We start from the raw sequence: 261,425 nt of genomic DNA on the forward strand, positions 1-261,425 counted from the left end.
GTTAAAATTAAGCCATTTCTGGGGCGCCTGGGTGGTTCAGTCAGCTAAGCGTCCGGCTTCGGCTCAGGTCATGATCTCACGGTTCACGAGTTCGAGCCCCGTGTCGGGCTCTGTGCTGACAGCTCGGAACCTGAAGCCTGCTTCCCTCTCTCTCTGCCCTTCGCCTGCTCACACCGTCTCTCTCGCTGTCTCAAAAATAAATAAACACTAAAAAAAAAAATCAATTTAAAGAAATAAAAAAATTAAATTAAATTAAACCGTTCCTGTTCCTTCTAGGGTGTCTGGCAAGATCAGCAAGGAGATCAGCAATGCTGAGCAGAGGGACAATTCTGGAGTTTAGAGTACACCAAGCATTGTGTAAAGAGGTTCTTCGCTTCTAATTAAATAAAATTACATGTATGCATTTTCTCACTTAATACTGGCTAGTTTTGGCATTCTCAGTTATTATCTTTCTAACTGTTTAATAAGCGAGGAGCCCACATCACAACAGAGACGGTGAGGCTCACAGGGGTCAGGGTTCCTCGAGGTCATCTGATCCAGGCTCTGCACTCTGACAGATGATCTCATCTGTGACCCTTGCCGAGGGATTTGCTTGACCATGAGGCTCTAGATACACTTGGTTTCTATGCACAGAAGCCCAGTTCCGAAGTCCTGCAATTAGATAAGATTGTCGGAATCTTCTCTTCCCAGGATCTATGTTCCTCATCTTCCAGTTACGTGAATTTTTCTGGCTGTCCTGTGACGGCTGAACCGGGAGGGTAACCTCGGGGTGACGGTGACTGCCAGTCTGGAGATTGGTCTTACGCCACCAGAAGGGTGGGCAGACTTCTCCGGCAAGATGGGCTGAATGTAAACAAAGTTGAGTGTTAGATCATTTTGGAGCCTTTCCCCGGAACAGCTGACGACAGGCATTGCCTGTTTCTGCCTTTGGCTTAAGCTGCCAGGCCATGTGGTGGGGGAGAGTGCGCCATATTGGGGGATTTCATTCTCCCTGTTTAACGGTTCTTTTAATTTTTTTTTTTTTTTCAACGTTTATTTATTTTTGGGACAGAGAGAGACAGAGCATGAACGGGGGAGGGGCAGAGAGAGAGGGAGACACAGAATCGGAAACAGGCTCCAGGCTCCGAGCCGTCAGCCCAGAGCCCGACGCGGGGCTCGAACTCACGGACCGCGAGATCGTGACCTGGCTGAAGTCGGACGCTTAACCGACTGCGCCACCCAGGCGCCCCTGTTTAACGGTTCTTAATGCTGTTGGCTCTCGGGGAAATTCAGGACAAGTTCCCTTCTGTGGCTTCAGGGTTAGCCTGATTGGCAAGGGAGTCTGTCTGGCTGAGCACAAACTGAAGCCATTTGTTCGTTTGTGTGCTAGTAACCTCGTATTCAGGCACAGTTGTTCTAAGGATGGCAAAATGGAGGACTTCAGAATTTCTCATAATGTTGAACGGCTCTCCTCTTGGGACTCCTTGGGGTCTTAGCAGAGTCCCGTGTGCCACACTTACCCCCAGTTTTAGGCTTCTTTGTTTTTACCAGTGAGGATATTATGCAGGTTTTCTTAAAATTCACAATCAGCTTCTAGATCCAAACTTACAATTTTTGATGGCCTTCCAGAATTTGTGAATGAATAGAACAGCAGTTAACAATGTCACTCACATTAACCCATTTACATCTACTGGAATCTGCCAACGTTCTCTTATGCTCCTGTCCAACGGAGGCCTGGCATGTGAGCATATGATGAGGAAACATTTAGTACAGCAGAGCAAAGCCAGTACTGAACCAAGATTCCAGGAATGTGATAAAACCTGGCTATTGGGGACTGCGGGTCTTCCAGTGGGGACATGCCCCTTCTTGTATGGCCCAGGCCCGGCCAGATCCTTTCGTTGGGTTTCCTTCAGCATGGCTGAGAAAGGCAGTACTTTCCAAAAAAGAAGTTACTGAATACTGGGGGGAGGGGAGGAGCGGGGAAGGTGAATTACACACAGAGAATATCGTAATATCATTTATCCAATGATTCATTCAAAAAATATTCAGGGGCACCTGGGTGGCTCAGTCGGTTAAGCATCCAACTTTTGATTTCGGCTCAGGTCATGATCTCACCATTCATGGGTTCAAGCCCCACGTCGAGCTCTGTGCTGACAGCTCAGAGCCTGCTTGGGATTCTCTCTCTCCTTCTCTCGCTGCCCCTCCCCTGCCCTCTCTCTCTCTCTCAAAATAAATAAACTTAAAAAAATATTCATCAAGAATCTAGTATACACTGAAGACACAAATGGTGAATGCCACTTTAAAGAGAGCTTGAGTCCCCACCACCAGCCCCTTAAGCTTATAGTTTTTAATACCCTTTGCTGATTTAAAAGACAAAAACTGGGGCACCTGGTGGCTCAGTCGGTTGAGCGTCCAGCTTCAGCTTGGGTCATGATCTCAGGGTCCGTGAGTTCAAGTTCCACGTCGGGCTCTGTGCTGACAGCTCAGAGCCTGGAGCCTGATTCAGATTCTGTGTCTCCCTCTCTCTCTGCCCCTCCCCTGCTCTGTCTCTGTCTCTGTCTCTGTCCCTCTCTCTCAAAAATAAACATTAAAAATTTTTTAAAAAATATAAAAACTATGTGCAAAATACAGGGAGATACAAAAAAACAATTTTTTTTACAATCACCCGTGTACAATTACAGAGGGGCACAAAAGAACCCTTGAAAAATATTCCTTGTGGTCCCTGTTCTCGTGGAGTTTCTGTTCTAGTTGTAGAAGCTGTTCTTGGGAAGTTAGACAGGAAACAAATAAAGGTAACGTGTGTCAGCTGGTGCCATGAAGACAGGGCAGGTAAGAGGACGGAGGGAGGGAGGGTGAACTCTAGGCGGGGGGGTGGGGGTGGGTCAGGGAACACCTCCCTAAGAAGGCCCGCCAACTTCATTCTATCTCTTTCTAGTCCCAAAGGGCTGGCTCAACTTTGCAACACCTCGCTTCCCAGGCTCAAGCATCCCCAAGCGATGGACCCGCTTCATGGAGGCTGGTTTTGCAGACAACTTGGATTCCTACAGCGAAGGGCTGGCTCTTCTCTTCGATTGACCGGAGACTTGCTTGTTGGTTCTACTTTCCGGTCTAGGAGCCTGTATTATGCCCACAAACTGAAACTTACTCTCTCCCCATCATGGAGGCTAGACGTCCAAAATCACCGTGTCACAAACAGCATCATGCCTGTTCTGAAGCCTTCCGTAGAAGATCCTCCCCTGTCTCTTCCAGCTTCTCGTGGCCCCAGAAGTCATTCCAGTCTCTGCCTCTGTCTTCACATGGACATCTTCCCTCCATGTCTACGTCTCTTCTCTTCCTAAAGGACACCAGTCATGTTGATTAAGGGTCCATCCTACTACAGTATGACAAGGAATTATATCTTCAATGACCCTTTTTCCAAATAGGGTCACACTCTCAAGTACTGGGGTTAGGACTTCACCACAGCTTAAAAAAATTCTTGTTTATAATTTAAGTACAGTTGACATACAACGTTACATTGGTTTTTGCACAACATGGTGGCTCAAGAATTCTTTTGTTTTTTTCTTATGAAGGCTCCATGCCCAATGTGAGACTAGAACTCCCAACCCTGAGATCAAGAGTTGGACACTCAACCAACTGAGCCACCCTGGTGCCACTGTGACTCAGCACTCTATACATCACTCAGTGCTCACACAAGAAGTATAGTCACCATCTGTCACCATCCAACATGAGTGCAAGGCTTTGACTATATCCCCTATGCTGTGCTTTTCATCTCCATGACTTACTGATTTTATAGCTGGAAGTTTATACCTCTTAATCCCCTTCACCCATTTTGCCCTTCCAACCCCTCCCCTGGGGCAACCACCAGAGTCTGTTTATGAGTCTTTTTCTCTTTTTGCTTGTTTGTTTTGTTTTTTAGAGTCCACATATAAGCGAAATCATATGCTATTTGTCTTTCTCTGACTGACTTATTTCACTTAGCATCATACCTTCTAGGTCCATCCATGTTGTTGCAAATGGCAAGATTTCATTCCTTTTTATGGCTGAGTAATATTCCACCGGGTGTGTGTATATACAGCACATTTTTATCCATTCATTTACTGATGGCCACTTGAGTTGCTTCCCAATCTTGGCCATTGTAAATAATGCTGCAATGAACATGGGGGTGTGAGTTGTAGAAGTTCTTTATATATTTTGAATATTAACCCATTATCAGATAAATCATTTGCAAATGTCTCCTCTCTCACGTTCAGTAGGTTGCCTTTTCATTTTGTTAGTGGCTTCCTTTGTTTTGCAAAAACTTTTTACTTTGGTGCAGCCCTTACAGTTTATTTTTGCTTTTGTTTCCCTTGCCTGAGGACATATATCTCAAGTATGTTGCTAAGGCTGATGTCCAAGAGATAATGCCTGTTTTCTTCTAGGAGTCTCGTGGTTTCACGTCTCACATTCACATCTTCAATCGATTTTGAATTCACTTTTGTAAATGGTGTAGGAAAGCAGTCTAGTGCCATTCTTTGGCATGTGGCTGTCCAGGTTTCTGCACACCGTTTGTTGAAGAGACCACCTTTTCCCCTTTGTATACTCCTGCCTCATTTGTCATAGATGAGTTAACCATATATGCATGTGTTTATGTCTGGGCTCTCTGTCCTGTTCCATTGATCTGTATCAACGTATCTTTTAGGGAGGACACAATTCAACCAAAAACAGAGACCAAGGATGCAGCCCTTGTTTTCTTCCCCAAACAAGTGACTGGGTCAGGAGTGACTGACATCGTGATAAATGAGCACACACACTGAGAATTTCTTTGTGCCTCCATAGGAGGCTGGTTGTACGGCAAGCCTTTGTGTGGGAAGCACGATAGTCCTATAATCTGAGTAACACCATTCGGTCATGGGAGAACGATGAAGGTCAAACTCTTGGTTTATTACTAACTACGTGTTGATTGGTGGTATACAAGGGAATGCCGATCTGAAGAAACTAGAGACTTCTTGTTTCATTTTCTTAAATTTATAGTGATCGTAAGAATAACTAAACACTTCCTGAGCACGTTAGGGGCCAAGTACAGCTGACCCTGGAGCAACGTGTGGGTTAGGAGACGAACCTTCTACAATAGTCAAAAATCCACGTGTAACTTTCGACTCCCCCCAGACTCAACTACAAATAGACTACTCATGACCAGAAGCCTTACTGATGACGTATATAGCCGATTGACACATATGTTGTATGTTATACGTATTTTTTCCCATATTCTTACAATAATACTAGAGAAAAGCAAATGTTTTTAAGAAAATAGTAAGAGAAAATACATGTACTGTACTGTGGTACATTTATTTTTAAAAATCTGCATATAGGGGCGCCTGGGTGGCGCAGTCGGTTGAGCGTCCGACTTCGGCCAGGTCACGATCTCGCGGTCCGTGGGTTCGAGCCCCGCGTCGGGCTCTGGGCTGATGGCTCAGAGCCTGGAGCCTGTTTCCGATTCTGTGTCTCCCTCTCTCTCTGCCCCTCCCCCGTTCATGCTCTGTCTCTCTCTGTCCCAAAAATAAATAAACGTTGAAAAAAAAAATTTAAAAAAAATAAAAAAAAAATCTGCATATAAGTGGACACGTGCAGTTCACACCCAAGTTCAAGGGACGACTGTACTATTCCAAAGTGTTCTATACAGGTTAAGCATTTCATTTCCCAGAGAGCACTACGGCATAAAGCTACCGTCTTTTTGTATATTGCAAACGAGGAAACAGAGGCAAGGAGTGGTTACATAACTTGCTCCAAGCCGTGTGGGGCAATAAAACGTAGACAACTTTGCAAATCCCTATAACTTTTTCCTGCTTCTGTACCAGAAGCATTATTTTGATTTTTTTAAATTTTATTTATTTTTGAGAGAGAGAGAGAGAGAGAGACAGAGACAGAGACAGAGACAGAGCATGAGCAGGGGAGGGGCAGAGAGAGAGGGAGACACAGAATCGGAAGCAGGCTCCAGCTCTGAGGTGTCAGCACAGAGCCGGACACGGGGCTCGAACTCACGAACCTCAAGATCATGAGCCGAAGTCGGACACTTAGCCGACTGAGCCACCCAGGTGCCCCGTATAGGGTTGTGTATAATCACAAAGGGTAACAAATCTGAACTTCTTCGGTAATTATTTTTAAACCACTCAGGACAGGGGTCCATCTTAGGTATACATTCATTCTCCTGATTGTAAGCAAACACCAGTTAATAAAATTAAGCAAAAGCAGGAGGTGACTAGATAAAGGTGGTGAGCGCAGAGCCTTTCACGTTGCATCATGTGAACATCTCATTCGTTCACCTGGATTCCAGTAACTGAAACCTGGTCTATGACTTTAGCACAATAACTTAAATTTTTTTTTTTTGTAAATGGAGAACACAGCCACTTAACAATAAAACACAAATGCCCTCCCTTCTTGTGGCATGAGATAAAGAAACATGACTTACATGATAAATTTTAAAGCCGAATTGCTTCGACTCATACGTTTATCTGTCATAAAATGTACTGTCTCTATATTTATGTTAAGAGACACGTACACGGTGGTTACTGCTTACTGATGGTTGCGGTATATAATAGAGCAGTAATCGGTCTTTTCCATGACTTTGCAATTTGGAAAAGGTATCAGCAGTCACACTGACCACATACTCAATGTCAAGAAGGCAGGCAGAGGTGAAGGACCTTTGAGGAGGGAGGGATCAGTCACTCTGGGGACATGTAAGAATAAGAACATTCAGGGGGCACCTGTGTGGCTCAGTTGGTTAAGTGTCCCACTCTTGGTCAGGTCATGACTCACGGCTCGTGAGATCGAGCCCTGTGCCGGGCCCTGCGCTAATAGCCTAGAACCTGCTTGGGATTCTCTCTCTCCTTCTCTCTCCACCCCTCCCCGAGCTCATGCTCACTCTTTTCTCTAACTAACTAACTAACTAACTAACTAAATAAATAAAAGAAGGAGAACATTCAGCTCAGTCAGAAAGGAAATCCCACAGTTCAAGGGAGAGAGCTTCACCGAAGACAGTCATCTCACGCTTCCAGCACGGCCATATTGAGCCAGCCAAAGTTCAAGTTCACCTGCTTCTCGCAGCATTAAGTTAGAGAAAAACACCACAATAGTGGTATGCCGATTTTCATTCTTACGAGCAGTGTCCTTCCACTTTGTTCCTATCTTGGACTGTTTTTTTCTTTCTTGAGTTCCGGAGTTACTGTCACCTTTGGAAAACTTCTGCGTGTGGTTGTTCCTCTGAATATTGCGCTACTATTCATGAAAGTATCTACAAAGCCAGTCAAAACGAAGGAGGAAAACTAGCATTTATTAGACCCCTCTGACGTGTTTGGCACTATTCTGAGTGTGTTACTCGGGCTGTGAATTTTAGGCCCCAATAACAACTCGGTGTGTGTGGGGGGGGCCCTATTATCATCCCAGTGTCCAGATGAAGGAGTAGATGATGAGAAAGAGACGCTCTGGGGTCTGCAGAGTCGTGAGGTGAATGGCAGTTTGTAAACCCTCGGCCTCTCCGTTCTCTTCCCCTCTGTGAGCCTGTTGCTGCATTACCCTTGCTAGAAAATTCTGCTGTCGGTGCTAAGCTACAATAATAACAGAATAAAATAACACAACAGACAACTATGCATTGTACTCCTGGCATGGATCATCATTTTTTTAAATCAATTCTTTGAATTTTATTTAATTAATGAATTTATGTTTTTATTATTATTTTTAAGTTTTTATTTTGATAGAGACAGAGCATGAGCGGGGGAGGGGCAGAGAGAGAGGGAGACAGAGGATCCCAAGTGGGCTCCGTACTGTCAGCACAGAGCCTGACGCAGGGCTGAGATCACGACCCTAGCCGAAATCAAGCCTCGGACGCATAACTGAGCCGTCCAGGCACCCCTAATCATGGATCATCATTAAGTGTACCCCTAGAATAGCAGCTCTAACAGCCTCCGCGGTGTGTTCTCTGTCCTGTTCCTTGCCACAGTTTGACAGTAAATATGTTACACTAGAACAGGTGCTTTTGTGAAGGAGCTGTTCGAATTTTAGAAGAGTGTGATATCGGTACATAGTAATTCGTGGAAGAGAGAGCAAGATATCCCCCAAGAAGATAAAGGAAATCAAATTGCCTCCGTTGAGGCTCAGTCTGTTAAGTGTCTGACTTCGGCTCAGGTCGTGATCTCATGGTTCGTGAGTTCGAGCCCCGCGTCAGGCTCCATGCTGACAGCATGGAGCCTGCTTGGGATTCTTTCTCTCACCCTCTCTCTCTGTCCCTCCCCCACTCATGCTCGCACTGTCTCTCTCAAAAATAAGTTAATTAACTATTAAAAATATTTTTAAAAAATAAAAAAATTGTTCTTTCAGGGCACCTGGGTGGCTCCATCGGTTAAGGTCTTCCTTATCCGGCTTCAGCTCAGCTCATGATCTCATGGTCTGTGAGTTCAAGCCCCACGTCGGGCTCTGTGCTGACAGCTCAGGGTCCAAAGCCTGCGTCCGATTCTGTGTCTCCCTCTCTCTCTGCCCCCTCCCTCACTTGCACTTCTGTCTCTCTCTCTCTCTCTCTCTCAAAAATAAACATTAAACACATTTTTTAAAATTATCCTTTGAATGACAAAGGAATGAAATTCACCCATGTCATGGGTAGACTTGACCATCGGTGCGAGTGAACTGAGAGACCGTGCATCGAGAAGTTGGAAACGCCCATGTATCGCTCGCAGTGACCCGGAAGCAATCTCAAGAGAGCCAGCCTGGTTGTAGTTTCACCAACAAAAACCCAGTCTGCTGTGCTGGGCCCTGCCTGGACTGACCTTGCGCTCCAATTGGCAGCCGTGAACCTTTTCTCCCTGGGAAAGGAATTCAGGGACCGGGAGTCGGCAGTGTTTGTCTCGCCCAGACTGTCCTGTTGTGAGGCAACTGTGAGCCATCAGGCGTCTCAGGCTTGGATGAAATCTCTCTCCAAACAATTCCCGCCCTTCAAACTTCGACTTAGTGTTCATCAAGCAGTCTTTTGGTCATTCCATTTCCCAGATACCTCAGCCTCGGAAAAGGGGGTGCTCTGGATAGGAGTCACGGGGATCCTAGCAAAAGCAAGGAAACGTCCAGGACTGTAAGTCAATACATTAGAATTGGGGTTTGTGTCTATAAACTTTTTACAAATGTGCTTCCTACAAGTCAGTCTCCTGGAGACGGATGAGCGCTGGGGTCCTGGCACGGCTCAGTTTCTGGACTGACTAGAGCCAGGTTCGCGGTGCTGTCACCCTGAGCGTGTCTGGGGGGCTGCCGGCCAGATGCCTTTGCTCTCAACGCTCTTCTTTCTAACCTTCGAAAACAAGCGCAATGGTTGGCCACGTGAATGTCAGGAAACAAGCAAAAAGTCCGAGAAGGTAAGCAAACTTCTCAGAAGGCTAAAAGTGAATCTGATGGCACACGACTTGAGAGAATAATAGGAACCACATAATTCAGAGAAGTGACAAAGAGGGGGGCGCCTGGGTGGCTCAGTCGGTGGAGCGTCCGACTTCGGCTCAGGTCATGATCTCACGGTTCATGAGTTTGAGCCCCGCGTCGGGCTCCGTGCGGACAGCTCCGAGCCTGGAGCCTGCTTCGGATTCTGTGTCTCCCTCTCTCTCTGCCCATCCCCCGTTTGTGCTCTGTCTCTCTCTCCAAAATAAATAAACATTAAAAAAAAAGTATTCAGAAGACAGCGTCAGAGAGATGTTGTAACACACAGCCTGAACACCTTTGGGTTTCAAGGCGGCCGGCTTCTCGACCAGTGCGAATAGCACCATTGCTCATTCGCGCCCCTTATCTGGAGAGTCCCTTCCATTAACTTGCTGCAAACACATGAGATAATGGCAGCAATTATGGGGGAAGGTATTTTTTATTCAGGTTCATGAAGCTGGAAACGCTTTGTTTCTCTTTCATATCGCAACTGTGTTTTGTTTCCCGTCTAATCACCCATGTTGATGTTTTAAAGTGGCCAGGAGAATAGGTTTTCTTTATTCTGCTCGCAGTTGTGTCATAAAGGGTAATTAATTCCCTTCGGGTTGAAGTGGATGGGACACAGGAACTCAGGAACCCCGCGGGCTGTTTAGGTTTGCCAACGTGAGATGTCACTTTGAGCAAATATCCCATCGAAACACGCTGGAGTAGGTCATTTCGAAGGGTCCCCTGACTCTGGTAATCTATGATTTATATATGAAATTATATAGTAGATGGGTTAACATTAAGAAATCAATGACTAGCTGGGGCACCTGGGTGGCTCAGTCGGGTAAGCGTCCGAAGCTCAGTTTCGGCTCGGGTTGTGATCTCATGGTTTTGTGAGTTCGAGCCCAGCATCGGTCTCTGCGCTGACCGTGCAGAGCCTGCTTGGGGTTCTCTCTCCCTCTCTCTCTACCCCTTCCCTACTCACACTGTCTCTGTCTCTCTCAAAATAAATAAGCTTAAAAAAAAAACAACGACTAGCAACTTAAAAGAGAAATCTTACTGCAATGACGGACTGTAGCCCGATATTCACATAGAACAATGCATCCAAAACGATAGAGAAACATGTTCCGTGCTATCACTCATTGTTCTTATCTACCCAGCTTAAATAAGTCATCTGATGTCCAACAAAACATAGGCAATAGCAAACACTTGGTAGAAGTTTGAAGTTTACTACATATTTTTACACATAGTCCTCACAACAGATGGAGAAACTGAGGCTTGGACAGTCTGAGGTCTTTTTGCACAGATGCACTGATACCAAAGGTAGCCCACTCATCAGGATTCACATGTACATCTGCTTCCTGTGAATTCAGTGCTTTTGTGTTTCATCACGTTGCTTCCCAAAGTGTTTCACACATTTGAGGAAAGTCTCAGAATACCGCCTTCAACCACATGCTGTAGATACCTGCCCTCCCATGTGTGTGCGTTGAGGCTGGTCTAGAGTAGGATATGACTTGGGCTGACCTGGCCTGTGGGCCTGATGGTCTGGGGGGACTTGAAGGATGACCTAAAGTTGGGAGTTCCAGATCTCCTCTTCTCCAGGAGGCTGACAACATGCAGGTTTGAAGTCTGCCAGCAAAAATAGCAAAGGAAAGAAAGGATTCTAATTAAATACCGTTAACAAAGCCAGTGGGTTCTTAAGGACCCTGCCTGCAACTGTCATTGAATGGCTTATGGAGATTTATTCTACGTAACAGATGGTTTCCAGTTCAGCTGGACTCACACCCAAGTCGGCCAAGGTTGGTTTCCGTGCATCTCTTTGTCCTTCGTGGTTCTGCCTCATGACTCCACCCAAGTCTTATGGTGTCAGTGGGACTATAATTACTTCTTTGAAACCTTCATGGTCTATATTTATTATTTTGGGGTGGGGAGGGGGAGAAATCTGCATGATGTTTAAACTGAGAGATTCTTGATTTTCCAATCTTTGGGTTTTTTAATTTATTATTTTTAATTTTTTATGTTTATTTATTTTTCAGAGAGACAGAGAGACAGAGAGAGACAGAGTGTGAGCAGGGGAGGGGCAGAGAGAGAGGAAGACACAGAATCTGAAGCAGGCTCCGGGCTCTGAGCTGTCAGCACAGAGCCCAACTCGGGACTCGAACTCACAAACCGTGAGATCATGCCCTGAGCTGAAGTCGGATGCTTAACTGACTGAGCCACCCAGGCACCCTTCCAATCTTTGAACACTAACTCAAAAAGACAGAACCTTGGGGTGCCTGGGTGGCTCAGTCGGTTAAGCAACCAACTCTTGATTTCTGCTAGGGTCATGATCTCACAGTTTGTGAGTTCGAGCCCTGCGTCAGGCTCTGTGCTGACAGCGTGGAGCCTGCTTGGGATTCTATCTCCCTTTCCCTCTGCCCCTCCACCCCCTCAAAAATAAATAAATAAACATTAAAAAATATTTTTTAAAAATTAAAAAGACAGGGATTCTTACACCATGGCTCTGCTGGGTCTCTCCTCGCCCTCTTCTTTTTAGATTTAAGGTTTCCACTGTCTACCCTGCCGAGGAGACAGCTACCAGCTTTATTTACTAAAGATTTTTCAAGTGTCTGTTTCCCGAAAGTTGCCCCATTGAAGAGGCAACACATGCTTGTCTTAGATGGGATTGAAAGAGCCAACGAGTGTTGTGCACGTCCCCCAGAAAACGTAAAAACCTCCCAACCATACAAAAATATAAGTGCTGTGGGAACGGTGTAGGGTAAGGGGGTGTTTTCTATTTGTACTTTAACCAAAGTCGTCGACTATATTTAACACCTGAAATTCGCCAAGTGTATTAAACCCTCATGTCCACCATCTGTGGCAAAGGTAAGGAAGGGTAGTCATCTAACTTTAAAATTACACCCTTTAAAATAAGAGAATGTAGAATCGTACAAACAAATCTGAGAGATTTCTATTATTCAAAAACAGCCAAACATAAAAGTGGCAGGCCTTCCTTAAAAGTGCCTTCTGCCTACCTGGTGGGAAATGAGTCTGTGATCCAACCCATTCTTTTGAATACATGGCTTGACCAAAACCAGAATGGGAAGCTAGAATATTCCCATGACTGGCTAGGGCACTGAGTGTTCATTATAATTATCAGTAAGATATTTGAGAAAGAGTTGTAGCTCTCTTTGATTTGAAAGGAGGTTTTATAAAAAAAAAAAATATTTCAAACTTTGTATCCCCAGTGCCTTGAGTAACAACCAGCCTATTGAAAATGCTCAAATAATATTTGCTGGAATGAACAAATGAATGAACGAATGACAGAGAACAGGAACAAAACTATACTGAAAAATTCGATTTGACAATTATGATTTAGAATCTTAAGGATGTGGGGCGCCTGGGTGGTTCAGTCAGTTAAGCCTCTGACTCGGTTTTGGCTCCAGTCATGATCTCACAGTTTGTGAGTTTAAGCCCCACATCAGACTGTGAGCTACCGGCCCAGAGCCTGCTTGGGATTCTCTCTACCCGCCCCCCCCAACTTCCCCCCCCCCCGTCTCTGCCCCTCCCCCACTCACACTCTCTGTCTCTCTCAAAATAAATAAATAAACATAAAAAAAAATTTCTGTGTTGTTTTCTTCACTAAGCAGGAATTATGTGGTCTACTAATAAATAATTCACTTCTGAACCATAAAGGTCTTCTACATTGAAACTTATCTTCAGGAGGAGACTGCCTTAGGCTATGCTGAACTTTATTCTGGACATTCCATTGCGGCTCTATACATAGGGCATCCTCGTGAATATCTTGCTTTGATTTTCCCAGACACTTCATGGTGAAAAACTGATACCATGTCACCTACACCTTTCTCCAATCAAATCCAACAAGTCTACCTGAAGTTTATTAAAAAACCAGACAGAGGACCCCAGGAGGAGTAGAAGCAAAAGGGAAAACAAATCCACAGTTTTTCATCCAAACCATGCAGAGATATTGTTTTGACTAACGATTTAAAACACTTCAAAAACTGAAAGTACCATGCAAATGCCAAGGTTGATAAAGGACACGTGCGCCCAATGGGATTAAAATACGTTTATGAGAAAGAGAGGCTGAGGATCTAATGAACCAGGCACGAAGCAATTGCTAAAACGGGTGACCTATTCCCTCAATGGAATATCAGATTTGGCCGTGCTCATTTCCATGACTTCTCAGCTCTGCAGAGCCGACTTCTCTGAGCTGGGTTTCCTTAGAGGCCGGGAGCTTCAGACAAGTGAGGGATCTGTGACTTCAGAGCAGTATTTGCAACACCACTGACTAAAAGCATCTTGTTAACTATTACGTGCCCTCTGGAATCTGGTATAACAGCGCTCTAAGGCAATCGCGAGTCTTGAAAAGGCAAAGGTTGAAAACAAAAATGCAGTGATATGTGTGTGGCAGAATTTCAAGATCTGTCATTAATGGTGTTTGGTCGGGGGTGTGGGGGGGATTAAGGAACAGAGAAATCAGAACCTTGACAGTTTTAGTTAAAATGTATAGATTTGGGGGCACCTGGGGGGGCTCAGTCGTTGAGCGGCCGACTTCAGCTCAGGTCATGATCTCGCGGTTTGTGGGTTCAAGCCCTGCATTGGGCTCTGTGCTGACAGCTCGGAGCCTGGAGCCTGCTTCCGATTCTGTGGCTCCCTCTCTCTCTGCCCCTCTCCCACTCATGCTCTGTTTCTCTTGCTCTCAAAAATAAATAAACATAAAAAAATTCTTCTTAAATGCATAGATTTTAAGAAGTAATATTGGGAGAGGAGAATGTGAAAGAAAGGGAGAGGCAGAAAGCGAAATAATTTTTAAGAAGAGATTAATTATGGTACCATGTTTATGACAAATACTATCATTGTTTAAAGAAAGAAAGAAAATATGTGGCTTTTTTGGGTATCACTCGTTTAAAACATTTTTCAGGTGCATAAACACTATTTTAATGACAGAAATATATTACTTTTCTTCTTTAAAAACTGTAGATTTGATTGAATGTCTTTTTTATTTTTTTTAATGTTTATTTTTGAGAAAGAGAGCGCGTGAGCAGGGGAAGAGCAGAGAGAGAGGGAAACAGAATCCGAAGCAGGTTCCAGACTCCGAGGTGTCAGCACAGAGCCCGACGTGGGGCTGGAACTCACCAACCGTGAGATCAGGACCTGGGCCCAATTTGGAGGCTTAATCGAATGAGCCACACAGGCGCCCCTGATGGGGAGTGGGAGGGTGGGTGATGGGTATTGAGGAGGGCACCTGTTGGGATGAGTACTGGGTGTTGTACGGAAACCAATTTGACAATAAATTTCATATTAAAAAAATAATAATAATATCTTTTTTTGTAAGGAAAACAAATAAAATCCATCCCAAAGTATTTGTGGAAAATCATTTGACCATCCGTTTCCCCATCTATAAAATGAGTTGTTTGGCCTATCTATCTCTAGGGTCCTTTTTAATCTAATATTGCATATTTTGCTTCGAATGGTGGAATTGATAAAGACATACTAATTCACTAAACAATTATCTTATTTACATGTTGGCATTATACCATCTCTGGAGATGTCATGGGGAACAAGAAAAATAAGATTCTTCACTCACCAAGCTGATTGTCAATTGGAGAAATCCAGGCTGGGCACTGCTGGTTATAACCCATAATCTCTACAAAAATGATGAAAATGTAACTGCTCAGGGCAAATGATCGCCTCTCTTTGAGCCTGGCAAGCTCCACTCGTTGTTGTTAAAGTAGCAAAGCTCCCTGCCCCCACCCATTTCTTTGTAAGACAAACCAAAATCTAAATCACAATACTTCAACGAGATTCCAAAAGTCCCTGCAATCAGATGGTCGTTGGTGGCTCCCAGGATGCTGGGCTGGTATTGAAATATTGCCTTTTAAATAAAACATTCCAAGTGGAAGCGGGAGGGGCCATGCCATTATCATTTTCTAGGCTTTCTACCGAAAGAAACCCCCTGAAAAAAACAAAAAACCAACCTGTTGACCATTACAGGTAAAGAGGGAATGAAGTTCTGAGCCGGGCACCTACTTCTCCTTAATCTCTGCAACAGCCCCGCAAAGGAAGTGAGCAACATCATCCTTTCTCCCCAGATGAGAAAACAGGCTCAGAGAGCGAAGAAATTCAGTTAAAGTCATGTTGCCAGAAAGTAGCGAAAAGGATTAAAAACCCAAGTTTTCCCGGCTCCAAACGACCATAGTCTTTTCACTACACAATGCTTCCTCCAATAAGGGAAAGCTTTGAAGCTGCCTTTACTAAGGTCCATTCTGGGGAACACTAATGAGGCAAGATGATCCAGGAGGGAGCCTAGATGGAATCCACGGTCACGTAACTCCGGGCAATGCCAAGCACATTAAAGGCGGTAAAATATTACATGAAGGAAATGTGTGATTTTGTTTAATCAGCTTTTCCCCAAACTCATTTGACTACCAAGCCCAGATTGTTTTTTCCATTTAATACACCTTGTTTGAGGAAAGCATCCTCGAGACTTTTGGCTGGAAAGCTGGGGCTTTTGGTGAATGTGCCAAGCTCTGCCTCTAGACTTCTTCCCAGCCTGCTCTTAACCTGCAGGTTAACCTCCAGCCCAGCCATCCCTGCTGCAGACTGGCATCCCCCATGGCCACATCCTTCTATCCTGGCCGTTTCTCCCATCTAATGGCGTTTTGTGAAAATACGAGTTTTTCATAAACATTCATTTCTATAGACTTTAGTCAACCGGGAGATTGTTGTAGGAGGAAACCAAGGACCTCCCTTCAGTCAACAGGTTTTCACTCTGATTCCAACCCAAAGTTTCACGCATCTTCCTAGTTTACTACTCACTAAATGTGTGAGTGCCTTCACCCCCTTCATTATTCTACATTCTTAAAGTCCTAATTTAGCTTTACACCTCCGACAAGGTGAAACGACCAGTCAATAAAATAAGAAATAACCAAGAAAAAAAAATACACATTAATAGTTCTTGAAGCTAATAAATAATTTGGCATATGCTTAGTTCAATGAAAAGAGGGAAAAGGGTTGAATGAGAGCTTTAAAGTGAAAATTCTGTTTTCAAATGAAATTAAAATAAACAACTAGCAGTTATAAGGGAAGCACTTAAAAAAATGTATAAGATTGGGGCACCCGGATGCCTCAATCGGTTGAGCAATCGACTCTTGATTTAGGCTCAGATCATGATCTCACTGTTCATGGGTTCGAGCCCCGCATAGGGCTCCTCACTGTCAGCTCAGAGCCTGCTTGGGACTCTCTCCCTCTCTCTCTGCCCCCCCCCCCTCAATAAACTTAAAAAAAGTAAGCCATCTCTCAAAAATAAATAAACATTAAAAAAATGTAAGGTACATTCTGCTTTCATGGTAGCTGGGTGACAGGGGTGGTGGACGGATGGACAGAGTTGGAGGCAGATAGGGAAACAGACATAAAATAATACAATTAGCATATTTTCAGTGCCAGTTCTTAATAATTCATGTGGGCTGACCCTGAAGGGAGACTCAGCCTAGGGAGAGAGAAAAAGGGACGAGGGAGAGAGAAAAAAGGCTCGAGCTGGGCCCTGAAGGATATTGAGGTTTAGACAGGCGGAGAGGCTGGGGGACAGTGAAAGGCAAAGATACGTTTGGAGGAGAGTCGATATGGGATTTGTCAAGCCCACTGGCCAAGAAAGAATTCTTGAGACACTTCACAGCGAGGAAAGATGTTTTTATTACGGCACGGGGAGAAGATCCGTGGGCAGAGTCGAGTTGTGACTGTCAGGAGTGACGGATCATACAGGGTTTTCTACCCTATGGAGGTGGAGGTGACTAGGGCTCCAGGAGATTGAGTCCAAGGTTCCTGGAGGTCTGTTATTAAGATTGTGTTTTCCTTGTAAATCATTAAGACAGTTACAAACTGTAGCAGAGTTTCAAGACCTACATGACTGTGATCTTTATCGGTTGACCATTCGTTCTTCCTTTGCTTCGTTCTTAGCGGTTACTGGTACCTGAGGAATCCCCTCTCAAGGGGGGTGGGTTGTGCAGTGTCAGGGCCCGCTTTGCCCTCAGTTTGCCTTTTGCTCCCATCAGAGTGAAGAAAGGATCCTCACAGCTAAGAGGGAAATCAGGCAGGACAGGTAAGGTTGGTTCAGATTTTAGATAGCCATACAGAAACCATCCTGCTGGTAAGGACGGAAGGAAAGGTTAAAATCTGACTTAGGAAGTCCATTAAACTGCATAGTAAGTACGAGGAGGTAGATTTTTGAACTTTACAACTGGCAGGGCCCTTAGAGAAAAGCTAACAGATGTCTGTGTAACCCATCAGTCAATCCTCTAATCCAGTCCCCCTTACTCTACACATCTGATAACTGAAGCCCAGAGAGGTCACTCGATTTTCCTAACGTCACAAAGCTTCGGGAGCAGGAAACCATTGTTTAGAACTCCTGTCTTGCGACTACCAAGACGTTTAGTAGTCATGAATGTAGGTGCCAAAGAAAGGAAGTGTAGGACAGGGGCAAGGCCCTGACACAGGCACATTTGCCAAAGGGGTGGTTTCTGTTTGAAAAAGTCTGTTTAAAATATTTAAGACAAACAACCAAAGACCCCTTTTAACTGCTCCGCCACAACTTAGCCCAGCACCTTTGCAAACAAATAAGTGATGTTCAGAGGCTGCTGTCAGTAAAGACACCAAAATTACAGAAAAAAGGAAATTATATTTCTACAAGGCAGCATATCTCAAAAGACATACGGGAAAGAGTAACAGAAAAGGATAAACTTTCCTGATTAAAAAAAGCGGCCTGCTAGGATCTTCCCTTTACCCCACGTTATAATCCTTTTATTGTTTACGATTAGGGACATACTAGGCATCTAATCGCTTGAAACGTGTTTGGGCACGAAAACCACCACAAGCTGAGGCGCCTCCCATGGGGCAAAGACGGTCACGCGGCCGCTAGCAAGCGGGGCCACCTGCTAACGTGGCGACGACTCTCCCGCCACAGCGGCGCTCCCTCCCCCTGCCCGCGGGGCGGCGAGGAGGGCGGGTCCGGGCCGGCGCCGCGGACCGCGGGCAAAAAGACTACCACTCCCGACTCCGCGCGGGCCCGCGCGCCCGGCCGCCGCAGGCGTGTGGCGCGCAAGGCATGGCGGGACTCGTAGTTTCCACACACCCCCCCCCCCCCCCCCCCCCGCCCCCGCCTCGACCCCCGACCCCGTCAGCGCTTTGGAGGCGGGGAGATCCTGTTTTATGTAAATGACCGGCCCTTCCCCAGCCGGCTTCCCTTTCCTCCCTTACCCTCCCCCCACCTCCTCCTCCGAGAGTTTGAAAATTCCCGCGGAGCAGGCGCCGAGGCCTCTACACTCGCGAGAACTCAGGCCTCCGCGCCGCCATCTCCTTCCCCCGCCGCCCTCCCTCCGCGCCCCGCGCCCCGGCACCCCGCCCCTGCCCCCTGCCCCCCCCAACCCGGGTCCCGCCCCGCCCCTCCCCTCCCCTCCCGGGTATATAGGACTCGGTCGGTCGGCCCAGGGTAATGCTCAGAACAGGGCTGGCGGCGTCAGCGTCGGGGACGCCGAGTCGCGGGGAGGAGGACCCGGAACCGCCGCGGCGTTTGAGTCGCTGAACGGCGCGCCGGCCTGCAGCCGGCTGAGGCGCCCGCAGGGCGGTGGGGCTGCCGCGGCCGGCGAGGTCGCGGGCGGAGGCTGGAGGTTCGGTGCGGCGGCGGCGGCGAGCGCGCCCTGCCCGTGGCGGCGGCCGTGTCTCCCGGGAGATGCTGTGACGGCCCCGCGCGAGAGGAGCTCGCGCCCGGCCTCACGCCCCCTGCACTCGGCCGTCCGCCCTGCGCAGGTAGGGGAAGGGCGGGAGGGGCCGGGCCGGCGCGCGAGGGCGGGTCCGCGCGGCCTGGGCCGCAGGGCCGCGGGCCTCCCCGCGCGCTGCCGGGGCGGCGGCCGGCGGGCGGACGCGGTTGGCGGCGGGGGGCGGTGCGTTCCGGGTCGGGGGGGGGGGCCTCCGGCAGCGGGTTACATAACCACCTCCCGGCAGAGCGGCAGCACATGGCGGCGGAGAGGCGTTGCGGGGTCCACCCCCCACGACTTCCCCGCCGGCGTCCCGCCCGCGCCGTTCTCCGGGGCGGTGGAGACCTTGGCCGGCCTGTCCCCGGCCGGGCCTGCGGGGCCGTGGGGCCGCTCCTGCGCCGGCGTGCGCTCCACATGCTCCTGGGCCTGGCTCGGGTGAGTGGGGGCGCGGGGAGTGGAAAAGTGCGGCGTGGAACCGCAGGACGTCTTGGAGCGGCTGTTAACCTGCCTTCTGTGTCCCCCCTGCCAACCTGAGGACCGTCACTTTGTTACTAGTTGACTTCTGCGGGGCGGTGGGGGCGGCGGTGTGTGTGCTCAGCGCCAACGGGGTCCATGCTCGCTGTTACCTTTTTTCAAATTGGCAGTTTGAGAAGTGTTTGGAGGAACCCGGGTCCTTTAGGATAAAACCCAGGTCTCTCGGAAACTCTGAACTTCAGTTGATTCTCAAAATATCCTAAAGAACCAGCAGATTTTAAGAAGCTCTCGTGAGCTTTGACTGTCTGGGTCAGTGACCGGGGGATGTCAAGCCCAGCTCAAGTTAATGCCCGCGGGATGCTCTAAGTGCGTTAAACGCCACCGGAGAAGTCTGCGTTCTCTCCATCCTGCAATTTTTGACCCCTTTTTTTCCCCCACAACCTACTACCGAAGTGTTCCCAGGTCGCAAGACAGCAATAATTAAAATACACTTAAAAAATATTGTTCTTGGGGGATAGACTCCTCTTGATTAAAGAGGAAATAAACATTGTCTTCTGACCATGAAGATGTTCAGGGACTCCTCATTTTTCTTGAGAAGGAAGACTGACTTCCCCAGGTTAGGTCAGCGGTCTCTAGAGTCTACGTCTGTTCTGTCCAGACTCAACTGTGCTTCAGCTCTTCCAGAAAGCTCCCCCACTGCTGGGCCCATTTTCTTGGAAATGTACTTCTTACTCTTTTGCTTGGAGCCTTGGGCGCGGTACCTGCTTGCTTTCTTTCAAGTTCTCAAATTTCACACCTTCCTCAGCTTAAATGCCATCTTTTCTAGTGACTTTTTCATTTCCCCTTCTCCCACATCATTTATCTTCTCTTGTAGCATTTATTTGTGTCTAATATTCTGTCCTTGATTATGTATCTCCTAGAACGCAACTCTTTGAGGTCAGGAAGCGGGTCATCTCTCTGCCCTTGCATTCCCTTCCCAGCACAACTTTTTAAACGTGCTTGGAGCTTCAAAAATGTTTGAGTTAACTTTGAAAGAGCAGCCACTACAAGGCTGGGGATTCCAGAGTCCACTGGCAGCTTCTATGTGCATCATAATTCTTAGTCTTTACTGAAAAGAGCCAAAAAAAGTAAAAATGCATACAAAATGTTCTGTAGATGTTTGTTCAGTATATGTTACACTAGAATTACTGAATTATTTGGTGGAATTCAGCTGCTTTCGAGCATATGTATGTTTTCTACAGAACTGATTTGTGGTATTCTGTTGCTAATAAAATCTTTCCTAGTAATTTTGTGAATTTTGTTTTGCTTCTTAATGTGGAGACAACATGTGTTTAAAAATACTTAAAAATAAGTTGGATCCAGTACTGGAACCCAATATTGAGCCTTTTCTTTTTAAAGTCGTTTTTTTTTTTTTTTTTTTTTAAGTTTATTTTTATTTTGAGAGAGACAGAGACAGCGCAGGTGGGGGAGGGGCAGGGAGGGAGGCAGAGAATCCCAAGCGGGCTCAGTGCTGAGAGTGCAGGGCTCAAACGCACAAAACCATGAGATCATGACCTGAGCCGAAACCAAGAGCTGGACGCTTAACCGACTGACCCACCCAGGTGCCCTGTGAGCTTTTTCTTTTTAGTAGACTTTATTTTTTAGAGCCGTTTTTAGAGCCGTTCTGCTCACAGCAGAATTGAGTGGTAGGTACAGGGAGTTCCGGTACACTTTCCCCCATTAGCAACATCCCCCGCTAGCATAGAACACTTGTTACCGTTGATGAACCCACATAGACACGTCATTGTCACCCATGTCCATAGTTTGTATTAGGGTTCACTCTTGGTGGTGTGTGTTCTGTGGGTTTGGGACAGATGTATAATGACATAGATCCACCATGCTAGGATCATTCAGAGTAGTTTTTACTGTTCTAGAAATTCTGTGTGCTCTGCCTCGTCCTCCTTTGCTCACTGCTAACCCCTGGCGACCACTGCTTTTTTTTTTTTTTTTTTTTTTTTTACCGTCTCCATAGTTTTGCTTTTTCCAGAATTGTCATGTAGTTGGAATCATGCAGTGCAGTATGAGCCCTTTCAAGTTGCCTTTTTTCACTTAGTAAGAATTCATTTGAGTTTCCTCCATGTCCTTTCATGGCTTGATAGCTCATTTCTTTTTCCAAGTTTTATTTGTTTGGTTTTTAAGTAATCTCTGTGCCCAGTGCGGGGCTCCCAACTCAGGACCCTGAGATCAAGAGTTGCATGCTCTACTAACCGAGCCAGCAAGGCACCGCGCTCATTTCTTTTTAGCACTGAACAAATCCATTGTCTAGGTGTTCCACCATTTAGTCAACCCTTCCTTCATTCTGAAGGACACTCAAAAGGACACCTTAGTCCTTAGTCCTCATACCTGTGAGGAAAGCTGTTTTAACACCTTTGTGTCGTCTCTTGTGTGGACATAAGTTTTCACCTCCTTTGAGTGAATACCAAGAAGTATGATGGCTGGATCGTATGGTAAGAATATGTTTAGTTCTGAAAGAAACTGCCAAATTATCTTCCAGAGTGGCCGTTTCCACCAGCGGTGAAGGAGAGTTCCCGTTGCTCCACACCCTCACCAGCATTTGGTGGTGTCAGTGTTCCGGATTTGGGCCGTTCTAAAAGGTGTGCGGTGGTATCTCATTGTTTCAATACGCATTTCTCTGATGACATATGCTGTGGAGCTTCTTTTCATGTATTTGCTATCCGCGTATCTTCATTAGTGAAGTGTCTGGTAAGGCCTTTGGCCTTTTTAAAAAAATTTTTTCTTCTTGTAAGGTTTGTTTATTTTTGAGAGAGAGCAAGTGAGCACGCACAGGCGAGCAGGGGAGGGGCAGAGAGAGGGAGACACAGAATCTGAACAGGCTCCAGGCTCTGAGCTGGCAGCACAGAGCTCTGCGGGGCTCGAACTCACAAACTGAGATCAGGACCTGAGCTGAAGTCAGACGCTTAACTGAGCCACAGGCGCCTCTGGCCATTTTTTTAATTGGGTTGTTTTCCTGTTGGTTTTTCAGAATATTGAGTTTTTAAAAATTGATTTTATTGTTCAACATGTCTATTTCTGTTCCCTGCTAGTATCTGGCTGTCCTAACTCACCGTGTTTTAGATCTGTTAGTTGCAAGGCATTGTGACTGTCTGGAATTCACAGGAACAAGATATGCTTTTTGACTTGTAGGAATTCATATGATGATGGGGAAGACCGGCAAACATAAGTAATGAATTTCAAAAATAATATTTATGATTGCTTACCTGAAGGTGGAAAGGAGCGAGCTCAGAGATCCGATTAAGTGGGAAAGGATGGGTCTATCCAGACCACGCTGGGAATTTAGCGTTTGAGTGGTGGACAGGGTCTTGGCAGATGGAGATGGAAAGGGTACAGCATAAAAGAGGGAAAGTACAAGGCTGTAGCAAACTGATGATGGTTTGGGGAGGCAACACTGAAGATAGTCTGGGGCTGCCAGGTTGTAGAGGACTTTCATTGCCTGAGGCTGTCGGTTTTTATTTTTTTTTAATTAAAAAAAATTTTTTTTAATCTTTATTTATTTTTGAGAGACAGAGTGTGAGTAGGGGAGAAGCAGAGAGAGAAGGAGACACAGAATGCGAAGCAGGCTCCAGGCTCCAAGCTGTCAGCACAGAGCTGGACGCAGGGCTCGAACTCACGAACTGTGAGGTCATGACCTGAGCCGAAGTCTGATGCTCAGCCGCCTGAGCCACCCAGGAGCCCCGAGGCTGTTGGTTTTTGTATACGTAGTAGGGAATCATTGGAGGGTTTGGAGAAGGGAGTGACATAACCCATCTGTGCTTTATCAAGAAGATGAACAATATCTTTAGTTCATTGGCAGCCAGCACCACGTCATGCTCTGCCTACCTGGCCCTTGAGAAGGTGTTTAAACTTTCTAAATTCCCTTTCAGAGGCTGCCAGTGCTGGCATGTCACGAAGGCCAGGATTCTACTTAATCTTGTACGATACTGAGCTTGGCGGCTGAATGTGTGTTTGTGAACATGCATGTCTATATGGGATGTTGTTTCTAATCGTATAATTTTTAGAAGTTCTCTTCACTGTGCTTAAAATGTTAAAGTTCACACTGTAAATTTGGGATTCGAAAGGGCTTGCTTGAAACCAGTTTTTCCCCTGTAGATTCAAAGGCTAACTTGTAAATTTGAACAACTTTCTCTTTCATTCACTGAACACCTTTTCGAACTCCTTCACGTCGGGCACTGTGATAAGCTAAGAGTTGGAGAGAGAAGTATTCACCTTTTCTAGAAGCTTGGGTGTGACATGAAGACCGTATAGAAGTGCAGCATTGCATGCACCAGTGAGTGGTAGAACTTGGACTTAAAGCCATTCATGCACCAGTGAGTGGTAGAACTTGGACTTAAAGCCATTCTAATTCAAAGTTCCTGCCTTTTCTAGTACTCTGCATGGAACCTGTGATTATCGTTCACCTTGCTACTTCTCCTTGAGAAGCACCTTGAGAGCTTTGAGAAATTCTTTTTACTCTTGACACAGGCATCAGTGTAGGGTGGAAGTTTGAGAACCCTGCTCTAATTCTGGACTAAAGGCTTAAATTCCTGTAGGTAGGTAGAAGCTAAGTGTAATTAACTTGCAGGACCAAGAAGTGGATTTTAATTGTTACCTTAATCCCGAGAAACAATTGAATAAAGAGGGGACATGGTGAGATGAAGATAGAAAAAGACTTAGGAGGAAGCTAGGATTTCAGCATTTCATTTTTGTGCATTTTAGCATATGGTAAGCATTTAGTCTTGGTTGAATGAATTAAGGAATAGATTCAGAATCGATAAACTGATTATCCCTTGAGTGTGGGGGGTTAAATAGGATCACTAAAGAAGTTAGCACCTTCAAGAATTCAAAGTTCTAGAGTCTTCACATTTAATTTCAAGTTTCTAAGGATAGCACTAACCTAACATTGTTATACTGTTAACCTTTTGTGGAAATTTCTGGGCCGTAGGACAGATCTACAGTGTATTTGGGATTTCTGTAAAGGAGCACCTGTTGGGTGTGCTTGGATGTATGGTGTTGAAGTGGCTGTAGGCTGTCTTGTTACCAGCCTGAGTTGAAAGGCGTTTGGTTAGAGCAAAAGTGGCAGAGCTTTGGAGAAGTATGGCTGCACCCTGGATGTACCTTTACAGAAATCTGTCCACATTATGCACTTGTGACTGGGCCCAGCAGAGAGAACATCACAGATCAATTTGAGAGAAGTACTTTTACAGAAAAGCTGGACCGCGAGTGTGCCTGAGAACCGGCATGGCAGGCCTCTCCCCATGAAGACCAGCACAACCTCACCACCCCCACCCCCTCACCCCCTCACGCTCCACCCCCATGTGCCACGTCTACTGACAAGAGTGTTGCAAAGCTTCAGCTCTAGTGGAAACAGCATCAGGTCTCTTTTCGCAGGCAGACCACAGTGGACCCTAGTTGAAACTCGCCACGCTGTGGCCAAGGTCCAAACACTCCCCACTCAGGCGAGGAGAAATTCTGCAGAGGACTGATTTGAGAGAAAGAGCAGCCAAAACACAGCAGCCAAGTGCACACAGCATACACCAGAGACGCTTCCTGAAGCACCAGGCCTTGGATAGTATATGACCTCTTCTTAGGATAGGTATTACTCTAAGGAGCGGTGTGTTAGGCTTTCCTAACACAGAGAAGAAGACAGAGCCCTAAGACAAAATGTCAAGATGGAGGAATTTATCTCAAAAGAAAGCAAGAAAAGGTCATGGCCAGGGATCTGATCGAAACAGATACAAGTAATATGCCTGATCCAGAATTTAAAACAATCTCAAGGATACTAGCTGGGCTTGAGAAAAGCATAGGAGACACCAGGGAGTCCCTTACCCCAGAGATAAAACGTGTAAAAACTAGTCAGGCTGAAATAAAAAATATTGTAACAAAGATGTGAAACCAATTGGATGTGACGGAAGAAGATGAAGAATGAATTGGTGATACAGAAGATACAATTATGGAAAGTAAGCTGAAAAGAAGAGGGAAAGAAAAAATATTGGATCATGAATGTAGACTTAGGGAACTCAGTGACTCCATAAAGCATAATAACATTCGTATCATAGAAGTCTCAGAAGAATACAGGGAAAAGGGGACAAAGGTTTATTTGAAGAAATCATTGCTGAAAACTTAAGTAATCTGGAGAAGGAAATATATCCAAATCCAGGAGGCACAGAGAACTCCCAATAAGATCAACAAAAGCAGGTCAACAACAAGACATATCACAGTTAAATTTGCACAATGAGATAAAGAAAAAAATTTATTTTTGTCATAAGTGAAATAGTTCGTCTCTGGTCTCTCACTTTTGTTAATCTATTTCTTTATGTTGGTAGTTTTTTTGTTTTTGTTTTAATTCTTAGCAACCAGCTTTTGATTTCACTTCTTTTTATTATTATGATTTTTCTGTTTCATTAAATTCAACTCTTTTATTCCTTCTGCTGATGCTGGGTTTAATTTGTTCCTATTTGTCTAGTTTCTAAAGGTGGAAGCTTAGGTTACTGATCTGAGATCTTACAGAGGTTTGGTGCTATCACTTTCCCTCTAAGTACTGCTTTATACTGCATCACACAAATTTTGATACGTCATGTTTTCATTTTCATTCAGTTCAAAGTACTTCCATTTCCCTTTTGATCTCTTTGGTCCATGGCTCATTTAGAAGTGTGTTATTTAGTATCCAGATATTTGTAAATTTTCCAGATGTTTTACTGCTTTTTAGTTTCCTTGTGAGCAGAGGAAAGGCTTTGTATGATTTGAATCCTTTTAAATTTGAGATTTTATGGCTCAGGATATAGTCTATCTTGGTAAGTCATTTGTGTGCGTTTGAAAAGAGTGTGTAGTCTTTTGTTCTTGGGTAGAATCATCTATAAAAATCAATCAGGTTGGCCAGATGTGTTTAGGTCTTTTGTGTTCTTACTGCTCTTCTGTTTAGTTGTTCTATCACTTGTGGAGAGAGACGTGATGAAATCTCCAATTACAGCTGTGGGTTTTTATGTTTCTCCTTTCAGCTTCTAGTTTTTGCCTTATTTATTTTGAAGCTCTATTATTCAATATAAATGTTCAGGATTGTTAATGTTCACTTGGTGAGTTAAGCACTTTATCATGATGAAATGAACCTTTTTATTCCTGGTAATATTCTTTGAATTCTACTTTGATATTCATATGGCTGTTCTACCCTTTTTTTTTTTTTTTAATCAGTGTTAGCGTGATCTAGCTTCCATTTTTACTTTCAACCTAGCTAGCCTTTTTACTTAAACTCTTGCTTTTAAAAAAAAAATCCAATCTGACAGTCTGCTTTTTAATTGGAACGTTAAAGTCATTTCATTAATGTGGATGTAACATGGTTAGGTTTAAATCTACCATCTTCCAATTTTTTTTTTGTCCCATCTGTTCTTTCATTTTCCCTCTTTTTGTGCCATCTGTTGGATTAAGTTTTTATGGTGATATTTTATCTCTTTCATTGGTAAATTAGCGATATAGTTCAGTGCATGTGTATGTTCAGTGGTTGTTCAAAGGTTTACTGTGTACATCTTTATTGCCGTCTACCTTCAAACGGCATTAGAGCGTTTAACATACAGTATAAGAACTTTGTAACTGTGCTTCCATTTCTCCTCTCAAAGCCTTGTGTTATTGTCATTTGTTTAACTTGTAAATATGTTATAAATTACATATATTACTGTCATTTTTGCTTCAAATAGATAATTGTCTTCTAAGGAGATAATTGCCAGTTTTTGGTGGTCTGTATTCTTTTGTGTAGATCTAGATTTCCATTTGGTATCATTTTCTTTCATCCTGAAGGAATTTCTTTAACATTCCTTGTAGTGCAGATCTACTTTATTTTACCTTTTTTTAAAAAATGTATTTTCAAGTTAGCTAACATACAGTGTAGTCTTGGCTTCAGGAATAGATGCCAGTGATTCATCACTTGCATGTAACACCCAGTGCTCATCTCAACAAGTGCCTTCCTTAATGCCCATCACCCTTCCCCTCCCACCCCCATCAACCCTCATTTTGTTTTCTGTATTTAAGTGATGTTTTCACTGGATGTAGAATTCTAGCCTGACAGCTTTTTTTTTCAGTTCCATTGTTTTCTTTCAGTTACTGTTCCATTGTCTTCTGGGTTGCATCATTTTCCACAAGAAGTCTCCTGTCATTATTACCTTTTTCCTCTTTGCAGTGTGACACTTTTAAGATTTTGTCCCTTGATGAGGATGTATGGGGGGGGGGAGTTTCTTCGTGTTTCTGGTGCTTGAGGTTTAGCAACCTTTTTGATAATGGGTTTATAGTTTTCATCAAATTTGGAAAATGTTGGCCAATAGTTTTGAAATATGCCTATTCTCTCTTTTTTGGAGATTGCTTTTGCATATATTAGGGTACTTAATGTTGTCCCACAGCCCACTGATGCTCTGTTCTTGCCCTTTCTGCCCCAGCCTTTTTTCTCTTGGTGCTTCATTTTAGATCATTTCTATTGTGGATGTTTACATTCAGTAATACTTTCTGTGTCTGTCTATGAATCTCTTTCAGCATATTTCTCATCTCTAGAAGTTTGACTTAGTCTTTTTAAATATCTTCTGAGTCTGAGTCTTTCCTTGATGTGCTTATGCTTTCCTCTGTCTTCTTGGACATGGGGATTATAGCTAGAATAACTGATTTCGAGTCCTCATCTGGTAATTCCAACTTCTGTGTCATTTCCTGGTCTGTTTCTATTGGTTAAGGTCCTCCCCCCCCGCCTTATTATAGGTCATATTTTCCCACTTCTTTTGCATGCCTGACAATTTTTGACTGGATGCCAGATACTGTGAATTTCACTTTCTTGAGTACTAAATATTTTTTTGCATTCCTTTATATATTCTTGAGGCTTCCTTGTTCTAGGGTGCAGCTTAGTTATTTGGAAACAGTTTGATTCTTTTGAGGCTTGCTTTGGTTTATACAGGACCAGAATGAGTATTAGACAAGGGCTAATTTTACCCCCCCCCCCCCAATCCCGCCCCCACTGAAGCAATCAACACCATTCCAAGTACTCTACTCAGTCCTCATATATTATAAGGCTTTTCCATTCTGGAGCTATTCCTGGCCTTCTGTAAGCTTTAGGGACTGTTTCCCTTTTGTTTTTCCAGTGATCCATTCCTTGGCCTCTGGTGGTTTCCTTACATGCTTACGCTGATCATATAAAGATTCAGGGAACCCACTGCAGATATCTGCATCTCTTTGCATCTCAGAGCTTTTATCGGATCACCATTCAACCTGAAGCCTTCTATAGAAAATCTTTTCAAACTCGTTAAGGGAGAGTTTATTTGTGGTGAACTCTGTTTTTCTAAAAACGTGTTTCATATCTAATGATAACTTCAGTGATCTATAATTATATGTTGACAGCTATTTTTGCTTAGAATTTTGAAGATATTCCAGACTTCTGGCTTTCACTGTTGTTGAAAAGTCATTTCTTTTTATTTATTCTATATAGGATTCACTGGTCCTCCTGATTCCAAAGAATTGGTGTGTCCAAGTCTGGGAAGTATCTTTCAGAATATTGCTTCTACCTTATCATTTAATGTTATATTCTGAGGGATTTGGAATAAACATATGTTGGCCCTTCTCCCTCTCTCGTCTCTAACTTTTTTAAGACTTTATTTTTAAGTAATCTCTATACCCAGTTGGGGGCTCAAACTCCCAGTCCCAAGATCAGGAGTTGGATGCTTCACCGACTGAGCCAGCCAGGCGCCCGTCTTGGCTATAACTTCCAACTGCTCATTTCTTTTTCTCTGTCTTAGGTTCTGCAAGAGTTTTGGGGCTCTCTTTCTCTTTCTAGTATGCCATGTTACTTCTTTTTTGATTTGGTTTTTGTTGACTTTAGGTACAAAAGGACTATTTGCTGAGTGGATATGAAAAAGAATATTTGTAAGTTACAAAGAATCTTGGTGCAGTGAATATGTGTCTGCTCACCGTGGGGTTTTAGAGAAAGAACATTACTTTGGAGTCCTTGCGTTCCCGTCCCTTTCCCTCTTAAACTACTGTTGGGTTTTTGTGTTTATGGTTTCCTTGTTTTATTCATAGTTTTGCTATACATGTTTGTATTCTTAGGTATTATTTTGCTTAGTTTCACAGCCTTTTTAACTCTATGTAAATGTAATCATTCTGCGTGTATTTTCTCCTTTTATTGTTTAGTGTCGTACTCTGGCGTTTTTCCATCTTGTTGCATATGCCGCAGTTCTTATAACTCCATTGAGGTTTTTTCTCCGTTGAGTTCTCAATTTTACTTAATTTTTTATTCCATAAGTTCTCTAATTTTTGTCAAATCTGCTTGGCCACTTTTCATTATTTTTGTGAAGTTTCTTCCTCATTAGCAAGCTAGAACTTTGATTTCTTTAAACCTATTAAACGTAATTTCTGTTCTCTGATCGTTTTCAACATCTGAAGCTGATTCTGCTGGCTGTTGATCATGGTATCCTTGTTACAGTTTGTTATTTGACTGTGAGCTCATTTTCTTGGAATTTCATCTTTGAGAACTCTTTGAGATTCTGGAGACTGTTTTTGGTGGTTTCTGTGGATTGTGTGGAGCATTACCAACCTGAGAAAAATTTATAAGAAATCCTTCCCTGGGTGTTTTCAGATAACGTAGCTTGAATTCTGGCCACCAATTTGTGTGAAGGGAAATTTTCGGAATAGAGACTCACAGTCATGGTCAAAACGGGCAGCATCATTGCTCCCGTCTTGCACACTGGGTGCTTTTCTCGCTGGCCTTGGTGCCGATGATACAGCCTATGGAGTTCAGTGGGGGGGCTCTTCTTAGCTTGCCTTGGCTCTGCCAGCCCTTGGTTTTACCTTCTGCCTCCGTGGATCTCAAGAGTCTCAGAAGAAGATCACAGTCACCGGCAGTGGATTTGGTAGCTAATTTCCAAAATTCCTGCTGTCTCTTCGTGTTTGACGTTGCCGATTTCATTCAACAAGTGGTATTTTAACCATTATTTTTGGTCGTTGACAATAGAAGGGTCATTCCAGGAATCTAATCTTCTATACGTTGGAAGTGAAAGATAATTTTCAGTTTTTTTTCTATCCAGTTAAAGATCTGTCCCAAACTCAATTCCTGAGATTATTGTGTATTTGGACTCTTTTTTTGGACTTTCTCCCCCTTTCCCGTAGCAGTAGTTTTTGTAAAATTCATCAGTTTTTCCTGTTTGTGTGTGAAGTGTCCTTTCAGAGTAAGTCAGGCAATAAGATTAATTGCACAGAACCAGGCTTCAAACAGTCTGGGGAATCATGTATATCCTTAGGCCATCTGGCTTAATAAATCTTTACTCCTAAAGCCGTTGGGAAACATTTTATTAGGAGGGAGTACCTCAGACCCAGAAGCACATAAAATGTGTTTTATGATCAGATTTTAGTTTTAGTTTATTTACTCTCGTGTGGTGGCTGTTTCTTTTTTTCTTCTGGCTTAGGCATATTGTAGTACGAATATAATGTTATCTTTTACAAATACAGTGAAAGCATGCGCGGCCTAACAGCACAGGTGACGGCTCTCCTGCGCTTGCCAGAGGTGACCGTGCAAGCCTTTGCGGAAGATGGAGTGACGTCAGAATGTGTGCTTCATGGCAAGCTCACTCCAGGTAAAATAACGTTACTGAAAATTTACTGATGTGATTGATTTGTAAGAGAATAATAAGCACGTATTGTAATTTCCTTTAACGTGGGAGAAAACCGCGACACCCAGTGGTAGTCGTCTTGCATAAACATCTAGCAGCTGCAGCTGCATGTGTAGTAACACCCGAATACTCGAGAACACATTTCCAGTGAACGAACCTTGGGTGGGTTTTTCCTTATTAAAAATGCTGTGCGTTTTTTATCTCTACGCTACGTATATACTATATCTTTTAGTATTGAGTGTTTAATATTGACTGTTCATATTTAGAAGGCAGAAATAATACACAGCTGTTATTTCTTTATAATCAGTAAGTTTTATTGGTGATGAATTTGGATTAGAATCTGAATAGTCTTATGAGTAGAAAAATCTGATTGTAGGGCCCCGAGTAATATCGAGAAAGTCTTACTTATTAATTCCGTTAACTTGAACAAGATCTTAATAGATAGTTTTGGTCATGTAATAGAGCAGAAAACCATACCAGAGTAGCCATCAAATTGTGGATTTCAGTCTAGTGAAAGATGCTGCAGGCGCCTTTTCTGAAAATGAATTTCACAGCCATCCATCCTGGTGGGTAGACAGTAAAACATATGGGTCACGTGGCTATTTACAGTGCTACCCTCTTGAATATTGACAGTAGTGACGGTACTTACTGTCGTGCCAGGCACTGTAACAACTTCAACTGAGATATTAGACTCTTCTAAGTAGACACTCTTCTGTGCAACTAAGAATCCAACAGGTTAAGTCACCTGCTCCCAGTTGTGCAGATAGCAAGTGGTGAAAATTATCTCTGAATCCATGTGTTCGGGTCCCCATTGTGCCACGCTATTTCCTTAAACCGTAGAGGCTCCCGTAGCTGTAACCTGGTTTATCCAGCTGTGTACTTGGATGCGTGGTAGACCTCACAGATTTAAAAGTTACCATTGACCCAGCTACTCAAGGGAAAATTCGAGTCTGTTCTTGATTCTTGTTTTACTTCCTCCCCATATCTTCATCAGCAAGCACAGCCTTTTAGTCCTGTCTCTAAGATGAATCTCTAGTCAGTCCATTTTTCTTCATTCACGGTCGCCGACCAGGCATATAGGGTGTCGTCTCCGCACCTGTGTCCTGTGCTCCTTCTTGTCCCTTTTCTGCTTAGCAGCGAGGGTAACATTTGAAAACAGAAATCAGATAGGTTAAAAAGCTCCGATTACTTTACATCGTGTACATGATAAGATCCAAACATGGCTGGTGAGGGGTTCAGAAGGGCTTCTGGCATTTCTTGTTGTTACACTAGTTATGTCTTCTCAGTTAGATTTTGAACTCTTCGGGGATAGACTCATGGGTTACGTTTTATGAGCCTCGGAGCGCCTCGTTTAACTCTTGAGGTATAACGTATTGAAAGTGCGAGCTGTGGAGTTAGGCTTGTGATGCACTTCTGGCCGCGGTATTTGTAGCCATCTGGCTGGGGACAGGTTAGTTAACCGTGTGAAAGTTCAGTTGCTTTTTCTCTGTATTGGGGTGTGACAAGGACTAAATGAGATGGTCTGTTTTAGCATATAGCATGGTGCCTTTACCCAAATGTTTGCTTTATTATTGAGATGATAGTTGTCTAATACATTTTACTAATCTTTGGACCACTGTGTTCTATAAATGGTTAGATTTCACTTTAGAGATAATGCGTCAAGTTACACATAATGAGCTACGTGTCATATGTGTAAAACATCTAACTTCTGTCTAGTTTTGTGGTGTACATCGAAATAAGCAGTGTTTTTGCTGTTTTCTTCTTCTTCTTCTAGGGAGAAACGCACTTGCTTGCCTGGCTTGTGGTCCACAACTTGAGGTAGTAAACTTTCTCACAGGAGCGCGGTTGTCTGCATATCGATTCAATGGAGTGAGTCAGCAGCCTCCCGTCGTCCTGGCTATGAAGGAGTTCTCCTGGCAGAAGAGAACCGGGTTGTTAATCGGACTAGAGGAAGCAGAAGGGAGTGTTCTCTGCCTTTATGACCTTGGTGTGTCCAGAGTGGTTAAAGCCGTTGTTCTTCCTGGAAGGGTAGGTACTGTTTTTTGTTTTTAATAATTTTTTTTTAACGCTAATTTATTATTGAGAGACAGAGCATGAGCATAGGAGGGGCAGAGAGAGGGGGAGACACACAGTCCAAAGCAGGCTCCAGGCTCTGAGCTGTCAGCACAGAGCCCAGTGCGGGGCTCGAGTTCACAAACCGTGAGATCATGACCTGAGCTGAAGTCAGACGCTTAACCGACTGAGCCACCCAGGCGCCCCGGGTAGGTACTGCTTAAGATTCGTGAGCATTCTGCTTTCAGAACTAAGCCCCTGCTGGTCACACAGGTGTGTTCGCTTTGTGAAAATTCATTGAGCTATACATTTTTATAATTCATTTACTTTTGTGGAATCGTCGTTTTTCATTAAAAGTTCAAAATACAGAGGTTAAAGGCAGTATGTTATCGAAAGAACATTAAGTTCTTGGGGCGCCTGGGGGGCTCAGTCGGTGGGGCGTCCGACTTCGCCTCAGGTCATGATCTCACGGTTCATGGGTTCGAGCCCTGCGTCGGGCTCTGTGCTGACAGCTCAGAGCGTGAAGCCTGCTTTGGATTCTGTCTCCCTTGCTCTGCCCTTCTCCTGCTCACGTTCTGCCTCTCTCTCAAAAATAAATAAATATTAAAAAAAAAAATTTAATAATGCTGTGGACTAGATGTCTAGATTATCATGGAGCCATTCAATAATTTATGCAATTACTTCATGCAATAATACAAAAATTTATAATAATATAAATCCCAACATTTGAGGTATTCTTTTAAATTTCCCCTGACTACTCAATATATGTCATTCATTTACTTTTTTATCTATAATAAAAATTAAATTTCTCTACAAAAAAATTTAAGAAAGAACGTTAAGTTCTTTCGATAAACAACAAATAGAACTTTTTATACTTGGTTAGAAAATTGCAAAGTGAAAATAGGGATGACCTAGTTGTTCTGATGCTCTTTTGTATGAAGAGGGTCATCTGTGTCTTGTCGTCTTCACTTGTGTTTTACGAGGACACTGGAAGTTTATATTAAAATATTCATTACTATAGTGTTTTTTCGGTTTGTTTTTTCTTTTTAATTTGAGACTGTAGCCTTGGAGCAGTAGGGGAAATATGTCTTCACTGTTGTTTAAGAGTTGAATGTTTGTTGTTGTTTTTTTAAGAGTCCAATGATATTTAAATAATGGATTCATTTAAAAACATTTTGGGGGGGCACCTGGGTGGCCCAGTTGGTTAAGCGTCCGACTTCGGCTCAGGTCATGATCTCGCGGTTCGTGAGTTCGAGCCCTGCCTCGGGCTCTGTGCTGACAGCTCGCAGCCTGGAGCCTGCTTCGGATTCTGGGTCTCCCTCTCTCTCTCTCTCTCTGCCCCTCCCTTGCTTACGCACTCTCGCACTGTCTGTCTCTCTGTCTCAAGAATAAATACTAAAAAGAAAAATAAAAATAATTTTTTTTAACATTTATTCGTTTTTGACAGAATGTGAGCAGGGGAGGGGCAGAGAGAGGGAGACGCAGACTCCAAAGCAGGCTCCAGGCTCCGAGCTGTCAACACAGTGCCCAAGGCGGGGCTCGAACTCACAGACAGGGAGATCGTGACCTGAGCCGAAGTCAGTCCCTTAACTGAATGACCCAGGCGCCCCTAGAATAGAATTTTTAAAGTTAAAAGGGAGGTAAATGTCAAAATACTATGTTTTCACAGTTTGAGGAAACTGATTCAGTGGGCAGTGTTGGGGTCTGAAGTGGTCATAGCCTGGTATCTTAAATGTACTTACTTGCCAGTGTTGATTTTAAAGTCAGAATTAATTTAGCAGTTTATTGAGTGCTTACTGTCAAGCTGTGTCCTAAATTTTGGAGATAAATAGATAAATAGAACTTGGTCTATGCTGTTGAAAAAGCTAGTCATCTAGTGGGAAAAGACAGGTAATGAGATTACAGCCTAAATCCAGTAACTATTTTGTTTGATAAACTCAAGCACACGGAACATGGAAACACCTGGATGATTTCTGTTTATAGAGGTTGGACATTTTAGGCAAAGAGACCAGCATGTAAAAAGTCCTAGTGTGTGGAACATTTAGGAACTGGACTTATTTAGAATGGCTGCGGGAGGGGACAGAGGAGGTGGGGTCTAGGAATGGTGAGGGTTGAGAGAGTGAATGGACGTGTTGCAGTTAGTGACCTCCACCTGAAGTCTTTGGTGAAGTCATTTTAAGTGCAAAGCAGAGCTCTAGTATCAAAAGCTCGTTGGGTCGGAGTAGTTCAGGTAGCTGATGATAAGGAACCGGACAGGGAAATGACCGTGGATGTGGAGAGGATGGAACAGGAGTAGAGTACACTCAGGAGGTAACACGGACCGGCCCTGCCGATCACTTGGATGAGAGCACTTGAGAAGGAACAAGCAGTGGGTAGGTTCCTGGTGGCTCCCTTGCGTGGATGCTTGGTGTCCCATAGAAGAGGGAATACAGAAGGGAAAGATTGGGAGGGGAGTGATAGATACCTTCAGAAGAATTTGGTCAACTAGTTGATTTGGGGCCAGGGCACAGTATCCCCTCTTAAATTTGTTTGCTTTTAAGTGTCTCATTTTAAAATTAATTAAGGTACCATTATCAGTTACATGGTATTTGTATGAGGAATGCAAACTGAGTTGGATTTCTTGACCATTCTGAGAGGATTGAAGAGACTGGGCTTTAGTATTTGTCGACATTATTACCAGAAGTTAGACCAGAAAGACAGTCCGTGAAATCACAGCTTTCAGAGTTAGAAACTCTGTAGAATGTTCTGTATACCAATGAGATATAGACAGCCAGGCTTTTTCTGTAATAATAAGTTACAGCCTGAAACAAACTTTTTACTCTGACATGAATGCATAACCCATTGATAGTAAATTTCCTCTTTTCTTTCTAGGACATTCATCAGCGTTACAATAGAAATCACTAAGTACTCAATTTTCATATGTCATACCCAATTTTTGTGAATTAATAGGAAACTGAAAGGAAGTGAACTAGCAAATAAAATACAGACTATTAGGTACAGACATTTAAAATTTGACCATGAGGGGCACCTGGGCGGCTCAGTTAGTCGAGCGTCTGACTTCGGCTCAGGTCATGATCTCACGGTTCGTGCATTCGAGCCCTGCTCGCTCAGTCTGGAGTCTGCTTCAGATTCTGTGTCCCTCTCTCACTCTGTCCCTACCCTGCTCACGTTCTATCTCTTCTCTCTCTCTCAAGAATAAATAAACATTAAAAAATGTTTGAAAAAATAAAGGTTAGACCTCTTCAGGCTTTAAGGCATAAACAGGACTTTTATTTTTAAAGAGTAAACCCGTAAATTTTTCTTGAATGATTTCTTTTTACTCTTCCTCAGGAGAACAGGCTATATGATGGAGTAGCTCGTTGACAGTTTTAAAGAGAAAAATCTAGGTTTGAGTTTAAATAACCCAAGTTAAACTTTCTAGGCTTCAGGGTGCTTCATCTTTAACAGGTACAATTACACATAATCCAATATCCAGGGTTACCGTGAGTGTTACGTGAACCAGTTAGTACAAGGCCTGGCGTGTAAGTTTTCATAAACATCGACTGTTATTCCAGCTGCACATTTTATATGGTGAAATGATGGTGTCATTTCTATTGTACCTGAAGTTTTCATTATGTTACTCAGATCCACAAGTCAAATACAAATTTATAATTCTCTGTTAGAAAATGTTTAAATCTATTATAGCTAGTAACCTGCTCCAACCTCCAAATTTTTCTGTTGTTTCATTGTATTTTTTCATTTTCTGCTTCCAAGGTAACTGCCATCGAGCCTGTTATTAACCACGGTGGAGCCAGCGCGAGCACTCAGCATTTGCACCCCGGCCTGCGATGGCTCTTCGGCGTGGCAGCCGTGGTGACGGACGTCGGACGGGTCCTCCTCATTGACTTGTGTTTGGATGACTCGTGCGGCCAGAATGAAGTGGATGCGTCAGGTAATTATTTGGAACCTCGGACTGAGCGCCTGCATATTCTGATGCAATGGACCGGTTTTCCTTTTTCTTTTTTGTTTTTAATGTTTATTTACTTTTGAGAGAGAGAGGGACAGAGTGCCAGCGGGGGAGGTGCAGAGAGAGAAGGAGACACAGAATACAAGGCAGGCTCCGGGCTCCGAGCTGTCAGCACAGAACCCGACGCAGGGCTCGAACCCACGAACCGCGAGATCAGGACCTGAGCCGAAGTCGGAAGCTTCTGACCCAGGCACCCCTCACGGACCGGTTTTTCTTAAACAGTGAAAAATATTTATATAGAAGCTTCTGTGTACCTTTGTTTCTTTCACGGCTTGGACCTATTGTATTAGTGTTTTGGGGCACTGTGGAGACTTTTGTGTGAGTTACTCTGTTTATTGGTGAGGTACTAAAGTAGGTCTTGAAAGAGATTGAGGTCCAGATTTGCTTTAGATACACACTTGAACAATAGGTGTTATTACGTATACGCCAGGAGGAGGGCTGAAGGTATAGAATCTTGATTGTTATCAGACAGTATAAAATTATCCAGTGTGTCAGATCTAGCACACTCTTTTTGGCACACTGATTACGTGTCTGTGGTAAGACCAAGGCAGAAATAAAGTGATATAATAGGAAATAACACGGTAATTGAAGGTTTTCTTTCACAGAATGACATCCTAAAATAGAATTAATGCTACTCAGATTTTTAAAAAGTGAGGAGAGACCATTTTTCTCCTTTAATACTAATGTTTTTATTTTATAAATCTCTTCTTTATCAAGTGCTTTCAGTTTTTTTATTTTTTTATTTTTTTAATGTTTATTTTTGAGAGAGGAAGAAAGACAAAGCATGAGTGGGGAAGGGGCAGAGAGAGAGAGAGACACAGAATCCAAAGCAGGCACCAGGCTCTGGGATGAGAGCAGAGAGCCTGATGCGGGGCTCGAACCCACAAACTGAGATCATGACCTGAGCCGAAGTTGGACGCTTGACCGACCGAGCCACCCAGGCACCCCTCTTTGTCTTTTTCTGGGGCTTTTATAAGATTGGTTTATGCAGGGAGGAGAGCTAATCTAAAAGCCTTTAAAAAATGTATGTATTATAAAGTTTCAGGAAAGGACCATTTAATCTTGAGAACATTCTTGATTTTTAAAGTAATCCTGTATTAGGGCAGATCTCTATCTATGGATCAGCTAAGAAAGATACAAACGATCATTATTTTTTTTTTTAACTTTTTTAATGTTTTATTTATTTTTCTGAGAGAGAGAGACAGAGCATGAGGCGGTGAGGGGCAGAGTGAGCGAAGGACATAGAATCCAAAGCAGGCTCCAGGCTCTGAGCTGTCAGCACAGCGCCCAATGCAAGGCTCAAACCCACAGGCCTCGAGATCATAATCTGAGCCGAAGTCAGATGCTTAACCGACTCAGCCACCCAGGCGCCCCGAGGTCTAATCTTCTTTAAAAGGACTTACTACTACAAACGATCATTGTTTTATCCCAATTTATAATGAGCATAACTAATAAAAATTGTCAGTGTGTAGTAAAACTGATTGTAACTGCAAGTAGTAAAAATATTTAACCAGAAATTTAAAAGCCAAATCAGATGTCTGAACATTTTAAATTTTACCAGTTTATGTAGTATGACTTAAAAATACTTGATTTGGCAGAAATAATGGCTACATGTACACTTAAAAAAAATAATCCTGGGAGTGCTTGGGTGGCTCGGTTGGTTAAGCGTCCAACTTCAGCTCAGGTCATGATCTCATGGTTCATGAGTTCAAGCCCCACATCGGGCTCTGTGCTGACAGCTCAGAGCTTGGAGCCTGCTTCAGATTCTCTCTCTCTCTCTCTCTCTCTCTCTCTCTCTCTCTCTGTGCCCCTACCCTGCTTGCACTCTGTCTCTCTCTCTCTCAAAAATAAATAAACATTAAAAAATTTAAAAACCTCACAATGATAAAAACTGTATCTGTAATTTTGATATGTACAAAGATCTGATAAACTCTGGGTAAAGTTAATGAAAAGAATTGACTCGCAGAAATCATAGTAACTGAAAGTGAATTTATAGAATATTAGAAATGCTTAAACTGCTCTTTACAGAAAATTGGTAGAGGAGTTAAATGGTCTTGAATGGGGTTTTGTTTCAGAGTTTTGTAGATAACATTCTTCTAGATGTGAGGCTAATCAATATGATTGTATTCATAATTAAAGCTCTCTTCAGACCAAAATAGTAAAGGTAGAACATCCTTTATTTCAGAAGTCCACAACCAGTAGTGGAATTCAGGGCAGGGATAGTTTTTATAATGGAATTCTTTGGATCGTGATCAGAGATCGGAATCATTTCTCAGTTACAAGAATTATAAAGCCATTGAATAAAAAATTGGGGTTTAATGCAAAATTGGTTTTTTTGCTTATAAAAGATAAATAGTTACGATTATAACTATTTGGACTTCATTGTATACACGTAACATAGAAAATGAAATTTCTGATGTTTATTATACTATAAATACTGTTTTATAATATTTTCAACCTTAATGGTATTGTACATCTTTCCACATCAGTAGAGTCTATCTTACTCTCTTGAGTAAGAGTAAGTTTACGTTATTCCATTGTATGAGCTATTTATTTTGGCAAAATTTAGTCACTTGCTCTTTGGAAAAATAATCTGAAGTGGAAGGGATCAGGAGGGTAATCGTTCAAGTACAATACATGATTTTTCCCCTCTTCATAACAACAGCATTGAGGGAATCTGCCCTTTCACAAGGGTTATATCACTACATGGGCCTGAGTATTTTTCCTTTTTATGAAAGATTTCAGACATCTTCTGGTAGATAGAAGAATGTAAGAATTTCCACGTCCGTCAACCTAAATTCAAGTTTGATTTCAGAACTTACCATGAGTGTCTTTTTTTCTTTTCCTTCTCCCCCACCTTTGCTTCTGAATTAATTTAAAGCAGATAATGGCTGTTTCACTATGTAGTCACAATGCCATTACCAGTCCAGACTACGTTCATAATAACTCCTTGGTGTAGTCTAGTAACTAATCCATAAGTCAGATTGCTATGATGGCCTCTAGGGCAACTTTTTGCATTTGTATTGTTTGAGTCTGGATCTAAACAAGGTCCACGCATCACATGTGAGTTACGTCTCATATCCTTGAACATAGAGTGGTCCTCCCCCTCGCCTCTCCTTTTCTATTTGTAGTACCACTGCCTTGCTGAAGAAGTTAATCTGGTAGAATGCCCCACATTTTTGAATTATCGGAGTGTTTACACGTGGTGTCATTTAGCTCTGACTAGAGATCACCCCGGTGATTCTCAACCAGGGGTGACGTTTGCCCTCTAGGGGATCTTTGATGATGTCTCAGGACATTTTTGGTTGTCGCTCCTGGAGGGAGATGGTGTTAGTGACATCTGGTAGACAGAGGCCCGGGATGCAGTTTACCATCCCACAGCGCATAGGACCGTTCCTCAGCAAAGACTGATCTGATCCCGAGCGTCAGTAGAGCCAGTGTTGAAAACCCTACTTAAATTCATTGTTTCATCCATTCATAGAGCGTGTTTTGTTTTGTTTTAATTCCTTAATGTTTATTTTTGAGAGAGAAACAGAGTGCAAGCTAGGGAGGGGCAGAGAGAGACAAGGAGACACAGAAACTGAAGCAGGCTCCAGGCTCCGAGCTGTCAGCACAGAGCCTGACGTGGGACTCGAACTCACAGACCGTGAGATCGTGACCCGAGCCGAAGTCGGACGCTCAGCCGACTGAGCCACCCAGGCAGCCTCATCCGTAGAGATTGTTACCTCAATCTCTTCATTCATTAGGGGATACAAAAATGATGATTTTGAAATTCTGTTAATCTAAGGAAGAAGTTTCTCATTAACTAGGGCTGTTTGTTTACCCTGAAATACAGTTTGTACAGAAAAGGCAGGATAAATGCTTACTATTTCTTTAAGTACTAATTTTCAGAGTAAGGAGCTGGTACCCAGGGACTTAAAATGGTTTATAGTAAGGTCTTTTGTAGGTGAGCAGGATAGGAACTCATGAAATTTTATGAGTGTGTGTTTACTTACTTGTTTCGTTCATTCGTTTTCATTGTTTTTTTGATGTTCAAAATGTTATTTTTTACTAATGAAAGCCCCTTCGTTTAGTCTGACAAATCCCCTTTGGACTATGATAGCTTCCTCTGTTTCCGGCACGAGATGAACTAGGCTCATCTTCTGTATTTCCTGCCCCAGACCTGGAACCGGCCACTGCTCCAAAGGGAATATTTAGGTTCTTAGTTCTAAATTTAAATAAAGAAACCATCAGCTTTGTTTCTGATTAGTAAGGAAATCGTTTAATACTTCAAAAAGAAGAGCATACTTTTGAGAATATTTGAAAACGTACCATGAGATTTTTTTAAAAAATTACACAACTAAATGTATTTTGAAAATCGTAGCGTTTGAACAGATACAGGTGGCCGTCGTATAGTTCAGCCTGCTTTGTCATCGTGGATCTTGTCGTAATTGACCGCAGTGGTCTTCAGCTGAAGCTTGCCCAGCAGGTGACCCGTTCGCTTTTGTGCTCTTTACGATTTGTTAATCTTCCTCCCTTTGTGTCTCCAGACCTTGAAGTCGTCACTGGCATCCCAGCTGAGGTGCCGCACATCAGAGAGACCGTGATGCGGGCAGGGCGCCATCTGGGCCTCCAGCTCGCAAGCCCGTCCGGGACGGCTGCGTCGGCGCTCTGTTACATCGGCAGGACTAACCAGCTGGCCGTGGGCTTTTCCGATGGCTATCTAGCTCTGTGGAATATGAAAAGCATGAAAAGAGAGTAAGTACAACTTTTTTCTCGTTTGTTCATTGGTAGCTGCTTTCTGAATATAGCTTGTACTCAGGTATTACTATTTTAAAATTAGCGTAAAGAGAAAAAGCAGGATAGGTGACCAGCTAAGTGTGAATAATTCCTTACTACATGAAATCACAGCTTGATATAAAGGAATGACTTAGCACGTGAATTTAGGTCGAGTCTTTTGGTGTATATTTAAAAGGCATTTCAGTTATTGTGTGCCATTTGCTAGTAAAACACCACTCTGTAAAGGTAAGCGATATATTTACAGAGTACAAATTCTGTCCAGAGTACTTTCCTTATAACCACACGTGTAAAGCTAATGGTAGAAGTTCTTGGTTGATGGAAAAACAGAGACTTTTTTAAAATCAACGTTAAAAGATACCATGTTTTGAAATTTTTATCCTGTTTAAATTTCCCTCGATTGTATCGATACTTTTTAAATTGGTATTTTTGGCGTTCAGATTGCTGAAGGCACGTGACCGGCTCAGGCAGTAGGGCGTGCGGCTCTTAATCTTGAGGTTGTGAGTTTGAGCCCCACGTTGGGTGTGGAGATTATGTTAAAAAAAAAAAAATTCATAAGAAGTCCTTAAAATGCTGTGGAATTGACCCTTTATTGAGGGAAGTAGCCCTTTACTGAGGAAGATAGCAAATAGGCATTACAGACTTCTAGTCTCTATACAGAGTTAAGCGGATGCCCATTTTTCTCCCAAGTTGTTAATTTGATATTTCTTCATTTTTTTTCAAGGCCTATTGGAATATTTTCTTGAGTAATTTATCTTGCCAAAAAGTCAACAGTAGTCACTCTTCCAAACTTCCTGTTCCGTTATTCTCGCCAAGAAATTGGTACCTACCGGGCTCATCTTGGTAATCAGTGTATGCCCTATGCCACGTTTGAAGCGGACGAGAAAAGAGAGGAGGAAACTAACGAGGTTCTCGCATCTCAAACCAGGCCCTTTGCTCACTGTTGCGTTCTTTGATAATATCAGAGAATGACAAGCCCTTGAAGTAGCTTCCGTCCTTGCACCTCCTCAGAGCCCTTTCTTTTGGTTTGGGTTTTGCAAGGTACCCGTGATGAGGTGGTGGTGCTGTCGCCCGGTGGCCCCCTCGGGAAGGCCACCTTGGCTCTCTGCGCGGAGAACCTTTTCCCAGCTCTTGTCTTTGAATTGCTCCCGAGAGTCTGGAGGACCGGCCTCTCTGGCTCTTCCCCAGCGCCGGCCTCTCGGGGCTGATTTCTAGGTGCTTTACGGGAGCCCCTCGGGCTCTCGCCGCTCCGGTGTGGCGATGGGGAAACTGGCCCGGGGCGAGCAGCCGAGGTGACGCGCTGTGTCAGGGTTTCAGCGCCCACGGCTGCCTCCCCGGGGAGCAGCACACGGTGGCACTCGCGGGGCTGGAAGGCGCCCTTGTAGTGGTTTTAGCCCTTCCAGCGCCGCGCCCACGGTCGGCCGTGACCTGGTACGCCCTGTGTATCTTTGAAGATGAGACGATTGCGTGAACGGCAGTTGCTCTAACCCGAGATTGTCCCAAGACCCCTGATTCTTTCTTCAGGAAACCACCAGTTAACAGTATGACGCAGACCACTTTTTGTGCCTGTTGTAGGTACTACACTCAGTTGGAAGGTGGACGAGTTCCCGTGTACGCGCTTACTTTTCAAGAGCCGGAGAACGACCCTCGTAATTGCTGTTACCTGTGGGCTGTTCAGTCTACACAGGACAGGTAAGCGTGAGACGTGTTTTTAAAAACATTTGCCAGCGATGCGGCAGCAGTTAATTTCTATTGGAAAGTTTCGTAGTACGTTGTCTCCGTTCGGTGCAAACGACATAGTTCAGTGGATTTGCAAGTGGTGGTTGAAATGATCTTGAAGGTGAAGGGATTGTTTCCACGTGGTTGAGTGAGTTCTGAGGTGGCGGTAAGGACACTGTGCTCGTCTGTCTGCCTGCCGTACCCGGGAGTGAGCCAGTGCGCTGAGTAGGCGACGGCCTCGCCGCCTTACACCGGGGTTTGCGGCCTCCCGTGTTCTCGCGTCCCACCATCTTTCTCTGTTGTGTGTGCCTCTCATTTTTATCGACCCCGACTCTGTTCTCTGGTCCTCCTGTTTGCCTGGCCCAGTGTACTCCTAGCATTCATTTGGTTAGTTTTCACTCTGTCACAGGGTCTAACTTTGTCCCAAGTATAGCTCGCGAGAAACCTTGCAGCTGAATTCCATCCGTTCAGCTTGCTCATTTCCAGGGTTAGAGTGGCAGAACTATTCATTTCCTCGTCTTTTTCCTTGATGTTTCATTCCTTCTTGATCGATGAAACAGTCAAGCTTGTGGGATAAAGCCCATGACGGTGGTGACCCGTTGTTCCCGGTACTTTCTCCCAAGTCCATCCCACCTTGGGCTCTAGGTACCTGAATTGGGGTCTCTTGGGGTTTTTGTATTAGACATCCCCACTTCGTGGTTTTGTCTTACCTTCTTACTCTGTGGTGAGTGATGGAAACGAAGAATTGATTTGCCACTTTTGTAATTTGTCCATCCTGAAAAAATAGTGAAATGAAAATACAGAGACCGCTATTGGGCTCTCCCTCACGGGGTCCGGTCCGTGTTTCCATCCATCTGAGTGCAGTGGGGGCGGCAGCAGTTTGATGGGTTCACAGTCTTCTGGGCTGTTCAAGCAGGGCTCTGGGGGATGGGGAATGCAAGGGGACTTTTCATCTAAACGATTGTTGTATTTATTTTTCCTCCTAGGATTGCCTCTTAGGATGAGTTTGGTTATTATTCTTTAAAAAATTTTTTAACATTCATTTTTGGGAGAGAAAGAGAGAGCATGAGTGAGTGGGGAGGGGCCAAGAGAGAGGGAGACACAGAATCCGAAGCAGGCTCCAGGCTCTGAGCTGTCAGCACAGAGCCTGACGCGGGGCTCGAATTCACAGACCAAGAGATCATGATCCAAGCTGAAGTTGGATGCTTAACCAACTGAGCCACCCAGGCACCCTGACTTATTATTCTTTATGTGGATTTTTTTATTTTGCTTTTTCTAAATTTCCCACACTAAGGTCTAGAGTGTTTTCCTCTTATTTTGGAACTTGGTGAATAAGTCTGCGTTCTTTTTTACCATACCACTCTTGATTCTTGTAGTATTATCAGTAGGTGATGCCCACTCTGTTCTTATAATCAGGAAGCTGTGTGAATATTCTCTGCTCCTGATTTTCTTGTGTAAAATCCTCATGAACTGTATGCACTTCCCTGAGTCCTGTTTTGACGTAGTTTTCAGACCTCTATAGTTGACTCTTCGACTCACCCCCACCCTGCCCCCACCGTCAAAAATCCACCTCTAACTTTTGACTCCCCCAGAACTACACTACTAATAGCTTACTGTTGACCAGAAGCCTTACTGATAATATCAACAGTCAATTAGCACATATTTTGTGTGTTATATGTGTTACATACTGTATTCTGGTACCAATGTCTAATTTTTGGCTTAATTTTTTCAGTATACCTATGCTGTGTGGTTCATCTACGTTTTTTTCAAATTGTCACAGATCTCCAAAAAATCTCCCTTTGTATTTATTGAAAACAATCTGTGTGCAGATTGAAAACAATCTGTGTGCAATCTGCACAGTTCAAACCCATGTTGTTGGAGGGTCAACTGCATTTGCACTTGAAGCATAAATGAATCACAGTTTAAAATGTGGGCAGAATATACTGTATTCTGTTTCTCTTAGAGTGATGCCCTGCATTTACTTACCTTGATTACCCACAACACACTGAGTAACACATGGGAATAACTCTCTAGTGACTTTTAAACCACTGTCTAGTAGTCTATTCCTTTAATAGGACAGGGTTAATTTATTTGGTAATTTGGATTATTTGTTCCTACATGATTTACTTTGCATTTGTCAGTATTACTGATGTGAGATATTTTTGAGAATGGTATTTTTGTGGTCTTCTGGTCTTTGACTTAATCGGTCGCGGGCCTCTTTGAGAATCTGGTGAAGGCTGTGATATATATTCATATCCTTAAAGCAGGATTCCTGACCTGAGGTCTGTGGGGAGACAAAGAGCAGTCTGTGAGCTCCCGTTGTAAACAGGATTATTTACATTTGTTTATGCGTGTATGAGTATTACATACACTCTGTGTGTAGAGGTGTTGTTTGTACGTGTGTGATTTGTGTATGTATACGTGTATCATTTATATGTGTGTACATGTGTGTCTTTTTTATGTATCGTTCACATACACATATAAACAGATCGAAATAATCTTGTTTACAACTCATGGGAGCTCACAGACTGCTCGTCGTCTCCCTGCAGACCTCAGGTCAGGAATCCTGCTTTAAGCCATTCTTAGGCTACTCTCTCACTTTACGAAGGTGTGTGATTAATTTAACAAAGGCTCTTCTTCCATCCCCTGGTCATGGACTTTACCAGCATCTTACTGGTATTATAAGTAGGTGAAAATAATCCAAATTTAGATTGAAAGTCTAAATCGGAAGGACAGATGGTATGGTCCTTCCTTTTTGCCCCCAGAGTGAGTACTTAAACAGGGTAAAAAAGGGAAGAGAAGCATCACTGTGGAGTGACTGTGCCACCATGGGATGACACGGGCGTAGGTCTTAGCTGTTGCCACAGAGCTCATCGATTATGATAAAAGCCATGTTAATTTTGTAATATGGAAAATTGAATGGAAAAACTGTCTGGTGTCCCTTTAATGGTGGTTGTATCCAGTTTATCCTGTTTAGTATTTGGTCTTTTCGAGGTTATTTGTCTTTGTTTCACGTCCGCGTGTTTATTCATTCAACATAATTATCGAGCATTTACTGTGTGCTGGTGACAGTTGGAGATATGTAGCGATGCATAACCAATAAATCTCTGTTCTTCTAGATGTTATATTTCAGTGAGTATATTTCGTAAGTATATGAGTGCGCATATTTAACATAATTTCAGGTAGTGATGTTAAATACAGAAAAATAAAGCTGGGAGAGGAGATACAGAATGTGTGTGATGTAGGGAACTGCTATTTCAGATTGTGTAGTTAGGGGGATGTGGACGAAGTGGTTGGGACAGGGAGGGAGGAGAGCCATGGGAAGATCTGGGGGAAAGATTGCAGAGGCCTTAGGAAAACGTCACAAGGAAAAGCAACAAGAGCAGGAAAGGGTAGAACGCAGAGCCGTCACGGGCGAGGTCAGAAAACTAGAACTGGTCTCCAAAGGGCCATGGAGGTCAGGATAATGTGACTATTTGAGTTTGGTCTGGCTGTACCAGACCAATGAAATCTCTTTCTGGTGGTAGGGTCTATCTAAGCATTAGTAGTTTTTCAAAACTCCTCTGGTGATTCTAATAATAAGCAACCAAGGTAGAGAACCACTAGCCCAGAGTGAGACTAGCTAGAGAAAAGAAGAAGCTGGGAAGCCTTCTGCCCTCAGAGATGATTGAAGGTTGGGAAGAAAGGGGCAGAACCTCCGGCAGAGGACTACGGGTAGTGTAGTGTGGGGACCATTAAGACAGTGTGGTATCCTTGGAAGCCAGGTAAAGTAGGCGTTCTAAGAAAGACGGGCCCGAGAGAAGAAGAATTCAAATTCAGACGGTATGAAAGTCTGTGCTCTTAACATTTACCGCATGCTGTACTTGAGCAGTGCACAGCTGGTTCGGTATCTGCTTTATGTCCCTACCGTGTAGCCCTCCTGCTGTGGTACAGGGCAACCCCGTCATTTCAGCCAGAAGCCTCCCAGGATGGAGGGAGGGACCAGGAAGGAGGAGCAGAGGACGTGCTGTCCCGTGCCGAGGGCTTTATCCCACGCGGTTGCCGTGGGATAGTTCTGTTTACATCTGTTGCCTGGAACTTGGGCCTCCTGCACCCAGCCGCAAAGGAGGCTGGGAAATGTGGCATATTTTAGGCAGCCATGTGCCTAACGAACACTTCCCTATGAAAGAAGGGCAGAGGGAATGTTGACCCAACAGCTGTAGTCTCCGCCACGTAAGGGGTCACCTAAAGTTTGCAAATCACATCAGCTTGAGCTAATTAGAATTAGTTAAAAATAAAAATCAGGGGTGCCTGGGTCGTTCAGTCAGTTAAGCGTCCCACTTAGGCTCAGGTCATGATCTCGCAGGTCATGATCTCGCAGTTCGTGAGTTCGAGCCCCACGTCGGGCTCTGTGCTGACAGCTCGGAGCCCGGAGCCTGCTTCGGATTCTGTGTCTCCCTCTCTTCTCTCTGCTCTGCTCTCCGCCACTTGCTCTATCCTCCTCCGCTCACGCTCTGTCTCAAAAGTAAATAAAAGATTTAAAAAAATTTTTTCTAATAAAAATAAAAATCAGTTATTGTTTCAGAGTACTGCATTTTGTGAAAACGACCAAGTAAAAGTAAGTTCTTCACATTGACCTTAGTTTTGTCACGTGCAGCGTTGCATACTGGACAGTAAGAGATGCTTAATGTATGAATGTGATATTTAGCGTTTCTTCTCAGTTAATCTCTGTTTCTTTCAGTGAAGGGGACGTTTTGAGTTTACACCTGCTTCAGCTGGCCTTTGGTGATAGAAAGTGTTTGGCATCGGGACAAATCTTGTATGAGGTAAATGGTACTGGGGATACGGGTTCGTTATTACCATTTTGTCACTGTTTTGCCTTTTTTAGTCTTTGTCTAAAGATATTAACATATTGAAAAGTTTTTCTTCTATTCAAGTGAATAATGTATTCATAATATAACAGAAAGAGTGTTAGAGTAGAGATCACAAGACTAGCTGTTTTACCCGGGTAGCACTCTTAACTTCCCCAGGTATCGTTGTCCTCTAAAATGAGATTAGACAAGACTCCTCTTGTGACCTAATTGGTACCAGAGAAAAACAGCTCCACCTTGTTGCACTAATACCAAAGCAGTAAGCCATGAGGTGACTTTATAAACGGTCTCACGGGGCGCCTGGGTGGCGCAGTCGGTTGGGCGTCTGACTTCAGCCAGGTCACGATCTCATGGTCCGTGGGTTCGAGCCCCGCGTCGGGCTCCGGGCTGATGGCTCGGAGCCTGGAGCCTGTTTCCGATTCTGTGTCTCCCTCTCTCTCTGCCCCTCTCCCGTTCATGCTCTGTCTCTCTCTGTCCCAAAAATAAATAAACGTTGAAAAAAAAAAATTAAAAAAAAAAATTTTAAATGTTTATTTTGGAGAGAGAGAGCAAGCGAGGAGGGGTCGGGGGTGGAGAGAGAGGGGGACAGAGGATCCAAAGTGGGCTCTGTGCTGGCAGCAGCCAGCCCGATGCAGGGCTCGAACTCACAGACCGTGAGATCGTGACCTGAAGTTGGACGCTCAACTGACTCGGCCACCCGGGCGCCCCAAAATTAAAAACAAATTTTTTTTTTTAAATGGTCTTGCCACTTAACAGTTGTAAACGCGGGTAAACGCATTGGACTTTCAGATGACTGTTTTTCCAGCTGAGTTCTAGAGGAAGAAGTGCCGTGCTGCTGACAGCAGTGTGGTCAACCCTCATGTTCCTTTCTGTGGAACAGGCTTTCTTAACCTCGTGTCTGAGGATACGTGGACGGGCTTTAAAGAATCCACGAAGTCTCTGAATTCTGTGTGACATTTTTGTCATCAGTGGATGTTTCTGGGGAGAAAGTCACATAGCTTTTGTTAGATTCTTACAGAGATTGATGGGCAAAAACAAAGTGAAGAGCTGCTGCTCTAGAGCGAGAATTGCACTGAGAACTCAGGAACAGGTTTGCCGGCCTGGAGCGTGTCTGTGTGTAATTTTGATGGTTAGTCCAGTTTACGCTGCAGCCCAAAGTACAGGGTTCCCACGTTTGATAACGGCTTTAGATTTGTTGGTGACTATTTTCGAGACACTAAATTTAGCCTCGTGTGTTGTGTGCTATGTAAAATTTCAGAGCCCCTTTCAGTGATTTGTTCTCTTTATTCTTTAACTTTTTGTGTTTCCTTCGTATTGTGTGAAAAATGTTTAAATTTGGAGAACGTTTATTTTTTATTTTTTAAAGTTTATTCTGAGAAAGAGCGGGAGGGGCAGAGAGAGAGGGAGAAAGAGAGAATCCCAAGCAGACTCCGTACTGTCAGCACAGAGCCTGATGTGGGGCTTGAACTCACAGACAGTGAGATCATGACCTGAGCCAAACCAAGAGTCGGCTGCTTAACTGACCAAACCACCCAGGCGTCCCAGATTTGGAGAATTCTTAACTTTTGAATGACTTTTTGCCTAGAATTCTATTAAGATTTGCGTACGTTTTATCTTTCAGGGGCTAGAGTACTGTGAAGAGAGATACACACTGGACCTCACGGGTGGCATGTTTCCTTTGAGGGGACAGACTAGTAATACCAAGCTGTTGGGCTGCCAGAGTATAGAGAAATTTCGATATCATGGCGACAGAGAGGAAGGTATGAGTGAAGGTCAGTTAAAAAGTGCTCTTAATATATATCATGTGCAATGCCTGATTTTAAGATTTATCTTGACGTAAGATTTATGACAGTTACTGCTTTTTAGAGTTCATACTCCTGGCAGTTAACAAATTGAGATACTAATTATGGAAATTTATTTAGGTCTGTCTGAGCTCCTAGGTATTTCTTACTCTCCACATTGCCATACGGAACTCAAGAATGGAGTAGATTCGGAGACCCTTAATGAAGGAGCCTTGTATTTTCGTCCGCCTCTCTCTAAACGGACAAAAATGGCCTCTGGTTTTGACCAGAATGGAGAGGCTGTGAATAATGCTTCCCTCTGTGTATTTTTGAGACCTGCCTTGGATGCCTTTAATTTTTCTGTTTCCTTTTGTGTCCTCCCTTCTTCCTGGTAAACAAGCCTTGCTTAGTCACGGTTGCAGAGAGTTTAGAATCCAGTGCGGATTCGGATCCCAGTGGTGTCACTTGTTGTGACCTTTGACAAATTATGTAACATTTCTGAGCCTCCCTCTCCCCATCCGTGAGTGGAATAATACAGTTGTACGTTCTGCAGCAGGCAGTCGGGAGGATTGAGTGGGACCGTGGGAGGGGTTCGTGCAGTCCCGGGAATTGCACTAGGGCCGTATTTGTGTCGGCGGTCTTACTGGGGTTCATCCTCAGGGACACTTCATCCGTCCTGAGCGTGTCTTCTGTTCTTGTCCCACGTCTGTAGGTGGTCCAGTCATCACATGGAGCTACAAATGCCCCAGGCAGAGCTCTCCACCTCTTCTCACTGCCCCCGCCCCTCTTCCGCTTTGTTTCCTGTTTGTTGGGTCTCAGACGTTTGCTTCTTTCTCTCCTGTTGTTTTCTCTCACTTTGTTTCTGACTTTCCATCCCACAGCCACCATCCAAGTCCTTGTCTTTCCTCCCTTTGCCATACGGCTGCCTCCTTCTCAGCTAGAATTCCTCTGAGGAATTAAGCCCAGCGCCTAGGCCGCCCGTCGTGGCTGTTGAGATTCTCTGGTACTAACTGTGTTCCGTTATTGGGACAATACTCATCCAAGTCATTTTCTGCTTTCTACCTACACTGCATCAAAGTTGCCAAAGTGTTAAGTGAGAATAAGCCAGGATAGAACTTTTCTGATGCGTACTTTTTAATAAGATCTTCTTGAAATAGGAAAACAGTTAAGATACAAGTGAATGTCACTCTCCTTACAGAATGAACGATAGAAGTGTGCTCTGATATATCAAATAGCAGTTGAGACTCCTTAATTTGTGAGAAAACGTTGCTGAAATTTTATTCGGGGTAATTTTACTTTGCAGTGATTTATTTCATTTTTTAAAACTACGTGCTTTTCTTTCAGCGCTGTCTCCTGACACCAGTGTTTCAGTCTTTACCTGGCAGGTGAATGTATATGGACAAGGGAAGCCTTCTGTGTACCTGGGGCTTTTTGACATAAATCGTTGGTATCATGCGCAAATGCCAGACTCGCTAAGGTATGATTTCTCTCTCTTTTTCTCCTTCTCGTATTTGTATGTGTAGCCGCTCGGTGACTTCATGATTTTGTAAAATTTTCTTGTAGATCAGGAGAGTATCTGCATAGTTGCTCCTATTTTGCATTGTGGTCACTGGATTCTGTCGTGAGTAAGGCTTCCCCACACTACATCTTGGATGTGCTGGTGCACGAGAGAAGCTTGAGTCGAGGAGTGCCTCCCTCGTTCCCACCTCCTGAGCAGTTTTTTAGCCCAAGTACTTACAATTTTGGTATGTATTTCCTTAACATGACCTTTCAAGAAAAATCACACGTGTCTGCGTGTTGGTGCAAAATACGTATATGTATAGTATGCGTGTGCATATACATACGGTACACATACAGTGTGTCGTATGCACGTGTGCGTAATTACCTGCTCATGTCTCATTACCGATGGTTAATATATGGGCAGCTGAGGAAATTCATTTGATACGTACATGAGAAATTTAATACTTAGATGTTATATAAAGAAAGTATCACTATTTTGAATTTGTTAGAAAAGATAACTGTTACTTACGGTGCAGCTTGGTATCTTGCCAGGATAAGAGAATTATTTTATTTATTTATTTTTAAAAGTTTATTTATTTTGTGAGAGTATGCATATGCAGTCAGGGGAGGGGCAGAGAGAGGGAGAGAGAGAATACCAGGCAGGCTCCGTGCTGCTAAGAGCCCAACGTGGCCCACGGACCGCGAGATCATGACCGGAGCCGAAATCAAGAGTCAGACACTTAACCGACTGAGCCACCCGGGCGCCCCGTTTTTAAATTTATTATATGCAGTGATCTTGATAACCTTGCCTACCAGCCTCTTGTTAGGATAAATTTTGTTGTATTAGTGCCATCTAAAAATCTAATATGTGAGCGGATATTTTTTCATCTTTTTCTTTTTAGATGCCACTTGTTTATTAAACTCAGGAATTGTTCGTATAACTTGTAACGGCTTTCACAAGGAGGTAGGTTGGAACTAACGCTGTGGACAGAGTGTCTTATCGGGCTAAAGTCAGGTCGTGGATGTGAGCTGCATTTAGTGTTAATGGTACAAACTTGTTTCAGCTCAAGTGGGAGGTCCCGCTAGGTTTGGGATGTTGGCCGCTAGTGCCGTTAGTTACCGACAGCCTGTCCTGGCAGTCTGCTTTTGGGCAGTCTGCAGTTGGGCTGTTTTTAGCAGCTTCGTGTGGATGTCGGCTACTTGAACCTTAAGGAGAATAGCGAAGTAGGTCAGCGCCTTAACCACATCCCTTTTTGTCCATCCTCTTAATTCTCCTCTTTCTCCTCGGGAAGCTTATGAGTAAATGAAGTAACGCAAAGAAGGTACCTAGGACAGTGCCTGGCAGAGTGGGCGATGACTGATGCTGAAAAAGACTTTTCTGGGGAGACACAAAATGGCAGATTTTTAAATGGATAATCAGCTAGATGTGCATGAATGCCGTATTTATACTTGATATTAGATCCTTTCACATCAGATCAGGAGGAACAAACTGCCGGGGGCAGTGAGGGGGCCTGGGCGGGGGGGTGTTCATTTAGATCTGTCACCAAGTCTGTCAGCTTTAGGGAAGGAGTAGGGTTATCTTTCATAAAAAGAAAAAGTGACCTACAATGCCTTCATCAGTAATACTATTTATAACTAATGAGCATTGGTTTAGCTCAAGAACCTTATAAACCCTGTTCCTTGCCAGAAGTGTAAAAATGGAGTCTTTTGCAATTTCCATTCAGCGTCTTTTAGTTTTATTCAGAATATTAAGTGTGAAGTAAGGTGACTAGCTTATTAATTATTCTTAAATTTGGTTAAATTGTGTATCGTTTGATGTTTATTAATCGATCTTTACAGACTTTGACTTTTTTAAAGAAATCAGGACCATCTCTCGGCGAATTCATACCTGATGGTTATAATCGATGTCTTATGGCTGGCCTTCTGTCACCGAGACTTGTTGACATTCAGCCTTCCAACTTAACTCAGGTGAGGCGATTGCTAACTCTTGTTTACTTTGGGTCATAGATTATTAGCTTCCATTGTAATAAAAGCCTACTAGATCATTCCTGCGAAGGTAGGTCAGGTGATGTAACGCTCACTCTGCATGATCAGTAGCTGTGGTCTTGGGTGTGGCTTACGTCACATACTCCCAGGACTCATTAGCCGTAACTCGGCCGCGGGTTCACTTAGCTGTATGGGAGGATATGGGACAGGAGGCACCCCATGGCGGCCTCAGGCTTGTCCTGAGTGGAAGCTGTTAAAACAGACTGGGGGCCATTTTCTGGCCCCTGTGAGAACAGCACTGGTGCGAGAGCGTGAGACCAGGCGAGTCAGGGATGGAAACTGCCTTTCCCTGCCAAATGCTTCAGCTTGGTGATAGCAGAGAGCTAACTGTTCGTCATCCTCAAGGACTTGGGTGCTCCAAGTGCTCCATTTAACCCTTTTACTTTAGGAAACTTCATACTGATTATTTTTTTTCTAAGTACATACTGTCAAATTAAGGCAATAATATCTTAAAATTTTGACATGAGAGGGGGTGCCTGGGGGGTTCAGTCGGTTAAGCGTCCGACATCGGCTCAGGTCATGATCCCACAGTCTGTGAGTTCGAGCCCCGTGTCATGCTCTGTGCTGACAGCTCGGAGCCTGGAGCCTGCTTCGGATTCTGTGTGTGTCTCTCTCTCTCTGCCCCTCCCCCACTTGCGCTCCTGTCTTTCTCTCAAAAGTAAACATTAAAAAAAAATTAAAAAAAAAAAAAAACTTTGACATGAGAAAAAATTACCTATAATTCAGCCATGTGGACAAAACAGCATTTAGTGTTTTCTGTGATTATTTTAAACCTGGTATTCCAACTCATTTGGGTATTTTTTCCCCAACTATATAAATAATACGTGAATAATTTGAATTTAGAAAATTGGCTAAAGTGTATAGAGGCACGTAAATATTGACATTTTGTTGACCACTCCTAGAATAGGCCAGATGACACTGTATTCTTCAGTGATGCATACGTAGAGGTAAAACAAAAAGCAAAGCAAGAAAATGATTCCTTCAGAAGGCAGGGGAGCGGTAGTGGTCGCCGTGGGAGATGGTAGGGGGAGGTGGGACTTGCTTCTGATCAGGGAGGAGGAGAGGGAGGTTTCCAGGGGGCTGGCAGTCGCCTCCGTCTAGACCCGGGTCATGGTCTGGGTCATCATCTGTTTGTTTGTGTATATGGTTATGAGGACTTTTTAACTTGTAGCCTTTTTTTCGTATACCTCTTTACATATCCTTTAGTATACATGCAGTACACGAATTGCATGATGTGTATGCAATTTCATATTATTGGCTGATCATTAGTTACATATTTATAGGTTTTACCATTTTTTACTGGGCTGTCTATAGAAGTTGTTTATGAAATACACATTTACCCTTTTTTGTCAGAAATTTTACAGGTATTTCCCCTGCTGTTTTCTTCTCGATTGTCTTACAGTGTCTTTTGCTACATACAAATTAATATTTTTGTGGTCAAATGTATTTTATAGCTCTGGCTTAAAAAAAAATCTTCCTAACACTTCAAATGTCTCTTTAACATTTAAAGCTTTAATTCATCTTTGTGTATCAAATCACAAAGATAGGATTTTTTTCTTTTTTCCCAGATGATGTTTAGTCTAGCTGTCCTATACCACTTATGAAACAGAACACAGAATGTCCTTTTCCCATGCTACTGAAATACCACATTTATTTGATTTCCTATGTCTGCATGTCCTGGGTTTTGTTTCTGGGTTTTAATTTTGTCCTATTCATTTCATTTGTTTCTATGCCATTTTAATATACTGCTTTAATATTTGCTAATGCAGCCCTTTTTTTTCTGTAATTTTTGGTCAATTTATAGGCAGTTTTTTGTATTAGTTATAAGATGATTTTATCCAGTACCTCCATTGGAATTCTTTTTGGAAATTTATTATATTCGCATACTAAATTTAGAGAGAATTGACATCTTTATCAGATCCAAGTCTAAATGGTGCATCTTCCCATTTATCCACGGTTTGTTTTACATCTATGAGCAAGAGTTTATGGTTATTTTCCTACGGACTTCTTTCTGTTTTCATCCGTAAGTGTTCTCTAGTTTTGCTCATTGTGAGTAGAACCTTTTTCCTATATTCATTTCCAAATGGTTGTTGCTAGCACATAAAAATGCAATTGACTTTTGTGTCTTCACTTAAGAACTACTTAACTGAATTAGAATCTCTTAGATTTTCAAGGTACGCAGTCGGCAGCAAATCTAGACTCCATTTCTTTTCCCACTCTTGTTTATTTTCTCATACTTGGTAGAACCTCCACAGACTGGAAAAATAATGGTACCAGCAGACATTCTTGTTTTGTCCCTGATTGTAACGTAAATGCTTTAGTGAGTCTCCTTTTAGAATTGTGCTTTTCTTCATTTGGGGGAACCTTTATCATATCGTAGCCCCCTGTATTCCTGTGTAACTCATCTGTTTATTCATGCAATTCGTTGTTAAAAGAATGGATGAATGAAATTCATCGAGTTCTTTGATATTAAACGTGACTTACGATATTTTAAGTAACACATTTATTAAGACATAACTCCTATACTTTACGTCACCTGTTTAAAGTGGCTAATTTAGTGGTTTTGAATAAATTCCTGGAATTGTGCGCCCGGCCCCACATTCGGTTTTAGAACATTTTTCTCGCCTCCACAAAAACCCCCATACTGTTTCCTTGCCCTCCGTCCCCCAGCCTTTGATAACCGTTGATCCGCTTTCTGTCTTTGCAGACTTACTTATTCTAGAAACTTCACATTTGTATGAATTTCAGGTTCACTGTGTGGTAGCAGACACCAGTACTTCGTCCTGTTTGATGTCTGTACAGGATTGTGCCACGTTTTGTCCATCCGTTCTTTAGTCGGTGGGCATTTGGCTTGTTTTCAGTGTGGGACTATGACGAGTAACGTGTCGTGTACACTTTTGGTGTGGGCGTGCGTCTTCATTTCTCTTGGGTGTGCAATTGCCGGGTCGCGAGGTGACTCCGTATTTACGACTGTTTCCCCAAGTGGCTTTTACCGTGTTACATCCCCGCCACCGGCGTGTGAGGATGGTAGTTAGTTCACGTCACCAGCTGTGTGTTCTTGTCTGGCTTTTTGTTTAGAGCCACCTAGTGAGTTAGGAGTTTTTAAGCCTTTATCCGTTTGTATTATTGAACTTGCTATCTCTGAGTCTGCGGTCAGTGGTCCTTTATCTTCATTTCTTACTTCTTTTTCTTCTTTTAACGTGTGTGGTTTAGGAAGAACAGTTAGAAGCTATACTGTCAGCAGCAATCCATACGAGTTCGCTGGGACTTTTGACTGGATGTATCAAAAAGTGGATAGCAGAAGGTAAGATTTCAGTTTTTAACAAATAGAAAATTACTTTTGTATTTTAAAATTTTTAAATTATTCAGTTTGGGGAGGGGTGAAGCTTTATTTTGAGATATTGCACATTGACATTGTAGCTTTAAGACATTATGTAGAGGTCCCGTGTACCCTTTCAGCACCACCTTGCCCCGGCAGGGTCTGGGAGACCTCTGGTACAGCACCTCAGTCAGGACCCCCACGTTGCCCTTTTCATAGCCTCGCCTGCCTCCCCCGATCCCCACCCATAACCCCTGGCAGCCACCAATCTCTTCTCTACTTCCATAATTTTGTCATTTCAAAAATGTTCATGGGGCGCCTGGGTGGCTCAGTCGGTGAATTGTCTGACTTTGGCTCAGGTTATGATCTCACGGTTTGTGAGTTCGAGCCCCGCATCGGGCTCTGTGCGGACAGCTCGGAGCCTGGAGCCTGCTTCGGATTATTTGTCTCCTTCTTCTGTCTCCCCACTCGCGTACTCTCTCTCTCAAAAATAAACATTTTAAAAAAAGTTCATAAATGTAATTATATAGTACATAATCTTTGGGATTGACTCTTTCACTCAGCAAAATTCTCTGGAAATTTCTTCCCAGTTGCGTGTATCCCCCTTTTTACAAGCATATACTCCACATATACATTATTTTTGTTCTGAATCATTTGAGACTAAGTTGAGGACATCATGTTTCTTTACTTGTGAGTAACATTTCAGTATTATTTCCAGAAACAAGAACTTTGATTACCAAACCACTTTGTACTTCTAAAAATCAGGAACACCTTGATACGTGCGATTATCTGATCTCCAGACCTTACTGGGATCTTGTCAGTCATGTCAGTCACGTCCTTTGTAGCATTTTTAGGGGTAGGGAATCCAGAATATACTCTGTGTTTAGGTTTTGTGTCTTTTTGATTTCTCTTTATCTTGTATAATTAATTCCTAGGCCTTTATCTTTGAAGAAAAGACTTTGACTTCTTTAAAAAATATAAGCCTGTTATTTCGTAGACAGCCTCCCAATGTATATTTGTTCATCTTTCCCCAGGATTAGATTCAGGCTCACATGTTTCGCAGCAGCACTCCGTAAATTGACCCGCTCTTTGCCGTTTCATGAGGGTGTGGCGCCACTTTGTCTCTGTTACTGTTGAACTTAACCTTGCTCGCTTGGTCAGGGTGGCTGCTGTCTTTTCCCGCTGAAGTTACTAATTCTTTGTTTGTAATTAATAATTCTTTATTTTTTCCGTTGATATTTGCAAATAAGAACAACCAAATTCTGCTGCTAATCTGCGCTTTGTGCTCGAATGGACATGGAATAAAGTGATTTTCACAAAAGAGGAGTTTGACAGACTATGTAAGTATTACATTAAAAAATTAACCTTGGTTTGTGTGTTAAGTACCTGACAACTTTTCATCAGTTTGAAGTTGTGAACTTTTTAAAGAACTGTCTGAAGAAAAGTATTTCTTTTTAAATTGGGGTGACAATTACTGTTTTTGTTTGATTTTTAAAGATTTTTTTGTGGGGGGGGTGCCTGGGTGGCTCAGTCAGTTGAGCTTCCAACTCTTGATTTCGGCTCAGGTCACGATCCCAGGGTTGTGGGTTCGAGCCCCGTGGCAGGCTCCACACTGACCATGGAGCCTGCTTAGGATTCTCTGTCTCCTCTGCCCCCTCCCCCACTTGCGCTCTCTCTCCCTAAAACAAAACTGTTTTGAAAATTTAAAAAGCTCTTATTTTTAATTTCCACACCCAACGTGGGGCTCAATCTCACAACCTCCAGATCAAGAGTCACACGCTTGCCCCAACCATGTCAGGCTCTGTGCCGTCAGCTCGGAGCCTGGAGTCTGCTTGGGATTCTGTGTCTCCCTCTCTCTCTCTCTCTCTCTCTCTCTCTCTCTCTCTCTCTCTCTCTCTGCCCCTCCCCCACTCATGCTCTGTCTCTGTCAAAAAATGGATAAACGTTAAAAAAGAAAAAGAGAGAGGGTCACACGCCTCACCACCACTGCACCAGCCAGGTACCCTGACAAAATTCTTTTTTGAGCAAGATTTTGCAACAGATTGTCAAACTGGCAGCATGTTAGTATGTGTACAGTACCAAGTTTCAGGATTATATCTTATTTTTGATCTTAAGAGATTAATTTATAAAACATGCTGATGATGGAGTTAGAATATGCCGGGTAACTTCAGGAGCTCCTCTGTTTTTTCATTTTCCATGTAAATATATTTATGACTATAAAAAGGCTGAATAGGAGGGCAAAGAACTCTGTCTTCTACGAGCAGATGTTTTTATCAGTCATTCAAAGTCCTTTTTCTTAACAGTTTTGCGTATTCACTGTACATTGAGTTGTGAGGTGTCCTGTGAATATCAAACGCTATACCTAATTAGTGCAAAAATAATGGAATAATGTGATTGCCCTGTATATGAAAGTAAAATTTAAGTTTTAGATGTATATGTCTTTGTTATTTGTATCATCGTGTTAGTGATGAATGAACAAATGGACTTCTTAAGTAAATTACTCTTCGTAGAAGATTTTTAAGTTTTTTAGGAAGACGTGAGGTTCTATAGTATTTTTAGGGCATACTTAATGAAATAACAAACATGAAATAATTTTAAATATTTTGGCAATCACTTAGTATAGTTGAAGTGAGGGACAAACACTGGATAATTCAGAGTCAGGGTAAAAATGTACTTTTTTGAAAGGAAAATATTTTTAGAACTCATTATGGTTATGTAATTCATGTAAAAAAATTTCAAATCAGTTCACAAATTGTATGCCTTCATTATACTTAGAGTATAATGTGGTGCTTCAGGCTTGAACTTGGTAACTCAGCCATTATTGCTGCCTTCAACTTCCGTTATTGGTTTAATGGGTTGTTGTTGTTTTTTAAACCTAATGTAATTAAAATACAAAGCATAATATTTTAAACATCGGAAGTAGAGCGTATCATTTGAGGAAGGGTTTCTGCTTAAGATACTTGTTGCGTGGTTAGTCACCCATGAAATATTAACGAGATTAAATTTTATCTAAAAGATGTGACCAGTCGCAACTAAAATACCCATTTTTTCCCCAAAAAATGAATTTATAAACTCCATCTTGAGTTTGAAATGAAAAGACAGCCAAATCTACAACGAATTGTAACAAGCGTGCAATTTGTCGTCGTAAGTCTTCATCTGAGGCTCCATTTCGCTGTCTCGCTTCTGAAGAGTGGAGGTGGAAGGAGTGCTCTTACAAAATACTAGTCACAAAACAACGCTGTACGTAAAAGATCTGCTGTAAAGGACTTACTTGAAGGAGAAGTGTTTAATGAACTAATTTCCAGTGAATCTGAAGTTGACTCTAGATCACCTTCCCCTCTTCACATATTGCTTATTACCCCGTCCTGCCTCTTCAAAAAATAGTAATTTGGATTTGTCTCTTCTGGGGTTCTTGAGGTCGTGTGCCGTTTCAACCTTGTGTTTGGCGAATCTCACAATGTATAGACTAAGTCTGTGGCCGATACGAGTTTGAGAAACCTTGCATTTGCGATTTTAATTCATACTTATTGTGTCAAAACGCATCTTGTATTTTATCCTTGGAAGGTACACCATTATTTGATGGCTCGTGTCGCTTCATCGATTCGCAAACCATACAGTCCCTCCAGCAGTGCCGTTTGCTTCTTAGCAACCTTAATTCGGTCTTAAACTGTTTCACGAGAGAGGCCCAAGACATCACCGAGAGAGGTGTGCGCTTTATCTTTTGTAAATGAATTTTTATTTCAATTTTACTTCTTGGCTTCGAGAAAGAATAAACCTCCGTGCCTTAGATACATCATTGTGCAGAGGCTCTTGTTTTGTAACGAAAACTACAGAATGTTATTCGATGTGCCGTGAGCTCCTGCTTAAATAAGCTTGGGAAATTTGGGTTAAACTTTCTGATTGTTGAGGCAGAGTACATACTGACGGTAGAGTTTCGAATTCTTATTCGTTTTTATTCACAGAGGTCATTGTAAATTTTTTGTCTCTGTTTGCCATTTAAACAAAACACGGAGTTTCATTTAAAGGCCTGGTTTGAGCAGCCTATGTTAATATTACTGTACTAGTTTGTATTAATGTCTAAATTTGGCTTCTGAAACTAGGTACATGGAAGCATAGCTAAGGTGGAGGCATTTCCCTAAAATGTCTGCTTAGTAAGTTACTTATTTTAGCATTTTGGAGATTACTTGTTCAAGCGAAGTGTGTTCAGAAATACACATATACTGTTAAAAGTCTCCGAATCATTAGTTTTTGAGAACCGTCGAGTGTCTTGATTTTTCGTTTGTGATTGACAAATTGCAAGTTGCACATCTGGTGTTCGACCTCCCCGCAGGCCTTCTGGACCTCCACAGGAAGTGCCTGGTCACCCGGCTCATCTGCCGGTACACACAAGTGGTGCTTTGGTTCTGCCGCTCCGGGCTGCTACCAGAGGGCTTAGGTAAAAGATTTACGTAACCTGTGGATGGGCGTGGACGCTGTCTTAAATCCTTATAACTTGCTTGTTCTGGGGTTTCAGATTTCCTTTCTCCCACCACCTCACTTACGTTTTCTCCTGTTCTCACCTCCGAACATTCTTCCTCACTTTGTGTCTGGAGAGCCTCGCCCCGTGCCGTTCCCACGCGTCCACACACTATTTATTGGGCTGAATGACACGAAACTTGGCTTCCGAAAAAGGGTCCAGCGATATCACCAGCTCTGTTTAGATCCATTCACCCGTGGGTTTTCTATTCTAATTTGCTGATCTTTTTCTCCTTAAGAGTTCTTTTAATATAGTTATTAGCCAGTATTATTTGCCATCTGTTCAATGTCTCCTTTTAGCTAATAATTTATGCCAGTACCAAGAATTTGAGGATTTGACTTTTGCCATGTTTGTCTAGAGCACTTCCAAAGCCTCTAACTTCTTGCACGTCCGGGGCACACGTTAGATTCTGTTTAGAAGTGCTTCTGTCCTGTGCGTAATTGCTTTGATCTTACTCTTTCTTTATGCTCTTTGATTTTTACTTAAATAGTCACCGTTGCTGGCTTTCAGATGATCATTTGTGATTAAGGGAGTAGAATCATTTTCTGGAATGGCTTTTCCAGAGTTTTAAGCCAGCACCCTTGTTTTTACAGACTGTCACGAGAGACTCTGTTTTCTCATTTGTGTATCTGCTAATTTATTTACTTCATTTAAGTGAATTTATTACTTAAATTGAGGAAACCTGCAGATTAAACAGCATCATATGATTTTAGTAAAATGTTAATGTGTGTAACCTTAAGTATTGTTGGGAAGTTTTGGAAGTCTTACCGGCCTTCCCCCCCCCCCCCCCACCAATATTTAGATGATGCCGTGCACCTGCCCCGCTTATGCTACAACTACCCTGTCATCCAGAACTACTACACCAGCCGTCGACAGAAGTGTGAGCGTCTGTCCAGGTACAGTATATCCGGAACCTTCCAGAACATTTTAAGAATCACTTTCGTAAGAAGTCTCCCTACCTCAGAACAGAATTCGTCGCGCTACAAGAGCTGAAATCGTGGAATTCTTAAGTATGGTGACAGGATTTGTTGCCAGCCTTATTATTTTAGTTGTAACGTTTGCTTGTCTGCCTTGACCTAAGGGTTACCACCTTTACTCTATAACTCAGTATTTCCTAATCTAAAGTAGTTCCCACAATTGGTTTATCAGAGGAGATTCTGTAGTGTAAGCGTATATTTTTCCTGAGAATTCGTATTCAGGAAAAGACTAGAAGCTCCGAGTCCTCAAAACATAAAACATACCACCAGTTAGGCATGTTACGTTATTTCCACTAACAGCTGTGGTTCGACACTTCACCCACTTTTTTCTGTTTTTCTTATTTCCTTTATTTCTTTTGAAAACACGTGACTGTTTGCCTCATTGGTTCCTTTGAAATAAAGAAGTAGAAGTACTAGAAGCAAGAGCAGTGAGTGAGCCTCGGTTCTGCCTCTGGACTTAGAGCGCCTTCTCCCTTGGGCCAGAGCGGCTCCGTGGTAGCACAGCCCGCAGCACTGACCACGCTGGCTCACGCAGGCACAGGCGCAAGGTCACGGTCGCCCAGAGATCAGTGCCTTTGGTGCGTGGCAAGTGTGGAGTCCGGTGCTTAAGAACTAATCTTGGAGACGAGCGTGGACTTGGGAGACTTACTAGGCATATCTGAAAATTCTGGATCTGTTATTGCTAAGAGTGTGTGTGTCCCTGAGCGGGTTTGCTAAGCTTTCTGGTCCTGTTTGTCACAAAGTTACGCAGTCAGTATGGCTGCAGACTGAGCAGCTGCCCGCCCCCAGGAGCAGTGTTCTTCGAGGAGGAGGCAGGCACTGTGTCTGCCTCTCGCCTCGTAGGCGCACAGAGAGGCAGTGGTGAAGAGATCGCTGGGGCCAGAACCCCCTGGGTGATGAAACTGAGGGCCTGGCTCTTGGACCCTGAACTGCAGCACGTTTTCACCAATGGGCTGCCGTGCTCTCTCGGGCTGTAAAACCCAGAATCGCTTCAGGCACCTGGCGGGCGGGACCCGGTTCTCCTCGGGACCTGACCTTCACACACTGGCTTGCTGGTGCCCCAGCCAGAGGCGTCTTCGGGGTCTAGCTGGTTCTTGATGACTAGAGCTCACCTGGCGCTAAACGGGGCCCTGTTGTCGACTCTCTGGATTGTTGGGATCGTGATGCTTATTGTTCTGATAATACTAAGTAATTATTTAGATAAAACTAAATTATTTAGATAATACTAAATAAGTTAATACTAAATAATCGTGAATGTTGCCCTTCTTGCAGAGGGAAGTGGAATCCTGATTACTTGATGATTGACGGAATGGTTTCTCAGTTAGGAGATGGCGTGGAGAAGCTGTGGAAACGGGATGAAGGAGGCACAGGAAAATACCCCCCCACCAGTCTACACGTAAGTGCCCGACAACAGAGTTGTGGGGGGGAGGGTGGTCGTACTTAGCCCTATATTTCACACCTGGCACAGGCTCGGGAAACCAAGGAGCCTGAGTGAACGAATACATAAAGCACACCGGATGTTTTATCCTTTTGTAGGCACTGCTGGACATATACCTCCTAGACGACGTTACCGAAGCGAGCAAACACGCTGTCGTATCCTTTAAGCGCTGTCAAGTAATTCATGCGTTACCCGAATCCTCAGATTTGAGAATGGTGGGAACCTCGCACATCTAAAACCAGTCTCCAGTTCACATCTGAAACTTCTCTAAAGGAAGGTTTCCTAACCCGGGGTCTGTTGGTTGGGTTCAGAGGGTCCGTCGCGGACCTGAAACCATGCAGAACTGTGTTTGGTGTTCAATTTTCTAGGGATAGCGTCCACAGCTCTCCTCGACTGGACCATGTGTCCCAGACGTTCCCAGAGTTAGAACAACGGCTCCAAAATATGGCCGGCCAGATGCTCTTTCTTAGTGAGGTCAACTTCTGTGTTCAGCACGAATACATGAGAAGTTAGCTTAATATTACCTTAGGTATTGGCTGGCTTGGAGCCCGGTGGTCTTTGCAGTAATATTTTTGTGCTAACGTCAGTTTCTTTATCTAAAAACGTGTAGTTCCACTCGTGACTTATAACAGAGATGATGCGCTTGCTTAAGCTGCTGGGTTTTGCTGCCTAACTGGAATTTTGTCGCCTAACTGGAATTTTGTCTGTGGCTCTGCTTCTTCAGTTTGCCCGTAAGCCACTGGCTTCCTTAAGCAAGTGTGCTTAGTTCATCTCCTTCGTTGGTGGTACTTGCTGTTGAGAACGAGTGAGGTCGGTTGTAGGACTGGCTAGGCCCACGTTTCATAAAACTACCACGGTTGGTTATCCGTCCGGGCTTTCCGAATGCCAGACGCAGCCCCTTCGAGCCTCTTTGCTGTTGCTGCCTAACACAATTAGACGTGTGGGAGTTTTCTTCTTGTTTATTGCCCTTAATCCTCTTTTTTAAAGACCATTTATTTGTTACTCGATATCATGTATTCCTTCCCCAACAAAACAGATGCTTGCATCGAATCATTTCCGACCGCCTTTGCCATTTCTTGGGGCCAGGTCAAACTTATCCAAGGGTTTTGGCTGATAGATCATAATGACTATGGGGTAAGTCTGTTCACTTAGAATGTCAACGTTCGTAAACTATTAGGATTTTAGAAAGAAATACATAGCTGGATTAAATGTGATGTTACAGATACGATACAGTCTGCTTTTAGAGGTAATTTAAGGACTCCGTTCAATCAGTGCCTTTACCAAGCACTATTTATCCAGTGAGGATACAAAGATAAAACAGTTTTGAACCCCAGGTTCCGTACTATCCAAAGAAAGAAAAATAATAAGCGATTGCTAGTAGCGCAAATACGGCGCTTGTTCCGTCGGAGATACATTAGGTGTGTTGCTGTAGGAGGCAGACTTCGGCATTGATGTGTGACGGTGGTGGTGAAAGTTTTTTATAATAGCTTAAAATTTTTTTTTTTTTTCCAACGTTTATTTATTTTTGGGACAGAGAGAGACAGAGCATGAACGGGGGAGGGGCAGAGAGAGAGGGAGACACAGAATCGGAAACAGGCTCCAGGCTCTGAGCCATCAGCCCAGAGCCCGACGCGGGGCTCAAACTCACGGACCGCGAGATCGTGACCTGGCTGAAGTCGGACACTTAACCGACTGCGCCACCCAGGCGCCGCTATAATAGCTTAAATGAGGCCTCAAAAGAATGAAGCTTTTACTTAAAACACACCACGTGTTCAAGTAGACCTTTACAGGTTGCATTTAAACTGCTTTTTGTGGCTGTAGCGTTGCCTGTCTTTGTAAAGGTCGGCTACCTTGTGTAAATGCAGCGCGTCACGTTTGTATTTACCGACTCTCATGTCCTCTTTGCAGAGCGGCTTGGATCTCCTGTTTCACCCAAGTACTGCAAAACCTGTGTCGTGGCAGCATTCAAAGATTATTCAAGCCTTCATGAGCCAGGGTGAGCACAGACAAGCCCTCAGGTACATTCAGACCATGAAGCCGACGGTGTCCAGTGGCGATGACGTCATCCTTCACCTCACTGTTCTGCTTTCTAACAGGTGAGTCCACATTTTGAAACTGCGGTCAGACTCTGGATTATCCGTCAGTAAATCAGCGGTATATAATCTCGCTTTGGTAGCATCACATCATACTCATTCTTAGGGTTCTTCATCTCTTGGGGTTAGGAAGAAATGTGCAAAAACCTTTTGTCATAGGAAAGGATGAATAAGGAGTAACGGGAAACGAAGCTGAGGTTTAAAGTTGCATCTGTTGCCGGGGCGCCTGGGTGGCTCACTCAGGTCGTGATCTCACGGTGCTCCGTGTCGAGCTCGCCACTGTCAGTGCGGAGCCTGCTGGGGATTTTCTCTCTCTCCCTCGCTCTCTGCCCCTCCCCCACTCACATGCATGTGCTCTCTCACACTTGAAAAAATACTTGATTAAAAAAATTATATCTGTTGCTAATTGGCTGTATTGGCAGTCGGCCCCATGGACGGTTGGGGTTTGAGTAGCTGCAGAGGGGCCAAAAATAGAGAGGAAGGATGAAGTCATCCTGAGTTGTAAAATCAGGTTGGGTAATCTTACATACTTGAACCAGATTTGAGCACGTGATATCTTTGCATTGCCTCTTCCCTTTGCCTTATTTTAACGTTCTCTAATCAGTGTGGTATTTGCCGTTTATATTACAGCAATATATGTATATATTGCTGTAGTTATTTGATCTGTCACATTTGTAACAAGTTAAATGGCACGATTGGAAATACAACGATCTCATTATTGGGTTTCCTTGTTAACCAAATTAGTTGGGGAAGTTGCTGGGAGCTAATGTTTCTTACTTGGTTGTAACTGTTTTACACAACTCTTTTTTTTTATTTTCCAGTTCTATCGATTGGCCGCTTTTATATTTTTAGAAAATGGTCACTGTACTCACCACAAATTGTCCGTAATGAACCAAACACTACTTCAGTGCCAGCACTCTGGAAGTTAATGTTTTCTTTGCTCTCTTGGGTTAAACAATGCATCTCTGAGAGGAGAGGGTTGAATCTCTGCATCTCAGATAGACGACAAGTTCTGTAGCGTAATCGTGGGTTGGTTAGACAGGTAGAAACTGCCAGTGTCCTCAAAAGTAATGAATTAGGAAGTACTTGTTGAAATGAAATAACTTGGGTTAGCCAGAAGCATTTGGCTGGCTAAATAAATGTGGAGTGAACATTAGAACAAAAAGAAAGGGTTGCCTGGGGGCTCAGTCGGTTAAGCGTCAGGCTTTGGCTCAGGTCGTGATCCCACGATTTTGTGGGTTCGAACCCCACAATGGGCTCCGTGCTGACAGCTCAGAGCCTGGAGCCTGCTTCGGAATCTGTGTCTCACTCTCTCTCTCTGCCCCTTCCCTGCTTGTGCTCTCTCTCTCAAAAGTAAACTTTAAAAAAATTTTTTTAAAAAAGAAAAAAATTTTAAAAAGCTAACGGTGATAAATGTTTATTTAATAAATGGGTTCATTATATGCTGACAAGTGCTTTTCAAAAGGTGGGGGGAGGGCTTAAGTAGAGGTGGGAAGAAACAGATACGTGTTTGCTTGTGTGTGTCCAGAACTTCTTAGGAAGGATACAGGAGAAATTGTTAGTGATGATTGGGCACCAAGAAGCAGCTTAGGAGGCTGGGAGTCCACTGTGTATCCTTTTGAACCTTGTCAAAGCATGTAAGTATCTTACTGTTGAAAAACAAAAAGCCCCATATTCTCATGACCCTCCCTCCACATGGCTTCGAGCTGCAGGGATACAGGCTCCCCACGTGCCCTCACTCTCCTCTGCAATTTTACTGAAGAGTTTGGCCTTCACTGTGACAGGCTGTTTCAGGAGCTTTCCCTTCCCCCGGAACCTTGTAGCAGTCCTGTCACTGTAGCAGTGAAGGGGGCCGCTCCAGGCTTCTGTTGGGCAGCATGGACCCATTGAACACCCCCCACCCCCTTTAAAAATACAAGTGGCCTACTATACGTCTTTCTGCAACATACTTTTTTTTTTTTTTTTAATTTTTTTTTCAACGTTTATTTATTTTTGGGACAGAGAGAGACAGAGCATGAACGGGGGAGGGGCAGAGAGAGAGGGAGACACAGAATCGGAAGCAGGCTCCAGGCTCTGAGCCATCAGCCCAGAGCCCGACGCGGGGCTCGAACTCACGGACCGCGAGATCGTGACCTGGCTGAAGTCGGACGCTTAACCGACTGCGCCACCCAGGCGCCCCTCTGCAACATACTTTTATCACCTAGGTCATTTGGAACTTATTTCAGAATAGTACAAAAAGAGCTTCCTTATTTTTGTTGCATAGTAATTCGGTGTGATGGACCAGTATCTATTTAATTTCCTCCCCTTAGTGAACATTTACGTGTTTTGCCATTTTAAACATTGCTACGAGTAACTGCACGTTTTGCACAAGCACAGATGCAGCTTGTAAGGTGTAAAATCCTGCAAGTGGGATTGCTTGGTGAAAGGACATTTGCAGTTACAATTTTGGGAGATGTGGCACATTGCCCTCCGTGAGGGTTAGGCCGCTTTACCCCGCGTCACCTTACCCTGTGTCCTTTAGTTGGATGAAGTTTTAAGAAAATTATTTGCTTGATAGTCATATTCCTGTGTCCTTGCCATGTTTTTATTCTGCCCACCTCCCCCCACGCCAGTCCTGAAAGCCGCCAGCCCCTCCAAAAATTCCAAGTGCTAGATTAATTATTGTCAGATTTAGTGTGGATCTTTCAAGACGTTTTGTTATCTTAGGAAGTACGAAATAAGTCTGTAAATGTTTATAGGCTTTGTTCATTGGTTAGTTTTTTTTAAATAATTAATGTTCATACTGTTGTAAGCTTGCTTTTTTTTTTTTTTTTTAACTTAACAGTATATCATGGGAAACACTGCTTATCCAATGGTCTTACTGCCCGTGGAAGGACAGCCTCATGGCCCCCACATGATGTCCAAAACTGCCTAGTTGAACCCGTGTTCTCTAATCAGATCTTGCTTTATCGATCAGTCACAATATTTTTTTACTGAGTGAAGCAAGCCCATCACCGGCCCATAAACACTGTTCCATGGTCCCACTGCTCTCATGCTGGGTGTCTGTTCCACGGGAGCCGGCTTTTTTCTGCCACACCACACTACTCTTCTTCTGTCCAGACCATATTAGCTTATGTCTTCTGACTCCTGTGTACTTACTTAGCTTTTCTATTTTACACGTAAGTAATGGTCCAGAACAGCATCACGTGAAGCTTTCTCGTTGATATTAGCAAACTTCATTATGTAATGATAAGTTTTTTTTTTTATTAACTTGTTTTATTTTTTATTTTTTTAAATTTACATCCAAATTAGTTAGCATATTGTGCAGCAGTGATTTCAGGAGTAGATTCCTTAGTGCCCCTTACCCATTTAGCCCATCCCCCCTCCCACTACCCCTCCCGTAACCCAGTTTGTTCTCCATATTTATGAGTCTCTTCTGTTTTGTCCCCCTTCCTGTTTTTATTTTTTTTGTTTCCCTTCCCTTCCCTTCATCTGTTTCGTCTCTTAAAGTCCTCATATGAGTGAAGTCTTACGATTTTTGTTTTTCTCTGACTGCTTTCACTTAGCATAATACCCTCCAGTTCCATCCACGTAGTTGCAAATGGCAAGATTTCACTCATTTTGATTGCCGAGTAAAACTCCATTGTATATATATCCCACCTCTTCTTTATCCTCATCCATCGATGGACATTTGGGCTCTTTCCATCCTTTGGCTATTGTCGATAGTGCTGCTATATAAACATAGGGGTGCACGTGTCCCTTCGAAACATCACACCTGTATCCCGTGGAGAAATGCCTAGTAGTGCAATTGCTGGGTCGCAGGGTAGTTCTATTTTTAGTTTTTTGAGGAACCTCCATACTGTTTTCCAGAGTGGCTGCACCAGCTTGCATTCCCTTCTTTTTTTTTTTTATGAGAGACCAGGAGAGTGAGCAGGGGAGAGGCAGAGAGGGGGGAGAGAATCCCAAGCAGGCTCTCTGCTGTCAGTGCAGTGCCCATTGCAGGGCTCAAGCTCACGAACAGGGAGATCATGACCGGAGCCGAAACCAAGAATCTGACTCTTTACCGACTCGGCCACCCAGGTCCCACGATGATGAGTATTTCATAAAAGCTTAAAGTACTTGTAAATTATATACACAGAGCGTGATGAGGTTCTGTGGGTGGAGCGCTTATTTTGAATACCTCAAACAGCTTTTCTAACACGGAATCGTGCTGAACGCCGGTTTCAGGTACGTGGTGGAGGCCTGGACTTTCCTGCGGCAGCACTCCGCCGGCCTCAACGTGGAGGAGCTCCTCAGGCACGCGTACGAGGTCTGCCAGGACGCGGGCCTGATGGAGGATTTGCTGCAGCTGCCTTTCACCGACACAGAGCAGGTGATGACCCCCAGCAGCAGCTCGGCAGAAGTTCCGGATATGCTGGCGGCTCACGACTGTGTTTGGTTCTTCCTAGGAGTGCTTGGTGAGATTTTTGCAGTCCAGCACCAGTGTTCGAAATCAGGAGTTCCTTCTAGTTCACTACCTGCAGCGTGCCAATTACGCCTCTGCCCTGAGGCTGAACCAAACTCTGAAGGCCAATCTCACGGTATGGTTCAACTTGTTTCATTATGGGGGACAAGAGAAGAAGGAAAACTGGTGACTTTGTTGTATAAGAGTTTGTACTTTGGGGGCGCCTGCGTGGTTCAGTCAGTGAAGCGTCCGACTTGGGCTCAGGTCACGGTCTCACGGTTCGTGAGTTCGAGCCCCGCGTGGGACTCTGTGCTGACAGCCTGGAGCCTGCTTCGGATTCTGTGTCTCCCACTCTGTCTGCTCCTCCCCCGCTCACACTCTGTCCCTCTCTGTCTCTCAAAAATGAAGAAATGTTAAAAAAAACAACAGAGTTTATACTTTGGTAACCACTGGGGTTTTTATATAACCTTGAGCTTGGAGAATTCCTCTTGTTACTTCTGTAGCAGATTGGGAGCAGGGAATTAGTACTTACCTGATTCTCTCATAAGTACGTCATTTCTCTTTGGCTAACTACCCACACTTCTTGCGAGACTAACCACCCCACTCGGAGAATAGGAGGCAGGGGTGGAGGGGCAGTAGGAGTTAACACCGTGCAAAGAGCATGGGCCTTAGGGGTCCGATTGAGTCTTCTTTGTGCTCTGTGCTTGAAACACATTCTCTGAGCCTTGGTTCCTTACCTGTAAAATGTCAAGGTCTCTTCGTGGGGATGCGCAGAGGTGTGTCTGAAGGGACATGGTGCCTGACCCACGTAGACCCTTGGTGAATGATAACCATTGTTTTAGTAGTTGTGAAGGATCGAGGCCAGTGGACAGGGACTGCTAATGCAGTTAGGTGTATGTCAGAGGTCCTGGGTTGGGAAGAATGGATATGAAGGAGGAGGAAGATACTCTTAGGTATGCAGAGTTTATTTTAAATGCTAAATACGTAAACGTAACACTTAATGTTTTTGAATGTTAAATTTTTACCAATTACGGCATATTCAATAGAATGATCGGGATCCTATTTTGCGGGAGAGATCAGAGGTTCGGAATGCTATAATAGACCAATATGGGAAAGTCCTTCCTAAAATCCAGCGAAAATTAGCCTTTGAGCAAGCCAAGCCTTACCATCTGTCCACATCACCAGTTCTTCAAGAAGGTAAGATTTCACTGAAAACTATCAGAAAGTATCGGGTGAGAAAGGATATCAAATGATTACCTTCTGAACCATTGTTAGCTTCTGTTTAGCTCACTTTTGCTTTGATTCGTTACAGTAGTTTTGTTTTTGTTTTGTTTTGTTTTTTACTGGCCACTCGAGCTGCCCCCCCTGCTCCCCGTCCCCCAACATAAAAGTTTTCTTGGAAGTTTGTATAGTTTATTTAGCAGTGTAGTACAGAGTAAAAGAACTCGTTTTATTTCATTTGGGCACTCCTGTCCAACTTTTAGAGAACATGTCGGATAATATTTTTACTGCCTCCTAAAAGCCCAAGTTGTTGAATCTCGCTGCATAGATGTTGTTAAACTAAGTATAACCCTGAACTACTCTTTCTCTCATGACCCCTGTTTTCCAGTCACTCTTTCATTATTAGTCTAGTAAAATCCTGGCATCAGAGATGAAATTGATCTTGCGTTCTTTGTTTCACAGTTTCTAGACCCAAACCATTATCGACTGTCACAAGGCAGACCGGAACAGGGACTGTGTTAACAAGATCTACTTTCATCAGTAGCGTGTTGTCTAAAATTGGAGAGGTTTGGGCAAACAGCGACCCTAAAGACGGCACATCAGCCTGCAGCAGGTACTCTCTCCTCATACCCCGTGACAGCCTGGCTTCTTGTTAATCCTCCCTGGATGTCAGAAGCTGTCATCAGCAGTCCAGCCTTAGCGTTTATTAGTGTGTTTAAAAAGGAGAAACTTGTATGTTGACTATTTTTATTGTAAGAAGAATTTTTTTTGTCTTTAAATTTAAATGCATTTATATTTATTATTATTTGTAACTGAACGGAAACGTACAGAGTAAAAAGCGAAAGCCCTCCTTTCCTATCTAATCCCTTCTTGGTTTTTTTTTTAGTTTATTTATTTTGAGAGAGAGAGAATGCGTGCAAGCATGGGAAGAGAGAGAATGTGTGCAGCGTGGGAGGGGCAGAGAGAGAGGGAGAGAGAGAATCCCAGGCAGGCTCCGCGCTGTCAGCACAGAGCCCGACGCGGAGCTCTGTCCCATGAACCGTGAGGTCATGACCTGAGCCAAAATCAAGAGTCGAATGCTCAACCGACTGAGCCACCCAGGAGCCCCTAATCCTACCTTCTTAAAGCATATTTTAATGTAATACTCTTCGTAATACATAATCCAAAGTTAAATTTTTATTTTCTTTGTAGTCCTAAAACAGAAGGACCATCTCCTTCTCTCCCACATGCAAAAATGCCTGAGGCATTTGTTGGAACACCAATTTTAAAAGCGTCACAAAAAGTTTCTAGGTAAGACTTAACTGAATCATTTTTAAGTCACAATGTTAGACAATAATTGCACTGTAATTTTTAATTAACTTTAAAACTTTACATGATTTTAAATTCTTGAATGAGTTTTCGTGCATGCTTCTAATTTTTTTCTAACTTGGTAAGTTGTGTAGTAATTTTAGCAAACTTTACACCAGCTGCTAGCCTACTTAGAAATTTTGCTGAATGACATCAGACTGCTTAAAGAAGCAAACTTTGTTTTATTACAATCATGAGCTAAGTAAACTGTTAACTTGCTTTCTTTAATATAAGTTCCTGGTTGACTGATCTGTGACTCAAAGTCGTTTTTATAATTTGTGACTAATTCGGTTGGGTCATCGAAACTTTCTCCTGTATAGCAGAGCCCACTAAAATGCCTTACGTGGCTTCAGATGCAATAATATTTGTACATCTTCACCTGTGGTATTAGGAAAGTAAATAGTTAAGTTGAAGTTTTGCATCCAAGATGAAATTGCGATTGTATTTCATTGAAAATGTTGGATTGTTGGAAAAAGTATTCATATCCTCAAGAGTGGAGAACAAACAGGTGTCTCTTAATGTTTGGTTCTTTGTCTTTAATACACCATGCTCATGATTGTTGTAAATTTCTGATCGTTTACATTTTATCAAGAACAGAATTACATTATTTTAGGAGAATAAAATGATCTGAATTTAAGGTACTCAGAAGAAGTTAGTAATTTACAAACGGGGCCTAAGCTATTTATAATAAAGTGGGCATATTTTCAAAGCTTGACCAGGGTTTTCTGTTTTGGGGGGTTAGATTTAATTAGGTGGAGGTGGTGTTCTTTTAATTACCGGGAAGGTTATCTCAAATAAAAGTCATTATTATTGTCATTCTGTTTTCCTATCAGTAGTTCCACTTTTTCCCCCACAAGTCAACTTTTTCTCAGCCCCTTTGCACTTTAATAGATCTGGGGTTCAAGAAGGGAGCAGTAATAAAGGTTTTCAGACTCATGACTAATGGCCTAACGACCTAAAGAAAAAGAAGTATTGAGACTCCTTCAAAGCTATGATTAACTCAGAAGGAAGAAAGTCAATTGAGGTGTGAATACTTATTTTTATAGAAACCATTCCATTCCCTAATTCTGTGTTTCAAACTGGTTTGCATTAGTGGGTAGTGAGTAAATTTAACGGATTGTGACTAGCATTTCTTTCAACGAAACAGAAGAGGTCATATCAGTGGGCACTGCATATAGCGAGGCTAAGTGTTAGTCTGTGTAATTTATGTTTTGTGTGTGTGTGACCTGAAATGCATTACTTATTTGTATCATGGTAAAAAATTGTGGAAATCCTAAGAACTACATTTTTAAAGAAAATATCATAATCAAAAAATGCTTTTTCTTGATAACTGTTTTAGTAGAATTTCAATATATTTGGTCTTACACTTATTAGTATAAGAATTTTGTGTTTACTCAGTAGGGAACTTTGTTGCACAGGCTGTGTTTTTGAGAATCATTCATAAACAGGCACCTCGAACATAAATATTGACACAGTGCAAAGGCACGTAGCAAAAGATCTATGGGGGATAGTTCAGCATAAAAGTGAGCAAACAGTTTACAAATAAAGATTTTGAATACAAATGAGGCAGAGAAGGAAAAGAAGAATTAGGAGAGGCAAGAAAATGTCTAGTGGCCTGACTGGGTATTTTTGATTTGGTGGAAATCTCAAGGCTGTGCTTATTAGTAAGCATTATTTATTAAGCTAATACTTCCGAATCCAACGAATGTTTCCCACTGGGTAACAGGTTGGGTCTTAAAGCCCCATCTGTGAACTATGTTCATCTACCATCACAGTCATGAAAGTCTCACTTGAATGTAGAGGACAGAAAGGCAAGGACGGGGGTGGGTAATTCCTGGGCGCCAGACAGGCACTACCTTTCCAGTTCTTCTCAGCTGAACCACAGAGTCATTTGGGGGAATTAAAAATGTTTTCTTTTTATTGCTACAAAATATAACCATCAAATAGACTGTTGACGAGGAAATTGGGGAAGGAGTGGCTTAGGCAAATAAATGGTCTATCAGAATTTGTAACCTGAATTTTCACTTTTGAATTTAAAGTCTTTATCTGTAAATTAAGTTTTTAAGCTGTTGGGACTATGCGTGCTTAATACAAGTTCTTGGTGAGATTAGCTTTATCATTTGTATAAACTATGTCCAGGACATCACAGAAAATGATTCAGCAGAATCTTGAGATTCCATTTTGTCACTGCCCTCATTAATTTGAAAAAATAAGGTTTTTGTGTGTGTTGGTGATCATTCTTACGTTGCAATAAAAACCAAAAAGGTCAAGCAAACCAGTGTTCATTATGTAGGTCATATGTAGAGAAAAGGAATTTTTACGTGTTCATAAAAATGAATTCTAGCAAATGGATCTGTCTACAAGTTAGTTATCCGGATCTTTCTGTGTACTGTGTGTGTGCTGTGATTACAGACCACCGGATTCGGTCGTTCATCCCGTGCCCCAGCCGTCTCAGCATTTGGGATTTATTCAGCAAACCCCCCCAAGGTCTCCTTTATACCGAGCGTCCAGTTCATTGCCAGTAAGGTCACAACAGAAAGGATCGAGTCAGAGCTCTCCCAGGGCTTCGGAATTCCGCGTACTTGAAACTCCCTTTGTAGTGAAGGTGAGTGTTAGGTACCTCGCATTTGCGGGGAAGCTGGGAAGCTTTCACCTTCCAAGTAGAAGGGAGAAGGAAGCTGTTTATAACTGCTATCTCTGGGTAATTGACAGCTTTAAATCTTTTGGGGGCAGTTACCTTTCCAAACTGTTTATTATATTTTTACATCTTAAACAGACTTTTACTAAATTTACCTTGTGCGCTTAATTGAGGTTAACAATTACATTGTTGTTCTGAGAGTAACGCAAGTCTCTGTGGTTATTAAAAGTTGAAACCTGTAAGTTAAAACCTCTGGAAAAAGGTTTCACGTTGTTGGGTTTGCTCCCCCCACCCCCGCCCCCTCCACTCCTTCTCTGCTACCGTTTGCTCTTTTTCCTTATATCAGATGCTTTTAGTTCTTAGGTTTGTTTTTATTTATTTACATTCTCTCCTTTGGTGAAACTGTAAATTGTTACTCCTTGCTAGCAGCATATCTGCCTTGAATTCCTTTTCCCCCACATCTCTGTTAAGTCATGAGTTGGGAAACCACAACAGTAGACCTGCGGTGGCAGGGAACGGGCACCTGCTTCCGTCCCGCTGTCACAGTGGTCAGCTGTGTGCTGGCACCTAGCCCATCATCCTGCCGAGTCCACAGGCTCCCTGCCGTTGTTTTTGTCAGTTGTTTCTGGATATTCCACATTGAGAGTAAAGCCAGGGGATTCTTAAGTTTCAAAGTGAATAAAATAGTTCAATAAATGCCAGTCCAAAAATAGTTATTAAAAGCACTTGAAAAGAAGGTGGATAAGCTAATTAAGTTCCTGACATTTAATCTGTAGGATACTGTGATTCTTGTTTCCTTCCTTCCTTCCTTCCTTCCTTCCTTCCTTCCTTCCTTCCTTCCTTCCTTTCTCTCTTTTCCTTTTCTTTTTTCTTTTCTTTCAATGTTTATTCTGGGAGAGAGAGAGCGTGCACACACGAAGTGGGTGAGTGGGGTGGGTGGGGGTGGCAGAAGGAGGGAAGAGAGAGAATCTTAAGCAGGCTCCACGTGGAGCCCCCCTCGGGACAAACCTGAGATCATGATCTGAGCCAAAATCAAGATTCCAACGCTCAACTGAGCCACTCAGGTGGCGCCCCCCCCCCCCTTTTTTCCCTTAAAGTTGTTTTTGTTACTTTGTTTTTATCCATAAAAAAAATCACATTTTGGGGCACCCGGGTGGCTCAGTTGGTTAAGTGTCTGACTTCGGCTCAGGTCACGATCTCATGGCTCATTAGCTCAAGCCCTGCGTTGGGCTCTGTGCTGACAGCTCAGAGCCTGGAGCCTGCTTCAGATTCTGTCTCTTTCTCTCTGTCCCTCCTCCACTCATGCTCTCTCTCTCGCTCTCTCAAATATAAACATTAAAAAAATTTTTGTTAAAAATCACATTCCATATTCTATCATGTAGTTATTTTGTGCCTGCTACCAAAAATAATCTAGGAAAAAAAATCTATGTAATAATTGAAATCTGATGGAATTTAGTAATCTAATGGGATACAACAGTTTGCTAGTCCTTTAGAGGAGAAGTTAAGTGGAGGAATTATTTCTGCTAAACAGTTTCTGTGCTAATTATTTTTATTGAGTATAGTAAATCCTCAGAGGATTCTCAGAAGTAATCAGTTACTGTTGGATTCATGTGATGAAATTATATTTTTCGTGAAACAGTCTTAAAGTCAGGCTCATCTGTATTAACTTGCTGTAATTAAACCTAGTTCTTTTCACTGCATGCTATCATTTCTCTTCGCCTAGCTAATGTTTTGTAAGCAACCATTAAATAATTTATCTCTACACTGTATTTTTGTTTTTAAGTTTATTTATTTTGAGAGAGAGAGAGAGCACGTGCATGCGGGGGAGGGGCAGAGAAGGAAGGAGAGAGAGAGAAAGGGAGCGGGAGTAGAGAGAGAATCCCAAGCAGGCTCCACTTCGTCAGCGTAGAGCCTGATATGGGGCTTGAACTTACAGACCGTGAGATTGTGACCTGAGCCGGAATCAAGAGTTGGATACCTAATCGACTGAACCAGCCAGGCACCCCTACACTGTATTTTTTAAGTGGAACTTCAACTGGGAATAACCAAGGCCTTTAGAATGATTGTGGATGCAGTTTTATATCTTGTAGCCTTATGTATAGAAACCTCTGAGTAGAATTTTGTATTTTCTTCCCAGTAATCCATAATAAAAGTTTTTATTGATGTGTTTATTGGAGATGAGCATATATAGCCACTGCTGTGACTTGGTTGACCCTGTCTGTCCTTCTGTAAGTGTCTTTTACAAACACTAACGGTGCAATCCCATTTGTTCCTTGTCACAGAAAGCTAAAACTCTGGCCATGTCAGTCGCTTCCTCTGGATTTGCCGAGTTCACTCCTCAGTCCATCCTAAGGTCTGGTCTTCGAACATCACCTTTACCGTCTCCGTCTCTGTCGCCTGGAAGGTCCCTTTCCCCTCCTCTGCGACTTAAAGAAACTAGAATTTCATTCATGGAAGAAGGCGTGGCCACAAAACGGACTGCTGAAGTAAGCCTGTTAATAGTTGGAACAAAAAAGACTTAATAAGAATATATTAGCTTTTACAAGTAAAATGATAAATCCATTTAAATAATGCCACTCCAGAGTTTTGTATGCACTCTCACAGAGTGTCATGAAATCAGAAAACATTAGTTCAGAAAGAAACTCATGGTATTGGCCGAGCCAAACCCATCGTTTACAAGTGAAGAAAATACAGCCCAGAAGCACCAAGTAAATTGCCTAGAATCAAATAGCTATTTGGTGGCAGAAACCTCCTAATTCTTAGTCCATGTTTTGTTTCTTACCTTATTCATCCTCTCTCTTACTGAGACCTTAATTTAATTGGTTGTTTAGGCGGGTATGTTGTCAGACTTCCACTGTGGTTGATAGGACACCATTTGGTAGCAGTGGGCCATCTTGCCTCCTGTGTTTACTAGTCTTTTGGAAAAACTGCCTTGTTACCAGTTAGGGAAACATTCACAGCCACGTATCTGTATCTGGAAAGATGGATTTAGAGCGAGTGTTGACTGAGGAGAGAATCTAGACAAATACCAAAATTGGAGAGCGTGGAGAGCTGAGACTCGACTGCGACTTCTTTTTACTAGTCAATATTTTCTTTTTTCCAAAACCTCTTACTTGACAGGGGGCAGACGAGAGCAGAATAAGACTATCTTTTACGTCACCTTTCCATAAATGTGGAGTTCCGGCAGAAAACAGACGGCTGAAGAGCGAAGACAGGACAGCAGCCTTTTCCCTGAATAGTCCCGAAAAGGACCATCGAGAAATGGACGTGAGATCGGAGGACACGGCCTCACAGAGTTTGGAGAAACTGGACACGAGCAAAGAAAGTAGCGGTACCTCAACCAGGTCGGACCAGACCACCTTGGAGTACCAGGACGCGCCATCCCCAGGAGACTTGGAAGATCTTTTTGTGGCCTCAAAGCCAGTGAGCCCTCCCACAGAATTAATTGCTAATTTGACTGAACAGACAGAGAAGGACAGTGATCCAGACGTTCTTGAATCAGAAATAACTCCTCCAGACCTGGAGAAACAAACGGGTAAGAACTCATTTCCCGATATTCACAAGATTTGCGATAGAATTCTTCCATTGTAAGAAAAGCATCGGGATTGAACAGTCATATGATCACAGCGGACTAGCTTGTAGGCACGATGTGCGCAGGTGACGTCAGGCCCTCTTACGGCTCTGAGAAGTAACAATACGAACTCTGCAGACTAGATTGGTACGGTTTTTAACTTGTCCAGCACCCTCAACTTTCTAGAAAGCTGCTCAGAAACCAGGTCGTTCGTTCGTGCTCTTCACTGTCCCCACTGCCAAAATAATCTCTGGGCGATCAAAACAAATCTCCAAGGGCCCATGAATTTATAGCTTTATGTTTCTCCATCGGAAAGATTTTGAGCCCCTAACGCATGTGCAGCAGGTGGGCTCTTTCTGTGTGGGCTCATTGCTGAGAGTCAGATAGTGAGTGAGACAGACATGGCCTTGCCCGTCGGTAACTTAGAGCCTAGTGGACTATAGATAAACGAACAAACACTTAGACTGTTGTTTGATACATGCTATCGTAGGCGGCATGGAAGGGGCTGGGGGAGAGAGGAGAGAGACTTGGCTTAAGATTGCATCATAAATTTAGCCCATTTTTGTATGTTTCGACCCCCTGCGCATTTAAAGGTAACTCCTGACTTTAAAACTGTTAATCTAAATACTTCTATAGAAATCTGTGTCCTAGTGGTTTCTTTGGGGCTCTGATGTCTGTTTCACAAACACAGGCAGTTGCTCTAAGGGCCTAGGGCTGTCCCCGTGAATAGCATCTGTCACTTTGGATGTGCTCGGTTCCACTAAAATATCTGAATGATAAAACATAAAGATGTTCATGGCAGTATCTTCATCGATGATTCCCGAAAAGATCAGGCAGTCTCAAATAGAAACTTCTGTTCTCATGGGGGATCATGAGGCACAAACTGTAGAGTAAAACTGACTACATTTGAATCTCGGCTCCTTACTAGGCCTGGGATAAGATGTGACTGCATGCCTTTGTTTCTTTGTCTGTGAAATGGGGGGACAGTTCGACCACTTTGACTGTTGAGGACTAAGTGCGTCGATCTGTGTACAACACTTGCACGTTAAGCCAGAAGTGAGAGGTGTGGATTAAGGGGGCTCTTGGACTGGGCTCAGAGAACTCGAAGGATCTGTGGCATTCTGATGCCGGGGAGTAAACCTAACGGTATAAAAAAGCGGAGCCACCAAACGTGTTCGAAAGTAATCGTCCAGGAAGGACTGTGAGGAATCGCTAAACATTTGGCATAAATCATTGTAAGTGTTCTCCACCGTGTGATTTCCAGGCCCTTTGGAAGAGGCGGAGGCACAGGACCTCTTAGTCGCAGAGGCGGAACTTTCCGAGTTCAGTCACTTGAGCCCCGTTCAAGGAGTCGAAGCTTCCCTCAGTGTACCAGCGGCCCACGAAGGGTAAGTTAGTGGAGAGAAGTTCCCATGTTAAGAAAGTGTAATAAAACGGTGAACCGGTTGTTTAATATTCGTGCGTAGATGAGCTTTTATTTTAGATCTTGGACATTCCCATTTCAGTAACGGTTTCTGTTAGGAAGGACATTCTTTGGGTCCAGTGTGTGCTACTTGGTAGTTACCGTGAATCCTAGAATGAGACTCCACATTTCCTGAATTTATGAAGTCATGAGGAATTGAGGCAGATCTCCTCTTACGTGCTTTGGTGATCCCATTTTTGTTGAGGACCAGAGTTGGATTTCCAGCCGTGCGTTCCTCCACACCCTCCCATTTCTGGTGGCTTCAGGCCGATGAGGTGCGTCTGCTGTAGCACAGGATGGAGTGTAGGAGAGGCAGTGCTGTTTTTGCCATCCTGTGAATCCGAGACTCCGCCGGCCGAGTTTCTGGTTTTGAATGACTGCCTGAACCACCGTGCTCCCCCCACCAGTTTTATTCGGCGTTTGCACATTTGGGCGGCGTTCCTAGGTGGTGTCGGGGAGGGTGGGGCGGTGTCCTAGATGGTGTTGGGCAGTGGTGCTCAGTGTGCTCCAACAGACTGACGCCGGTTCCCGGTCGGTTCACGGTCTGCGACAAGACAGACAGGCAGCTTGTATGAGAATATCGGTCAGTGCACCACGTCCCTTCTTGGACGTCACCGAACTGACCAGTGAAGTGATTGACCTGGCAGAAGCTCTTCATCGGGTCGCAAGGCGGACACCTCGCACATCAGGACCCTGAGCAACACTGTTACAGAGGAGACAGAAAAGTGGCAGCTTTGATCTCGAAGTCGTAAGGGTGAATTAGCGTGCACACAGTGTGATCATGTCATGCTGTCCATGGTTCATCGCCGTCGGGCCTGCTGGAGTTCACAGAGCACCCACGAAAACCAGTATCATGAAGGTCGCGTCTCCTACGTGACCTCAGTCTCGTGCTGCCCTTCCGAGAAGAGAGATCCTGATTAGCTGGAATCTTTGCCAGGCTTTCATAGAAAAATGGGAGGACATAAGATGAAAGGATTGTCTAGATTGTCTTATTATCTCATTCTCATGTTTCTTGAGTTTTAATGAAAATATTTATTGCAGTGGGTTAGATGGTTAATTACAACAGTTACAAAGCAAAGCGCAGTCACGTGACAAGAAACTTTGTGGTCACCGTGGGTAATAATCTGGGCGGATAGTCCCCATCATGACAAGCTGTGTCCTTTTTAAATATAAATTTATCAGCCGTTGGTTCTTGGTTAGCTTAACGTTGTGAGATGAGTCTTAAAAATACACCTATGAAATAAATATATATAATATTCCAAATGCATGCTTTTTCTTGCATTTATTTTTTAATTTTATTTGTCCCCTCTTACAAAGGCAGCATGCTTTAGTTGGGTTTGGGGGAAAGGCCAGCTCAGCATAGGAAGGGATCACCGTCCCCATATTTGCAGAACTTAACTTTCATCAAGTGATACAGGTCCCATCGGTCTCCCACTGTTTTATCATCCTCTTTTTAGATGACACTAAAACACCGAAACTGACTTTACTGAGTATATAGGAGATACTCCATAATACCTGGTAGACTTATTTAAGGATGTGCCCACAGTAACTTAAAAACTGGCATTAAGTGTAAGTTTATATTGATCGGCATGCCACTGTTGCCAACAGAGTAAAATATTAGAAAACAGGAATACCGCATCCAGCACTGCTTGTTTCTGAATTCACCTACAAATTTTAGTGTTCTTCAAAATGAACTTGGGTGGTTCATTCATAATGAAAACCTCAGTTTTCATTACCAAAATGGCATGTGGCAGAGGGAGCAGGATTATTAACACAGGTAAGAGCAGGTGGGGGCCTTCGTACACGCTCACGGACGTACTTCTGTTTCTAAAGGAAAATCGTCGCCCTGAAATCCCGGGTACCAGTTCTAGACGAAGGGGTAGTGTCTGTCGCGGCCTGTTCCTCTTCACTCAGAGCAGGTAACAGTACACGTGTATATTTTCTTGCCTTCAGAATTCTTTTGTTTTAGTGTTTTAGGAGTGTTCTGTTCCTAGAACAAAGGAATCTGTTATCTAGATTTTCTTATCACAGTTCTTCCTTTTTGGTCAGATTCCGTAGCTAAGGGAAGTGAGTCTCTCTGAAGGCATTCTGTGGTCTGACAGTAGAAGTCTTAGAATGGTTTTTGTGGACATATTTTCCTTCAGAACATCAAAGAGAGGAAAATAAGTTCTCAATCCCCAGCCAGACTGCATATCTGCTTTTTGATCTCCTGGGACTGAGGTGTCTACACAGGGCAACTTCTGGTTTTGTGCTTGTAATAACTTAAGGCCAAAATTGGCTTTTTACTATTAGAAAATAATCACAAACGACTGCATTTACTCTAGGGAAGTTAACGAATATATAGACTTCATTTGATTTTGTTTTTTAATCCAATGACTTTTTTTTTTTTTTAAGTGCCTCCTCTTAGACCCTGGTTGTATAGAGATGAGAGAGGAACATTTTCCTCAGCTTCCAGCTGGGTTTGGGGAAAGCAGGCATCTTGAACTTAGCATTTTGCGTGATCACCTAACAGTACTATGTTATGATGTTGCTGCTGACTCTGGAGCCCATGCTGTTAACTATAATACCGCCTGCCCGTCTCATTATGAATAGGGATTAGGACAGACTTGAATAAACTTGTTTTTTTCCCCTCATTAAGAATGTAATATGTCTTCTTTTAAGTTTATTTTTGAGAGAGAGTGGGGGAGGGGCAGAGAGAGAGGGAATCCCAAGCAGGCTCCACACTGTCAGTGCAGAACCTGATATGGGACTCGATCCCACCATCCACGAGATCATGACCTGAGCTGAAACCAAGAGTCTGTCCCTTAACCAACCGAGCCCCCCCAGGTGCCCCTAGGATGTAATAGACTTTTATTGTAAAATAATGAGGAGAGCACAGCCAAGTAAAGTAGAAATCCCCATAACCTGGTTATCTACTTTAAGGACCCATTATTGGCAATTTAAAGTATCTTTCCTGGATTTGTGTGTGTGTGCATATTTTCCTGCGTATGTGGGAAGAGAAGGTAAATGTGGAGGCTTTGCTTGGACTCATAACCTAGTTCCGCACTTAATATGTAAAGGCTGTGGGCTGTACCTCCCATTGCTTTGTCTATAAAATATTTATACCTTTAAGTGTTAATGAAAGCTCAATTAAAAAATGAAGGCTCAATAAATGTTGTCTATAATTATAAAACATCACCAGTTTATTACCAAAACAACTTTTTCAGTTAGCACTAAACTTCTGACTTTTTCCTATGTCATTAATATAGATTAACCCTGTCCTTTTTAACAGTCGTGGTCGTGCTCCCTCGTATGGATGTTCTGTGGTGGGCTTAACTCGTGCTTATTGATGAACATTCAGGCTGATCGCCATTTCTGTTTTGCCATTTCATTTCTGCCTTGAATTTTTTTGTGTGTCCATATCTTGGCACATTTTGTGTCAGTATTTCTCTTCAGTAGTTCCAAACCATGAGCTTCCCAGGCAGGTCAAAGATTATGCACAGATTTCTAGGATTTTCTCCAGGGAAGGTTATTCGCGCTTTCACACACCTACCGTTGGAAGGTAAAGTGCATGCTTCCCCCATTCCTCTGCCGGATGGACAGGTGACAGCTGCCTTCATTTTGTTTTATAAGCTGTCTTTGCGTCTTTGGGGTACTGCTGGCCCCATTATCTATTAAAAGTGTGAAAATAGGGGCGCCTGGGTGGCGCAGTCGGTTAAGCGTCCGACTTCAGCCAGGTCACGATCTCGCGTTCCGTGAGTTCGAGCCCCGCGTCGGGCTCTGGGCTGATGGCTCGGAGCCTGGAGCCTGTTTCCGATTCTGTGTCTCCCTCTCTCTCTGCCCCTCCCCCGTTCATGCTCTGTCTCTCTCTGTCCCAAAAATAAATAAACGTTGAAAAAAAAAAAAAAGTGTGAAAATAGTTTTTGGTTTTTTTCTTTAAACCCTTTTATTGATTTTTGTTAAATTCTAAAGGCTTTTAAGTTAGACACCCCCCCACCCCGCCCACCTGCCGCAAAGTGTTTGGGATTTTGTGTCATTCACAAACCCAAGAGGCATATAAATAAATAACTATGAGTGCTAGTGAGTCTTTGGCAAAGATAAAGAGGATTTTTGTTTTGTTTTGTTTAGATGAGCTGTCGCCCTCCCTCAACTCCCCTCTAGCTTTTCTAAGTGGTAGAGTGTATTTGTGGTCATTTGGATGCTTTCTGCCAAAAGAGATCTAGTCTTTTTCCAGCGAGATAAAGCCCTGATTGCATGTCCCTCGCGTCATTCTGTAACCGCTCGGCGGGGATAGCTGGTTGCCACTAGTCACCTGATGAAGTTTCCAGGCTAATTGAATGGAGAACAAACATCTGAGCCCCTCAGAGCAGTCATGTTCATACTGAAGTTTCAGAGTAAGAGCAAGAATTCTATCCAAGTTGAAAAGAACCCGGGCAGGGGCACCTGGGTGGTTCACTCGGTTGAGCGTCCGACTTCAGCTCAGGTCGTGATCTCACAGTTCCTGGGTTCCAGCCCCACGTCAGGCTGTGTGCTGACAGCTCGGAGCCTGGAACCTGCTTCGGATTCTGTGTCTCCCTCTCTCTCTGCCCCTCCCCACTGCCGCTGTCAAAGCAAGTATGTGTTGTTTAAACCGAATGGATACCGAAGAGATGGGATTCACATGTAAACCCTCACTGGCTTTTCCCGTCAGATGTCAGAAGCCGTGTGGCAATATGTCTGGTTTTCAAGGAAACAGTCTCCAGTGCAACACGGCCCTAACCTTTCTGTGGCTTCTCACATAGTGTGGTGTGTATCTTTCTGGCTTTCTTTCCGTCTAAAACCTGGAGGATTAACTCTTATTTGTCTTTCAGCTGCGTCTGACGTCCATGGTGACACTGGGGACCTGGGGCTTGTTGCCTCCGAAAGTCCCGTTACCTCTGGTCATAAGTCTGACCAAGAAATAGCATTGACCTTAAAAGAAGATCATGAAGTAGCAGCCGATGTGCTGAAAGCAAGTGTTGACTTTCCAGAAGAAAAGCCTCCTGTCTCTGACGGTCCTCCGGATACTCAAGAAATTCATGTAAAAACATTAATTTTTTACTTGTTAGTTGTGGTTTAGTTAGGTTTCAAACCGTAGTTTAAACCTAATGTATACGTTTACCTGACTGCTATCTAAAAGCCTCTTTATGATAACGTGCGTGAAAAAAAAAAAAGTGTGACTGTTTTGTGGAATATAAAAGAATAAATCCTTTAAGTGAGAAATTGTTTTTCATGAAAACCAAAAGGCTGTGTGAAGTCACAATTTTAACAATTTAAATTAAAAAAAAGATTTTTTTTAATGTTTATTTTTGAGAGAGAGAGTACGAGCATGGGAGGGGCACAGAGAGGGAGACACAGACTCCGAAGCAGGCTCCAGGCTGCGAGCTGTCAGCACAGAGCCTGACGTGGGGCTCGAACTCATGAGCCGTTGGCATCATGTCCTGAGCCAAAGTCGGACGCTCAACCGACTGAGCCACCCAGGCACCCCTAACAGTTTAATTTTTGCTTAGTATCTGGTTCAAATGAAAGGTCTTTTAGCCATGAGAAAACAGACCCTGGTTGCTCCAGAGACAAGTATGGCATCAAAACTGCTCAGAGCCTATATTTGAAAATAATTGAATACAGTTAAATAGAACTTTTTCCCCCATGCATACTTGTAGGAGAATGATAACCAATTGGCTGGGGTTTAACCTCTATACCCTTGAGAAAGGATTTCTTTCTTTTTTTTTTTTTTTTTTGGTATTTAATACGACTTGCTTTCTAAAAATTCCGTCACGTTTCTTTTACAATCAATGGGCAACCTTTGTACGATAAATGAATTTAAGATAAAGCAAAAACACCTCTAATTTATAGAAATGTGACTGGGTCGTATTTGGGAAGTTTCTTAACTCACAATAGTGTGGTGCTTATCCGTATTCGTATTCGTGAGTATTCTCACTGTAACATAGGTGGCCATAGTGCCCATTCTTTCAGCTGGGAAGCTAATAAAACTGTGGGTGTGGTGTGAGTGGGAGCCCTCGTCTCTGGGTACTTGCAGTCTCTCCTCGCTGAATGTTTGGGGAGCGGGAAAATGTCATTGTCTAGGTGGGTGGGAATGTTCTACCTTCTCGGTCAGGAGATCTCTCTGTTACTTTCTACCTCCTCCTTTTTCTCCCCTTCCCTTACCAAAAGGTAAATGCAAGGACCATTCCTTCTTCCACCAAACCCTTGCAAGAGAGGTACTGAACTTGAAAGCCTTAGGAATTTCATGGTTTATGCAGCCCCAGCAAAGGCAAGAGGATTGAGTCTAGCCCAAGGGAGCTTATGTAGGTGAACTCTTCTTCAACCTTATGGGGATCGTGCTGTTTAGAAAAAGTGTGGCTAGTTAGGTAATGTGGGGATTCCCATTAAAATGCGATTTGGGGGTTGTTTCTCTCTGGTTAATTTTTTTTTCCTTGGGTGAGAACAGAATAAGTCCTTTAAATTCTTCTCACAGCTGTTGTTAGCATCGTGATAATTTTCAAGGTTTTATAAAGACTGTCTTTTTTTAGCTAGGGAAATGTGGGATTTCTGTTTTAATTCCATTCAGAATCTCAAAATCTTTTTTTTGTCTAGTTATTTAGACTGAGTAATAATGTCTGATGGCTTAAATGGACGTTTTATAAAATAAACCCATAAGCATAGGCCAGATTAAATGTAGTTTATGTTTAACAGCTCATAAACCAAGGGTGAGATGATTATTTAAAACCTTTGTGCTTTAGCTTCAAATAAATGCGTGAAAATCCTTTAACCCTTCTCTTATCTTTAATTCATTTTAGGTGATTGAACATGAAAAGCTTGGAGTTCAAGATTCGGGACACGAGGCTAACGATCTTTCATTTAATGAGTTGTATCCCTCAGGGGCCCTTAAGCTCCAGTATAACTTTGATACCATTGAGCGGCAGTTCTGTGACTTGCCTGATAATAAAGACTCCGCTGAGTGTGACGTTGCCGAAGTAGATGGGGAACTTTTTGGGGCGCAGAGCAACTTTACCTTGATACTGGAAGGTGAAGAAGGAGAGTTTGAGACAGGTGATTCTGCCGCATCTAACGTGTTAGCTACAGCGGCGAACACGGCAGCGGAGGAAAAACCCGCGTGCGGCGGGGAGAATGATGGTCGCGGACACGCCGCGGATTTCGTGTCTGTCACCGCGAGTGACCGGGAGTCCCAGAAGCTGGAGACGTTACCATATGTGCCTGAACCCATTAAAGTAGCCATTGCAGAAAATTTATTAGATGTGATTAAAGACACAAGAAGTAAAGAAATTACTTCAGATACAGTGGAACCACCGTCCATTCACGACAACTTACCTTTAATAAGCCAGAAGGTAATGTGTCCCGGCAAGGTAGTCAGATCTACGCCGAAGACTGTGCAGGAAACCAGTACACTGACCGTAAGCGTGAGCCAGACGCATGACATGATTTCCTCTAGAACGCGCACGAGAGGACAGCGCGTCCAAAACCTGAGTGTCAGACCAGCTCAGCAGGAGGAGTCCGCGGATGTCGCCACCCCTGGCACCCCGGGGCTTTCGGGCGGGAGGAGAGCGAGGAGAACGAAGGACCTCTCTGGGGCTTCCGAAAGTGCCTGTTCTGACGTCAGAGGAGCGTCTCCGAACCAGCAAGTACCCCAAAATTCTGTTACTCCTCGGAGAGGACGGAAAAGAAAAGATCACCAAGACACTTCAGAAAGTGATCATCCTATGGCACGGGAGCCACCGGCCACTCCGGGCGGCTCACTCCGGAGGTTAAAATCCTCTCCGCTGCTGGAGCCAGCAGCTGAGGAAGTTAAGCTTTCATCTGTCACCAAAAAGACCCCTAGAAGAATTAAAAAAGCGGTGGAGAATGACGACAGTGTTGAAATGGTAGATCTAGGCGTAAAAGTTAGTAAAGTAGCACGTTCTGGCGGAAGCACCAGAAAACTGAGAAGTGCTAAACTAGGGGCTTCTGAAACCACGGGATATAAGCAAGATGGAGAAAGTAAGCTTTCACCTGTTACAAAAAAGACTCCTAGAGGCATTAAAAAAGCAGTAGAAAATGCCGACAGTGTTGAAATGGCCGATAAAGATGTAAAAGTCAGTAAAGGAGCACGTTCTGGTGGAAGCACCAGAAAACTGAGAAGTGCTAACGTCGGCTCTTCCAGAAGTGTAGGATACAAACCAGATCCCATGTGCATTGAAGAGGCACCGCCTGTTCAGCACAACAGCAGGGCCAAAAAGAGAGAAGTCAGCACGCCGGATGTTCCAGAAGACTGTCAACGTGACACATCCCAGCTGGCTCTTGAAACCGAATCGGATCTGCCTAGGAAACGGGGTAGGCCGAGAAAAAAACCACCTGAAGATGTGGGATCTAAGGCCACTAAGGAAGTGAGGAGTCCCAAGAAGACGCAGACTCCCAGCCGCCAAAGGAGGTCCGCCAGGAGCACCCCAGCCAGAGGTGGCAAGGCTGACGCCGGGAAGCCAGCTTTAGAAAAGTCTGTTTCCGTGCCAGCGGAGGAACTCGCCACGGTGACCAGCGCAAAGAGGAAGCCTACAAAAAGGACCGAAAATCAAAGCCAGACACGTGCATTACGCTTAATATCGGAAAAATGCACAGGCGAAGACCCAAAGGAACCAGGTGACCCAGAAGCCAAAGTGCCCGCCGCGGTGGCCGTGACCCAGTCCGCGCGCGGCAGGAGGACTAGGGCCAGCAAGGCCGTCTCACTGCTGGACCCTTCGGAACCAGAAACGGAGTTTGTCTTTTCTCCTCCTGTGTCAAAGGCTCCAAGGAAAGAGAAAGGTACTTTTACTTGTGTTCAAAGCACAGTTTTCATCTCACACAACGTCTTCTATTTTCAGCACAGTTCAAGACTGTAATTGGTTATTTCTCCTGAAAATGATTAGTAGTTATAGAGAAGTCCTCCCTGTTCCAAAGAAGAAAACAGTCTTGATCTTTTAATAGTAAAATTTAAAGATTTTCTATTTCAAGGTTTATCTTAGATTCAAGAACTTTCTGGTCCAGTAGGACTCTTTAAATCCTATAATGCACTTGTCATGGGTTCTGTCTTTTAGAATAGTATCCTCTCGTCATTCTGCCATCAGTGACTTAAGTGCAGCCGTGTTTGGCTCGTGACCCAGCTGGTATCTGCAACCTCAGATTGTTTGGAGGGAGGGGAAGGAAGGAGTGGTAACATTTTGTCATTTAGGACGCAGATTACCTAAATGCGTGCTCCCGGTAGCCCCTCCCCTCCCAGTTGGCTCGGCTGCCTGTCCAGCCTGCCTCACTGCGCCGATGAGGCACTGTTGGGTTGGTACAGGGCACACCTTCCCAAAGAGGTGATGAGAACCTCTTACTATTTAGGTCTAAAGCATAGGTCTACATAGAATAACAAAGAGATTACGATGTCTCCGTGCTGTTAAGATTTGGAGGGGGATTTTTCAGTAAAGCGGGCAATCAAGAAAAAGGATCTAAAAGGTGCTGTGGCCCGACAGACCTGGTGCGGGAGTTCTTTGCAAATGTGATAGAAGCAGTTGTTTACCTAAGGTTTAAGATGTTAATTTCAGCAAAGCAGCTCAGGGACTTGTGAGTGAAGGAGGTGACTGTGTTGTTGTATTTATTTAAACCTTTTCATACGAACGCAGTGAGGAACGACCCATATTGTTAGACGCCTCCTGACTCGAGGAAGGCCACGGGGAGATAAGCCATTTAAAAATCTGCAAACTGAAATTTTCTATATTCAGCATTCACTGCACAAGCACTTCTTTAATTTCCATATTTATGCAGTAATCCATTATATTAACATAGCTTGAGCCCAGGAAAGGGCGCTTGTCCTCATTTTTTAAAAATAATTTGAGGGGTGCCTGGGTGGCCGTCTCTTAAGCGATCGACTCTTGACTTTGGCTCAGGTCACGATCTCATGGTTCGTGAGATCGAGCCCCGCATTTGGCTCTCTGCTGACAGCATGGAGCCTGCTTGGGATATTCTCTCTCTCTCTCTCTCTCTCTCTCTCTCTCTCTCTCTCTCTCCCCCCCCCCCCCCCTCTCTCTCAAAATAAAGAAACTTAAAAAAAAAATAAAAATAATTTGTGGTTGGGGCGCCTGGGTGGCTCATTCTGTTAAGCATCTGACTGGCTCGGGTCATGATCTCACGGTTTCTGAGTTGAAGCCTCACATTGGGCCCTCCACTGTCAGCATGGAGCCCGCTTCAGATCCTCGTCTCCCTCTCTCTGCCCCTCCTCCTCTCTCTCAAAAATAAATAGACATTAAAAAAAATAATAATTTGTGGATGTAGAAGGTCTCCTCTGCCCCCTCCCAGTGTTTTAAAGTCAGATCTTTGATTTTGCGGTCCTGTGTAATTCAGTTCTTCCTGGTGTTAGGAAAGGTGGGCCACACCCATACCCTGCCCAGAACAGAACAGAACCGAACGCTCATCGCAGCTCACGTTACTAAGCTGCTCTGTTAGAGCTCAAATTACTGAAAGGCAGCAGTGTGGGGAGCAGAAGGTCATTAACACAAGTCTTTTCTGCTTTCCTCTTGACTTAGAACAGTGCAGCCAACACCGAAGTTGTGTGTTGTTCTGGTACAGATGGCAGACATCTCAGGAATTCTGAGTTTTGTCACCTTTGCAGAGTCATCCTCCCTCCATGTGCCCATTAACTATAACTTTTTCTGTAATAAATTCATGCCTGCCATAGAAAATCAGAAAAGTCATCTAGAGGACCAATAACCAGTGTTCACAGTCTCTTCCCGTTGTAGGTATAGTTTGTTTGTTTTTAAATGCTTATTTATATTTGAGAGAGAGGGGGCAAGTGGGGGAAGGACTGACAGAATCCGAAGCAGGTTCCAGGTTCTGAGCTGTCAGCACAGAGCCCGATGCGGGGCTTGAACTCACGAACCACGAGATCATGACCTAAGCCGAAGTCGGACCCTTAACCGACGGAGTCCCCCAGGTGCCCCTGTAGTTTGTTTTTTTAAAACCCAACAGCCTGATGTGTGTACAGCTGTGTATTCTGCTTCCCCCCTCGCTCGCTGAGTATCTTCAGATGCTTGTGTGTTTTGTCACTCACACACTGAGGGCTCCTGGGTGGCGTCGCATCCCGCTGACGGGCCACAGGCTGCTCACGATTTCTCCCGGTAGGTATTTGAATGGTTTTCAGCTTTTCTAGTAGTAAAAAGAGACCCCTTCTGGTGAGAAGTGATGAGAAATGGGGGGGGGGGCTGCAAGATGTCATTTCTGCCACTTTACTAGCTGGGCGGGTGGGGGGGAGGGGGCCGCATAGCCCTCCTGAACCTGCTTTTCCTCCGTGTGCAGTGAAGATGCCAGCGCCCCGCTCTGTGGCTCCTTCACCGGGGTGGCCACCCCCCACGGAGGCTCTGTCCATCCTTCTGCCCTCTCACTGCGCCTCTGTCCCCAGTGCTGACTTAAGTCGTATTTTGAAAGCTCTTCGGGGAGGGGTTGGAAGTGCAGGGAGCAGGTGCAGGAAGTCCTCTAATCGAAACCCATCAAAGAAACCACCGCTCCGAATGTAGTCAGAAGTGTTTCGCTGGTCGGAAGAACGCGAAGCTTGGCGTTTCAGTGGACTTTGTGTAATTTCTGTTGCCAGCAACAGTTACTGAAGAAGGGCACGCCGTCTGCCTGAGGCCGGAGTGGGTGTATGTTCGCCGGCTGATCTGACTCTCCGCAGCCCGGGGAAGGGTGCTGTTGTCTGCGGTGGGAGACGGAAGTTCAGGGACACAGAGCTTCCCCCCACCCCCTACCCCCCCAGGATAAGTGTCCGTGGAGCCAACTCCTGCTGGCTGCTCAGAGTTGTTAAAGCTGCTTACCAGTACGTTCCTGGCTCTGAAGCCAGGACTTTGGAACTCCTCAAGCCTTAAGTAGCGCTGGAGAGAGATGGGTGAGGAATTCACATGCCGACAGGTAGAACAAAGTCTTGTCTGGCTGATACAAGCGCGTGGAAGGCGTGGTGGAGGCCGGATTCTTTGGCACATGGTAGTGTAGGTTTCTAGTTCCTGATCGCCCTCTGCAGTGCAGGGGGAACCGGAGGTGAAGAGCGTGAGCTGGTCTTTGAAAAGGCAGAGCCGCTGCAGAGAACCGAATGTTTTCATTTCCTAGAAAGAATATAGATACGTTTCTTTTTAACGTCAGAAGGGGAAGGTCACCACCAGCAACCCCAGCCGTTGCCATTTCTGCCCGTTATCTGCAGGCAGCAGAGAGGACTTTTGGTTCTGACCTCACCTCTGTTTTCTTTTTAAGAATCCTAGGCTTTAAAAAGCAGAATTTGACGTCTTACAGAAGTTTTGATTGTCCCGGTCGGTGAAGTAACGTTGAACCAGACTTTGAGAATCTTATTTTATGATTTGTAAATTCTGAAAGTCATGACTCCGTGACCAGTGCAGACCTCCACAAAGCACTTGTTGGGCGCCCCACACTCTTGTGACCCTGTAATCTTCACGGCGACTCCGTAGGTCCCGATACAGTGATCCCATTTTATAGACACTGAGGCAGAGAGAGTTTTATCTGATTTGCCTTTGGCCCCACAAGTAGAGGATCCAGAAGCTGGAATCTAACCTGTGGCAGACTGGTTTGGCTGCACCTGCCACGTCCATCGTGACTTTGCTAATTGCCTTTGATACGGAGACCCGATGGTGAATGTAAATCTGAGAGAACGTCTATGATGTTTTTAGTTATATGTTCTGGGCCAGTTCTTAATTAAACCATTTTTATTTATCTATGGAATATCTTCCAATCAATCAGCCTGTTTTTTCCTGTACTAGTTACCTTCACTGCTTCCATTTTCCCTTTATGATGTGAATTTTTCTGTTGTTCCTTTGGCCAGAACCACTAGTTCAGAATGATCTGGAAAGAAAAAAGTTTAGAGTCTCTTTGAAGATAAAATTACTTTTATAAATAAAAACGTCATCTTTGGAATAGTAGGGATTATGAAGCAAACTAGCTCAGGTTATATAGAAGATTGATGTTTTCCTTCCCCAGAATGTATGAGGAGCAGTGACGGTTAACACTCCTAGAAAAATAGTTCTGGGTTTGATTCCTTAATTTTTATGTCGTAGCACTATTTAGTTTGGGGCATTAAATGTTCTACACGCCGGATTTACCCAAATGGTGTTGAGATTTTCCCCTGCGTTTGTCTCTCCTCAAGTGGCCACCGTGTCCCCGTTAGTGTTTCCAGGCTTGGAAATGTTCATGTCTTTCCAGCGTGCATCCTGTTCCAAGCTTTTAGAAAAAATAGATCTGGAGGTACATATACATAGACCTGGATTACAGTGTGTGTTTGTTCTTTCCTACCTTTCTTCAGCTAAAAAAATAGAGGCTCCAGCACAATTGCAAGAACTAGTTTCAGATTTATCTTCTCAGTTTGTCTTCTCACCGCCTACTTTACGGACCAGGCAGAAAAACACATCCAATACATCCAGACTTGGAGATGAACTGGTAAGCAGTGCGTTTTATTCCTTTGTATGCTTGTTTAAACATGCTCTTGGGGTGCCTGGGGGGCTCAGTGGGTGGAGCATCCGACTCTTGATTTCGGCTCAGGGCATGGTCCCAGGGTCGTGGGATCGGGCCCTGCATCGGGCTCCGTGCTGAGCATGGAGCCTGCTTAAGATTCATTCTTTCTGTCTCTCTGTCTCTTCCTGTCTCTCCCTCTGCCCCTCTCCCCAACTCACTCTCTCTTCAAAAAAAAAAAAAAAAAAAGCGCTCTTTACTTTTTTAAGCAACGTTTCCTAAATAAACCTCTTTTAAAAGAGCAGACATTTGGGGCACCTGGGTGGCTCCATCGGTTAAGCGACTCTTGACTTTGGCTCAGGTCATGATCTCACAGTTGTGAGTTCAAACCCCGCATCCAGCTCTGTACCGACAGCACAGAGCCTACTTGGGATTCTGTCTCCCACTCTCTCTGCCCCTCCCTTGCTCTCTCTCTTAAAAAATAAATAAAAATAAACTTTAAAAATATTTACAAGAGCAGACATTTATACTGAAAGCCCTAAATTGCCTTCTCTGCACTTTGGGGCACCCTCCCTCTGACACGTCTGTGACATGTCGCTGATGGTGTATTACTGGCAGCTGAGGTTTAGATTACCTATTGGGGAAGAGGTTTTTAACTTTTAGCATCTCATCAGAATTCTCTGGATGTGTTTATCTAAAATAGAGGTCCCTGAATGAACTCCCGGGGTGTCACCCATAGACCACACTTGGAGGGACAGTGTTTCAGAGTTGTGCAATCACCTGACTGCGCATAACCCTAAAATGAAAACAGCTCATGGATTGAACTAGTTAGCAACATTAATTCAAAAGCATTTCTTGAATTACCTGCTATGACCAGTTACTATGCGAGGGCAGAGACGCCCATGGAAATCACTTGGGCAAATGCCTTGTCTTTCAGGAGCTCAGTTTAAAGAGGCTAAACCACACGTAATTATTTCACAGCCTGATAAGAATCGATTTATACCCAAGTAGCCCTCTAGATAGAAGGTGAAGGAAGCAGGCCTTCCTGGAAGGGAAGACTGTGGACTGCAGACACCCAGAATGTGGCTGTGCAGGGGGCAGGGGCTCCTTACATACTGCTGCCCAGCCACGTGCATATTGAAGGAAGGATGAAATGAATTCTGGGGAGGAAAAGTAGTCCCTGGTGGCCTGTTCCTTCATGAGGTGAGGAGAGCTTGGATTTGGACAGAGGGCAGCAGACAAGGAAACGTGTGCCTTGGAGACACATTGAACGTATGGATGGGGATGAAGAGTGCCCCTGAATGACCAGAGTTCCTACTGAAACTCTAGGGGGGGGGGGGTGCCTGGGTGTCTCACGTTGGTTAAGTGGCCAACTTCAGCCCAGGTCATGATCTCACAGTCTGTGGGTTGGAGCCCCGCATCGGGCTCTGTGCTGTCGGTGCAGTCTGGAGCCTGCTTCGGATCCTCTGTTTCCCTCTGTGCCCCTTCCTCGCTTTCTCTCAAAAATAAACACACATTAAAAAAAAAAAAGTCCATCTGGGACTTGTTGCGTCTGAATTCATTAGCACCGTTTGGCGGTATTCCTTGACTCAGGATAGAATTCAGTTTACGTTGCGGATATGTAATTACTGAAGATTTCTCTCTCCAAACTTGTAACCCATAGAAAGATAACGCTCAATCAACAGAAACTGTGAGAAAGCAAAAAGTGAAAACCACCAGGACTGCAAAGACCAGACAAGCAAGCAGGTCTGACCTTTTTTGTGCGGTAATTTTTATCCATTTTGTTTTGTGAATTAGATTTGAGAAGAGTCTTGTCTTAGAGAAACCAAGCTCTTCAGAAAAGGGTAATTCTTAGGAGAATCTGTGCGTACCGGCTCCTGGTGATCGCTGGATTTCACCGCGGGAGGACGAGGCGGGTCTCCACAGGGCGGTGAGAGCCCATTCAGCCTTCAAAGCTGGGCTGTGGGGGCGGGGCGGGGCGGGGCGGGGCCCCCTGGGTCCTTCTGTTCTGGCCGAGGGGGTGGGGGCTCGGCGGCGGGATGTGTCATCCTCTCCTTAGTAAAGGTAGGTAACAGTAAAAATAATTACAAACTTGGCAGTAAAACTTCATTCGTGGGGAAGTTCCTCCAGGTTTATTTGTGCTTAGGCATGGTTGAATTTCATAAAAGCATAAAGTAATCCATTTCATCTTACTTTAAAAACCGACTTAATGTGTCTTTCGACCGTAGGTAATAACACCATTTATACATCAGTTGGCTTTGTGACATATGTGGGGCACTTGCATATTATGGAAGTATGCACAGAATTGCGAACTGTGCGGTTTGAGGGTTGCCGTTTCTCTCCCGTTCACGGGCCTGCCGGGCTCTCAGCCCATCCAGGTCACGTGGGCCTTTATTCTGCCTCCAGTTACCTTCATGACATAAAGCTTCTTTGCTTCTCTTATAAAATCAGAGCACCAGGAAAGGGTACCCGCTCCTTGAGGCTTTTTTGCGAATACAGTGGGAAAGTGGATTCTGTTTTATATTACAGTGTGTTTATTCTTACTTGAATTGTTTTTGGTTTTCAGAAACAAAGAAGACGACCCCTGGTCCCCTCCTCCAGTGAAGATCAGGCTGATTTCTCCTTTGGGAAGCCCGGTTGACGATGTAAAGAACAAGCCTAGAAAAGCTACTACGGTACCAAGAGGTCTGGGAAGGAGCAAGAAGAAACTGTCTTCCTTTCCAAAGCAAGTTTTACGGAGAAAAATGCTGTAATTTTTTTTTCAAGTTTTTAATGTACACCAATTTGTAGAGTCATCAAAATTGTGTGGATTATTAAAAATCATCTAATTTGGAAGAAAATGATTTGTATAAATTACTGTAAATTTTTGTAGACAGAAGCTCTTCAATAAGCAAAGTAACTCCATAAGGAGTGTGATTCTTTTAGTCCAGGCAGTTTTTTCTATTTTATATTAAGACTTCATACATTTATACAGTATGTAAATATGGCTTATTATTGGAATGTTAAATAAAGTGTATACTTCACAGTAGTTTGTGTCTGTTAGATTTTTGAGAGGGGATTTCTGTTTTAATCATGACTTTCTAATGCTAGTAGGCACTGGCCCCATTTCTTTCTCTGCAGTTAATGGTGTTAGGCCAGTCTTAAAACGAGGATGACTGAATAACTGTTGATTCTTTTTCAAGGTTGCTATTTTATAATTTATGCACTTTGCTTCTATGATTGAGATTTCTAATCAAAAAATGTATTTTTTCTTTTTTTTTGGCTTGTTATTACTATGTTGAAATCAAATTATGGGCATGTAATTTTGCCGCGTTTTGTAGTCTAACACATTTTGTATATTCTACCTCAAATGAGTGATTTTCCAAGCAATGCATTGGTTAAATATAACGTTGGCATTCCTTGTTCAGCAAGCGTAAAGGCTATTTGTCCTTACGGTCTCTTCATTATTCAGAGACTAATTATCCAGGTTAGATTGACCGGTTCACTGCTCACTAGCAACTTCTTGGAAAGGTTTGAGAAGGGGGAATGGGAAACAAGTCCGTTTCGTGGCTGTTCGGCACACCTTGTATGTGTGCCTGCTGTCGATGGAATGACAAGACTGAACAAATTTTTTTATAATACTCTTGCTGTGAAGGAGCTTGCTATCAAATTACAGAAATCCCTTAACATTCAGGTTTTAAAACTGACACATTTTCATAGGACCTCAGGCACAGACTATCGAGGATGGGCCACGAGTGTGAGTAGAAGTGGGGAAGGGAAAAGCGAAAAGAACAGGACCCCGTCCTCCGCAGTATGACTGTGTGCAATGAAGCGGAGATACTTGATGTGGGCTGTAAAACTCATCAATAAGTAAGTGTTGCAAAATAATTTATAACAGGTCATTGATAGTGTGTAATGAATGGACCATGAATAATTGATTGTCTAGAAACAAACTGCTTTTGTTGGCTAAGCTTTTAATGTTTTAGTGTGAAGCGTAAGCAGCGCACTTTCTACCTTATTTTTCTACCAAATAAATAACATGAGTGACGGGAAAATGGTGAAGATGCCTATGCCACGTATGGACAGTGTGACAGTCGCGGTGCGCGTGCGGCCTTTCAGTCAGGTCAGTGATGAATGTTACATCGCCTTGTTGAAATTTTGACTATGACTCATTTTATTAACTTTTTAACGATAGTGATCAAATGTGTAAGCTGCTTGTCATTTATGGAATATTTAAATGAACCTGTTAAATGAGTAATTTAAAGATCTGAACATAATTTAGTAAACACGTAATTTCATTCCTTTGCACAAGTAGCTCAATAAAAAAATTGATGAGAGAAACGTACGTACTGTCAAGTTAATAATTTTTTAAACCAGTGCGGTTTGGTCAATGTAGACGTGTTGTTTTTAGTAAATGTACTTCTCCCCTCCTCAGTAATAGCAGATCACAAGCAAATAAGTTGCCGGTTCGGGATGAATTCTGTAGATTTTAAGTGCATTTACGCATACACATATTTATGTAACTTCCTACCGCTGGTCATTCAACTGTGTTGCTACAACACTAAGATACAGATTATACTTGTTGTGGGACCCTGCATGCTGATTATCAGTGCAGTAGTTAGGTTTTAAGAGAATTCTGAACAGTTGGCCCATTCACACTTTTGGCTGCTCTGGATCAAACACCACTAAAGCGTGCAGTCCTGTGTGAGTAAATGGTAGTAGTATGTATCGCCATGGTAAGGCAAGCAATGTGGGCCCCCAGAGACAGATTGGATCTAGTGAAAACTCCTGGAGATAGAAGCATTCAGGATGACCCAAAGAACAAGATCTGGACAAGGGTATGCTAGAGGGAGCAAACATGCAAAGGGCTTACCGGACGGTAATAACTGGTCCGCAGCGGCAGACGAACGTGACGGAGACCTTACAGGAGGTCTTGTTTTCCTGCTCGGACCTTGTACAACCCGATGCTTTTCCTCTCTTGTCCATCAGTGTTCAGTATTGTCCTGCACGTTTTCAGTTTGTGTCCATTGTTTCCCGTCTCTTAGCATTCATCTGTGTCACAGAAAATATTTTAGCAGCCAGGCAGATATGTAATTAGACGGCTTTAGGGAGAGAGACAGCAGTGACCGAGGCAGTGTGATACTGGCATGATGACAGACCTGCAGGTTAACGTGTAGAAACAAATCTTCCCAGGCCTTCGTGGCCAACTGATTTTCAACAAGGCTGCCAAGCGGTCCTGGAAAAACTTGGTAGCTACATGCAAAAAATGAACTTGGGGGTGCCTGGGTGGCTCAGTCGGTTGAGCATCCGACTTCAGCTTAGGTCATGATCTTGCGGTTTGTGAGTTCAAGCCCCGCGTCAGGCTCTGTGCTGACAGCTCCGAGCCTGGAGCCTGCTTAGGATTCTGTCTCCCTATCTCTCTGCTCCTTCCCTGTTCACGCTCTGTCTCTCTCAAAAATAAACATTTAAGAAAAAAAAAAAAAAGAACTTGGACCCTTACCTCACACCATATACGAAAATTAACACAAAATGGACCAAAGACCCAAATATAAGAGCTAGAAGTACAAAAAAACACATAGTAAATATTCGTGACTTTGGATTCTCCGATTCCTTTAAAAGGAACCGTTTCTGACAACAGTGGCATATTTTTCATGACTCCAGGTGGGTTCATCCCAGCTGTCTTACTTCCCAGCACCCCCTGCACCCCCACCACCTCTGCAAACTAGAAGGCCTATAATTTAACCATTATCAAAACAGACCTCCTCCCGATCGCCTTTCATCACACCCTCTTCTGTTCTGAGTGTGCCATTAGGGCCCACTTCTGTAAGAGGAAATCAAGCCACCTTTGAGAAGAGAGGAGTTGCTATCCCCCTAGGCAGCGTGTCTAATGCTGGGCTCTGGGTCTGGAGGTGGGAACAAGCAGCTTCCGTTTTGGAAGCCCCAGCACGTGAGGAATGTGGGACAGCAGTCTGAGATCCTCAGCTGATTCCCCCCCCCCCCCCCGGCATGGGATCACCCCCTCGGGCCGGGGCAAGGACAGCCAGCACCCTTGTATTCTCAGCATGACATAACAAAGCGGAGCCTCCCTGCATGCGTGGGCACTGGGTGCAAGAAGGCATCCCACCTCTCACCAAGACCCTCCCCGCACTTAGCCTCCGCAACAGGCAGATATGGGGGCAGGACGTGAAATGCTGATATCATGCTCCTGCTGGGAAGAAAGCCCTGCGACTGGAATCTGGGGGGAGAGGGAACCTTGTGGTCGGGGCTCCAGCAGTCTGGAGCGGAGTCTCCACCTGGCTCAGCAGGCAGGGGGAAGAAGGCATGGTCTCGCTTCACACACCAGACTCCACCTTAACAATTCTGACACAATTCCTTTGAATGGATGTTTTGTCATTGGCTGTTTGCCCTTAGGACCATTACCGGAGTCTTGAAATGGTTGTTTTTCCATTTTCATTTTTCCTTTAATGATTTTCACCAGTCTCACTGGCGCGTGAAACAGGGAAGAAGCTCTCTGTTGCTATCGTTATCGCCATTAGTATAGTTGGGTGTTAGGCTACTCTCAGAAAATTAATATGACCGGAGATAAGACTCAAAAATTCTGAGTGAAAGAGTCACTGTTTGTCATAACGGCTGCTAAGAATAACACCGAGAAGAACCCCTTTCTCAAAATTAGGATTGTGAACTGGCACTTCTTTAAATACACAAGTTCAAATGGCATTTATAACAAAACACTTCACCAATGTTAAAACACACACACGGAGAACAAAATGAATCGATGGTAAGTTCCTGCCTTAATTTTTTACAAGGTGTGTATAAAGACTTGCAAAACAGCTTGGAAGACAAAGAGATACTACAATGACTGACCGAATTTGTAATTTGACTGTAGAGAGAGAAGAATTCTGGGAGCAAATGTGTGATTTCCATGCATTCCAGAACCACCACAACCATACAAGACCCTAAGAATCCAGAACATAGGAAGACGTTTACTTTTGACCTGGCCTATTGGTCTCACGATGGATTTCAAAAGGATAAAGATGGTGTGTTTATTTCAACTGATCCTAGCAGTAAATTTGCAAGCCAGGTAAATTGCTTTAAAACACAACTTCAAAGGAAGTTTGTTTGTTTTTAAATAAAATGTTAATAGGACAGTACAATTGTGTAATACAAGCATGGTACGATATATACTTCCATTTGACAGTTGATTTTAAATTAATTCCTTTTTCATGCTAAACATGGGGTCCAAAAGTGCAGCTATTGTCTAAATAATTTTTAGGCACTCAAATCCATTGATTTCCCAACATATTGGCATATTTTGAAAAAGAAGCATCAGTTACATTTTGCCCGAGATAAAATAAGCAAAATATGTGATGCACTCAGCATTTAAGAACACTTGTTTTATCAAGTGTTTATCGTGTGCTTTGCATTATTCCATAATAAAGTTGCCCACAACTTGGTATGGGGAGACTTATGGTGCATTAAAAAATGTTACACGTTCTGTGATAGGAATATGGGTTATGATGGGGTACAATGGAGAGGTGGTCATTTCAATCTGGACAAAGCTCATTAAGTTTCTTGGATCTGGGTGTGTATAGTTTCCATCAAATTTGGAACACTTTCAACTCTCATTTTTTCAAATCTCTTTTGCCCCCCGCTGCCCACCTTTTTCCTTCTGTGATTTCGATCGCCCTTGCCCCACAGGTCACTGAGACTCTGTTTATTTCCCCCAAAACTTTTCTCTCCATTCTTGTCTGCCTAGTTGTCTTTCAAAGACAGCTGAAAGCTTGCAGATTTATCAAACCACTCCTAAAAATAGCCTCTATCAAGTAGCTCTGACTTCACAAACTCACTGAAAGGGCCTCATGGCCCCTCGAATGCACTTTGAGAACAACCATCCTAGATAAATCAGTAAAAATCAATAAAAAAATCAAACAGAATTACAACTAATCAGTCAGTTGTGGGGAAATGGGATCATGAAGCATTCAAAACAAGGCAGGAAAAGTGGGGAAAAGTTAAAAGGAGATGGGATAAGTAGAATACAAATAGCAAGATGGTAGACTTAATGCCAGCCATATTAGTTATTACACCAAATGTAAATAAACATGCCAACTAAACGTCAGATGATCAGATTTGATAGGAAAAACCAGATCCAACTACATCTGTCTGTCGAAACCCAACTTAAAAATAGATACTACCATGTAAACACTATGAAAACTACAGAGAAAACTACTATATCACATAAAGTAGACTTCGAACAAGAAACATTCTATAATGATAATTCATTAAGAAGACATTCCATTATGGGGTGCCTGGGTGGCTCAGTTGGTTAAGCGTCCCACTATTGATTTTAGGCTCAGGTCATCATCTCACAGTCCATGAATTTGAGCCCCACATCGGGTTCTGTGCTGACAGCATGGAGCCTACTTGGGATTCTCTGTCTCTCTCTCCGCCCTTCCCTGCTCACATGCTCTCCCTCAAAAACAAACATTAAAAAAAAAAAGTAAATAATTCATAGATCAAGGAATAAACCACAAATTAGTAAATACTTTGAATAAAAATTTAAGGGGTGCCTGGGTGGCTCAGTAGGTTGAGTGTCCGACTTTGGCTCAGGTCTGATCTTACCATTTGTGAGTTCAAGCCCCGCAACGGGGCTCTGTGCTGACAGCTCAGAACCTGGAGCTCACTTTGGATTCTGTGTCCCCCTCTCTCTCTGCCCCTCCCCACTCGCACTCTGTGTCTCTCTTTCTCAAAAATAAATAAACATTTTAAAAAACTGAATAAAAATTTAAAAATTTATCAAAGTTTGTGGAACACAGCTACCACAGGGCTTAGAAAAATTTTATAGCATTAAGTTATTAGAGAAGCACAATCTTGAGTCTTCCACCTAAGAATTTAGAAAAAGAAGAGCAAATTAAACACAAAGCAAGTAGAGGAAGAAATAAGGATAAAAACAGTAATTAATGCAAAACATTAAAATAATAGGAAAAGTCTATGAACTTTGTCAAAGCTAATTCTTTCAAAAGATGAATAAGGGGTGCCTGGGTGGCTCAGTCGGTTAAGCATCCGACTTCGGCTCAGGTCATGATCTCGCGGTTTGTGAGTTCAAGCCCCGCATCAGGCTCTGTGCTGATGGCTCAGAGCCTGGAGCCTGTTTCAGATTCTGTGTCTTCCTCTCTCTCTGACCCTCCCCTGTTCATGCTCTGTCTCTCTGTCTCAAAAATAAATAAATGTTGAAAAAAAAATTTTTTTAAAAGATGAATAAAATTGAACCTCTACCCCAATTGGTTAAGAAAAAAACATAACAGTACCAAGATGAGAAATGAAAGAGAGTCATCACAACAAATCTTACAGACATTTAAAAAAATGGGACTACTGTGAAAAACTTATTGCTAATACATTCAACAAGTTAGATGAAATGATACAAGCCACCAAAGGTCACACAAAAACAGATAATTCAAATAGCCCTCAAGAAATTGAATTTATGGTTAAAACCTTCTAACAAAGAAAATTCTAGGCCAAGATGCCTTTCCTGTGAATTCTACCAAAGGAAGAAATAATGAGAAATCTTTAAAAAAGATCTTAGAGCTGACAGAAGATGGAACATTCATTTTTTGAAGACAATATTACACCAAAAACAGCCAAAGATTACAAAAACACTGCAATGTCTGTCATGAAGACAGACACAAAAATTCACAAAATTTCAGTGAATAGAATCCAACAAAAGATTTAAAAAACTATATATCTATATATATCTATCTATATCTATATCTATATCTATCTATCTATCTATATGGTGCAAAAGGTACAAAGGGTGTATCTGTATATAAAATCAATCAAGTGGGACTTTTCCTGGTAATTTAAGACTGGCTAAACATTTGAATAGCAAGGTAATTCATCTTAAGAACACAATACGGGGGGGGGGGGGAATATAGGGTCAGATGCAGAAAAAGCATTTGACAAAATTCAACACCCAATCAGAATTAAAACTCTCAGTAAACTTAAAATAGGAGAGAACTTCCTGGAAATCAAACTTCCCTGAAGAGAGGGTAAAGATGGCAGAGGATTAGGGTGACCCTAAACTTGCTTCCTCCCCCGATCAGCTAGATAAATATCAAATCGTTCTAAACACCCAAGAAATCGATCAGAAGTCTTAGAGAACAAGGTTGCATATCTACAAACAGAAAAAAAGTACAAAAAAGGTGCAAACAAACAAAAAAGGTACAAACAAAAAGTACAAAAGTCTACAAACAAACAAACAAAAAAAAACCATAGGAACTGTGGAGAGTTGATTTGTGGGAGAAAAGAGCCGGTGGGTGCTGCAGGGGTAAGGATCCCTGATCACAGAGAGCTGAGCTAAGAGTGAAGAAAAAAAAAAAAAAAAGAATGAATGAAAACAGGCACAGGGAATTCCATAAGAAAACTCCCCCAAAACCATTGGTGGGGAAAAAGGAGAGAGTTTCTATACCACCAGTTTTCTATAAACAGTGGAACACAGAGTCTGAAGTTTCAGAGGTCAGTGCTTGGCAGTACTCCAGAGAGGTAGCAGGGTAGAGACAGGGGAGTGGGCAGCATCATCTGATGATCCCCTGGGTCACCCAGGGAGAAGCAGTTCCACTGCTTGGTGTGCATTTGGTAGAGGCCATAGGGCCTCTCCATAGGCAAGACCAGGTGGGCACAATCAAGCTGCCCCATTCACCAGTATACAAAGACTCCAGCTAAGGGCAGCAAACCTGGCACCTTACCATAAACTCTGAGCCACTGCCACTGTGCGGTCACGCAACTATTTCCTGGGACAAGGTGGTACGCACCACGGTATGGCAAGACCCACCCCTAGAGGATCAGCATGGGCCCAAGCAGAGGCGGCGGGGGGAGGGGGGTCTCTGAAGTGTGGGGTTTTGAAATATAGCCATGCCTGAGATAAAACTCTGGAGGGAGGCACCATCTGGTAGGTGGACAGCTAGGACACAGAGAAGGGGAAGGCGGGGAGCTGATGGAAGTGGGAGACACAGGTGGAGTGATGGATCGTGCATGTCTACAAGGGTGTGAACTTCCCAGTCTGGAGACTAGATACCAGAGTGAAGCCATTTTCACCCCTAGCTCACTCACACAGATCCACCCCAGTGAGCTAAACAGCGCCACCAAATGGAGAATGGAGCCATTTCACCTAGCCCTACCCCCCTGCGCCCTCCAAACACATCTCCACTAGGGCAAGTTGACCTGAGAATCAGAGCAGCAGCCCCCCAACCAACTGCACAGAAGACCAGCACAAACCCCTTCCACACCCTAAGTCTACTGACTGTAGACTGCTGCAAAGCTTCAACTCTAGAGGAAACAGGATCTAGCTTCCTTTGGGATTTTTTTTGTTTTTGCTTCTGGTTTTGTTTTTTCTTGGATACAGAAAGCAAATTTTTCCAAAAATTTTTTTTATCTTTGTTTTATTTTTTCTATCAAGTTTCTCTTACCATGCAGCCCAAAAATCACCTATGACCTATCTTCCTTTATTATTTAAAAAAATTTTTTAAATTTAAATTGTATTTTATTTTTTTCTTTTTCTTTTTTCCCTCCAAAATGAAAGCCAGCAATTTAATTAATACAGATATAAGTAAGATGTCTGAACTAGAATTTAGAATTATAAGGATTCTAGCTGGGCTTGAGAAAAAGCGTAGAAGACATTACAGAATCCTTTAGAGATAAAAGACCTAAAATCTTGTCAGGCTGAAATTAAAAATGCTATAACCAAGATGCAAACCCAAATGGATACCATAACAGCGAGGATGGATGAAGCAGAGGAACAAATTAGTGATACAGAAGATAAAATTATGGAAAATAATGAAGCTAAAAAGAAGCGGGAAACAAAGGTAATGGATCACAATGGGAACTCAGTGACTTTTTGAAACAGAATAACATTTGAATCATAGGAGTCCAAGAAGATGAAGAGAGAGAAAAAGGGGCAGAAGGTTTATGTGAGTAAATCATAGCTGAAAACTTCCCTAACCTGAGGAAGGACAACAACATCAAAATCCACAAAGCACAGATCACTCCCATTAAATTCAACAAAAGCCAGCCAACACCAAGGCATATCATAGTCAATTGTACAAAATACACAGACAAGGAAAGAATCCTGAAAGCATCAAGGGGGGAAAAAGTCCTTAACCTACAAAGGAAGACAGATCAGGTTCGCAGCAGATCTGTCCACAGAAACTTGGCAGGCCAGAAGGGAATGGCAGGATATATTCAATGTGCTGAAAGGGAAAAATATGCAGTCAAGAATACATTATCCAGCAAGGCTGTCATTCAGAATAAAAGGAGAGATAAACAGTCTCTCAGCCAAATAAAAACTAATGGAGTTCATAACCACTAAACCAGCCCTGCAAGAAATATTAAGGGGGACTCTCTGAGTTGGGGTGGGGGGGGGAGGTAAAGGCCAAAAACAACAAAGACTAGAAATAAATAGAGAACATCACTAGAAACACCAGCTTTATAGGTAACACAATGGCACTAAACTCATATCTTTCAATAATCACCCTGAACGTAAATGGACAAAATGCTCCAGTCAAAAGACATAGGGTGTCAAGACCCATCTATGTGCTGCCTACAAGAAACTCATTTTAGACCCAAAGACATGAGCAAACTGAAAGTGAGGGGATGGAGAACCATCTATCATGCTAATGGATGCCAAAAGAAAGCCAAACTAGATTTTTTTTAAAAAGACAGTAACAAGAAATAAAGAAAGGCCCTATCTCACAATAAAGGGGTCTATCCAATGAGAAGATCTTACAGTTGTAAATATTTACACCCTCAATGGGCATATTTGTGCCCCCAAATATATAAATCAATTACTAACAAACATAAAGAAACTCATTGATAATAATACAATAATAGTAGGGGACTTTAACATCCCACTTACAACAATGGGCAGATCTGAGCAGAAAATCAACAAGGAAACAATGGCTTTGAATGACACACTGTACAGATGGACTTAACAGATATATTCAGAACATTCCAACCTAAAGCAGCAGAATATACATTCTTTTTGAGTGTACACAGAACATTCTCCAGAACAGATCACATACTGGGTCACAAACCAACCGTCAACAAGGACAAAAAGACTGAGATCAAACCATGCATATTTTCAGACCAAAACACTATAAAACTTGAAGTCAACCACAAGAAAAAAACTTGGAAAGAACACAAATACATGGAGGTTAAAGAACATCCTACTAAATTGGGGCACCTGGGTGGCTCAGTTAATTAAGCATCTGACTCTTGATTTCGGTTCAGGTCATGATCTCACCATTCATGAGATTGAGCCCAATGTCACGCTCTGTGCTGACAGTGTGGAGCCTGCTCAGGATTTGCTCTCTTTCTTATTCTATGCCCCTCCTCCACTATCTAAAGGAATGAATGAATGAATAAATAAACAAACAAACAATAAAAAAAAGAGAACATCCTACTAAAAAATGAATGGGTTTGCCAGGAAATTAAAAGAAGAAATAAAAAAAATACATGAAAGAAAATGAAAATGAAAACATGACAGTCCATGACCTTTGGGATACAGCAAAGGCATTCCTAAGAGGGAAGTATATTGCAGTACAGGTCTACCTCAAGAAGCAAGAACGATCTCAAATACACAACCTAACCTTACACCTAAGGGAGCTAGAAAAGGAACAGAAAGGAACAGGAGAAGAAGGGAAATAATAAAGACTAGAGCAGGAGTAAATAACATAGAAACAAAAAACATCCAGTAGTAGAACAGATCTACAAAACTAAGAGCTGGTTCTTTAAAAGAATTAATAAGATTGATAAACCTCTAGTAAGACTATCAAAAAGAAAAAAGAAAGAACCCAAATAAATAAAATTACAAATGAAAGGGGAGAGATCAGAACACCTCAGAAATACAAACAATTATAAGAGAATATTATGAAAAATTATATGCCAACAAACTGGGCAATCTGGAAGAGATGGATAAATTACTAGAAACAGATAAACTACCAAACTGAAACAGGAAGAAATAGAAAATTTGAATAGACCCATAACCAGCAAAGAAATTGAAACAGTAATCAAAAATATCCCAACAGGGGCGCCTGGGTGGCGCAGTTGGTTAAGCGTCCGACTTCAGCCAGGTCATGATCTCGCGGTCCGTGAGTTTGAGCCCCGCGTCGGGCTCTGGGCTGATGGCTCAGAGCCTGGAGCCTGTTTCCGATTCTGTGTCTCCCTCTCTCTCTGCCCCTCCCCCGTTCATGCTCTGTCTCTCTCTGTCCCAAAAATAAATAAACGTTTTTAAAAAAAAAAAAAATATCCCAACAAACAAAAGTCCAGGGCCAGATGGCTTCCATTTCTACCAGACATTTAAAGGAAAGTTAATACCTATTCTTCTGAAACTGTTCCAAAAAATAGAAATGGAAGGAAAACTTCCAAACTCATTTTATGAGGCCAGCATTACCTTGATTCCAAAACCAGACAAAGACCCCACTAAAAAGGAAAATTAGAAACCAATATCCCTGATGAACATAAATGTCAAAATTCCCAACAAGATACCAGCAAATTGAATCCAACAGTACATTAAAATAATTATTCACCATAATCAAGAGGGATTTATTCCTGGGCTGCAGGTTGGCTCAATATTTGCAAATTAATCAACATGGTACACTACATTAATAAAGGAAAGGATAAGAACTATACGATCCTCTCAACAGATGCAGAGAAAGCATTTGGTAAAATACAGCATCCATTCTTAATAAAAACCCTCAAGAAATTAGGGATAGATGGAACATACTTCCACATAACAAAGATGAACCTAAGGAAGTCCACACCAAGACAATAATTAAAATGTCAAAAATTAATGATAAAGAATCTAAAGAACAGCAAGAGAAAAGCAAATGGTTATATACAAGGGAAACCCCCATAAGCCTATCAGCTGATTTTTCAGCAGAAAGTTGGCAGGACAGAAGTGAGTGGCAGAAAGGAAAGTGCAGAAAGAAAAAAAAAACCCTACAACCAAGAATACTCTACCTGGGGAGATTATCATTTAGAACTGAGGAAGAGATAGCTTTCCAGGCAAAAATTAAAAATTAAAAAAGTTCATCAGCACTTAACCAGCCTTATAAGAAATGTTAAGAAGACTTCTTTAAGTAGAAAAGAAAAGGCCATATACAGAAGTAAGAAAATTATGAAAGGAAAATTTTCACTGGTAAAAGCAAATGTATAATAAAGGTAGTAGATCAATTACTTGTAAGGCCCGTATAAAAGTTAAAAAACAAAAGTGGCTGGGGCGTCTGGGTGGCTCAGTCGGTTGAGCGACTGAGTTCGGCTCAGGTCTTGATCTCATGGTTTGTGAGTTCGGGCCCCGCCTTGGGCTCTGTGCTGACAGCTCAGAGCCTGGAGCCTACTTCTGATTCTGTGTCTCCCTCTCTCTCTGCCCCTCCCCCACCCACGCTTGATTTTTGGCTCAGGTCATGATCTCATAGTTCATGAGTTCAAGCCCTGTGTCAGGCTCCGCAGTGACTGTGGAAACTGCTTGGGATTCTGTCTCTCCCTCTCCCTCTGTTCCTCCCCCACTTGTGTACTCATTCTCTCTCTCAAAATAAATAAATAAGCATTAAAAAAAATAATTACTTTAAATGTAAATGGACTAAATGTTCCAATCAAAAGACATAGGATGACTGGGTGAAAAAACAAGACCCATGTATATATTGCCTAAAAGAGACTCCACTTTAGGCCCAAGGACACAAAGAGACTGAAAACAAAAAGATGGAAAAAATATGCCATGCAAATGGAAGTAGGAAAAAAAAGTCAAAGTAACAATATTTATATCAGACAAAATAGACTTTAAAACAAATACTCTAAGAAGAGACAAAGAAAGTCATTCTATAATGATAAAACAAACAATCCAACAAGAGGCTCTAACAGTTGTAAATCTGTCTGCACCCAACATAGGCGCACCTAAATATATAAAGACAATATTAACAGACATAAAGGAAGAAATTGACAGCAATACAATAATAGGAGGGGACTTTAACACCCCACTTATGTCAGTGGATAGGTCATCCAGACAGTAATCAACAAGGAAACAGTGGCTTTGAGTGACACATGGGATCAGATGAATCTCACAGATACATACAGAACATCCCATCCAAGAACAGCAGAATACAAATTCTTTTTGGGTGTACATGGAACCTTCCCCAGGGTAGAGTGTATGTTAGGCCACAAAACAAACATCAATAAACTTAAGGAGTTTGAAATCACATCAAGCATCTTTTCTCACCACAAGGGTATGAAACTAGAAATCAATTACAAGAATAAAACTGGAGAAAACACCAACATGTGGACACTAAACAACCAATGGGTCAAAACAAAGGACAGCAAAGAGGCAATTAAAAAATACATGGTAAGAAATCAAAATGGAAACACAATGGTTCAAAATCTTTGGGATGCAGCAAAAGCAGTTCTAAGAGGAATTTAGGGGCACCTGGGTGGCTCAGTCAGTTGAGCATCTGACTTCAGTTTAGGTCATGATCTCATGGTTTGTGGGCTTGAGTCCCACATCGGGCTCTGTGCTTACATCTAGGAGTCTGGAGCCTGTTTCAGATTCTGTGTCTCCCTCTATGCCCCTCCCCCCTGTGTGTGTGTGTGTGTGTGTGTGTGCGCGTGCGTGCGCGCGCACGCGCGTGCTCTCTCAAATAAATAAACATTAAAAAAAAAACTTAGGGGCACCTGGGTGTCTCAGTGGGTTGAGCGCCTGACTTTGGCTCAGGTCATGATCTTGTGCTCATGGGTTCAAGCCCCACATCAGGCTCTGTGCTGATAGCTGAGTGCTTGGATCCTGCTCTGGATTCTGTATCTCTTTTCTCTCTCTGCCCCTCCCCTGCTCATGTTCTGTCTCTCTCTCAAAAAATAAAACATTTAAAAATTTTTTTAAAAAAGAGGGAAGTTTATTATTGTAATAGTGATAGAGGCCTGCCTCAACAGACAAGAAAAATCTTCAACAACCTAACCTTACTCCTAAAGGAATTATAAATAGAAAAAACAAAAGCCAAATTTAGTAGAAGGGAGAAAATAATAAAGATCAGAGCCAAAATAAATGAAATAGATCCTTATAAAATAGAAAATATCTATGAAACTAAGAGCTCCTTCTTTGAAAAGATAAAAAAATTTGTAGAAAGAGAGGGAAGAGAGGGAATCCCAAGCAAGCTCTACACTATCAGCACACAACCTGATGCAGGGTTAGAACTCATGAACCATGAGATCATGATGTGAGCTGAAATCAAGAGTTGCATGCCTAACCAACTGAGCCACCCACATGCCCCTAAAATGGCATATTTTAAATGGATGAATATAATGTGTGTCAATTCTGTTTTGAGTTTTTTCCAAAAACAATAAGATACCAAGTAATACATTTAACAAAGGAGGTAAAAGACCTGTACGTAATATGTACCTGTACATAAAATGATGACACTGATGAAAGAAATTGAAGAAGACACAAATAAATGAAAAGATATTCTGTGCTCATGGCTTGAAAGAATTAATATTGTTAAATTTCCACACTATCCATAGCAATCTACAGATTCAATGCAATCCTCATCAAAATTCCAGTGGCATTTTTCACAGAAATAGAATAAACAATCCTAAAATATGTGTGAAACCACAAAATCTCCAAATAGAGCAGCCTTGAGAAAGAAGGACAAAGCAGGAGGCATTACACTCCCTGATTCAAACTATATTACAGAGCTATGGCAATCAAAACAGTATGGCACTGGCATAAAACCACACATAGAACAGTGGAATGGAACACAGAGCCCAGAAATAAACCCATGTGTATATAGTCAATTAATCTATGACAAAGGAGCCAAACATAGACGACAAGGGGAAAGGACAGTGTTTTCAATAAATGGTTTTGGGAAAACTGGACAGTCACATGCAAAAGAATGAAACTGGACCCCTGCATCACACCATTCACAAAAATTAACTTGAAATGTATTAAAAACTTGAACATAAGGGCAAAACCCACAAAATTTCTCAGAGGCAACATAGGTGGTAAGCTTCTACATATCAGTCTTGGAAAAGATGTTTTGGATTTAATAACAAAAACAAAAGTAAGTAAGTGGGACTATGTCAGACCAAAAAGGCTTCTGTACATAAGGAAATCATCAGCAAAATGAAAGGGCAACATACAAAATGGAAGAAAATATTTGCACATCATATATCTGGTTCATATCCAAAATAGATAAAGAACTTATACAAGTCAATAGCAAACAACAACAACAACAACAGGAAACAACCCAATTAAAAAATGGGCAGAGGAAATGAATAGACAGTTTCTCCAAAGAAGATATGCAAATAGCCAACAGGTACAAGAAAAGATGCTTAATGTCACTCATCATCAGGAAATGCAAATCAAAACCACGGCGAGACATCTCCTCACACAAGGTAGGATGGCTATTATCAAGAAGACTAATTCTGGTAATCAGTTCACAATATGTACAAATATCATATGTTGTTCACCTGAGCCTAATATAATGTTATATATCAATTACATCTCGATTTTTGAAAAGATAGTTTTAAAAGACTGCAGGAATTGTGCTGTAAAGAATTCACTTGGGGATGAGGAGCACCATCGAGCTTTTTTGACCACCTGTTACGAGATCACAGAATTACTGTTTCACACACCGTAGTGTAGGACAATGCTTCGTATATTTGATGATAGGATGGTGGGTAGGAAGAAATTAGAAATGTAATTCTAACTCCAAAACTAGTTACTTTACTAAGCTTAGTAGGTGCTCCTTAGGTTTAGCTAATAGCTCTTAAGGTATAGAGTAGATACCCTTTGTAAGAACACATTTCTCTGGGAAAAGTATAATTACAACGATTTCAGAAACCACTGGCCAAATTCTACATCTTAGGCCTGAAGCTCCCCTAAACGTTGTAGTGTAATAATTTGTATTCCTTTCTTATGAGAAATGAACAGTATGAGAAAATCGGTTCCTGTCTATTGTCCACATATAAATCATACTATGTTGGTATGTGCATCTTTCCCAGACGTAAAAATTATGTAAATTATACAAATGTACCTACTGCAATGGAGGGATCATGTAAAGCTTACTATCTTTTTTTGTTGTTTGAGAGAGAGAGAGTGCACATCCATGTGTGCATTAGCAGGGTAGGGGCAGAGGAAGAGAGAGAATCCCAAACAGGCCCCACACTCAGCACGGAGCCGGACACGGGGTTTGATCCCATGATTTGGGATCATAACCCCAGCTGACAACAAGAGTCGGATGCTCAACCAACTGAGCCTCCCAGGCACTCCAAGCTTACTTATTATTTTATTGATATTAGAGATCAGAGAAGAATGTACTTTTTGAAACAGCCTCAAATAAGAGAATTTTGCTGGCTGTGGTCATGGCCCAGATAACGAAGGAGCCAGACCACATCTTCTCTTTCAAGCAGTTGTGGGCACAGGCATCTGTGTCTCCCACTTAAAAAGGGAGTGTGTGCCCATGTATGTATGTGTGTTGTAGAAATGCTCCAAAACCACTAGGTCTTGTGGCCACACACACACAAAAGAGCTCAGCAGCAGAGGACTGAAATCAGTGCAGGGATTTTGTGATGTTATTGTTTGGAGTCAAGAACAAAGAGAAAGTAGGAGACACTTTGACTAGTCTCTGACACCTTGAAATTTTTGTCTGATTGCTGAATTTTAATGACCTAGCAAGGCTAGGTTTTGGCAAGGCTGTGAGAGGCACAGATTTGCGATTGATGGACACCAGCTAGTTGAAGATTCACGATCATCAGTGTTTTCCAAATGGCCAAATCTCATTTTTGGTTTCCAGCTTTATTTTATTGGTTCTAAGACAGCATCAGAATTTTATTTCAAGTAGGTCATAGGGTACTAATTAAGCAATTCATCAAAACCAGAATATTTATGTTTTGAGAGTATCGTGAAAAGCCTGAGCTGAACACTATGCCTGTGATCTTCTTTGCAGAAAGATGTTTTCCATGATCTTGGCAGGGGAATTCTGGACAGCGCTTGGCAAGGCTATAATGCCACCCTCCTAGCCTATGGCCAAACTGGCTCTGGAAAAAGCTATTCCATGGTTGGGCTTGGCGCAAACAAGGGTATCATTCCAAATGTATGTGAAGAGCTCTTTCAAGCAATTGAGGAGCGGGAGAGAAATCAGGAATACCAGGTATGTACTCTCCTAAAATCCCTTCTTGGAGGGATTTCTTCTCTCATTTTGGAAATCCCTGGCCCCGAATTATCAGCATCTCTATTGGGGGATAATGTTAATTTTCCATAGCAAAATCTTTTCAGGATCACAAAATCAAGTCGCAGATAACGAGAATGTAGAATTTTTCTAGTCCTGAGGCAAACCCAAGGAAATATTTTTTAAAGGGATTTTGAATATCCTAGCAGCAGCTGTCTTAAAAGCTAACACTCCAAGGGATCGATCATTGTTGGGGTTGCTCAACAAGACCGTCACTGACTCTCCTACAGTCACCTTTACTCCCCTCTTCTGCTAAGGCTGTGGCTGTGTCTTCATCTTCATTTATGGATTTTTATTTCTTCACAAAAATTTTTTTAATGTTTATTCATTTTTTGAGAGACAGAGAGAGATAGAGCATGAGCAGGGGAGGGGCAGAGAGAGGGGGAGACACAGAATCTGAAGCAGGCTCCAGGCTCCGAGCTGTCAGCACAGAGCCCGACGTGGGACTCAAACTCCTGAACCGTGAGATCATGACCTGAGCTGAAGTCAGACGCTCAACTGACTGAGCCACCCACGTGCCCCTATAGATTTTTATTTCTTTTTTTTTTTTTTTTTAATGTTTATTTATTTTTGGGACAGAGAGAGACAGAGCATGAACGGGGGAGGGGCAGAGAGAGAGGGAGACACAGAATCGGAAACAGGCTCCAGGCTCCGAGCCATCAGCCCAGAGCCTGACGCGGGGCTCGAACTCACAGACCGCGAGATCGTGACCTGGCTGAAGTCGGACGCTTAACCGACTGCGCCACCCAGGCGCCCCTAGATTTTTATTTCTAAATAAGGACTTTTATTTTCTTTCTCAGTTTCCCCAGCAGAGTTTCTTACTTGCCCCAACATAGAAGGCCCACACTGAATTTTACATTCACTGAAGGTGGGCGACATCACCACGATGGACAGCAACCATTAACAAATGTCTTTAAGACATGACGGTAAATTGTCTACAAATACCTGTAAGCAGAGCCTGTGTTTGTTTCCTCTAAGTGATAGGTGAAATTTATGTCATGAAAATTCAACAATGCATCATCTTTTTTTTTAATCTCAATTTTCCTCCTGATTTTAAAAGCAATGTGTTCAAGTCAGAGAACAGAAATTGCTCACAATCTCATCACTTGAATACTGTCAACGTTATACTATATTAGTAATTTTGTAATTATTTTTTTTTCAAAGTAATACAAGCATAGTTTAAAAACCCAAATTACCTAAGGGAAAGGAAGGCCTATGTCCACACAAAAAACATATACATGAATGTTGCACAGCGACGTATTTGCGAAGGTCAAAAAGTGGAAACAAGCCAAGCGGCCATCAAGTGATGAATGGATGAATGGAAGGCGGTATGGCCAGACAATGGAATATACTCAGCAGTAAGAGGAACTATAGCATCTGGCACCTGCTACAACATGGATGAAACTTGGGGCACCTGGGTGGTTCTGTTGGTTGAACGACTGACTCTTGATCAGTTCAGGTCATGATCCCAGGGTTGTGGGATTGAGCCCCTCATCAGGCTCTGCACAGGGCATGGAGCCTGCTTGGGATTCTCTCTCTCTCCCTCTCTCTGCCCCACCTCTACTCACATGTGCTCGCTCTCTAAAATAAAGTAAAACAAACAAAGCAATATTTAAAAATGGATGAACCTTGAAAACATTATGCTGAGTGGAAAAAAAGCCACACAGGAAAGATACCATACCATTTGATTCCCTTCACATAAAATGGCCAGAATAGGAAAAATCTATAGAGACAAAAAGTGGGTTCGTGATTGCCTAGGGTTGGGGCGGCGCAGAGAGGAACAGAGAAGGTCGAGTGGAGAGTGACTGTTAATGGGGTTCTTTTTGGAGGGGACACAACATTCTTAGGTTGTGGGGGTAGTTACACAGCTCTGTGAATATACTCAAGACCATTGGGTTGTACACTTTTTAATTTTTTTTTAATGTTTATTTTTGAGAGGAGAGAGGAAGAGAGAGAATCCCAAGCAGGCTCCATGCTCAGTGCAGAGCCCAATGTGGGGCTTGATCTCACGAACTGTGAGATCACGATCTCAGCCAAAACCAAGAGTTGGACGCTCAACTGACCGACTGAGCCACCCAGGTGCCCCAGATCATACATGTTAAATGGAAGGATGGTACAGAATTGCACTGACAGCCTTGTTGGAAGCCACCAGTGTCTTGCTGTCCTTCCTCCCCTCCTTGCCCATCGTGGCCCAAAGGTTACCATCTTCCATGCTTCGCCATTTGCCCTGGTATCCATCTGCATATTTTCAAACAATGCTGGTTTTTCTCCTCTTAGTAAAAATGTCTGAAATTGCTGTTGACCTTCTTGCCACAGTAAAAGAGAATTTATCCCCATCACACCCACACCATACACCACGATGCTTTCTTGGCCACATAACCGCTGCGTTATCGCAAAATTTGGTTAAATCAGTAGTGTTTAGCATTTTAGCTGTGCAACTATTAGTCACTGCTGAACCAAGGAATACATAAACGCCTTTCTACACTGTTTTTCTTCAAGTATTCTTTAATTTTTTAATTTTAAAATTTGTGGGGCTTGTTTTTCTTTGAATTTTTAATTGCCTTGTATGTGTGTATGTGTATGGTAGTCTATAAATCCCTCTGCGGGTTTTTCTCAATGCACTGTCACCTACCTATTAATCCTATTTCTAATACATTCAAGACTTATCAGCTCCATTAGTCAGGGATGGGGGTCTCCTTCAGCAAGAGTCTTCCATTTTCCTGCTGTGATTTGGAGCAGTATTTCCCCAAGGCCACTGCAAAGTGTCATTTTGGAACTCTATTGCCACATCCTTCTCTGCTGCCTCCTCGGACTACTAAATGCAACATGTTTCTGTTTCTTAGTTTACGCTCTCCTTCTGCTGCAATGTCCTCAGGATAGGTGGATCGGGTATACTTTGCATCTTTGCATCACTGAAAATACCTTTTCCTCCTCCCACATTGATTGAAGTGTATCCAGAACAGAATTCCAGATTTCTGAGAATAATTGGCAACATTATTCATTTTCTTTTGATTTCCAACTTTGCAGCTGAGAAGTCTGGTACCAGTCTGGTTTCCAATTCTTTCTATGTGAACTTTTTTTTTTTTTTTTTTTTTTTTTTTTTTTTTTTTTTACTTTCAGCTTCTCTCTCAGCTTTTAGGATCTTCTTTTCACCCCTGATGGTCTGGTGTGTCTTAGTGTAAGCATTTTTCATTCATCGTGCTGGACACTTGGGGGAACCTTTTCAATCTGGCGATCTTTGTCTTCAGTTCTGAGTAGCTTTTCTTATGTTATTTCTTTTATAATTGTTCTCCCTTCTAGAACTCCTCTTAATTGGATTTTGGACCTCTTGTGCTAATATTTTAATTATATAATGTTTTACTTCTTGCTTTCCACTTCTTGGTCTTTTTTCCCCCTTTATTCTAGAAGATTCCCTCAACTCTATCTTACAACCCTTCCACTACATTGTCACTTTGGCTATCTTTCCTCAAGTTTAATGTACAAACATTCTTACTCTCTTTTTTCCTTTTTTTCATAGATAGAATTCTTTCTCTCTCTGATGCTAGGAATTATAGGACTTTTTTAAAATATATTTTTTAATGTTCATTTATTTTTGAGAAAGAGGGAGACACAGTGTGAGCAGGGGAGGGGTAGAGAGAGAGGGAGACACAGAATCCAAAGCAGACTCCAGGTTCTGAGTTGTCAGCACAGAGGCCAACATAGGACTCAAATTCACGAACCATGAGATCATGACCTGAGTCAAAGTTGGACACTTAAACGACTGAACCACCCAGGTGTCCCTATAGGACTTTTAAAAGTGTTTTCTTCTACTCCGTGCATTGTCTGCTTTCTTGGAGTTCCTTTTTTCTACAGTTTGTTTGCTCTCTCATATTGGAGGCTTTCCTGGTCTGCTAATCCTAGGCCATTTGTTTAAAACATGTGACACTCAAGTTAGTTGGAAGCTCTGGGGACAGGAGACATGACTGGCAAGACCCACGATGGGGTAATGAAATGCACAAGCCAGCCTTCCCCTTGGTAGAGGGGTGGTGGCAAATGTCAGTATCTTGGGGCCTTTTCTTTATGCTAGAGCCATTCAGAGCCCTCCAGTCTCCTGCTTAAGGGGTGCTCGCTTGTCCAGCAATATTCCAAAAGCACAGTAGGGTAAAAACCACCCTTTTTCTGTACATATGTTCAGAGTGGGGGTGAACAATAAAGAATAACCTTTTTCTGGCACACCTGGGTGGCTCAGTCAGTTAAGCATCCGACTTTGGCTCAAGTCATGGTCTCACAGTTCGTGGGTTCAAGCCCCACATCAGGCTCTATGCTGCTTCAGATTCTGTGTCTCCCTCTCTCTCTGCCCCTCCCCTACTTGCGCTCTCTCTCACAAAAACATTAAATTTTTTTTAAAATAATCTTTTTCTGTTTCCAATTGAGATTGAAAGACACACACTCACACACACACACAGAGGTGTATATCTGTTTTTCATTTATATTAATAACTTCCTCCAGATCATTAAAATTATGCCAGAATCTCTTACGACATGTGAAATAGAGCACTGGTATATTTAATAATAGCCTTTCCCTTTGTGGGAAATTTTTGTTGTTCCTACATTACTTTTTTTTTTTTCCCCAAAGATGACTTTCCAAAGAATATTTACTTTATGTTCTTTTCTGTACAGGTTACATTCAGTATGCTGGAAATTTACAATGAGCAGGTAACGGCGATTCTATTCTCTGACACACAAATCTGGGTGACTCTGAAGCTTAATCAATATTAATACTATCAATATCAATCAATATCCCCCGCACTACAGATACAGTCAGAACTCTGTGGCCTGGCATTGGCTAGCCAGCCTTGACCCACCTCTCCGGCTCTACGTCTTGTCCCTTTATCTCCACACACCCTATGCTTCAGCCGCATAGACTTCTCCTTCCTTTCCAGAACACATCATTCCGTCCTGCATTTCCCGTTCTCTCCCTGGAACGGCCCCCTGCTTTCGCCGCCCTTGAAGAAAGCACTGCCCTTGGAGGTACAGCTCCGGGCTCAGGGCTCCCACACATCCTGCAGCAGTTGACCTCAGTCAGCATGTGGGGTAGAGGAGGTGGCGGCAAATTTATTTTCAAAGGGCCAGTCTCTGCTGCAACTACTCACTTCTGCCCTCGTAGAGCAAACGGTATATGCATGAAGAGGCACAGCTGTGTACCCATAAAATTTGATTCCTGGACACTGAAACTTAAATTTCACATAAATCTTGATGTGGGGCCATGAGCCAACAGTCAAGAAAGAATTCTTGAGATATTTTCAGAGCAAAAAGGTGCTTTTATTATAGCACGGGGACAGTACCCATGGGCAGAAGGGGCTGCATTGGGATCATGAGGAGTGACTGATGATATATTTTTTAGTTAGCGGGAGTTAGCGATAGCAGAGGTCTCCAAGGAATTTGTGCACGTTAGAAGCCCCCTGGGGGGGGCAACCTATTGTTAAGATAAGGCTGCTTTTAGTCTTTGATGAAATATCAACATTAAGGCGGCCGTGAATTCCTTGAGGAAGGTGGTGCTCTGCACATCTCAGGGATTTATCAGTGGGTTGCGGGGTGTGAGGAGACTTAATTTTAGCTACATTTCTCTTGCCTTTGTTGTTCTCATCAATTTTCACATACCGCAAAATACCTTTTGATTTTTTTTTTTTTCCAATCATTTAAAAATGTGGAAAACGGTCTTATGTCAAGGATCATACAAAAACACGTGGTAGGCTGAATTTAGCCCCCAGGCCATGGTTTGCCTGTCCCTAAAGGAAGGGCATGGTCTCAGACCCCAGCCCTCTCATGGACTAGCCATGTGACTTTGGAAAATCACTTTAACTCAGAACTCAGTCTTCTCACTTATAAAGTAGAGAATTTCTAATGAGACAGTACCCACTGAGATGTACTGTGGTCTCACTGCCCTTTCCCCATGAATTGGTCATATCATGCTGTGAACTTTAATTAAATATTTGTATCTCCCAAACAGACCATTTCTTTGTGAACACCCTTCTACAGGAAATACTGTCTCAAGAGCCAATACACTTTTAGGCTTAAAAGGGGTGCTCCTGAATATTTACAGATGGTCCCCTCTGGTAACCATCAGTTTATGCTCTGTAGTTAAGAGTCTGCTTCTTGGTTTCTCTCTCTTTTTTTTCCCCCTTGGCTCATTTGTTTTGTCTCTTAAGTTCCACATATGAGTGAAATCATAAGGTGTTTGTACTTCTCTGAATGACTTATTGCACTTAGCAGAATACACGCTAGCTCTATCCATGGTGTCACAAATGGCAAGGTTTCCATTCTTTTTTTATGGCTGAGTAATATCCCATTGTGTGCGTGTGTGTGTGTGTGTGTGTGTGTGTGTGTGTGTGTACATCTTTTTTATCTTTTTATCGGTCAATGGACACTTAGGCTGCTTCCATAATTTGGCTATTGCAGATAATGCTGCTATAAATATTGGGGTGCATGTATCCCTTTGAATTAGTATTTTTGGATTTTTTTTTTTAAGTAGGCTTCATGCTCAGCATGGAGCCCAGTGTGGGGCTCAAACTCACGACTGTGAGATCATGATCTGAGCTGAGATCAAGAGTCAGATGCTTAACCGACTGAGCCACCCAGGCAGGCCAGTATTTTTGTATTCGTTGGGTAAATACTTAGTAGTGCAATTACTGGGTCATAGGGTAGTTATGTTTTTAACTTTTTGAGGAACCTCCATACTTTTCCACAGTGGCTGCACCACTTTGCATTCCCATCAATAGTGCAAGAGGGTTTCCTTTTCTCCACATCCTTGCCAACACCTGTCGTTCCTTGTGTTGTTAATTTTAGCCATCCTGACAGGCGTGAGGTGGCATCTCATCGCGGTTTTGCTTTGCATTTCCCCGATGATGAATGATGTTGAGCATCTTTTCAAGTGCCTGTTGGCCGTCTCTACGTCTTCTTTGGAGAAATGTCTGTTCATGTCTTCAGTCCTTTTTAAAATTGGATTATTTGGTTTTTGGGTGTTGAGTTTGATAAGGTCTTTATAGATTTTGGATACTATCGTTTTGATGTGTCATTTGCAAATATTTTTTCCCATTCCATGGGTTGCTTTTTGTTTATTGTTTCCTTTGCTGTGCAGAAACCTTTTCCTTTGGTAAAGTCCCAATAATTTATTTTTGCTTTTGTTTCTCTTGCCTCAGGAGACACATTTAGAAAGAAGTTGCTAGGGCTGATGCCAAAGAGGTTATTGCCTGTGTTCTCCTGTAGGATTTTGATGGTTTCCTGTCTCGCATTTAGGTCTTTACCCATTTTGAATCTATTTCTGTGCATGGTGTAAGAAAGTGGTCCAGTGTCATTCTTTTGCATGTTGCTGTCCAGTTTTCCCAACACGATTTGTTGAAGAGACTTTTTCCCATGGGATATCTTTTCTGCTTTGCCAAAGATTGACTGACCATATAGTTGTGGATTCCAAATGGGTTCTCATGTCAAGGTCACTGGTTAAGTTTCTATTTCTTTCAAGTTGCTAAGACTTGGAAGATAGTATGGCTCCTTTACCTTACACCAATAACTTTAGGAAGACAATTTAATTTCTTTTATTACCAACTTCTGGTGGGCATCTCATTGTGGTCTCCCTACTGACATCTGTTTATGATGATACGCTGTCTAGAATTCTGTCTTCTTGTCTCTAAAATGAGAACACTGGACATCTTAGGAACATTGCCGTTTCTCATATTCCAGGAGTCTCCGGTATTTTTCCTCTAGGTACTTAAAGTGAAGCTTATTAGGTACCTGTGATGTTTCAGACATCATACCAGACTCTGAGGACGAGTGAGTCCCAGGACTTAACTCCCGCCATGGAGGAGTCTGGTGGGAGCTTAAAACACCTCTCCAGACAGTGATGCCTTACGTGTGCGGCATGAAAAGTAAAGCGCATTGGCAACATCGGTCAACGCTGGACTCAGACTGGGCCCCGAGAGATGTGTATGAGCTTGGCGAGGCTGCGGGAAGGCTCGGGGCACAGATAGGGGCACTTTGGGCCAGGATTAGTTTTCACCGGTCGAAAGATACCTGAAAGCGCATGGCACTGAAGGGAGCAGTGAGTAAGTACTCTGGGTAGCCGGAGTTGGATGCATGGCGGGGACGTCAGGAGATGAAGCCAAAGATAGGCTCTGCCTGAGAGCGAGGGGCCTTTGTCCTGCAGGCAGTGGAGAACCAGTGGAGGATCTTACAGGGAAATCAGATAATCGGACTGGGATTCTGGGAGCGTTCTCTAGCAGCAGAGGGAAGTTGTATTTGAAGGCGTGCCAAATGGAGGCAGAGTTAGGGAGTCCCGGGAAAGCCCAGGTGAGTGAAGAGGGTCTTATGAGAGTCACCCAATTCTGATCTCCAGACACTGCCTGGAGGGCGCTGGCACCAGGATCTGCCCCTGTCTCTGGCACCTTACGTCCACTGTCTTAGTTTGGCTCGCCCAAGCTTCCATCTGCGATCTTGCCTTGCTTCTAGGACGCAGAGCTGTGGAGCAACAGACCTGGGGGAGATCTCAGAGATCGTTTAATCCGTCCCCTCCTATTATGAACCCTAGGAAAATAAGCGATTTTCCAAAGCACTCCCAGGCTGGAAGCAAAACAAGGACTGAGAACCCAGGTCTTCAGGCTCCCAGCCCAGACGTCTCGGTACCATAAGACACCGAACCACCCCTCCGGGGGCCTCTGCCTCTACCAGACTCCCACAGCAGGACCTACTTGGCCTTGTCCGAAGTGGCTCTCCTTGGGTGAGAGGCAACACGGGCTTGCACCCGAGGCCGTGGTCTAGGTGTGACAGCTCACGAATCTCCGACAAGAAGATTCAAAGAATCACCCTCATTCTCTTGTTAGACTTGACTGGCGCAAATACCATCGGGATTGAATCAGTTTCCCTTGGAAGTAGGGTTCGGGTGGTGGCATTTGGGGGATGATGATCCCCCCCCCCCCAGGTGCATCAGGCCTTCTGCTGACCTTGGGTACTCAGCACGCTATTCTCTGCTATTTATTTTTATTTTTAGTTGTCACTGTTTTCAGTAAAATGTCACCACTTTGTAATAGAGACTCTGTGGTAATTCAGACCGGGACTAGGATGGTGTATTTCTATGTTATCCCCAAAGGAGTTGCTAATCAAATAAAACGGTTAACAAGGCTCCTGGGAGAACGTTCATGGCAACCCTTATTCTCTTATAAGGGTTTCAAGCAGAAATGTTTTAGAAGCACCTGTTGAAAGCCAGACGCCCGTGCACACCCACTCCAATATTTCGTCATGCTGTAGAAGTGGTTCCAGACGCTTCTAATGCACAACATACAGTGTGTTAAACATTATTCGTTAGCCTCGCTCTGATTACACCGTCCTGTGAAAAAGCATTCACGGAGTGCCTCTCCTATGTCAGGAACTATGTCAGGATCTACTGGTCCCACAGGAAGGGAGTTCACAGGCCGGATGGGCTCCCTGAGGTACTAGAAAATACTAGAACTGAGTTTCAGAAAACTAGGCTTACGTCAGCAGTTACAACAGATTTCCCTCGTGTTGGCTGTTCCCCTATTGCTTACTTACCTAAATTATGAGAGTGTCCAGTACCTCCTGAAATTTAGCATCTATTCATTCAAGAAATATTTATTTATTTTTAATGTTTATTTATTTTAGAGAGAGAGAGAGAGAGAGAGAGAGAGAGAGAGAGCGCATGTGCGTGCACGAGGAGAGGGGCAGAGAGAGAGGGAGACACAGACTCCAAAGCGGGCTCCGGGCTCCGAGCTGTCCACCCAGAGCCCCCCACACGGGGCTCGAACTCACGAACCGTGAGATCATGTCCTGAGCCGAAGTCAGACGCTTCACCAACGGAGCCACCCAGGGGCCCCAATAAGTTTTTTTTTTATTTAATATATCCTAGGCAGAGGCGTTAAGAGCGACATAAATGGAAATCCCTGGCTTCCTGAAGTTTATACTCTTTTTTTCCACAGATACGAGACCTGTTGTCTAGAACCAAGCAACCCGGAGGACTAAAAGTAAGGGAGGATCAACACCTGGGCTTTTATGTGGACGGCCTGAAGTCAGTGCCCTGTGAGAACTACGCACAGATTGAAAGGCTGATGGAGCAAGGGACAAAAATAAGGACCACGGCCTCGACCAACATGAACGCCAGCAGCAGCCGGTCTCATATGGTTATCACCATTCAGTTCAGGCAGGTGAGATGTGCGGGAAGGCAGCCGTCCCGGTTCCCCACCAGGCTTGGGGTCTGTGTGGGGGGGTATCCCGAGGGCACGAGGAGCTGGTGGGTGTTCAGGAATCCTTTCAGATTTGACCTGTGGATTATGGTGGCTGCTTCCAACCAGGGGCTCCGGGGTCAGGAACAGGAGGAAGGGAGGCACCTTGCCTCTCTCCACCCTGGCTCCCCAGTACGATGATGACCAGCTTTCAGATCCCTGAGCCTAGAGGACACCAGATACTCAACTACCTTTCCGATTCATGCAAGTTGCAAGATAAAGTCTTTGAAACTATCTCACCCATGTAACTCTCCACTAACTGGCATCTCTGATAAAACCGAGCACATTTTTCCCCTCCGCACTCCTCGGTAGATATCAGAGAGTGAACTCTAGATCGTCACTAGCCGGATTCAGAAACAGTTATTCACAAAGCCTGGGCAATCGGTGCAGGGAGCTGGGATTTCACCATCTCTGTTCCCTACGCCATAGCCCGAGTCACAGACAGAATGGGAATAAATGAAGGTTGCCCTGCTCTGATCAGGAATAGTGGGACAACACTGGACTATACCTGACCCTTTGTCTACCGGCTTTGAAACTTCGGGAAATAACTTCCTTGCCCTCAGTCTCCGTTTCCTATTCTGTAAAATGTGATTCTGCAGGAATGCTGGGAAGTTTAAATAAGAGCCTGCATTTAAAATTTTTTTTTTCAACGTTTATTTATTTTTGGGACAGAGAGAGACACAGCATGAACGGGGGAGGGGCAGAGAGAGAGGGAGACACAGAATCGGAAACAGGCTCCAGGCTCCGAGCCATCAGCCCAGAGCCCGACGCGGGGCTCGAACTCGGCTCGAACTCACGGACCGCGAGATCGTGACCTGGCTGAAGTCGGACGCCCAACCGACTGCACCACTCAGGCGCCCCGAGAGCCTGCATTTTAAAAAAGTTTGAGGGCAGACTGCGAAGATGGCGGAGAGGGACCTGAGCTCGTTTCCTCCTCCTCACACACAGAGGCAATGACTACGCATGATCCAGCTCACTCTGGAAATGACTCGAAGACTAGCAGAACAGCTCTTCCACAGCTAAAGACACGGAGAGATAACCCCCATTGAGAAGGGTAGGAGGGGCGGAGACCTGGCTGGAAAGCAAAGCCCAAGCATAATGACGCCCAAGCGAGAAGGATATCCCAGGCACCAAGATTTTCCCTCACGAGCGAGGGTATCAGACTTTACCTCGGGCACCCCCTGCCCTGGAGACCTGCATCGGAAAGACAAGCCTTGTAACACCTGGCTTTGAAAATCAGTGGACTTAACTCTGGGAGAGGCAAAGCGCCATAAGAATCCAAGAGTCTGGGCCACCTGGGTGGCACAGTCGATTAAACACCTGACTCTTGGTTTTGGCTCAGGTCAGGATCTCACCGTTCGTGGGATCGAGCCCAGCATTGGGCTCTGCGCTGACAGCTCAGAGCCTACTTGGGAGTCTCGCTCCCTCTCTCCCTCTCTCTCTCTCTCTCTGACCCCCCCCACTCACTCTCTCTCAAAATAAATAAACTTAAAAACATATCAATTAAAGAATCCAAGAGTCCACTCTTAAAGGGCCAGCACAGAAGCAGTGATTTTAAGGCATGTGTCAGAGGATCAGAGATCTGTAGGAGCTTTCTCAGGGAACGAGAGTGCTGAAGGTACTGTTTTCCTTGACGTCCTTCAGCCTAGCTGGTCAGTCCTTGTGGGAGTCAGTTCTGATGCTCTCCATCCACCACCTTAGCCCTGCCTGTCCTGACCCTGTGTTCCACCCACCCATCCATCCAAAAAGACTCCTGCCCCAGAGGAGGGGAGCCAGCCTTGACCACCGGCACACCCACAGCTGCCATGGCCAGTCACACAGGAGGGAGCACGCAGCCCGCACAACTGACCTCCCTGGAGTTCCTGGTTCTGCTGACCAGGGGGAATTGTGCTGCTGGGCCCCACGGGACACCTCTACATAAGGCCACTGCCGTCATCACCAGGAGACATAGCTGACCTAATACACAGAAACAGATGAAGGCTCAGACAAAATGAGAAGACAGAAAAATATATCCCACGCAAAAGAACAGGATGAAACCTCAGTAAAAGAACTAAGCAAAACGGAGATAAGCAATCTGCCTGATAAAGAGTTCAAAGCGATCGTCAGGTGCTACACAGACTGGAGAGAAGGGAGGATGAGCTCAGTGAGACCTTCAACCAAAGAGACAGAAATATAGTGGCTGAGTGGCTTAAGAGTCTGACTCTTGGGGCGCCTGGGTGGCGCAGTCGGTTAAGCGTCCGACTTCAGCCAGGTCACGATCTCGCGGTCCGTGAGTTCGAGCCCCGCGTCAGGCTCTGGGCTGATGGCTCGGAGCCTGGAGCCTGCTTCCGATTCTGTGTCTCCCTCTCTCTCTGCCCCTCCCCCGTTCATGCTCTGTCTCTCTCTGTCCCAAAAATAAATAAAAACGTTGAAAAAAAAAATTAAAAAAAAAAAAAAAGAGTCTGACTCTTGATTTTAGCTCAGGTTGTGGTCTCATCGCTCTTGGGTTCGAGCCCAGTGTCAGGTTCTGTACTGTCAGTGCTTGGGATTCTCTCTCTCCGCCCCTCCCTGACTCACCTTTTCTCTCTCTCCAAGATAAATAAACGAACAAAGAGGAATTTCCTACTCTGTTTAAAGAAAAAAACAAAAAGAACTAATCACAACTGAAGAATATACTAACAAATGAAAAATACACTAGAGGGAATCAACAGCAGATTGGAGGATGCAGAACAAAGGATCAGCAATCTGAAAGACAGGGTGATGGAAGGCAGCCAGCTGAACAGCAATTTAAAAAAAAAAAAGAATTTTTTAAATGAGCATAGCTTGTACTAACATTTGGATTAGAGGGGTTCCAGACAGAGGAGAGAGAGAAAGGGGCAGAAAACTTATTTGAAGAAATAACAGTTGAAAACTTCCCTAACCTTGAGAAGAAAACAGACATCCAGGTCCAGGAAAAACAGAGAACCCTAAACAAGATGAATCCAAGGAGGTCCACACTAAGACACATAAAAATTTAAGTGTCAAAAATGAATAACAAAGGGAGAGTCTAGAGAACAGCAAGAGAGAAGCAAATAATTGCATACAAGAGAAACCCCATAAGGCTATCGGCTGATTTTTCAGCAGAAACTTGGCAGGCCAGAAGGGAGTGGCACGATATAATCAAAGTACAGAAAGGAAAAGCCTACAATCAAGAATTCTCTACCCATCAAGGTTATGATCCAGAATTGAAGGAGAGATAAAGAGTTTCCAGGACAGGCGTGCCTGGGTGGCTCAGTCAGTTGAGTATCTGACTCTTGATTTCAGCTCAGATTATGATCCCAGGATTGTGGGATTGAGCCTGGCGCCTGCTTAAGATTCTCTCTCTCCCCTGCTCAAGTGCTCTCTCCCACTCTAAATGAATGAATGAATGAATGAATAGCTGGCTAGCTAGTTAGCTTCCAGGACAAACAAAAGTCAAAGGAGAACATTACCACTAAACTGGCCTTACAAAAAATGTTAAAACAACTTCTTTAAACAGAAAAGAAAAGGCTATAACTAGAATTAAGAAAATTATGTAAGGAGAGGCACCTGGGTGGCTCAGTCAGTTAAGCATCTAACTCCTGGTTTCCGCTCAGGTCATGATCTCACGGTTAGTGAGTTCGATCTCCACATTGGGCTCCACATTGACAGTGCAGAACCTGCCTGGGATTCCCTCTCACTCCTCCCTCTGCCCCTCCCTCGCGCGTGTGTGTGCACGCCCTCTCTCAAAATGAATAAACTTTTTTTTAAAGAAAATTATGAAAGGAAAAAATGTCACTGATAAAACCAGACATAAAGGTGATAAATCAATCACTACTAAAGCTAGTATGAAGGTTACAAGGCAAAGGTAGTAAAATTAATTATATATACAAAAGTCAGTTAAAGGATACATAAAATTTTTAAATGTAAAGTATGACACCATATACATAAAATGTGGAGGGGAAGGAAAAATGTAGAGCGTTTAGAATGTGTTTCAACTTAAGCAATCATCAACGTAAAATAGACTATTATTTATACTGAATTTACATGTGAACCTCATGGTGACCACAAACCCAAACCCCTAAGATACACAAAAAATAAAGAGAAAGGATTCCAAGCACAACAATAAAGAAACTTATCAAATCACAAAGGAAAAGAGCAATAAATTTTGTTTACTAACAAAATAACAAGAACTATATACTTATCAATAATTACTTTAAATGTAAATGGACTACCGGCATTTTTCACACAGCTAGAACAAACAATCCCGAAATTTCTATGCAACTGCTAAAGACCCTGAATAGCGAAAGCAATCCTGAAAAAGAAACGAAAAGCTGGAGGAATCACAATTCCAGACTTCAAGCTATATTACAAAACTGTAGTCATCAAGACAGTATGGTACTTGCACAGGAACAGACACACAGATCAATGGAACAGAATAGAAAACCCAGAAATGGACCCACAACTATATGGTCAACTAATCTTTGACAAAGTAGGAAAGAATATCCAATGGAAAAAAGATGGTCTCTTTGACAAATGGTGTTGGGAAAATTGGACACCAGCATGCAGAAGAATGAAACTGGACCACTTTCTTACACCACACACAAAAATAAATTCAAAATGGACAAAGACCTAAATGTGAGACAGGAAATCACCAAAATCCTAGAGGAGAACATTGGTAGCAACCTCTTTTTTTTTTTTTTTTTTTTTAACGTTTATTTATTTTTGGGACAGAGAGAGACAGAGCATGAACGGGGGAGGGGCAGAGAGAGAGGGAGACACAGAATCGGAAACAGGCTCCAGGCTCTGAGCCATCAGCCCAGAGCCTGACGCGGGGCTCGAACTCACGCACCGCAAGATCGTGACCTGGCTGAAGTCGGACGCTTAACCGACTGCGCCACCCAGGCGCCCCGGTAGCAACCTCTTTGACCTTGGCCGGAACAACTTCTTACTAGACACATCGCCAAAGCAAAAAGGAACTATTGGGACTTCATCAAGATAAAAAGCTTCTGCACAGCAAAGGAAACAATCAACAAAACTAAAAGGCAGCCAATGGAATGGGAGAAGATATTTGCAAATGACATATCTGATAAGGGGTTAGTATTCAAAATCTATAAAGAACTCATCAAACTCAATACCCAAAAAAACAAATAATCTGGTCAAGAAATGGGCAGAAGATATGAATAGACATTTCTCCGAAGAAGACACCAGATGGCTAACGGACACATAAGATGCTCAACATCACTCATCATCAGGGAAATACAAATCCAAACTATGATGAGATATTACCTCACACCAGTCGGAATGGCTAATATTAACAACACATGAAACAAGAGATGTTGATGAGGATGTGAGAAAGGAGAACCCTTTTGCACTGTTGGTGGTAATGAACAGGTGCAGCTGCTCTGGAAAACAGTATGGAGGTTCCCCCAAAAGTTAAAGATAGAACTACCCTATGATCCAGCAATCGCACTACTAAGTATTTACCAAAAGGATCAAAAAAATAGATTCGGAGGGGTGCATGCGCCCTGATGTCTAAAGCAGCACTATCAACAATAGCCAAAGTATGGAAAGAGCCCAAATGTCTATCAACCGATGAATGGATAAAGAAGATGTGGTATGTATGTACACACACACACACACACACACACACACACACACACAATGCAATACTACCCAGCCATCACAAAGAATAAAACCTTCCCATTTGTGACAACATGGATGGAGCTAGAGTGCATTATGTTAAACGAAATAAGTCAGAGAAAAGACAAATACCATATGATTTCACTCATGTGGAATTTAAGAAACAAAACAGATGAACATACGGTAAGGGGGGACAAAGAAAAGGAAGCAAGCCATAAGAGACCCTTAACAACAAAGAACAAACTGAGGATTGCTGAAGGGAGGTGGTGGGGGATGGGCTAGGTGGGTGATGGGTATTAATGAGGGCACTTGTTGGGATGAGCACTGGATGTTGTATGTAAGTGATGAATCACTGAGTTCTACTCCTGAAACCAATAATACCCTGTATGTTAACTGATTAGAACTTACTTACTTACTTACTTACTTACTTATTTATTTATTTATTTATTCATTCATTTATTTATTTATTTTAAGACAGAGTGAGAGTGCCTGAACAGGGGAGGGACAGAGAGAGAGGGAGAGAGAGAATCCCAAGGAGGCTTTGTGCTGTCAGCATGGAGCCCGATGTGGGGCTCAAATTCACTAACTGGGAGATCATGACCTGAGCCCAAACCAAGAGTCAGACGCTCAACTGACTGAGCCACCCAAGCGCCCCTAACTAGAATTTAAACCAAAACTTGGAAAAAATGAACGTAAATGGACTACATGTTCCAATCAAAAGAACATAAAGTGACTGAATGGAATAAACAAACAAACAAACAAGACCCAACTATATGCTCTCTCAGGGATTCACTTCAGACTTAAGGATACATACAGACTGAGAGTGAAAAGATGGCAAAAGATATTCCATGCATGTGGAAGCAAAAAACAAATGCTAGGGTAGACAAAATTGACTTTAAAACAAAGATTGTAACAAGAGACATCATTACATAATGATAAAGGGATCACTCTAACAAGAGGCTATAAAAGTTGTAAATCTGTCTGCACCCAACATAGGAGCACCTAAATATATAAAGACAATATTAACAGACATAAAGGGAGAAACTGACAGTAATACAACAATAGGAGGGGACTTCAACACCCCACTTAAGTCAGTGGACAGATTGTCCAGACAGAAAGTCAACAAGGAAACAGTGGCTTTGAGTGACACATGAGACCAGATGGATCGCACAGATACATATCCCATCCAAGAACAGCAGAATACAAATTCTTTTCAAGTGTACATGAAACATTCTCCAGGGTAGATTTCATGTTAGGCCACAAAATACACCTCAAGAAACTTAAGGAGTTTGAAATCACATCAGGCTCTGCACTGGGATTGGAGCCTGCGGGGGATTCTCTCTCTCCCTCTGGCCCTCCCCGACTTGCACACACTCTCTCACTACAAAGACTACTACAAAAGATTATACACCAACAAATTGGACAAATGGATAGAAGAAATGGATAAATTCCTAGAAATGTACAAGTCCAATTCTGAATTGGGAAGAAATAGAAAATCTGACCAGACCAATAACCAGGAAAAACACTGAATTGGCATTCAAAGAGCTCCCAGCAAACAAAATCGCAGGACCACATGGCTTCACAGATGAAGTCTACCAAACATTTAAAGAAGCGTTAATACCTATTCTTTTCAAACTACTCCAAAAAATAGGAGAGGAAAGAAACCTTCCAAATTTTTCACAGTAGGAGGCCAGCATCATCTTGATGCAAATTAAAAAATGTTAAAGATTGATATCCTTGATGAACATACATGCAAAAATCTTCTACAAACCAAATTCAACAATACATGAAAAGTATCATTCCCACAATCAAGTAGAATTTATTTCAGGGACTCAAGGGTAGCTCAAGATTTGCAAATCAATCAACGTAATGTACCACATTAACAAATGAAGGACAAAAATCATAGGATTAACAGATGCAGAAAAGAGCATTTGACAAAACTTGACATGTGTTCATCATGAAAACTCTCAGTAAGGTGGATTTAAGAGGAACATAACTCAATGTACATAATAAAGTCCACATGTGAAAAACCCACAGCGGGCATTATACTCAGTGGTAAAAAACTAAAGGCGTTTCCTCAAAGATGAGGAACAAGACAGGATGTGCTCACTTTTATTCAACATGTGGAAGTCCTAAAAAAAATAAATAAATAAAAATAAACTTAGAAAAATAAGGGCACCTGGGTGGCTCGGTCGGTTGAGCGTCCGACTTCGGCTCAGGTCATGATCTCACGGTCCGTGAGTTCGAGCCCCGCGTTGAGCTCTGTGCTAACCGCTCAGAGCCTGGAGCCCGTTTCAGATTCTGTGTCTCCCTCTCTCTCTGCCCCTCCCCCGTTCATGCTCTGTCTCTCTCTGTCTCAAAAATAAATAAACGTTAAAAAAAAAGTCTTTTAAAATAAATAAATAAATAAATAAATAAATAAATAAATATTTTTAAAAAATTAAAAAAAAAAAAACACATGTGGAAGTCCTGGCCACAGCAATTAGATGATCAGACATGAAAAAGAATATAAGGTATCCAAATAAGTAAGAAAGAAGTAAAATTTTTCACTATTTGCAGGCGACATGATACTATACATGGAATACCCTAAAGTCTACCAAAAAACGACTAGAATTAATAAATGAATTCAGTAAAGTTTCAGGATACAAAATAGATATACAGAAGTCTATAGATTCCTGTTTCTATACATTAATAACAAACTAGTGAAAAGAGAAATTAAGAAAACAATCCTATTTATAATTCTAGCAGAAAGAATAAAATACCCAGGAATGAATTTAACCAAGGAGATAAAAAGAAATGTCCTCTGAAAGCTATACGACATTGATCAAAGACATTGGAGAAGACACAAATAATTTTTTTAACGTTTATTTATTTTTGAGAGAGAGAGAGAAGGAATCAGAGTGCATGCGTGCAAGCAAGGAGGGGGGTGGGCAGAGAGCGAGGGGGACAGAGGATCCAAAGCAACTCTGTGCTGACACATGATCGCGAGATCATCACCTGAGCTGAAGTCGGACACTCAACTGACTGAGCCACCCAGGCACCCCAAAGAAGACACAAATAAATGGAAAGACATTCCATGTTCAAGGGTTGGAAGAACAAATACTGTTAAAATGTCTACACTACCCAAAGCAAGCTACAGATCCCATGCAATCCCCATCAAAATACCAGTACTGTTGCTTTTTTTTTTAATAGAACTACAACAAATAATCCTAAAATTTGTACAGAACCACAAAGGAGCCCAAATAACCAAAGCAGTCTTGAGAAAGAGGAGTGAAGCTGGAGGAATTAGAATCCCAGATTTCAAAATATACTACAAAGCTATAGCAATCAACAGTATGGTACAGCCACAGAAGCAGATACATCGATCAATGGAGCACAACAGAGAGGCCAGAGATAAACACACACTTTTATGGGCAATTAATCTACAACAGAGGAGAGAACATGCAACGGGAGAAAAGACAGTCTCTTCAATAAACCATGTTGGGAAAACTGGCGAGCTGTGTGCAAAATAATGAAACTGGACTGCTTTCTTTTTTTAAAAAAAATTGTTAATGTTTTTATTTATTTTTGAGACAGAGACAGAGCATGAGCAGGGGAGGGGCAGAGAGAGGGGGAGACACAGAATCTGAAGCAGGCTCCAGGTTCTGAGCTGTCAGCACAGAGCCCGACGTGGGGCTCGAACTCACGAGCCATGAGATCATGACCTGAGCTGATGTCGGACACTTACCTGACTGAGCCACCCAGGTGCCCCGAAACTGGACCGCTTTCTAACACCATACACAACAATAAACTCAAGATGGATTAAAGACCTAAAAGTGATAACTGAATGTAGTAAATAAAAAAAAAAAATTAAATTAAAAAAAAAGAGGAGCGCCTGGGTGCTCAGTCGGTTGAATGTCCAACTTCGGCTCAGGTCATGATCTCACGGCTCATGGGTTTGAGTCCCACGTTGGGCTCTGTGCTGACAGCTCAGAGCCTGGAGCCTGCTTCGGATTCTGTGTCTCCCTCTCTCTCTGCCCCTCCCCCACTTTACTCTCTCTTTCTCTCAAAAATAAATAAACATTTAAAAAGTGGTTTAAAAGGTCTATTTAAAGAAAGAAAACATAGGCTGTAAATGCTCAGATAACAGTCTTAATATTTTTCTGGTTCTGTCTCTTCAGACAATAGCAACAAAAGCAAAAATAAACAGTTGGGACACATCAAAATAAAAAGGTTTTGCAGAGCAAAGGAAACCATCAACAAAATGAAAAGGCAACACACTGAATGGGAGAAGATAAACGCAAATGATATATTCAATAAGGGGTTAGTGTCCAAAATACATAAAGAATTCATACAACTCAATATCAAAAAACAAAAACAACCTCAAATAATCTGATTTAAAAATTGGGCAGAGGGCCTGAGTAGACATGTTCCAAAGAAGGCATACAGACACATGAAAAGATGCTCAACATTACTCATCATCAAAACCACAATGAGATATCACCTCACACCTGTCGGAATGGCTAGAATCAAAACCACAAGAAATAACAAGTGTTGGTGAAGATGTGGAGAAAGGGGAACTCTTGGACACTGTTGGTAGGAAGGTAAGTTGGTGTGGCCACTGTGGAGAAGTGTGGAGTTTCTTCAAAAAATTAAAAATATAAGTACCATATGATCCAGCAATCCCACTACTGGGTACTCACCCAAAGAAAATGAAAACACTAGTTCAAAAGATATACATACATCTACATTTATTGCAGCATTATTTACAACAGCCAAGATATGGAAACAACCCAAGCGTCGGTCAATACCACGTGGTATATATCCTCAATAGAATATTACTCAGCTATAAAAAAGAATGAAATCTTGCCTTTCAGGACAATGTCAATGGACATAGAGGGCATTGTGCTACGTGAAATGAGTCAGAGAAAGAAAAATACCACAGGATTTCAATTATATGTGGAATCTTAAAAAACAAGACAAATGAACAAACACACAAATAGAAACGGACTTAATAAATACAGAGAGCTAGCGGTCACCAGTGGGGAGGGTTTGGAGGGATGGGTGACATAGGTGAAGGAAATTAAGAGGTACAAACTTGTAAAATGAGTGAGTCACAGGAATGAAAAGTACAGCATAGGGACTAGTCAATAATATTGTAATAACAGTGTATGGTGACAGACGGAGACTACACTCCCCGTGGGGAGCATTTTGTAACATACGTAATTGTCAAATCACCATGTTGCCCACCTGAAGCTAATATAATGTCGAGCCCCAACTGTACTTCAATTAAAAGTAAAATAAGGAACTTTGTAGGCTTTTAAGGACTATTCAGATATTTTCCAATTGTTAATAAACTTTATATAGGTTTGCGCTATTTTTGTAACTTGATGTTTTATTTTAGTTGTTTTGTGTTTTCTTCCATTGTTGTTTTTTTGTTTTGTTTTCTTGGGCAGGGTGGGGGGCGAGACAGAGGATCTGAAGTGGGCTCTGTGTGGAAAGCAGAGAGCCCGACGTGGGGCTTAAACTCACAAATCCTGAGATCTTGACCTGAGCCGAAGGCAGACCCCTAACTGACTGAGCCACCCAGGTGCCCCTTAATTTGATATTTTAGAGTCAAGCGAAGAAATCCACTGAAAAATATATGTGTAGAAACCGAGCATTACGCTCTGCTTATTGGTGTCAGTAATAATATTAACACCTGTTACTGTATGCCAGGCATTGTTAGAACCAGTATTTCTCTTATCTGTTGCCCTCCTAACACCTAATATGCTATTATCCCTGATTTCCAACTCAGACAGTTGAAATTCTGACAAGCTATTTCTCACATTCATGTAACCAGCAAGGTGACCTACCATATTCTAAAATCTATGTTCTCATCCCTTCCGTGCATGATCACACCATCCTGAACACTTACTCATTTTGTAGATTTCCCAGTATCTTCTATTTAAAATGTTTGATCCAATAATAAGAGAATATTATGAGCAATTATATGCCAACAAAATGGGCAATCTGGAAGAAATGGACAAATTCCTAGAAACATATACCCTACCAAAACTGAAACAGGAAGAAATAGAAAATTTGAACAGACCTGTAACCAGTAAGGAAGTTGAATTGGTAATCAAAAATCTGCCAAAAAATAAGAGTCCAGGGCCAGATGGCTTTCCAGGGGAATTCTACCAAACATTTAAGGAAGAGTTAACACCTATTCTCTTGAAACTGTTTCAAAAAATAGAAATGGAAGGAAAACTTCCAAACTCTTTCTGTGAAGCCAGCATTATCCTGATTCCAAAACCAGACAGAGACCCCACTAAAAAGGAGAACTATAGACCAATTTCCCTGATGAACATGGATGCAAAAATCCTCAACAAGATATTAGCCAACCGGATCCAACAATACATTAAAAAAATTATTCACCACCACCAAGTGGGATTTATGCCTGGGATGCAGGGCTGGTTCAATATCCGCAAAACAATTAACGTGATTCATCACATCAATAAAAGAAAGCACAAGAACCATATGATCCTCTCAATAGATGCAGAGAAAGCATTTGACAAAATACAGCATCCTTTCTTGATAGAAACCCTGAAGAAAGTAGGGATAGAAGGATCATACCTCGAGATTACAAAAGCCATATACGAGTGACCCAACACTAATATCAAACTGAGAGCTTTCCCCATAAGGTCAGGAACAAGACAGGGATGTCCACTCTCGCCACTGTTATTCAACATAGTATTGGAATCTTAGCCTCTGCAATCAGACAACACAAAGAAATAAAAGGCATCCAAATCAGCCAGGAGGAGGTCAAACTTTCACTCTTTTCAGATGACATGATACTCTATATGGAAAACCCAAAAGATTCCACTAAAATACTGCTAGAACTGATTCATGAAGTCAGCAAAGTTGTAGGATATAAAATCAATGCACAGAAATCAGTTGCATTTCTATACACCAACAATGAAGTGACAGAAAGAGAAATCAGGGAATCGATCCCATTTACAGTTGCACCAAAACCCATAAAATACCTAGGAATAAATCTAACCAAAGAGGTGAACAATATATACACTGAAAACTGTAGAAGACTGATGAAAGAAATTGAAGACACAAAGAAATGGAAAAAGATTCCATGCTCCTGGATAGGAAGAACAAATATTGTTAAAATGTTGATACTACCCAAAGCAATCTACATATTCAACGCGATCCCTATCAAAGTAATACGAGCATTCTTCACAGAGCTAGAACAAACAATCCTAAAATTTGTATGGAACCAGAAAAGACCCCAAATAGCCAAAGCAATCTTGAGAAAGAAAACCATAGCAGCAGGCATCACAATCCCAGACTTCAAGCTATACTACAAAGCTGTAACCATCAAGACCCTATGGTACTGGCACAAAAACAGACATTCAGATCAAGGGAACAGAATAGAGAACCCAGAAATGGACCCACAAACGTATGGGCAACTAACCTTTGACAAAGCAGGAAAGACTATCCAATGGAATAAAGACAGTCTCTTCAGCAAGTGGTGCTGGGAAAACTGGACAGAGACATGTAGAAGAATGAACCTGGACCACTTTCTTACACCATACACAAAAATAAACTCAAAGTGGATGAAAGACCTCAATGTAAGACAAGAAGCCATCAAAATCCTTGAGGAGAAAGCAGGCAAAAACTTCTTTGATCTTGCCCGCAGCAATTTCTTACTCAACACGTCTCTGGAGGCAAGGGAAACAAAAGCAAAAATGAACTACTGGGACCTCATCAAAATAAAAAGCTTCTGCACAGCGAAGGAAACAATCAGCAAAATTAAAAGGCAACCGACAGAATGGGAGAAGATATTTGCAAATGACATATCAGATAAGGGGTTAGTATCCAAAATCTACAAAGAACTTATCAAACTCAACACCCAAAAAACAAATAATCCAGTGAAGAAATGGGCAAAAGACATGAATAGATACTTCTCCAAAGAAGACATCCAGATGGCCAACCAACACATGAAAAAGTGCTCCACATCACTCATCATCAGGGAAATACAAATCAAAACGACAATGAGATACCACCTTACACCTGTCAGAATGGCTAACGTTAACAATTCAGGCAACAACAGATGTTGGCAAGGATGCGGAGAAAGAGGATCTCTTTTGCATTGTTGGTGGGAATGCAAGCTGGTGCAGCCACTCTGGAAAACAGTATGGAGCTTTCTCAAAAAAATAAAAATAGAACTACCCTACGACCCAGCAATTGCACTACTAGCCATTTGTCCAAGGGATACAGGTGTGCTGTTTCGAAGGGACACATGCACCCCCATGTTTATAGCAGCACTATCAACAAGAGCCAAAGTATGGAAATAGCCCAAATGTCCACTGATGGATGAATGGATAAAGAAGAGGTGGCATGCATATATATATATATATATATATATATATATATATATATATATGATGGAATATTACCCAGCAATCAAAAAGAATGAAATCTTGCCATTTGCAACTACATGGATAGAACTGGAGGGTATTATGCTAAGTGAAACTAGTCAGAGAAAGACAAAAATTCTATGACTTCACTCATATGAGGACTTTAAGAGACAAAACAGATGAACATAAGGGAAGGGAAACAAAAATAATATAAAAACAGAAAGGGGGACTAAAAGAGACTCATAAATATGGAGAACAAACTGAGGGTTGCTGGAGGGGTTGTGGGAGGGGGGATGGGCTAAATGGGTAAGGGGCATTAAGAAATCTACTGAAATCATTGCTTCACTATACACTAATTTGGATGTAAATTTTAAAAAATAAAAAATAAAGTTAAATAAAAAAATAAAAATAAAATAAAATAAAATAAAATAAAATAAAATAAAATAAAATAAAATAAAATAAAATAAAATAAAATAAAATGTTTGATCATCGGGGCACTCGGGTGGCTCAGTCGGTTAAGCATCTGACTTCAGCTCAGGTCATGATCTCACAGTTTGTGAGTTCGAGCCCCACGTTGGGCTCTGTGTTGACAGCTCAGAGCCTGGAGCCTCTTCAGATTCTGTGTCTCCCTCTCTCTCTACCCCTCCCCCACTCACTGTGTGTGTCTGTCTCTCCATAAAAAAACGTTAAAAAAAATTAAAATGTTTGACCATCAAAATACTTGAGAGCAGCAATTGGTATCTAATAGATCACTGGGAATAGCTCTGCAAAATTGAGAGGGAGTAACAGAGATATCTGGGCCTGGTGGTGTATTATTGTAAGATGCCATTGTAAAAAAGATGGCTTTTTCATTTTCATTATATGTTTTAAAATTTTATTATATGTTTTAAATTTATAATATTAATTTTTATTTATAATATATATTATATATTAATTTATGTTTTAAATTTTGTTTTAAATTTATATTATTTTTATTTATAATAATACATATATTATGTATTACATATTAATGTGTAATATGTTTTTTTTAATTTAATGTTTATTTACATTTGAGAGAGAGACAGAGTGTGAGCGGAAGAGGGGCAGAGAGAGAGGGAGACACAGAATCCGAAGCAGGCTCCAGGCTCTGAGCTGTCAGCACAGAGCCCGATATGGGGCTCAAACCCACGAACCGGGAGATCATGACCTGAGGCCCAGTCGGTCACCTAACAAACTGAGCCACCCAGGCGCCCCAATAATATTAAATGTTTTAAATTTTATTATATGCTTTTGAGTGTGAAGTACAAGTAGAAAAAAGTGTTTTAATGTGTAAACTGGACTGACTTCATATGTAGCCTGCTACCACTCTGATAACATGACTGTGGTGCTCTCCCACACAGGTTTTCCTGGACAGAGACCTCACCAAGCAATCCACGATTAATTTGGTGGATTTAGCAGGAAGTGAAAGGCAGAAATCTTCAGGATCTGAAGGAGACAGACTGAGGGAAGGATCACAAGTTAACTTAAGTTTAACCAATTTAGGAAATGTTATCAGGTAAATAACCTGTGCGTGGGTATTTATTTCTATCGTAAAAATGACCCCAGATATCAAAAATTAGGTTAATCATACCCTTGATTCATGACCCACTGTCATCATTGGTTCATACCTGGTCCTCCTATTTCTTTTAAATGAATTGCTTTTTAATAAAATTAAAAACACTAATAAAGCCACCACCCAACCCAAGAAATCGTTGGTATTTCTCTACTGTGCTCCCCTTGGAGGTAACCGCCATCTTGAATTTTGTTTACCCCTCTCTGTCCCTCCCTCCCTTTCTTCTTTCATCCTTTCTTGTTTTTATCACATGTGAATATTATTAGTTAGTGGCACTCATTTTTGAAATGTTTACAAAGGGTATAAAATATTACATTGTTTTCTCGATCCTGTTCTTAAGTGATTAAAGTACAAACTACAAAAAGTGCGCAATTCTTAAATGTTCAGCTCAATGAATTTTTATATGTATATATCTGTGTAATTACCACCCAGCTCAAGATATAGAACATTTCCAAAACCCAGAAACTTCCCTTGTACTTCCCTCCTAGCTTTCACTTCCACCAGAAGAAACTGACCTGTGCCACTACAAATTGACCTTTGCCTAACTGTATAGATTTTCATATAGATGTGACCATTTATAAGAGGCCATTGTTTTTTGCATTTGGCTTCATTCACTAAGGACTGTGTCTAGGAGACTAGGCCATGTTTCTCATGTAGCAATTATTAGTTCTTTTTCATTGCTATGTAGCATTCCATTGTAGGAATGTGCCACAATCATTTATCCATTCTCCTATTGATGGACATTTCATTTGCATCCAGGTTTTGAGTATTCTAAATAAGGTTGCTATGAACATTCTTGTATGTGTGCTTTGGGGAAAATAATTTCTCATTCCTCTCAAGTACACACCCAGGAGTAGAATTGTCGGGATTGGCTTTTAGATCCAACATTATTAACAGTATGTGTCCATGCTATCTGTGGCTATAGTTAATTTACCTTCTGTTCTGTCACTAAACATTGTGCCTATGAGATTCCTTTTTATAGTAGAAGTTGTTACTTCTTTTTCCTTATGATGTAGTATTCCATGGTGGGAACGTGCCACAACCTCTTCATTGGTTCTCCTGTTGATTGGCATTTTGGTTGTTCCCAGGTTTTGTTTTTTTTTTGTTATTACAAACGGCGCTATTATGAACATTCTTGTACAAATCACAGGGTATCAATATATTAAAGTTTCTTTTGAGTATAGAAAAAGGACTGAAATTGTTGGATTATATATAAGTTGTGTGCAATAATAAATTTTGAGGGTGGTGACAAGTTATTTTCCAAAATGGTGGGGCCAATTTACATTCCCAGCAGCAATGGATAAAATATCCCATTGATCCACATCTTTTCTAAGGCTTGGTATTATCACACTTCTTCATATTTACTAATTAAATGGGTATGAAGATACCTTACAGTGGTCTTGATACTCTTGGTTTTTAGCAAGTTTGAGCATCATGTGATATGTTTACCGGCAATATGTCTCCTCTCAAAACGTTCTGTTTTTCCCATTATTCTATCCAGTTACTGTCTTTTTATTGATTCATAGGCATCCTTTACATATTTTTATTACTCTTTTCTCAGGTATGTAAGCACCTTCACCCAGCACAAAGCGTGTCTTTTCAATGTAAGGTGTCTATTGATGAGTAGAAATCATGGTAGTGGTTTTTGTTTAGCATTTCCTGAGTCTCGTTTAAGAAAAGTAGCGTCTGAAAGCCATCTCCCTAAATTTCATTTAATTTCCTATCCATCTGGACTTGATTTCTGTGTGTAGTATAAGGTAGGCGTCCTTTTCATTATTTTTACCTTATAGATTACAATTTTTCCAGTTACACTGTTAAATAGTTCCTCCTCTCCTCAGGGGATCTTCTATGCTATCTCTGTCATAGATCAAAATTGAATATACGCTTAACCGTTACTTGCCTTTTTAATCTGTTTGATTGGCCAAAGTCTGAACAATAGTGAATGCTTTATCCTCTTCTTGAATACTACAAGGATCTCCATCCTCCATATGTAATTTTGATATGTATTTTAATTCTATTCTTCTTTAACCCCAAAATACATTATTATTTCTGTGACAGTGTTCGTTTTTTAAATTCTTCACTTTTCCCTCTCAAAATCCTCTTTCTTCATTAGTGCTATTGATATACTAGATTTCTTTCTGTCTCTGAATTCATTTTTTTATTAATTTTATTCATTTATTTTTAAATTTACATCCAAGTTAGTTAGCATATGCAATAATGATTTCAGAAGTAGATTCCAGTGATTCATATCCTATGTATAACACCCAGTGCTCATCCCAACAAGTGTTTTCCTTAATGACCCTTACCCATTCAGCCCATTCCCCTCCCAGGACCCTTCCAGCAACCCTCAGTTTGTTCTCTGTATTTAAGAGTCTTTTATGTTTTGTCCCCCTTCTTGTTTTTATATTATTTTCGCTTCCCTTCCCTTATGTTCATCTGTTTTGTATCTTAAATTCCATATGAGTGAAGTCATGTGATAACTGTCTTTCTCTAATTTTGCTTAGTAAGATACCCTCTAGTTCCATCCATGTAGTTGCAAATCGCAAGATTTCATTCTTTTTAAAAATTTTGTTAATGTTTTATTTTTGAGAGAGCGAGTGAGAGTGAGCGAGCACACAAGTGGGGGAGGGGCAGAGAGGGAGAGAGAGAGGGAGACACGGAATCTGAAGCAGGTTCCAGGCTCTGAGCTGTCACACAGAGCCCAACATGGGGCTCAAACTCACGAGCTGTGAGATCATGACCTGAGCTGAAGTCAGACGCTTAACCGACTGAGCCACCCAGGTGTCCCAGGTAGTATCAACGTTTTAACAATATTCATTCTTCTAATTCAGGAGCACAGAATATTTTTCCACTTTTTTGTGTCTTCAATTTCTTTCATAAGCTTTCTATGGTTTTCAGTATATAGATTTTACATCTTTGGTTAGGTTTATTCCTAGTTATTTTATGGTTTTTGGTGCAATCATAAATGAGATCGATTCCTTGATTTATCTGTTGCTTCATTATTGGTGTAAGAATTGCAACTGATTTCTGTGCATTGATTTTATCTCCTGAGACTTTGCTAAATTCATGGATCAGTTGTAGCAGTGTTTTCGTGGAATTTTTTGGGTTTTCCATATAGAGTGTCATGTCGTATGCAAAGAGTGAAAGTCTGACTTCCTCCTGGCCAATTGGGATGCTTTTCATTCCTTTGTGTTGTCTGATTGCTGAGGCTAGGACTTCCAATAGTATGTTGAATAACAGTGGTGAGAGTGGACATCCCTGTCGTGTTCCTGACCTTAGGGGGAAAGCTCCCAATTCTTCCCCGTTGAGGATCATATCAGCGGTGGGTATTCCATATACGGCTTTCATGATCTTGAGGTATGCTCCATCTATCCTACTTTATTGAGGTTTTTTGTTTTTTTTTTTTAATCAAGAAAGGATGCTGTATTTTGTCAAATGCTTTCTCTGCATCTATTGAGAGAACCATGTGGTTCTTCTCCTTTCTTTTATTGATGTGATAAATCACATTGATTGTTTTGCAGATATTGAACCAGCCCTGCATCCCAGGTATAAATCCTACTTGGTAGTGGTGAATAATTCTTTTAATGTATTGTTGGATCCGGTTGGCTAGTATCTTGTTGAGGATTTTTGAAGCGATGTTCATCAGGGAAATTGGTCTGCAGTTCTCCTTTTAGTGGGGTCATTGTCTGGTTTTGCAACCAACGTAATTCTGGCTTCACAGAATGAGTTTGGAAGTTTTACTTCCATTTCTATTTTTCTGGAACAGCTTAGAAAGAATAGGTGTTAACTCTTCTTTAAATGTTTGGTAGAATTCCCCTGGAAAGCCATCTGGCCCTGGACTCTTGTTTTTTGGCAGATTTTTGATTACTAATTCGATTTCCTTACTGGTTATGGGTCTGTTCAAATTTTCTATTTCTTCCTGTTTCAGTTTTGGTAGGGTATATGTTTCTAGGAATTTGTCCATTTCTTCCAGATTGCCCCATTTATTGGCATATAATTGCTCATAATATTCTCTTATTGTTTGTATTTCTGCAGTGTTGGTTATGATCTCTTTCATTCTTGATTTTATTTATTTGGGTCCTTTCCTTTTTCTTTTTGATCAAACTGGCTAGGGGGTTATCAATTTTATTAATTCTTTCAAAGAACCAGCTCCTGGCTTCATTGATCTGTTGTTTTTTGTTTGTTCCGATAGCATTGATTTCTGCTCTAATCTTTATTAGTTCCTTTCTTCTGCTGGTTTTGGGTTTTATTTGCTGTTCTTTTTCCAGCTCCTTAAGGTGTAAGGTGAGGCTGTGTATCTGAGAACTTTCTTCCTTCTTTAAGAAGGCCTGGATTGTTATATACTTCCCTCTTATGACCACCTTTGTTGTGTCCCAGAGGTTTTGGGCTGTCATGTCATCATTTTCATTGGCTTCCACGTACTTTTTAATTTCCTCTTTAACTTCTTGGTTAGCCCATTCATTCTTTAATAGGATGTTCTTTAGTCTCCAAGTATTTGTCTTTCCAATTTTTTTCTTGTGGTCGATTTCAAGTTTCATAGCATTGTAGTCTGAAGATATTCACGGTATGATCTTTTTTGAACTTGTTGACGGCTGATTTGTGTCCCAGTATGGGATCTATTCTGGAGGATGTCCCATGTGCACTTGAGAAGAATGTGTATTCTGCTGCTTTAGGATGAAATGTTCTGAATATATCTGTTAAGTCCATCCAGTCCACAGTGTCATTCAAAGTCATTGTTTCCTTGCTGATTTTCTGATTAGATGATCTGTCCATTGCTTTAAGTAGGGTGTTGAAGTCCCCTACTATGATGGTATTAATATCAATGCATATAGATGGATCTTGTTTTCTTATCCATTGTGTTACCCTATGTCTTTTGATTGGAACATTTAGTCCACTGACATTTAGAGTGAGTACTGAAAGATATGAATTTATTGCCATTGTGTTGCCTGTAGAGTTGGGAGTTTCTGGTGGTGTTCTCTGGTCCTTTCTAGTCTTTGTAGCTTTTGGTATTTTTTGTTTTGTTTCATCTTTTCTCCCTTCAGAGATTCCCCCTTAAAATTTCTTATAGGGGTGGTTTAGTGGTCATGAACTCCTTTAGGTTTTTTTTGTTTGGGAAACTTTATCTCTCCTTCTATTTTTCTTTCCAACTTTTTTTTTTTTTTTTTTTTTTTTTTTTTTTTTTTTTTTGGGACAGAGACAGACAGAGCATGAACGGGGGAGGGGCAGAGAGAGAGGGAGACACAGAATCAGAAACAGGCTCCAGGCTCTGAGCCATCAGCCCAGAGCCTGACGCGGGGCTCGAACTCACGGACCGCGAGATCGTGACCTGGCTGAAGTCGGACGCTTAACCGACTGCGCCACCCAGGCGCCCTCTCTCCTTCTATTTTGAATGCAGCCTTGCTGGATAATGAATTTGTGGCTGCATATTTTTCCAATTCAGCACATTGACTATATCCTGCCACTCCTCTCTTGCCTGTCAAGTTTCTGTGGATAGGTCTGCTGTGCACCTTATCTGTCTTCCCTTGTAGGTTAAGTACTTTTTTCCCCTTGCTGCTTTCATGATTCTTGTCTGTGTATTTTGTGAAATTGACTATGATACGCCTTGCTGATGGTCAGTTGTTTTTTTTTTAATCTAATGGGAGTTCTCTGTGCTTCCTGGATTTTTTTTTTTTAATTTTTTTTTCAACGTTTATTTATTTTTGGGACAGAGAGAGACAGAGCATGAACGGGAGAGGGGCAGAGAGAGAGGGAGACACAGAATCGGAAACAGGCTCCAGGCTCTGAGCCATCAGCCCAGAGCCCGACGCGGGGCTCGAACTCACGGACCGCGAGATCGTGACCTGGCTGAAGTCGGACGCTCAACCGACTGCGCCACCCAGGCGCCCCTGTGCTTCCTGGATTTTGATGTCTGTGTCTTTTCCCAGGTTAGGAAAGTTTTTTGCTATGATTTGCTCACATAAACCTTCTACCCCTTTTTCTCTCTTCATCTTCAGGGACGCTTATGATTTGGATATTATTCCTTTTTAATGAGTCACTGAGTTATCTAATTCTTATATCATGCTCTTTTGCCTTAGTTTCTTTTTTATGCTTCATTATTCTCCATAAGTTTGTCTTCCATATCCCTGATACCCTGCTCTGTTTCATCCATCCTTGCTGCCGTGGCATCCATTCAAGATTGCATCTCAGTTATAGCATTTTTAATTTTGTCCTGACTAGATTTTACTTCTTTTATCTCTGCAGAAAGGGATTTTATGCTTTTTTCAACCCCAGCTAATATTCTTCTTATTGTGATTCTAAATTCTGGTTCAGACATCTTGCTCCATTCTCCACTAGGTGGGCACTTAGTTTACTGGGGTGGATCATTGTGGTGAGTGTACACGTGTATGTGCATGTGTGGGAGAGGTGAAAATGGCATCACCCAGCTACCCAGTCTCTAGTATCAGAACTCTGTGCTCTTGCCAACTGGCAATCAATCAACCCTCCCTTGTCTCCAGCTCCAGTCCACTCCCTGCTTTTACACTTTCCATGACCAAGCCATCAGGCTGCCAGGTGGCACCTCCCTCCCAAGTTTTATCTCAGATGGGGTTGTGTTTCCAAACCCTTCACCTCTGAGGGAACTGCAGCTCTGACCCACTTAGACTGTCTGGGGGAAGGTCTTGCCAAGCAAAGGCTGGGTACCAGCCCACAGCCCGGAACATTCACATGACTGCACTGCTGCAGATGCCCAGAGACTGTGGCCAGGTGCCAGCCCACCCCAGAAAAAGTTCATTCAATCATGTAGCAGCAGTGTTTCAAGAATTATGGTAAATCACAACACACATATCGTAACAGGCTTCACCACCCCTTAACATCCTTGTTCCAACACCAGCAAATGTGGCTGTTCTCTGGGGTCCACTAAGACCTTTGCCTGTGGGAAGGCCACATAGCCTCTGCCAAATGTCCTCTCAGCAGGGGAACTGCCTCTTCCTGTGTGGCCCGAGGACCCCTCAGACCTCACTGTCTGCTCCTGGGGATTCACTCTTCCCACCAGAGCTCTGCCAGGTATAGAGCTGCGGACTTTCAGACTGTGACCCCTGTTTATAGACTCTCAATGGTATTTAAATCCTCTTTTTTCTCCTTTCTCCCCTTTTTGTTAAGTCCCTTATGGGTGTTTCCACTCTTTCTCTTTCTCTCCAGCTGCTTTCGGGGGGAGAGCTTTTCCTGTACTCTCCCCCATCTCCATCCTCTTTCCACAAGTAAAGACACCTCTCTACCCTCTGTGGCTTCTCTCTCCCCCAGTTCACCTCTCCACACTGCTTATCTGCTGAGTTCTGTGGTTCAAGTTGTGCAGACTGTTGTGTTAACCCTCAGATCAATTTTTTAGGTTGGCCAGATGGTTTGGTGTTGATCTAGCTGCATTTCAGGGATGAGAGAAGCAAAAAGTTTCCATGCTGCTCTGCCATCTTGACCCCTCCCCTTCACTTCTTTTTTTCAAACGTTTATTTTGAGAGAGGGAGGAGCAGAGATAGAGGAAAAGAGAGAGAACCCTAAGCAGGCTCCATGCCGTCACTGCAGAGCCTGAATCAGGGCTCAATCTCACCAACTGTGAGATTGTAACCTGAGCCAAAATCAAGAGTTGGAAGCTTAACCAACTGAGCCACCCAGGCGCCCCAATTATTTACTCAGAGTTGTATCTAAGATCAGTTTCCTCCTGGTGGAAGTATATTCTGTAGAATTTCCTTCAGTGATCACGTGCTGATGGCAAATTCTGTTTTTGTTTGGTTGAAATGTCTTTATTTCACCTCATCCTTGGAAGATAATTGTGCCGGGGATAGAATTCCAGAAATGTAGTATTTTCTTTCAGCTCATGAAGGATACAGTCTCCTGTTTTCTGCTGGTGGTCTAATTGCTATTTCCTTGAAGTCAATCAGTCTTTGCCCCTGGCTGGTTTTGAGCTCTTCTGTTTTGATGTTCTCCAATTCGGTTATATTACATTTGAGTGTGAATTTATTTTATTTACTCTGCTTGGAATTTCCTGGCCCCTACAGTTCGGTAGATTAGTGATTTTCACCAGTACTGGAAAATTCTCAGCCATTACTTCTCATGTACCATCTGTGCCCACTTGTTTTCTTTCTCTTCTGGAACTTCAATTTAGATTATTTAAATCTCACTCTGTCCTCCATGTCTCATAACCTTCCTGGCTTGTTTCCCATCTCCATGTCTCCAGGCTGCAATCTGGTTAATCTCTTTTGACATATCTATTTCACTAATTCCAATTATAGCAGTGTCTAGTTTGCTGTTAAACCTGTGCAGTGTGTTTTTAAAAAAAATTTTAAGTTTATTTTGAGTAGAGAGCAAGCGAGCAGGTGGGGGGCGGGGTGCAAGGGAGAAAAGGGGAGGTAGGGAGGGAGGAGGAAGAAAGAGAGAATTCCAAGCAGGTTACATGCTGTCAGCGCAGAGCCCAATGCAGAGCTCGATTCCACGAACAGCAAAATCATGACCTCAGCTGAAATCAAGAGTTGTACACTTAACCAACCGAGCCACCCAGGCGCCCCTGTCTTGTGTGTTTTTAATTTCAATTACTGTATTTCTTTCTAGAAGCTCCTTTAGTTTCTTTTCCAAATCAGCTAGAATACCTTTATAAATTCCTTTTCACTTTTTGTGATCATAATTTCTCATAGATAGGCTTGCCTCCCTCCTCCCCCGTTCTCATCAATGACAATGCTGCGATCTTTGCAGACCCTGGAGTTGGTGGGGAGGGGTGGCACATTTACTTCTCACGTACAGCTTCTGTGCTGCGTTGTTATATGGGGTCCTACCTTTATGGGTTGCTCTGAAGGAAGTACGGAAGAAAAACAAGAAGAGGAATTAACCCCCTCCCCACACTGGCCGGCACACTGCTCGTGGGGCCACCCTCTTCCTCAGGTTGAAACTCTTCCCTATACACAGGTTTACAATAGCCTGCAGGCTCTTTGGGTTTTCCTCACAGGGTTTAGTGTGTTAGAGCCTCAGATCCGGACTTCCGTCTGTCTGTCATGGTGTCTCCAGGGTTGATCTCAGAGAGGGAGCCAGTGGCTCATGTGGTTAGCTGTCTTGCTTCCGCATCTTCGTCCGGCAGATGTCTCAACTCTTGGATATCATTAGAGTCATGTCTCAGGTTTATGGGGTCAAAGAGGAGACATGAAGGGTATTTGTGACTTATCCCCCGGGAGGCAGATTTCTTCTTGGCATATATATATTTTTTTAATCTGATGTTTCTTTTTCATCCAGTGCTCTGGCTGATGCAGCCACGGGGAAGAAAGTCTTGCACATTCCCTACAGAGATTCCGTCCTGACCAAACTTCTCCAGCCAGCTCTGGGCGGGAACAGCAGAACCACTTTGGTAAAGTGACCTTCTTACAACACAGCAGACTGATTTAGCTATTGTGTTGTTGTCACTGTTATTATTAAAATCACGCTCATTGTACCATGATGCCGCATTTTGCATTCACGTCACACATTCTTACGTCAAGACTCCTGAGACTCCGCTACAGCGTTCAAATACCGCCAATTTTAATTTTTTATTCATTTCTGTAGGTTTCAGATTCTTTATAAGGAACGTACACCACTATTATTGCCAGGAAAAAATTAGTACACATTTTAAAATTTTTTTTTTTTCAACGTTTATTTATTTTTGGGACAGAGAGAGACAGAGCATGAACAGGGGAGGGGCAGAGAGAGAGGGAGACACAGAATCGGAAGCAGGCTCCAGGCTCTGAGCCATCAGCCCAGAGCCCGACGCGGGGCTCGAACTCACGGACCGCGAGATTGTGACCTGGCTGAAGTCGGACGCTTAACCGACTGCGCCACCCAGGCGCCCCAGTACACATTTTAAAATAACACTGATAACGTCGTACTATTCTAAATCGGTGGTCATTTCGTGGCAAGACCGGAAATCATTTTGACCATGTGAGACACCAGGCAGCTGTTGAACCTGGCGAGTAGCTAAATTGTGTCATCTCAGCAAAGACTCCAGACTCTTAGTATCGCATATTTGCCAAGGGGGTACAATGTGGGATGTGTTAAAATCGGGACTCTCTGCTCTTCAGCTCCAGGTGTGAAAAGGAACAGACTGGCACATTCTGCCGGCAGGTTCATACTGGCCTCCGGCCTGCTGTCCCGGTTAGGAGAAAACTGCTCACTGCTGGGCCTGTTCTGTGCACTCTTTCCCAAATTCACAACAAAACACAATCTCTACTCTTTACTATTTTATCTTGCCTGAGTATCTACAAATATTTCATTTTGAAGCTGGCCTGTTGGCCTCATGGGACCTTCCCTGCTCCCCCTGAGGACCTGGGATAAAAGAAGGCCCATAAGATGCTCTGAATGTAAGACTACAAAATCAGGTGTAACAGGTCTGAGCAGGGGTGTGCCTGTGAGAGAGGAGCCTTTCAGGCCTGCAGGCTAACGCCCCGCCTGGGGCACTAGCACGCTTTAACAGAAAAATATGTGGTGGAGAGGAGGTTAGGGGGCGGGGGGTGGGGTCACTGGTCCTCTCAGGAAGCAGAAAGAAAAGAGAATCTGCAAGGCCAACATTCCACTGTCACTTGAATCCCATCCACCCTCTGGGGACTTACTACTGAGGACAAGGGCCTGAGAGTGAGTCAGGCCCGGCTCCAGGCCCAGCTCTGCCAGCGATTAGCAGACAGATCTCGAACACATGGTTTTTCTCTGGGCCTGTGTGTGTGTGTGTGTGTGTTGTGAAATTGTGGTGTTTGTGTCCTGAATCTGCGGTGTCGGTGCGCTGCAGAGGTCACGTGTGTATGTGGCACTCGTGGGGTGAGCACGTGCTATCAATGTGTGTCTGCACCTTCTGAGTTGCAAAGTTCGAACAATACCGTAAATGACAAGAAATGCTATGAACCTTAGCGTATCCACAATGACAAATCCGTCTAAAATTACAAAATCCAGGGGCGCCTGGGTGGCGCAGTCGGTTGGGCGTCCGACTTCAGCCAGGTCACGATCTCGCGGTCCGTGAGTTCGAGCCCCGCGTCGGGCTCTGGGCTGACGGCTCAGAGCCTGGAGCCTGTTTCCGGTTCTGTGTCTCCCTCTCTCTCTGCCCCTCCCCCGTTCATGCTCTGTCTCTCTCTGTCCCAAAAAAATAAATAAACGTTGAAAAAAAAAAATTTTTAAATTACAAAATCTGAAAGGGACGTTCTTTTACAGATAGCGGCCATAAGTCCCGCTGACATCTGCTATGAGGAAACTTTATCCACGTTAAGATACGCCGAAAGGTACGTCTGTGGATACGTAGTATCCCTGGGGGTTCTAAGTCAGGTTCTTCTGGTCCCCCTCTACGCAATGGGCTGGCAGTTCGGGGGAGAGGTCAGGAGAAGGCAGGACGGAATGATTTGTGAGAGAGAGAGGTGGGAGGAAATAGACAAAAGGAGACAGAACTGGGGACTCAGGCCCTAATGTCACCCCTACTCTGCATGGGAGAGGCCCCACAGGCTCCCATCGACGGGGGAAGCCTGGGGGCTGATCCCATGCTTGGAATCCTTCTTCCTGTATTTTCCTGCCACATGGCTGCCCATTCACGTGTTTCTCCCTTGTCACATGGCACACGGGTGGCGTGCGGGGGCAGGCAGGGGACGTTTATGCCAATAGGTGAAGACAAGCACGTGAGAGGCACTAGCTCCACGCTTTTCTTGGCTTTGGTCTCCTCTGCCCAGGCCCCGTGCACACGGGTTCTACTCTTGGGGTGGCCTGACGGTCTAGGCTCCTCTTTCCGGGGGCGGGGAGGGCTCTCCCTGCCAGCTTCCTTCCGTCCAGGGGGCCAGGGAGGCGAGCCTGCATACTCAGCCCCAGCATGAGGCTGCCGCCCGGACGCGTTCCAGGCATCTGGATCCTGCTTCTCCTGACCCTTTAAAAAATTTTTTTTAACTGCTTATTTATTATTTTTGAGAAAGAGACAGAGCACGAGCGGGGGAGAGGCAGAGAGAGAGAGAGGGAGACACAGAATCCGAAGCAGGCTCCGGGCTCCGAGCTGTCAGCACAGAGCCCGACGTGGGGCTCGAACTCACGAACCGCGAGACCATGACCCGAGCCAAAGTCAGATACTTAACTGACTGAGCCACCCAGGTGCCTCTCTCCTGACCCTTTTAAAAAAGATAAGGGTGCAGGCAGAGGGGACCTCTAAGCAGGGTAAAAGCCACATGCTGCCACCACCCTTTCCCTTTCACGTGGCAGAGTCCTGAGGCCCACCCGCCGGGTTCGGACAGGAACCTGGAATCCTCGGGCCTGGTCCCAGGAAGCTGGAGCTGGCGTGTGAAATGAAACTGCCACCTACCGTGACACGTCCCTGGTCAGGTCTACGGGCTTGCGTGTGGGTCAGAATCTGGCCCCGCCAGCCGTGTGGCCTTGGGCGACACGCCGTACCTCCCTAGCCCTCAGCTCTGTCCCGTGTCGAGGGAGGTGATTTCTCATCAGAGTTGCGGGGGGGAAGAACACAACAGATCCTGCACGAGCCCGTTCCCGGCAAGGTTCTGACACGTGCTGAACGCTCAGAGACGATGGCTGTCACTGCACCACCGAGCAGTGGTCTTCCCTTTGGCCCTGTCCCTGGCAGGGAGCCCTGGCATTTTAGGGACACGTGCCAGCGGCCTCTGCAACGGTGCAGCCTCCGTATCGTTTTACACCGTTAGATGTTTCTTTCAGCGTCTGCAGCACGAGCTCGGATCTTTCCGTCAGTTCGGTCTCTCTGCTTATCAGACGCAAATCTGTCACGAGCAGATTTCCCGTTGAGAGACTACGGCTGCAGAGGAAGGAGAAAACAGTAGCCCAGAGTCCCGGGCTCTGAGCCCGGAGCTGCCACGGGCTGTGTGACCCCGGGGCGAGCCCTGAAAACCCCATTTCCTCAACGAAAGGAGTAAGGCGGCCACAGTTAGCAAATACAAAACACAGGCTCCCGGTTAAACCTGAATAGCAGGCAACGAGCAAGTAAATAATGTGTGGGCAGAAGTATTATGCCCCGTGCAGTGCCCGGGGGCATCTCGCGTTTTCTCTGGGACACTAGAAGGCAGGGAAACAGGTGACCCCTAGGTGCCCTTTCCAGCCCGGAACACCCGCTGACAGCCTCCAGGGTGGGGTTACGCCTGTCAGCAACGACGCATAGATGTTTCCGCTAGCGGAGTCGGCCGATGGGCGAGTGGGTTCAGGGCCCGGGTCGCGTCGGGGCCAGGCTGTGGGTCTGGCGGGGCTGGTCATGTTTATTTCAACCGTGGACGTCACTAAAGTCCCTTTCGGCCTTCACCGCTCACTGGCGCCCAGCCTGCTGGCATCTGGAGTCGCCTGGGCCGAAAGGTCCCACTTGGCCGGTTTCTGGCCTGTGCTCCCCAAAGGGGTCCGGGACTGAGTGCGTGTTCATCTTTGCACATGGAAGGGCTAAAAAGATCCGGAACAGAGCCGTGGTCAACACCTCGACGCTGATGAGAGAGTCAAAGGCAGAGAACGACAGAGCGCTGCTCGCACGCGGGAATTCCGGAATGGCAGGTAAACTGAGTCAGGAGCAATGCTGGTCCAGGCCAGCAGCAGGAAGGCTGGGAGTGGGATGGAGGGAGGGACCGGCTGCAGGCTCAGCCTGGGGCTCGGCGGGGAGGTGGGGAACCCCTGCTTGGACTCGCCAGAGCCCGGCACAGGCCAGGGGCACCCTCTGGGGACATTTAGGCCCCGGCCTTGGGAAAAAATACTTCATTTGGAGACAAACGCAGATTCGCTTGAGTTAAGTGGCCCTGCCCTTTTTGAATGATCATTTTAGTCTCATTTTTATTGCCATTTTTACTTTGAAGCCGTCGTTTCTGCCGAGGCCACTCCGTCCTTCCCAGGTTTGCACGGTGGCCATTTTGACGTTCGCTGGGCTGATGGCCTCACGCAGTTGCATGATGTTTGAATCTCCAGAGGCCTCAGAGGCAGCACATCACAGTCACCTGGTGAGCGTCACCAGGCCCACTGACCGTGACTTCTGGGGGCAGTGCCCCGGCTGACTCCACGGTGCCCCAAAACCACTGCTTTGAAGGAAGGCCTAGGATTTCAGTTTGGCAGCATGGAAGGAGGTGCCTACAACTTTGCGCCCGTTAATAACTTAAAACGGGATGAACAAGAAAAGGGCAAATTGTAAAACTGTTGAAATAAAATTGGAGGAAGTGGTTCAAAGTGAAAAAAACAATGCCAGGAGGTCCAAACCTCTGGCACTCAGGGCTGGTTCAGGGAGCGTGAGCTCCAGTCACCAAGCGGCCCAGCCCCCGTGCCCCCTGCCAGCTGGGCTCCCTCGTTCCAGAGGGGCTCTCGGGTACTGGCAGCACGTCCCGCCCCAAACCAGGCTGCCCGGGGGGGGGGACAGAGGCTCTGTGGGCACCCCTGCAGGCTCCCGCATCCCAACTCGCCGGGACTTCACAACAAAGCCCTTCCCATGTGAGAGGCAGCGCCTGCGGCCCGTCCAGGTATGGTGGCCTCGCTTAGCCCCAAAGTTCGTGTCGTCGCGAGCTGGACGGATGTGAGCATCGAATGCCCGCCGTGCGTAATAAGCGCAGACACAAAATATGCTCACGAGCCTGTGATGCTGTGAGTCCCCTGGCCTTGTAGGAATGCCGGTAACCGGGGTATAAAACAGAACACTCTCACGTGCCCGCACAACGAAACAAAGTACGGAGCGTCGTGCCTCCTCCCCTAAAAGGCCTTCTTGCTCTACGTTCCGATGCATTAAAACAACAGCACCCTCTGTAGAAACGACCGGGTGACTTCTTCACCCGTGAGCGCAGCTCAGTTTCCCGCTCCACTCAGCATCTCCGGCTTCGGCTGAGAACAGAGTCAACCTGACTCTTCTATCATAGTTATTCTATAGTCTTCTATAGAATTCTATCGTTATCCTATAGAAGACTATAGTTATTCGGTAGTCTTCTATCATAGTTGTTCTATAGTCTTCTATAGAATTCTATGGTTATTCTATAGAAGACTATAGGTATTCTGTAATCTTCTATTATAGTTATTCTATAGTCTTCTATAGAATTCTATAGTTATTCTATAGAAGACTATAGTTATTCTGTAGTCTTCTATCATAGTTATTCTATAGTCTTCTATAGAATTCTATAGTTATTCTATAGAAGACTATAGTTATTCTGTAGTCTTCTATCATAGTTATTCTATAGTCTTCTATAGAATTCTATAGTTATTCTATAGAAGACTATAGTTATTCGGTAGTCTTCTATCATAGTTGTTCTATAGTCTTCTATAGAATTCTATCGTTATTCTATAGAAGACTATAGTTATTCGGTAGTCTTCTATCATAGTTATTCTATAGTCTTCTATAGAATTCTATAGTTATTCTATAGAAGACTATAGTTATTCTGTAGTCTTCTATCATAGTTATTCTATAGTCTTCTATAGAATTCTATAGTTATTCTATGGAAGACTATAGTTATTCGGTAGTCTTCTATCATAGTTATTCTATAGTCTTCTATAGAATTCTATCGTTATTCTATGGAAGACTGTAGTTATTCGGTAGTCTTCTTTTTTTTAAATTTTTTTTTTCAACGTTTATTTATTTTTGGGACAGAGAGAGACAGAGCATGAACGGGGGAGGGGCAGAGAGAGAGGGAGACACAGAATGGGAAACAGGCTCCAGGCTCCGAGCCATCAGCCCAGAGCCGGACGCGGGGCTCGAACTCACGGACCGTGAGATCGTGACCTGGCTGAAGTCGGACGCTTAACCGACTGCGCCACCCAGGCGCCCCAGTAGTCTTCTATTACAGTTGTTCTATAGTCTTCTATAGAATTCTATGGTTGTTCTGTAGTCTTCTATTACAGTTATTCTGCTCCTCACCCTCGACACAGCAGACCCGCTGCTTAAGCCCCTTCCTTCCTTCCAGAGCAGCCGGCCCGCCCACTGGCAGAAGCCGGGCCCTGGGCGCGCCAGCTGGAGCAGGCTCGGGAAGAGTGGCGACAGCACCACGTGGCCGTGGCCAAGGTGAGCTTCCTTCTGTCCACCTGCCGAGGCCCACACCTGGCAGGGAGCCTCACACTCTTCCCACGTGCCCACGGCCGCCTGGGCTGCCGTCCAGTGGATCATCGGGGTGGCTCCCCCCCCCCCCCGGAGAATGTGTAACACGTGAGACGTGGCATGTGATTAAGTGACAAATGACTTCTGCCGATGCCGCTGGCGGCGCTAGGGGAGAGGAGGGCAGGGCGTGAGGGGGGAGGAAGCCGAGAGGCCTTGATGAGTCAAGGCTGCTGATCATTACAGTTTGGGGAGAATTCGAGGACTGTGCACCATCTTCCGGGGACCGCACGGCGCGACCCTGAACCGTAGCATCTGCCGGAGCATACGTGGGCTGTGATGCGAGTTTTGTACTCAGGTCGGGGAGATGCCCTCTGGGCCCCCCATCCACAGCGCCCTCCCGCCATGACCTGACTCCCCAAAGCCACAGCTCTGCACAGACCCCAAGTCGTGGGCCAGCCTTGGAGCACTTCCGGAGTGGAGGCAGAGGCCCAGACTGGCTCCCAAAGGGCTCGGGAAGCCTGAAATCGAAGTGAGCCTCAGGCGGGGGGAGCACAGTGGGGCCGGGGGCCTGTGACACCAGGAGGCCAGGACGAGTTAGGGTCCAAGGACTCTAGAAGTAAGGACAGGAGCAACGGAAAAGACTCTTATCCCCCTTACTCGTTATCAGAATTTCAAAACTGAAAAGCTTTCTTGTGCTTGAACAATTTACTCCAGTTCTGATCGGCGGTCAATCCTCTGTAAGTTCAAGACCACTAATACCGGGTTGAGGGATGAGACCCGCTCGGGTAACCCGGAGAGGGTATACGGCACGTGCCACATTTGATCACCAACATCGGGTCACCAGTGAGCTAGCCTGCAGGACCTGAGCTAGTGAGCTAGTCTGGGGGAGCCTGCGATGTAGGGTAGCGGGTTTAGTGGGAAGGGGGACCCAGGTGAGGCACCCGATGGGGCACCAGGACAGCTGGGATGCGGGGGGACCTGAAGAAAAGAGTGGGGTAGAAGTCAGGGTAGAAGGGGGGACAGAGACAGAAACTGGCCGCGCTTTGCAACAGTCCCGTCCAGATGAGCTCAGGCCCCTCGGCTGACCTGCCGCGGGTGGGGTCTCACCCGCGCTGTGAGCAGGGCCTCCCGTCCCAGTCCCACTGGGCTTTCCTGAACGATCTGACAGGACGCACAGACAAGTGGCTTTGGTAGGACGTGGATAGGAAAGGAATGCTACTGCCTTGAACGTGCTGGCCCTGTGTGGTGACAGGACTCCCGTCTCTCCCCCAGGAGCAGTGGATAATGAAGACCCTCCCTCACCTTCTCAACGTCAACGAGGACCCGCAGCTCACGGGGGTCCTCAAGTATTTCATTCAGGCTGGTACTCACCCCTCCCGACCCACGCTGGACCTGCTCAGGCTTCTTGCTTTGTGTTTCTTTCTCTTTTGAATCTTTCTTTTTGCGGTAAATAGGTGGAACATAAAATTCACCATGCTAGCTTTTTTTTTTTTTTTTAATTTTTTAAAAATGTTTATTCGTCCCTGAGAGAGAGAGACAGACAGAGCATGAGCAGGGGAGGGGCAGAAAGCGAGGGAGACACAGAACCCGAAGCAGGCTCCAGGCTCCGAGCTGTCAGCCCAGAGCCCGACATGGGGCTCGAACTCACAGACCGTGAGATCGTGACCTGAGCCGAAGACAGATGCTCAGCCGGCTGAGCCACCCAGGCGCCCCACCATGCTAGCTATTTTTAAGTAGACGGTTCAGGGCCATCAGCACATTCACACCGTGGTGCCACCATCACCCCTACCCAATCCCGGAACCTTTCCTTCTTCCCAAACCGACATCCGTCCCCATTCAACACCAGCTCCCCCAGCCCCAGGCACCCTCCGTTCTACTTCTGTCCTACCTCCTGTCTCTACAAATGTAACTACTCTAGGCACCCCGCATCATTGGAGTCACACGGTATTTGTCCTTCTGTGACTAGCATATCTCACTCAGCATAGTATCCTCAAGGCCCATCTATGTTGTCAGCAGGTGTCAGAATATCCTTCTTATTTCAAGTTTATTTTATTTGAGAGAGAGAGAGTGAGCGAGCACAAGTGGAGCAGAGAGAGGGAGAGAGAGAAAATCCCAAGCAGGTTCCGCCCTCTAAGCACAGAGCCTGACGTGAGACTTGAGCTCATCAACTGTGAGATCGTGACCTGAGCCGAAACCAAGAGCTAGATGCTTAACCGACGGAGCCATCCAGGCGCCCCAGAATTTCCTTCCCTTTTAAGGCTGAATAATATTCCATTATATACGTATACCACATTTTGTTTATCTATTCAGCCGTTGGAAAACAGCATCGGTATTGTAGTAACACGAGGCTTTCCGCAGCCCGGCCCTGGGCACACCCGGACAGGAGAGGGCTTGCACTGGATGGAGGTAGGGCCCGGGTGTGGGGTGGCCCCCGGGGGGAGCCGGCGTGGTGCTCTCGGTACTGTCTGGGTCCGTCACTGCACAGAACAGAGCTGCACAGACCAGGACCTTCCCTGTGGCCGGGCTGCAGCACATCTCCTAAGCCCCGGACTCGACAGTTTCTTCCTCCAGAATCCCCACGAGTAAGGTGGAACTTGTAAAAAGTTAGGCAGCCCACAAAAAAGGGGCAGAAAGTAAAACAATCATCCGTAAGGCCGGGTGGTGTCCAGGTACTTACGACTGAAAATCCTAGCAGCAAAATCCCTTCACACGATCCTCCTGGAGAGGCAACGGCCCTACCCAAGCATCAGACACGTTCGCTTGTTAAGGTCAAATCCTGACAAAGTTTGAAAAGAAATTATCCTAATTCTTTTCAAGGCTCATGTGATGCCGGTCGGGCCGCTTCAAACGCCATCCACCTTCAAGGTTTGGGGTAAGTTGACGTGAACCGTCTTCGTCCAAGAATTGTGACCACTCATTCCGCGGGAGGTTCTCAACATTTGTCTGGGCCTCGCCGGGTGGGGCCACAAACCCTGCAGGACAAATTCCCAGGCCGTCCCCAGGGACCCGCTCGGGGCTTCTGGAAGGAAGGGCTTTCCTGCTCCCACTGAAATCCTTCCCACCGCACTCACTTTGCTTCCTGGGCTCTGACGTCGGGAGGAAGGGAAGGCCCGTTGCTAGACCCCCGTATAGGGGGTATCGACACAAGGAGACACAAGTGGACGAGGCCAGCAAATGAAGACAGTGAAGAGAGAGCCCACCACAAGGGGCCCACGTCCTTCGTGGTCTTAACCACCCAAAGCAATAGCATCCTCAGATCTCTGCCCTCAGAGCCCTCACCAACTGGATGAAGGGAAAGCCCAGGCTTTGGGTGACCCCTTCTGCAAGAGGAGGCCCTGTGGAACCCTATGGCGGTTCTCACGAACTCACAGCCATCTCCTACCTCCGTGGCCTCTCTTCTTCTCCCCAGTTCCAGGGTGTCCTGACCGCCCACAGATTTCCAGCCCGTAGGCTCAATCAGCTTGCCAACCAACCAGTCCCCCTGACGTACCTCACCCTCCTGCGCCAAAGCACAGGGACAGGAGGGGAGGGGGCCTGCGCTGACTGGGGGGCCAGCTGACATGGCTTCCCCCTGCACCGCCAGCCTCTGGGCCCCTTCTCCTGACTCTTCCTGGGAATTCCCCTCGTCTCCCTTTCCAGACACTTCCAGTGGGGACCTGTAGACAGCCGAACTCCAGATGAGCTGAGGGTATAGCCTTTCCCACGGCATCCCTGGGCCCTACACACACAAGGGATATGGACGGACAAGTGTCTCAACGCCCAGAGCCTTCCACAGCAGCCAAGGAGTCTAGGAACATTCTAGAACAGTTAGGAAGCTGGTCACTCAGGGCAGCCAGATGATGTCTAGGGGGCCGCCAATCTGACACTTCTGACATCTGTCCCCCAGTCTTTAGCATATAAAGTCTGCCGTTGTATCATGGAGACCCAGAAACCGCTCTGACCTTCTCTGTGGCATGTACGTTATTATCTGTCAGCACTGGTCACCTGTCCCAGCATCCCTCTGAAACATCTTTCTTTCCATTTCCCCACCACTCAGACTTGCGGCCCGTGAGTCTTGGAGGACCCCAGCGATGACCCTGCCTATGCGGGCTCCTTGTAGCTGTCGGCCCTCAGCGGGTGCTGGTACTGTGGCTACGAGAATCGCTTTGTTGTCCTTTCCGGCTCCTATCTACCCCGACCCCCTTGAGCCGCTTCCGGCCACCCTGCAGCATCCGTAGGTCTTACTTACGCGTGCGAGTGGGGAGCAACCACCAAAACCGTGTGCCCTACAGTCACGATTATTTTGGCTACCTAGACCTCTTGTCTTTTTAGCATTTCAGATAAACACGCTTCCTTCACAAATTTGGATGGGAAGGTGACGGTCACGCCACACAGCAAATGCAAAGTTGTCGTTAACGGGGTGCCCATCGTGACCAAGACAAAGCTGCAGCATTTGGTAAGCTTTCCTTCCTGGCCGCAGAATTTCCGCAGTCCCACCGGAGAGCTAGGAGAAGGGGTTCCCGTGAGGTGCCCCAGGCCTCCACGCTGTGGCAAGCACCGGGCAGGGTGGGGGCGCCAGCCACCCCATGTCCCCCTGCTACGACCGACATGGGTCACAGCTTGGGGTCGGGAGATCTGATATTAACCTGCTGTGTGTTCCTGGGCAAAAGCCACTTCACTCCTCGGGAATTCATCTATACATTGCTTTTAAGTTTATTTATTTATCTTGAGAGAGTGAGAAAGAGGGCAAGCAAGCAGGGGAGAGGCAGAGAGAGAGAAGCAGAGGGAGAATCCCAAGTAGCCTCTGGGCTGTCAGCACAGAGCCCGATGTGGGGCTCAAACCCACAAACCGAGAGACCACGACCTGAGCCGAGATCAAGAGTAGGACCCTTAACCGACTGAGCTCCCCAGGTCCCCCATCGGGACTTAATAAAACAGAGATGAGTGAACTAGAAGTCCACCAAGACCCTTTCCAGCTCTGACATTTCATGATATCTTAGACTTCTTAAAAGATCTGCCATTGGGAGGGACCACGCGGCACCTCGCAAACACCAGGCTCTCTGTCTCCTCCGCACACCCCAGCCTGGCTCCCCATGACCACAGGGGCTCCCGCCAGCCTCCCTGCTGCCCAAGCCCCTCTTCAACCCATTCTCGACACTGTAACCACAGAGAGCCTTCTAGACAAGCTATTTGGATTAGGACACGCCCTCCTGGAAATCCTCAGTGGCCACCCTTTCAGGGCCCCCGTGTGAGCTGCCTCATCTCCCCGCCACCTCCCGCCTCACTGCTCTGCACGAAGGTCACACAGACCTTCTCCTGATTGTTCAAAACACCCCTGGCTCTGTTTGGCCGCAGCCCTCTCTGCCTTGCCGAAACTGACCACCTTTGAAGTCGTAAACAGCGCACCTTGAGAGAGGACCGCTCTGATCCCCAGTGCAAGTTAGGCGCCCGTATTGTACCTTCTGCAGAAGCACCCCCATTTCATTCAAGCATCTCTCTCAAGCTATTGCACCGTCTGTCTATAAAGTCCTAGAGGGGAGGGCCCGGGTCTGTTGGTGCCCACTGGGATCCGCAATGTCTGATGGAGAGTCGGAGCTCCGTGTGGGATAAAGGAAGAAATAAATGAAAGCATGCACACAAAAGCAAAACGTCAATCTCTTCCTCTGCATTCAGGGGTCTCCTCCCGCTCTGGGGACCTCGTGCAGGGTTTGTGATTTACCACAGCTGGACTGCCCATGGGGACTTGGTCCCCCCTGGAGCAGGCTGGTGCCACACCCCTGCTCTCTGAGGGCAGCGTGCTCCCACTGAACCTCCCGTCTCCTCCCTAGGACCGCATTATCCTGGGATCCAACAGCGCCTACCTCTACATTGGGTTTCCACCAGAGCGAGGCAGTGAAGACCTGACCAGGTTCGACTATGACTTCTTCCAGCTGGAGAGAGCAGCTGCGGAGGGAGTGAGTGTGGACAAGCTGGGTGAGCAGCTCAGGGCCCTGCCTTCCAGCATTTTCCACATGCTGATCTAAAAGCAACTGCTTTCACTGTGTGCTCTCCTACTTTCCCTAAGAAAATAACATCTTGTTTCAAAGGGAAATGTTTAGAAAGTTAAATTAGGATTTCCATATTGTAGAGTGAGCACATGTCAAAGATTTATTAAACTATTTTGTTAATAAACAGAGAAGAAGGCGATAGATACAGTTGACCCTTGGACAACATGGGTTGGAACTGTGTGGGTCCACTTATACATGGTGGTGGTCTTTTTGTTTTTTATAAACACAGCACAGTCTTATAAATATATTTTTTTCTTTCTTATGACTTTAACATTTTCTTTTCTCCAGCTTACTTTATTGTAAGTATATAATACATAGAACATACAAAATATATGTTAATCATCTGCTTATTGGTAAGTCTTTGGACCAACAGAAGGCTATCAGTAGTTATGTTTTGGGGGACTCAAAAGTTGAATGGATTTTTGACCGTATGGGGCATCAGGGCCCTAACCCCTGCATTTCCCAAGGTTCAAGAGTAAAGCACAAGAGGGAAGAACAGTGAAATAAGACTGAGTTAGACAAAGCTGGTTGATGGTTTTGGGGGCAATGATCTTCTGCTGGACAAAAGTCATTTTAAATTGCGAATCTTCTACAAATCATCTCACAGCTCAGAGTCCAGGCTCCAGTCAATAGCTGAATGAGTGCACACGGGTACATCCTCCTAGGGAACCAGAATCCCTACATGGGACTCTGCTAGGACCTTTAATTTTTTTAATGTTTGTTGATTTTTGAGAAAGAGACAGAACAGGAGCTGGGGAGGGGCAGAGAGAGAGGGAGACACAGAATCCAAAGCAGGCTCCAGTCTCAGCTGTCAGCACAGAGCCCGACGCGGGGCTCGAAACCACGAATCATGAGATCATGACCTGAGCCGAAGTCAGATGCTCAACCAACCGAGCCACCCAGGAGCCCCATGTAGACATTTGGTGAACCATCAAATAACTGAGTACATAAGCATATAAATAAACCCCTTCGTGGCTGACAAGTCTCCCAGAACCAGTGACCGACCTTCACCGGGACCCTGCTGGTTTCCAGGGGCCGCGAGCCACGGCGATGGGAAAGCGGACCCCGGCATGCTGGCGGTGTTCCAGGACTACGTCAGACTGATGCCCCTGGTGGCAGAAGCCAATCAAATGGGCGAAGAGCTGAAGAAGGTAAGGGCTGGAAGACGGAGTAACGCTGGGTCCGGAAGGACCTCAGGGAACAGGGTCCACGGCCCCTCACCCCCAACGCCCCAGCCGGCTTTGCCGTACCAGCGAGGGCATGGGGCCTGGAGAGGTGAGGGGCTCCACCCAGGACCCCCCAGTGAGCCAGTGACAGAACCCAGGCCAACCCCCAGGCCTCAGCAGTCCCAGCTGCCAGCGCCATGCCTACCATGGCCCCCACAGCTCCCACGGCCCCCCAGGCCCTCCAGACCCTCCAGGCTCCCAGACCGATGCTTGCTTGCCAGGCCACCCCTCCCAGGTTGCCCTCCAGAAAGGGCTTCCCTGGGTCCAGGACCCTGAAGCCTTCTAGCCACAGAGAAGACCTGAGCAGGGGGTGGCCCCCCGGTGACACAGGATCCGATCCCCAGGACACGTTCAAGACACTTCTGCGTGTTGGGAACGTGCGAGGAGGAGAAGGAAATGGCGAGGGCGGTGTGGGCTGTGCGCTCAGCGAGAAGGGTCCCCCTTACAGGGACTCAGAATGGAACTGAAGGTGAAGAATTTAGCGGCTTCAGACTCCAGGGGCCACGAGCTACAGAAGGAGGTCATGGTGAAGGTGACCAACCAAAGGACCCGCGAGGTGAGGATGCCTCTGGGGACGGGGTTTCTGAGGGCTCTCACGGGGACAGAGACTGTCCTGTGGAGACCCCGTGAAGGGCACTGCGTGTTCCCAGTGTGAGCTGGGCTCTGGGGACAGACTCTGGGATGGACCCCCCCGCCTCCCCCACGTTTCTCTCCTGGTCCTCTCTCCCACATGGCACCAACCCTGGGATCGCTCCCAACCACCACTCTCCATTCATTTATTTATATTTTTTTAATGTTTATTTGAAAGAGAGAGAGAGAGAGAGAGACAGGTTGAGCATGTGCGAGCCAGGGAGGAGCAGAGAGAGGAGGCCGCAGAGAATCCCAAGCAGGCTCCGCACTGTCCGTGCAGAGCCCGACGCGGGGCTCGAACTCACGAACCGTGAGATCGTGCCCTGAGCCGGGGTCGAACGCTCAACCGACTGAGCCACCCAGGCGCCCCTCCCTTTCTGCCTGGTCTCTTCCTCTGACCGGCGCCGAGGTGGCCTCCCGTGTGTCCCCTGGCGTGGGGTGAAAGGGCAGAGGGGTCTCAGTTCCTTCGTGTTGCTACGGCAACACCACAGCTTGGAGGCTGGGAGCAGAGGTCGTGGCACAGGCACATTTGGTATCCGGTGAAGGACACCTTCTCGCCGGGTCCTCACGTGGCGCTAGGGGCCGGGGAGCACTGACGCCTCTTTCATGAGGGCAATGAGTGCATTCATGAGGCGTCCGCCCTCACGGCCCCGTCTCCTCGTCCCAGCGCACTGAGGGTCAGGCTTCAACGTACGGTTTGGGGGGACACATCTCGTGACTCAGGAGGGTCTCCTGGGAGACCCCCACCCTGGGAAGTCGACCTTGACTTCTGCGCGTGTCCCACGAGGCCTTTGGAGCTGAATCCTCAATGCGTGTGCGACCGTGATTTTGTCTTTTGCGTTTTCTGGAAGGAGCCATCAGATCGAAGGAGCTCTGGTGACCCAGTACTTTGCCTCTGGGGCCAGGCGCTCCGCCAGGGTTCGGTTTGGCCATTTCCTACTGTCTTGTCAGGCCTCGTTTTAAGGAGATTTCATGTTCCTCTGTATTTCGTTGCTCATTATAGTTTAAGGTGAATTGAAAAGGATCTCGTTCAGCCTTTCCTATGATTAGCAGAAACCGGGTTCTCTTTTCAGGGGCTGCGCGCTAATTGCTTTTATGGTGATGTCGCTCGCTTTCCTCTTTCCTCGGGCAGAGACTAAGCTTACTGATCCGTCATCTCCAAGGCTGTCCCTTTTTACCTTCCGAGTGGATCAGTGGCCTCTCCCCGGATGAAGTTACGCCTTCCCCGGGGGCCTCGGAGATGCTGGCAGTCCCTCGGCCCTTCCTGGAAGGTTTCGTGTGTGAGGCTGGGAAGGGCGAACAGCAGCCTCTGCACTTTTGTGGCGGTCCGCCTCGCAGATGTTCGCCCCAGGCCGCTGGACCGTGCGCGCACAGGGCGGAGACGGGACCCCCCCAGGCCACTTCATGTGACCGACGAGAGACACGTCGGGGGCGATTCGGGAGCAAGCCGGGGCTTGTGAGGACAGGGAGGGTCTCAGCCCTGACTTCTCAGCGGTGTCTGTGCAACAGGCTTCCGGCCTGGGAGTCTCCGTGCTCGGCTGAGGCCCCGCGGGGGACGGGAGGGTCAGCAGAGACCCCTGCCGCTCCCGCAGAGCCCCGCTGAGCTGTCACAGGGCCAAGGGCGCACTGTCCGCCAGGAAGGATGCAGAGGACTGAGGACGTCGATTCCCACCGTCTTGGTGCCCTAGCCTCAGGGCTTGAAAAACCCACCTGCTGGAGCTCGTGCTGTGCTCTGCCAGGGTCAGGTTCAAACGCAGTCTTTACCCCGCCTCTCGGGGGAGAAGACGGGTTTCACTTGAGGCAAAGAAGGAAAGAATGAAGTCTTTGTAGTGTCTGGAGGAGGATCTTTTTCTTTGGAGGCACGTAACACGCAGAGGGACAGGGACACATCGGTTGGCTCCTTGTGCCCCCATCACCTCACCGTATGTCCTCTCAGCAGCCCTGTCCCTCACTCAGGGACAGACAGCGGCAGGTTCTTGGGGGGGCGTGAGCGCACACATTGTCACCTTACGGCCCCGCCCGGGCCTCCCTGTGCCACAAGCCAGGTGCTGGCACAGCTTTCTTTTCTGGGGGCCTGAGGGTCTGAGAAGCTGTTTCCTTGCTTCTTGAAGCTTCCAGAGGCCCCCGCTTTCCTGGGCTCCATTGTGCTCCATTTCCAAAGTTAGCCACTTGGCGTCTCCCTGACTCCCCTTCCGTCGCCGTCTGACCATCTCTTCTGCCTCCCCCTTCCACAGTTAAGGTCCATGTGAGGGCGCCTGGGTGGCTCAGTCGGTTGAGCCTCCGACTTCGGCTCAGGTCATGATCTCATGGTTTGTGAGTCCGAGCCCCGCGTCGGGCTCTGTGCTGACAGCTCAGAGCCTGGAGCCCACCTCGGATTCTGTGTCTCCTTCTCTCTCTGCCCCTCCCCCACTTGTGCTCTGACTCTCTCTACCTCTCAAAACTAAATGTAAAAAAATATTTAAAAAAAAAAAGGTCCATGTGGTTACACTGGACCCACCTAGACAGTGTGAGCAAATCTCCCCATTTTAAGGTCAGCTGATAAGCGAACTTCATTCCACCTACAACCATAATTCCCTTTTCCACATAAGGTAACATGTTGGCAGGTTCCAGAGACTGGGACACAGACATCTTCGAGGGCCACTCTTCTGTGTTCCCTGAGTCCCAAACCGTCATCTCTCCTGGGACAGTGTATTGTTTGATCCCTTCGTTATCTCCTCTAAGTTATTAGGCCCCAGCAACTCAGGAAATGCTGGAGCCATGGGTCAGGAACGAACGTGGACTCCCGGAGGACCTCACCGCAAAGCTAGGCTTGACGAGAGTGTTAGGGGGTCCTGGGTGCCCCAAAGCCGGCCCATCCGGGGAAGCATGCTGGGAAAAGTCATGGGAACGAACTGTGAGCAGGTGAAATCCAATCCCGGTGACCTATCTTTGTGTTCGTAGGTGTGGATCTGGTCAAAAGCCAAGTTTATCAACAGGAAATTTCTCATGGAGGAACTTTACCAGCGCTTTCTGGATGGAGAAGACAGCCACGTGGCTCAGGAAGATGACCCCTTCTGGGACCCTGTCGAGGTTGTCCACTTGGGCTCAGCCCACATCTGGCTCCAGTCGCTGGCCTACTCCATAAAGCTGGAGGAGCAGGTGGAGTTCATGAACTGCGAGGGGGAGGAAGAGGCCGTGGTGCACGTCTGCGTGACTCCCTGCTCCCCGGCGGGACGGTGGGTGTCCCCTCTCTACCCGCCCCCCCCCCAGCCCGGCCCGGTCCTGGCAGAAAACTCCCAGCATGCCTGCGCTCTCCTGGATGAGCTGGTCAGCACGGTGTCCCCGAAGAGCTCATTCAGTCACGATTTGGCCCCAGCAAATCTGATTTTTGCCACGGCGGCCAAATCGGCGGGCCGGGAATGCCTCAGGTCCTCGCTGATGCGGCCCGAGGGCTGGAAGAAAGCAGAGTTTCCAGCTCGTCCCTTCTCCATCCGTGGTATAGGCTCCCATGGGATTTCTGTCCCTTCCCTCAAGGCAGGGACTGAGGTGTCTTCGTTCCCTGACGTGGCCTCCTTCTGAGTTGTTCGCCGACCTTCTGTGGGGACGGGCGTTGCTATAACTCTGCTGCACTGCCCTTCACCGTCCTCTCAGGGACCCCCTCTCTTCCCTCTCTCTAGGCCATGGGCAGTCCACAGCGTTTTCACAAAAGCCCAGGTCTCTCAGCAATTCTAAGCAAAGAGGCGGGCAGGCGGCAGTCTGGTCTGGGTGCGAGGCGCTCTTAGGCACCCGGGACGGCCTCCCTGTCTTTCTGAAGAGGGAACCAGCTCAGGGCCGCGGGGTCCTGGCACCCAGAGACCAAGCTGACCATCGACTCACTGTCTTTACTGGGAGTCTCAGCAACTTTCTGGTCACTTGGCCACCTCGGGCTTCTCGGCTGCCGGACGGTTTCTCTCTCGTTGCAAACTCCTAAGGCACATTCTAGCTTATGGGCTCGATGCGAGGTTGACGTGACAGACGCCCCCTGTTGGAAAGCTGTCCAAACTGGTTCGCGAACCTGTAGGCCTGGAGTTGACTCTGGACTGTGCAGAGCTCACCAAGGAAAGGGTCGCCTTGAGAGGCCGCATCCTCTACCCCACTGGGAACCTGCCCGGGGCTCCGGGGCTGGGTCGCATATTACACGAGGCGGTTACGTTGCGGTCTCTTCCTCCAGGAGGCTGGGAGCTCCTTGAATGCCTGTTGCGTGAACACGCTCCGCGGCTGGCAACGCTCCTCGTCTTTTCTTCAGAGAAGCTGGCCATATCTCGAGGAGTCTCAGGAGTGCCCTTTGACGACACGACCCTCACCTGCTCGGGCCCCGGCCGATCTGTGATCTGCCCTGTCCTCCTCTGTTCGCAGAGCGTGCGGTGAGGAGGACGTGGTTATCGACCCGTCGGAGCTGCTGGGCAAGAGGATGGACTTCCAGGTTGGCCTCGTGCGGTGCCTTGGGGTCAAGTGGCTGAAGGAGGACGCAGAGCGAGGCATTCAGATGGGGTACCGGCTGTGCACACACCCCCCACCTCGTGGGCCTTGGCGGGCGGGAGTCTCTCTTGGCACTTGAAAAACGAGTTCATCACGAAATTTTCATACGTTTCTCTGCTTGTTCAACCCCAAAATGCCTATTTCCCCATCGGTTAATAGAAGTCCCACATCCTTCTAGGTTGCTGGACTGAAAGCCACGTTTATTGATCCTTGGTGATTGAAGCAGTGGTCAGAGATTCTAATTATCCGATAGAATATCAAGGGAAGCTGTACTCTCTACGTAGAATCATGGGTTTTTTGTTGTGTTTTTTGTTTTTTGTCTTTTTGAGTTGGAAATGAAAGGACTGTTATCACAATATGGAAGAAACACCAGATAGGCTTAGTCAGGCTAAGAGACGGTAAGAGATCAAGTAATAAAGAAAGGGAAACTTTGAAGGACAAAACCCAAAACACTACCTCACGTGGAATATTAACAATTTTAGGGGCGCCTGGGTGACTCAGTCGGTTAAGTGTCCGACTTGGGCTCAGGTCATGATCTCACAGTTCGTGGGTTCGAGCCCCGCATCGGGCTCTGTGCTGACAGCTCAGAGCCTGGAGCCTGCTTCGGATTCTGGGTCTCCCCCTTTCTCTGCCCCTCCTCTGCTCACACTCTGTCTCTCTCTGTCTCAAAAATAAACATTAAAAAATAAATAAAATTAACAAATTTAGATGATCAAAGTAGAACATATTTCTCAAAATCCATTTCCTTTTTGCTAGACATTTAATACTGTCCATGTAGTGATGCTACTCGTGTTAAATAGCAGAAATGTTGGGGGGTGGCAAGCACGAGGATCAATTTCAGGTCGTCTCGTATCAAGTAACCAAGCCAAGCCATCATTCTTTGGCTCATCTGATCCATTTCTTCCATTTCTTTGTAAATGTGTCCCTTCTGGCTTGGAATTCTGTTTTATGTTCTTTTCTCAGGTACAGAATGTATGACCTTTCAAGCACTTTCTATACCAAGCCTGTATGGAAAATGGTGAATCCCCAAATAGAAGAAACTGTCCAATTTACAGCCTTAAATGCATCTCAGGAGTTTCTGAATTATTTACAAACAAACGCTCTCATTGTCGATTTATGGGGTCTTCAAGGTACCACGTTTGCTTCCTCTTTTGCACGATGCATTCTTCAATCAGATATCACGTCAATATATCTAGGATTGCCAAGGATGTGGAGGAGGGAGGGGGTCAGGGTCTTAATAGCCCAGGGCGGTCTTCTCCTGGGTCCCTGGGCTCTAGTCCACAGGGGATTAAATGGCTTAAACCTCTTCATGTAGGGGCGCCTGGGTGGCTCAGTTGGTAAGTGCCTGACTCTTGATTTCGGCTCAGGTCACGATCTCACGGTTCGTGAGTTCGAGCCCTGCGTGGGGATCTGCGCTGACAGTGCGGAGTCTGCTGGGGATTCTCTCTCTCCCTCTCTCTCTCTCTCTGCCCCTCCCTTGCTGGTATTCTGTCTCTAAATGAATAAATAAACAAAGAAACATACATTAAAAAAAAAAAATTCTCTTCACACAACACTGGGCCTGGAGGTGTTTCTTTCCTTGATGGTGTCTCCCTCACATTACAGAAGGCTGCGCCCAGCTGGACTGCTCTCAGTCGGACCTCATGGTCACAAGTGAAGGCCACGTCATGGTGGACACCAAGAAAATGTCCACTCTGATGGATCCAGGCCAGGTGTGCCCATTTATGTGACATTCAAACGGGCATCGCACGTGACAGCTGCTTAGGGATCATCGGTGTTCCTTCCACTTAACAAATGTTTTCCTTATTTACTGCTGTGTTCCCCCAGGGGCTTCAACCCTGCTCACCACACCCTCACCCCCACCCCATCTAGGGGGGTAAAACTGCCAGTCCCAAAGGGTATGCAGATAACCCCGCGAAAGGCTAACCTGACATGTTTTTTGTAGACGCCATCAAATCAGATATCGGAACTCTACATGAAGCTGCTCAAGTTAGAGCAGGAGACAGAGCTGCTCAGAGACACCAACAGAGCCCTGAGAGAAGAAAACGTGTTTCTCAAACAATCACTTGAGAAGGTCGGTTCTACTCAACAAGGTGAGAGGCTACGTAAGTCTTGCTTAAGTTTCTCTCTAAACTCCTACGTTTGAGATGGATATTTATATATATATATATATTTTTTAATTTTTTATGTTTATTTTTGAGAGAGAGAGAAAGAGATCAGGGGAGGGTCAGAGAGAGAGGGAGACACAGAATCTTCAGCAGGCTCTAGGCTCCAAGCTGTCAGCACAGAGCCCAAAGCGGGGCTTGAACTCACGAACTGTGAGATCGTAACCTGAGCTAAGGTTGGATGCTTAACCAACTGAGCTCTGAGATGTGTATCTGTATTTCAAAGAAATTTACTTTTTAATGAGTTGATCTGTATCTTGTTTCATAAAACAAGTTGATCTATATCTTGTTTCCCCTTCTGCCTGGATGTGTCTCAACCTGTGCTTGATAAATGCTGGTGTAGATTGCCACCAAAATAAATATGTACATAGAGACTTGGGAGAGCAGATGTTGAAATAAATGTTCTGTCTCTCACCACCTCAGCACATAAGCCTTCCAACACCCTGAAGCTAACTTGGACGGCAGCACACCCTCCAGCAGCCAGAGAGATGAACCAAATGTACACTCGGCCAGCCAGCTCCGACAGAGAATTTGCCAAAGCCCTTAAGCTGTTCTACCACAGCATGAACCAAGCAAGAGGGCAGCTTCTCCGACTGAGACAAGAGAAACCTCCTGTAAGTAACCAGAATCCTGGGAGCAACAGGGTTCTTCTTCCATTAGATTTAGGCATTGGAAAGAACTGCATTTCTTTTTAATTTTTTAATATTTACTTTTGAGAGAGACAGAGCATGAGTGGGGGAGGGGCAGAGAGAGAGGGAGACACAGAATCCGAAGCAGGCTCCGGGCTCCGAGCCATCAGCACAGAGCCCGATGCGGGGCTCGAACGCACGAACCGTGAGATCATGACCTGAGCTGAAGTCGGTCGCTCCACCGACTGAGCCCCCCAGGCCCCCTGGAAAGAACCGCATTTCTTGAGCTGGGGGATGTGTGTGTTCAACAAGAGAGCAGGCGGAGGCCTGAACGGTGTGTCCGCTGCTCTCCTGGGCATCCGTCTCTGCTCTTGCTTTTTTATTCAAGTGCACTGCTAGCTGTTTCCAGGTAGTGATATTCATTGACTTTATGACTTACACAGTATCCCAGAAACACAGATTTGGCTTACTGTTATATAAACCAAATAAATACAATTCATCACACTAAAATGCTAGAGGAGGTGCCCCAGGTGGCTCCGTCGGTTAAGCATCCAACTCTCGATTTGGGCTCAGGTCACACATGATCTTGCACACTGTTTGCGGGTTCAAGGCCCGCTTGGGATTCTCTCTCTGCCCCTCCCCTGCTCACGTGCTCACTCTCTCTCTTAAAATGAATAAGCATTTTTTAAAAAAAGATACTATAGGAGAAAAAGCAAGTTTACTTCAACAGAATCAGAAAAAGCAGGTGACAAAATTCAGCATCTTGCCATGATAAAAACTCTTAGCATATTAGGAATAGAATGGACATCCCTCAATCTGAGGAAGGCAGACTTAAGCACAGAGCAAGCATGATCCCTAATGGTGTAGTGCTGGATGCTTTTTTCCTTTTACATCAGGAAGAAGTCAGGGATGCTAGCCAACTTGACTTCTGTGTGACACTGTACTTGAGCACAAAATACAGGAATAAAGTTGAAAAGGGGAAAAAGTAAGAGCAACGATAGCGTATGTTTATACAACACTTACTAAGTGCTTTACAGTTACTCAATTCTCACAGCCTGATGTCGTCGGTACCATCATTAGCCTTATTTTACAAATGATGGGTCTAAGGCACAAGACAGGTTAAGTAACTTGGGTGAGGACACAACCAGTTGACTAGCAGGACCAACCTCCAAACCCAGCAAGGGTCCCTCCACAGTCTATGTTCTCTCCTACTACCCCATGCTGCCTCTGTTATTATTCTCAGATGACCTGTGTATGCAAATTAAAACTCCAGAAGAATTTATAAATTAACTACTAGAATTACAAAGTTGCTGGAAAGAAAATCATATATATATATATATATATATATATGTATATCATGTATATATATATATATACACACACACATACATATACATTTGTTTTGTTTTGAGAGAGAGAGAGCGTGCACGGGAGGGGCAGAGAGAGAGGCAGAGAGAGAATCCCAAGCAGGCTCCGCACTGTGAGCGCAGAGCCCGATGTGGGGCTCGAACTCACAAACCGCGAGATCGTGACCTGAGCCAAAGCTGGACGCTTAACTGACTGAGCCACCCAGGCGCCCCAAGAAAATCAATATTTAAACATTAACTGCATTTGAAGGGTGCCCGGGTGGCTCACTTGGTTGAGTGTCTTACTCTTGATTTCGGCACAGGTCGTGCTCTCATGGTCCGTGGGCTCAAGCCCCGTGACAGGCTCCGGGCTGACAGTGCAGAGCCTGCTTGGGATTCTCTGTCTCACTCTCTGCCCCTCCCCTGCTCTCTCTGTCGCACAATAAATAAGCAAACGTTAAAAAAAAATTAACTGCATTTGAATATAACAGCATCCAACAGCACTGCCTTGTGTAAAAGATGCCATTGATCATTGCATCAAATCCATGAAGTACTTAGGCCTATAGCTAACATAAAACTGTGTTATAAAGCCCGTAAAACTATGGCCTGGTATGGAGAAAATGTTAAACTTCGCTTGAGAGATGTTAACGAAGATCTAAATAAATGGTGAAACGTGCTAGGTGTCCACAGTTTGGAAGATTTGCAATTGCAACTCTTTCGAGTCCCCCTGAGAGTCACTATAACCCAACCAAATGTAACGGGATCTGACGAAATGATGCTATACTTGAGATGGGATTGCGAAAGCAAAGAACAGCCAAGACCCAAACACAAGCGTAGGAAGCCTCGCCCTACCTGATGCCAAGGCTTACTTTAATGCTATGGTAACAGACAGCAAAGTATCAGCCCCAGTGCGGATAAGGTAACCAAAGGAGAAGGACAGAAGGCCCGGAAATGGATTCACCCAGGACCAGAGACACGCTATGTGACCGATGAGGGACTGCGGTGAAGGCAGCAAGGGTGGATTTTACAACAAACGGTGCTAGAATTAAGAATACATACCGGGGCGCCTGGGTGGCTCAGTCGGTTAAGCGTCAGACTCTTGATCTCAGCTCAGGTCACGATCTCACAGTTTTGTGAGTTCGAGCCCCGTGTTGGGCTCTGTGCTGACAGTGTGGAGCCTGCCTGCAATCCCCTCTCTCTTCCTCCCACTCTCTCTCTCAAAATAAATACATAAACTTTAAAAATTAAAAAAAAAAAAAAAGAATGCATACAAATGCATTCCAAAATGAAATTGGAATCTTATCTAAGACTATAGCCAGAAACCAATTTCAGGTGACAACTAAGGACCCAACCGCAAAAGGTAAAAAGCCTAGAGATGATCACGACCTTGCGGTGACAGGACAGGAGAAAACACCCGGCTGTCAAGGGAAACACTGATAGACGCACCTGTACTAAATGGTACACTTTGGCCCAGATACCAAAATAAAGGCAAAAGAGGCCAGGAAAGGTTATTTACACACAACACGTTTAACATGTAATGAACTAAGATCCAAAGCAAAGAACTACACAAACCAAAAAGAAAAACAGCCCAACAGAAAAAAAAGAAAAAAAAAAAAAAAGGCCAGTAGACACATCAAAGGGTGCTTAACCTCTTGAGTAGTTCAGGAAACACTAATTGAAACCACAGTGAAAGGTATTATAAACCCACCATGCTGGCAAAACTTAAAGGTCTAAAAATACCCAGCTGTGATGACGGGATGAAGCAACAGAAACCCATGCATTGCCGGGAGGAGTTTAAATTGGTTCGACCACTTAGAAAAAAAATTTTTTTGCCACTTACTTAATGAAAGTGGGAAAATGCATCAACCCTAGAAGCCTTCGACTCAGCTCTTCACAGAGTCAGCTGGTTCTGCAGAGGATTCGGCCCCAAGGCCCCCAAGCAGTGGTTCTCAGAGGGTGGTCCCCTGCTAGCAGCTCCAGAATCATCTGGGGTCTTAGAGGTCCAAACCCCAGGACCCCTGCCAGACCTGCTAAACCAGAGCCCTGGAGTGAGGCCCAGGAGTCCGTGCTTTAACGAGCCCTCCAGGTGATTCTGCCTCGGAACTGAAGTCCGAGAACCACCTCCCTAGGCTCTCAATGCACGGATTTGTCTCCCACGTACTAGGATGGTTCTAGTTATACACCATTCTTGAAAGAACTGAGGAAATAGTCACTCGGATCATTTCCTGTTCTGTGGTTCAGATGAGGGACCGGCTGAAAAATTCTGCAGAAACCCACGCCTGTATGCCCCAGCTGCTCTTAATCCCTCCCTCCTCCATAACAACCCGGCACCGAAAACCCCAGCGGAAGAGAGGTCAGGGAAGCACCGCCCCCACCCCCCCAACACACTGGAAGCAATGGCCTAAGTATCCGAGCTGCCATCTCACTAGTGATCCGGGAACCACCTGCAGGGACGCTCGGTGCCCTCTGCCCGCTCCCGGCTCGTGAGCGCGGTCACCCTCCGCTCCACTGTCGCACGCGGGCACTCGGGCCCACCCGCGCCCCTGCACCTGCCTCCCCGGGGCGGGGCCCGCAGCAGGCAGCCCACACTCCGCTACCGACGGGCGCACCCCCACCCCCACCCCCGCGCGGTCCTTGGCAAACCCCAGAACTCCCCCGGTATTAAAGGCATGCGGGTCATTCCGATCTGAATGAGCCCTTCTCTCCAGCAGCAGCAACCGAAGGCCGGGCCGGCGGCCTTCCCCACGCTGGACAGGCCCCCAGGGGACTCACCACCTCTGCCGGCAACTTTCCGACGAAACTCGTCGGCAGAACTTCCGGGCACCCCACTGAAGCTGCTATCCTTTCTCCCGGTTCCTTCATTTCCAGGAGGAAGATGAAATGCTTCGACCGTTCGTACAGCAACAGGCACAGAGGTTAAAGGACTTGGGAGACGCGCTGGAGTCCAGCTTGCGGAGGCTGAAAAACGATGTCGCCGTCATCGTGAAAAAGAAGAGGGCGAGTTTGCCGCACGCAGAATAGCGCGGACGCAGCCGCTGACAACCCCCGAGCTCTGGGCGAAGCTCCCCCGCGCAGCCTGATTAACTCGGCTACCAGAGCTGCGCTTGCGCTGGGGGCTCAACGCACTCCAGTCATTTCTTGTGCCGCTTCTGTCCTTCAGTTTGATTTACAGTCACGTAGAGATGATGCCACACGCAGGGCGAACGTGGGCTGGGAGACAGGAGGTCTTGGGGGTGGGTGGTTAGCAGTCTGCGCGCTGGCCCTGGACTGTCTGGGGCTCAGTCCTCTCATCTGTCACTTCCCGACTGTAGCTGGAGGCAAACGCCCCCTGCCCCCCTCCAGCCTCTCTTCCCTGTTAGGTGGAAATGAGAGCAGCACTAACTGCAGATGGGTAACGGATGCAAAGCACCTGTATAGCACTTAGCACAGCACCCTGGGCTGGGAAAGGCACTTAGAATAGCACCCGGGGCTGGGAAGCACTTAGCACAGCACCCCACAAACCAAAGCAGCTGATAAGCATCTGCCATTGATATTTTGACGGTAAACAGTTTGAAAGTTCAAATAAAGCTGTTGTGATGAATTTCTTGCTGTCAGACCTGGAGACTTAACAGTTATTTCAAGCCTCTCCTTTGGTATCCTTGCTCTGAAAACATCCACTGATTTTGCCTTCATGAGTTTATCTGAAAATGGTTCAGTGCTGTATCGTGCACCCACGCAATGCGGGTCCGCGGGGCCAAGGTTGAGACCTTCGGGAAGATCTCCCGACAGGTAGTCGATCTCAGGTGATCCTGGTTCCGCAAAGAACTGCCGGGTGGGTCTCCACCGCCGAGGGCTGACGCACTGGGCGCTCCGGCGGGGGTGGGGAGGGCTGTAGAGAGACCTCCTGTGGCCAGAGAGCCCCTACTGGTACCAGCAGCACTAAGGATACTGAGACTCCGTGAGCACGTACGCGTGCCGGGCACCAAGCTACGTGCTCAACGCGTTAGCCCATTTCACTCATTACCATCCTATGAGTTTGGCACAGTTATCTCCCCCGTTTTGAGGTTTTAAATAAGCAAGGCCTGTGCAGGCCTCTGAGTGAGCAGAAGTCTGCAGGTGGCGTTCTGGACCACCGTGCCCTGTGCACAATTGTCCCAGGTTGGCGCGGCGGGAGGGAGGCTGGGCTGATTTGTGTAAGAAACCAGGACGGAGGAAATAGACGTGACAGCCCCAATCCTTGCCCCCTAAAGTATGAAGTTAGGGCGATCAAACAGGATGAAACAAACTCTATGGCAGGCCAGCTATCAAGGCCTCCAAGAGGAGCCTCCCAGAAGCAGGGAGTCTGGGCTGGTGATTACTGCTTAATACTAGGAACCAGGGGCTAATCGAGGAGGCCTGGGCGGGGAACCAGGGGCTCGTCGGGGAGGCCTGGGGGGGAACCAGGGGCTCTGGGGCAGGACCAGTGTACGCACAGCAACTAAAAAGTAACCTGAAACAGTGAAGCCCAAGTGTGGAGCTCTGCGTGCTGATGGCCACAGGGACCGGGTCTGCAAAGCAGCAGGGAATCCTGGAAAGCCTGTCAGAGGCCGAGGGAAGCAGGAATGGCTAATACCTCGTGGACTGAGCCTCGGCGTTCTTTGCCAGTTTGCAGAAATAATTGCAGAAGTAACAGGCTTTCTGCAAAAGGTGGCTGGAGGAGCCTCAAGGTTTAAAAGGATACTCTGGGGTGCCTGGGGGGGCTTAGTCAGTTAAGCATCTGACCTCGGCTCAGGTCATGATCTCACAGTTCGTGAGTTCGAGCCCCACGTTGAGCTCCAGCTCAGAGCCTGGAGCCTGCTTCGAATCCTGTCTCCCTCTCTCTCTGCCCCTCCCCGACTTGCACTCTGTTTCTGTCTCTCAAAAACAAATAAACGTCAAAAAAAATGTTTTAAAGATAATCTGTATGAGACGCACTTGTATCTCAGGCTGGAGGAGGCCCACGCAGGTTGTGTGCACCGGCATCCACCTCAGAGCAGGACACGGCCCACACACCGCGAAGCTGGAGAGAACACCTAACAACGTGCAGCCTCCCCCAGCGGGTCCCAGACGCACATCTAACCCGGATCAGTCGGCTCCAACCTGCAGACCTCCTGAATGCAAACTGCTGGGGGCCGCTGCGGACCCCAGCGTCGTTCTAGGATTCTGACACGTGGCCACTCTGTTGCTCCCGAACACCTTCCTGATTTGGGAGAAGATAAGAACTTAGTTCAAGGTCCCCCAAATTAGGGCAGAGCTGAGGGCAGAGGATGGGCAACACCCACACCGCCAGCATGAATCTCCGTGTTCACTTAGACGCCCTCTTCTGTACAGGTAGCACAGAAGGGCTGCTCAGCGCCATTAATTCTCCTCTCGATACCACGCTTCTCTCTGCAGAGCAGAAGCTTCATGAAGGCAGCGGCTGCCCTCTTCGTGGCACAGAGCCCCGGGTATGTGTTTATTTTACGCTTATTACAAAAGGAAAAGTCTCTGCCTTATTTTAGGGCTTCAGAGGACAACCTGGTTAAATACAAAAAATAAACAGGAGAAAAATCCTGGTTAGGCGGTGAAAGTGGGTGGAAACTTACCAGCGATACCCATGAAACCAATCACAGGTTCGGAAGCAGAGAAAGCAGCGGCACAGGCGAGACCACTCGGGGGGGGGGGGCGTGTCTGCCACCACCTCAAATACTTAGGTCCAAGCACAAAACCACCGTTCCATCGACAACCCTTTATTATTCAACTTAGGTAATGGTCAAAAACTCAGTTAGTGTGGATGGGCGAGAAACTAGGCTAACATAGCAAAAAGTGCGTTTTCCTTTGGCAAAGGCCCAAACAATACGTAGAGACACTCGTCAGAAGGGGAGATCCCACTCAAAATCAAGGTGAGGAAAATAGCAGTTACTGCCTTACAGGAACACCAGCCCGAGTGCCTCATCGGGAGTCTGTCGGCAACACAGATCAAGACACCCCCCCACCCTTTAGTCCGCCAGCTGACTTATAAGCATTGACGATGAACTCTTCGATGAAGAAGTCCAATATCGGTTCTGTTCCACGAGCAATAAAATCACAAAGTCAACAAAGATTTGAAATTTAGGGCAAGCTAGTACAATTTCCTGCTTTTAATGTGCACGTATTTTAGATCTGACAACTTTTTCACGTGTAGCGTTTCAAATTTCAAACAAAAAAGCCATGAATTCATGCATGTCCTGCCTTCAGTCAATTCTTCCAACGTCTAGACTTCAGAGCTGCTGATGACGCTAAATTCCATGCCACGTTGGTTGAGTCTGTCAATCAACTTTGTTCTGAAGAAGGCGGCTCCTGGGGTGAAGACCCCGCCCCTGTAAGACAGAACAAGGAAAACAGTGCCCGAGGCCGGTCTCCAGGCCTCCCCTGTGACCCGCAGGAGAAGCAGCTATACAGCCAGCAGAACTCCTGAAACCGTTGTTCCCTCATGGACATGTTTGGGTTCCATTCTGAAAACGAGCCAATGAACAAAGGAGCTACAAAATCGGGACGAAGCTAGCAGCCCCAGCAAACCCGTCCAGACTGGCCCAGCCCCCAGGACACAGCTGTGTGCTCGAGGGGCAGTGAGGGCCATCAACCCAAGGGACTCCTGCTGCTCATAAAGCCAGTCCTCGGAGTCAGGAGGATAGAAAAAGGACCTGAGTGAAATAAACTTAGGCAATAAATTATCATGAAAGCATAAATAAGGCTTAAACTGGATGGAAGAAGTTTCTTTAACTATAATGACTAACATTTTAAAAAATATGTTAAATATTTTCAAAGGGTATAGAGTTGACGCTTGAATAACATGGGTTTGAACTGCGTGGGTCCACTTACACGTGATTTTTTTACAGTGTAGTACTATAAATGTACTTTGTCTTATGATTTTCTTAACATTTTCTTTTCTCTAGCTTGCTTGGTTTTAAGAATGTAGTATAATATATGTCAACAGTAAGCTATTAGTTAAGTTTGGGATGGGTAGTTAAAAGTTACACATGAATGGGGTGCCTGGGTGGCTCAGCTGGTTGAGCGTCCGACTTCGCCTCAGGTCACGATCTCACGGTTTGTGAGTTTGAGCCCCATGTCGGGCTCTGTGCCGACAGCTTGGCACCTGGAGCCTGCTTCGGATTCTGTGTCCCCCTCTCTCTCCGCCCCTCCCCCACTCACACTCTGTCTCTCTCTCTCAAAAATAAACGAACATTAGAAAAAATTTTTAAAAGTTATACATGGATTTTCGACTGCCCGGGGGGGGGGGGTCAACTGTAGAATTATTTGAAAAAATCTAATGAGACTTCGCTTTATACACTGTTTATGTCCGTCACTTAATACCGTTTCGGGTCATATCTACATTTATTTGTTTCTGAGTTTGCGGGCCTATGGCTCATTTGTAAAGCTGGCCTACTTCTACAGGAACAGTTGAAGGCTCCAGTGACAGAGCCCAATCGATAATCATCTAGCCAAGCTGCCATGAATGAATCCACACACGGTATCAGGGCCGCCCATGGCCAGCTGGGTATCATCAGCACTGACTAGAGGCTCCTGATAATACTATTTAACAACGAGGGCCTTTGTAGCGTAGCTGACTCCAGACCTGAGCTGTTTTTACAAGGAACTAAAGTCAACTTACGTGACTCTCACACTTCCTGTCTCCTCTCATTTATCTATCTCTGCACTGTTCTCAGAGGCCACTAAGACACGGTCCTTCTTACAAATTTAATTTACCTCTATCTTTGGTTCAAAGGGAACGTGCATGCTTATGTGCAGACCCACTGCCTGAAAACAGCATCAAAAGAAGCGAAAATACAACGCGGATGAAAAAGGCCTCTTCGAATTAGAAGAAAACCAGACTTACATGCTAGGAAGATCAGAGGCGTCATTTAGAAGAGTCATAGCTGCCTGGACCATGGCTATGGGGGTAGCCACATAGCCAGGCTCTGCGGAAGACAGATGATCGAAGAAAGATGTTAATGCATTCGGCAACACTCAAAAATCAAATGGGAGGTTTTATTCTGACACTTGATTTTGGCTCAGGTCAGGATCGCACAGTTTATGGGTTCAAGCCCCACATCGGGGCCCGCGATGACAACGCGGCACCGGCTTAGGATTCTTTTTCTCCCCCTCCCCCACTAAAGCTCACGCTGTGTCTCTCAAAATCAATAAACTTAAAAAAAAAAGATTCAACTTTTTAAAGAAAAACAACTGAGTAACTTTAAAAAAAGTTTCTAAGCAAGGGGAACCTCAGTGTTTACAGTTCGGTCAAATAATAAAAATACAGTCAATTTATCTTAAGAAGCCTGGTGGGAATTTGAAAAGAAGGCAAGACACAACGGTATCTTTGCCATCTGGCTTGACTGAAACTGCAAAGCAGACCCCCTTTGATCTACCAGAGGTGGTGGTAATTACACTTATAATTAGGCTGTAATTCACAAGCAGAAGTGTCTCCGCACCCCTCTGTAAAATTGACAGCGAAAGTTCTTGAGCTTTTTTGGGTGACAGACCCTTTTAGCCACCCATCAAAAGCCTGCATCCTCCCCAGGAAAACGCACATAGCACACACATTTTACAAACAATGTAGGGCTGTTCAAAGACTGCAAAGAAACCTTGGCCCACAACTTTATGTTACAATTATACTGCTTTAAAATGACCCTTGAGTAGGAGAATATATATCAACCAGCCCCTTTTCTTATCAATACTAAAATATGCTGTTCAGAATTATTAAATAATACTAAAAAAGAAAACCAGGGGGGAGGGATACATTAACACAATTAGATTATAACAATTTCAATCCTTCCTTTAACAGAATAATTTGTATTGTTACTTAAATAACTTGTGCAATTTATTTCTAAAATAATTAAGCTCTAAGAAAAAAATATCATAATACTGCTTTATACCTTAGGACAACGTAAAACGCCCCAGCACTCTTATGTCATATGTGAAATACCTGGTCCTTTCACCTGAGTACAAATTCTCGTATTTGGTTTGCCCTTCTCGGGACCAAAGCCTTGGCTGTATCCTTGACCAAAGAACCTCAATGTAAACGATGAGCCATCCATCTGAGGAAAAAGCAAAGGCCTTATTTATTAAAGATGTCATCTCCTTCCTAAACACAGTAAATATTCTATTTCGTATGAGACATTTTCAGCAGGTGAAGACATCAGTATTCTGCCGGAAGACCCTACCATCCTTTAAGCATGGGGCAAAAATCAGTTCTTTGAAGACACAAGTTTTGATGACGGGTGTGTTGCCAGGGGAGGGAGGTGGTGAGGAACTTGGATGCGGTACAAGTTCGGTTCCTAGGCTGTGGCCTACACAAGGACGGCACCACTGAAATAGTCGTTTCAGAGGACAAGCTGGAGGCAGTTTTTATTTTAGGACGGGGGTAACAGCAGAACGTGATAATCTGGTTTCACAGAGCTGTTTGAGGAGACAAGACAAAAACAGCCAACAAGTAGGGGCACCTGGGTGGCTCAGTAGGTTGAGCATCTGACTCTTGACCTTGGCTCAAGTCATGATCTCATGGTTGTGAGATTAAGCCCCATGTTGGGCTCCACACTGGGCATGAAGCCTGCTTAAGATTCTCTCTCTCTCTCTCTCTCTCTCTCTCTCTCTCTCTCCCTCTCTCTCTCTCTCTCTCTCCCTCTCTGTCTTTCTCAAAAAAGAACAACTAGCCAACAAGTAATGGAAATACAGGCCAGACAGAATTGACCCCCTTGGAGATATAAAAACCTGATTCAAAAAATTAAATTCTGTAGGACTTATCCAAGCATCGTTCACAATCACTAAATTTAGAAATAAGGTAACAGAATTCAGTTGTGGTCAACCAATTTTTATTAATGAGACATGATTAAAATATCCCTGTCTTTTCTGGAGCTGATAGTTTAGTGAGAACACACACACACACACACACACACACACACTCAGATCTAATAAAAATATGAGACATGAATTAAAAGATGCAGGACTAGTTCAAAGGAGGGCATTATTAGATCTACTGGGGAAAATGGGGCAGGGTTTTGAAATGTGTCCTCTCTCTCTCTCTCATGGAAGTTTATCACACAGAAAGGTAGGGTGGTTACCAGGAAGGAGAAACCATCAGTCAAAGGCAAGAAGGTACGTGGTATCACAGTGGACCGCAGTCTAACATGGCTAGAACACATAGTCCAAGAGGAGAGGGATGGCACTCGCGTTATCAGAGGTGCAGACAAGGACAGACACACGTGCTAGCACGTGTCCCCTCCCCTGCCTGATCACAGCCTTTCAGGCTGGGCACGTATTCGCTGTTACAACAATTTTCAATATGGTCTCCAGGCTGCTACTATCGACTCAGCAGGGTTGGCATGAAAATGAAACCCATCTGCCGTCCAGCACCAGATGATGAAGGACCTCACTCCTGCAGAGACGACTTCCATTCATTGGCACTCCAGGGGTGTGAACCAAAACCACGCAAATCTGACCTGGAACCCACCTACCTCCACCCCAGTGATCAAAACCTTGGCAGCACATTAGCATAACTGGCCTTTTAAAAAGCCCACTGTTCAGGCCACATTCCAGACCAAACAAACTTGAATCTCCGTCATCAGTTCGGGGCTCTTTCTCCAAGGTGAGAACCACTGCTCATATTTCCAGGCCCTGCTCCCATCTACTGCCTCAGAATGTCCTGACACAGGTTCGGGACAAGTCTTTGGAAAAGCTCCCTGGGGGTGGGGGTGGGGGGTCCTGATCAAGTCCTAGGTAAGAATCACAGCACATGCCCCAAGTCAGGGAACCAGGTTCAAGAAGGCGGCGACGAGGTCAGATCCGTCTTTAGACTGTGCACAGTAGTGGGGACAAATACTTACAAATCACCTATCTGATAAGGGATTAATACCCATACATACGGACCACCAAAAACTCAACAACAAAAACGCAAACAACTAATTCAAAAATGGGCAAAGGACTTGAACAGGCATTCTCTGAAGGCGACCTACAAATGGCCAATAGGCACATGAAAAGATGCTCAACATCACTCATCAGGGAAATGCACATCAAAGCCACAATGACATTTGACACCCGTTAGAACTACTATTAATAAAAACACAGGGGGCGCCTGGCTGGCTCAGTCAGTGAAGCGTGGGACTCTTGATGTCAGGGTCGTGGTTTAAGCCCCATAATGGGTATAGAGATTACTAAAAAAAAATAATAATAAAATAAGATAAAATAAATGAACTTAAAAAACAACGGGGAAACAAGTGTTGGCAAAGGCTATGGAGCAACCAGCACGTCCGTGCGCCATTGACGGGAAGATAACATGGGTCGGTGCGCTCGAAGGGTCTGATGGCTCCTCGAAAAATTAAAAATAGAATTACCATAGGATCCAGCAATTACACTTAGGGATATTGACCCCAAGAACCGAAAGGAGGATCCTGAGGATATATTTATACACCCATGTTCCTAGCAGAATTATTCACGGTAGCCAAAGGGGGAAGTAACCCCAGTGTCTGCGGATGGATGAATGGAAATGCGGTACGTATGCACACGGTGTGTGTGTGTGTGTGTGTGTGTGTGTGTGTGTGTGCAGGGCATGTGGCAGGGGGGTCTGTGTGTGTGTGTGGTATGTGTGTCTGTGTGCATGCGGGTAAGGGGTGTGGGGGGGTTGTGTATGCGATATGTGTGTGTGTGGGGGGGGTGTGCATGTGTGTCTCTTGTGAGTGTGTGTGTGTGTGTGTGTGTGGTGTGTGTGAGAGTGAAAATGAACTACTATTCGTGCTTAAAAAGGAATGCAATCTGACACCTGCTACAACCTGGATGAACCTGGAGGAGGTCACGCTGAGTGCAATAAGCCAGTCACAGAAGCACAAGGACTGTGTGAGTCCACCCGTACGAGGCACCGAGAATGGTCCAATTCAGAGAGGCAGAGAGGAGACCGGTGGTTGCCAGGGGCTGGGGGAAGGAGGAAAGGCGAGTTGTCGTTTGACAGGGACAGTTCTAGTCCTGCACGAGGAAAAGGCTTGGAGACGGGTGGTGATGGCTGCACAACAGCACAAATGTGCTGCGTGACCACACGAATTTGCATAATACGGATGTTTTGAATAACAATATGGATTTGATACCACTGAACACTTAAAAATGGTTAAGAGGGCAAATTTTATGTGCCGTTGGGGGAAGAGGGAAAAAGGAAGGGAGGGGAGTCAGAGCCTCGTAAGGCGGGGATGATGGGTTTGGAGAAAAATCTAGAATGGTGCCTATGTCTGTGACTGGACAGATGACGGTGCCACCAACTGAGCTGGGAAGTAAAGGAAGACGGGAGTCTGGAGGAAAGCAGCTCAGATTCTGCCACCTTCAGTTTTCAGCAGCTGGGCGTGGAAGCTGGAGATCTCAGGGGGTCTGCTGACCAGGCGCAGGGGGAGAGGGGTGGGGGAGGCTGGAGCCCTGGGGGTGGTCCACACCCAAGGGTGCCGGGAAGGAGGACAGGCACAGAGCGGTCACCTGGACTCAGAGGCCAAGGGAAGCGGTATTTCAAGGAGGACAATAATGTCAAAGAAAACAGCGAAGAAGGGCTCAGCGCATTGAACCCACTTAGCAGTTATAAGAGCAGCGTGGGCTCTGGCGAGGGGACCACACAGGGTGAGGGGAGCGCCCAGGACTCCTTAGGTCCGCGTGTGTCTAGGATGCGGAGAAGGAACCCGTGGTGAGGCAGGTGGAGAATCACAGGACGACTGAGGTCACAGTAAAGGTGAAGATGCAGGCAGGTCTGACTCTAGCGCCCGCCACACCCTGGCCGCGTGACCTTGGGCGCACAGACCCGCTCTGATGACTTCCTCCACCGTAAGTGGGAAGACTGAATGCGATGTCAAGCACTCGGCTCTGTGCCGGCTGCACACAAGAAATGCTAGATTTAAGGAGCACGGGTGGCGGGACTAGTCCCGTGCGGAATTCTTCTCCGAGGGGAGGAAAGAAGGGGAGGGCGGGGGCCGTGGGTGGGAGAACGGGAATCGGGGGGCGCACAGCACACGTTCTCAAGTCCACCGCGAGGCAGGAGGTGTGGCACCTGCAGACGGAGAGGAGGGCTGGGGCCGGTACCGTGTGAAAAAGCCCCTGGGAGGAGACGGACATCTAGATGACTAACTACACATAACCGGAGCCTTAGACGGCGCTTTCTAGCGAGGGGGGGAGGCATGCACGGGGGGGCACGCATTCGAGGGGGGAGGCATGCATGGGGGGCACGCATTCAAGGGGGGGAGGGCATGCATTCGAGGCGCTACCATCCTCTTGGGGGGAGGACATTCCAGCGGTGCCTGGTGTGAGCGGGCAAAATAATGACCCCACTGGACCCAGGGGTCCAGTGTAAACCATGTGAGGGAAATGAAGCGCTTGTGTGCTGAGGATACCAGGGGTGTGCAGATGCAGGAAGGCATGGGGGAGGAGGGGGAAAGGGGAGGAGGGGGAAGGGGAGAGCGGCATGGGGGAGGAGGGGGAAGGGGGAGGAAGGGGACCAGGAAGGGGGAGGGTGGTGTGGGGGAGGAGGGGGAAGGGGAGAGTGGCATGGGGGAGGAGGGGGAAGGGGGAGGAAGGGGACCAGGAAGGGGGAGGGTGGTGTGGGGGGGAGGGGGAAGGGGAGAGTGGCATGGGGGAGGAGGGGGAAGGGGGAGGAAGGGGACCAGGAAGACGGAGGGTGGTGTGGGAGAGGAACGGGGAGGGCAGTGTGGGGGAGGAGGGGAGGAGGGGGGAGGGGGAAGGGGGAGGAGGGGGAAGGGGGAGGGTAGTGTCGTGGAAGAGGGGAAGTGCAGCCTGGGGGGAGGAGAAACATGGACGACTAAACATTTTTGAGATCACTATAAGGCCTCACCCCAGTTTGGCTATGTTCTCACTGTAGGAGCTTGGGCAAGGTTCTTGGCCTCTGTGCCTCAGTTTCCTCATTTGTAAAGTGGAGATAATACCTACCTTAAGGGGTGTCTGAAAAGACTAAGTGATCTAACTTATGAAAAGAACATAAAAGCACTTGTCAACATGGTAAGTGCCCCATCAAGTCTTATCTGTTATTGTAAATGCACTGAGGAAAAGTAAAAACAAATTAAGGAAAATTATTATTTTAAACACCTGTATACAAAAGAAAGGGTTACCTGTTTTTGTGTTGGGCCTTGTTTTGAAAAATAACCAAAGGAGAAGAGCCATGGGAACTAAGGGGAAAAAAAAACAAAAAAAAACCAAAAAACACTCAGTGACATTTTTTTAAAACTCACGGAAAATACTAGTAAAGACCTAATTTCGTTAAAATATTACTTACCTTTATGAGAAGTTGCCTTCCAATGCCAAACCTCACAAAGAATAAAAAGAAAAGTCCCGCAAACATCAGCTTAATGACAGAGGTGATGCCTCCCATATTTATATAAGCAGCGTACTGAACCTACAAGAGGGACAAAGTCAGAATGTCACCCCTACGTCTGCAGACTCAGTAACACAGGCGTGTCGGCTGCTTGTAACTTACTCTGTCCTCAAAAATGCTGAGCAAAAGCACTCTCCGCTTTATGAACGTGTTACGTCCTAAAAGCTTGCTCAGAAAGCAGACATTGGGAGCATATTTTTTAAAGACATTTAGCTTCCTCTGCCTGAACGCAAAAGTCCACAAGAACGTAGCTACATTCAGTGATGACACATTATAGGATGTAGATATGTGAATGCTACTTACAACCCCTCCCACGAGAAAATAATCCTTTAACTTGAGATTCACTGTCTCCTTCAAGTCTCACAAGTGGGAGCAGCTCCCCCACCAAAAGGAGTAAGACGATACCCGGGGCGGGGGGGGGGGGGGGGCGGCGAGGCCAGAAAAGCCCAGACGCGTCCACAGGCAGGGGAGACTCCCTCCCAGCAGCTAAGACTCTAGACAGGGTTGGTGGGGGTTCGTGACCCCAGCGTTTCTGGACTAAATCTGCTGCTGTTCTGTTGCACTGCCAAGGTACTCGGCGGGCCAGGTCTGAACTGTGGGGAGGCTACCTCCACTCCCACAATGCGAAGTGCTCTCTGCGCCCCATTCTGTGCACTTCCAGAAACTGAGGCGCGCCTTGGCTGGCCTTCCTGTTTTGCTTTACACACACAAAGCTCCTACATTAAACAGCAGGGGGGCTGGAACGAACGCAGTGCTATTTGTTAGGAGTTAAATCGGGCACACTTACGGGAGACTGCTCCAAGTTCTCGTGCAGGTAGCGCTGGGTCCGCCTCACAACAGACACATCCGCTCCCAGGAAAGGGACCGAGTAGCTGCTGAGTTCTCTGCAGTAGGAAAGTGGCCACCTGCAAGGCAGACCCGTGACCGCGGTGCGTTTTCTCCACTTACGGCTAACTTGGTGACTTTGTGAACCAAACATTCAACCTTTCTTGAAGCAGACCTGCCCTTCATTAAAGGCAGACCTGCCCTTCATTAAAATGTCCGTGTTCCCCACTACACCAAACAAGTGACAGGTGGGACAGCATTCCGAGGGCACGGAACACAGTGTAGCTACGTTTTAGCCCACCAGTTTCCCTAGACGACACTCATTTCAACAGTGAGTTTAGAGTTCTCACATACAAAGTTTTCACAGAAGAGTGCTATTAACAGATAATCTACACAAGATCATCACCCTTTAAAATGGAGGTTTTACTGCATAAAATTTAGCTGATGTTTGATTTTGATATGGAAAAGTCACAAAACTCAAAAAATTTTTCCCCGAGTCCAAATATATTAATATCAAAGTACTTAAGCTTAGAATAATGCATTAATTGTATTTTATGTAGCTATGAAGACAATCCTGAACTTACTATAGAACAGTCTCAGGATTTTCTAGTAGCATACTTTATTAATAATCAGATCAATGACAATATACTGAGACCAGATGTACTAAAGAACAGATTTTGAGTCAATATACCTTCTTTTCAATTTCGGACCAATAATTGGGACGGGTTTCAGATTTGCTTCATTTCGTAGTTTTTTCAAATTACTCTGATCTCCAAAACCGTAAACTGCTGACTTCCAGGTACCATCGTGAATACACAACCCCTGAAAAAATAATTCAAGAGTTAAAGAAACACATCTTAATACCCGACTCCCTTTCGGCTCAGGTCACGATCTCACGGTTCTTGAGACTGAGCCCCACATGTCAGTGCAGAGCCTGCTTGGGATTCTCTCCCTCTCTGCCCCTCCCCCATGCTCGCTCTCTCCCTCTCTCTCTCAGAACAGATGAACATTAAAAAAAAAAATCTGTTCTCTAAAAAAAGAAAGAAATAAACACATCTTAAGGGACAATTACTAATATGTAAAACCAAGGAATTTATAAGTATTTACAGAGAACATTTCACCTCTATTTGAGCAAGCCATAATCCCTTATTTAATAATCTTGAGATGAATTTTCAGGCAGCATGAACACTCATTAGCTTGATCATATTGGATATTTACACCAACACGTGCTCTTTTTGCCTTCCTACCATCACTTATGCTCTTTTTAATATGCCACCGAGTTTCACTTCATTTTCACTCAACCAGCTGGCCACATTCTTTCAAAATTAGCCCTAATTCATGGGGCGCCTGGGTGGCTTAGTCGGTTAAGCGTCCGACTTCGGCTCAGGTCATGATCTCACGGTTCGTGGGTTCGAGCCCCGCATCGGGCTCTGTGCTGACAGCTCAGAGCCCGGAGCCTGTTTCAGATTCTGTGTCTCCCTCTCTCTCTGCCCCTCCCCCACTCGCGCTCTGTCTCTCTCTGTCTCAAAAATAAATAAACATTAAAAAAAAAAATTCAAAATTAGCCCTAATTCTTAACCCTATGCTGATTCCTCGAAATTTCAAGATGCGTTCATGAGCACATTTACACACTGGCAACGCAGAGCCTGCCTGGGATTCTCTCTCTCCCTCTCTTTCTGCCTCTCCCCGGCTCTCTCCCTCTCTCTCTCAAAATACATAAACTTAAAAAAAATTTAGAACAGAAATAAATTACATAGAAACTAAAAACAGAACAGAGTAATGAAACCAGGAACTCTTTCTTTGAAAAGATCAACAAAATTGATAAACCTTTAGCCAGAATCATCAAGGGATAAAAAAGGACTCAAGCAAAATCACCAAAGAACAAGGGGAAATAGCCAATGCCACAGAAATACAGTTGTAGGAGAATATTATGAAAAACCACATGCCAACAAATTGGACAACCTAGAAGAAAAGGATAAATTCCTAGCAACATATAACCTACCAAAACTGAAGCTGGAAGAAACAGAAAATTTGAACAGACTAATTACCAGCAAGGAGACTGAATTGGTGATAAAAACAAAACAAAACAAACAACAACAACAAAAAACCTCCCACCAGACAAAAGCCCAGGACCAGATAGCTTCCCAGGTGAATTCTACCAAATACCTACTCTTCTCAAATCATTCCAAAAAAGAGAAGAGAAGGGGAACTTCCAGGCTCATTCTGAGGCCTGTATTACCATGATACCAAAGCCAGATAAAGACACTACCCTCCCCCCAAAAAGAACCATAGGCCAATAGCTCTGATGAATATGGATGCAAAAATCATCAACAAAATGCCAGCAAACTGAATCCAAAAACACATTTAAAATGTCATTTGCCAGGATCACGTGGGATTTATTCCCAGGATCAAAGGTGGTTCAATATTCACAAATCAATCAACATGATACATTACATCAATGAGAGAAAGGATAAAAACTGTATGATCATTTCAACAGATGCAAAAAAAGCACTTGATAAGGTACAACACCCATTCATGATAAAAAACCCTCACAAAGTAGGTTTAGAGAGAACATACCTCAACATAGTAAGGGCCATATAAGAAAAAACCCACATTTAACATCATCCTTAACGGGGAAAAGCGAAGTGGGACGAGACAGGGCTGTCCACTCTCACCACTTTTACTCAACGCAGTACTGGAAGTACTGGTCACAGCAATCAGACAACAAAAAGAAATGAAAGAAGGCATCCACATCAGTAAGGAACAAGGAAGACTTTTACTATTTGCAGATGACACGAGACATATATATATATCCCAAAAGACTCCATCAAAAAACCGCTAGAACTGATAAATGAATTCAGTAAAGTCACACGACAGAAATTAACGTGCAGAAATCTGTTGCATTTCTACACACCAATAACGAAGCAGCAGAAAGAGAAATGAAGAAAACAATCCCATTTCCATCTGTACGAAAAAAATAATAATAAAACACCTATGAATAAACTTAACCAAAGAGGGGAAAGACCTGTACCCTGAAAACTATAAAACACGGATGAAAGAAATTAAAGAAGACACAAAGAAACAAAGGCTTTCCATGCTCCTGAATCGGAAGAACAAATATTGTTAAAATGTCTATACTCCCCAAAGCAATCTACACATTTAATGCAATCCCTATCAAACACCACCAGCATTTTTCGCAGAGCTAGAACAATCAATCCTAAAATTTGTATGGAAGAGCAAAAGACCCCGAATAGCCAAAACAATCCTGAAAAAGAAAAGCAAAGCAAACTTCAAGCAGTATTACAAGAGCTGTATGGTACTGACACACACAAAAAATAGACACACAGATCTGAAGAGAATAGAAAACCCAGAAATAAACCCACAATTATATGGTTAATTAATCTTTGGCAAAGGAGGAAAGAATATCCAGGGGGAAAAAGACAGTTTCTTCAACAAATGGTGCCGGGAAAACTGGACAGCGACATGCAAAAGAATGAGTCTGGACCACTTTCTTACGTCATACACAAAAATAAACTCAAAATGGATTAAAGATTTAAATGTGAGACCTGAAACCATAAAAGTCTTAGAAGAGAGCACAGGCAGCGATGTCTCTGGCATCAGCCATAGAAATTTTTTTCTAGATAAATCTCCTGAGAAAAGGGAAACAAAAGCAAAAATAAACTATTGGGACTGCATCAAAATAAAAAGTTTATGCACGGCAAAGGAAACCATCAACAAAACTAAAAGGCAACCTACTAAATGGGAGAAGATATTTGCAAATGACATATCCAATAAAGGGTTAGTATCCAAAACATACAAAAAAAAAAAAAAAAAAGACCCATAACACCCAAAAAAAAAAAAAATGCAGTTAAAAAATGGGCAGAAGACATGAACAGACATTTCTCCAAAGAAGACATCCATATGGCCAACAGACACATGAAAAGGTGCTCAACATCACTCATCATCAGGAAAATGCAAATCGAAAACACAGTGAGATATCACCTCACACCTGTCGGAATGGCTAAAATCAAAAACCAAAGAAACAAGTGTTGGCGAGGATGTGGAGAAAAAGGAACCCTCGTGCACTGCTGGTGGGAATGCAAACTGGTGCAGCCACTGTGGAAGACAGTATGGGGGCTACTCAAAAAGTTGAAGATAGAACCATATGATCCAATAACTGCACTATACTGGGTATTTACCCCCAAAATACAAAAACATGAATTCAAAGGGATACATGTACCCTTTGAATGTTTATTGTACCATTATTTACCAAATTATGGAAGCAGCCAAAGTGTCCACTGATAGATGAATGGATAAAGAAGATGTGAGATGTGTATATATACATACACACACACACACACACACACACACACACACACACACATACACACACAACGGAATATTATTCTGCCATAAAAAGGAAACGAAATCTTGCCATCTGCAAGGACACGGATGGAGCTAGAGAGTATAATGCTAAGCAAAATAAGTCAGAGAAGGACAAATACTATATGATTTCACTCACGTAGAAGTTAAGAAAACAAGCAAGCAAAGGGAAGGAGAGAGAGAGACAAGCTAAGAAACAGACTCTTAACTATAGAGAACAAACTGACGGTCACCAGAGGGGAGGGTGACGGAGGGATGGGGCCAACAGGTGATGGAGACTAAGGAGGGCACTTGTTGTGATGAGCACTGGGTGATGTAGGGAAGTGCTGAATCACTATACTGTACACCCGAAACTAACAGAACACTGTATGTTAACTGTGCTGAATTAAAATAAAAAATTTTAAGGGCTGCCTGGGTGGTTCAGTCAGTCAAGTGTCCAATTCTCGATTTCAGCTCAGGTCATGATCTCATGGCTCGTAAGTTTGAACCCCGTGTCAGGCTCTGTGCTGACAGTACGGAGCCTGCTTGGGATTCTTTCTCTCTCCCTCTCTCTCTCTGCCCCTCCCCTGTTCTCTCTCTCAAAATAAACATTTTTAAAAAATTAAAAACTTAAAAAGAAAAAAGAAAGAAAGAACACTTACTCTGTAGCCAGCCTTTCCATTTTGTAAATGGTATCTTCTGATAAACGGATACTCTCCATTTTAAATGTATACAAATTATCACTTTCTTTTTTTATTTAATGCCTTGTGTCTCTTTTTATTTTATTTTATTTTTTTCAACGTTTATTTATTTTTGGGACAGAGAGAGACAGAGCATGAACGGGCGAGGGGCAGAGAGAGAGGGAGACACAGAATCGGAAACAGGCTCCAGGCTCCGAGCCATCAGCCCAGAGCCCGACGCGGGGCTCGAACTCATGGACCGCGAGATCGTGACCTGGCTGAAGCCGGACGCTTAACCGACTGCGCCACCCAGGCGCCCCGCCTTGTGTCTCTTTTAAGAGGCCATTCCTTATACATCACGGTGACTATACAGTGAATATGGTATTGCATATTTGAAAGTTGCTAAAAGAGAAGATCTTAAAAGTTTTCGTCACAAGAAAAACAAATTTGCAAGCGTGTATGGGGACGGATGTTAGACTTATCGCAGTGATCATTGTGCAATATAATCCAGTACATACAAATATCAAATCGTTGTGTCATACACCTGGAACTAATGTTACATGTCAATTATGCAATAAAAGAATAGTAAAATAAATGTGTGGGGGAAAAAGAAGCCATTCCCAACCCCGAGGCCGTGAAATACACATCATCTTCTCAAAGCTTTACTGTTGTTGCCTCCCACATTTAGGTCTGCAATCCACCTAAACTTAATTTCTGTACATTGTGCAAAGTATGAGTCCAGCTTCATATCTCTCCCTCCGGACACCCGGTTGTCCCAGCATCATCTCCTGAAAAGCCCCTTTCCCCTTGATCTCGAACTTCTAACCTCCAGAGCTGTGAGAACAATAAATTATTGTTGTTTAGGCCACTTGATGTGTGGTAGTTCGTTAAGGCAGGCCTAGGAAACTAATGGAGACACAACTACCAAAACTGACGTAAGAGGAAATAGAAAATCCTGGTAAACCTATAAAAAGTAGAGAGATTGAGTTAGTAACCAAAAAACTTCCCACAAAGAAAAGCCCAGGCCCGGATGATCTCATTAATGAATTCTACCAAACATTTAAAGAATAACAGGGGCTACCTGCGTGGCTCGGTCAGTTAAACGTCCGACGTCGGCTCAAGTCATGATCTCACAGTTCGTGAGTTCGAGCCCCGCGTCATGCTGTATGCTGACAGCTTGGAGCCTGGAGCCTACTTGGGATTCTGTGTCTCCCTCTCTCTGACCCTCCCACCCTCATCTCTGTCTCTCAAAAATAAACATTAAAAAAATTTTTTTCAAAAAGAAAAAAAAGCCATCATAGAACAAGAACATATTACATAAGGAGAACACGGATATGAATGTCAGCAGATTTCACATCAAAAAATATGCTAGCAGTGGGGCAGCTTGGGTGGCTCAGTCGGTTGAGTGTCGGACTCTTGATTTCGGCACAGGTCATGATCTCACAGTTCGTGGGTTTGAGCCTCGCACTGAGCTCTGTACAGTGTGGAGCCTGCTTGGGGCTCTCTCTCTCTCTGCCCCTCTCCCGCTTGCATGCACAAGCATTCTGTCTCTCTCTTTGCCCCTCCCCTGTGCACTCTCATTCTCTCTCCCTTTCTCTCAAAATAAATAAACTTTAAAAAAATAAAATTTAAAAAAAATGCTAAGAGGCATACCTAAAAAGCCAATAAAGGAGTTAATTTTGAAATTGTAACAAATAATTAAATGAAAAGATGACGGGAAAGAAAGGACAGGGAAAGATAATACATGGGATAAACAGGGAATAAAGAGCAAGATGTCAGACTCAAGTCTCGTCCTATTTTCATTATTTTAAATGTCAATGAACTGAACACTATACTTAAAAAGTAGAGATTATCAAACTGGGTTTAAAAAAAAGAAATGCCTGGGGCGCCTGGGTGGCTCAGTCGGTTAAGTGTCCAACTTTGGCTCAGGTCATGATCTCACAGTTCCTGGGTTCGAGCCCCGTGTCAGGCTCTGTGCTGACAGCTCGGAGCCTGGAGCCTGCTTCGTATTCTGTGTCTCCCTCTCTCCCTGACCCTCCCCCTCTTGTGCTCTGTTTCTTTCTGTCTCTCAAAAATAAACATTTTTTTTAAACAAAAGGAAAAAAAAAAACAAAACAAAAGGAAAGAAATGCCCAGGGTGCCTGGGTGGCTCAGTCAGTTAAGCATCTGACTTCGCCTCAGGTCATGATCTCATGGTTCATGGGTTCAAGCCCCACATTGAGCTCTGGGCTCTGTGCTGACAGTGTGGAGCCTGCTTGGGATTCTCTCTCTCCCTCTCTCTCTGCCCCTCCCCTGCTCACTCTCTCTCTCTCCCTTTCAAAAATAAAAAATAAACATTAAAAAATTTTAAAAAAAGAATTGATACTGATCCTTTGCAAAAATCTCTTCCCCAAAGACCAGTATTAATTACCCTGATACTAAAACCAGACAAAGACATCATGAGAAAACTACAGACCAATATTCCTTATGAGTATAGATGCAAACCCATCAACAAAATACTAGCAAGCTAAATCCAGCAATATATAAAAAGGATTATATACTATGATCAAGTGGGATTTACCCCGGCAATGTAAGGTTGGTTCCACATAGGAAAATCAATCTTTTTTTTTTTTTTTTAATTTTTTTTTTTCAACGTTTATTTATTTTTGGGACAGAGAGAGACAGAGCATGAACGGGGGAGGGGCAGAGAGAGAGGGAGACACAGAATCGGAAACAGGCTCCAGGCTCTGAGCCATCAGCCCAGAGCCCGACGCGGGGCTCGAACTCACGGACCGCGAGATCGTGACCTGGCTGAAGTTGGACGCTTAACCGACTGCGCCACCCAGGCGCCCCCATAGGAAAATCAATCTTAAGTGATACAGTGTGAGAAGATAATAAAAAACAAAACCACGTGATCGTCTCAATAAATGCAGAAAAAGCATTTGATAAAATATAACTCTTCACGTTAAAAACACTCAACACACCAGGAAAAGAAGGAAATTTCCTCAACCTGACAGAGGGCACCTATAAAAACGCACAGCTAATATCATACTTAGTGGCAAGAGTCTGAAAGATTTCTAAGATCAGGAACAAGACAAGGATGTCTGTTCTCGCCGCTTCCGCTCCCCAGTGTCCTGGCCTGGAGAGTCTAGCCAAGGCAATCAGGTGAGAAAAAGAATTTTTCCAGTAGGTGATGAAACTCATTTACTAATTCTAGTAATACTACCTGCAGATTTCCTTTGAATTTCCTACATTCACAATTACATCATCTGCGGAAAATAGTTTTGTTTCTTCCTTTCTAACCTCTATACAGTTTCTTTCTTTTTTCGTGTGTTACTGCTCTGGCTAGAATCTGGCTGGAGTAAGGACAGAGGGCTCCCGAGTCATTCCTGAACTCAGAGCAAAAGTTTTCAATGTTAAACACTGGGTATCATATTTGGTATAGCTTTTTAAAAAAAGATCATCTTCCCTTCCACTCCTAGCTTGCTGCAAGTTTTAATCATGAATAGACACATTTTATCAAATGCTGTCTCTCTATTTATTGAGATGATCCTATGACTGTCCTCCTTTAACCCGTTGGTGGAGTGAATCAAAGTGACTATATAATGTCAAACCTCACATTTCGTATCTAAAATTAACTTGGTCAAAATGCGCTCTTTGTCTTATGTATTACTGCTTTTAATCTTCTAGTATTTTATTTAGGATTTTTCCCTCTACATTCCTTTGAAACCGGACTGCACTTTTACATTCTGGAATTACTCCCATAGAGTTTTGGAATTAAGGTTAAGTTAGCCTCGTCCACTCAAGTCAGCCAAACAACACTTACTGAGCTCCTACTACATGACCAGCACTGTTCTAGGTGCTTGGTGAATTAACAGACAAGGATCCTTCTTTTTGTGGTGTTCACATTCCAGGGAGAGTGATAAACTCAATAAAAAATACGATATATGGGGGCGCCTGGGTGGCTCAGTCAGTTGAACGTCAGATTCCTGGTTTCAGCTCAGGTCATGATCTCACGGTTTAGTGAGTTCAAGCCCTGCATGGGGCTCTGCTTGGGATTCTCTGTCTCCCTCTCTCTGCCCCTCACCCACTCATGCTGTCTCTGTCTCTCTCAAAATAAATAAATAAACTTAGAAAAAAAAAACACCAAATAGATGAAGAAGAATGAATGAGGGCGTTCTGTAAGAGAGGAGGTTGGAGACTAACCGGGGCCAGATCAGTTATCACTAACCGGAAGGACGTTTGGCTTGCACTCCAGATGCGGTAAGGAGCCACTAAAGAATTGTGAGCTGAGGAGTACGTGATCGGGTTATGTCTGGAAAGGACCAGCCAGGATGTTGTGTCGAGGAAGGACTGTACAGGAACAGGTGATAGCCAGAAGAGGGTCGTAGGAAGAGACATGGTGAAAAGTGATCGGATTCTGACAGATCTCAAAGGCAGAATCAACAGGGTTTCCTGACACACTGGACTTGGGTTTCAGGAGACAGAGATAGCAACGATCCTACCATCTGAGCTGAATACGTGGACGGACGCATCGCGACCAGCTGAAATTGATACAAACAAGCTGAGGTTGGCGCCCATTTGGAAAGGAAAAGCGGGAGGTCAGCTGTGCACAAAAAAGTACGGTTTGCGGTATCTATCAAACGTTCAAGTGTAGATGTCAATTAGTGATGGGACGTTTTAAGTCTGAGTTTAGAAGAAAGCTCTGGGTTGATGACATAAATTTAAAATACATTTCACAGTACCCAAATGCACAGGGCTTTCCACGTTACCTCTTCATTGCCCTCTATCAAGGGGAAACATAAGATAAGGAGGGGCACGAGAACAGCTTAGTGACTCGGGGTGCACGGAATCTCCCCGTCCCTGTAAAAGTCAGGCTGTGGACTCTGCCTTGGGGGAGCGAGAGGGGGCTGCACTGATACGGATGTTTCAACTCTGCTGTCCTGAGTGAAGCCCCAACTTCAAGTTCTAACAACATTAATGAAAATAATACTTACTGACACTAATTGAGGGATTTGCCAGCTGCCAACCACGGCTCTGATTTACATTCGCTGAGTACGTTAACCCGCGTAGCGACCATATGGAGCAGATACGATGATCGCCTCCTTTAGAGATGAGGGGAAGTACGGCCTGCTTGGCCACGGGCACGTCACTGTAAGTGGCAGAGCCAGAATTCAAGCCCAGGCAACCCAGTTTCGAAATCTGTACGTTCTAGGAGGGATTCCTGACTCGATTCCGTACGTAAGAACCGTCCGCTCAGGGGCTCCTGTATTCCTCACGGGAAGGGAAGACGCCTTCTTCACATCCACCTCGCCTTTCCCATCCCATCTCCCGCTGCTCTGTCAAAAGAAGCCTCGTGTCCGACTCTCCCAGTCAGCAGCTCCCTGCAATCCTCGGCTTCGGAAAGCCTCCTTCCCACCTGGAAGTCGTTCCATGTGGTGCAGATGAGACTGACTCCAAGGGTCTCCCTCCGGGGGCCCGTGACCACCTGGGCAATCTGACTATTCGTGACACCGGTCACCCTGACTGGCTCAAGAACAGCCAGATGGCCCACTACTTCCCGGTCATGTGATGCATCAGCTCTGCTAGCTGTTCCCCGGAAGTCAGGAACATTAAGACAATGCGCACCTAGGACTGCCAGCGCCTTCTCGGGCACGCTGAGAGCCTACGCAGACGAGTCCAGAAGAGATGGAAGAGACAGAAACAGAGGATATGGGGGGGGGGGGCGGAGAATAACCATCCGAACATCCAGATCCAGCCACACTACTTACTTGCAGTCATTTGGTTACACGAACCCGTAAATTCATGTTTCGTTCTGCCGCTTTCGGCCGGTTGAGTTGGGTTTCCACGCCCGCTCCCCACAGATCCAGGCACGTCCTTCATGCTTGTTCCTGACCTTCCACAGGCTACTGACTCTTCAAGGCTGAACTCGGTGAGGCCTCTAGGAGGCCTTCCCAGTTCCCCAGTTCCACTTTATTCTGATACCCTGTGGACATCCTCTTTACCCACGAATTTTAGCATGTTATGTAATTCTTTGCGTGTATTAATCTGAACCCAAGATCCAGATGACTGCAGCCATTATCCTGCCTGACATCCCCTGTACCATCCCACGGCCACGTCCTGACTCTACTGCTCCCTCTCCCTCATCCAGGCTCCACAGCATCGACCTCTAGAAATTCAGTCCACGTCACAGCCTCTAAAAGCTCTTATCTCCAGGGGTGCCTGGTTGGCTCAGTCAGTTAAGCATCTGACTCTTGGTTTCGGCTCGGCTCATGATCTCACGGTTTGAAAGCTCGAGCCCCGCGTGGGGCTCTGTGCTGACCGTGTGGCACCTGCTTGGGATTCTCTCCCTCTGCCCCTCCCCTTCTCATACTGCCTCTGTAGCTCGCAAAATAAACAAATACACATTGAAAAACAAATATAAAAAATAAATGACTAAAAGTTCTTATCTCTGGCCTCCCAGCTAGATTTACTCTCCGTTCTCAGAATCCGATGGTATTTCATCTCATCTTTTAATTTTTTTTAAATTTTTAATGTTTATTCATTTTGAGAGAGAGACAGAGCGCAAGTGGGGGACGGGCAGAGAGAGAGGGAGACACAGAATCCGAAGCAGGCTCCAGGCTCTGAGCTGTCAACACGGAGCCCCACGTGGGGCTCAAACTCACAGATGGCGAGATCATGACCCGACTTGAAGTCGGACACTTAACCGACTGAGCCACCCGGGCGCCCCTCAAGCTAAATTTTTATGTCTTTAAGGACAGGTTTACATCTGATTCATTTATGTGTCACACTACACAGTGTTTGTTGAACGAATGTGTTTTAAAGACAACAATATTTATGAAGCCTCAAGTGTAGACCTAGAATTGGGTCAGACACTCCCGGCAATAAAAGTGCTATCAAAAAGCATGGTCCTCCCAGAACACAACTGTCTTAGGTTCCCAAATAAACTATAAATTCAGTAATTACATCATATATATTTTTTACGGCCACAACAGCACCTAACTCCAAGTGAAGCAGATAACAGAAGTGCCCTGACTTGCACTAAGGTGACAATCGTCTTGGCTGACAACATTTATTGCACAACAACGATATATAATTTGGTGTTCGGATGCTGGCAACTCATTCTAACACAATGGGCTATGCAGTTGTTTTTAACAAAATTCTATTTTAAGTCTAAGTAATTCCCAGCAATCTACCATATACTTTTAAAAATTAAACACAGTAGGGGCACCTGGGTGGCTCAGTCGGTTAAGCACCTGACTTCAGCTCAGGTCATGATCTCACGGCCGTGGGTTCAAGCCCCGCATCGGGCTCTGTGCTGATGGCTCAGAGCCTGGAGCCTGCTTTGGATTCTGTGTCTCCCTCTCTCTCTACCCCTCCCTAGCTTGCACTGTGTCTCTCTCTTCTTCAAAACTAAATAAATATTTTTAAAAAATTAAACATAGTAACTTTCATATACTAAAAATTACAAATAGATATAAAATTTTATTAATCTAAATATTTTTTAGGAGGCATGTATCATTTCCAAAATGTTTTTAATGTTAACTATAAAAATCACCTGACAAACAGAAAAACTAACCTCAGGTCCAGAATGTATAGTCAGGAAACTTTCCACAGCTGTCAGTGTACCTAAAAGAGTAGAATAGCAAAAGTAAATCAAGTAAGATCTATGTAACCAAGATGTGTAGTAATAAACTATTCCTATTCCGTTAGGGACCACTTTTACTAAGCCTATAGCCGATACAGTCAGAAAATCAATACTGGTAACAGTTCTAGTATGTTACTGGAAACAGACTTAAGAAGCAACTGAAGCCAAGGAAATTGTCAGAAAGAATCATTTAGAATGAACTCCAAGTGCTAGTACTAATAAGATCTTTTCTAGTATTCAGACTGAAAACACTAAAAATCTCTTCCAACAAGGCAACAAGTTCACTCACTCTGAAGGCAACATGGCAACAAGTTCACTCACTCTGAACAGCCATTGGGACACAGTTCTCAAAATTACATCTGTGTAATGGATTAATTCTGTTTTCCAATTAGACTGCTTTCAAGAAGGCTTGTTTGTACTGATTTACCATGAATAAATGCACAGAAAGCCTATCAAAATGGCCTGTGTGATGGCTTATAAAATACTTAAGGCTGTTAAAATGAAATAAAGAAATAAGCATAAATAATAACAGAAAACCAAAGCCAGAAAAAAAGGGAGAAATCAATCATGTAACCATGGAGACTAATATATAGGCATAGTAGTTACATAATTGTTAAATTTCTCAAGAGCAGTAAGACAAAAGAAAAACGTAATGTGCAAATTCTGAAAATCTGATCATACGAAATATATCAAGGGGCGCCTGGGTGGCTTAGTTGGGTAAGTGTCCGACTCTCGATTTGGGCTCAGGTCAAGATCTCGCAGTTCACGAGTTGGAGCCCTGCGTTGGGCTCTGCACAGACAGTGCAGAGCCTGCTTAGGATTCTCTCTCTCTCCCTCCCTCTCTCTCTCTCTCTCCCCCCTCTTTCTGCAACTCCTGTGCATGTATGTGCTCTAAGTAAACTTAAAAAAAAAAAAAAAAGAAATATATCAATTTCTTAAGAGGACAGTTTTCCTTGTTTTAATTCCAAGAGAGGACCAAATTACGGGGCCCTAGAAAGCTGACAAAGAAAGACAATGAATAACCACGTCACCCAGAGTGATGAGAACTACAGCCATATAAATATCGCTAGGGGACCACTGACAAAGCCCAAAACAGATCATTACAGTGCAAGTCACTGAGCGGATTCTGCGGGTTGCTAAGAGAACGCAGTCGGGATTTATGGCTCTGTGATCTAACCTATCCACAGAAAGAACACGGACCACCGAAGGCAATATGCAACAAAATGCGGCCCACTGTATCAAACAATCAGCTGGGACACTTGTTAAAACACTGACTCAGGTTTCAGTATCTGAGAACAAAGTGTTTTTGTTTTTTTTTTAACGTTTATTTTTGAGAGACAGAGAGAGACAGAGCAGGAGTGGGGGAGGAGCAGAGAGAGAGGGAGACACAGAATCTGAAACAGGCTCCAGGCTCTGAGCTGTCAGCACAGAGTCTGACAAGGGGCTCAAACCCACAAACCCTGAGATCATGAAAACAAAGCTTTTAAACAAGGTGTAATGTTTTCCCTTAAAAGGAAAAAAGACCTGTTCAAAATAACAGAAACTATTAAATATTTAAAAGCAAGTTTAGTAAGAAATATGCAAAACTATCATGAAAATATCTAAACTGTATAGATTTAAAAGAGTATTTTTGAGAAATGGAGACCAGGTTCATGATTGCAAGACTGAATGCTTTAAAGATGTTCAATTTGTGTTCTTCTTTTTATCAGGAACAGTTCTAGTGTTTCATCACCGAGTATGATACTGGCTATTGCCTTCCGACATTTTTATGTTAATAAAATATTCTATTCCTAAATTCCTAAAAATCGGAATCAGCACATGGCAAGAATTTTCAGATGATTTATTGAGACGGTCATACAGCTTTTCATCTTCGATATTCTGATGTAATGATTACATAACTTCCTAACAAATCTTGGTCTTGATATATTATTCTCTTAAAATGCCATTGAATATTTACTAAAATTTTATTTAGCATTTTTTTACTACTAATTTCACTAAGCAAGACTGCTTTGGAGCCTTTTTTTTTTGGTGCTTTTTAAGTGCTATCTGTCTGGGGCTTTGGTTTCAGAGTTACGTTAACTTTTTTTTTTTAATGTTTATTTATTCTTGAAAGAGAGAGAGAGAGACAGAGGATGAGTGGGGGGGGGGGGGCGGGCAGAGCGAGAGAGGGACACAGAATCCGAAGCAGGCTCCAGGCTCTGAGCTATCAGCACAGAGCCCGACGCGGGGCTCGAACTCATGAGCTGTGAGATCATGACCTGAACTGAAGTCAGATGCTTAACCGACTGAGCCACCCAGGCACCCAGAGTTACGTTAACTATTTAATATAAACTGAAACACTTTCCACCTGGTTAAGCTCTAGAACAGTTTATAGGACATTGGAGTTACCTATTTCATGTCATTTTCTAAATGGACCCTTTTAAAATAAGCGTGGCATTAGTAACTTCCTGTTTACCATAATATTTATCTTTTCTCATTTTTTTAAATAAAGGGTTTTTAATTCTAAGCTGTTATTATTTACATCAAAGAGCTTTCAAGAGCATAACTGTTAAGGCGTAGAACTTTGTTCATTTCTCAGTGGAAAGTAGAGCTGGCATTTCTAGTCGACTTTGGAAGGTCAGTAACCTGCATTTTTTACTTGTGTATCTATTGCTGTCATCCATTTTTTTTTTTCAGGTTTTTATGTTAATCACCCAGCGCTCATCACAAGTGCACCCCTGAATCCCCATCACCTATTTAACCCATTCCCCATCCACCTCCCTGACCATCAGTGTATTCTCTACAGTTAAGAGTCTGCTGGGGCGCCCGGGGGCTCAGTCGGTTAAGCGTCCGACTTCGGCTCAGGTCATGATCTCCCGGTTCATGGGTTCAAGCCCCACGTCAAGCTCTGTGCCAACAGCTCGGAGCCTGGAGCCTGCTTCGGCTTCCGTGTCTCCCTCTTTCTCTGTCCCTCCCCTGCTCTCATTCTGTCTCTCTCTGTTTCTCTCAAAAATAAATAAACGCTAAAAAAAAAAAAAAAAAAAGAGTTCAATTCTTAATTTGTCTCTTTTTTTTACCTTTGTTTCATAAATTCCACATACGAGTGAAATCACATAGTATTTGTCTTTCTCTGACTTACATCTCTTAGCATTATACTCTCTAGCTCCATCCATGTTGTTGCAAATGGCAAGATTTCATTCTTTTTTTATGGCTGAATAATATTCCAGTGTGTGTGCATGTGTATGCACACACACAGATATGGATATATGTGTGTATACACCACATCTTCTTTACCCATCAATCAGTGGACACGCGGGCTGCTTCCACATCTTGGCTGCTGTAACTAGTGCTGTAATAAACAGAGGGGTGCACGTATCCCTTGGAATTGGTTGGTGTTTTCACACTATTTGGGTAAATTCCTGGTGGTGTAATTGCTGGATTGCAGGGTAGCTCTATTTTTAACTTTTTGAGGAAGCTCCCTACTGTTTCCCACGGTGGCTGCACCAGTTTGCATTCCTACCAACAGTGCACAGGGTTCCTTTTTCTCCACATCCTCGTCAACACCTCTCGTCTTAAAAATATGGAATGCTTCACATATCTGCGTGTGTCATCTTTCCGCAGGGACGTGCTCATCTTCTCCGTATTATTCCAATTTTAGTATTTAAAAAAAATTTTTTTTTAACATTTATTTATTATTGAGAGAGAGAGCGAGAGAGACAGAGCATGAGCAGGGGAGGGGCAGAGAGAGAGGGGGAGACACAGAATCCGAAGCAGGCTCCAGGCTCCGAGCTGTCGGCACAGAGCCCGACGCGGGGCTCGAACTCACAAACTGTGAGATCATGACCTGCGCCGAAGTCGGTCGCTCAACCAACTGAGCCACCCAGGCGCCCCCAATTTTAGTATTATGTGCTGCCCAAGTCAACATGATTTTTTCCACTCTTAAATTATTGGTTCCTTTTACAAATGGGGTGAAATAGAAGCCAAAAAATTTGTTCAATACTTTTCAGCTTTGTTGATTAAAAATTTTAAAACTTCAATTATAATAGCTATATAAATCATATTCTTAAATGTATTAATTCCAAAACCAAGCAAGTTTGAATTTACAATGACTGTCAGAAATTCTATTTCCAGAAATGTTACAGCTCTAACCGTAACTAAATTGAGACAATGGATAATTCCTCACTTTAGAACATGCATCTCAAAAAATAGCGTCAGTAGTATTTTTTTTTTTTTTTTAAGTAGGCTTCATGCCTAGTACAAAGCCCAACATGAGGCCTGAACCCACGACCCTGGGATCAAGACCTGAGCTGAGATCAAGAGTCAGACGCTTAACCGACTGAGCCACCCAGGCGCCCTGTCACGTTTTATAACAATTACCGCTATATTAGAAACAAAGCATCTGTGTTCACATTACCCACTAATAGTTCTGCTTCTCTTCGACACTACAAACATGAAGCCTTTCTATTGTAAATCCACTTATTGCTTCTTGATGGACAATTACCATTCATCTTGTTTTTGGTATATATCACTCCCAGGTCTGCTGGAATGGAATCAAAGCCACTGCTTCCAATGATATAAGCTCCCTTTTCTGCAGCTTTCTCGTGATACTTCCAATACATTAGTTCCAGAAACTAAAAAATCCAGGACAAAAATGTGAATCAGAGCTACTTAAATCAGAAACATTTACATCAGTATTCGATGAGAGACCTTAAAAGACGAAGCAATTGCATTTTGAAAATGCTAACCGGTATGGCTTTGTAGTGAAATATTAAGTGTCGAAATGTTTTCCATTTATTCAGCAAGTATTGACTGGATATCTACCAGATGCCAACTAGTGCAGGAGATAAGCTGGTCTGACTTAACGACACTATTAATTTTTTCAAAATGCCTTTTAAGTGTCAGAGTAACATCTATTATGAAAAATTAAATTAATATACAAAAAAAATACAAAAAAAAAAAAAAAAAGCAAGAAAGCCTAACCCAAACCTATTACTCAGACGGACACGATCACGGACATGTATCTGTGCATATATACAGTTAGAGTAAATCAAGTGGAGGGAAGGAGGGATGGAAGAGGAGAATAACGTCTGCTCGAATCCTCTGCCTGGGTTTAACAATTACTTCCAGAACAGTGTCGGATTTACAGAAAATTTGAGTAGCGGAGAGTTCCCACGCACCCCGACCCAGTTTCTCCCGTCGTGACAGCTTGGACGCGAACATTTGTTCCAATTAAGGAACCAATGGTGGTAACATTATCATTAGCTACAGTCCATCCTTATCCAGCCTTTTTCTCTGCCAGGATCCCACATGACATTTAGCGGTCACGTCTCCTTAGGCCCCTCCTGGCTATGACGGTCTCTCAGAGTCTCGTTTCCGAGGACCTTGACAGTTTTGAGGGCTTCTGATGAGGTATTTTGTAGACTGCCCCTCTACTGGAATTCTTCTCAAGACTAGACTGGGGTGACGGGTTTGGGGTGGAAGCCCACAGGGGTAAAGTGTCACCTCACGACATTCTATCAAGGGGACATTGGTGATGGTGATCAGCAGAGACTACAGGGACATGAGGTACAGTTTAAAGGGAGGCAGCCGAGCTCGGTGCTCACTAACACTCCACTTCCCGCAATCGGGCAAACCTCAGTTTGAGTCCTCGTCCTTCTACTTACTAGTTGCATGACTTTGAGCGGCGTGACTTAACCTTCCTAAGCTTCGATTTCCTCATCCACAAAAGAGGAAAGATGATACCTACCGCGCAGGAAGGTTGAAAATTCAGATGGTGTAAAATGCTTAATTAGCATAGTGCCAGCGTGGTAAGCGCTCAACAAGCGGCAGTATCTAACATCTTTAGGTGGAGAGGACTTCGCACGTACTCTCCTTCAATGTTTCAAAGGTGTCTGCTGACAAAAAGGGAGTTCATTACGAAAAAGAGCGATTCCAAAACTCTGTGCGCACCCCACCGCTTCAGTTCATGCCATTCACGGCATGTCGGAGCTATAAAAATCAGCACAGCCTACCTACAAGAGACCTGAAATCAATGAGGTGGTAAGGAAGAAAAAAATTCGAGAAAGCGGAAGAAGAGACCTTCCCATCGGGCTCTCCTGTGAGCCATCCACAGAACACCATCTGTCACCACGAGGGAGGGGGACATCGAATTCTAAAATAGGTCTGCGAAACTGCACTAAGTATTGTCCACGCTAACAGAAAGTTGTGTTGCTAATTCCATTCTTTCCTTTGCATTTTACGTACCTGAGGTTCTCCACAGATGTCAATACAGCTCGTTCCATTTTCAACACACGCTTTTACTACAGGTTCTCCGTAAAATCGATACTGCGGGGGGGGAAGGATAAAGAGAGCCAGCAGTTAACTCGTACTCAGCAAGCTTAAATGAATGAAATGCCACTGAGTTTTATAAGTACAGTCTTGGTTACCATGACTGAAATATTGAGGGGCGCCTGGGTGGCTCAGTCGGTTAAGTGTCCAACCCTTGATTTCAGCTCAGGTCATGATCTCACAGTTTGTGAATTCAAGCCCTGCCTTGGGCTCTGTGCCGACAGCTCAGAGCCTAGAGCCTGCTTCGGATTCTGTGTCTCCCTCTCTCTCTCTCTCTCTCTCTGCCCCTCCTCTCTGTCTCTCTCTCTCTCTCTCTCTCTCTCTCTCTCCTTCAAAAATAAATAAAATATTTAAAAAAAATTTTTTTTAATTTAAATATACATAAAATAGAAATAGAGATTAAAATGAAAGAGGTCAAGCCCAAGTTGGGGCTTAAACTCACAACCCTGAGATTGTGACATGAGCTGAGATCAAGAGTCAGGGGCTTAACTGACTGAGCCCCCAGGTGCCCCAAAGCTCTTTTTTCATCTTGGGCAATCCTTAAGATTTACACACATCCACTTTGAAACTCATTTGGAGCCTCTTTTGGCCTTTCTCTTGGTTATCTTCTCCCAAAGTTTCTCAAGTTGGCCAGGCGTCCACCTGTGTTAAAGTCACCTAGGTGACTCGTTAAGTATGTTAAGTATGGATGGTGACTCCATCCCACCCCAGAGGCCCCCTAAATCAGAGTTTCTGGGGATGGAGCCCAGTAACACGCATGTCAACAGGCAGGGTAGACTCCAGTGACATTCCTCGTGGGTGATTCTTATGCACGCCAGGGCTGCCAAATCTCCCCGGAAAATTTCTACTCTCCTGATGTCACCTACAACAGGTATCCTGATGACATTCAACGTCTATCTCCAGAACTAACAGACGCTTCCGTATCTTTGGTTTCTGTTAGAAAGTTCAGGACCAGCAAGAGCACAGGACACAGGGCATGATTCGTGCATAAAACTGATTTTACTTTGGCTTCGTTGCCCCTCCCCTATTTTCTCTTCACCCTGATTTCCTCACTTATTAAAAAAATAATAATTCTACTATATTTTATGTATTTCCTGTCTTAATTCCAGAATGCTCAGGGGTATGGGGGGGGGTTGCCAGGGTGGCTTAGTCAGTTGAGCATCGGACTCTTATTCTTGGCTCATATCTTGATCTCATGGATCGTGGGTTCAAGCCCCGCATTAGGCTCTGCACTGGCAGCATGGAGCCTGCCTGGAATTCTCTCTCCCTCTCTCTCTGCCCCTCCCCTGCTCATGCTGTGTCTCTCTCAAAATAAATAAATAAAACATTTAAAAAAAAAAAAAAGAATACTGAGCAGACAACCCAAATTCAAATCCATGATCTTTCTTACAAACCTGTTTCCCTCCTCTACTTCGTAACAGAGGTGACTAGGGCGTATTGATTAGAAGCGTAGGTGGTGGCTCAGACCGCCTGGGCCCCACTCGCCATTCCTGTCCTGACCTGTTGCAGGTAGGGACCTTGAGGAGACAGAACCGTGCAAATGGCTGACCAGCAGCCCGTCTAGGGCACAGGCTTTAAGGTCGGGCCTGACTGAGTCCAGGCTGTGCACCCACCAGCTGTGCGAACTTGGGCGGGTACTTCACCTTCTAAGTTTCAATTTCTTCATCAAAAAAGATGAATAATCACAGCACCTATGTCTCAGGGCTATAGTCAGGACGAAATAGGACGACACAAGTAGCTTAGCACAGAGCACGCAGTAAAACCCACCCTTGGGTGTCATGATTAACCGCATCCTCAAGTGAGAAACCCAGAAGCTGTCTCTGACTCCATCAACCCTGGAAGGTACCACGTTTCATCAAATCAGTCCCCTCCCCTCCACGCCTCCGAATGTGAGGTCACGCCTCTGCCCCCTCTCATGCAGTTTACTACAGTGACTGGTTTCACTGCAGCCAAACCCACCCCATCGCCAAAGAAACACCAAATCGTTATTCTAGAAAAAACTGAGGTCACGTGTGCTCCTTCTCACACACACACACACACACACACACACGCGCGCGCGCGCACACACACGCACACGCGTCACTAGCTCTGCAGTGCCTGTTATCTCCAGACTTCTTAGCATGTCACAAAAAGTGCTCAAGCCTCAGGTCACACCACCAGCCCGTAGTCCCCAGGTCGCAGAAGTTCGAAACACCTCGTAGTTTCCTAAACCCGCCATTGCTTCACCCTCCCCTGCTCGCGGCTCCAGCCCCAGCCTTCCGGGTTAGGTAACGGCAGCTCCTTCCAGAAACAGCACGCCCACCCCCCTTCAGCGCAGCGCCCCCGGCCTCACACTGCACTCTGGCACAAGTGATGTGAAGGCCTCTGCACTGACATCCCTGGATTCGTGTGTTCTGGGGGTGTTCTCTACCGTCTACCCTTGGGCTTGTAGGAGGTAACGGACAAACGGTAAGGATCCTTGATCTCAGAGGAGGCATTTCTCCCCAGAGAAGCCAGCGCGCTTCCGGATCGAAACCACAATCCCGCCCTGAGCGCCCCACCTTCCGACCCAGTGGTCCCCAAGTAGTCATGCTGACCTCAAGGCGCCCACAGAACGATCCCTCAGCTGTGGAGAGAGCAATCTGTGTATTTATGCTAACGTTTATGGGAAGCACAGAGAAAAGAATGAGGTCTTATTAGTGGTTAATACATGAACTGACTTCGGCCTGCTTCCCGGGTCCCACGCAGTGGTCACACGTCGAACACAAGACACAAAGGTATCCTGAGGGTAGCTTGTGGAGGAAGAGCTCCACCAGCAAAGGGGGCCATGGTGACACCCTCCTTCGTCCCTTTTCACTGTATTTCGGCCCCACGCCCGTTTACACATGCCTAAGTAGTTTTACAGGTATCGCTTGGTTTTTAACTAAATAAACCTTCACGAAGTGGACAAAACGGTTAAATAACATCTGCAAAGAAACAAGTCGTGAAACTTGTTGAAACTGAAGTGATAAAATTTGAAAGAAACGGGCAAAGTGAAAATAACAAACAAGCAGAGCCTAGGAGGGAGAGCAGGTGTTTGGGGGGCAAAAACCTAGAGACGGACAAGCCCACGAACCATCCAAGTGGAAATGGAAACCTCAAGAAGGTAGCGGGATCTACCAGTCTGGAGCTTAAGGGGGCAGGCCTCACTGGAAAGAACGTAAGCATCATCAGCATACGCGTGGCATTTAAAGCCACGGCTTTCCTTTTTTTTTTTTTTTTTTTTAATGTTTATTTATCTTTGAGAGAGAGAGAGAGAGAGAGAAGGAGAGAGACAGAATGCAAGGAGAGGGGCAGAGAAAGGGGGAGACACAGAATCGGAAGCAGGCTCCAGGCTCCGAGCTGTCAGCACAGAGCCCGGTGCGGGGCTCGAAACCACGAACCGTGAGATCATGACCTGAGCCCAACTGTGACCCCTAACCGACTGAGCCACCCAGGCACCCCTAAAAGCCCTGGCGTTCAAAATTTTTTGGCCACGACCCACGCTAAGAAATTCACTTCACATAGCAGCCCCCACACAATGTATCTAACTGAAACAAAAGTTTCATGAACCCTTACTTATCCACATCATGTGTCATTCACCCTGTGTTCTATTCCAGGCTACCTGATTTTTCTCTTCTTACTGCTGAGCCTCAACTCACTCACCTGATTAGCACTACACGGTTATAAAACACGGGCCCAATTAGGAAAGTAGGAAACACCAAAGATCTCTCTTTAAAAAAAAAACAAAAACAAAACCTGGGGGCACCCGGTGGCTCAGTCGAGCATGTGGCTCTTGATTTCGGCTCAGGTCATAATCCCAGGGTCATGGGATAGACCTCGATGTCGGTGGAGCCTGTTTGTGATTCTCTCTCTCTCTCCCCGCCACCCCTCCCCGGCCCTTGCCCAGGCGAGCTCTCTCTTGCTCTCTCAAAACAAATAAACTTAAAAAAACAAAAAAAAACAAAAACTGACCCAGTTAGAGTTTCTGTTGGGACGATGACGAGTTTTGGAGATAAGGTGGTGATGATCACGCAGCACTGCCAATGCACTTCGTGCCATCGAATTGCAAACTTAAAAATGGCTAGAGGCGCCTGGGTGGCTCAGCCAGTTAAGTGTCCGACTTTGGCTCAGGTCACGATCTCGAGGTTCCTGGGTTCGAGCCCAGTGTCAGGCTCTGACAGCTCCTGGAGGCTGCTTCAGATCCTGGTCTCCCTCCTTTTCTGCCCCTCCCCTGCTCACGCTCTGTCTCTCTCTTAAAAATAAATAAACATTAAAAAACAATTTTTTTGGGGGGGCGCCTGAGTGGCTCAGTCAGTTAAGCGTGCAACTTCGGCTCAGGTCATGATCTCCCAGTTTGTGGGTTTGAGCCCCACGTCGGGCTCTGTGCTGACAGCTCGGAGCCTGGAGCCTGCTTGGGATTCTGTGTCTCCCTCTCTCTCTGCCCCTCCCCCACTCACAATCTGTCTGTTTCTGCCTCTCAAAAATCAACATTAAAAAATGGTTATTTTTTGTTATGTATATTTTATTACAATAATAATTTTTTTCAAAGCTGGCTCAGAGAGTGTAAACAGAGAAGAGTTTGTAAGGCTCGAGCTGTGAGGCCTCAGGTACTTAGAGGAAAAGGAAAAGATCCCACAGAGGGGAAGGGGACAAAGCTGGTCGGCAGGTGGAAAATGAGGAAAGGGCCAGACCCCAGAAGCCAAACCCAGAGAGCATGGAGGACGTGACAGATGGGGACAAATACCCGGATCAAGACGCGAGCGGAGGGGCGGTGAGGGGCGAGGCAGAGAGGCCTCACTGAAGCATGAGGCCTACAGAGAAGCCTGGCGAGGGTGGTTCAGAAGGGAGGAGGAGCTGAGGAAGTGGATGGAGCACGGAGAGAGAACTCTTTGAAGGAGTTTTGCTAACAAGGGGACCCAGAAAAATGGAGTAGTCGGACGCATATGTGAATTAAGGGTGGTTCTTTTTAAGATCAGAGATATCGTCACATATTTATGTGTTGACAGAGTGCAGTCAAGAGGGAAAATGTGACAATAAGAACACGGAGAGGGGCACCTGGGTGGCTCAGTCGGTTAAGCGTCCGACTCTCGGGTTCGGCTCCGGTCACGATCTTGCAGTCGTGGGTTTGAGCCCCACACCGGGCTCTGCACTGACAGTGCGGAGCCTGCTTGGGATTCTCTCTCCCTCTCTCTCTGCCCCTCCCCTGCTCATGCTGTCTCTCTCTCAAAATAAATAAATAAACTTAAAAAAAAAAAACCACACAGAAACATGTGGGACGGTAAACATAAGGTCCTCAAATCCTGCACCTGTGAGGAGCCAGGGGGGTCTTCCTCGTGACAGCAGGTAAGGCAGAGTCAGGGAAACACAGTAGGCAGAGGAAGAAATTCACTTTGGACAGTTCTACTGTCATAGTGAAAAAAAGAAAAGGAAATTAAATCATCAGATCAGAGTGAGGAAAGAACCCGTAAAACTGCTGCTTCGGAGAACAGGAGAGAGGACAGTCCGGGGAAAGGGGGCAGGATTTCTAAGGCGCTGAGGCCCCCACATGAGGTGTGTAACCACGAATTTAAAGTAGGACCGTCAGCAAGGGTGTCTCCAGACATTCGGGGTTACTGGATTACTGGATAACACGGGTTCGTGGGCTCACGGGTTGAGCAAGCGGGGCTGGAATTACCAGGTTTGGATTTTTCCAGAATTCTGGGGAGGGAAGGGCAAGGAAGCTGGCTAAGGGCGTGTCTGAGAGAGTGATGGGAGCAGCAGAGCACAGAATCCAAGCCACTCAGAAGTGAGATTAATCTAAATAAACAACTCACCTACAGTTTTACCTGATAATCAAAAACACCTTCCTGCTTTCACTGAAAACAGGATCATCAACCTTCGAGATGCTTAGTTTTCAAATGTTTTGCCACCTGGGATGGCTTCTTCAGATCAGTAAACGTCACCAACTTTTGCCTGCTGCACAGGCCAAGGGTGCCTCCTTCACATGCAGAACAATACCAAAAAGCTGTGGATCTCTCGAAGTACACTCTGACCCTACCCACTTCCCACCATATCCTGTGCTCGGCTTGCCGCGATCATCCCCCTGTCGGTCCCCATCACCTCTTCTTCCTCTCAGAAGCCAAAGAAGTTCAAAACTGGAAAGCAGATAGTGCTATTGCTTTCAACCATTCAAACCCCGACCTTGCCCGTCACCCTCTGACCTAATTCATGGGCTCCTCTCCAACCTAACTTCCACCTCGGTTCTGCCCGGGGCCCCGCCGCACTGCCCTCTCTCACATGCCTCAGTCTTGCCAAACACACGCTCGCCTCAGGACCTTTGTATGTGCTTTTCCCGGAACACCTTTCTCAAACGCTCCCATAGCTTACCCCCTTCACTTCATTCAGGTCTCTACACAAATGTCAGGTCCTCACAGAGACCTTCCCTGACCACCCTTCTAACTAGCAGTTTAACTCCTTACCCTGCCTTATTTTTCTTCAAAGGACTTATCATTACCTACTATTAGAACCCTCCTTTTCTGTCACCCCCGCCAGGCCATAAGCTCCATGAGGGATTTTCAGTTTTGTTCACCATTCTGTCCCAGGTACCTTCACTAGTGCAGTTTACATGTAATAAACATTCAATAAATATTTATTGAGTAAATGAACGAATCCTCTTTTAGTCTATTTTTGTACATGTTTTTAACATACATATTGGTATGTATCATTTACAAGTAAAGTAAAAACATGTATCGGGGGTACACGCTCAAACATTTTTTTTCACTTACGAAGCGCACAGTAAGGAGAGCACCTGGGTGGCTCAGTTGGTTAAGACTGATTTCAGTTCAGGGCATGATCTCACAGTTCACAGGATCAAGCCTGGAGTCAGGGTCTGCACTGACAGTGCACAGCCTGCTTGGGATTCTCTCTCTCCCTGCCCCTCTCCCACCTGAGTGCGGCACTCTCTCTCAAAATAAATAAATACACTTTAAAAAAAAAGCATACGGTAAGAAAAAAAAAATGGCAATTATAGCCGTAACCAGTAACCAAACTAGCACACATTCCTGGAGTATGGTGTCCCAGAGGGCCTGGTCTCTCTCTTAGGACACTTTGGTCACACCCATTTGCTCTCACTGGAAGTGAAAACTCCCCCAGATGGGGTTAAGGCCCTGAACCAATTCTTCTGCACCCTGTCCTTATGTTCCTCTAGAATATAAAATACCAGATTCTGTTAGAAATGAATAGACTGTTTGTTCTGATACAAACAAGGGCTGATTACTTACGGGTCCTACACAGTTGAGGACAATTGCCGCCTGCTTAGCCATTTCATCAAGTGAGGCGGGATTAGTGACATCACAAATTATTATTCCAACTTTGGAGGACAGTGTCGGTCTTCCTAAAGTAAGACATAAATCGTTTTCAACAAATCTGATACAGTGTTAGATCTTCCAGATCTTCTCTTTATACTAATCAGTGATGGTAATTTCAGGAAAAGCACAGAAGAAAGATAAGAACTTTTTAAACCAGGCGATATAAAAAAGAAAAAGCTATGAGGAAAATGGAGTTAATACTAAGAACTGCTACAAAAATACAATACTAACCTTAAAAAAAGAAAACTAACTTAAGCACTGTGTAAATGATAACCCTGTGTAAGATGACAATTTTACGATTGTTTAGGTACTGAGTAGATCGCTGTCCTGATTTCCTCTCTGCCAGGAATTCCATGATGAAGTTTCTCATCAACTACTAACCAATTACATATGACAAAATATGGGGGTAAAAAGGGGTTGTTAAGATCATCATCATGAGAACAAAAAAAGGACTCTGGGGTAGAAGGCACAGTCTAGGTAAGAACGCTCATGATAGGGGGCACCTGGGCCGCTCAGTCGGTTAAGAGTCCAAATTCGTTGGACTCAGGTCATGATCCTGTGGTTTGTGGGTTCGAGCCCCGCACCGGGCTCTGTGCTGACAGCTCAGAGCCTGGAGTCTGTTTCGGATTCTGTGTCTCCCTGTCTGACCCTCCCCCACGCACGCACCTGCACTCTCTCTCCCAAAAATAAATAAATATTTAAAAATTAAAAAAAAAAAGGACACTCATGATGGGCTTATAAGTAAATAACTGGAATTAACAAAATGAAGTAATGCAGGTTCTGGTGGTGCAAGGTGCATCCCTCACAATAATTCAATCTAGGCATTACAAACGATAATCAGGCTGTGCCTGCACAGTCTTGTTGAGCAGGAAAAAGAAATGGAAGAATATATTTTAATAGTGAAATTATTTCTTTTGGAAAACTAAAACAGACAACACCAACAAGCTCTTTGGTCAAGACTGTAGATTGGCAGTGACTGGCGGGAGAAAGAGTTGTAGGAGAACTGAGCCTACGTGAGATCTTCTGCACTTAATCACAAACAAAACAGAGTCTACACCTCCCACCACACGCAGGCTCAGGGTGGAATTAGAAGGAAGCGTGGGATGAAGGTTAAACACAAGAACACAGCACACCCAGAACTCTAACAGGCGCTGTGGGTCTGTATGAGGGGACACCAGGCGGCAAGAATCCTCAGTTAGATGCGTCCCCTGATCCTGAGGGCAGGGTCCCTGTGTGTGTTGTCACATCTGTACCCCCAGCCCTCGGAACAGGATCTGGCACAGAAAAGACCACGCAGTAAAAATATGTTGAATGAATGCTAAAAGAATAAGTAAACGCCCAAACCAGAAATACGAACGCGGGAGGGTGGAGTGAGCGTAAGAAAGAGGATTCTTAACAGGCAAAAAATAAATTAAGAAACGAAAGCCACAACATCGTTATCAAAAAAACGGTTAGGCTTTCCCCGCACACTTCCAGAAAGGCAGGGCGAGGGGGGAGGGCAGAACACCCGAAGGAAGCAAAGCCCTACTTTGCCATCCGACCAAATCCGAGGAGACCTTCAGCCCCACCGGGTGCCCCTGCTCAGCGGGGCGCAGACAGGAGGAGCTGGCGTCCCCGTCTACGCGGCCAGTGGGACTCGCCAAACTGGAAGAGGAGGAATTCCACGGAGGAGAAACGTATTTATTTCTGTATTTCGTTCAGGGAGTGGTACAAAGCCGTGCTATCATCCTCCAGCCTCTCCTCCTCCTCCGGCCGTGCGGCCGGGCCCGGGGAGCCCCAGGGGCGCCCCCCTGCAGGACAAACGCTCGCGGCGGACGACCCCAACCCTGCGGCCCCGGAAGCCGCCCCCCCCCGCGCCCCTTTACCCAGCTTCAGGGCAGCCCTCTCCAGCACTCGCTGCAGCTTCTCCCGGGAGCGGCCCGCCACGGCCCAGGGCAGGCTGGAGCTCTGCCCCGAGGCCACCTGCTCCCGGGCCACCTCCTCGGCCACGAACTGGCCGGTGAAGCCTGAGGCGCCAAACACCACCAGGTGATACGGCCTCTGATTGATCTCCATGACGAGCCCACAGCGAGCCGGGGGCCGGGGCGGGCGAAGTCCACCGCGTCTGCGCCTCGGGCAGCGGTCCCAGTACCGGGCGCAGCAACAACCGCCTCTGGGGTGGACGCCGCCGCCGCCGCAGCCACCCGGTGCCCGGAGCGCTGCGCCGCGCTCAGAGCCACGCCCACAGTCACGCCCACAGCCACGCCCCCGCCACCCCCTCTCGGGCCCATTGCGCAGCCGCCGCGCCCACGGTCATGACCACGCCCCTTCCACTTCGCGGCGGATCCCAACGCCCTGCAGCCGCGCCGCCTCCGCGCTGCCGCGGGTCCCAAGTAGCTCTGATCACCCAAGGCGTCGTCTCCCCTCCTGGGGGCTGAGGGCGGCTGCGACCTCCATTATTCTTGTTGCACCAGGGCGTTGCGCAAGGGAAGAGACGGAAGAAATTTCCGATGACTGGACAGACTGCTCGCTCCAAGAACTATTTTCCAAGCACGCTGGCCAAGGGATGTTCGCGAAGCCAGGGCGGGTGGAGAGTGAACGGGTTCTGGGCCCCCAGGGAGGCCCCAAGCTCTCCGGGGCCCCCGTTCGCAGTGCCCTGTGCCGCATGCCCCTGACTCCACCGCCCTGGTGCCCATCCCCCCCCCCCCCCCATCACGGTCGTGACACCGTTACTGCCCTGAGGCTCCCTGGGGAAATAACTCCAGGCGCTAATCTGCCTTTGAGCTGGGAGGTTAGGGAGAGCCTGAAGATGCAAAAGAAGGTTCTTGAGCTGTGTTATTCGTATATGTCTAGAAACGTTTTAATATAAATAAACGAGGGAGAAGAGACAACTCTCCCAGTACATAATTCCAAATAACTGTGTAGTTACTCCCCCCTCCAGTAGAGGAGCCTAGTGACTTGTGTTAATCTTAAAAATAATCCCGCCAGCTATTTCACCAGCAAAAAAATGGGTTTATTCAGGGATAGCAGAGAATTGCAATACTGGACAAACGAGCTATGGCAAAACCGTATGCAAGTCCCCAGAACAAAGGAGGAGAACCCCTATTTATAGAAGAGAAGGGGAGATTGGAAAGGATTTTATAAACAAAAAGTCCATTGGAATAAGGCGGGAGCTCAGAGTGTAGTAGCTTCCCGTTGGCTGAGCTGCGACAGTCTGTCATCGGCTGCGCTTTGCAGCAAGGGGAGGGGTGGAGGAAGAACCTTTTCTTCCTCCTCCTAGAATGGCGTCCACCTGCAAGGTCCTTCTGTCCCTGTTGGGTCTTGGCAGTGGACAAGAGAGGAGGGAAGCGAGAGCTCCCCCTGCTGGCCTCCGCACTCCATTCTAAATAAATCTTAATTTTCACACTCCCTTCCAAAGAATAGACTATGGAAAGAGGGGGAGGGGATAGCTCTACAATGGGAAAACCTGGTCAACATTACCTCAGCCAAATGATCCAGGTTACCATCATCAATGATAAGTCATGTTCACGGCAGAGTTTTGATATGATGTGATAAGAATGATACTTTATCTCTGTGAGCTGTCTCCCCCAAACCCATAACCTCAGTCCAAGCATGATGAATATTCTACAAACATTCTCCAAGAGCATCCAAAGGCCATCAAAAACAAGGACCATCTGAGAAAACACCACAGACTAAAGGAGCCTAGATATGACAAAATGTAATGTGGTATCCTCGATGGGACCCTGAGACAGAAAAAGGACATCAGAGGAAAGCTAGTGAAATCCCAATAAAGTGGGGCATTTCATCAATAACAATGTACCAACAATGTACCAATATTTCTCAGTTGTGACAAATGTACCGAAGTAGTATAAGACGTTAACAATGGGGAAAACCAGGGTAAAGAGGGTAAAGGGGAATACTCTGTACTATGTTTTCACCTTTTCTGTGAATCTAAAACTATTCAAAAATAAAAACATAGCTTAAAAACCATTTGTATACCTTTGTATTGGACACATGGAAATACATCGTTTCATTTAATGCTGTTTAAGCATTTCCAGTGAACCTGCTATGTGTGAACCTTCAACTAGACACAGTGATTAATAAGACAAGGCCCTCCCTAATTGGAAGAGAAACAGGTTATTTTCATTCAAACGATTTTTTTTTTAAATTTTTTTTTCAACGTTTATTTATTTTTGGGACAGAGAGAGACAGAGCATAAACGGGGGAGGGGCAGAGAGAAAGGGAGACACAGAATCGGAAACAGGCTCCAGGCTCCGAGCCATCAGCCCAGAGCCCGACGCGGGGCTCGAACTCACGGACCGCGAGATCGTGACCTGGCTGAAGTCGGACGCTTAACCGACTGCGCCACCCAGGCGCCCCTCAAACGATTTTTTTAATGTCTATTACTTTTGAGAGAGCGAGAGTGAAGGAGGGGCAGAGAGAGGGAGACAGAGGATCCGAAGCAGACTCCAAACTGACAGCAGAAAGCCAGATGTGGGGCTCAAACTCACAAACCACAAGATTGTGACTACACCAGTCTGATGCCCAACCGACTGAGCCACCAAGGCGCCCAGGGAGATCACTAGTTTAATTGCAGAACATGTGGTAAATGAGGAAAGAAACTCTCTGGGGCACAAGAAATAAGACTCTTGTCCTTGGTTATAGCTGTTGGTGATGCCCAACACTATGGCAGGGACCCTGAAGAGGGCATCTTCAAGAGGAACTTGGCCTTGACTCACATTAATAGGGCTTAGATGTAGAAAGATCAAGAGATGGGTATTCATGTGTTCATCCAATAAACATTTATTGGGTGTGTCATATTTACCAGGTGCAGAAACCAGGGCCAGATTTTCAAGTAAAGTGGTATTTAAAAAAATTTTTTTTTTCAACGTTTATTTATTTTTGGGACAGAGAGAGACAGAGCATGAACGGGGGAGGGGCAGAGAGAGAGGGAGACACAGAATCGGAAACAGGCTCCAGGCTCTGAGCCATCAGCCCAGAGCCTGACGCGGGGCTCGAACTCACGGACCGCGAGATCGTGACCTGGCTGAAGTCGGAAGCTTAACCGACTGCGCCACCCAGGCGCCCCAGTAAAGTGGTATTTTAATAAAACACCAAGAAGTCACTTGATTAGATTTAACGTGCGGTCTTGATTTGTTTTAACGCTCATTAAAATAAGAATAGAATAATGCTTTTTAAAATTATGAAATATGTCAGTCATAAAAAAAAAAAGTAAAGCCAATAGCAAATATGCACTCACCACACAACGTAAGAAAATTCCAGGTAGTGAAGCTTTGGGCACCCATCCCTGAGCGCATTTCTTTTCCTATGCTCAATGTAGCCACTAGCTTAAACCGGGCGTTTGTCATTCTAGTTCGTATGTTTCTATTTCTGTCGTATATGTATGCATTTCTAAACATTATGGTATTGTTTTATGTATTTTGTTTTTATAAATGCTAATCCTTCTGCAACTTTCTCATTTTTTTTTTTTTAAGTTTCATTTATTTTGAGAGAGAGAAAGCAGGAGGGGCAGAGAGAGGTGGAGAGAGAGAAATCCCAAGCAGGCTCCGTACTGTCAGTGTCAAGTCCGATGCGGGGTTCGAACTCACGAACCGAGAGATCATGACCTGAGCCAAAATCAAGAGACTGACACGTAACCAACTGAGGTACCAAGGCGCCCCTGCAGCTTTCTTACTTAATCATGATGTACTCAGCTTATTTTCAAATGGTTCAGAACAAAAAATAACGGGTGGTATGCGTGTGTGGTGGGAGAGTAATACAATGTTACAATGCTTTTGCATTATTTTATACAATTTTGTGCATTGCTTTTGTACAATACAAAGAGTGCTATATTAGAATTCCTGTACAGGTCTCCTTGAGCACACGTGCAAGAGTAGAGCTTAATATATACTTAGGAAGGAAAATGGTTAGTCCTAGAGTAGACACATATGAGATGTTGTCAGTGTGCTTTCCAAAGCAAAATACTGATTTACACTCTCAGCAGGATATGAGGATTCAGTTGCTTCACATCCTTGCCAGCACTTGGTATTATCAGCCTCCTAATTTTTGACCGTCTGATGGGTGTACAATGGTAAGTGGTCAAGTATTTATTGAGCACTTACTATATGCTTGGCTCTAGGAATAAAATACCAGGGATACTGAAATAAACCAAAGCCACTGCCCACATTAAAATTTACATTCTAATGCAGTAGAAAAATCAACACCAACAAAATAACCTTACGGATATGTGCGAGTTTGCAAGAACATTTATGCAAGAATGTTCATCGAAACATTCTTTGTAATAAAAGACTAGAAACAACTAAAATGTCTTTCATCAGAGGACTTGTTCGATAAAGTACGGTATCCTATCCATTCAATATTGACCATGCAAGTTAAGATGAAGGAGGCATATGTATCGTGGCATGGCAATTGTCCAAGATACATTGTAAGTGAAAAGAACAAGTTTACTCACAGTATGAGAGCATAAGTCCTTTATTTAAGATGCAAAGGATATGTGTATATTTTATAAAACATCGGGAAGAACACATGACAAATCTTAGCAAAACAATAGCTGTAAGATGCTTGAGAACATATGTTTTCTTTTTTAATGTTTATTTCTTTTCGAGAGAGAGAGAGAGAGAGAGAGCATGAATGGGGGAGGGGCAGAGAGGGAGACACAGAAGCCGAAGCAGGCTCCAGGCTCCGAGGTGTCAGCACAGAGCCTGACATGGGGCTCGAACTCACGAACCATGAGATCATGACCTGAGCTGAAGTCGGATGCTTCACCAACTGAGCCACCCAGGCGCCCCTTCCGAACATATGTTACACATAGTAATTGCTCAATAAATGTGAGCTATTAGTAGCAATAATAGTGATTGTTACTGGGAAGTGGATTTGTATGAATTATGTAAGTAGAAAGAGACTTGTACTTTAAATTTTTTACCTTTCTGTTGCGTTAAAACTTTTGGGCTTTTAAAACAGGCATGTGTTACTTTTATCATCATAATTTTTACGAAGGAGCAGAGGCTGGTTTCGCGCCCGGGGGCAGAGGGGAAGCTGTGGGAATGACCCTCACCACCTGCAGTCCTTCCACTGAGTCCTACCGGCAACGGGCCACATTTTTTGGCCCGTGTTAGCACACAACAATATGCATAAATCTCACAAATGCTAATCCGAGCAAAGAAAATCGGGCCAAGAAAGAGTAAATCTGGGCGAGTCCCTTTACTTAAAAACAGGCAACACTGGTCTTTGGTGACAGGCGCCTTGGAAGAATTTGGTTTTGCACCAAGCAGTCCCAGGAGGTCAGGCTCTCTTCAAGGAATCCTCTGTCCGAAAGATCCGCCCTCATTTCCGCTCTAAGGGCGGCACCGAGAAGCAAAGACCCCTGTTTCTACAAGAGAGGACAAGGTTGGCTTGCGGGCAAGGCTGCTGGCCACCGGCTTCATGAAGTCAGAGACCCAGCCCTCTGTGACTTGGGGCCTGAAGAAAGAGGAGAACGCCTAGAATATCAGCTGTGAACGTCCGCCAGGGGACACAGCTTCTCTCCTTGAGCCGAGTCCGGCCAGGCTCCTGCGAGCCCTCTCCTCCACGAGGCCCTCCGTCTTGGCCTATAAAGACTTGAACGAACTCCATCATAACTTTGAAGAGCTCAAGGCCGCATTCCTAGGATAACACTGGACTCCCTTAAAGTGCCTGCCTGAGAAAATTCAAGGCTGACTAAGGAATTTACTGTTCATTCCAACCAACCCTGCCTCCCAGCTCTGCAGGAGGGGAGTAAACTCTAACTAGCAAACCCAGATGAGTTTCACATAGACCAACCCCTTCTTCCCACTTTTTGTCATTTTTCACTTCCCTGACTCCACGGGGGCCCTGCTCACCCCCTCCCTCTTCCCTTATTTTTCTCTTTAAAATATCCACACCACTGAGTTCAGTTCACACTGGACTCTTTCCCTAGTGAGATAAGGTGTTAATGATTAAAATCTGTCCATTTTAACTAGTGTCTGGCTTTGTTTTTCTTTTTTTTTTTTTCTTTTTTCTTTTTTTTCTTTTTTTAAATAACCTCTACACCCATCATGGGGCTTGAACTCAAGACCCAGAGATCAAGAGTTTCATGCTCGACTGACCGAGCCAGGTTTGTGTATCGTTGCCATAGCAAATCAGAGAGAATAACAGAACACAGAGGTGGTGCTTGGGCTCCAGGAATCTGGGCCCCGTAGGCAGAAAGCAGACGTGGGCATGACCCACTGTTAGGAGCTGGTATGAAGCTATCGCTAAATGCGAAGAGAAGAAAATGGGAAGTCACCTCACAAGGAAATAATTGCCAGAATTATTTGCTGATCTCTAGCGGATAAGGCCATGCCTCTAAATGTAAACAGAAGGCAGGAAGGTAGCCGATATAAATCAGAAATTCCCTCGTGTGCTGCCACATTTCAGAACCCAGGCCCATTCTTTCTACCAACCTCTGTCCATCATGCTAAAATGACTCTGCAAAGAAATTAGTCTGGGCTGATGTTTTAGGAAAGCAGCAGACACTAAGTCCTTCTTTGGGGCAATTAGGTAGCTATTTCTACCCTTTTCCTGCCCTTTTACATATCATTTCTCCTTTTTTCTAACTAAAAATCTGTTAAAGTTCTCTATTCAAATCCTTAGAAATTTATGCTTTATTTTTTTAATGTTTTTATTTTATTTTTTTATTTGAGAGAGGGAAGGAGAGCGTGTGCACTTGTGTGTGCATTTGAGCAGGGGGAGGGAAGGGGGAGAAGGAGAGAGAGAGAGAGAGAGAGAGAGAGAGAGAGAGAGAGAGAGAATCTTAAGCAGGCCACATGCCCAGTGCAGAGCCTGATGTGGGGTTCGATCCCACGACTCTGGGATCATGACCTGAGGCCAAATCAAGAGTCAGAGGCTCAACCAACTGAGCCACCCAGGCACCCCTTTAATGTTTTTATTTTTAATAAACTAGGTACCCAACGGCCCAAGGAAGCCATTCATACTGGCTCATGAGAGCCGATTGTTAAATTTCCAGGAAGTTTATTAGGCTGTTGAAGTCACATTGGTAATTGAAATCCGCCCTCGTGGGCGTATTTAGTGGTGCAGACCCCCCAGGTTAAGGGCTCAGGCTACAAGCCTGGGGCCATCCATACTTTTTGACCCACTGGCTATAAACCCTCCCCTCGGTTCACTGCTTTGCTGGAAAGGCCTCAGAACTCAGGGAAACATTTCACTTATCACTGCAGGTTTATTATGAAGGATATTATAAAGGATACAAAGGAACATCCAGATAAAGAGGGACGTGGAACGAAGGCCGGAAGGGTCCCAAGGTGGGGAGCTTCTATTCCTGTGGAGCTGGGCTGTCTTCAATAAATACCATCACCAACCCGCCTGGAAGCAGGACGGGTCACATCACTGGCCGTTGGCAGGGAGACAAAAATTCCCACCCTCTGGCGATGTGGTTGTCTCTGGCAAGCGACCCCGCCCAGCAGCTCTCCAGCTGCCGAGAGTCACCTTACTAGCACGAATGCAGGCATTTAAGGTTATTAGGGTTAACAGAAGACGCTCTTCTCATTTCTTTCACTCCGGAAATTACAAGAGTTTTAGGGCCTCTGGGCCAGGGACCAGGGATGGAGATCAATTATTATTTCTCATTGTATCAAAAGATCACAGGGGTGCTTGGGTGTCAGTCAGTTAAGCGTCAGATTTCGGCTCCGGTCATGATATCACGATTCATGGGTTCGAGCCCCACATTGGGCTCTGCCCACTGACAGCCTGGAGCCTGCTTCAGATCCTCTGTCCCCCCTCTCTCTGCCCCCAACCCCCCCTCGCACATGCACTCTCTCTCCAAAATAAATAAACATTAAAAATCACATGTCAAAGGCACTTTTCAAAGTGCCAAGGCCAGGACCTAGGGGCCTCTCTGGGCCTTACGTGTAACATTTAAGGAGCTGTCAAAAAAACACTCAATAATCAAGATAAATTAAAAAAAAAAAACATATATATTCACATCAAAGCAGGGGTACCTGGCTAACTCAGTCGGTAGAGCATGGGAGTCTTGATCTCCAGGTTGGGAGTTCAAGCTCCACGTTGAGCATAGAGTTCACTTCAATAAATAAATAAGGGCACCCAGGCGGCTCAATCAGTTAAGTATCTGACTTCGGCTCAGGTCACGATCTTGTGGGTCACGGGTTCGAGCCCTGTGTCGGGCTCTGTGCTGACAGCTCAGAGCCTGGAGCCTGCTTCGGATTCTGTGTCTCCCTCTCTCTCTCCCCCAACCCCAGCTTGTGCTCTCTCTCTCTCTCTCTCTCTCTCAAAAATGAACAAATATTTTTTTAATAAATAAATAAATCATTTTAAAAATCAAGGCAAGATATCCATGATGAACAAAACAAGAGCTTTTCAAATAAAAATAAGACCAACGTTACTGATTTTGACTTTGGTCTCAGACTCCAGCTGGCTCAGCACAGCTTTGTTGCTGATGTGAGAGTCCAAAACATACCTGATGACACTATTGTCACGGCTTTGATCCCCCTACAGATGGCCTGTCTGCCTGCTCTCATTTTCTCAGCACTTCCTCATGGAGACCCTGTTCTGTGCCAGACGCTGCTCTGGGCACCCACGATACAGCAGTAGGAGGGAAAAAAAGAGAAAATTCTCTGCCCTCATGCAGCTCACATTCTAGTAAAGAAGACATACCAACTAAATGGAGTATACAGAATGCTAGGTGGTTTGTGGAGGGAAGAAACATGGAGAGGAGATGTGAATAGTCAGGGTGGGGTCGTGTGTGAACCTCTAGATGGAATGGCCAGGGTAGGCATCACTCAGAAGGCAGCTTTGAGAGAAGACATCTGGGAGAACATTCCAGACCAAGTAACGCAACAAGGGCCTAGGGTGGGAGCACACTGGGCATATCAGAGGATCCACAAGAAGACCAATTTGCTGGGGCCCCTGGGTGGCTCAGTCCATTAAGTGTCCAACGTCAGCTCAGGTCATGATCTCACGGTTCGTGGGTTCAAGCCCCGTGTGGGGCTTTGTGCTGACAGCCCAGAGCCTGGAGCCTCCTTCAGGTTCTGTGTCTCCCTCTCTCTCTCTGACCCTCCCCCACTTACTGTGGGGGGCCGGGCCCCGGCGCCAGGCTGAGACCGGGTCGAGCAACGTTCCCCGTTGACTCAAGCCAACCCGGTGGTTCCCCCTCCCATTCCCCCACTTTCAAGGGCATACGAAAGCCTTGTCAAGGCTGAGAAAGTTAATTCCTGAAGCCTGTGGTCTGCAGGTGTTGGCAGTAATGCTACCTCCCTTTTTCTACCCCGAGTCAGATAGAAACAAACATGGAACTGTGTTTTGCTAGCAATCTATCAACAAGGTCTTGTGACCCGTTCACAAGGTTCACAAGGTACACAGAACTAAATGTTTTGGCTGGCAGTGATCACGTGAAACCTGTTTATTCTTAGAATGACCTGATCCATAAGAGTCTCATATTATAAAAGATTGTGTACAGCAACAATAAAGTCGTCACTTGGGCCATCAGCCCAGGGGACCCTCCTGTTCCCAAACTTTCTCTTCTCTCCTCTTTTTTCTTGCATTCCCCTACCCTCAGGACCCTGACCTCGGTGATTGTCGTGCCGGTCGTGACAACTTAGTCACTCTGTCTCTCAAAAATAAATAAACATTAAAAAAAAAAAGAAGACTGTAGTTTGAGCAGATGGATGACCGACAGGAGGATATATGCCATCAGAAAGCTGACCGGAGGGCACAGCATGCAGGAGCTTGGAGGGCACAGTAAGGAGCCAGACTTTCACTCTGAGTGAAACAGGAGTCACTTTTGAGCAGAAGAGGCACACTCTTTCTCTTTTTTCCCAACATCCGCTTTTGAACACCTGTTCTGACTTCTTTGTTGGGAGCAGACTACACAGAGACCAAGTGCACTTTCTGGGAAATGTCAGGAGGCTTTGCAACGACCTAGGCGAGAGGCGATGGTAGGGAAGGAATTACAGCTCGGGCGTAAACACAGGTTGATGGATAGGTCTAACGAGCTCATGAAAACTCCCGTTGGATTCCCTGACTTTTTGCAGTGCTGTCGGAAGCCGAGCCCCAGGGTCTCACCACGGTTAATGTTACCAATAATTCCTTACCATGGTCATATCCAGCCCATGTTCAAATGTCATGGATGCCTCATGTTGCCTTTTTTTATTTTTTTTAATTTTTTTTTCAACGTTTATTTTATTTTTGGGACAGAGAGAGACAGAGCATGAACGGGGGAGGGGCAGAGAGAGAGGGAGACACAGAATCGGAAACAGGCTCCAGGCTCTGAGCCATCAGCCCAGAGCCTGACGCGGGGCTCGAACTCACGGACCGCGAGATCATGACCTGGCTGAAGTCGGACGCTTAACCGACTGCGCCACCCAGGCGCCCCTCATGTTGCCTTTTTATACTCCTCCAAACAATATACATTTTAAATCAGCCTCCAAACAATATACAGTATTTGTTGATAAGCCTTGTAAGTCTCTTTATTCCTTCTACCCTTATTTATTTATTTATTTATTTATTATTTTTTAATGTTTACTTATTTTTGAGAGAGAGAGAGAGAGAGAGAGAGAGAGCACGAGGAGGGAAGGGTCAGAGAGAGAGGGAGACACAGACTCTGAAGCAGGCTCCAGGCTCCGAGCTGTCAGTGCAGAGCCAGACGTGGGGCTCGAGCCCACGAACTGTGAGACCATGACCTGAGCCGAAGTCAGACGCTTAACCAACTGAGCCACCCAGGCGCCCCTAAAATTCTCATTTTTTAGAGATATGTAGTGATTTTTTTACAGACAAAATGGTATAATGTCTGGGCTGGTTTCAAAATAATCCAGGATGCATACTGACATCAAAAGTCAAAACAGTTTTGGGGCGCCTGGGTGGCGCAGTCGGTTAAGCGTCCGACTTCAGCCAGGTCACGATCTCGCGGTCCGTGAGTTCGAGCCCCGCGTCAGGCTCTGGGCTGATGGCTCAGAGCCTGGAGCCTGTTTCCGATTCTGTGTCTCCCTCTCTCTCTGCCCCTCCCCCGTTCATGCTCTGTCTCTCTCTGTCCCAAAAATAAATAAACGTTGAAAAAAAAAATTAAAAAAAAAAAAAAGTCAAAACAGTTTTGTACCGCTACCTGTAATGGTCATTTCTTCTAATCTGGATACATGTGTCGTGAGAATTACAATATTCTCAAGATGAGTAAGGAAGGTTATTTAGCCATGTGCTGACTCCAGCTAATTGCATGCCCACACGCAGGTGTCAGGCACGCCCTTGTAGGTGCTGGGGAGGGGGCTGTCTGCACCCGAGGGGCGCCCATCTCCAAGCAGGAGGTGACCAGAGTCATCAGGGAGGCTGCGTTCAGCTGCTAGACGATGCTTCTCATGTCTGCTTTCCAGGAATATCAACAGACACATGAGGAATCCAGGTTCGCTCTCTCCCAGACCCAGGCTTGCCTTGTTCCGTGGGACATCCGTTTAGACTTCCTGACCCTTGTAAATATTCCAGGACATGGTGGGGTTCGCTGATTTCTGGCTTTGCTTTGTCTTATTCCTTGTGTCTTTGGGCTTGCTCTCTTCTCCCCACCCCCCGCCCCACGCAGGTGTTCAAACACGCGCCCAAGCATAAACCTCATTTCCAACATAGTTTTTATTAATTATTTTAATCCAACTTAATTTAAATCAATAGTTAGATTAACTATTAATTACTAAATATTTATTTATTACATTTTCTCTGAACCTAATAACATTGTTTTGCACAAGATTTCCCCTAAATTCTAGTAGGAAATCCCCCCCCCCCGACAATTATTACAGACTGGAACATTTCAAATAATAAATATTCTGGAATCACAAAGGTGATACAACATATCGAACCAACTGATCAATACCCGGGCACATGGCTGGGGTTCCTAAATTAATGAAGATTAGTTAGTTGCTACTTTTGTTATATGAACACAAAACAGCCCAGAGAAAAAGACAATACCTCATGTAATTATGAAACAGCCTCGTGGAATGGATCCTCTGACCTCTGCTGACCATTGGCACTCTTTTATTTCCAAGGCCTTGGGTTTCCTTCTGGCCCTGACCTGCTGTGGGAAGGGGGTCCGATTTCTCATGGGAGTTTCTCCATAAACAGGACCGGCAGCGGCCGCTAGGTGGCGCTCTTCCGTTCTCCTTGCCAGAAGGCTGCGTGTTTTGATTGGCCTGCGCGCTCCCATGAAAACATCCCTGGGCATCCTCGGCCTAACGCTTTCCGTTTCGGCTATAAATAGTGGCACTCACACCGCGGTGCCCATAGCCTAAGCCAGGCTTTAATCCTGTGGGATTCACTCAGGGGCCAATCCAAATCTCTGTTCCAGTCTCTTCTGGAGACCATCCTCGTGCACATAAAAATCAACATTTTTAGACCAGCAGAAATACCAAATGTGAGTCCCATGAGCCTTTGCCACGTTTTTAAGCATGCTGCCATATAAGGAACACTAAATGGTGGGGCGCCTGGGTGGCTCAGTCGGTTAAGCGTCTGACTTTGGCTCAGATCATGATCTCCCAGTTCGTGAGTTTGAGCCCCATGTTGGGCTTTGTGCTGACAGCTCAGAGCCTGGAGCCTGCTTTAGATTCTGTGTCTCCCTCTCTCTCTGCCCCTCCCCTGCTTACACTCTGTCTCTCTCAAAAATAAATAAACATTAAAAATAAAATAAAAAAAGAAAAAGAAACACTAAATGGGATGGGGGAATACCGTGCAAGCTGCCATTTTGGTTATATGTTGGTTGTATGTCACTTCATGCGTGTGAGGCAGGAGATGCCTGCCCTTTCCTCACCCCAGCGGGAAGAGGGTCTCCTCGCATCACAGACATCATAAAAACACCGAGGAATATCTAGCAATCCCAAAGTACTGGGGGTCAGGGTAGCGGAGAAGTGGCCTCCAGAATGGCCGGGTTGCAGGTGGCCATGGGAGGCGAAGCAAGAAGGGTAGAAGGGGAGAGACTAGAAAAGAAAGAGGGGGATTCAAGGTACACCCCCACCCTTGCCCCAGTGGTCCTCTTAGCATCTAAAGGGTGGACGGTCACCTAAGAAGAATAATAGATAAGTAATTGGGTGTGTCTTTGGTCATCGGTGGGTAGGAACGAGTTCTGAATGCCTTGCCAGGAGTATAGGGACCCAGTAGTAATGGGGTGTGCCTGCCATTTTCTTTGGCTGACACCATTCTAACAGACCTGTTTCTTTCCAATTCTTTCTCTCTCCAGCCACACTCCGCAGAATCAAGGCAGAGAGGGGGCGCCTGGGTGGCTCAGTCAGTTAGGCATCTGACTCGATCTTGGCTAAAGTCATGATCTCACTGTTTGTGAGTTCAAGCTCTGTGTGGGGCTTTGAGCTGACAGTGTAGAGCCTGCTTGAGATTCCCTCTCTCTCCCTCTCTCTCTGCCCCCCTCAAAATAAATAAATTAATTAAAAAAAAACAGTCAAGGCAGAGAAACTGAGATTAGTGGCAAGATCTAGGTAAGCCACCATCAGACATACCTACTCCTAATCTTGACACCCCATCATCCAAATTAGACTGAAAACATCATTTGTCTCTATGAATTAAATAAGAATAAGAATAAATGAAGAACAGTGTCATCATCAAGATAGAGTTGTTCACGACTTTGGTCCGTCTCACAAAGAAGACCAACTGGAAACTAACCAGGGCAAGACATCGTTTTTAAAATCCCAGAACACAGGGACGAGGCTGAGGCAGCCCCCGGACCACAGAACAAGAAGGACCACATTAGAAGAGTAAGAGGGACAGTTCCATCTCGATCACATCATTCCTTCCCCCGGACAGCGCAACGCAGCACCGAGGGCCTTCTCGGCCTGCCATTTCTCCAGCGGGAAAAAGAGAGCCTAAGGTGGACACCCAGCTCTCCCAATGTTGTGGGACGCTCCTGGGGGAGCCCACTGGGTCTCACCTCATGGAGGTCACTAGGGGAAGCCATGAGGCTCGGCCACTAGGGGTCGGAGGCAGAAGGACAAGGACAAAGACAGGAGGACACGGAGGACAAGGTTGCTTGCAGCAACCAGTGCTTACATCTTGAAGGACTACATTCCTGCTGGGAATAGTGCCCATCTGCAGAGCTGAGCCGGTGTGGCCCCTTCTGGCCAGGGACCTCGGTTGGCATCTCTGCTTGATTTGGAGCCCAGTCAACTGGGCTGAACCGGATATGGGGCACATTCTACCTCCCTGCCTGGGTGGGGAAGCAAATTCAGCATCCTACCCACCTGCTCACCATAGCTTCCGGTCTTGCCCTTCTGGAAGGCATGGCCACAGATGCCTGGAAGCCTTGGAGGACATTCTGTGGCCCTCCGGGGCAGGGAGCCGAGCCAGCAGCCCTGCCCAACTGTTGAGCATAGCCTCTGGCCCCACTTGACCAGGAAGCCCAGATGGTGACCCTAATTGACTGCTGAGCATAGTCTCCAGCACCCCCCCTCCCTCCCGCAACTGTGAGGTAAAGTTGTAGGTTCTGCCAGACCAGGGAGCCTGGCCAGGAACGTCATTTAATAGCGGAGCACAGCCAGGGGCCGACCTGATGGCAAAGCCCAGCTTATGGGCCCCCCACCCCTCCCACCCAGCGAGAACGTAGAGCCCAGCCCGCAGCATCGTCCGGTCGGGGAGCACAGTCTGAGACCCCAACCAAGCAGGAGCTACTGTCCACAGCCCTGCCCTCCAGTAGTCAGTAGCACTGCCTTGCCAGGCAACACAGCCTGGGACTCTGCCCAACCACAGGTGGTTACTGAGCCTAGCTGGTGGCTCCACATGGCCCCGGAGCCCAGCCGGCAGCCACATCGGGTCAGGGAGCCCACCTGGGGCCCCACTTGAACACGGAGCCCAGCCAGTGGCCTTGCGCCAACTACAGACCCCTAACAGCAAGTCCCAGCGGCCTGTGAGTGTTACCAGCTGACCCGTTCGGTACACCGAGCTGAGCTGCCTGGGGGAGGCCTTTCCCTGCCGAAACACACCCGTAGAAGCCCGGAAGAGGTGCTCAAAACCACAGACTCCGGCACATGGATGCAGGGATCACAAAGAGGCAAGTAAACACGACCCCACCCCAGGAAACTAACAAAGCTCCACGAACCGGCCCTAAAGAAACAGAGATCTATGAACTGTCTGACAAATAATTAAGAATAATCCTCAGGGCGCCTGGGTGGCTCAGTCGGCTGAGCGGCCGGCCTCGGCTCAGGCCATGATCTCACGGTTCGAAACGCACACCGCCGTCAGCACAGAGCCCGCTTCGGATCCTCTGTCCCCCTCTCCCTGCCCCTCCCCCACTCTCTCTTTCCCGCAGAAATTAAATAAACATTAAAAAAAAAAGAATAATCCTCTTAAAGAAGGTCAGCAGCTGCAAGAACACACAGACAACTATGCAAACTTAGGAAAACAGTGCATGCTTGAAATGGGAAGTTCAGCAAAGAAATAGAAACCATTAAACACACGCACATGCACACACACACACACACACACACACACAGAAATCCTAGAGTTGAAGACAATGAGATGAAGAATTCGATAGAGAGACGGGCTTTGGGGCTGCGTCACAAAGGGGCTTCCCCATAGAACTTCTGTGTTCCCCCGCGTCCTTGGGAAGAGGGCGGCCTCTTTCTGCTTCGCCACGTGCTCATCTCCGACCGCAGGGCCCTGTTCTGCTGTCCCTGAGCCTTCCCAGTCCTCACCCTGGGGCTGCCTCCTTCTCTCTCATTCCTGAAGGGAGTGGAGCAGGTGAGGCTGGGCAGGTTCATGGGGAAATGAACCTGGTCGTTGCCGCACATGTGCCTGGATCCACCTTTACGTAACTTGGATGACAACTGTAGGGGGTTGTCCTCATCTCACGCCATCGGCGAAAGAAAGTGACTCATCCATCGGCTAAGTCAATTTCCCGGTTGTGTAGTCTCCACCTGGACTTTTCACAGGATTCTCCACATTAGCATGGGTCCTAGGAAAACCTTTCTTGTTCGATTGGTGAGGCTGGGCCCCTCCATGAAGTATATGGGGAAATAGACAAGACCCTAGGACCCCAGGAGAGGTTTGCAAAGCAGCAGGCACCGCTCGCTGAGTGGGGGACCCACCCCCTGCCCCCTCCCTCCCCAGGGGCTTCCGGCCGGCGCCTCCGGGCCCAACCTGATGAAGTTCCTTTTGGAAGCCAGGAGGTGGCGCTCCTGAGCACCAAGGCCCGAATGGAGTCGCCCACTTCCTCGCAGTAGGCAGCACATCCCCCCACCTGGCTGGCTGTTAGTGCTCTGGATTGTTCGCTGCTTTTACCATCCCTTCAAGCAAACATTTACTGAGTCTAGTAGGAGTCAAGGAATGGAAACGGGTACTAATTCACAGTGGTGCATTAGCTGACCATTTACAAACGCTTCCCCAGGAGCTACCAGGCCCACAGGTGCAGCTGGGGAGGTTGGGGAGACCAGACCTTGAGGACTCAGTGGGAATAGAGGGGGCTTGTGGGTGAGAGGGGCCAAGGCGAAGGGTGGGAGGGCAAGGACGGTGGCCTGGAATGAGCCTCCCAGGGCCTCAGCGTCCTCACCGCCCCGCCCCGACCCCAGGGCCTCAGCGACCTCCCTCCCCCCCCCCACCCCCCCCGCCCTCAGCGACCTCACCGCCCCCCCAGGCCTCAGCAACCTCCCCCCTTCCCCCCCCCTCAGCGTCCTCACACCATCACCTCCCCCAGGCCTCAGCGTCCTCACCACCCCCTCCCCCCCCCCCCCCCCCCCCCCGCCTCAGCGACCTCACCCCCCCTCCCTGGGCCTCAGCAACCTCACCCCCCCACACCCCCAGGAAGCTCGGTGGGCACCTCACCAAATTGAGGGCAGCCAAGAGGCCTGATTCTTCGGATGTGTCACTCATGTTTGCTCTAATCCAGAAAAAACGAAATTCCCCGGAACAGGCTGCCAGGTGTGAAGGGAGTCCCCGAAACCATGAGGTAGAGCGACCTGTGTTCAAATCCCAGCTCAGCCAGCTACTGTTGAGGTGACCGTGGACGAGTCACTTAACTTCTCTGACCTCCAGCTTCACCAGGAGGGCGGTCTCCTGCTGGGTGTAAGAGCCAGGAGGCCCGGGTTCAAGTCTGGCTCAGCCACTCGCTAATTGTGTATCCTGGGGAGGTCACTGAAACTCAGTTTCTTCACCTTTACGATGGGGATATAAGATCTGCCTCCTGGGATGCGTGCAAACTGAAATAAGGTGATGCTTTTAATCCAGGGCCTGGAAGATGGGTGTTTGCACAGCCGCCCTTCTGCCAGAAAACCCGTTTAGCCATATACTGCTCCAAATGTCATGTTTGTTGGCCTTGTCTCCACAACAACATCCTAAACTTCGTAAGGTCGTGGATCACGTTGCCTAGCACCGTGCACACAGTAAGTGCAGAATAAACAAGTCTCTGTGCCAAATAGCAATGCCAGCATACTCAGACCTTGGCCCTTTCATTGATCCCGCAACCGTTTGAGGAACTGCTACGTTCAGGCTTATAAATTCTGGAACTTTTCCTTTTAAGGACTTGAACCCTCTTTTTTTTTTTTTTTTTTTTTAATTTTTTTTCAACGTTTATTTATTTTTGGGACAGAGAGAGACAGAGCATGAACGGCGGAGGGGCAGAGAGAGAGGGAGACACAGAATCGGAAACAGGCTCTAGGCTCTGAGCCATCAGCCCAGAGCCTGACGCGGGGCTCGAACTCACGGACCGCGAGATCGTGACCTGGCTGAAGTCGGACGCTTAACCGACTGCGCCACCCAGGCGCCCCTTGAACCCTCTTTATAACAAAGTTCTATCACGTAACATGCCCCCAGGACCACAGAGGAATTCTGTGGCTACGACAACTGCTGTCACTACTTTATTAAACATCTACTGAGGGGGTGCCTGGGTGGCTCAGTCGGTTAAGCGTCCGACTTCAGCTCAGGTCATGATCTCGACCTCGTGGGTTCGAGCCTCACGTTGCGCTCTGTGCTGCTGGCTCGGAGCCTGGAGCCTGCTTCGGATTCCGTGTCTCCTTCTCTCTCTGCCCCTCCCCTGCTCACACTCTGTCTTTCTGTCTCTCTCTCTCTCCCACTCTCTCAAAAATAAGTAAAGAGAAAAATAAAAAAATAAAATAAATAAATAAATGTCTACTGAGGACCAGACAATGTGGTTTATGTGAATTCGCTTGGTTAATCCCCGTAACAACCTTATGGGGTGGTTTATTATTATTCCCATTTACAGATAAGAGACCGGAGGCGGAGGAAGGGTGAGGAACAAGCTGAGGTCTACACAGCTAGCCAGTAAGTAGGAGGACTGAGGATTACATCCGGGTCTTTCTGATGACAGAGCTCTTGCCTGAGGCTACTTTGCCATACTGTCTCCCGGGGAAGCTGGCAAGCACCTCCCAGAGCATCTGGCACCGAACAGGTCCTCCGTAAAGGTTGGCTGTCCCCCTTCAATCAAGAAGTGTGTCTACCGAGTTTAGGCTGAAACAGCTCTGGTGGTAAATCTGGTGGGTGTAAGACCTTCTCTCTCCCCTCAGGTGATACACAAGCCCGTCACAGGTTGAGGCTGGAGGGGGACAGGATGTGAGAAGGGGACATTGCAGCTCCCCTCCAAGCACGTGGTGCCTCCTGCAATGATGTCGTCGTTAGGCACGACTTTCTGACTTTCCCGGGAGGTCCGCTCCCCAGGGGAGCACACAGGAAGGCAAGGGGAAGGCAGAAGGGCCACGTGAGGATGTGGGAGCTGAACTTGGCGTTCCTGAGAGACAGATGCCTCCATGTCCTCCCTCCCCAACCCAAAACCCACGGCCCATGACCCAGATACTGGCCTTTGGAATCTCTTGTTTGGGAAAAAAATAACGTGAGCCTGCCCTGGAAACTTATTTATGAAACAAACGCACGGAGCTATTTTGAGCAACTGTGCCCAAGAATCATTATCCTGCTTGTCTAACTGGAACGAGGTCCCCAAGTCACCTCACCAGGGTCGGAAGACGTGCATCTGGGAGGGAGAACACAGACTCAGGAAGGTGGGAGGGAGCCCTTCCTCGGCCTCCTGCTAATCCATCCACATTACTGGAGGCAACAGAAGACGTAAGAGAGACAGGAGTTAAGCGGACTGAGCGTTTTCCTTTAAAACTGATGACAGTCTGGGGCGCCTGGGTGGCTGAGTCAGTTAAGCATCCGACTTTGGCTCAGGTCATGATCCCACAGTTCGTGACTTCAAACACCACATTGGGCTCTGCTCTCGGCACAGAGCCCGCTTCAGATCCTCTGTCTCCCTATCTCTCTGCCCTCCCTCACTCATGTGCTCGCTTTCTCTCTCAAAAATAAACATTTTAAAATAATAATAAAATAGGGGCACTTGGGTGGCTCAGTCAGTTGAGCGACCGACTTCGGCTCAGGTCATGATCTCCCGGTTCATGGGTTCGAGCCCCGCATCGGGCTTGGTGCAGACAGCTCAGAGCTTGGAGACTGCTTCGGATTCTGTGTCTCCCTCTGTCTCTGTTATTCCCCTGCTCATGTCCTCTATCTCTCAAAAGTAAATAAACATTAAAAAAATTTTTTTTTAATTTTTAAGGGTTTATTTATTTTTGAAGGAGAGAGAGACAGAGTGTGAATAGGGGAGGAGCTGAGAGAGAGGGAGACAGAATTTAAAGCAGGCTCCAAGCTCTGAGCTTTCAGCACAGAGCCGGATGCGGGGCTCAAACTCACAAATGGTGAGATCATGACCTGACCTGAAGTCGGACGCTCAACCGACCGAGCCACCCACACCACCCCCCCCAATTTTTTTAAATAAAAAAATTTAAGAAATAATAAAATAAAATTGGCAATGATCTGACCACAAAATAAAGGTAAACCATTTAGTCCTCTGGGTTTTGTGTTGGTATTATCATAGCTGCTGAGGGTAGTCATGGAAACCAGACGAGGTGTCAAATCCTAGCACCCACAGCTTTGTGAAGAGTGCCTGAAGTTACTCTGATGGGAGCTTTTTTTTAAAATGGAAACTATCTTGAACGTGGATGAACAGGCCTAGAAGTTTCCCCTCTGCCTCGCTAGAAATGTTGTTTCTGTGTCTCTTTTCTGGTTACACAGACTCTAAAAATGCAGCAAGAGGAATGTTGCATGAGCTCTTTTCAATGGCCAGAGGCTTAAACCTAAGTCAACCTAGGCTCTGTAAGGAAAATTGGGGGAGAGGCGAGGTTCATTAGCTTGTATGGCGGGAGGGCAAAAGTGGTCTTAAAAATCATTCAGGGGCCCAAAAATGGCATTAAGGGTATCTCTGTTTTGCTACCTGTTACCCTGGTGTCCATCTGTGGGCAGACCTCATTCTAGGCTCTTCCTGGGCAAAGATGTGCTCACTAGCGGTTCTGAAGTCGTATCTCCCCATTCTTTCTATTTCGGTTCAAGGGAGAGACGCTGGCTTCAGGATGAAACAACCCTCCCAGTTGGGTTTGACGGGCTCAGGCTGGGCTCGCCTGCTCTCGGGCCAGTTGCCGTGAAGGAAGCCCGTGAGGCAGGACCATGCACCTTGGGGTAAGGATAAGATAGGGAAGGATAAGGTAAGGATAAAAATAAGGAAGAGGAAGAGCCCCCCAAAACCGTGTAGCTGGAGTGGGGAAGGGCTCGTCCCTGCCCAGGGCCCATCAACTTCTTGGTCAAGCTTTCCGTCAGGTGGCTAGGTGTCGTAAAGGATCTAAAAAACTAATTCTGCATAGGGTGTGTGTACAGATGATGGCGAAATACATTGTTCCTTCTCGAGGAGAACCACCTGGATCAGTGTGGGCCCAACCAGAGAGAAATCACGGTAATGTAAACAGGGGATGTTTGATAGAAAGCTACTAATTTTAACAGGGGAGTGAAGATAGAAGAACCAGCCACTACCCCATCTGGCCGAGAGAGAGCTCTAGGGGAGGAGCCCCCACTCCCATTACAGACTGAGATCCAGACTCACCACACATGAGTGGTGCCACCCGGTGGTCGTTTGGGGGAAATCTGCCTTCTGGGGTGTGGAGGAAAGGTGCTCGCCAGGACTGCCTGGAGAACCTCGAGGCACTCTGCTGCAGGAGCACAAGGTGTGGGGGTACCCAGCACGGGGCGGGGGCGACGTCGGCTGTGGGGTGCTCCTGGCTGCTGTGCAGGGCGGGGGCTGCATGCGGGAGGGAGCCTTGCACAAGAGGACCCCCCCCCCCCCCCCCCACACACACACTCAGGAACCTCAGATTGTGCACACTCCAGCCAGGAAGCAAACACAAGGCTCTTCCTTCTGCAGTGTCTCTCTGGCGCCCTCTGTTGACAAACTTCAGTGCCAGCTCCACGGAAAAATAAGGGCCCAGATCCGTTTTTCACTCTGTAATCCACAAGGGTGACTAATTCAGAGCCCAGTCAGTATATGGATAAATGGCGCAATACCTAAGATAATGATGCCCTGTTAGACAAATACTTATTTCGATTGGTTTTGATTTCAATTTAAAAGCCAGAAAGCAACCAATAGGTAGGTATTTAGCGTCTTTTATGTGCCATGTTTGGATTTGAATCAGGTGGAGATAAGGTGCGTGGTCATTTCTGAGCAGCGTTGTGATCTGGTGTGTGTAGTTCAACCACATTAGACCACAAGACTATGTTGAGATACTGAAAATCACTGTGTGGGCAAGTTTGCTTCTTCCCCAGTAATTAATCTTTGAAAATGAAATTTACTATCACTGCACTATTTTACACCTACTGGCAAAAATAAAAGCGATAATGAAATGTAGTGCTGGTCAGGTGTTGATACAGACAGGTGCAAACGCCACTATATAGCACCTTGAGTTCATTGAAGAGCTTCCGATTCCTGGAAGAATACCCCAAAGAGCCTTAAAAGAATCTCATCCCTTTATTCAGTAATCAAATACATCTTAATATAATATATTCCTAAGGAAATGATTCCATTTTTTTAATGTTATATTTATTTTTGAGAGAGAGAGAGAGAGAGACAGAGCACAAGCAGGGGAGGGGCAGAGAGAGAGGGAGACACGGAATCCAAAGCAGGCTCCAGGCTCTGAGCTGTGAGCACAGAACCCGACGAGGGGCTCGAACTCAGGAACCATGAGATCATGACTCGAGCCAAAGTCAGACACTTAACCGACTGAGCCACCCAGGCGCCCCCTGCTAAGGAAATGATTCAAAATAAAGATGTATCTGTGCAATAATGTTTATGGTGGTATTATTATAATTAATAATTTTATAATGTATTGTATATTTAAATTATCTGTTATAATAACTGCTATAATATAATAATATATGATAATATATTATAATAATTAATATGATTAAAAATTATGATACATTAAAAAGTAAAAAGCCCAAGTGTCCAATGAATAGAAAATGGTTATGTAAGTGAAAGTATATTGATATGATGGACTATTATCTCCCCAATTTAAAATAAATGTGACAACTATATAGAAACATAGAAATATGAGGATGGGGGACCCTGGCTGGCTCAGTCAGAAGATCATGCAACTCTTGATCTCTGGGTTGTGTGTTTGAGCCTCCCCTTGGGTGTAGAGATTACTTAACACTAAAATCTTTGGGGGCACCTGGGTGGCTCAGTCAGTTGTGTCTGACTTCAGCTCAGGTCATGATGTCACTGCTCGTGTGTTCAAGCCCTGTATCGGGCTCTGTGCTGACAGCTCAGAGCCTGGAGCCTGCTTCAGATTCTGTGTCTCCCGCTCATGCTCTGCCTCTTTCTTTCTGTCTCAAAAGTAAATAAACATTAAGCATTTTTAAATAAAATCTTTCTAAAAATGCGAGGACAAAATCAGGCAAAATGAAGAATATAGAGCAGAAAGATGTTTACATATCATGATTACAACTATGGGTGAAATTTTATACATAAGCGTAAATGAATGTACTAAAAAAACGCTGAATTGTGTACTTTAAATGATTAATGATAAGTGAATTTTCCTTGATTAAAAAATGTTAAACAAGGCTCTAGAGATGTGTAAGCCATCTCTGTGGTAAGGTAAGGAGATGTTTGTGCTTATGTTTTTCTCCAAAGTGTTAAAATGTGAATCTTTTTCTAAGTTTAAAAAAAAAAAAACGGTTTGCTCGGTCAGTCTCTGCCCCTCGTTTGTCTTGTGGGAGGTCGAGGACACCCTCGTCAGGGTCACTCTGAGCTGAGAGGAGCCAGGGGTGAATGCTGAGCCCAGATCCCGGCTGATAGGAAGTGTTGCCCAAGCCTGAGTTAGGCACCCGGATGGGCAGTGGCTCTTGGGATCATCTCACAGCCGGGCATGTCCACCAGGTGCAGCGAAGAGCCGGGAACTCACGCTGGGAGGGGCTGTCACCACACCTAGAGGGCTGTGCCCGCTGACCCCACACAGCACCCAACCCAGGGGCGCCCATCCGTGCACACCACAGGCGGGCAGGTGCGCCTACACAGACCCTCTGGACACTGGGACACGCCGGGCTGCATTTACTGTCCCTGGAAGGACAGTCCCTTCTGCACGAGCCCCCATCTGCAGTGCACCTGCTTCCCTGTGGAAGGAAGGGGAGAGGGTAAACAAGGCAGAGCTGTGAATTTGCAGGAGAAAAGCCATTCAGCACGCTCAGTATTTAGGGACAGCGTCCCGCTCTTATTTCAGTTCCCCAGGCGATTGGTGAGCTTTCGGGAGGCCCCGGAGGGTGGTTTCTGGGCTCACCAACTGCCCTAACCACAGGCTTGAAGGATTTCCACTTCCCAGTAAACACTCACTTCCTCTCTGCCAGGCCTTTGGACCCACTGGTGGGGCATCTCAGTTCACAGCTGCTGTCCTGGGATAATTACAGCAGCTCCTAAGTGTCCTGGTTTGCGGGCCACGTGGTGGGTCGTCCTACCCATTCCTGGTATCTGTGTTTCACGATAAGCCTGCTCTGCATTGGTTAAGGAGGCTCGTTACACTATCCCAGCCACAGCTGACCCTAGAGAAGGACCCTCTGAGGACCCCAAGGTGGAGGGGTTAACATTTGAGGTCGCCTGCAGGGGTGGGAGGGGCACGAAGGAAGACAGGGGGTGCGGCCTTGGGAAATGGAGCCGGTGCCTACTTCCTAGGAAGACAGATGAAAACCTTGTAAGTCTGTCACTAGAACAGCTCATCTGTGCAGAGGGCCCTCACCATTAGTAATAAACATCCACTGGGGGGGGAGGCAGAGAGTAGGCTACAACCAGGTTCCCAGACCCCAGGACACTCCTGATTTAGTAGAGGAGACATTCAAGGATAAACAACAGAGCACAATTGTATGTGCCGGGTCCGTGCGGGCACATGTTTATTGAATCGTTTATTCATTCAACCAACATGAATTGAAATCGCCCAGGCTAGGTGCTGGGGATGAATAGTCTAGTGCAATATCTCCTCACACAGCAGGTGCCATATGCCCGTGGTGGTGGGGCTGTGGTAGGCTGTTGGGTCTCCTTCCAAAATTGCCTCTCAAAGTTCTCTGAGGTCTTCTGCCTGGGCATTGGCTCCTCCTGGAGAGGAAAACCAGCCTGGCCTGCAGGGCGGTGCTGCAAAGTGGCGGCCAATGCGGTCCAGGGGCCAAAGCCACGTGTTGTCATATCCTGAATGCTGGCTGGGGCAGCGGTCACAGTCTCCGTGCTGAGTCAAACGTCTCCCTTGAGATGCCCAGCCTCAGAGGAAGGCAGAGCTTGATGAGAGATGACACCCTGAATAAAAAGATCTACTCCGGGCGGTTGAGATAGAAGTGACAATGAGTCTTTGTCCCAATTAAAATGCTGATTAATGAGTCCCTGAGCTGACCAGTGAGCGGACACGATTTGAAGACCCAGGGTGCTCCCTGGGGAAGTGGCCTTTCTCCAGATCACGAATTTGCACAGCTAGGATTTGGAAGGATTTGAGGGCTTTGAGGGTCCTCTGAGCCATCTCTGGTAGACTCCCCACATTCCGTCTACTCATTACCCCTGGTGGAGAAGATCTAAAGTGCCCCAGGCATCCTCTCACCTTTCCTCTCCCTCCTCTTGCTCTCACCTCTCTTCTCTGCCGAAGTTGGCGAAGTTGACGCTCCTCCTGCACCCTTGGCCCTTTCTCTCCCTCCTTCCTCCCTCCCCTTCGCTCCAAGCCCTCCTCCCCACACACCTTCTCTCACCCCCAGTCTTCTCTGGATACTGCTACTCCCTCCAAGCGCCTCCTCTTTCTTGTCAATCCCAAGCTTTATTTTTTACTGCTTAAAATGTGTTACTTGTTTGTTGGAAAAATTTGGAAAACGCACAAAGGTATCCAAAGGAAAAAAGTGACTGATTATTCCACTACCATAAGACCACCAGTTTTTTTTTTTAATTTTTTTAATGTTTATTTATTTTTTGAGACAGAGACAGACAGAGCGTGAGCAGGGGAGGGTCAGAGAGAGAGGGAGACACAGAATCCGAAGCGGGCTCCAGGTTCCGAGCTGTCGGCACAGAGCCCGACACGGGGCTCGAACTCACGAACTGTGAGATCATGACCTGGGCCAAAGTCGGAGGCTCAACCAACTGAGCCACACAGGTGCCCCGTAAGACAACCAGTTTTAAATTCATTAACGGTTCTTTTAATGCCTAAACTCGCATATGTGTGTTTGTGTGTGTACACGATATATATCTTCATAAAATTGGTGACGGGGGGGCCTGGTTGGCGCAGTCGGTTAAACGTCCGACTTCAGCTCAGGTCATGATCTCACAGCTTGTGAGTTCGAGCCCCACGTCGGGCTCTGTGCTGACAGCTCGGAGCCTGGAGCCTGCTTCAGATTCTGTGTCTCCCTCTCTCTCTGCCCCTCCCCTGCTCACGCTCTGTCTCAAAAATAAATAAACAAAAAAAAATTTTTTTAATTGGTGACAAATTGCGTTTAATACTTTATAATATAATTTCCCAGTTAATAAATCATGGACATTTTGTCATAAGATGCTTCCAAAATGTATATTTTAATGATTGCATAGTAGTATCTCAAAATTATCTTAACCAATCATTATTGATATTTACTGTTTTTTATATAAATCTTTCTTTATAAGAATACATTCCTAGGGGCGCCTGGGTGGCTCATTCGGTTAAGCTTCCGACTTCGGCTCAGGTCATGATCTCACGGTTGGTGAGTTCGAGCCCCACGTCGGACTCTGTGCTGACAGCCAGGAGCCTGGAGCCTGCTTTGGATTCTCCGTGTGTGTGTCCCTCTCTCTGCCTCTACCCAACTCGCACTCTGTCTGCCTTTCTCTCTCTCAAAAGGGAACCTTAAAACACAGTTTTAAAAAAGAATAAATTCCTGGAAATATAATTACTGGGTCAGGAGTATGTGACCATTTTTAAGGCTTTTGATATTTTATCAAACTATTAGCCAGAGGATTTGTGCAAACTTATCTTCACCCAGTTGTGGATGTGTTTGCCTTTTCTGAGCACCCCCTGGGGACACGCTAGCCCAAACTGGGTGTTCTTGGTTTATTTTGTTGTTGTTGTTGTCGTTTATTTATTTATTTTTGAGAGAGACAGAGTGTGAGTGGGGGAGGGGCGGAGAGAGAGGGAGACCAAGGATCCGAAGCAGGCTCTGCGCTGTTGGCACAGAGCCTGACGCAGGGCTTGATCTCACGAACCGTGAGATCATGACCTGAGGCCGAAGCCAGATGCTTAACCGGCTGAGCCACCCTGGCACCTTGGGATATTATTGCTTTAAAAAACAAGTTGCGAACCTAGTTCTGTCCCCATATCCTCACCTTCTATTGTTCTATCGCTTCTAAACTGACTTCTGATCTCACAGCTTTCCTAATTCAAAACTCTTCGGTGCTGCTTGTTCTTGTCCTCTGATTTGCTTGATTTTGTTGAGCCCAGGATGCTCTCCACTCCAGCCCCGGAGCCCTGAAGCCAGAATCCTGGGGCAGATTCTAACACACCCCACATCCGGATGGATAAATGAATGAAAAATCTGTGTCCTCCGCTCTCTCGCTGGCTTTTCCTACTCGCTCTACATCCCTGCTCTGACTATATACGCACCTGTGCCCACCACCATCCACAGCCCGCCCCTCCTCTGCCCCACTTGGGGGCTCCCGTCTCTGGGGCTGGCTCCCAAGTCCACTCAGACCTGAGACCTGGACCATTTCCATGTCTGCTGAGCATCTCCGTCTGGGGGTCTGGCCACCCATCAGTTCTGTCAACAACTCTGACGTCAAGTTCAAGGTTTCCCTCTCCCGCTGAGCCCCTCTTTCTTATTTCTTTACTCTTTCTGGTTAAAGTGGCCGTTACATATTCGACTCCTTTACCACTCTTGCTTTCTACCCGCTATCGTGCTCCAAGCCCCACAGGAGGACATCTTCCTGGTAGGTTTCTTTATCCACAGCCCTCCTGCCAGCTTCACCGTCACTGCCTTAGGTCCTCATTGCTCTCCTCTGGGCGGTTTTATCTGCTTCCTTCCTACTGGTCACCTTCCCCTAACCTCTCCCGTCTCCGATTCAGCTCTTCTCCTAGTGGTTACTGAAGTCTCTAGCTGACCATCCCCTTGAAGCATTTCTGACCATCTCATGTATCAGCCTAGGACCTCTCCACACTCTCCCAGTGACTACTGAATCCCAACCTCAACCTCTCCAGACTATCTTATAAAGACACTTTGGATTGTAACACTGATGGTCTCTTCTAGCCTTAATGCCCACTGCATGTCAGCAAAGATCCCACTTTCCATCCCTGTGAGGGCACCTGCCTGTTATTCGAACGTGCCTTCTTCCTCATCTACGTATCTTCAGGTCACTCTTGCCACTTGGATTGGCTATCCTTCAGGAACCAGGTCAAATCCTACATCTTCCACCACAGTATTCCTTATTCTTAAAAAAAAAAAAAATTAATAGTGATCCTCTCTCCTTCTGGATCCTCATGTCCCTTACATGTAACATTCTTTAACATCCTCACATAGGTTTGTCGGGCCCTAGGGGTGGAGGGGGGTGTCCTGAGATGGATGAGGGGAAATTGGGATGAGTCCGTCACCACATCCTTATGGCACTTACCACAAAATGCCTTAATAATGGCTAACATTTCCCACCCAGTGACACGAGAAAGCATGATGCATGCATTATCTCACTCAATTTTCAGTGTAGAAGGCAAATTGGTAGCTCAAAGATTTCAATACAGGAGAATCTTCATCTAATTGGAAGAGGGAGATACGAGTGCCAAGTGAAGGTGCTGATTTCACTTAGATTTCATGCTGGTGGCTGTCATGGAGGATGGACAAAAGCTTCCCCGAGCCACCGCTTGGGGATGCCAATGGATACGGTGTTATTATTGTCCTCATTGTGCAAATGAGGACACTGAGTCCTAGAGAGGGTGACTGACTAGTCCAAGGTCACACAGCTGACGCAGGATGGAGCTGGGTCTTGAGTCCAGGCCTTGTGATGACAAAGCCCATGCTTTATGGCATCATCGTTACTGAAAGCTTATGGGATTTGGGTTTTTACCAGGTTGTTTTTCCCAAGTCCATGAGCACATCTTTCCATGTAGTTGGAACCCAATCAATATTGTTTGAATGGATGAACAAATGAACATTGAGTGAATACAAGAGGTAAAGCCATCATAGTAGCCTTTTGTTCCCCCTGTACTCAGTTACTATCCCCAGAAAAATCCAGCTATCTCTATTATCTCTAGAAATTCCCCTTGTGCCTTAGGTATGGAGTCCATGTTTGTGTGTGAATATACGTTGGTGTAAACGTGTGTGTGTGCCCTGGCTTTTCCGGCCAATATTCAAATTACCTGGATTAAGTAGGGTGGATATGATGATATTCACAGCTACTAGACTTAGGAAGGAAGCATTATTTTTAAAAGGCTACCAACTAACTACTTATTAAAAATTCTGTAACTGTATGGATTACTCCTTTATTTTTTTTTATTTTTTAATGTTTATTTTTGAGAGAGAGACAGAGCACGAGTCAGGGAGGGGCAGAGAGAGAGGAAGACACAGAATCTGAAGCGGGCTGCAAGCTCTTGAGCTGTCAGCACAGAGCCCGACGCGGGGCTCGAAACCATGGACCGTGGGATCATGACCTGAGCTGAAACCGGACGCTTCACCAACTGAGCCACCTAGGCACCCCAGGATTACTCCTTTAAACATAACCTTGGCCAACCCTGTCTTATGTAGTTAAATATTGACTTTGGTCTTTTATAGTAAGACTGGGCTGGATGTATGCTCATGGGTGCTCTATATCTGGGATACAATAAAACCTTGGGATATTGTTATGGCTGAATAGTGGCCCCTCAAAATTCTTATGTTGGAGTCCTAAGCCCTACTACCTCAGAATTTGACTGTATTTAGAAATAGGGCCTTTAAACCTGTAAATAAGGTAAAGTAAGGTCATCTGGCTGGGTCCTAACCCATTATGACTGGTGTCCTTAGGGAAGAGATTAGGGTACAGACACAGAGGGAGGACCACCTGAAGATAGGGAGAACACAGCCAAGGAGAGAGGCCACCAAAGAAGCCAAACCTGCTGACACCTTGATCATGGACTTCTAACTTTCAGAATTGTGAGAAAAATGCATTTCTGTTGCATTTTGTACCCTGTCTGCTGTGTTTTGTCATGGCAGCTTCAGCGAACTACTACATATATCAAGGTCTTGGTGTAGGAAGGGACTCTGGAGGACATCCAGTCAATCCACCCTTAATATTCTTTTTTTTTTAATGTTTACTTATTTATTTTGAGAGAGAGAGAGAGAGAGAGAGCGCAAGTGGGGGAGGGGCAGAGAGAGAGGGAGAGAGAGAATCCCAAGCAGGCTCCATGCTGTCAGTGCAGGGCCTGACACAGGGCTCAGTATCACAAACCATGAGATCATGACCTGAGCCCAAATGAAGGCTCAACTGAGAGAGCCACCTAGGTGCCCCGACACTTAGTATTCTTGATGTCCCTCCTTTGCCTATCCCTCACCTTTCCAGTAGCATTTTTCTCTGAACATCTGTCTCCTCTTTGGAGATCTCATCTTCATGGGATGCCTCTTTCATTTCGGGCAGCTTTGAGTGGTAGAAACCTCCGTAGATTGAACAGAATCTTTGTCCAGATTCTGAAGGCGGCTCTGTACATGTGATAGAACGAGTATGGAGCAGAGGACGGGCACGACGTCTTTGCAGGCTAGCTCCCTGGGAAGTGGGCTCTGAAGTACTACTGTGCAGGATGGTTATAAAGCAGTGTCCTTAAGACCAATGCCTGTGGGAGAGAAGGGACCAAAGCAGGAGTGAGCAGGAGAGGTGGATCTCCAGCACAGACTCCAGGCTGGCCGTGGCCAGCCTGCAGGGATCTCGAGCTAGATGCTCTCCAGAGCATTTGGGCCGAGGTGGCCAGCTGTTCATACCCTGGCTTTGATCCATCATCATATGTGGGCCACTTTGAGTAGGGCTGGGGTCTTGGAGAGGCAGCTCTCGGAGGCCGAGGCAATTCCCAAAGCCTCTAACCAGGAGGCAGAAAAACGAGTGCTCAGTCAAAGCCCACCTCGTCTTTGGAATCTTTTACTGGGGAAAGACGTGAGCTTGCCACTTGCCACAGAGCTGATTTATGAAACAGATCCACAGAGCATTCTTGAGAGCCCATCCCCAGGAGTCATCACTGCCCAGCTGGAGCTGGGTCACCAAGTAGAGTCCTTGTGGTCAGCACCCCAGCAATTGCAGCAACAGATGTTTCCTCGAAGGGGGTTCCGGAAGCACATCGCTGCGTTCACCCTACACTCCTGGTTTTATCCGGTAAATGTGTACTCATGCAGCCTGCACCATGTCATCAGCATATAGACTCCCATGATCACTATCGGCTTTTGACGACCATCCATTAGACCCCTAATTCTTTTCCACATATGCAGATCTCTTCCTAGACAGAAGTCCTGGAAACCAGAGAAGCTGTAGGACTTATTTTCTTAGAATAAAAATTAAATTTTTCTTCACGTTTATAACCTGCATGGGGTTCTCCCCTTGTCCTCATCAAGCCCCCTCAAAATGAAATTTCATTTGCACACAAATATTAGTTGGCGATGACTTGGGGGGCCTTTGGATGGAGGCTGGCACAAGATTAATTTTTTTTTAAATCAGGTCTTTTTATTTCAAGGGGAAATAAAGTACACCCACTGAATGGGATAAGAAACCATTTTCTCTACCCGCAATGTCAGGAGTCCCATGAACACCTGAGCTGCAGTGACATGTTCTCAATTTATTCTTGTGATGCTTGAGCCCCTCCCGGGCGGGTGAAGCGGTCAGCTGTCTGGAGGGCTGTCCATTAATCTGGCTTCATGGCAGCAAAGGGGAATCTGAAGGACAGTGTTCCTGCAGACGTAGGACTGCGGCCAAACCACACAGTCCCAAACAGCACCAGCCCGAAGTTGCTGGAACGAGAAAACAAGGGGAATATGATAGTCGAACATGTGGCCCAGAGTGCAGCGTCCTGAGGAGGCCAAGTGGGACAACCTGGGGCTTTCTGAAGCGGGTGCTCGCAGCCACACCTGCAGGAAGGAGGGGAGGTTTCCACCCGCCTCTTCTTCTACCTGCACGTTGTTTCCCGGACACACCTGGGGATCTTTAGAAAACAAAACAGAACAACTCTCTTCAGTTTAAACCCTAAAGATTGCCCCGTCCTCCCTTCCCTTTGGTCTTCTCTTCCTCTCTCCTTTGAACAACAGGAGCGTCGCAACAAAGACCTAGAGGTCCAGCTCTCGGAGCAGAAATTCACGTGAGGTTACAGGATGAAGCTAATCCGAGTGGGCTTGATGGCAAGATCGGGCTTTCTTGGTTCGCAGCCTTGATTGGTGGAGAGGAGTGGGAAGCTTAGTTCTGATTGGCCGGAGGAGGGTGGTGGGAGGGTGTGGTGGTGCAAGCCCTGATTGGTGGAGGTGAGAGGGGCGCCCGGCTCTGATTGGCAGGGAGCTCTCCGGTGCAACCAGGTTTTTCTGCTCCTCTGGCTGAGATTTCTCACTGCCTGTTCCCAGCCTGTCCCAAGCCCCTTGTCCCTGGCTCCTCATCTCTCCAGCACGTGGTCCACCTTGGAAGCTGTGTGGGTGCCAGTCCCGCCCCACCCCAGAGGGCACCTGCTGTGGTGTCAGCCCTCCCAGGTTTCCTTAGTGTAAGGAAGGCTAGCTCTAAGACACCTGCATCTGTTCAAGGACAAGGCCCATCTGGCCCCCAGTGATTAGCCACAGCCACCGGAGGCGACCCAGTGACTGTTGGAAAGATAGCACGCATTAAAATGGCACATCAAGGGGCGCCTGGGTGGCTCAGTGGGTTAAGCGTCCGAGTCTCAGTTTCAGCTCAGGTCATGATCTCACGGTGCCTGAGTTCGAGCTCTGCGCTGACAGTGGGAAGCCTGCTTGGGATTCTCTCTCCCCCCTCTCCTCTGTTCTCACTCTCAAAGTAAATAAATAAAAAAAAAAAAAAAAAAAAAAAAGGCACATCCATAATTCTGGCGACAACTTATTAGGAAATATGAAAAATAATGCATATCACTCCTCATCACCTTCTCCAGATTTTAGAAACGTTGCCAAGGAAGGCAAAAAACCCACTTTCCAGTCCCTGGCTTCCCTCTGGCTTAAATGACTTTTGGGAAATGCAACAGTAATTGTTGAGGACAGGCTCTGCGCTCTTTCCAGCCCGCTCCCAGCACCCCTTCTGGCGGGCCACGTGCTCTCCCAAGGGGTCTTCCACTCAACTCCGTGTGCCCACAAAACACCCCTCCTTGTCATTGTGCGAGACAAGGGCTGGAGTCTCACAGAGGCATCCAGGAATTGAAAACTGGTTTTGCTTTCTTGTTAAGATCTTCGAAGGCTTCTGATCTGTCCTTTTTGGAAAAAGAAAAATGTTCTTTTCACTTTTACCGTAGTATTTCATGGGAGAAGTAAAAAAAAAAAAAAAAAAAAAAAAATCCTACTGGAAATAATGTGGGGAAAAAGCAATCCCATTACAAATGGGACCTGGAATCATTCAGGAGAGAAGGACGAGAAAGGGTTTGTATCCCATCAGACAGCCTAGACCTAAGGCTGCATTCTACTGATGTAGCTAAGACACCACTCAGCACATGAGGTCACAGAAAGGTTGCTGTGGCAGGTTCCCCAGGAGAATTGTCTCTGAGCCTCTGGGGCAGGGAGACGCAGGTGCTGGGCCAGGGGCTGCTAGCCCTGTGGACGCTGTCCCTAGGAAGGTTTTTTGCACACAGGTATCTGTCATCTTTCCCAGACCTTGCCCTCTCTCAGGCCTGCATTTTGTGACTTTTGTACTTTTACCATTTCAGTGTTTTCCATTAGCATCTACTGTTATTTAAATTATTGATCCATTAAGTGTTCATACCTTGCTAGACTGAGTAGTAACTAGCTAAGTGGGGGGAGCATTTTACACACACACACACACACACACACACACACTCATCAATATGCATGATTTCTACAATTCTATTATCTTTTATTGCTTTTCCCTCTATTCTTACTTGCCTTTTCCTCTAACAAATCCGGGATGCTTTGCAGACACGTCGGTGAATGTGGCACTTCTTGCGTCCTAAATGAAAACCTGCAGTGGCCAAGGAGCTGGGGAGGGTACTTCCCAGGACACACGGAAGCTCGCTCCGCAAGAGAGCCTGGTGTCTGTGCACGCAGGCTGCGGCTCTGCAGGGACCGGCCTGGCCTGCTCCCCGACCCTGCTCTTTCTGCCCCTTTGCCAATTTATCATGCTGCACAGAAGGGAAGAGACCAGATGGATCGGGGCCAGAGCTAATACTAATGCACTTCTATTTATGAGTAATCATTTTTAACAGAAAATGGGATTTGCTGTCCTGGAGAGAAGGTCAGATGGAGACTAAACCTCTCATCGTGAGAAGCTGGTCTCATCGGGTGAAAACAAAAAGGCAGAGGGGCTAACAGTCATTGGTGCAAGGCAGGGCATCAAAAGCGAGGCATAGGAATCCGCCCGATTAAAAAGCCATCTTTTTTCACGAGGGGAGAAAATGAATAATTTAGCTGCTGCTGGGTACAGCCAGCAGTCTTGTATCTGGAACAAGGCCTGAATAAAAACAAGATGACCCAAGAGCTAACACAAGATGGGTATCATGGGCCGTCTCTCATCATTGTGTTACTAGGTGGTGCTGTGTGAAAAGCGGGCGTAAAGCACAGTTCCACCAGTTTGGATCACAGAGCGCGATGTGCCCTTACAGACAAAGAGCACGCAGAGTCACACTCGGAAGATTTGTCACTTGAGGTGCCCGTGCTCAGTTCATTTCCTGCATTACAGTCTAGGCTCTGCTTAAATTCTCATGTTTGTGAGATATTAAAAACGGTTCAAATCCTACAGACTCGGAGCTTTGAGTACCACAGACGCCAGCAAGTTCCGGCCACCTGCTGCCCCTTTGCAGACACACGGATCGCGCAGCTGCGCTGACACACGTCTTCTGTTTACAGACTAAGACGTTGCAGGTGCTTAGGAAATCCAGAAAGGGCAGCTGAGAGCTTCTCCCCAGGGCTCCCCGGTCCAATCCCCTCTGCTTCTCTTGCCCTGATGAGCCTCTCCCTCTGGTCCTCAGCGTTGGTATCACACCGTGGCACCACCAGGGTTGCCAGATTTAGCAAGAAAAATGTAAGGTGCCCCCTTAAACTGCAATTTCAGGTCAACAACAAATACTTTTTCAGTAGGTCTCGTGCATAATCGGGCATGCTGTATTTTCTGTGGCATCCATAGGCACCGAGTGTGTGCATGGGGTCTGCCAGGGGGCGCGCCTCCTGGGGTCCCCCGGAGTCCCTCACACAAGCACAGGATGGTCCCCAGTGCCTGGGCCTTGCGGAAATGGGGTAACTACTCCTGCTTTCTTTTCCGGATGTAAGACAGAGTCACGATGATCCAGGATACAAAGTTGTAGGTAACAAGGAGCAAAAGGAGGAGGATGTGGTGGCAATCCTAGGAGAAATACCCCGTAGATATTTCCAGCCTCTTGTTTAGAAGTAGAAAATCTTTGGGGTGCCTGGGTGGCTCAGTCTGTTAAGCGTCTGACTTCGGCTCAGGTCGTGTATTCGCGGTTTGTGAGTTCGAGCCCCTCACTCGGCCCTGTGCTGACAGCTCAGAGCCTGGAGCCCACTTCAAATTCTGTGTCTCCTCCTCTCTGCCCTTCCCATGCTCATGCTCTGTCTCTCTCTCTCTATCTCTCAATAATAAATAAATGTTAAACAAAATTTTAAAAAGAAGTAGAAAATCTTTGGGGGTGCCTGGGTGGCTTAGTCGTTAAGCATCTTACTTCGGTTCAAGTCATGATCTCGCAGTTCGTGAGTTTGAGTCCCACACACCACGTGAACATGAGCCCCCATCAGGTAAGCGGAGCTTTCTCTCCCTCTGTCTGTCTCTCTCTCTACCTGCACCCCCCCCTCTCCCTCTGCCCCTCCTGGGATTCTCTCTCTCTCTCTCTGCCCCTCACTCACATGCACTCTCTCTCCAAAAAAAAAAAAAAAAAAAAGTAGAAAATCTTTCATTAGCTCTGTTGATCTTGACCTTAAGGGAGTCAGTCACTGAAGTGCTTTGATCCCAGCTTTATTTCTGACACAACAGAGCAAATTAGTCAGTGTTTACACTGTGATTTTACACTGCCAGGTAATGCTAATGTGTAAGATCTGCTGTGTGGCTGTTTTTTATTTATTTTTATTTATTTTTTATTTTTGAGAGAGAGAGAGACATACACACACAGAGCATGAGCTGGGAAGGGGCACAGAGAGAGAGATGCACAGAATCCGAAGCAGGCTCCAGGCTCCAAGCTGTCAGCACAGAGCCCGACGCGGGGCTCGAACTCATGAACCGTGAGAATATGACCTGAACTGAAGTCAGACGCTTCACCTACTGAGCCACCCAGGTGCCCCTAAGCTGGATTCTCTTGATTCCCAGGGAAAAGACCCCTTCCCAGGTCACCTCATACAAGGGGCACTTGTAGGAAAGGATATTTCCCCAGAGCCAGGCCTTCAGGACCTGGAATGTCCTGTGTGATGTGGATCTTGGTGTCTCTCAGGAGCCAGTCTCTATTCTAGAGGCTCCGCTGTCTGTGAGACTCCAGCCTTAGCCCTGATGCCTGGTGGGCCTCTGCTCCTTCCTGTTGCCAGGAGTAGATGTAGACTCAGCACCCCACATTTGAAACATCTGTATGGGCAGACACAATTTACTAAGACTCCGGATTCTGTGGCGCCTGGGTGGCTCCGTCGGTTGGGCATCTGATTCTTGATTTCGGCTCAGGTCATGATCTCACAGGTTTGTGGGTTCAAGTCCCATGTCGGGCTCTGTGCTGGCAGAGCAGAGCCTGCTTGAGATTCTGTCCCTCTCTCTCTGGCCCTCCTCTGCTCTAAATAAACTTTAAAAAAAAAAAAAAAGAAATAGATGAAAAACTCCCGATTCTATGCTTTTCTGGAGACCAAAAACTCTCTAAAGAGCCCATTCCTGTCCACTTTGCTATTCTCCCTTATGTTCAGGCTCCAAGAAAAGTGCCAGGCAAGGGCACCATTCGCCCATCTAATCCGCTGTGGTGAGGGTGGCAGGACCATGAAGTACAAAGCATAGCAACTTATTAGAAGGAACCACCTGTGGCCATCTCTTCCCCAGAAGGGGGCGTTGGGCACCGTGGGAGCTTCCCAGTCTACCCATCAATCAGTATCTCTTACTTCCACGAACAGCTTCAAAGGACCCCCATCCAACCTAACCCAACTATTGCAACCCAACAGCTACAGTCTTTTCTCAATGACGGAAAATGAAATGTTTGGGTAGCCACAGAATCAGAGTGGTTTAAAGTTTGATGTTGTTTTAGAAATTATATAGATGAGGAAACTGAAGTCCCCACAGCCGGCCGACACATCCAGGTAATGTCATCTCATTCATCAATGAGACTCCAGCTCTGGGGCCATCTCCCTTCTTCGGCTTTTCTGTACCACCAGCCTATCCTGTATCCTGACTCTCTGCTCCAGAGTTGACCAAACTACAATTCCCATCCCAACAATTTAGTTTTTTCCATCAAGAAAAAAATGAAATGGGGGAAAAAATCAGATTGCCTGTATGTGCACTTTTGGACCAAGTTCCTACCCACACCAGAAGCTTAGGCAAGGATATGTTTCTTTGTTTAGTTTGTATGGATCTTGTCCAACCCCAGTCTTGTATTTGGAAAAGAAGAAACAGCGGCTGTGGTTATTCCGGTGAATGATGTGAGCCTTCTCTGCTCCCTGAGTGCGTATCTCCTTCCTGACCCTTGATCCAAGGCAATTAAGAAAAGCACTAAAATCATAAAACCTCACTTTTGATCAATGCATTCCGGCCAGAGAGAGGAAGATCGTGTTGTCCTTACAGAATATCTATAATTAGATTGGGTTTGGAACTTGGACTGCTGTATTGAGTAGGGAAAAAAAAAAAAAAAAGCATAGTTTTAAATCACCATCTCAATATTTCAGAAGGCACCAGAGGCTCTAAAAGCTCTGGATAGAATTAGGAGTGAAATCAGGGCATTTTGAACTAGTGGCCTTATTGCGATATTTTGTAAGCGGCCGCATGAGTAATTGGGTCTTGTACAAACGAGGGGTGGCCCTTGGAAGTTGACATCTTTGCGTAGCCTAATGAAGCAACATCAGTGGAAGGGAATAAGGTACTCCTTGTGAGAGGCAGTACGGATTCCGTTGCCCCTCACAACACCTTGAGATGCCATGAAGCCACAAACTGAATTAAAAAACCCACAACTTTATTGAGATTAATTTATGCACATAAAGGTATCTATATAAGTTGTATGACTGAGTGCATCTTGAAAGATATATACACCTGTGAGATTATGACCACAGTCAAGATACATAACACTTCCATCCATTCCAAAAGTTGCCATGCGACTCTGCAGTCCACAACCGCCAACCTTTGCCCCTCAAGGAACCACTGATCTGCTTCTGTCTCCATGGATTAGTTTGCATTTTCTAAAATTTTATATAAATGGAAACGGGTGACAGGCGCTCTTTTGTTGCTGGCCTCTTGCACTCAGAATAATTATTTTGAGATGAATCCGTGTCACTTGTGAATTCACACGTTTGTGTTTTTTATGGCTGGATAGTGTTACGTGGTGGTGGGACCTAGGGTGTTTCCACTTCTGGGGTAATCACAGATAAAGCTGCCATGGACATTTATGTAAACGTTTTTGTGTGGACACGTTTTCATCTCTCTTAAGCAAGACCCTAGGTGTGGAATTGCTGGGTCATGCAGGAGCTGTGTACTTGACTTGATAAGAAACTGCCAGGCTGTCTTCCCAAGTGGTTGTGCTGTTTCATATTCCCGCTAGCTGTGTGTGAGAATTTGATGGTTCCACATCCTCACCAGCCCTTTATAGTGTCAGCCTTCTCGTGCAATTTAAAATGTGCTGTTTTAACCGCCTTTAAGTGTACAATTCAGTGGCATTAAATGCATTCCCAATGTCGTACAACCATCACCACTGCTATTTTCAAAACTTTGTCGGCACCCCAAACAGAAACACTAACAAGTGAGCAATAACTCTCCGCTTCCCAGTTCCCTCGGCTCTGGTAACCACTGTTCTGCTTTCTGTCTCTTTCAGTTTGCCGACTGTCCGTATTTCACACGAGTGGAATCACACAATATTTGCTCGTGTCGTCTTATTTCACATAACATGGTGTTGTCAAGCTTCATTCGTGTTCACTTATCTTCATTCACTTAACTTATTGTGGTTTTGATTTGCATTTCCCTAATGATCAATGACACCGAGCATCTTTTCATGTATTTATTGGCCATTTGTATATCGTCTTTAGAAAAAGGTGTTTCCAAGTTCTTTGACCATTTTTTCATTGGATTGCTTTTGTTGAATTGTGGAAGTTCTGCACATATTCTGGATGTTAAACCCTTAGCAGATGTTTGATTTGCAAGTATTTTCACCCATTCTATGGGTTGTCTTCTCATTTTCTTGATAATTTCCTTAGATGCACAAAATTTTAAAGTTTTCATGAAGTCAGACCTACCTGTCTTTTGGGGCGCCTGGGTGGCTCAGTCAGTAAAGCGTCAGACTTTGGCTCAGGTCATGATCTCACGCTTTGTAAGTTTGAGCCCTGCATTGGGCTCTGTGCTGACAGCTCAGAGCCTGGAGCCTGCTTTGGATTCTGTGTCTCCCTGTCTCTCTGCCCCTCCCCCACTCGTGCTCTGTCTCTATCTCTTAAAAATAAATAAATTAAAAAAAATTAAAAAACAAAGCAAGCAAACGAAAAAACACCTTACCTGTCTTTTGTTGCTTATGCTTTTGGTGTCATATCGAAGAATCCATCCCCAAATCCATAGTCATGAAGATTTACTTTTGTTTCCATCTATGGGATTTACAGATTTAGCTCATATTTAAGTCATTGATCCATTTTGCATTAATTTTTGTATATGGTAAGAGACAGGGTCTAATTTCACTCTTTTGTGTGTGGAAATCCAGGTGTCCCAGAACCATCGGTTGAAGAGAGTATTCTTTCCCCCTTGATTGGACTTAAAATCCTTGTCAAAAATCAATTGGCCAATTGATGTATGTACGGGCCTATTTCTTGATTGTCAATTCGATTCCATAGGCCTATGTGTTTATCCTGATGTCAATATCACACTGTTTTGATTATTGTAGCTTTGTAATATGTTTTGAAACTGGGAAATGTGAATCCTCCAGGCTTTTGTTTTTGTTTTTTTTTTTTAGGACTGTTTTGGCTCTTTGGGTCCCCTTACAGTGCCATATGAATTTGATACTTAGTTTTTCCATTTCTGCTAAAAAAAACAATGGCTATGGAAATTTTGATGGGGATTGCATTGAATCTGTAGATGGCTTTCAGTGTATTGACATCTTAATAAATATTGTCTTCCTATCTATGAACACAGGATAACATTCCATTTGTTCAGATATTCTTTAATTTCTTCAATGATTTTTTTAATAATTTTCAGTGTCCAAGTCTTCTCTTCCTGGTTGAATTTATTCCTATGGATTTTATTCTTTTAGATTTTTTTATTCTTTTAGATTCCATTATAAATGAAATTGCCTTCTTAGTTGCCTTTCTGGAATTTTAATTGCTGGTGTTTAGAAACACAACTGATTTTTGTGTGTTGATCCTGTACCCAGCAACTTCAATGAATTTATTTATTAGCTCTGGTTGCTTTCTTGTGGATTCTTTGGGATTATATGTATAAATACGTGTATGCGTGTGTGTGTGTGTATTCTTCTGCAAATAGTTTTACATCTTCTTTTTCAATTTGGACACTTTCATTTTTTTGTCTAGTTCTGGCCAGAACTTACAGTACTATGTTGAATAGCAGTGGTGAAAATAGAACCCTTGTCTTGTTCCTAATCTTAAGGGGAAAGCTTTCACCAAGTTAGCTGTGGGTTTTGTTTTATAAATGCTCTTTATTATGTGGAGGAAGTTCCCTTCTTTACTAGGTTATTGAGAACTTTCATCATGAAAGAATGTTGGATTTTTGTCAATGCCTTTCTGCATCAGTTTACATAATCATGGTGGTTTTCCCCTTTGTTCTATTAATGGGATTACTGCATCTGGGAGTAATGTCAGTCTTTTTAATTTTAATCATTCTAGCAGGTTTCTCCTTGTTCTAATTTGCATTTTCTTGATGACTAATGATGTTCAGCATCTTTTCATGTGCCCATTAGCCATTGGTATATTTTCCCTTGGAAAGGACGTCCAGAGTTTTTTTTTTTTTTTAACTGGATTGTTCATCATAATCTTGAGTTGGATAATCTTCACGTATTCTGATTACAAGGACTTTACCAGATAAATGTATTGTGAATATTTTTTCTGCTTCTCAGCTTGTTTTTCATTTTCCTAACCATGTTATTCAGAGTACAGCCTATTTTTTTGTTTATTTATTCATTTAAGTCTTTATCTTTAAATAATCTCTACACCTAATGTGGGGCTTGAACTCACAACCCCCAAATCAAGAGTCTATTCTATTGACTGAGCCAGCCAGGTGCCCCCAAAGAGGACACGTTTTTATTATTTTTAAAATGTTTTTAAAGTTTATTTATTTTGAGAGACAGAGCGAGCACACGAGCACAAGCAGGGGAGAGGCACAAAGAGAGGGAGAGAATCCCAAGTAGGGATGCAACCAAGAGTTGGATGCTTAACTAACTGAGCCACCCAGGTGCCCCGAGGAGTAGAAGTTTTTAAAGTCAATATATTGTTTTTCTTTTATGGTTTGTGTATTTTGTGTGCTAAGAAATCTTTGTCTACCCAATGGTTGCAAATATTTTTCTTTTTTTTTTTAACCTCAATTTTTTTTTTTTTAATTTTAGAGAGAGAGGAGAGTGAGCATGCTAGCACAGTGGGAGAAGGGGGAGCAGAGGCAGAGAGAGAATCTTAAGCAGGCTCCACACTCAGCATGGAGTCCGATTCAGGGCTTGATCCCATGACCCTGGGATCATGACCTGAGACAGAATCAAGAATTGTACACTCAATCCACTGAGCTACCCAGGCGCCCCTCTTGTTTTCTTTTGTAGAAGCTTTATAACTTTAGGGTTTATATTGAGATCCATTTATTTCTAGTTAATTTTGAAGTGTTGTGTGAGTAAAGGTCTGAGTGTATTTTATTCCCAGCGGGATATGCAGTGGTGCCAGCATTATGTGTTGCAAGACTTCTCTTTGCTCGGCTGAACTACCTTAGCACCTTTGTAGAGAATCGATGGTGCCTGTACACGAAGATACATGTCTGCACTGTCCTCTCGCCATGGCAGTTTGATTACTGTGGCACACTCAGTTTAAAATCAAGAAGTACATGTCCTGCGGTTTTGTCTAACAGTTTCTTTAAGAAAAATGTTTTCTCAACGTTACTCATTTTTGAAAGATGGAGAGAGACAGAGGGTGAGTGGGGGATGGGCAGAGAGGAAGGGAGACACAGAATTTGAAGCAGGCTCCAGGCCCTGAGCTGTCAGCACAGAGCCGGATGCGGGGCTCAAACCCACAGACTGTGAGATCACAACCTGAGCCGAAGTCGGATGCTCAACCGACTGAGCCACCCAGGTGCCCCTGTCCTAACAGTTTCACTGGTGATTTTCTAAGTCACTTGCATCCCCACACGAATTTTGAAAAAGCTTGTTAGCTTCTAAACACTGCTGGAACTTTGATTGAAATGGTGTCAGGTCTGTGGATCGATCTGGGGGGAACAAACGTCTTCACATCACCAAGTCCTCTAATGCACCAGCAGATCTCCATCTCTTCATTTATTAGGTCTTCTTTTTCTTTCGGCAATGTTTTACAGATTTCGTTGCACAGGCTTTGCACACATTTTGTTAAATTTGAATTTATGTTCTTGGTGCTATTACGGGTGAAGTGAATTTTTATTCATTTATTCATGAATTTTTAATTTCATGTTCCAATTGTTCATTGCTAGTACCTAGAAATACTATTGATTTAAAAAAAATTTTTTTTAACGTTTATTTATTTTTGAGACAGAGAGACAGAGCATGAACGGGGGAGGGTCAGAGAGAGGGAGACACAGAATCTGAAACAGGCTCCAGGCTCTGAGCTGTCAGCACAGAGCCCGACGCGGGGCTCGAACTCACGGACCGCGAGATCATGACCTGAGCTGTAGTCGGCCGCTCAACGGACTGAGCCACCCAGGCGCCCCTGATTTTTTGTATATTGATCTTGTGACCTTGCTAAACGTGTGTATTCTAATAGCACTCTACAGATTCTTTAGGATTTTCTTTATAAGCAATCATGCCATTTGCAAAAAAGCTTTATTTCTTCCTTCCTTTTTATTAAAAAATTTTTTTAATGTGTATTTTTGAGAGAGTGAGAGAATGCATGTGAACGGGGGAGGGGCAGAGAGAGAAGGAGACAGAATCCCAAGCAGGCTCCAGGCTCTAAGCTGTCAGCAGAGCCCAATGCGGGGCTTGAACCCACAAACTGCAAGGTCATGGCCCAAGCTGAAGTTGGATGCTCAACCTACTGAGTCTCCCATGTGCCCAAATTTAATTGTTTTCCAGGAAGAGAGAGTACCAGCAGGGGAGAGGGGCAGAGGCAGAGAATCTTAAACAGGCTCCATGTTTTAGCATGGAGCCCGACTCAGGGCTGGATCCCATGACCCTGAGATCAAGACCGGAGCTGAGATCAAGAGTCCCATGCTTAACCAACTGAGCCACCCAGGCGCCCCCTACTTCTTCCTTTTTAAAAACAATTTTTTTTTAAACGTTTATCTTTATTTTTGAGGCAGAGAAAGACAGAGCATGAGAGGGGGAGGGGCAGAGAGAGAGGGAGACACAGACTCAGAAGCAGGCTCCAGGCTCTGAGCTGTCAGCACAGAGCCCAACGTGGGGCTCAAACTCGTCAACTGCAAGATCATGACCTGAGCTGAAATCAGACGCTCAACCCACTGAGCCACCCAGGCTCCCCTCTTCCTTTCTAATTGGTATTGCATTTTATTTCTTGCCTTGCTGCTGACCTGAGGAAGAAATGCATTTGGTCTTTCTCCATTAGGTATTTGATATTAGCTGTGGGCTTTTCAGAAATGCCCTTGATCAAGTTAAGGAAATCTTAGTTTGCTCAAAGTTCTTATCATGGATGGTGTATGAATTATATGCATTTATTGCTATGGCAATATGGTTTTTCTCAGTTTGTCAAAATGGTGAGCTGTATGGAGTGATTTTTGAATGTGAAAACATTGTATTCCTGAGATTAATCTCAACTGGTCGTGATGCTCTATCATCTTTTGTGTATATTGTTTGATTGGATCTACTAATATTTGGTAAGGATTTCATGTCTAAGTTCACGAGTGACCTTGGTCTTTGGCTCTTATTGCCTGGTTTTTGGTCTCAGAGTAACATTGGTCCCATGAAACAAACTGGCAGGCATATTCTTCTTTCCAAGGTGCTTTGTAGGATGGGTGTTATTTCTTGCTTAAATGATTGACAGAATTTACTGAGGAAGCATCTGGACCCAGAGTTTTTTGAGGTCTTCACTTGCGCTGTTCAGGGCTCTGCAGACTTTGAAGTCTGGCTCTTGCTGAGGAAGATTTCCGTTGCCGGAAAGCCCACCAGCTATTAATGCCACAAATTCTAACTAGAAGTGAAAAGTCATAGTTACTAGAACGTTGGCTGTGAGAAAAGATTCCTGTATATCACAGTGCTGTGAAGGATGCCTAGACAGAATTTTACTTTTATTCCTTATGGTGCATGACGCTTGGTGGGAAAGAATGAATCCAAGTTTCTACTCCCATGGGAGGCATGATCCTTAATTTCTGCATTTTGATTCTTCCTTCACAAATGCATGAACCTCACCAGACACTAAATTTTTTTTTTAATTTTAATTTATTTATTGTGAGCAGGAGACAGAGAGTGTAGGAGGGGCAAAGAGAGAGAGAAGGAGAGAGAATCCCAAGCAGGCTCTGCACTGTCAGCACAGAGCCCGATGTGGGGTTTGAACTCACAAACCATGAGATCACGACCTGTGCTAAAACCAAGAGTTGGACGCTTAACCGACTGAGCCACCCAGGCGCCCCGTTTAAGCTGATAGGATTTCTTGCTTCAGGAGCTCCAGCCCCCAGCTCAGTTCCAGGCACACACCGCAAGCATCCAAATGTTTGTCAAGGTACAGACAGTGATAAAAACACTGTTCACGGTTCCAATCTCAGGGCAACAGGCAAAAAGTTGAATTTAGGAGTAACTCCTGTTAGAACCAGGGTGAACAGTTAACCTTTTCTCTCAGCACCCTAAACCCAGAGAGATTTAAATCGTACTAGAGTCATTCAGGAAAATTTTCACTTGCTGTAGCTTTTACAGGGTTAGTGCATGACGCTCAATAAATGTTTTATCTTTGAGGTTGTTAAAATAGCAGATGGCACTAGAATTTGTGCCGTAAACCCTAGATCGCTCTCGTTCTTTTGGACGGTGGAGGCATGGAGGCAGAATAGAAAACAGGTTGGATTTGG

General features: G+C 45.1%; 3 protein-coding genes and 1 non-coding gene across 10 annotated transcripts; 2 read left to right on the plus strand and 2 right to left on the minus strand.

Moving 5' to 3' along the window:
- The first annotated feature begins 19,081 nt into the window (after positions 1–19,081).
- Positions 19,082–98,774, plus strand: AHCTF1 (AT-hook containing transcription factor 1). Of its 6 annotated transcripts, none has more exons than XM_030302701.1 (37): positions 19,087–19,188; positions 22,144–22,243; positions 31,110–31,234; positions 33,045–33,298; positions 37,076–37,253; positions 41,858–42,065; positions 43,680–43,796; positions 48,544–48,628; positions 50,295–50,445; positions 51,799–51,931; positions 52,018–52,199; positions 52,857–52,918; positions 53,794–53,922; positions 57,214–57,304; positions 58,570–58,659; positions 60,884–61,024; positions 61,650–61,754; positions 62,638–62,731; positions 64,085–64,208; positions 64,349–64,405; positions 65,238–65,384; positions 66,159–66,346; positions 70,550–70,694; positions 70,771–70,902; positions 71,813–71,963; positions 72,450–72,600; positions 73,179–73,277; positions 75,747–75,939; positions 78,255–78,458; positions 79,093–79,507; positions 80,808–80,931; positions 82,839–82,924; positions 85,835–86,043; positions 87,800–89,795; positions 94,309–94,442; positions 96,118–96,200; positions 97,021–98,774. In XM_030302701.1, exons 3-37 carry the CDS (start codon positions 31,117–31,119, stop codon positions 97,205–97,207), a joined length of 6,963 nt encoding a protein of 2,320 aa, XP_030158561.1. In that variant the 5' UTR covers positions 19,087–19,188; positions 22,144–22,243; positions 31,110–31,116; the 3' UTR covers positions 97,208–98,774. The 6 variants fall into 6 exon arrangements, with proteins under 6 accessions (XP_030158562.1, XP_030158566.1, XP_030158565.1 ...); XM_030302704.1 differs by having other exon boundaries at positions 53,812–53,922; XM_030302703.1 differs by having other exon boundaries at positions 50,295–50,433.
- Positions 98,454–176,617, plus strand: LOC115505236 (kinesin-like protein KIF28P). The gene is made up of 21 exons (XM_030302708.1): positions 98,454–98,556; positions 101,320–101,514; positions 114,410–114,613; positions 119,350–119,385; positions 124,653–124,877; positions 140,344–140,498; positions 149,805–149,916; positions 151,740–151,807; positions 153,955–154,030; positions 157,843–157,979; positions 160,879–161,002; positions 162,375–162,519; positions 163,626–163,744; positions 164,268–164,375; positions 167,390–167,664; positions 168,824–168,958; positions 169,910–170,076; positions 170,552–170,658; positions 170,892–171,039; positions 171,535–171,725; positions 175,955–176,617. Exons 1-21 carry the CDS (start codon positions 98,473–98,475, stop codon positions 176,105–176,107), a joined length of 2,964 nt encoding a protein of 987 aa, XP_030158568.1. The 5' UTR covers positions 98,454–98,472; the 3' UTR covers positions 176,108–176,617.
- Positions 176,618–178,796: 2,179 nt separating this feature from the next.
- On the minus strand, positions 178,797–233,845 carry SCCPDH (saccharopine dehydrogenase (putative)). Of its 2 annotated transcripts, XM_030302709.1 has the most exons (12): positions 216,460–216,746; positions 214,508–214,620; positions 207,165–207,245; positions 205,423–205,552; positions 200,874–200,923; positions 188,965–189,095; positions 188,236–188,353; positions 187,350–187,469; positions 187,186–187,242; positions 182,028–182,139; positions 180,939–181,020; positions 178,797–179,421 (listed from the first exon to the last, which is right to left on the minus strand). In XM_030302709.1, exons 1-12 carry the CDS (start codon positions 216,647–216,649, stop codon positions 179,316–179,318), a joined length of 1,290 nt encoding a protein of 429 aa, XP_030158569.1. In that variant the 5' UTR covers positions 216,650–216,746; the 3' UTR covers positions 178,797–179,315. The 2 variants fall into 2 exon arrangements, with proteins under 2 accessions (XP_030158569.1, XP_030158570.1); XM_030302710.1 differs by lacking the exons at positions 214,508–214,620; positions 216,460–216,746 and adding an exon at positions 233,396–233,845.
- On the minus strand, positions 204,496–204,599 carry LOC115505791. Its single transcript, XR_003966147.1, has one exon. It is a non-coding gene; the product is annotated as a U6 spliceosomal RNA (small nuclear RNA).
- Positions 233,846–261,425: the final 27,580 nt, after the last annotated feature.

This window comes from Lynx canadensis, chromosome F1 (assembly GCF_007474595.2).
Source record: "Lynx canadensis isolate LIC74 chromosome F1, mLynCan4.pri.v2, whole genome shotgun sequence".
NCBI lineage: Eukaryota > Metazoa > Chordata > Mammalia > Carnivora > Felidae > Lynx > Lynx canadensis.

What these genes read in the sequence shown, in the direction of transcription:
- SCCPDH (XM_030302709.1), bottom strand. Translation starts at nt 216,649, where the DNA reads ATGGAGATCAATCAGAGGCCGTATCACCTGGTGGTGTTTGGCGCCTCA. An exon ending in TCCTCAACTGTGTAGGACCC is followed by an intron (nt 207,246 to 214,507) that starts GTAAGTAATCAG and finishes CCCCCCCCGCAG; the next exon opens with TATCGATTTTACGGAGAACC. An exon ending in ACATCTGTGGAGAACCTCAG is followed by an intron (nt 205,553 to 207,164) that starts GTACGTAAAATG and finishes TGGATTTTTTAG; the next exon opens with TTTCTGGAACTAATGTATTG.
- LOC115505236 (XM_030302708.1), top strand. Translation starts at nt 98,473, where the DNA reads ATGAGTGACGGGAAAATGGTGAAGATGCCTATGCCACGTATGGACAGT. An exon ending in TGGAAATTTACAATGAGCAG is followed by an intron (nt 119,386 to 124,652) that starts GTAACGGCGATT and finishes TTTTTTCCACAG; the next exon opens with ATACGAGACCTGTTGTCTAG. An exon ending in GGAACAGCAGAACCACTTTG is followed by an intron (nt 149,917 to 151,739) that starts GTAAAGTGACCT and finishes GTTCTTTTACAG; the next exon opens with ATAGCGGCCATAAGTCCCGC.
- AHCTF1 (XM_030302702.1), top strand. Translation starts at nt 31,117, where the DNA reads ATGCGCGGCCTAACAGCACAGGTGACGGCTCTCCTGCGCTTGCCAGAG. An exon ending in CAAAAAGTGGATAGCAGAAG is followed by an intron (nt 57,305 to 58,569) that starts GTAAGATTTCAG and finishes TTTGCAAATAAG; the next exon opens with AACAACCAAATTCTGCTGCT. An exon ending in AAACTCCCTTTGTAGTGAAG is followed by an intron (nt 75,940 to 78,254) that starts GTGAGTGTTAGG and finishes TCCTTGTCACAG; the next exon opens with AAAGCTAAAACTCTGGCCAT.